The sequence below is a fragment of the Rattus norvegicus genome, chromosome 6, assembly GCF_036323735.1.
Source record: "Rattus norvegicus strain BN/NHsdMcwi chromosome 6, GRCr8, whole genome shotgun sequence".
NCBI classification, from domain to species: Eukaryota; Metazoa; Chordata; class Mammalia; order Rodentia; family Muridae; genus Rattus; species Rattus norvegicus.
The window spans coordinates 129,596,486-129,884,099 of NC_086024.1; the positions used below are offsets into that span (position 1 = coordinate 129,596,486).

A 287,614-nucleotide genomic window follows, 5' to 3' on the forward strand; every position below is an offset into this window, starting at 1 on the left:
TGTAATTTTGGTATGCCGTACTAATATCCAATCTAAGGTGCTTCCTAATTCCTTTTGCAGTTTCTTCTTTGACTCTGAATTACTAAACAAGCAGCGAAATTTTAAAGAAGAGACTGTAAGTCTGTAATGAGGTTGCGTTGACCGATGCTGTTGTGAAGAGTTGATGCCGGGCCAGGAGTACTGATCTTGGCTTTTTTTTTTAGTTTGCTGTTGTTTTTATGCATTAAGTTTTATTGTATGTGTATGGATATTTTGCCTGGGTGTTTATCTGTGCCGCATGTGTGTCCCTGGTGCCTGTGGAAGGCAGAAGAGGACATCAGATCCTCTGGGACTGGAGTTATAGACTGGTTGTGAGTCACTATCTGGGTGCTGGGAACTGAACTCAATCCTCTGGAAGAGCAATCAATGTTCTAACCACTGGGCCATCTCTTTTGGTTTTTTGCTTTTTTTTTTTTTTTTTAATAATAGTGCTTGTCTTGGGCTGAGGTGAAAACTCCATCAATAAAGTGCTTGCCTTGCACAAGCGTGAGGACCCAAGTTCATCTCCAGAACATGCATAGAGAAGCCAAGCAATCGCATATGCTTGTAATTTCAGTGCAAGGGCTCGCTGGCCAGGCCAGCTGTTTCCAGTTCAAACATTTCCTGTTCAGTGAGAGGTCTTGTCTCAAAAAGTAAGTTGGAAAACCTCTGTGTAAGCACGCTTGCACAGACGTGTGCACGAATTCCTGTGTCACACACGCACGCACGCACGCACGCACGCACGCACGCACGCACGCACGCACCTCTCCAGTCAGGCAGCATGAGGTAATGTTTTGGTCAGTGACAGACCTAAGATGCGGTTGCCTAGTGGCACAGTGTGTATCTGAGTTTATACGGCTCAGTGTTCAAATGACAAACCCTGCAACAGCATGCACCTCAGAGAATATCTGTTAGTAAGCAGCACGGGACTGGATTCCATTGTCTAATCTTCTGTTTCTATTGAAGAGGCTGCTGCCACCCTCATCATGGGTCTCTCTTCTTTTTTAAAATTCTGGATACTTAAAAAAAAGTGGGTTTTCTTCCTCCCTTCACCCCTCCCTTTCTTTCCTCCCTCCCTCCTTCTTCCCTCTCTCCCTCCCTCCTTCTCTCCCTCCTCCTTTCCTCTCTGCCTCCCTCCTTCCCTTCCTCCCTCCTTCCCTCTCTCCTTCCCTCTCTTTTCTTCCTTTCCTCTCTGCCTCCCTCCTTCCCTTCCTCCCTCCTTTGTTCTTTCCCTCCTTTCTCCTTCCCTCTCTCCCTCCCTCTTTCCCTCTCTCTTTCCTTCCTTTCCTCCCTCCCTTTTTCTCTTACTCTTTCTTCCTCCTATTTTTCTTTATTCTCTCTGTCTTTTCTTTGCCCTTCTCCTCCTGTTTCTTCTTTCTCCCTTCTTTTCTGCTACCTGAGGACCTAACTGCTGACCTCCACCCTCACACCACCCCCCCCTCTGGATTGTTGGCTAATTCTAATGACCCTCTATAGTTTTGCTTTTTGAGAATTTGATCCTGTGTCAACTCCTTTATATTTTAATCCCTGGGGTTGAGCTTTTGCTAAAGCTTTGGGAAAACTGTGCCCATTATCTCTCTGTACGTGATTTCTGTCCCCTTGTCTCTTCTTAGGAATTCCTTGGTGTGCTTGTGCTATCTTGCTAGATGTTCCACAGCAGGCTTATATTTTCTCTCCTGTTTTCCCAATATTATTTTCTCAGTTTGGATCATGTTGTTTGGATCCGGTTATCCAGTTCACTGACCACTAGGCCACTCACAATCTGCTTTAAGCAGATAAATGTTTATGGTTTTATTGCTGTCTGATTGACCCGCAATAAATCACACATATTTAAAATGCAAGCTTTGAGTTTGGGGCTCAGGCATTGCCATAGGAACGCCGCTATAGTGAGACACTGGATTTACCCACAACCCACGACGTGGCCTGTGCTGCTTTGCGATTCCTTCTCCCGCTCTCCATCCTGAAACAGGGCTGGCCGGTTGCTGAGTTTGCATTTTCCTGGGACACCAGGGGATTGACAGTGCGCAGTAGCACGTATCTGCCCTCTGGCTCCCTCCAGCAGTATGATAATTACATCCTGCGCAGGCGTCAAATTGTGCTCCCTGTCTTACAGTGTTCTGTTAAATGGATGTGCCAGTCCCCGAGGCCATTAACCTGTGTGGAATGATGGGATGGTAGGCAGGGCTTCAGAAACTGCCCAGTCATCTTCCAAAATGGTTGCCCCTTTTTACATTCCCATCGGCTTGCTCCTATAGCAGACCAAAGAGGCACTGTACGGGCTGGTTTTGTGTGTCAACTTGACACAAGCTGGAGCTATCACAGAAAGAAGCCTCCGTTGAGGAAATGCCTCCATGAGATCCAGCTGTAAGGCATTTTCTCAATTAGTGATCAAGGTGGGGAGGGCCCAGTGTGGGTGGTGCCATCAAGCAGCATCCCTCCACGGCCTCTGCATTGGCTCCTGACTCCAGATTCTTGTCCTATGTGAGTTCCTGTCCTGACTTCCTTTGGTGATGAACAGCAATGTGGATATGAGTTGAATAAACCCTTTCCTCCCCAGTTTGCTTCTTGGTCATGATGTGCAAGAATAGAAACCCTGACTAAGACAGTTACTGACTGAGATGCTTAAAGAAAAGTGCTGGCGATATACTGTGACACGTGTAACTTGTCTGTTAGGATGTATACTAAACCAGTGCAAAGGCCAGAGAAGAGGACAGCGGAAGGTCATCGCTCTAAAGCTCCAGTAACAATAAGAGCGACACATCACCGTACGAAGTGTGCGCCATGATACAACTGCTGCCAACAGATAGAAAGAGGCCTGGCGCTTTTTCTCTCTTCTCTCTTTCCCCTCTTGTCTCCGTCATCCTCAGTAAACCTCTTCCACGTGGGAAAAAAAGAGGCCTGGCTAAAAGGACAAGGTGAAATCCTAAAATATTCTTCATCTTTAAAAAAAAAAAAAAAAAAAAAGAGGAAAGGGGAGAACCAAGGAGAGAGAGGGCACAGCTCCTCAACCAGTTCGTGTGAACAGAACTGTTTCCAAAACACAAGAACCACGCAGCAAGGCAAGCATCTACTGTGCAGGAGAACAAACCTTGGTGAGAGAAAGAAAAAAAATTACAACTGTGTAGAGAATTCAGTTACAAACTAGCATCATGCTAAAGGTGTTCAGAAAAAGCCATCTTGGGTGGAGTGCAAGTGCTCACAGAGGCCAGTAGGGGGCGTCGGAGCCCCGATGTGGTGCTGGGAACCAAACTCAGGTTCTCTGCAAGAGCCATTGTGCTGTTAACCAATGAACCATCTCTCTCCAACCCTTTTTTATTTAGTTGTGTCCCCACCAGACTGCAGTTGATTTTTAGTGCGCGCACACACACACACACACACACACACACACACACACACACGCACACACGATTGTGACTCTACTTGGAGCCATAACCGGAGCCCTGTCCTCCACGGCTGCTGCCCTCCCCCACACCTCTCTCCTGCCTCTTTGTCTACTGTTCTCTGACCATCCAAGAATGAGATAATCCTGGGTTTACTTTCCTCCGGAACTCCTAGAACTGGTTCTAGTGGACTCATGGACAAAGTTGCTGAGTTTCTCTTCAAAGGCTTCCTTTGTTTATGGCCAGCAGTGGGATGCAATGATGGCCCTCACCCCATGCCCCTCCCGCCCTCTCCCCCATTCTCGGTCTAACTGGACTGTCCTACAGACCCTGCCTCAGTCACTCAGGGTCACAACCTTGGAAATGTAAAACAGCCAGCACTGGTTGTAGCTGGTGCTTAGCAAAATGGCCTTCCCCCTCCCTCTCTCCTTCCCCCCCCCCCCCCCCCGGTTCTGAAAGCTGCCCTCAATTTACTCCAGATAAACTAAGACCGGTTCAAGACACAAATACACAGATGAGCCCAGGGTATCCTTGAACTTCCTGCTTTGGTCTCCTAAATGCTGAAATCACAAGCACGGGCTACTACATTCCGCTTGAATTTTTCTTCAGCTGTGTGCATGTGTGCATTCTAACAAATAGGGAAGCATCAAAGATCCCGCTCAGCACAGCAAGCCCCCTGCCGGCGCTTGTGTTGCCTTGGTTGCACTCCCGAGAGTACAGAGAAAGCAGAAGGGTGTGTTCTGTGCAGGGAGCATTGACAGCCTGACTCCGACGCTCTCAGTGAATCAGGTCATGGCTAAGAAGTATGGCGTCCATGCTTGGGAGTTTGGGGGCAGCATGGATGACTTACCTGCCCTGGGTGCACTTTACTCTGCCACTGACTCAACCCTGCCTGAAGGATGCCTTCTGCTGAACAGCTAGTGATGAAGCAAAGAGACACCAGATTCACGGCACTCTCACCAGTGGCCCCTGCTCACACTGTCAGTCTCTGGAACACTTCAGTGACAACCAGGCTTCGCAAGGGGCAGAGGATCCTTCTCCGAGCTGTTTGCAGGAAAACTGCAGACTCTGTTTCCTCACTGACAAGCATAGGGAGTCACCATCCTAGACAGCCTAGAACTCAGGTTGGAAACCTCTCCACGCGTTTCCTGCTGTTTGCGGTTAGAATTTAGACATGAGTGTTACTTGAAGGCCTGACCATACGTAGTGTCCAGGATAGCTCATTCAGTTGTGAGACATGCTAGTTATTATAACTGGGAGCTTGGTCAGACATTGTGGAAACAGTCATGACTTCCCACAGCACAGTGGCCGACACCTGAGGGATATCCCAATATTCGCATGAGACTGACCCAAGGTTCCTACTGCGTACTTCTGCGCCTCTTAAATCTTTGCCCATGTCACCGCTGTGACAAAACATCCAAGAAAAATAATTTCAGAAAAGAAGTGTTCATTTGCCTCTCATGTGGAGAGATGCAGTCTGTTCCCGGGGAGGCGGGCATGGCAGCAGGAGGTCGAGGCGGCTGGCCCAGGGCTTGCACCATCAGGAAGCAGAGAGACATGAGTGCCAATTCTCTGCTTGCTTTCCTCTTTATATGCAACCCAGGATCCGGGCCCTGGAATGGTGCTTTTCACATTCAGTGTGCATCTTCCCTCCAGTTAAACCTTCCCGGAAGCACACAGATGTGCCCTGAGGTGTGTTTCCATGGTGACTCTAATCCAGCCAAGTTGACAATGAAGGTGAACCATCACACCTTAGAAGGCTTGAAACATCGCTAACATCACTTTGATTGGTGGAGTGAGTCACTAAAGCCAGTCCAGATTTGGAGTGTGTGTGTGGGGGTGGGGAAGGGAGTGCTGATATCAAAGTCTACATACATGGAAAATCACACAGGACAGGTTGTCCAAGCTATCTTTGTAAAACACAATTGGTCTCACCAAACATTCACCATAGAACGTTCTTGGACTAGCATGTTCCTCACAAGAGACACATGCTTGGTGTTTGTCCCCGGGATTCTCAGGATGGTGCACGTGACTAACTAGAGATATCCACCCCACAGTCCCTCAGCATCAGTTCACTGCATCTGGCCAGAGCTTTAGAGTATACTCTGGGTTCATGCCTTGCTTCTAAATCAGAGGTGGGCACACTTGGTGTATTGACTTCACCCCTACCCCCAGCTCACTTTCTCCTCCTATTCCCTTAATTTTACCTTATTGCAACCCCAGAAGTTGTTATGGAGGTCTAAAGGCATTCTGGAAGTGAAGACTTTGTAAATTGTATACAGGCCAAGGATATTGTTGATGGAGCAGTCACCCCATGCTTGGAAGTCCTCCTCTGAACCTCAAAATCCCAGTCTTGCTAAAGCAGGAGGGATCAGTTCAAGCTAGACATCCTCAAGCCTCTTGCTGGGGCTCAATGCAATTAAACATTCTCCTTATAAGAGTTGCCTTGGTCACCGTGTCTGTTCACAGCAGTAAAACCCTAACTGAGACAGTGCCTAAGAGCACGTCCCTGGGGATGCTTTTCTGTTGCTATGGAAGCTGAAAGTTCAAAGGGAATGGTTGAGACTCCCAGGATTCTGGCTTAGGCAGGGGTTCCATAAAGGCTGGTCCATGGATGATGTAATGATGAATGATGTAATGATGAATGATGTAATGATGAATGGATGGTTGGATGCTTAACCAGGCATTTTGCTCAGAACACCTTACAGACCTTTGAAAGCACAACTGCATCTCTAAATACTCTTGACTTACTTAATTCCCTTTAGTTAAAATCAGACAGCGAGGCGGGGAAAATATAGGTTTATCTCTTCCTCAGACTTCTGAGACCATAAGCAGGCCCTACCTGGTTTCTGGGGTACCTACTGACACTTCTGTTAGGACCCCTTCCTGTCTCCAAGCTGCCTGCCCCTCCCTACTCTTTCTTCAGTCTTGAGCACATTACTGTGACCACTCGTGTAGCAGAAACTGGTGAGCACTGAGGACACAGGCTGGCCATTTCTTCCTTGTGGCACCTTCTCAGTGGCTGCCCTCCCTTCTTCCTTCCCAGCATCCACCGGCCTTGAACTGCTCCAACCCAGAGGACGCCAGTCGGCCGGTGAGGAAAGATTACATGAATAAACAATGCACCAATGTTCCGAGTGAATGACTTTGGAAAGCACTCCGGCTTGTTCCGGTTCAATGAAAAATGAGCGTTTGGCCTCAGCCAGGGATGCATTCCACTCTGGGTTCGAGGGTTGTCTCTGTCCAAGACTCTGCAGAAAAATCTGGGACTCCCCACGAGTCAGGGCTACTCAGAAGTTCTGAGAGCTGTTATGGGACCCTTCACCCAGACTAGAGAGGCACCTGAACCATTTACCTTGTCAAAGTCCTCCGGGACCCTGAGACAAAAGCCCTGAGGCTACAGTGGGGGCAGTAGGCACAGCCTGACATTCTCTCCTTCTCTAAATCTGGCCTTGAGCTGTGCCCCTTGACTGAAAGGGTGAGCCTCGGACAAAGCATAGTGTGTAGGACCCAGGCAACACGGGCTGGTCTCAAGTACAGCATTCAGCTGCAGTGCAGTCCGGGGAGGGGCTCTGAGGTCTCTTTGTCTTAGGGGTCACATGGTGCGGTTGCTTGGCTGTCCAAACAAGCATGCAAAGACTCTGTGACCCTGGAGGTGGAAAATACCTGCTCGGGCCAATCAGCGCAAGGATTAAGTGTAAGGCCAAAGAGGTGAGCGCAGGAACAGAGCTGAGCCTGTCCTTTGGTGTGCACCTGCAGGCAGGCACAGCCTGTCATTCCTAACCTGCAGCCCCGCCACAGCACAGACCTTGAGATTGCTATTATTAGGTGGGGGAATGGGGAGAAGTGAGGCTTAGGCTCAAGTGGGGTTGGTGAACCGAGAACCGGAAAACGCTGGTCTCACAGGAGCACAGAGGACATACTCGTGAAAGAATGGAGTCTACAGAATGCTCCTGTTTGTTTTGGAAAGTGAGGGGCCTGTGTGTTATGTGGGAACTCTGCAGGGGGTGGCCAAGTATGGAAAGAATGTAGGCTTCGGATCCTATCGCTTCTAGGTTTAAACCTGGGCTCTGCCTGCTAGGGCTGTGTGATCTTGGACAGGCTGTCCGGCTGTTCTGTGCCTCTACTGAACACATTACACTTATTAGAGGTTTGTAAGAGAGTCCGCCAGCCACCCCTCCCGTGTGCAGAGTCAGGCCCGTGAGATGTCTCAACTGGTGTTGTCATTACTGTTTCGCGACCTTCAAACAGGGTCCCTCTGAGCTGTGATATGTAACCTTCCAAACCAGATCAGGCAGGTCCCAGTCTGAGCTCCAAGGTGCCTCAGTGAATGATCCAGGCAAAAATGACAGGACTAAGTCAGGGGTCTTCAACGCTTACCCTGTGTTTGTGGGAGTCACCGGTCTTGTCTCCTAGGACAGTCCTGGACATCACAGGAGGTGTGGCAGCCTCCCTGACCGATACCCACCAGATCACAGACGTTCTACCCTTCCTACACGTGACCATCAAAACGGTGTGCAGACACTGTCACCTGTCCCCTGGTGCAGGTAAAAAGAAAACAGGACCTGCTCTCTGTCTTCTGCTTTCTGGGCTCTTTAGATCGCAAGCAACCCAGCTCACTGGGCCTTCCATTTCAGATACGAAGCGTCCTGTTCGGAAATGCTCATCTAACCCCGCCTCCAGGCCAGACCCTTGCCCATCTGAAGTTGGAGTGGTACCCCGTCCCGGAAGCTGATAGATTTCCCTCAGGCGAGGAAAGGGATTGGATTCTACTTGGTCCCGCAATACTCCGTCCTGATTTGGGGCTCAGTAAGAGAAGGTGAGGCTATTTCAAGTGCTCTGGATGACACATTGAAGAATAGCTAGCCAAGGGTATCCTTGAGGCCAGGGGTGGTCATCTCCATGCAAGGATAGCAGCTGAGGCAGGAGCATGGACTGGAAGGACACGACAACAGAGAGAAGCCCTATGGGCAGCTGCTTACTGCCTAAGTGGCCTGAGACTTGTTGCCCTTCACACCTGTAAAACGGGAATAATCACTCCCCCACCCCACCCAGAGGACTCCGGTGGGTTTGTGTAAAGTCCGAAGTACCTGACACATTCAGTAAATGGTCTCTGTGACAGTGATGGCTAGACTCAGCCCTAAGGAGGCAAGAGGTCACTGGGCTGTGCCAGGGAGGCTGATGTGAGCAGCCTGCAAGCCGCTGGGAATTCTGGGACTGTGCTACTGCAGCGCCCCAGCAGCCTTCACTAAAACAACAGCCCGCACGGAGTAGGTCTTGAGCTAGCCCATGTGGGGTTAACAGTGCCTCCTCCTGGAGAGTCTATGGAGTGTGGGTTGCAGAGGCTGGGCTTTATGGGATTGCCACGAGGCACCTCCATCAGCGGGTTTGACAGAACCTTCCAGGCGAAAAACACGTTGTGAAGATGAACTGCGGGTTCTCTCTTGGCCAGAAAAGCCGCTTTCCCGCACCTTGCCATCGCCTGCCTTTCTTGGTCCAGCCAGGTTCATCCTTCTGTCTCTCTGACTTAAATCTAGTATCTTCCTCTGGGGAAACAAAAGCGGCTGAGCTAGTGGTGACTGGACACCCACCCACCTTTCAGGTTTTGAGGAGGCGGGCCCTGTGCCTGTGAACATGCTCAGTCAGCCCTCTTCTTCTTCTCCAAGGAGCCAGCACTTTCTCTCAGAAAGGATTTACTGAGCTTGCCATGGGCAGAGGTAGGCAAGCACACCGGGTACACAGAGAAGCCCGGAGCCAGCTGACTCTCCCTGGGTGGCTCTACTGTGGTTCACTAGGACAGAATGACCATTGACTTCCTTGTCCCTTTTCTTGTCCCTAGCATTTCTGCAGAGGGCAGGGGTTATCTATCAACCTGTGTGTGTGAGAGATGCCCAGATAGAAAGTCACCCTGAATCATCCTCTTGAAAGACAGGAAACTATCCTGGCACTGGGAACTAAACATTATCACGAAGGCAGGCCCAAAAGTGATTAAATGGATTTTCCTGGTGCCAGGATGACCTGTGTGTCTTTATCTAGGGGTTGGAAGCTGACCTCCAACACTAGCCCCTGCCTGTCATGAAGCACAGGTTTGCCACACTGAAGGAAAGAGCTGCAGATCATGGGTGCTCCAGTGACCCCGCCCATCCCCTACTAGGTCTGTAGCATCTCCCACTGGGGCCCTAGGGTGTATCCCTGGAGGCCTCACTCATCCTCTGGGTGCCTTGTCTGTGCATGAATGAAAGGCTAGTCAGGAAGCTGCGGGCAAGCCACAGGCACCGTCGAGGGCCAGGGCACAGACTGTCCAGATGGCCAATGGCTTGGCCGCTACACTAACATCCATCAAGAGAGTCTCATGGCTCTCTTCCAGGTGACAGACTGGATTCTATCCCAGCCTGCCGATGGCCTCAAGGAATTTATGTCACAGTTAGCTGGGAGCTTCACTCACACCTCTGTAAGGACAACTTTGTGTTCCGGAGTGTGTGTAGGGGGAGTGTGTGTCACTCTTTTTTTCAGACTAAATATAATAAACAAAACTGATTTGAATTCATTTCTGCCCGTAAACTAACAGAGATACATTCTAGTATATTATTATGAAATGTTGGGGGATATTTCTGTTTAAAACCTATTTGTGTGTGTGTGTGTGTGTGTGTGTGTGTGTGTGTGTGTGTGTGTGTGTGTATGCCTAAACCCAAATTTAGTTATGCATCTCTTGTTTGACTTATTAAGCTTGGGAACTCTACAGACACATAAACATACATACGCATGTGTGCATGTGCCCTCTCCATAGCCACGCCTATCGCACAGTTCCCCTTGGTACCCAAGGAGCATTGGGGGTAAAATCCACTCAGATATGCAAACCCACAGATATGAATGTCCTGTATGTAAATGACCTGGCCTTTGTATTTCACCTGTACACACCCTCCCATGCACCAAACGCTATATAAATATGCTGTCTTTCTCAGGAAACCATGAGAGTGTGCAGATGCAAATATTAAAGGCCTAACTACATTGTTTTCCAAATGGCTGTGACAGCAGGTGGCCGACTCTACAGCCAGTTCCACGATCCCACAAATAAAGAGGCCCAGCTGTACACACGAAGAGAGTAATGCACACGTGACTCGTATGTATGTCCAGTGACCGTGGATTCTTAGTCACATATATGCAAGCGTGCGCCCGCACACGCGCACGCGCGCGCACGCACACACACACACACACACACACACACACACACATACACACACACACACTTCTCCCTCTCTGCGGACTACACACTGTGTCTCAAGACTGAGTCCCTCAAAGTTCAGCTTACAGCCCCCTAGTCTGCAGTTGTTTCCTGAGGCCGCTTCCACCTAGACTCCTCTAGGAGACTGTTTGCTGGCGGCCATTGCTCCTTCCTGAAGCTCCTATGGAATTAACAGCTTGGGCTTGGTATTGGAGCAGAGGCTTGGAGAGGTGACAGACTCCTCCCAACCCCATCTAGCTACCTTCACCTTCTTCTTCTCCCTAATGGCTTCTCCATTACTTTCTGGCCTGTGGGCTGCTGGCTGGTGGGTCTTGTAAGGAGCAGGCCTCTTCCTGCCCACTCCCCAGCTGCTCATAGCTGGTTTACGTCTGTCCGGGCAGTGCCTACGGGGCCTGTGGCCTGCGGCCTGGATGTTCTGAGAATTTTATTGGCACCTCCATCAAGATGAGAGCCAAGGGGGTCCTTTGGGCCTTTCAGAGCTGCTTTATTGGAGCAGGCCTTTCAGACACAGCAGGGAGCCGCCATTTCAGGGGAATCTGGTTTCTCCGCAGGATTGGGCTTGTTTCCTCTCTGTTTGATTTGGCAGAGGCACGGCCTGGCCTGTTTTGATCCGCACCTCATGTTTGGGCTTTTTGTGGCCTGTTGGTGGATGAGGTGGCGCAGAGGGTTAGCCATTTCTCCACAGCCACAGGGACACAAACAGAGAGCTTTGTGTTAGACTGCAGCAGGTGGAAAGGAAAGAGTTCAGGCCCCTCCAGGGCTGGGGGTGGGGGGACGCTCTGGAGTTCGAAGCCCTTAAAAAGCAAATAAAAGCCCTCCGCAGCACCTACACCTCGGGAACCCAAGCTGGCCTGTGTGAAGACTGTTTGGCTGGGTCTCCATTACCATCAACTCCTTTGGGATCTGGGATAGGAAAGAGGCGGGCAGAATTAATACTCTGCGAGGTGATTTAAATTCTAAAACTACTCTGGGGGTTGAGTTCTCAGCCAGGCCTGAGCAACAGATGGCCAGCACCTTCCTGGCATTCGAAAACAGGGAAGGGCTTAGGGAGAAAGTGTCTGGCTAAGAGAGCCCTGTCCCATCCACAGGACGGCTAAGGCAAGCCATTCTGCGTTTGATCAGTCCCCAGACCAAACGAATAGCCACCCTATTTGAAATAAAAGCTCTATGGGGAACACGGCTGGTGTGTCTGCCATTCATACCTCAGAATCTGACCATCAGATTGTGACTATTCCGAGATGGGGCCTTCAGTGAGGTACCTGGCTAACTGAGGGTATTAGGGGACATCTAATTCACTACAATTCTGTCTTCCTTTTTTCTGGTGTGGATGTGGACGTGTGTGTGCACGTGCTCGAAGATGTCTGTGGAAGCCAGAGGTTGGCATCAGGACGTCTTTCTCAATCACATCTCCACCTGAGTTTTTTGAGACAGGGTCTCTCACTAAGTCTTTGAGCTACATTGGCTGTCCAGTGAGCCCCACCCCCACCCCACCCTGTGCACTTGTCTCTGCCCTGGAGTTAGAAGTGCGTACCTCCACCCCTGGTTTGGTATATGGGTACTGGAGATTCAAACTCAGTTCTTTATGTCTACTTACTTAGCAGTGCTGTTCTGTAAGGGGGTTCCATTTAGAAACAGCCCAGCAAGGACTCTATTGACTGAGCATCTCCTCAGCCCATGACTGTGTATAGGAAGACATTCGAATATAGCCACACACACACACACAGAGGACCACATGAGGGACAGGGAGAAACATGTAGAAGCCAGAAGAGAAGCCTCATCAGAAACGAGCTCCATTGGTCCTTGGTTCCCAGAACTGTGAAAAAAAAAAAAAAGTTCTCATCGTTGACCCTCCCAACCTTCGGTACTTTACCAGCCATTGCTAGGGAGCTCAGAGAGTCAGCAGCAGGAAGGGAAGAGGCCTAGCCTGCGTCTCTGCTGTTGTGATAAACACTGACTGAATGCACAGGGTGTATTAGATCTCATACTTCCCAGGCCACAGTCTGAGGGACTTGGGCACAGGAACTAAATAAAGCAGAAACTGGGGGAGTCCTGCCTACTGTCTCCTCACCCACTCCTGGTTCCTGCTCAAACAGCTTCCTTATATAACCCTGGAACCCTGCCCGGGAACTGCACTAGCAGAGTGAGCTGGGCTCTCCCACATCAATCAATAATCAATTCCCCACAGACACAGAGAGCTACCGGCCGATCTGACCTGGGCAATCCCTTAAATGAAACAGACTCCTTCCCTCTAAATGGCTCCTCTATTTTTAAAACCCATTGTTGTTATTTCTGTCGTCGTTGTTATAAACATGGGTGTTTTGGCTCCACATCTGTCTGGGCACCACGTGTGTGCAGTGCCCACAGAAGTCAGAAGAGGACATTGAGTTCCCTGGAACTGGAGCTACACGTGTTTGTGAAGCACCAAGTTGGTGCTGGCAATCAAACCCGGGTCCCCTGAAAGAGCAGCCAGCGCTTTAACCTGCTGAGCCCTCTCTCCGTCTCTGTCTAAATGATTCTCTGTGTCAAGTTAACATAAAAAGAAACTAAGGATGATAAAAGTTTTCAAGCAGAACTGTAACTTTGTTTCTTGCTCTGTAGATTTGGGGGTGTGAGCTCACGCAGTAAGACTGGTGAGTAGAGCTGAGGATGCTCGGCCCACCCTGAGCAAGCCAGTACAGCCTTTCAGTCACCCTAGCTGTCCTTGGATCTCATGAACCATCTGCTGGCAACTCATCCTTCCTAAGGCTGCAACCCTTTAATACAGTTGTTCCTCATGCTGTGGTGACTCCCAACCATAAAATTATTTTGTTGCTACTTCATAAATTGTAATTTTGTTACTGTTATAAACTGTAATGTAAGGATCTGACATGCAGGACTTTTGACACACAACCCCCTAAAGGGATGGGGACCCACGGGTTGAGAACTGCTTCTATTCCGGATTCTTTGGGGTCCCCTTCATAGTTGTCCTACAATAAGACAGGAAGCTGGAGTACTCTCTTAGCCACCCTACCCCTCTCTCATGAAGCGTTTTGGCCAACCATAGGGACATAGTAGATGACAGAAAGGAGCAGGGGTGTCCTGAGGAGGGAGCAGGGGTCACATGCCTGCCTCTCCATTGCCTCAATGGGTCTCCCAGGATCTGACTAAGCACAGGGCTGGACAGCAGTGATGATCCCGGCTCCGGGGTCCCTGTGTCCCTTTAGTCACTTCAGACACTTCTCTTTTCTTGCAAAAATCTTTGCTCTGAACTCGCCTGCCCTGTCAGGGGCGAGTCCATTTTCTGTCATCGCACAGCTTCTCACAGGATCTTTGGCATTAGACATGTGTTTGTGTGTGTGGTTTCCCACACACGGGCCTTGAGCAGACACCAGCTGGGCACTTCAGAAACCCAACTCTTTACACAGCTACTCGGGGAGTGTCGCATTACCACAGGGGGAGTGTTTAGTCCCCAGAGACCGCCCCTTTTTCTGAGGACTGCCAGGAGCCTGGGTTGTTTTACCTGTGGCTCCCGACTGACTGAATGGCTGTAAGGAGATTTGATTTGATCTGAGCTGATTACTTCTCTGAAGGAGCCACAGAGCTCAGGAAAAACCATTTAGCCATGGGTCATAAAGGAAGTAACACCAGACACAAGTGGTTGGGTGGGTGGAAGAGACACACAGGGCCAGGCACAGGGAAGGGACCAAGTTCCCTGCCTTCTTTAGATGGGCTACTCTCCAGGAACCTCCGAGTATCTAACTAAACAAAGCTCTTGAGAACCTGAACACCATCCTGTTTGGGGTCTCCTATCCCCAGTCATCTTGCTAATGTGCAGGCTCTCCTCACTCCAGAGTCTCGGGGGCTCGTGGAGCCGTGTGTAAACATCAGATATACCTCTGATTATCTCACAGCACCACACACACTTAACCCCAGATCTGTGCATACATTCTCAACACCCTACCTGTGCTCTCATGCTGGAATTTTCCAAGTGTGAACCACCCTCACCCCATTCCCTCCTGGGACACTGGTATCTCTCTTCAGGATGCAGAATGGTCCCTAGCCCTGCCCTGTCATCAAAGTAAAGCTTTTGCTTGCCTTAGTTTCCCCCTTCCTTCCTTGCCTTCTGTGGGACACTATAGGGAGTTGGGGAGTTTAAGAGATGGACACAGTCGGAGGTTCTGGTCTTTGGAGACATGTCCATGAAGAGAATTGTGGGACTCTGCTTCCCTCTCCCTCTTCTTCCCCTCCCTCCCTCTCTCCCTCCCTCCTTCACCCACCTCTCTCTCCCCTTCCTGGCCTCCACAATGAGCAGTTTCATGCCATCACAAGGTCCCCACCATGATGGGCTGCTTGCCATAGGCTCCAGAGCAATCCGTTCACCAACAAGGAGCTGGATCCTCTGCTACTGAGCCCTTTTCCTTGCTAGTTGATTTATCCCAGGCATTTGTTACAGTAACAACAGACAGACAGACAGACACATTCCTGTCCCACGGAGTGTCTCCATAAGGTTTTGCATTCCCATTTCTCTTTGGGAAGAGCCTGAGAGTGGAATTGTAGGGAGCTACCTCAGCTATAAGTTTCTAAGAACTTTCCAAGGTGTCTGTTGCTTTCCACCCGACACCACCAGCGCCCGAGTGAGCCAGCCAGCCCTACCATATGCTGTCTGCTCTCGGTGTCCAGCATAGCAGCTGTTTCTACTGGGTTTGCAGAAGTGTCTGCTCTAGTCGCACGCCTTCCTTTGGTCAAGTCTTCTGCTCGTTCTTTCAAAACCTTTTCTTTATTACTGGATGGTGGACGCCGGGTTTTAGAGCATCTTCTTCACGCTGTGCTTGGAGTTCACAAGTCTTTTTATATTTTTCAGTTTCCTAATTTATTTAAACAGTAAGGAAGCTACTTTTCAGTAATATCACTTTATCATGTTTTTAAATTTATAGCACCGTTATTGAGGCATAATTCAAATTCCATAAAAATCCACTTATTTTAAGTGAACATTAGTGGTAACTTTAATTTTTTTTTAAGTATGAATTTTTTTTTACATTTTATTTTTTTTATTAACTTGAGTATTTCTTATATACATTTCGAGTGTTATTCCCTTTCCCGGTATCCGGGCAAACATCCCCCTCCCCCCTCCCCTTCCTTATGGGTGTTCCCCTCCCAACCCTCCCCCCATTGCCGCCCTCCCCCCACCAGTCTGGTTCACTGGGGGTTCAGTCTTAGCAGGACCCAGGGCTTCCCCTTCCACTGGTGCTCTTACTAGGATATTCATTGCTACCTATGAGGTCAGAGTCCAGGGTCAGTCCATGTATAGACTTTAGGTAGTGGCTTAGTCCCTGGAAGCTCTGGTTGCTTGGCATTGTTGTACATATGGTGTCTCGAGCCCCTTCAAGCTCTTCCAGTTCTTTCTCTGATTCCTTCAACGGGGGTCCTATTCTCAGTTCAGTGGTTTGCTGCTGGCATTCGCCTCTGTATTTGCTGTATTCTGGCTGTGTCTCTCAGGAGCGATCTGCATCTGGCTCCTGTCGGTCTGCACTTCTTTGCTTCATCCATCTTGTCTAATTGGGTGGCTGTATATGTATGGGCCACATGTGGGGCAGGCTCTGAATGGGTGTTCCTTCAGTCTCTGTTTTAATCTTTGCCTCTCTCTTCCCTGCCAAGGGTATTCTTGTTCCCCTTTTAAAGAAGGAGTGAAGCATTCACATTTTGATCATCCATCTTGAGTTTCATGTGTTCTAGGCATCTAGGGTAATTCAAGCATTTGGGCTAATAGCCACTTATCAATGAGTGCATACCATGTATGTCTTTCTGTGATTGGGTTAGCTCACTCAGGATGATATTTTGCAGTTCCAACCATTTGCCTACGAATTTCATAAAGTCGTTGTTTTTGATAGCTGAGTAATATTTCATTGTGTAGATGTACCACATTTTCTGTATCCATTCCTCTGTTGAAGGGCATCTGGGTTCTTTCCAGCTTCTGGCTATTATAAATAAGGCTGTGATGAACATAGTGGAGCATGTGTCTTTTTTATATGTTGGGGCATCTTTTGGGCATATGCCCAAGAGAGGTATAGCTGGATCCTCAGGCAGTTCAATGTCCAATTTTCTGAGGATCCTCCAGGCTGATTTCCAGAATGGTTGTACCAGTCTGCAATCCCACCAACAATGGAGGAGTGTTCCTCTTTCTCCACATCCTTGCCAGCATCTGCTGTCACCTGAGTTTTTGATCTTAGCCATTCTCACTGGTGTGAGGTGAAATCTCAGGGTTGTTTTGATTTGCATTTCCCTTATGACTAAAGATGTTGAACATTTCTTTAGGTGTTTCTCAGCCATTCGGCATTCCTCAGCTGTGAATTCTTTGTTTAGCTCTGAACCCCATTTTTAATAGGGTTATTTGTTTCCCTGCGGTCTAACTTCTTGAGTTCTTTGTATATTTTGGATATAAGGCCTCTATCTGTTGTAGGATTGGTAAAGATCTTTTCCCAATCTGTTGGTTGCCGTTTTGTCCTAACCACAGTGTCCTTTGCCTTACAGAAGCTTTGCAGTTTTATGAGACCCCATTTGTCGATTCTTGATCTTAGAGCGTAAGCCATTGGTGTTTTGTTTAGGAAATTTTTTCCAGTGCCCATGTGTTCCAGATGCTTCCCTAGTTTTTCTTCTATTAGTTTGAGTGTGTCTGGTTTGGTGTGGAGGTCCTTGATCCACTTGGACTTAAGCTTTGTACAGGGTGATAAGCATGGATCGATCTGCATTCTTCTACATGCTGACCTCCAGTTGAACCAGCACCATTTGCTGAAAATGCTATCTTTTTCCCATTGGATGGTTTTGGCTCCTTTGTCAAAAATCAAGTGACCATAGGTGTGTGGGTTCATTTCTGGGTCTTCAATTCTATTCCATTGGTCTATCTGTCTGTCTCTGTACCAATACCATGCAGTTTTTATCACTATTGCTCTGTAATACTGCTTGAGTTCAGGGATAGTGATTCCCCCTGAAGTCCTTTTATTGTTGAGGATAGCTTTAGCTATCCTGGGTTTTTTGTTATTCCAGATGAATTTGCAAATTGTTCTGTCTAACTCTTTGAAGAATTGGATTGGTATTTTGATGGGGATTGCATTGAATCTGTAGATTGCTTTTGGTAAAATGGCCATTTTTACTATATTAATCCTGCCAATCCATGAGCATGGGAGATCTTTCCATCTTCTGAGGTCTTCTTCAATTTCCTTCTTCAGTGTCTTGAAGTTCTTATTGTACAGATCTTTTACTTGCTTTGTTAAAGTCACACCGAGGTACTTTATATTATTTGGGTCTATTATGAAGGGTGTCGTTTCCCTAATTTCTTTCTCGGCTTGTTTCTCTTTTGTATAGAGGAAGGCAACTGATTTATTTGAGATAATTTTGTACCCAGCCACTTTTCTGAAGTTGTTTATCAGCTTTAGTAGTTCTCTGGTGGAACTTTTGGGATCACTTAAATATACTATCATATCATCTGCAAATAGTGATATTTTGACTTCTTCTTTTCCGATCTGTATCTCCTTGACCTCCTTTTGTTGTCTGATTGCTCTGGCTAGAACTTCAAGAACTATATTGAATAAGTAGGGAGAGAGTGGGCAGCCTTGTCTAGTCCCTGATTTTAGTGGGATTGCTTCAAGTTTCTCTCCATTTAGTTTAATGCTAGCTACTGGTTTGCTGTATATGGCTTTTACTATGTTCAGGTATGGGCCTTGAATTCCTATTCTTTCCAGGACTTTTATCATGAAGGGGTGTTGAATTTTGTCAAATGCTTTCTCAGCGTCTAATGAAATGATCATGTGGTTTTGTTCTTTCAGTTTGTTTATATAATGGATCACGTTGACGGTTTTCCGTATATTAAACCATCCCTGCATGCCTGGGATGAAGCCTACTTGGTCATGGTGGATGATTGTTCTGATGTGCTCTTGGATTCGGTTTGCCAGAATTTTGTTGAGTATTTTTGCGTCGATATTCATAAGGGGAATTGGTCTGAAGTTCTCTTTCTTTGTTGTGTCTTTGTGTGGTTTAGGTAAAAGAGTAATTGTGGCTTCGTAGAAGGTATTCGGTAGTGATCCATCTGTTTCAATTTTGTGGAATAGTTTGGATAATATTGGTATGAGGTCTTCTATGAAGGTTTGATAGAATTCTGCACTAAACCCGTCTGGACCTGGGCTCTTTTTGGTTGGGAGACCTTTAATGACTGCTTCTATTTCCTTAGGAGTTATGGGGTTGTTTAACTGGTTTATCTGTTCCTGATTTAACTTCGGTACCTGTTATCTGTCTAGGAAATTGTCCATTTCCTGAAGATTTTCAAGTTTTGTTGAATAAAGGTTTTTATAGTAAGATCTGATGATTTTTTGAATTTCCTCTGAATCTGTTGTTATGTCTCCCTTTTCATTTCTGATTTTGTTAATTTGGACGCACTCTCTGTGTCCTCTCGTTAGTCTGGCTAAGGGTTTATCTATCTTGTTGATTTTCTCAAAGAACCAACTTTTGGTTCTGTTGATTCTTTCTATGGTCCTTTTTGTTTCTACTTGGTTGATTTCAGCTCTGAGTTTGATTATTTCCTGCCTTCTACTCCTCCTGGGTGTATTTGCTTCTTTTTGTTCTAGAGCTTTTAGGTGTGCTGTCAAGCTGCTGACATATGCTCTTTCCTGTTTCTTTCTGCAGGCACTCAGCGCTATGAGTTTTCCTCTTAGCACAGCTTTCATTGTGTCCCATAAGTTTGGGTATGTTGTACCTTCATTTTCATTAAATTCTAAAAAGTTTTTAATTTCTTTCTTTATTTCTTCCTTGACCAGGTTATCATTGAGTAGAGCATTGTTCAATTTCCAAGTATATGTGGGCATTCTTCCTTGATTGTTATTGAAGACCAGTTTTAGGCCGTGGTGGTCCGATAGCACGCATGGGATTATTTCTATCTTTCTGTACCTGTTGAGGCCCGTTTTTTGACCAATTATATGGTCGATTTTGGAGAAAGTACCATGAGGAGCTGAGAAGAAGGTATATCCTTTTGCTTTAGGATAGAATGTTCTATAAATATCCGTTAAGTCCATTTGGCTCATGACTTCTCTTAGTCTGTCTACATCTCTGTTTAATTTCTGTTTCCATGATCTGTCCATTGATGAGAGTGGGGTGTTGAAATCTCACACTATTATTGTGTGAGGTGCAATGTATGTTTTGAGCTTTAGTAAGGTTTCTTTTACATATGTAGGTGCCCTTGTATTTGGGGCATAGATATTTAGGATTGAAAGTTCATCTTGGTGGATTTTTCCTTTGATGAATATGAAGTGTCCTTCCTTATCTTTTTTGATGACTTTTAGTTGAAAATTGATTTTATTTGATATTAGAATGGCTACTCCAGCTTGCTTCTTCTGACCATTTGCTTGGAAAATTGTTTTCCAGCCTTTCACTCTGAGGTAATGTCTGTCTTTGTCTCTGAGGTGTGTTTCCTGTAGGCAGCAGAATGCAGGGTCCTCGTTGCGTATCCAGTTTGTTAATCTATGTCTTTTTATTGGGGAGTTGAGGCCATTGATGTTGAGAGATATTAAGGAATAGTGGTTATTGCTTCCCGTTATATTCATATTTGGATGTGAGGTTATGTTTGTGTGCTTTCATTCTCTTTGTTTTGTTGCCAAGACGATTAGTTTCTTGCTTCTTCTAGGGTATAGCTTGCCTCCTTATGTTGGGCTTTACCATTTATTATCCTTTGTAGTGCTGGATTTGTAGAAAGATATTGTGTAAATTTGGTTTTGTCATGGAATATCTTGGTTTCTCCATCTATGTTAATTGAGAGTTTTGCAGGATACAGTTACCTGGGCTGGCATTTGTGTTCTCTTAGGGTCTGTATGACATCAGTCCCAGGATCTTCTGGCCTTCATAGTTTCTGGCGAGAAGTCTGGTGTGATTCTGATAGGTCTGCCTTTATATGTTACTTGACCTTTTTCCCTTACTGCTTTTAATATTCTTTCTTTATTTTGTGCGTTTGGTGTTTTGACTGTTATGTGATGGGAGGTGTTTCTTTTCTGGTCCAATCTATTTGGAGTTCTGTAGGCTTCTTGTATGCCTATGGGTATCTCTTTTTTTTAGGTTAGGGAAGTTTTCTTCTATGATTTTGTTGAAGATATTTACTGGTCCTTTGAGCTGGGAGTCTTCACTCTCTTCTATACCTATTATCCTTAGGTTTGATCTTCTCATTGAGTCCTGGATTTCCTGTATGTTTTGGACCAGTAGCTTTTTCTGCTTTACATTATCTTTGACAGTTGAGTCAATGATTTCTATGGAATCTTCTGCTCCTGAGATTCTCTCTTCCATCTCTTGTATTCTGTTGGTGAAGCTTGTATCTACAGCTCCTTGTCTCTTCTTTTGGTTTTCTATATCCAGGGTTGTTTCCATGTGTTCTTTCTTGATTGCTTCTATTTCCATTTTTAATTCCTTCAACTGTTTGATTGTGTTTTCCTGGAATTCTTTCAGGGATTTTTGTGACTCCTCTCTATGGGCTTCTACTTGTTTATTTATGATTTCCTGATATTCTTTCAGGGATTTTTGTGTCTCCTCTCTATGGGCTTCTACTTGTTTATTTATGTTTTCCTGGAATTCTTTCAGGCATTTTTGCGATTCCTCTCTGTAGGCTTCTACTTGTTTATTAATGTTTTCCTGTGTTTCTCTAAGGGAGTTCTTCACGTCTTTCTTGAAGTCCTCCAGCATCACGATCAAATATGATTTTGAAACTAGATCTTGCTTTTCTGGTGTGTTTGGACATTCCATGTTTGTTTTGGTGGGAGAATTGGGCTCCGATGATGCCATGTAGTCTTGGTTTCTGTTGCTTGGGTTCCTGCGCTTGCCTCTCGCCATCAGATTATCTCTAGTGTTACTTTGTTCTGCTATTTCTGACAGTGGCTAGACTGTCCTATAAGCCTGTGTGTCAGGAGTGCTGTAGACCTGTTTTACTGTTTTCTTTCAGCCAGTTATGGGGACAGAGTGTTCTGCTTTCGTGCGTGTAGTTTTTCCTCTGTACAGGTCTTCAGCTGTTCCTGTGGGCCTGTGTCTTGAGTTCACCAGGCAGGTCACTTGCAGCATACAAGTTGGTCTTACCTGTGGTCCCGAGGCTCAAGTTCGCTCGCGGGGTGCTGCCCACGGGCTCTTTGCGGCGGCAGCAACCAGGAAGACCTGTGCCGCCCCTTCTGGGAGCTTCAGTGCACCAGGGTTCCAGATGGCCTTTGGTGTTTTCCTCTGGCGTCCGAGATGTGTGTGCAGGGAGCAGTCTCTTCTGGTTTCCCAGGCTTGTCCGCCTCTCTGAAGGTTTAGCTCTCCCTCCCACGGGATTTGGGTGCAGAGAACTGTTTATCCGGTCTGTTTCCTTCAGGTTCCGGCGGCGTCTCAGGCAGGGGTCCTGCCGCTCCTGGCGTAACTTTAATTTTTAATGCAGGAAGTGGTTAGCTTAATGAAGTCCAATTGATCTCTTTTTTTTTTTTCTTTGCTGGTTGATAGTCTCTTCATCCTAAGCCTTTTCTTTTTCTATCTCAAGCTCATGAAGATTTTTGCATTCTTCGTTCTCTCCTGCGGGTTTTCCGGTGTGAGCCCTTCCTTTCAAGCCTCTGAGTTAACCTCTGTTGGCCTCTCGGCAGGCCTGTCAGTGTGCGGAGTTAGAGCATCTGTAGTATGCAAAAGCAAACGGCTCCAACAATTCAAACTGAACTCGTTAGTTTAGATTTTTTTGCTACAGCCATTTTTACTTCTGTTACCTTTTATCTATTTTCCTCATGTCAGTCATCCTCATGGTCAGGGGCTTAAGGAGGTTACAGTTGCAACCCTCCACTGTTACCCAATCCTGTGACATCCATAAAACCATCACCACTGAGTCCGTGGCCCAGTTGTCAGTGTACCTTCGACTCAATGGTTGCGGGGAATTTTTTTTTTTTTGATACTTGAGATTAAATCCAGGACCTCATAATGCTGCCTGAAGACTGTACCACTGAGCTGCATCCCCCAGTTGTAGCTCAATCCTTAGAGAGTACTTGTCTAGTATGTGTGAATCCCTCTGTTTGGCCCCAAGCAACCACATATGACTGAGTGTGGTGGCTCACACCCATAATGTCAGCACTTGGGATCGAAAGGTCAAAGGGTCAGAAGTTCCAGGTCATCCTCGGGTGCATACTGGTATCAGGATTATCGTGGGGTACATCAGACCCCATTTCTCAAAAAGTGACGGTGATGGTGATGTTGGTAGTGGTGATACCGATTTCAGTCTGTGATTTTTTTTTCTTGAGACAAGGTATTGCTATGTAACCCAACCTGGGGTTGAACTCACCATCCCCCTGCCTTAGCCTCCTGAGTGCTGGAATTGCAGACACTTATCAATGCTTTTCCTTTCTATCTCTCTCTTCAGCTTTCTCTGTCTTCACTGTTGCCACGCCTTGCTGGTGCATATGGTCAGCAATCCTCTCCTTGTGTGCTCTGTTGTGTGACCACATGGCCCTGTGTTGGGTCACTGGTCACCTTCCCTCTGCACCCTCCTGTCTGTCAGATTCCCCAGGAGGACTCTGTGGCAATGGCTTCTGGAAACTACAGGTTGGTGACTTTGTTTAATCTTTACACGCTTCCCCTTCTGGAAACCCATTTTCTCAGACACAACTTCCTCTGCTTGCCTTGTGCATGTCGACTAAGGCATTACATTTCTGCCATAAATTGTTCTACTGAAAAAAGAAATCTGGCAGCAACACCATTCTCTTTATGTGATCTGTGGTGCTAAGTACTCAAAGGAACTCCTTCCTTCCTTCCTTCCTTCCTTCCTTCCTTCCTTCCTCCCTCCCTCCCTCCCTCCCTCCCATCCTTGTCCTTCCTTCCTTCCTTCTCTTCTTTTCTTTCTTTGATTGGTTTTAGTTTTCCAGAACAAGGTCTTTCAATGTATCTCTGGTTGTCCTGGAACTTTGTAGACCAGGCTGGTCTTGAACCCACACAGAGATCCTCCTGCCTCTGACTCCCGAGTGCTGGGATTAAACTGCTACATCCAGCTAGTACATTTTCTCTTGAAGGTGATGTTTTAGAAAGATCGTGTTTAGTTGCTGGTTCTGTTTGGTCAGTAACCTTTGGTATACAGGGCACTGTTTCACCAAAGAGTTTGTTCTCTTCTTTTAAAAAGTGTCTTTGGACGCTGGAGAGCAGTGGAGAGCTCTGACTGCTCTTCCTGAGAACCTGGATTGGGTTCCCAGCACCCACGGAGCAGCTCACGACCATCTGTAGCTCCCTCACACAGCCATGCAGGTGGGCAAAACGTCATTGCACATAAAATGAAAATAAATGATTTTAACAAGTGTTCTTGTGTGGTGGTCTTTCCACTTCCTTGCTGTGGCATTTTTTGCACAGTCCTCTCCACGCACGGTCAACTTGAGCAAGGGCTCTCATTACTCATGGATCTTCACCTCTCTCCTTCTAACCTTACAAGTCTCAGCAGGCAGGCACTCGCCACTGAGCTCATGACCTCAGTTCCTTCCTGGGACCACACGAACACATACAATGTACACACACACACACACACACACACAAATAAATATCATTTTAAAAATTCTAAAAAACAAAGTCTACCTGCTATTCACCCATCCTCTTTCCAGATATTTTCTGCTGGCTCTGTGGAGCATCTCTTGTGGTCTGGTCTGGTTTATGAGCATGTGCAGGTCTGCTTTCATTGACAGTTGGGGTCACCACCGTCCTCCTTACTCTCTTTCCCCTGGTTTATTTATTTACTTATTTGAGACAAAATTTTTCATAGCCTGGGCTACAACCTCAGTCTGGTCATGTAGCTGAGGATAACGTTGAGCATCTCACCTTCCTGCCTCTACCTCCCTAGCGTTGGGACGGCAGGCATGCGTCCCAACCGCACTGGTTTATCCTTTGCTGGGAGTTGAACACAAGGCTCAACCAAGCCACATCCTGGCCTTCCCTGATGACTTCCCATGTATTTTAGTGCTAATTTAGTCTACCCGAGTGTTTCCAGAAAGACCCGGTTTCAGACGGTCCCTCCATTTTTCACAGCCCCTTTCTTCTGTTATTTTCTTGGAATGTTAAAAAGCTGTTTGGTCATCAGCTTCCCACCCCCACTAGCTCCCCTATGACCTTCATGGACCCATTGGTGCCCCGTTTGAACCGCCTTCGAGCAGCATCTGTGGTGAAGAGCTGGTGCCTGTGTGTGTTGGGAATGAACGGAAGGACACCCCACCCCCATGTGACACATTCTTCAGTCAGAAGAGAGCAGATGGCCAACCCATGAGAGGAGACAGATTCCTCAGGGATGCAAGGCTGGGCCCGGTTTGACCAGGGAACTTTGGATGAAGGTCTGTTCTGAAGTTTGGAAATAACAGCAGTTCGGGACTTCCCATTGGAAAGAGAGAAGATTTGGGTTGGCTCCCAGTTTTGAAGGACTCGGTCCACGATTGATTGGTGCCATTGCTCTGAGCCTGTGGTGGAGGAAGTCTGGCCACTCCAAGGCTGGGTGCGAAAAAGAGGAAAAGGAAAGGCCAGTGTCTCATGGCATGCTCACAATGTGCACAAGACCTCCCACTGGGCCCTACTTCTAAAAATTCCCTCAGTCTTTCTAAAATCACCAAGCTGTGGACTAAGCTTATAAATGTGGCCTCTGGGACACTCTGGGTACAAACTGTCACAGAGGTGGATGGGATTACGTCATGGGGTAGTGCCTCAAAGAGTTGTCAAGAGCAGACTCTTAACTCCTTCCATGTGAGCTCAGAGTAAGGAAACAGGTTCTCCCCAGAAATCAATCTGTTAGGGACCTTGGAGTTCCAGGCTCCATAACTATGAAAAAGAAACTTCTGTTGTTTATAAACCACTCCGTCTATGGTGTTTTGCTATAGTAACTTACTGTAACTCTAAAATGTTTGTCCTACGGATAATAATCTTACAGGTACTGTCTTAGTGTTCTATTGCTGTGAAGAGACACCATGACCATAGCAATTCTTGTACAAGAAACCATTTAATTGGGACTGGCTTACAGTTTCATAGGTTTAGTCCATTATCATCATGGCGGGGAGTATGGTGGCCTGCAGGCAGACATGGTGCTGGAGATATTGAGAGTTCTACATATAAATCCACAGGCAGCAGGAAGAGAGACACTGAGACTGGCTTGGGCTTCTGAAACCCCAAAGCCCACTTCCAGTGACGCACTTCCTCCAGCAAGGCCACACCCACCCCAGCTAGGCCACACCTCCTATTGGCCACACCCCCTAATCCTCCTAAGCAGTGCCATTCCTTGATGACTAAACATTCAAATACATGAGACAATGGGGGCCCATTCTTATTCAACCCACCACAGAAATGTTTGAACTGAATATGAGTTAATTCATTTATTAGACAGATGTTGGGTGGACATCTGCCCGCTAGGTGTTATATTGGTGCTGATGACCAGGGAGGGGATGGTGAACAAGATTGTCCTTGTTCATAGAATCTGGGGCCTCGGGGCTGGAGATGTAGGTCTGCGGTTGATAACAGTGCTTCCTGGCATGCCGAGTTCCATCTCCATCACAGCATAAACTGGTGTTGGCATACACTTGTAATCCCAGCACTGGGAAGGTTGAAACAGGCTGATCAGAAGTTCAAAGTCATCCTTGGCTAAGTAGGGAGATGGAAGATATGTGAAGACCAAGAAAAGGAGGGAAGGAAGAACCAAAGGAAGACGGGAAGAGGGGGGAGGGGAAGGAGGGGAGGGGGAAGAAGGGGGAGGGAAGGAGGGAGGAGAGGGAGGGGGAGGGAAGACGAAGGAGGGGGAGGTGCGAGGTGGGATGGGGAGGAAGGGAAGGAGGTAGGAAGAGAGGGAAGGAGGGAAGGAACAAGGGAGGGAGGGAAGGAGAAAGAGAATGGGGAGAGAAGGTAGGAGGGAGGTAGAGAGGGGGAGGGGAGGGAGGGCAGGTGATGATGAAAGAATCCATCCCAGGCCTCTTCTGCTTACAGAATGGAAACTTTGTGCCCCTCAGCAAAATATTCCCGCCAAATGACTGTACGCGCTGCTGGGAGCCACGGCTCCCTGAAGCTTCACCTTGTTGAAAGCAGAATCCTCTCAGGAACACATTCTTATTTCTTGTTGTGAAAAGGCTCACACACGAACACACACACACACACACACACACACACACACACACCCAACGGAACACAGCCTTTCATGTCGGTGTCTGGTTTTAATTTTCCCCTTTGGTGCCCAAATCAGATTTGTGTTGCTAAGGAAGTTAATCTGGGGCTGTGACGGAGCTGGGATCCTACATGGAGTCCAGGTCGTTTGAAGCTCTCCTCTCCAGTGCCCGTTATCTTCTGCCTTCCAGCAGCTGTTCCTATGATCTGCCCTGCACTGAGGCCTGGCTTTATCAGGAGATGAGGTGAGGGGGCCAACGGGTTGCCTTTATTGTCTAAGAGGACGTTAAAACTTCACAAGAAAACGTTTTTTATCTGATCACCAGTTGGCAGGATTTACAGCCTCCTGGGAGGAGAAAGGTCAGGAGAGTTCAGCATCCTACTTTGCCTGTAATCAGGGAAGCAGAAGGCTTCAAAATAGGATTAGTTATCCACCAGGTCCTTTGGGTGGTTGGCCTCCCAGGGGTCGGATCAGCCCTCAGGGCATCTTTTGAGCTCCATCTGGTCTCCAGGTACCATGCTGTGTTCTTCAGAGTCAAGTCAGACCAGCTTTGAACGCAGGCCAGGGGAAGAGGGAACCCGAGGTTATCGCTCGCCCTCTATAGGGCTCCCACAGGGTTTCAGGGTGTCCTTTTAGCAACTCCAGAATCAGAGGCCAGTGGTGAGACCAACCTACTGAGGCCAAATGTGGTAAAACAGGTTCAAACACAGAGCCTGCTGAGCCTATGTCTCCTACCTAGGAAAGACCTTGTGTGTTGTGGTGGTGGTAAGGGGGGGAGTGGAGTGGGGGAGGGGACAGAAGCTTCAACTCCAGCCCCAGGTCCATGACAACGTGGAGATAAGATAGCAGAACACTGTCCATGCTCAGAAGATGCTAAGCAGTCCAGTAGTTTCCGGATGATAAAATACACTGTGGGTGGGGCTGCAGAGAGAATTCAGTGGGTCAAGAACTTACCTGGCTGGTGTGAGCACCGGGGCTCAATCCCGGGAACCTGCATTGGGGGAAAAGGCAATGGTGACTGCCTGTGCTTGTAATCCCAGCAAGTGGGAGGGAAGCATGAAGATCCCTGGGGTTTGGTGGTCAGCCAGGCTACCCTAGTCAGTGAGCTCCAGGCCCAGTGAGAGACTCTGTCTCAGAAAACAAGCTCCTGAGGAATGACAGCTGAGATTGTCCTCTGGCCTGTACACATGCGTGCGTGCATGTGCACGCTCTCGCGAGTGCGCGCGCGCGCGCACACACACACACACACGAGACTCACACATTCACACATGCACTCATATGCACTCACACACACATATGTGTGCACACACATATGCACACTCACACAAACACACACATGAACACACACTCACACGCATGCACATACACATACACACAGGCATACACACTCACACTCACACCCACACCCACACAGTCACACACGCGCTCATACGCACTCACATGCACACGCACATATTCGTGCACATACACATAAGTGCACTCACACGAACACATATGTGCACAAACACTCACACACATGCACATGAACACACACTCACATGCATGCATACTCACACACACATGCACATACACACACGAACATGTATATGTATGTACCGATTATTTATCAGTGTGTATATCTATCAATGTTTGTATCTATATCTATCTATATATTATTTATCTACCCTCATATAATTCTTGTCTATCATATATGATAGATATATATGGCATAATCATATATGTATGATGTAAATATATGAATGTATAAATGCATATTTATATATTATATACTATATAATATGTATTTTATACATACATATTTTATATAATATGTATAATATATATTATGTATATACATAAAACTCTTGATGCCTCTCTAATTCTAATACCTTCCTGAAGTCTAACAGCCTCTGGGACTCAGTTTGGTCTGGAGCAATGATGACTTCTTCCAATCTTCTATCCTGTCTATAACAGCAGCTGTGGCAGAGTGTCACTCAAGTCTAAGTTATTGTCTGGTCAACATGCCACTCGTCCCATGGGTTCATTAAGTGCTACCTCCTTTGGGAAGCCTGGCTGATCTCCCATGCCCCGCACCGATGGCCAGCCTGGGGCTTGCAGGGCTCGGGCATTTGTATTTGCTAGTTCAGCACTTATCGAAATAGAGGTGAAAGGTCATCGATGCCCTGATCTAAGAGAGCTTGGGAAAGAGGCAATGTCACAGTCAGTTGTCATAGAAGTGAAAGGGTTGAGGGCCACAGGGGGCCAGATACAGGCATGATCTGTGGAGGGAAGACCCCGAGAGCTCTTAGGAGATGCTGGTCTGGAGACCTTCCAGGCTCAGAGCCTGGGGGACGGTGACAGTGTGAACCCATCCACGGTTAGGATGCTTAACTGGTCTCCAGGGCTAGCATCTATTTTCCTGTAAGTGTAACTGCCCAAACAAATGTGGCCTCCGGAAGGTCACGGGTGGGCGAGGTGTGAGCCGGTATACTGTGAGCTTGGTGGATTCTGTTTCCACCATGAAGCTGAATGTCCCAGGGATCCAAGGACAGAAGAATTAGTAACAAATCCTGGGTCTGACACTGGCTGAGCGTGGGCTGCCATCTGATTCCGGCAGCCTGGCTCCCCAGCTTGCACTGGGTGGAGGTAGGGACACAGCGAGAAGTGTTGCTTGGTGCTCAGCATGGCCTACCCAATAGCAAAAGGCTGAAGGTAACTTACTATTTTCAAAGTGATCTCCGACTCTCTTTCCCTCTCCCAGAAAACCTGCATCTCCCTCCACTTGCCCCACCCCCAGCGAGGCCTTCCATGGAGGGGGCTCCTTACCCCCACCCTGCACCTCTCGTAGCTTCTTTGGGTTTACCTCAGTTGGCCCACCTCTCACACTGGAGCTCAGGGCGACCGTCCCAGGAGAGAGTGCTTGCTGGGAGCTGCAAGCCCTTCAGCTGGTCTGAAAGAAGTCCATTTTGGTCTTTTTGGCTGCCTTCAGGACCGGCTTCCCTAGAGTCCTTCCTGCTTTTGCCAACACAACTACAGTCCTCATGGTATCTGGCTGAAGTACAAAAGCTCATACTGTATGTACCCTGCTCAGTTCCTCCAGAGGCCCAGGCCTCCTACAACCAAAAGGCCTACCTTTCTCCCTCTATCCCTACCATGGCAAATTCCAGAGACATCTATGTGCTAGCTGCTGCTGGAAACTCTGTTATTATGTGTTAAGTTCAACACGCTATCTAGAAACAAAAATTCCTCACTTGGGATCTACGGTGGGTCCCTTTAGCTGGTGTTGTGTATTTCCCAACTCTGTGATCCTTTCTCTGAAGATTCCTTGAATTTCAGGCTTCAGTGAAGTTAGACGCCCACTGCTCTATCTGCACCGTCCCTCGGTCCCTGGACACACTGAAGGATCCCACAGTTGGGACACGTGTGCTTCCTTTACTAAGACTGGCATTAACCAATGGAATTGGCCAGTTTCCAGCAATGAGGGTTAATTCTTGTGTAGGTTGAGGGGTGAGAGTCCAAACCAAGGCATCGATGGACCTCGATTCTCCCGAGGGCCTCTAAAGAATCCATTCCACAACTCTCACCAAACCTTGGCAAGTAGCTCACAGTCCCTGGTCGTACACAGGATTCTAACATGTGCCTCCATTGAAACGTGGCCATCTCCTTGTAGATATCAGGAATAATAGATTCAGGGACCAGCCTACTCTCCAAATATTGTCACCTTCTGAAGAACTGGGTTAGGATGTCAGTGCTTTGGGATTTTGGGGGTGGGGCGGGCAGGGGACGCAGAGCAGCCTCTAAGCCCTGCTAGCAATGGAGTCGGACCTCAGACTCAGGTCTGATGGCATAGCCTCACTTTTTGGGTCTGAAGCTTATGACAGCAGCACCCAGCATTACAGGTGGCTGCAGTAGTGTTGTTCTTGGCATTTACCAATCACGTGAGCCCCATAAGCCAGGTGTCGAGATGCCCCCACTTTAGGGTCTCTCTGTGTAGCCCAGGCTGTCCCCAAATTCAAAATCCCGAGTGCTGGGATTGCAGGTCTGTGCCATCATGTCAGGATCAAGTTCTTTTTAAAGGTGAGGAATTGGGCTTTGGGGGGATTCAGACTCAAGGCCACAGGACCTCATAGGAGCAGAGCTGGGACTTGAGCTGCTGTCTTTGATACCCCACTGGATTTCCCCAAGACCTGCCTGGCTAAGGACACTGTACAATGGGCATAAATGTTGCTGAAGGACCCCTAGGAGCCGCTTAGACAGGCCACTGGGCCAGTGGTGGTTATTGCAAGCCCCAGCAGAAAGGGAAAACTTGGGAAAATCCTTTGTGGAAGAAAGAACTTCTCAAGGCCTAGAGCAGGGCTCTGTTTAGCAGGGCAGAGACAGGGCTGGGGTGGTAGGGTTCTGTCTGATTCAGAGCCCTCTTCTCGAATAGATGAGATAGGGAGAGGCTGTTTTTTACTGAGAACCCAAGCTGGGGTGAGTCTGTGTGGACTTAACCTTCTGGCCCCTGCTCCAGCAGAAATGTACTTTGAAAGCTTCACTCCACTCACAGGAGGAGGGACATCTCCCTAGGGGGTGGAAGCCTGAAGAAAGGGGACCAGCTCAGCAGGCCCAGTGCCTTTCATTCTCCTTCCCACGGGTCCGGAGCCAGCTTGTGCCCCAGCTCAGAGCCTAGAACACTGAGTGGGGAAGCAGGCCGGCCTAGATCCATCCTAATATCCAGAGTGAAAGACACCCAGGGAGCCAGTCCCGTTGCCAGGGGCCTGTTGTCTGCGTCAGGCAGTCAGCTGTCACTGCTGAATGATAGTTGACAATTGGATAATACTTGTATTTTTAGGCATGGGTCACAGAATCCTTTTCTCTATTGCCAGATCTGCCCCCACACTGGGACTCTAAGGAACAGAACCTCTGGGTGCCCGAAACTAATGCCTTGGTAAAAGTGGACGGGTGGTGTCTGACAGGTTAGACATTGTGTCCTAGGGTGAGGAGACCTCTACCTAGTAGATGGGGGTCTCTTTGGTGTCTTGGCAGAGCATGGACACTTTGGCTGGTGCTAGCCCACAAACTAAGTCCATGCCCTTGTGCAGGAAGGAGGGCATACAGGTTGGTTCCTCTGCCCAGAGTGAGAGGTGGGCTGTGTGGCATGGTGACAGGAAACAGGTGTCCATCCAGCCAAGCTAACAGGATCAGCAAGAACCGCGAATGCCACAGGTGGGCGGCTGGCATGAGGTGGGGAGAGAAATGAGCTCTGGGTGTTCTAGTCAAGGAGGCGTTCAGAAATAGAAGATACATATTAGAGACAAAGCTGGGCCCCAGGCCTCAAGCAGGGCAACTCAACTCTGGCCCTGGACCTACAGAGCTGGCTACTTCTTTGTTCTGTGTCGTAGAATGTCTTCTCCATTGTTGGGCATTTAATAGCATCCCCAGCCTCTGCCCAGCAGATGCCAGCAACAGCCCTTCCCGGCTGTGACAATAAATAATGTCCCCAGACATTTCAAAGTGTTTCTAGGACCGTGGCATAACACTGTCCCCTGTAGAGTCTTAGAAGAATTTGGGGAGAGAAGGGCAGACTACAAACAATGGCCTAAGCTGTGAGACCAGGGACCCACTCTCTGCTCACCCTTTGTGCTTTAGTTAGGGCCCCAGGGGAAGGGTAGGGCATCTCAGGCCCCTGTTCCCACAGAGAACACACGGAAAGGTGTCACAGGTAAAGGGGAAGGCTGGAGGATCTGGCTTAGAAATAGCAAGAGTAAAGGCATCCTTGGTTTCCCCTTCTGTATAATGGGTATAAGAACAGCTGCTTTCTCATAGAGACCCCGCAGGGCTTAGCAGCACTTCTGTGCCCGGTGTAGAGGGAGTCAGCCACACCAAGGCTGCTACTGCCATAGTTGGTCCTCATGTCTTCCACTGAGATCTGGACACGGTGCCTCCCACCCCTAAGTGTAGACACCTTCCCTTGTTCCCCTAAACTCTAACTACCATGGGCAACTGCAGTGTGTCTCCTACACTAAACCAGTATGCATTTCTGTTCTGTTCAAGAGACTTTCTCAGAGTTTGTCTCAAAGCTCTGGTGAGAGAATGAGCCTGACTTTGAAGTAGCAGGTCCCAGAGGTACTTCTCGTGGGATGCTGTGAAGTGCTTCTACCATAGGCCTTTCCCAAGAAGCGGTCTGCTGTCTCTGCTTATTTGATGAGCAAGACATGGGCTGCAGGGAAGGGGTCTGGGTTGGACCAGAACAGGAGTCAGGCAGCATCCAGGAGGGCAAGGTGTAGACATGACTGCACATGACCTGTTTTGAGCTCCAAAGAGGGAAACAAAATCTCAGCAAAAGCCCACCATGGGGACCTCCATGGTTAATAGACTGTCAGCTTGACAAGATCTAGACTATGGAGGAGACAAGGCTCTGAGCACACCTATGAAGAAATCTCTAGATTGGGTTAGCCTCTGGGGACACATGTGAGGAACTTTCTAGAATAGGTTGAGGAGAGAGATCTGCGCTGAATGCAGGCGGCACCGATTCGAGGGCTGAGGTCCTGAGCTGCACAGAAATGAGATGGTGAGCTGAGCACAGCATCCGTTGTTCTCTGCTTCCTGACTGTGGATGAGATGTGACCAGCTGCCTCACATTTCTACTGACTGCCTTCCCGCCATGACGGACTGCGCCCTCCGACTATGAGTCAAGACAGACCCTCCTCCCTCACATTGCTTCTCAGGTGTTTGTCACAGAAACATAGGAGAAATCAACACCATGAAAAAGTAGTAGCCATCAGTGTCTCAAAGAAAGTCCGAGGTGAGGTATTCCATGGGAGCCACCAGTGCGAGAGGGCCACAAACAAACAGGCACTCTGTCTCCTACTTTCATGCTCTGAAAACACTGCCAAGGTAGAAGATTATGTAAATGTAACTCCTCTGAGGCACGGGGTGGGATCTAGTCTTGAAGGGGGTGCAGGACCAGGCTGGCTCCAGAAAGAAGGCATGAGGCCTGGGCCCGGTGGTTATGTTTATTTTGCATATGCTGGACTTGAAATTGTTATTCAGAGAGTGGTCACTGCAGGCCATTAAATATTTATGCTCTCATTTAACAATTTCCATTCTAACAGAGAAAGCACAGTTGATCGGTCCCTCTTCCTGGTTCACCTAAGGCTACCTCTTCTCACCTCTGTCTGGAGCAGCCTCAGGCAAGCCTGGGACAAACCATGGACACTGGGAGTGGGGGGAGGGAGCTGTCTCTAGAATGCAAAGCAGAGAGGAGACTTGTGGAGCCCAACCTCACTCACGTTAGGCCCCAAAATGGCCACTGACAGAGGCAGGGGAATTGCAGCCCTTGGCTTCCTCTTTAAGTTAGCAAGCTTTGTTTTCTGAGCCTCATTGTCTTGTATGTAAATGGGCAGGGACTGGCTGCTCATTCCCGGTGAGTCCTAGAAGAAGTGCCAGAAATGTGAAATACAATGGCTGAGGGAGGGGTTTAAACTACAAGGGTTCAAGTCCCTTCCCAGGCTGGGTGCTAGCAGGGGACTCTGAGACATTCCTACAAGCTTCCAAAGGTTCTCACCCACGCACTTTGGGAGGAGAGCATGCACAGATGCCTGAGAAAGCTGGGCTCCCTTCTCTCAGTTTCTGTTGTGAACAGACCAGCAGTGAACATGGGGTGCAAGCATCTATATAATGAGTGTCAGAGTTCTGGGGTTCCCAGGAATGTATGTGATATGTATGTATGATATGCATGTGTGTGTATATGTGTGTGTGTGTGTGTGCTTGTGTGTATGCATGTACATGAAGAGAGAGAGAGAAGAGACAGAGACACAGAGACAGAGAGACTCACCATATCACCATGTACCTTCAACTAGCCTGGAACTCACTCTGTAGACCAGGCTGACCTCGAACTCACAGAGCTGTGCCTGCCTCTGCTTCCTAAGTGCTGGGATTAAAGAGGTGCACTGGGCGGTAGTTCTATTTAACCAATCATTAGTAATGAATGGGTGATGTATAAAAATCATGGAATTAAAGTGGGGATATTTTTTTTTAAATTTCTGAGACAATCTCGACACTTAGTCCTGGCCAACCTAGAACAGGAAATCTAATTAGATGTGGAAATCTAATACTGTGCTGATAATTTTGAAAAAGGAAATAAAAGAATGAAAGTAGAAGGAACACATTTGTAAAGAGAGAGCAGAAGTGGGAGTGGCAAGAGAGATAAAGAGATGTGACAATTATATACGTAAAAGGGTCATGATGAGAGCCGGAACTTTTATAACTTTTATAACTAATATACACTAGTAAAAAGTTAGTCAAAACCATAAATTTGTCAATAAAGGATTTTATACCAAGCCCACCACATGGTAAGTGTGGCCTATGTCATTGTAATTTTAACTGCTATAAGAACAACATGGGCTTCAGATGAGATTCCTTTTACCCTAGAATGGTGTGAGTCAGGGATCCAGGCTGAACTGAGCTGGATGGCTCTTGAGTCTTGGCTGAGTTCACACAAGGGTGCAGTGTCAACTGGTGTAGTTTGCTAGCACACACCATGTGTTAGCCATGCACTGGGCTAACCCGTGAGGCGGTGGGTTGGTTTCTGATTGTGGCCACTTACCTGGAGGCTTAACAATCACATGAAATTCTTGTCTCACAATCCTAGAAATGAGCGTCCAAACGAGGAGCTAAAGTCACCATACCAGAAGAGCATATTCCTTCTGGAGGATCAGGAGGCCACCAACTCCTTGATATTTTTTAGAATTGTTTTTCTATGCGTGGATGCTTTGCCTACATGTGTGTGCACCATGTGTGTGCCTAGTGCCTGTGGAGGTCAGGAGAGGCTAATAGATCTACTGAAACTAGAATCATGGATGGTTGCTAGGAACAGATCCCAGGTCCTCTGCAAGAAGACCTTCAGCAAGTCCCTGAACCACCACCATCTCTCCAGCTCCATTTCCTTGACATTTTAAGCTTCTGGAGTCCATGCACATCCTATGGCTTGTGGGTCCTTGCAGCAATGAGGCTAAGTGATAAGACTGGACACATGCATGCATGCATGCATGAATGGGTGGGTTGGTAGACTGATGGGTAGACAGCCAATGATTGGGTGATGGAACAAATGGGTAGGTTGGTCCATTTATGGGTGAATGAATGGGCTGATGGGTGAATGAATAAATGGATGGATGTATGGGTGAGTGGATGAGTTGGTGAGTAGACAGATAGATGAATATATGAATGGATGAGATGGTGGGTAGATGAATAAGTGTGTGGATAGGTAGGTGGATAAATGGATAGACTGACAGCTAGATGAATGCGTTGGTGGATAGATGAGTGGATGGGTAGATAAATGGGTTGGCTGGTACGTGCGTGCATGTGTGTGTATGTGTGTGTATGTGTGTGTGTATGAGTTGGCTGGTGTTTGTGTATTATGTATGTATGTATATATGTATGTGTGTGTTTATGTATGTATGTATAGATGGTTGGATGGATGAATAGATGGTTGGCTGGCACTTGTATAGTGTGTGTGTGTGTGTATGTATGTATGTATGGGTTGGCTTGTATTTGTGTATTATGTATGTATGTATGTGTGTGTATTTATATATGTATGGATGGATGGTTGGATAGATGGGTTGACTGTGTGTGTATGTGTGTTTAATGAGTTGGGTAGTATGTATGTTATTTGTGTATATATGTTGTATTATGAATGGATGGATGGGTTAGTTTGTATGTATGTTTTTTGTATATATGTGTGTATATATGTATGTGTGTGTGTATATATATATATATATATATATATATATATATATATGGGTGGGTGGGTTCGCTGTTGGATTTGTGTATGAATGGATTAATAGATAGGCTATTGAGTAGATGACAAATGTATATATGTATATAATGTATGGATACTCAGAAAGCTTTCTGCCATCTCCAGAGCTGAGACCATTGAGGAATATCTTCTTCCAACCCCAACCCTTAGAACTACAATTCTCACCCCCACCCCCTCCTCCATCAATCTCAGAATGCTTCCAACCCGGCTTCATGGTGGGAACCTGTTCTCTTTCCAAACCTCCCACAGAACTGGTTGGCTCTGGTTATGAGAAAATAAGTCTGCCACTTAATCACCAGTGATGTCAGTCGGGGACCCTTCAACAAAGAGATTCGTTCTGCTTTTATTTGTTGCTACAATGAAAAGCATGAAAAATTTAACAGCACCCTAATGAGGACCAGATGGGAGAGACACCGGCTCTCGAGCCTCCTGTCTCTCCCGCCTTCCAATGGCCCTTAGGACACTTGATGGGGTGGCCAGAGGACTGCTCTTACAGGGCTGCAGGTTCAGGTCCAGCTCAAGAATGCCTGCTTGTTGGGGTTGGGGATTAGGCTCAGGGTAGAGCGCTTGCCTAGCAAGCACAAGGCCCTGGGTTCGGTCCCCAGCTCTGAAAAAAAGAAAAGGGGGAAAAAAAAAAGAAAAAAAAAAAGAATGCCTGCTTGGTTACTTGTCACAGTGGATCAAATAGCACTGTTCTGGAACCCTGGTAACGTCACACTGGAGCTAGATAGGAACCTGGGCTTCCCCCTTACTGTTTTTTTCTACCCATAAAACCCCAAAGCTTTGAAAATCACAAAGGATGATGCTTGATTTGGGTATGTGCTGTGCAACCTTGAACAAGTCAGCTGTGTCTCTGAGCCTACATTCTCAGCTCAGCAAAGGAGAGCCAAGGGAAGACTTGTAAGGCTTGAACAACATCATGCCTATCAGATTCTAATAGACTCATACTTGTGACCCTCTGGCTACATGGGGGAAGGGGCTGAAAGTTGACTGAGAGACAGACTAACCAGGTGCGTGGCCTGTAGGTCTTGCATGGAATCTTACACCTGAGAGGAATCTTTTGGATTATAGGAAACAAAGCTTGGATGAGCCTTGAAGATAATGCTGTATGGGCCACAGCCTAGAGACACACACGCATAGAGTAGACAATTTAAGTATTTGAATTTGTCACCACTGGGCTGGGGAGACGCCCAGCATGTAAAACTGCTTGTTGCACAAGTCTCATGAGCTGAATTCCACCCACGAATAACCGATGTGATTGTGGGCATCTGTAATTCCTGTGGGGAGAGGTGGGGCAGAGACGTGGAGAGCAGAGACACGTGAAGAGCTAGCCTGGAGAACTCAGATGTAGAAACGACAAGGGAACCCTGCCTCAGAAATAAGACAGAAGGAAAGAGCCCAGCCCTCGAAGCTGACCTCCGAGTTCCACGTGCCTATTGTGACACACACGCACCCAGAGTCACCCAGTAAACAAAATAAGTCACCACAAGAAATGGTTCTTACATTGAGCCCTGCAGCCTTGAAGGACTGGGAAACCATCAATCTCACACCCCAAAACTCCACACACCCTCATGGGAGCAACTGGAAGGCCCCAACTCCCTGTGATGGCTTCTCCCACCGAATCTAGCCTGCTCTCTGGTGTTTTCTGTTTAGAGTCTATAAGCGCGTGAACTTACAGATCCAGACTTAGAGCAAAGCTCATCAGAAAGAAATTAGGGACCAGACAAAGAGCAGACAACTCCTCCTCCATGTTCAAAACAGCTCCCAGCTCCTTCCTCTAGCACAACGCCAGAGTCTTTAGCCCTGTGCGCTGGACCACCAGGTGATCTTAGTCCCTGAGGGGTCAGAAACCTTGCCCAAGATCCCCCGGCTCTGATCCCCACCCTTAAGGTCTTGCTGTTCCACGGGTAGCTGTGGTCTGGGGGTTAAGATGGACGAGACATGAACAGTGGGTTTGCTTCACTTCTTCTTGCAAACTGTTGGTCTCACAAGAGGTCACTAGAAGGCAGAGTTGGAGGGCTGCTAAGCCATCTTCAGATCATGACCTTGAGGTAGCCTTTCTGTAGCCCAGGCTAGCCTAACACTCCTAGCAAGACGTGGGATTCTGAGAATGAGCCTTCGTGCCTAGTTCTTAGCTATTTCTCTCTTTAGTGGCCTAGACAATAAAACTCTTGACAGCCGTGGCAAGAATCGGGCACAGTACCACACCAGCGTGGGTGGAAGTGCCCCGCAGCTGTGGATCCTGCCTTGTCATCTAATTAAGGCTGATATGCGTCACCACGGAGAACAGAGCTCCATCCTTCCTGTCCCCATTTCCAGGACACATTCAGATCTTAATACATGTCAAAACGCTTTCGGTTCGGCCTCTGGGGTTTCACTGGGGTGGAACAGGCCTTTCAGCAAAATTGTGATGGCCAGGAGCTGGCTGATCTGTGGATGCTTTCTCTTCGTTTATAGTCCACAGATCGCTGTACCCCCAAACACTGCCTTTGGCTGTTCAGAGGCTTGTTCTGTTTGCACGGAGCCCCTGCTGAGGGCCTCCTAACTCCTCTCCCAGGGTTCAGAGCGATCATTAAATTATAACAATGTCTGGAACAGAGCAATGACTCCAACTTCAGTTTGTGGCTTCTGAAGGACTGACTGACCCAGCACTAAAGCAGGGTCTCCGGGGGATGTGGGACCAGAGCCCTGTGAGGCTCCCAGGCAGAGTGGGTAAGGTATGTGCACACATCTGTGCATGCCTCTGTGGGTATATACATGATGGTTGCGTGTGGTGTGTTCTACTCTATAACCATCTGTAGTTCTGTATACAGTGTGAGATGTGGTATGGACATGTTGCATGTATTGCACACGTGGTTTGTGTGGTGAAAGGATGCTCAGACCTTCAGGTATGTATGTAATCACGTGTGTATGTCTGTGGCTATGCTTGTGTGTTGTATATGCAGGTTTGCCTTTGTGAAGAGCGTGTGTTTGCACGATGCAGGTTATGACATCTGTGTGCACATGTCTATGGGGTTTGGTGTGTGTGTGTGTCTATCTGTGACTCTGTGAGGTATGTACATATGTGTGTAGTTCGTATGCGTGCAGGTGAGTGTGTGACTGCCTACAGTGCATATGTGCATATCTGCCAATGTGCATGTGTGCCTGCTGGGATTCCGTTTTCCCACCCTTATGTAAAGCTTAGTCATGAGTTTAGTTGCAGGGCTCCCTGATACACCTGACCTTGATCTCTCCATGTGACCCACAATGATACAGAAAAGCGTTGAGGCAGACTGATGCTGCCGTGTGTCTTGTCTACCTTCATCATCATCATCATCATCATCATCATCGTTGTCATCATCATCATCATCATCGTCACCACCACTCACCTCATCTTCACTCCTGACGTACAATAGAAGCTCATTAATCTCTTATTATTATTACTTTCTGCAGTGCTAGAGACTGAATTTAGGATCCTGCCCATAATTAGGCAAGCACTCTGCCAGAGCTGCCCCTCCCACTCCCAGCCCTCCAAGCCTGTGAACCCTCTAGAAATGTTCTCAGCAGTCACCCAAGGTGGAGGGCCCATGACAGCTGAACAAAAGAGTTCACCCTGTGCACACCAGTCTGCCTCTACCTCCAGCCTCCCCCATACTAGCTCAAGAACAAAGAGGCATGGTGGCGAGGCTGGTGGCAATCTCACTGACTTAGTACATAGGCTTCTGGACATCGAGATCAGATGAAAATTAGCCAGGCACAGAGATGCATAGGTTGCCAAGGAGACGGTCCAGTGAGCAGCCATTTGTGTAGGAAGAGGGTACACTGGAGAGGATTGTCCTGCTGGTGGTTTTATTTGGAAGAGGCCATGGGGAAATAGGGGGTGCATGGATATTGGGCACCCAGAGGCGTGGCCCGGCCAGGTACTGTGGACTCCTTGCCGAGTGCTCTTCCGTGGTGCAGAAAGGGTCGATTGAGGCTGCCCTTTGCCCTTTGTCTGAATATGATGAGGCTTTTTCAGATCAGATTCTCCGTAAGGAAGAGACAACAAGGTCAAGAGCCATCAAATGCTGCTGTGAGTGACCATGGAAACCAGGAGACCCTGCCATTGGCTACCACCAAGGTTCAGCAACATGCCCCTGATGGCAACAACAGGCTCTCGGTCAGGAGGGGCCAGCGTGGGGCCGGTGTAGGGCCAGCGTGGACCCGGCGTGGACCCGGGGGAGGGTCTGGGGTAGGAGGGCTGTTCCTGGAACCTTGGCATCCACTCTACTCCTGAGATAGTTCTGGGAGCCGTTTACCCACCCGTGACAAACCCACTTCTCCCTAAACCAGTCAGACTGGACTCTGTTGTCTGAAACAATCTGACTGATTCTAGAATCTCCCCTCAGCTAGTTCCCCAGCACACGTGGGAGACCTAGCGTAGTTGCGGGCTTCGGTGTCAGTCCTAAGCGATGGGGAATGCCAAAGCAGATGGCAGACAGGATACCCTGCATCAAGCCCACAGGAGCACAGTCAGGGAGACTGAGAAGACGCCTTGCAGTTGGGGTTCATCAAGCCCCACGCTCACCCAACTGATCCAAACCTTCTCAGGTTCACCAGTTCTGAAGAAAGCAAGTTAAGAGCCAAAGGGAGCCCATAAAGACCACGTTTAAAAAAATAAAGTTTTAATTTCGGAGTGATTTGAGAAAGACTGCAATAACAGCACAGAGTTCCCGCGAGCTTCACCCAGCCTCTGCTGGCTCCGCGGGCATCCATCAAAACCGAGAGGACATTAACACAGCACCTTGGAGTTAAGGGAACTGAACTCCAAGCCACATTTCCCTGGCTTCCTCTAATGGCCTCTTGCTGTTCCGGGATGCAATCCAGAACACACACTGCACTTTGGCGTCTCTAAAAAAAAAGTCTTCTTTTTGTTACCTTATTGCCACCTTCCAAAGGAAATGGGGCTTCAATGACTTGCACATGCTCAAGGCCGAGAAGCACACACATGCACAGGCAGCGTGAGCCAGGCTGTGGCTCAGAACAATTTTAAGCAATTTCCCTTTACACTCTTCAGTGGATGAACCCTCTGGTAGTGGTAGAAGAGAAACTGGATGAGAATCTGGTAGTGGAGGCTACAGGCAGACCAGGGCAGAGAGCCAAGCCAGCCAATCACAAGGCCTTCCAGCCAGCTATGGGCGTTCCCAGCAAGTTGTTGATCTCTGCTCAGGGTGCCCAATCTAGGGCAGCAGTGTACAGAAGGTCCCAGAGGCAGCCAGAGCTGGCAGGGACCCACGACAGGAGAGGCCAAGGAGCTGCGTAACGTTCTTGTCAGGGGTCCACAAGAAGAGGATGAGCCTTCCCCGTGAAAACTCGTCACTGCTGGGATTTGGGAGCCATGGATAAAAGCAGAAAGAACTGTTTCACACCTGACTTAGGAGGAAAAAACCACAATACACAGTCATAAACCCGCGTGAATCACCCAGCCAGGCACGCGAGCATTCCTGGTAGAATTAGAAAGCGCGCGCTCGCGCATGCGTGCGGATGTGATGTGTACTTTTACAGCAAATGGAATGTCCAAAAGGTGTGAAATGGAAAGAGGGTCTGGTCCAGCTTTCTTACCAAAACCGTTTTCACACCAAGGTTAGTGACTCATAGAAGGATCCTCTGCAGTGAAAACCTTCCTAACAGAGCCCCAGAACCAATTCCACACAGAAGCCCAGGGTGGAGAACCCCATGAGGCGAAGTTCTTGCAACATACTTAATCATCGTCGTCGTTCTTGACTAGTTAGAGGTGAGGGGCCGCCTGATTCCTGCTGTAAGACCCACGAGAATCCTTCTGAGAATATCTGTGGGACTTAGACCAGACTGCATGGGCAGGGGGTGGGGAGTCGCTCTCCTCAGGAATGGATTCCTTGTCAGAAGTGTGGTCTTCCAGTCTGACTAGCAACAGGGAGTCCTCAGGTGTACCTGTTGACCTGTGCTGAGCCCTGTGCCACTGGCTGGCTTCTCGGATCTTGCTATGAACAGGGTGGCATCTTTTATCTAGAAAAAATAGGCCATGTGAGCCAGGCTACACCTCAGAACAATTTAGAGCATTTCTGGCACTGGATCCCACAAACGCACATACACCCATACAGGCACACACATACACATGTATAGGCACACACATACGCACATACACACGTATAGGCACGCACAAGTGGTTCACACTGCGAGAGCCAATCCCTTTCATGCTTCCCATTTCCAGCTTGCAGCTTACAAAGGACTGTGGCTGGGGAAGACTGATCTTCAAATCCAAGAACAGAGAGAGGTACAGGGTCCTGATCCATAAAGGCTAGTAGGAATTGGTCTCAAGGCAAGTTCTCTTTGCTGGTGTCCAGACACAGAACAGCTTGTGTGTGTGTGTGTGTGTGTGTGTGTGTGTGTGTGTGTGTGTGTGTGTGTATGCACGTGTGCATGTGTGTTTGTGTGTTTGTGTGTGTCTGTGTGTGTGTGGTTAGTCTAGAGGATGCTGAGGACATTCAGGATACACCCAGGGCTGATGTTTGTTCTGGTTCCTGTGTTGCACTGGCCTTGGGTTCTACCTCAGCATGCACAAGGAATAATCCTGAGGCAGGCAAGTGTTGAACAGCTTGGTACTCTGGAATCACATTTGCTTTTGTTTTTTTTTTCCACCTGTCTTGTAATGACACACTTGGCAGCCTCCCTCCATCACCTGTATGTACCAGGAGCACATGCCCTTCTCCAAACACCACACAAGAAACCTCAGACCCTCTTCAGTCCAGTCTGCACCAGGCTACAAGCATCCTTGAACAATAGCATAGGTTCCTTAACTCCTAGTAACAGTCAAGTTTAGATAATTCTCTTCCAGTGTATTCCTAGGGTATCTGAGGATAAAGAAAAGAAGGACAACCAGCCTGAACTAGTTTTGGGGGCCTGTGTACCTTCTTGGCCACTGTTCTATTGCTATAAAGAGATACAATGACCAGGGCAACTTTTTATAAAAGAATTAGTTTTAAGATTTATTTATATTTACACACACTGGTGTTCTGCCTGTATGTATGTCTGTGCAAGGGTGTCAGATCCTCTGGAACTGGAGTTACAGACACTTGTGAGCTGCCATGTGGATGCTGGGAATTGAACTCAGGTCCTCTGGAAGAACAGCCAGTGCTCTTAACCTCTGAGCCATCTTCAAGCCCCCCAAAGAAAGAATTTAAATGGGGGCTTGCTTACAGTTTCAGAGGGTAAGTTCGTGGCCATCCTGACGGGAAGCAGACAGGCACGGCGCTGTAGCGGTAATTGAGAGCATTGCATTCTGATCTGCAGGCAACAGTCAGAGAGGAACTTGAATGACATGGGTTTTTGAAACTTCAAAGCCCATCCCCAGTGACACACTTTCCCCCAATAGGGTTGCACCTGCTCAACAAGACCACACCTCCTAATCCTTCCCAAACAGTTGTAGTAACTGGGGACCAAGCTTTTCAATGAGCCCATGAGGAGCAATCTCATTCAAACCATTACATGCAGTAAGGGGAAAGTGTATCTTCTACTAACCTTTTAGGGAGAGTCCCCATTGATCACCATATGCACAATTGTGATTAGAATCCGATGCATCATAGGAAGGGATAATAGGCTATTACAGGAATATCATAGGAAGATACCTCACAGGGACGTCATAGGAAGATAAAATAGGAAAGATGGATATATGACCTCATACGTCAATCAAAAAAGAGAGCCATCCAAGTCACGTCCCCTAGGAACTAGCCCTTCCTTCCCTTAGGCCCCAGAAAGGAGATTGCAAACAGTAACCAACCCCCTGTCAACTTGAACAGGTCTCTCTCTCTCTCTCTCTCTCTCTCTCTCTCTCTCTCTCTCTCTCCCCCTCCCTCCCACCCTCCCTCCTGCACAACCCGCTTTGCTTTGAATAATGGGATCTTGCTACTTCTGCAGATCTGCATGAGCCCAATTTCCAGTTCTTTGATTAGGAGGCCAAGAGCCTTGAAACACACAGCCCAAAGCCCAAACACCAGTCATAAGCCTGTCTAAAAACAACATCAAAATAAGCCAGCCATAACCCTGCTGTCTCTTCCCCTCGTGCCCTCCCTAGGTAACTCCTCACTTCAGAAAACCACACAATAGCTCATAGACCAAAATAGGGCTTTTTTTTATTTCCAAACACATAGCAGATACATTAAAAAAAAAAACTAAACTAAACATGAAGCAATGATCAGAACACAAAACCATCTCTCAGAATGCTTCTTCCACCAAAGTGAACGAGAGGCAGGGACCGCCATGCAGCTTCACAACAGCACTGAGCGAGGACTGGAGGACTCCCGTGGCCGTTCCCACAGAGCTGGGAGACGTGGAGGCCTTTAGTCGGCTCTGGACTTGATATGAACCAAGATAACGCACATATGTTCCAAGACAGGCATTTGGTTCCAAATCTGCCTGCCTTCCCAGAAAGCTGAACTTACCAAAAATTCATGTTTTATAATCACAGAGACTGTGACAAGAGGAGGTGGCCCCTCTGTACTGTTTATACCAGGAAAGATTTAAAACAATGAATTCGATTGTTCTAGACACCTAAACACACTTATGCAACACACAGGCACACACAGGCACACACACACACACACACACACACACACACACACACACACACACATGCCTTCCTTGTCCCCCTCTTCATCCCAGGAGCCCCTGAATCTTTGCTCTCCTGGAAGAATGTGGCCCACAAGCAACTTCTCTCCTGCATCTGCCCCTGACACTCCTGGCCTGTGTGTTTCCAGCCCCTGCCCCTGGCACTCTATCCTGGTGCTCCCGTTGGCAATGGAAGTCAAAGAGCTTGCTGGCAGAGGAGACACAGGGGAGAAAGCTTGCAGCCCTGCACGGAAATGGCACCTTCTAACAGGCTGGAGTAACATCTGACCAGATGCTGGAGTAACAGTGGCCTGTGGCCTCTAAGGCAAAGAAAAAAAGCCACCAAAAATGAAAGCAAATTCTACACAGTGGCAGGAAAGCACCTGAAAACCTTCTCACCTCTGGGCTCAAATTCCAAACGTCTCACTTACCCCACTGCCTGGCTGGTTTTAGTCAGGTTTCAAGGCCTTTTGTGTGCTCTGGGTTCAGCACCTAAACTTCGCTCTTGGCTCCACAACCCAGCATCTCTGGAGTTGGGCTGTATTTCAGGCCCTTCCTTACGGGCCTCTTTTGCTCTCCTCCCTCAGAACTAGATGAGAGTCTGCAGGCTCTGTCCCACAGCCACATAATGTCACCAGGACTCCAGGTGGCCTGGCTGTTAACAATGACCATTCCAGAAAGGATGCCTGGGATCTCTTAGGAAGCCGACTCCCTCTGCCATTGCTGTCTCCTGTGTTCAGGGATGCCCCAGTACCATCCTCTGAGCACCTATGATGTTACCACAGGAACCAAAAGGCAGGAAGGTACCTGGGGAACACTAAACCTGTGGGCTGTCCTATAAGACTTGTGCTAGGAGATTCCAGGCTTGGTTCTTCTGTTTTGTTTTTGAAAACAACTCTCCCTTGTTCTTCTTTGGTAAATGGAAGGTCCTCTTTTCATGCCTCGGGGCTGAGGGGGAAATGTCGGCTGATCGGAAGTCCTTTGGTTGCAGCCCTGTACTAGAGAGGCTCCAGTGCTGTCTATAGGGCGATGATGGGTCTCAGTGACCTGCTAGAAGGTCAGAGGGCTGGTCTGGAAAAGCTGTGACTCCCTTTCTCTTTCCAGGATTTGCTCCCAGGAGCTCCTCATGGCTAAGAGTGACTGAGTTACTGTGAGCTTCCCAGAAGACTTAGCTCGGCCCAAGCTCTGCAGGACAGGGGAATGCTGCCTCTGCACTCCCGGGATGGGTGTTCCAGGAGCACATGAAGGGCTCAGGGACTCCCGCCAGCTAGCAGGGGCTGCCTGTGCAGGCAGCACAGGGACGTCAAAGGGCCCCTAAATTCTAACAGAGATGTGGGGCTCTGGGTGAACCTGGGGTTCTTGTCCCAATAGTGGCTGATAACCTGGGTACCATCCTGATCTATTCCACCTTTTCTCCCTCCTAAGAAAAGGTGGATTTTACTGGAATGTTCTAATGTGTGGGGTTGGCGGAAGAGGTAGACAAGAATTTTGCCTTTTGTGGGGACTAGGATTCAGTATTAGAATGACAAGCAGGTACTTTCTCCACAGGACAAACTAGGAGTAAACACTGGAAGTATTTTGACGACCAGGAAGTCTCTTCAGGCTAGAGAGAGGGTGGCTCAGTGATCTGCCAAGGACACAGTAAAGGAGGGAACGGCCCACATCTCTCCTCCATACGGTCTCCTGGCCCTGACATTCTCCCGGTCCTCCTCTGGCCTTCCCAGTAGATCTCCATGGCCCTCACAGTCACAACCATATTTAATTAACAGAGGCTGTGAGGCTCCTTCCCACATATCCCTCCCCAGATCCCCGCATCTCCACCATGGCCTTTGAGCTCCTGGTAGGTTGAGCAGCACCTTTGGGAGTGCATTTGAGCTAAGTCAAGGGCCAAGGTCCTGGTCTGGGCTCAGCTCCTTATACAGAACAGACACCTTCTCGTCTAGGAGATCTGAGGGGCAGGGCCTACACTTTGTTTACCCTAATGTTCCAACATGTATGACCACAAGAAAGAACTTTAAGGGTTTGTTATGTGAGTTAGAATGAAGAGGGGATAGTGACACTTCCTCTGTCTGTCCATCCATCCATCTGTCCGTCTGTCCATCCATCCATCCATCAATCTACCACCTATCTATCTATCCATTCATCCATCCACCCACTAACCCATCCACCCACCCACCCACCTATCCACCCATCCATCTATTGTCTATCTTCTCTCTCTCTCCCCTCCCTCCCTCCCTCCCTCCCTTCCTCTTTCCTTCTCTCTTGTCTACCCGCCTCTTCCTGTCTCCTTTCTTAAACAGTGGTATAAACATAAGCAACATAAAGTCTGGCCCCTTAACACTGAGTGTGCATTGGTGGCCCTCAGCCTCTGTGGTCTCTGGCTCTGCTCTCCTCTGCCTGTTTCCCACCTGGCTACCCAAACCTGACCAGCTCAAGCACAGATTCTCAAGCCTTCTGCCGAGTCTGTTGATCTGGTCGGTCCTGGCTCCACTCTGTATAAAGGAAAAAAGGTCCCCTCAGCCCCTCTTGCTGTCAGGCGACCTGAGAGCCACCCCATTGGCACTTGGTCTTCCAGCAGTAGCTCACTAAGGGCCTGTCAATCTCCTTGTCCAGGCTGCAGAACGACCCAAGTTTCCTTCCTTTAAAGCATCTTGGGACACTGGTCCCACAGGGACAATGATGGAAGACTTCATGGTGGGGCAGAGCTCCAGGGTGAGTGGCAAGTCCTGCCTCTGGGAGCAGTGTGAGGATGATGATGAGGACTACTGAGGTGAATCCTCAAAGAGCCCCAGGCTGGCTCACCGGAAGCTAACCCCACCCCAGCAGAGCTGAAGGCAGGGCTGCCACTCAGTGAAACTACTCCCAGAAGCCATGAACACTGCAGTTGGTAGCACTGACCCAAAGCCCTCTCCTCCTGGTATGAGCTTCAGGGTTCAATAACCCTGGATTCAATTCTCACCAGAATGTGGGCAAGCGGCTTCATAGCTTCAAATGCCTTGGTTTCTCAGCTCACCTTTAGGGGTGAAGAACTCTCAGGCTTGAATCGGGGTGGGCAGCATGGGAATCAATTAAATGCCAGCCCTTTGGTGCCAGCTCCCCCAGATGTCATCTCCCATGTCTAGGCGCAGCCCCTTTGCCCTTTCTGCCAGAACCTCCGGGGCTTTATAGCTCCCCTGCAGTCATGACCACTAAGTCCACTTACTCCATCGTGTTATAGACATACTCTGCCCCTAAATGCACCATTGCTCTCAGAGAAAGGATGGGGCAGAGAAGGGCAGGAGGGGACACACGGGTGAGGGGACCAATGGCATTGATATTGGCAATGGATCCTCACACATATGCTTTCATGGGCCAGCCTTTGAGGATTATACGTGAGCAGTCTGCAGGACAAAGGAACAGGAACACACACACACACACGCACACACACATGCACACACACATGCACTCACACATGAGTGTACACACATACAGGTGCATACATACACATGCACATACGAACACTCACATGCACATAGACATACACTCACACACGAATGTACATACATGCGGGTGCATACATATACACGCACATACAAATACACACATACATTCACACATGCACATACACATCACGCATGTATACACACATATGCACTCAAACATGCACTTACATACATATGTACATATCCATGTGCATACACACATGCATAAACACAATCACTCATGCATGTACATACACACACATGTACACTCACATACATGCATGCACATGCACTGACACATATGCATACACACACACACACACACACACACACACACACCCCAGAGACCTGATACGTCTCTCCAGGGACTCCTTCCAGCTCTCTTTGATAACTGGCTAGGACACAACATCATAGTAGCAGGTGTCTGTCCCCATTTTAAGCAAAAGAAACTACATCTGAAAAGCGCCCAGAAATGGCTAGCATGTTCCAGCTATACTCATATGAAAGTAATAAAAATATCAGTCCCCTCTGTTAAAAAAAAGTTACACAACAAGCAAGCAATCCACAGTGTCATTGTCAATAGTTAAAAACACAGGCACCTTCCCACCTGCCCCACCCCCACCCATGTATGCAGTTTGACCCTCCCCAGCATTTACCAGGAGACACGCCCACATTCATAGCAAACAGCTCCTCTCTCTCTCTCTGTCTTTCTCTCTGTCTCTCTGTCTGTCTCTCTGTCTCTCTCTCTCTCCAAGATACATGTGGAGCTCAGGACTCACCTTCTAGGCAAGTGCTCCATCACTGAGCAGTTGAGCAGTGTGGGGAGGTTTGCTGTAACGAACCCAGTATCACCTCCAGACTGGGAACCAGTCCATTTCCGGCTTTATAGGTTCTTGCTGTGGAACTATGGGTGAGTAGCTTCCCCTCTCTGGGCCTCAGGTTTCTTACTTTTGGAATAGGAAAGTGAATATGGAAGTATCGATGGCCCTTGCCACAGTTCTGACCAAGTGGTGGACCAATGAACATCTTGGTGAACATCGGGACTCAGCTACCTGGGTCTGAGGTCAGGGCTCGGCTATCTGGGTCTGACTGAGGTCACCAGCCTCTGATCTCCCAGCAAACTGGCCAAGTGCAGGGAGGGCCTTGTGACTGGGGTTACAGACCAAGTCAGGGTCACCCAAGATGCTGCTTTCCTGTTGGCTGATATCCAGCCTTTACTGGGCACCATGCTAAGACGAAAGCTGCACATGGTAGGGCCTGATGCCAGTATAAGTGTGGTGACCTGAGAGTTCAGTCCCTCTTAGGGCCTCAGTATTTGCTGTGTTTAAAGTGCTACTCTGTAACACTGATAGTGATGATGATGATGATGATGATGATGATGATGATGATAATGAGGCTTGAGAATACACACATACACACACACACACCCCCACACACATATACATACATACATACACACCCCAAGACCCAATATATTCTGTCTGTAAAAAGGGAGTGTTAAGTATTTTTCTAGAGGTTTAAAAAAAAAGTGTCAGTTCAGGGTGAACCTGATCCAGTTTTAAAGCACTTAGGAATCATCCCAGAATTCCCTAGTTATGTTTCCAGCCTTGGGCATAACTGGAAATCTTCCACCCGTGCCTGGGGCTCCCCATGCCCGTTCCTGCCTGGAGTCAGACTGTGAGTCCTGGGCCCATCGAGGAAGGTGGGACCTGCCCAGCCTTGTAGATCCACCAGCCTGCGAGGTTCCTTCTTGGAAGGGAAGAGAGTCCCCTTCGGTGGCCTGAGTCTCTCCTCTCTGCTTTGGGTGGATGATGCCTGGCTTGGTGGGGAACTATTTCTACTCTGCTCTGGGCTCGTGCCCTAGGCTGTAGACAGCTCACAGCTACGATGTCACAGGCCACTGCAAAGTGCTTCACCCTTGTGCATCAGAATAAAAAATCAAGTTCATCTTTTTCTTTCTCCTGGAGAAAACACACAAATCGAACCCGCTGCTTCCTGAAGACATGGGGTCCTGGTCATGGTCACAGGCATTCCTCGATGGTCTGTGTTGTCAGTGGCTGCTGTGCCGGGGTTGGGCACTAGGCACCATCATTTTGTGGAGCTCAGTTGGGTCCCATCTTTACAGTTCTTCTGTTGCTCTCTCAGTATCCCTCTGACACGTGTCACTGCTCTGGCTGAGCCAGAGTACGGCCATCATGGCTTCTCTATTTAGCAGTATGTCTTTAAAAACAGCCACATACATACGTCCCAGGACTCTAATTCCGTTCAGCTATGGCAAGCAGTCAGAGGCTCTTCAGCAACATCTGGATTTCTGGGGGTCAGATGTCATCGATGTAACCTGTGATTTTTCCTGTCCCCCAGGGATGACAGGACGCTATGGCACAAGTGCCACAAATCCTACTAGAGAAACACACTGCCAGGGGCTTCCCTAGGCACAAAGAGACATTGCAGCTGAAGTTACATGGCATATAAAAATTCTGTACATATTCCCTAACCACACACAGTGCACATTTAGTATAAATAGACAGAAGCAGCATCGTAGAAAAGGCAAGTTTGTTCTGGGAACAGATACAACATTTGGTCTAAGGCTGCTCTGGGTGTCTGAATGGCTATCGTGCCCCCAGCAGCCAGGTTCAGAGGGACTGCAGAAGGTCACCTGTGCGCCCGCCGGTGGGCTAGGTGGGCGGAGGGCCGTTGTACCGCAGCATGAGCGCAAAAGAGCGAGCGAAGTTGTTGGCCAGGGCGCAGCTGCGCTCCTCCTCGCCCGCTGGCAACAGGAACAGCAGCAGCAGAAAGAGCAGGAGCAGAAGCTGCAACGGCAGTGCCACGCGGCATGCTTTCTGTAGGAGAGAGCAGGGACTCCGCCACCGCTTCTGCTGCCGACTCTGTGAACCAACAGGAGATACACCGTGAGTGACTAGAGGGCTCAGCGGGATGTGGGACGGGAGGAAATGCTGGATCAACCACGTGACTGTGGAGAGGGGTATGATGGGTAATCTTGGGTGTCGCTCTAGAATCACAAACCTCTGAACATGCCTATGAGGATGAGGGAGTTCTAGACTGGGCTGAGGTGGCCAGACCCAGCCTAACAGTGGGTGGCGCCATCTCACGGGGCTTCGAGCTGAATAAAAGTGAGAACATGATTAACATCCATCCCTCTCTGCTTCCGGATTGTGGGCATAGTGTGACCAGCCACATCCTTCGAGCCTGTCCTTGGGTTGCTTTTCTCAGGCATTTGTCACAACAGTGAGACAACTAGGATGTGTAGCTGAGCCTTGCCAGCTACAAAGATCTCCGCAGTTTTCCTGAGACTGGTCATTCGAGGATTAGGAAGAAGTGTAACAATTAACAGAACAACGGATTTGGCCAGGGATGACAGAAATCCTTGCCTGGTGGACCCACGGGCTGCTTCTCAGCTACCCAATCACAAAGGTTGGTGATCGGTCATGTACTGACTACGTGCTGATCCATGTTGGACTGCTGAGGCCGAGAGGCCCTTGGGGATATCTTTAGCCATGGTTTCTTATGAGATGCAGCATGTAGGCTGGTGGAGAAGCCTGGGTTAGTGTTGATGGAAGTTGAGCCTGTGTGTGACCTCAGGCTGCTGACTCTCCCATGGCCTTAATTTCCTCCTCTATAAAATAGGCAGAGGACAACAGCCTTCCAGGGTAGTTGAAAGCATTCAGGAAGCCCATGAGGAGTTGAGCACGAGGCCTTGGGTGGAGTGTGTGCACTCATGCTCTGGGTGGACTACTGGGATAGTGAACATGTTCACAGACAGGGGGCAGTGTCTCTGTGGTCGCCTCCTGGGTACTGAGGGATAGGCAGATGCCAGAGCAGAGAACAACATTCTGTTATTCAGCAAATAAAGGATGGGAACCACTGGTGGAGCCCCTTCCCTCTTGAACAAATTTGAGTAGGGCATAGGTAATACTCCGCAGAGAAACAGAGGCTAGGATCGCCAATTTCCTTGTTGGTCCCTAAAGAGTAATTGTTAGAAGTATGTGTGTGTGTGTGTGTGTGTGTGTGTGTGTGTGTGTGTGTGTGTGTCTGAGCTTTTGAAACTCTCATTAAATATCCCCTTTATTTCAGATATTTCTTATTGCAAACATCTTAGAATTTAGAGCCCTCAAGAAGAATGCAGACTCTCCAGAATTGATTGGAGACATCCAGCAGGGCCCACATGTAAATGCAAACACAGCTGGACCTTCACTCGCTAGTTTGGAAGAAATGAGGGGACAGGATGCGTGGACACGAGAGAATATTGCTGCATGTTCTGCTCGGTTTTCCTTTCCAAAATTCTGTTATTTGTAGTGTGTGTGCAAGTGCATGCATGTGTGTGTGAGTGTCTGTGCACATGTGGCATGTGTCTGTGCACATGTGGCATGTGTATATGCATGTGTGTGGTATATGTGTGTGCACATATGTGCATGTTTTATATGCATGCTCATGTATGTGTTTGGTGTGTGTCCTGATGTGTGATGTGCATGTGCACACATGTATTTGGTATGCATATATGTGTGTACCTGTGCACATGTGTGTGCACACATGTCCATGTGTGTGCATGTGTGCATGTCTGTGAGTGTGTGTGCCCATGCATGTGTGTGGCATGTGCATGTACATGTATGTATAACATAGGGGGTACCTGCTGGCTCATGTGGATATATGCACAACCTTTGGAGAAGCCAAAGATTGATATCAGGATGTCTTTCTCAGTATTGTTTCCATCTTTTGTTGTTGTTGTTGTTGTTGATTCTTCCTGAATCTTTGTGTTCACAGCCTAGTCTGATCATCAGACCTCAGGACCTGCTTGTCCCTGCCCCTCACCCTGGGTGTCGGGATCTGAACTTGGGTCCGGAGATCCTACGCAGCACTCCCTGTAAGCACTAACCATCTCCTCAGCCTCTTCCATTTCCAACCAGAAACTGCTCAAAAGGTAGTCCGTTAAGTTTAAAAAGGCTACTGACAAGGAGGGTTGATGGGAGGAGAAGGGAGGCAGACATGCTGAAGTCATAATGTCAGACGCTAAAGTGCTATGAAACATGACTTGCTCTTTACAGACGCTGAGTACACGCTGTGGGTTAAAGCGCTGCTTTTTGCCAACACTGAGGGTCATCGTTCCATTAGGGTAAATGGGGAAATGGAGGAAACGGCATAGCTGAAGTCAGGACAACCTCTGGAGGAGGGGAGCCGGCCAGCAGTTACAGGCTCCCTGGCTGACGTGAGGTCCTGAGAAGTTGGGTGGAGTGGGGGAGAGGAAGCCTTAGAGATGGGAGGGCTGGGATCAAAAGGAAGCAGCCCATCTGATTGACAAGTTCAAAGCAGCCTTTAGGGTTCTGTGGGTAGAAGGAAGATGGCATCAAGTGGGGTTGGAGGTCAGTCGGGGTCAGAGACAGCATGGCTGAGCAAAGCCCAGCTAGGTATTTAGCTGGGACAGGGAAGGGACAGCTGACTGCGGAGCTGTGTGTAGGTGACACCCAGGGAGGTCAGTGATATCGCCTGCCCCAGCTCCAAATGGCCTTACTGCCCATGGGACACAGGAGGAGAGGCTGTCCAGAGCGCCCACCACCAGGCATGTGAGTGTCCACTGCACCTGCTAATTGTTTGTTTTTAAACCTCAGCTGCGGGATCCATCCTCTACCACGAGAAGCCAACCAATGCCTCCTGAGGTTTGGTATCGCAATATCCCACCCAACCAGGGTACCTGTCCAAAGGCAATCATTCTCTTACTACCAAAAAGAAAGCAGTCACCACCAAAGCCAGAGTAAAGTCGATTGGAAAAGCTTCCACAGACAATATACCTACTTGTGTATGTATCTGTGTGTGCGTGTGTAAGTATATATCTGTGGGTCTGTATGTCCCTATATGTATGTATACGTGTGTGCATATGTGTATATGTGTATGCGTGCGCTCATGTGTGTGAATGTATGTGTATGTGTGTGTCTGCATGTATATGTGTGTATGTGTATGCATGTGTGTGTATATACCTACTTGATCAATATACCTACTTGGCTGGCATGCCTGAAGCTCTAGGTTTGATTGCCCGCACTGGGTAAACTGGGTGTGGTCGTGTCCACCTGTCACACAGGCAGTGGCAGATTTAGAATCCTGGTTCATCCTTACAAATGAATCTGAGGCTTAACCTGGGCTGTGGGAGACTCAGGGGAGGGAGGGGAGGATGGACCGAGGTAGAGGAAGTGAAGGAGAAAGAAGCTGCATGAGGAGAGGCTGTGCCTTCAGTGGGGAAGAGGGACAAGGACAGGGACCTCACAGGAAGAGGAGCAGAACACTCCACATCTGGTTGAAGGGAGGGGGGAGCTATTTCTTGAGAATTTGAACCAAAGGCAGGGACTCCCCCAACTAGATGGGCTGTATTCCCCATAGTGTAGCCCAAAGGAAGCCAGAATGAAATGCAACCAGCAGTAGAGGTTTTGACTTTCAAGATTCCCAGGCAAAGATGCCCTGAGTGAGCGGGAGGAAGCCATCGTGAGTACTCCCTGGGGGAGCTAGATTGGGACAAAACTCTAAACTTCAGCAAGGTGAAAATGGGGGCTGGGGGTGAATCTTGGAACCTTGGAAATACAATCAGGTAAACCCAGTGCCACTCCTAGGTGGGTCTGTATACCACAGCCCTACGGTGCGGTGCCCAGCATACCAAGAGCCCTATTGTGTGGTATGCACCTGCTCCTGGCCCCTGCTAACTGCCCTGGCTTGCCCTGGAAAACAGCAGCACCAGTCAGACCAGACAGAAAAGGCTGTTTTCAGGGAGGGTGGCACCACATTCCAGGCCACAGAAAGGCTTGAGATGAGTCGCAGCCCAAGTCCAGCTGCCATCCGAAAAGTTAACTACAATTTATGTGTCTGAGGGCTGCAGGCAAGCATCTGCTGGCACCGAGCTGGCTAACACGTTGGCAGTACAAATTTAATAAATCTTAATTACTCTGTTTATGCAAACAAACAGGCTGGAGCTGCTGACGCAGCTGGAGCTTTAGATGACTGGAGGCCTGAAAAGAGTAAGGAAGTGTGGAGAACCAACAGCACGTAAATTGTCAGCCTAACAGTGGGCGTCTTTCTTCCCCGTGGACTGAAAATAATGCATAGAATGCTTTAAAGTTGGTGAGATTACAGCCTCTGCAGAAGCCGCTTCTGTTCTACTCAGATGGCCTCTGTGTGTGCATGTGTACTGTGCATGCACGTGTGTATGTGTGTGTGCATGTGTGTGCAAGTATGCATGTGCATAAGTGTGTGCATGTGTGTGCAAGTATGCATGTGCATAAGTGTGTGCATGCATGTGCATGTCTGTGCAAGTATGCATGAGCATAGTGTGTATACATGTGTGAATATACGTGTATGGAGTTCTGTCACACTTGCATGTACCTAATCAGGTAAATAACAACAGGCAGACTATGAATTTGAGCCTTGAATGCCCCACAGAGACTTGTGCGCTAAAAAAAACTGATCTCCTAGGGGTTGGGGATTTAGCTCAGCGGTAGAGTGCTTGCCTAGCAAGCGCAAGGTCCTGGGTTCGGTCCCCAGCTCCGAAAAAAAGAAAAGAAAAAAAAAACTGATCTCCTCACTAGCTACTTGGAGGAGAGGAATCTTTAAGAAGCAGGGCTGCACATGGCTCAGCTGTAAAGAACACTGTCTGCTCTGGCAGAGAACCTAGGTTCGATTCCCAGGTCCCACCCAGCAGCTTACAACTGTAACTCCAGTTCCAGGGGATCGGGTGCCCTCTTGTGGCCTATGTAGGCACTGCATGCATGTGGTGCACAGACTTGGGGGGGTGGGCATGCAAACACCATAAGGATAAAGGAGGAGGGGGCTAGAGGAAGGTCTTTAGGCCACTGGGGGAATGCTCTTGAAATAGTCTGTGGGACAGACCCTGGCCTTCTCTTCTTCCTCTTCTTTTGCTCCCTGGCCACGAGGTGAGTGGTTTTGTTCTACCTCCTGTTCCCACCATCATGTGCTACTTACTCAGGCCCAAACCGACAGGGACAAGTGACCCCAATGGGAAACTCTATGGAAGCCATGAGCCAAATAATCCTTCCCTCTTGATAAGCTGATTTCCTCAAGCCTTCTGTAACAGTAACTGAAAGCTGACTAACACGAGACGGCTGTCACTGCTCTTTCTGCTATTGGAAGAAGTAGGAAGCCTATCTACAGGCATCCGAGTCCCTCATATACACAACAGTTGAGAGCCTACTAAGTGCCAGTTGGCAGGAAGGAAACTTAGGAAGAGCACGGTTGAGTTCTTTGCCAAATCACACACACACACACACACACACACACACACACACACACACACACACACACACACCAGTGCCTGAGCCTGGTCTTAAACCCTGAGCATAAAACACCAGTTCTCAAAGTGTGGTCCCTGAACTGGAAGTGGACGTGTGAGCAACACGTGGGAATGTCGGAAACACAGATTCACGAACTATCCAGCCCGATGGATCAGAACCGCAGCAGGGTTGAGCGCAGCCGTGTGGGCTCACAAGCCACCCTGTAGGTCGTCTCTGGTACCAAGCAGCTGTGAACGGCCTCATACTTTGCAGGAGGCTGTGGCTATTGGCTTAGAAGGAAGTCATAGCAGAAGCCAGCCTTTTACATGCCTGTGTGTTTGAATCAGGGTGGATATGCACAAAGAACCTTCTGGTTTGTACACTCGATGACAGAACAATGGCCATCCTCTCCTGGTTGTAGCTCCACAGGGCTATTTGTTGAGCCTTGGGGCTAGGAACCCTCGTGGCTGCTGCTCTTCAGAGCCTCCTGACCCAGACAGAGATGTCCAAGCCCCAGCTCCACATAAATGTCCTTGCCACTGCAGACCCAGCCAAGTGCTCACACTCTAGTATGGCATACATCGCTGTCTTGTTGGTTGATGGTATTTGAGCACCTTAAACATCATTCTGCACAGAATCAGCAGTGACTCCATAAGGACAAAATAAATGAATGGCTGAAAACACAGGCAGTTAGTGGGCACCATGACTGGACCAGGGATCCAGATGTAGCTAATGCTTAGAATCTTTCTGACAGGTACAATCCATGGCCCATGTGTCACGTCACAGCTAGGATGTGGTCCAAAACAAAACTATAAACATATTTAAAATATTGTGAGTTGTGTTTAAAAGGAGGAGGAGGAAGACAAAGCAGAGGTGGAAGAGGAAGAGGAGCAGAAAAGGAAAAGGAAAAGGAGAAGAAGAGGAGGAGGAGAAGAGGAGGAGGAGAAGAAGGAGAAGGAGGAGGAGAAGAAGAAGAAGAAGAAGAAGAAGAAGAAGAAGAAGAAGAAGAAGAAGAAGAAGAAGAAGAAGAAGAGAGGAGGAGGAGAAGAGGAGAAGAAGGAGGAGGAGGAGGAGGAGGAGGAGGAGGAGGAGGAGAAGAAGAAGAAGAAGAAGAAGAAGAAGAAGAAGAAGAAGAAGAAGAAGAAGAAGAAGAAGAAGAAGAAGAAGAAGAGAGGAGGAGGAGGAGAAGGAGGAGGAGGAGAAGGAGGAGGAGGAGGAGGAGGAGGAGGAGAAGAAGAAGAAGAAGAAGAAGAAGAAGAAGAAGAAGAAGAAGAAGAAGAAGAAGAAGAAGAAGAAGAAGAAGAAGAAGAAACAACTCTTTGTGACTTGTTGTGTCTCAGTGTCAAAAGGTTGGATGCCCCTTGATCAGCTCTGGCCTAGGATGCATGGATGTGGACTCCCAACCATGAAGGGCCTTAAAGTGCAGCAACCACTGGCAGATACCCTTGGTACCTTCCATCTTCCGCCAGGGGCCACCAGGCCAGGCAGTAGTGGTCACATGACCTTTCCTGACACCTCTGCACTCCACAAAGTTCATGTCATTCTGAACTGGGGGGGTTGGGGGGGAATCCTGGGCGACACACCTGCCCCAGTATGTTCTGGATCACACAAGCCTTCAAAATTAATTCATGGAGTAAATTAAGTCAATATCGGTATTTCCATTTCACACACTGAGAAGGGAGACCTAAGGCAAGGTGATTTGTCCAAGGCCACAGAGCTAGCTGAAGGGCCCAGGGCTCAGCCTTGGTCCCCTCAAGATGCCAGAGGCCAGGAATGAACCCAGGGTGTCCATACCAGAGATGCTGACTCTGGGGCATGAGGGATCTGAAGTGACTCCAGGTCCTTTGAACCAGAATGTGCTGGGGGCTCATGTTAATGATAGTAACACCGGGGACAGCAAGGGACAGGATCAGGGAGACCCTCCAAGCCCCAGGCACACTGTGAGACAGTGAAACATTAGGTGCTGAGGCCTGAGGGCTGATGCTAGTCAGCCGCCACATGCCTGGTGGACACAGCCAGCCTTCACAACGCTTTTTTCCTCGCGCTTAGAGTGGAGTTAAGAAAACTATTTTGTCAATGGTAGGGTGCATGGAGATGCCCAGCCACAAGTGTCCTGTCTTGAATTGCAAATGTCCCCACAGGCTTCTGGTTTGGACAGCTGGGTTCCTAGCTGACTGTCCCTATTAGGGGAGGTTGCAGAGACCTTGGGAGTTGGGGCCAGCTGGCTGAAACATATGCCTGGTCTCACTGTTCAATTTCCTCCTTCTCCCTCTTCCACCCCTCCCCCTTCACCTCCCCATTCCCCAGCCTTTCCCTCTCCCTTCATAGTTGGTCAGGAAGTGAGTGGGCAGCCCTTCTCTGCCACAGGCTCCCAAAGTTCTGACATACTGCCCAAGCACATGAGTCCGTAAGACCATGGCTGCATTCTCTGAAACATGAGCCCAAGCAAACCCTTTCTCACGTCTTTTTTTCCTGTTGGATTTGGTCACAGCACCGGAAAGGGAACTGAGACCACTAAGCCCTAGTCCTGGCACACAGAGCCTAGACTGTGTCATCTTGTATAACACCCAGTATCGCTCTAGTGCTGCCACCTAGAGGGCAGGAACTGGTACTGCTCCCATTTTTGCTGTGACCAGCGTGGGAAGAGCCTGCCTGGCAGAGAAAAGGACTCCACCACCCTTTTGAATGTGTCCCCTGGGACCAAAGAGGCCACACGATCTATTTGCCCAGGATAGTCCAGGCTCCTGGGTCAGTCCTGGTTTACACCAGCTGTCGCAGGTGTAATCAGAGCAGCATCCAGTCCTTTTCCTGAGTGTCCCCAGGGTCTGGATGACAAATCCAGGGTCCCTCCTCAATCTCATGTCAAGGTTAAGTCATCTACACACACTTCAATCCCTCCCTGAGCCTGGGGCTTCCTGAGAACACACTCCTCGGGGCCCAACCCATTACAGCCCAAAGCTGGTTCTCCATCCATGCTCTCCCGCTCTCGCGGAATGTTCTAGAAAACCCAGACACCCTGCGCAAGAGTCACGGGCCTCCAGCCTTGCACATTCTCTGCCCTCTAGCTGTGTGGAACAGATGGCAGACACATACCTTCTGGAATGCAGTCAGCTCCCCTGGAGAACTCTCCGTCTGTTATTTTAGGGAAGGGGGAAGAAACGGGGTAAAAAAAATCAGCTAGGCGCGTAAAACTTAAAGCCCAGCAGAACCCGTAACAGAATATTCATTTTGTCAGGGGAGTATTTCGCTCAAATCGCCGGTCATCTGGACAGCCTGCACCAGCAGGGGATCCCATTTAATGAGCTTTTTAACACACTTCAGGGCCAGGTGGCACTGTCTGGATGGCCTTGGCCCGAGCTGGGGATGTGGTCTATATGGCCTGGGCTGAGCTGACACCTAGTGGCCAACCTGGCAGTTGCGGAATTAAAAAACTGCCTGGCTTGCAGAAAGCTATGGCTTCTGGGTTCTGAGACCTGGAAGTTGGGGTCTGGAGGCCATCCTACCTACTCCTTCCTGGGCCTAGGACACTTAACTTCTTTGTCACGCTTTTGTCACCAGTTTGGAGGGAAGGATGCCCCTTTGTGTAGGCGAGTTAAGTGGCCGTATTGTTTAACCAAGGGCTATCATTACCATAAGTAATGGTTTGCCTAAGAGACAGGAAGTCCAGGAGACAAAAGGGTCAAAGGTCAAGGCTAGGGGAAGAGAGGAGCCGAGTCTCAGGACTCATCCCTATGGCAACATCAGACCCCAGTGAAGGGCTCTGTGGCCCTTCTAGCATTGGCATTGGGGTTGGGGCTCAGCTATTCCCGCCGGAGTCAGCTCTACAACCAAATGCGGAAATGACCTAAAACTAACATGGTGAGAGGGAGACATCTTTATGTACTGAGGAGGAGTCACTGCCCTTAGTCCCAGGACTCCAGCTTCTCCGGGAGGTCAGATGGACATATAATATTACACGCTAAGAGCCTGAGACCCAAGAGTGTCCCCTCTCTTCCTTTAAGCAGCCACATTGGCCTGACATATGGATACACAGGAACAAACATGGGTAGATGGACTCTGTCTCCCCAAGACATGGGTGCCCCCTGGGACCCCAGCCTCTCCCCTACCCCCGACCAACACCCACCAGCAGGTCGCCGGAGCCCTTGAGCTTGGACTTGTAGAGCATCCACCGGTATCGCAGATCTTCCAGCTCATTGGAGGGGTCCCTTGCTGGTCTGTGACGAAGCAGGTTCTCAAAGAGGATCTGTCCTTCTGGGATCCGAGCCTCCAGCTCCTGAGAGAGAAGACGGCAGCATCATGCCACAGCTGCCCAGTGACTCACGAACCCCACCCGGCTGGGAAGAATGAGCCAATCAAGTGCCATCCGAGGCATGCTGGGAAAAGTAGACTGGACCAGTAACATGAGACGCTCATCCATGCAAGTTTTTTTAAAAAGGGTTTTTTAGGGATGGAAAGACAGCTCAATGCTTACAAGTTACGGCTGCTCTTGCAGAGAACCTGAGTTCAATTCTCAGTACCCAAATGTTGGCTTGTAACTATCTCTAACTTTAGTCCCAAGGAATCTGATGCCCTCCTTCTGGTCTCCAAGGGCACCAGGCACACATGTGGCACACAAGGGCACAGACATACAAGCAGATAAAAATGTTCTTGTTAAAAATTGGTCCTATGGGGGCTGGGGATTTAGCTCAGTGGTAGAGCGCTTACCTAGGAAGCGCAAGGCCCTGGGTTCGGTCCCCAGCTCCGAAAAAAAGAACCAAAAAAAAAAATTGGTCCTATGTATATTTATTTTATCTGCATGGGCATTTGCCTGCCTGGATCCATGTGCATCCTGAGTGTGCCTGGTGTCTACAGAGATCAGGAGAGAGAATCAGATCCCTCGGAGCTGGAGTTATGCTTTTTCTGAGCCACCACATGGATGCCAGGAAGTAAACCCAGGTCCTCTCCAAGAGCAGCAACTGTTCTCGACTACAGAGCCTTGCATCCAGAATGTCAGAGAACGCCCAGCATACGGAATAGCAATGAGGTCCATTGACCACAGTTGTTACTCTCAACACTGACAAGCTGGGACCACGAGAAGTTGGTCACGGCGATCATCACGATGAAATGATCACCGAGAGGTGACACTGCTGGCATTTGAGACTGCCAGAGTTGATGCTCAGTCGGGTAAGCCTTTTCTAAGTAGACCATAGGGCGGCACTTCCTCTTCCGGGAGTTCTGAGAGATGCTGTGGTATGGGTGGATGAGGGGTCTACAGGCTGGAGCCTGGGCTTCAATCCCAGCTTTGGGCTCTAGCTAAGCTACTCAGCACCCACCACAGTGTGGGATGGGACCAGAAGTCATTGTTGATGTGACTGGAGTAGTGGGTGGGGAGGAGGGTGGAGAGACACTCATGCAGCTCCCTCTGTGGGCTAAGCCTTGCACTGAGAACACAGGGCAACATTTAAAGCCAGCAATGGATTCACAAAAACAGGGACAGCTAGTAAGGACAAGACCGAGGAAGGCGGTGGGAACAGCTCCATGGCAGAGCACTTGCCTAGCACGTTGGATGGAGGCCCTGGGTTCAATCCCAAGCCAAGTCAAAGCACCACAGAAGCCCTGGACATGGACGAGGCCTGAGAAGGGAGGCCTCTGTCCAGACCTCCTGTTGCTTAGGACTTTTGCCAACCTAGGGGGAAATTACATCAGCTCTGAAGCTTCCGAAGCCTCCCAAAGATAAGGCGAAGAAAGACGAAACCTGGGCCTGGTAGAGGCAGGGGCCTATTCTCTTTGTAATGAGATGCCCACAGAATTGTTCTCGGAGTAAGTGAATCCAGGCCTTGAGTGTACTCATAGCTTAGTTGGAGTTTGTGGCCCTTGAACGTGGACTCAGCGGTCCCAGAATCATAAAGCCCCCATTTTTTTTGACAATAGCAAACAAAATCATCTCTGTTGGAAGAGATTATCCTAAGTCCCAAATTAGTCTTAATATATATTTTGTTCAGGACAAAAAGCAGCCACATGACAATATGCGACCCCAAGAATGAAAAGCAAAAATATATAACAGAAATACCCGGGCTGGAGAGATGGCTCAGTGGTTAAGAGCACTGATTGCTCTTCCAGAGGTCCTGAGTTCAATTCCCAGCACCCACATGGTGGCTCACAACCATCTGTAATGAGATCTGATGCCCTCTCCTGGTGTGTCTGAAGACAGCTACAGTGTACTTATATGTAATAAATAAATAAATCTTAAAAAAAAAGAAATACCCCTAGAAACCTGGAGATAGCATAATTATTTGTCAATGCAATTACGGTAGATTACAGTCCAAAGAATTAAAAAACAAGCTTAAACATTTCATCAAGGATGTGACTAAAGCCAAAAATGTCACCAACCAGACCAACTGGAACCGAGTAGAACTTTTAAAACTGGTCGTTACAACAACCAGCGTTAAGACCTTAACAGACACACATAACCTCGAATAAGACGCAGCTAGTAAGAGAACTAGCAAATGGAAATGAGTCAGAAAAAAATATTCAGAATTCAACATTCCGAGTCAAAGGTGAAAGATACACAAACAAAGTAAAAGAAACACAGTGTGTGGGGGATGTAGATTTCAATGACAGTTGAGAAAGGGAGGAAAAGGTATCAAGGCAAAGTTAATATTTTAAGAGAGACTGTCGGGTACTTTTTCCATAAAGACCTACACTGCAAGTGCAGCTCAAATGATTGCTGAGCAGGGTAAGTAAGAAGAAATGTGGACTCTAACATCTGACTGAGATTTCCCACAAATAAAGGAGAGAAGAGGCAGAGTGGGCTTGATGAGGGAGGTCTGTCCTGTGTAATGACGTAGGTTTGAATGTCATACTAAGGGCGTCAAGGTCACATTAGTGATTCTGTTGGGTCATGGCTAGCTGCAGACGGAGTCTTGACCTGGGAGAAGGCCCACCAGAAAGGAGGCTGCTGTCATGGTCAGGTGAACAGCGACGGAAGCATCCAAGAAATGGACTTGAGAAGGGTTTGGTGACTTCTATGGGTTGAATGATTGCCCCATTCCAAACTCAGGTGGACAGTATTGGGGGATGGGACCTTTGAGAGATGACCTGATCTGAGGGTGGGATTAACATCCTCAGGGATGGGTGGGACTAATACTGTCACAAGAAGGCCTTTTTAAGACCCCTCCCCCTTTGACTCTTTAGACCTCCTGATCTTTGGGTCATATTGTGATACAACAAGGAAGCCTTGCAAAGTTCTAGGACTTGGAATTTCTGGCCTTTGGAAGGTAAAATTCTTGCTTATAAATCGCTCTGTCTGGAGTATTTTGTTATAGGATTATAGTATAGCGTTATAGCAGAAACAGACCAAGACAGTGACTAGCCAGACGGCACAGAGGAGAGAGTGGTGGTGGACTGAACACAACAGATGTCCGATTCCCCACTCCCCACCCCACAATACCTTACATCATGCAGTGGAGTCTGTTTTCCCTTCCCTTGAACCCCAGATGGCCTGCTGACTTTCTTTGTATAACACGGGAGAATCTGTGTGAACTAGCATGTGACATTAGCACACTGGTCCCAAATGGAGACACCCAAGGGCCTTGCCTCTTCCCGTGGGCTTCCTGACAGTCTGCAGCCACCTGAAGCAGTCTGGGCTGTCCCACCCAAGAATGAGACAGTCATGGCCCATGTCAAGTTCCTCTCCACCAACTCTCAACCCTCCTCCAGTTAGAGCCACCTAGCTGCCTCACATCTGATAAAAGATCGGGTAGCCCGGCAGATGTGTCTTGACCCCACAACTGTCAGAAACAAGGCTGAGCTCAAATCACCTAGTATCAAAATCATGAGTTAATTATGCTCTTGTTTTAAGCAACCCAACTGTCATGGTGGTTTATGACACAGTGGCAGCTGACCAGAGCAAAGTAGTCAGTGGTGATAGTTTTGAAATAGAGAGATATAAAGTAGGATGGATGGATTCATGTATGGATGTGTGAATGCATGAATGGGTAGGTGCAAGGAGAAGTTAAATATCTGAACAAAAAAATTTAAAACATTACTTAGACTCAGGATGGCCCACAAACTACTATTAAATCAGGACGTCCTTCATCTGAGGACATCCTGATAGCATGGACACCATTCAGGGTTATTCCTTGAGACAGACCTGCAGCTTAAGCTCTCTGGTCCTCAAGTCCTTGGCTGTGGCTGTTCTCATTGTGGTGATTCTAAGTAGCTTGGAGTTTTCTGCCTGTAGCCACTGTTCAAATTCCCTCAGGAGCTGGGGATGATCTTCATGGAGGTCGTGTTCTTCTGGTGGGTTCACCTGCAGGAAAGCATGTGACCAGAGGTGAGGACAGGAGACTCAGGGGGCATGGGAGAAGCTCAGAGGGATGAGAAACAGTCTCTAGTCATCCACATTTAGGGGCCAAGAGCATCCCTCACCATCACCTCTGGGGATCCCTCTCCGTCACCCTTCTGAAGTTCTAGAAGTCATCACCCTTCTTTACCAAGATGCCTACCCAGTGGCCACCTTCCCTCCATGTTTGTAGAGTTGTGGACTGAGTGAAATGAAAGCCAGTCCAGCTAATTCCTTCCCTGTCCCTTGGTGGGTCCTCCCTCTTCCCCAATATGGCTGGAGAGCCCCAGGTTCCAGTTTACAGGCTCCTGAAGGTTGAACTGCCTCCCCTCTACTTCCCCTTTCTCTCCCCCTCCTCCCCCTTTCTCTCCCCCTCCTCCCCCTTCTCTCCCCCTCCTCCCCCTTTCCCTCCCCATCTTCTTCCTCCTCCTCCCCCTCCTCCTCCCTGCTGCAGCCTGCAGCTGCACCTCAGCCCCTTGAACTTAAGCTCCCTCTCAGTCTCCGTAAGCGCTGTCCCCTCTACTGAGAACATGCCTGTGGTGGATTGAAGGATAGCTGTCCCTATAAACTCATATATTTGGATGCTCGGTTCCCAGGTAGTATAAATATTTAGGAAGAATTCAGAGTGTAGCCTTATTAGAGAAACTGTATCAATGCGGATGGACTTTGAGGCTTTAAAAACCTATGCCAGTCCCTGTTAGCTCTCTGACTCATGCTTGTGGATCAAGATGTAAGCTCTTAGCTACTGCTCTGGCACCAGGCCTGCCTGCTGCCGCCATGCCCCCTGCCATGACGGTCACGGACTCTAAGGCTCTGGAACTGTGAGCCCTCAATAAACCTTTTGTTTTTATAAGTTACCTTGGTTGTGGTGTTTTGTCATGGCAACAGGAAAGTAACTAAGACAATGCCTCCCCTTCCCTCCCTCTCCTGTTCATATTTCATCAACACTAGATGGACTTCCTCACCCCAGATTTGCATATAACATCCAGCCCAGCACCAGCAAAGGCTGCACCTTTTAAAAGCCTGCTTAACTTCCGGACTCCACTCCCGTGTCTCTCATATTGTGTTCCAGAGCCCTGTGCACAGACCACTTGCTGGGGCTTGTCAGCAAACAGAATCAGGCTACTGGGTCAGGACCTGTATCGCTGATATGTTTGTTATCTGGGGTCAGCAGTAATTCCTTTAACCTCTCCCAATATGAGCTTCTGCAGGGGTTCAGAGAAATGAGGGCCAGTCTTGTCCAGGGATATTCATGACCTTCTGGTGTGATCTGAGACCTCTAGATCTCAGACCCTCAAGACCCTTAGTCCTCCAGAAATTGGCTTCTGAGGTCGCATCGGGGGAACGTAACAAGAAAGCAGATACATCCCATGAGCTAAGCATGCAGGGCAGGAAGGAAGCTGTGCTGGAGACCCCCACTTCCTTGGTTGACATTGGATCTGACCTTCCTCCTGAAGCCTGGGAGACAGACTCACCCCATGCCGTCTCCTGGGAATGGGATCCTGAGGGTTGATGAGAAAGCCAGCCTTTGGGATGTTGTTGGTGAAAACCTGCTTCTTCCCCGTGTCCACCTCCGTCCTCTGCAGCTGCTCGTTCCTCATGAGACTGGGAAGACAGATACTTACTCAGGATAGCCATGTGATGAGTATCCATCGGTCCCAGGAAAAGCGACAGGACAGGGGTATCAAGAAGGACAGGAGGGGTTGGGGATTTAGCTCAGTGGTAGAGCGCTTGCCTAGGAAGCGCAAGGCCCTGGGTTCGGTCCCCAGCTCCGAAAAAAAGAACCAAAAAAAAAAAAAAAAAAAAAAAAAAGGACAGGAAACTGCTGGGATTCACTAAAGCAGCCCCCTTTGGAGACCATCAGAAGGCTTCATTGGCCTGTTCATGCCGCCATCTCTTATTTTAAACCCACCCACCTCATCATACCCGGAAGGTACTTACAGGTTCCGGGTTCCATGCCTGACACACACACCCTAGCTACAGCCATCTGCTCTAGGGACCCCAGGAGGTAAGAAGGTATTGTCTGGGACATAGTGGGGAGCAAAGAAGGCTCTCACCTCAGCATGCTCTCCTCTAGCAGTCGCAAGGCCTGCCAAGACTCCATCAGCTTCCTCAGCTCCTCCTGGACCACGGCTGCCCCTTCTGGAGAAGACTTCTTCATCACAAGCTGGCCCAGTGCTTGGAGCAGGGAGAGCTGGACCTCTTTCTCTGGGATTTCAGACAGCAGCCTCTATGGGAAACATGAGTGAGTGTATACACACACACACACACACACACACACGTGCGCACACACACACACACACACACACACACACGCACACACACACATACAGATGTGAGGCACTGACTTGGGGGAGTCTCTGTGCCCCTATATGAGGTCATCCTGAATGCTTTCCGGGCACATGGCTGAGAGAATGAATCAGCACCTTACCTCGAGTCCAGCCTCTTGGGACTCTGCATCCCACAGACGCATATCCCCTTGGTGTGACTCCAACGTCTGTGTGGCCATGGTGATCCACAGCTGGAGCTCCAACAGCCTGTGACTGAAGGTACAGTGTTCCCGTACATTCTGCTGGCACCTGTCCACAAGGTCCTGGGGTATAGGGAGAGGGACCGGGAGATCTGAATGCTGCTGCTTCTTCTTTTTAATTTAATTTCTTTAACTTATTCACTTTACATCCCACTCACTGCCCCCTCTCCTGGTCACTCCCTCCCACAATCCTTCCCCTGAATGCTCCTTGAGGTAGACTCTGGGTGCCACCCCAATTCTGCAAGGTGCCTAGACTGGCTTTACCTTCTATTTACCCCATCAGAAACCTTACAGGCCAGTCTTCCCCTCTACATGGTACAGACCAATTCTGCCCTAAACAGCTCTGAGCCTGTCTTGTTTCCACAGAGACTCCCAAGTATAGGTGAGAGTGGGGCTCCCACTTACTGGGGTGCTCTGTGAACCTGGGAAAACCAGAGGTAGGAATTTGGTAGGGCTGGGCACAGATGTAGCATCTGATCCAGCTGTGGCCTCCTGCCTCCCAGAAGACCGAAATGTTGTCTCTAAAAGGCACATGCACACTATCACCTGTCATTGCCCCAAATCAGAAGCCATCCACAAAAGTAAAATGGGCAACATGGGACATAGCTCGGTGGTAGAGCCCTGGCCTGGTGTATGTAAAGTCCTAATTCGATCAGCATGGGGGTTAGGGTGGAAAAGTTTATGGTAGACATCGGCTCCACAGAATGTTCTACAGCAGCGGGAACAGCTCCAGAAGTTACTGAAGAGTAAAACTGATCAAAGTACGGAGCTTAAGTTAGGGTTGAGTGCTCAGTCCTGAATGGAATATTGATATCAAACCCCTGTGGTGGTTTGAATGAAAGTGGCTACTACAGGTTCATGTATTGTTCCCCAGTTTGAAGTGATTTGAAAGATTAAGAGGTGTGCATTTGTTGGAGAAGGTGTGTCCTTGTTAGAGTGGGCGTGTCCTTGTTGGAGGAGGCGTGTCCTTGTTGGAGTGGGCATGTCCTTGTTGGAGAAGGTGTGTCCTTGTTGGAGGAGGTGTGACTTGGGATGGGTTATGACATTTCAAAAGCTCAGCCCCCCCCTCTCTGTCTCTCTCTCTCTCCCACGCTCCCTCCCTCCCTCCCTCCCCACCTCTCTCTGCCTGCTGTATATAGATCAGAAGGTAGCTCCCAGCTACTGCTCCGGCACCACGCCTGCCTATGTGTCGCCATGCTCCCTACCATGATGATTTTGGACTAGTCTCTGGAACTGTAAGCCAGACCCCAATAAAATGCTTTCTTTTATAAGAGTTGCCTTGGCCATGATGTCTCTTCATAGCTATAGGACAGTGACTAAGTTACCCTCCCCCTCAAGGATTAGGGATGATCAGGGAAGATGGGTGAAAGAATGATGCGACAGGACACAGCTGGTATACTCAACTGCAATTATCTGTGCAAAGCCAAGCCAGTTTATACTACAGTGGGACAAGGGAGGGGCTCAGGAGACCCCGCCCCTAACAACGGGCTGTTGCCAGTTTGAAGGGTGCTGGGGGAGGAGGAGTCATTTTTTCTTTGGAGATATGGCCTCTCGTAGGCTGCCCATGTTCTACTGGATGAACCACGGCCTTCCCATATGGGCAGCACTAACTACTCAGTGGATAGTGACAAAGTAAGAGGTCATGAAGGCAGGGACATGTTGGGGAGGGTTCAGGAGGAGGAGGGGAACGGGGCAGATATGATAAGATACATTGTATACATGTATGAAATTGTCAAAGAATAAATAAAACTAGCCTTTAAAACAGTGAACAGCCCGTGACCCTCTGCAGCGCTGTGGGAAAATCTGCTTGTGTGAAGGTGGGGCTCTGAAGTTCAGCTCTCTTCCAGGGCAAGTGAGGGACAGTTTCTGGGGGACACTGGTAGGTTTATGGGGGACACTGGTATCACCCTAGGTTTGGTCTGGAGGTGCTCACATGGGATCTGTTTGTTCTTTAAGATTAGTGTAGCTAAGGCAACATGATTTCTTTTCTATATCTAATTACAACTCTACATAAAGGTTTGCAAAGTTACCTCTCCCCACCCCTTCTCTTTTCCTGGGCCTATCAGTTTCTCAGAAGTCTGAATGACCAGCCTTTCTCTCCTCTGTCTTCAAGAAGGCTGGTCACTGTCCTCAGAAGGACAGCCACTCTCCGTGCTTCTGGCCTCTTGCCTGGGACTCTGAGCCCCCTTTTCAACCCACCAGGGCCATTTATACTCTAGCCTGTGGCCACTATTCTCACAGCATTACTCTGAAGGCCTCATGCTTCTGTGCTGGGCTCCCAAAGACCTATCTCCATATATATATATATATATATATATATATATATATATATATATATATATATCTCAAAACAAAACAACAAAACAAAACCACTGGTAGAGATACAGATGCCAGGCCCCTGCCAAGGGACTTGAAAAGTCCATAAAGTCACAGAGTTGTAATCAGATACAGTCCAAAGAAGGGTTCAACACCCCACGTTCTGCATCTGCCTTCAACAACCCCGTCAAATATAACCTCAGACATTTTCCAAACCCCACTTCTCTGAGTCCGTAGTACCAGGGTCAGGGTACCAACAGTGACTAACTGACCACAACAGCTTCCTATCCAAGGGCCTGTGGCCTCTGGCACAGGAGCTCTCTCCCTGTGGATATGTGACAGTTAATCTTGTTTGTCAACTTGACGAGATCTAGAATCGCCACAGGAACAAACCTCTGGCCGTGTCTCTGAAGGGTTGCCTAGGTTTGTTAGTTGAGGTGAGAAACTCCACCGCAATGTGAGCTGCACCACTCTGTGGGCCTGGCTCCAAAACTGCAGGAAAAAGGAGAAAACTGGAAGCAGTTTTAGGCCAGCCTGGGCTGCCTAGGACTCCAGAGTTCCTTGTTCAATACTTTCTGACAAAAGCCAGGTGAGACTGGCTGCTTCAAGGTCTGGCCACCGAGGTTCCCCGAAACATGCTGGACCTGTGGACCAAAGCAACCCTCTCTTTCCTCATGCTGCCTTTATCAGATACTTGGTCATGGTGATGACAGGACATGAAGGTGACCCGGCTGCGGCTGTCACCAGATTTAACAAGCCCTGAATGTCTGAATGAAGAAGGACAGTTTCCCTCTCCAGAAGCATGCTGGGAGGTCACCATCTTGCGACCTCTGATGACACTTGGTAAACGTGTCCTCTAATGAATCTCCTAGCTCATCATTTGGATATATTTTTCGGAACTAACATTTGTGGGCTCTGTTGCCTTCTAGAAGGTGGGGACAGTGTCCTATCTCTCCATTCCCCTCCTTTACCCCTGAGACCACAGATGCTGCGTACTGAATGGAATTGGTGATTTCAACCAGACAGAAGGTGCTACTTGGGGGATGAGCTGTGGATGCCACAGGCCCTGCGTATGGCATCATGTTTCCTGCAGACTCCTGGAGAAGTGTTTGGGGCCGAGCCTGGTGCCAAAACTAACAGACAATGTGTCATGGCTTGTTTGTGCTTGGCCCAGGGAGTTGCTATTGGGAGGTGTGGCTTGTTGGAGTAAGTGTGTCACTGTGTGTGTGGGCCTCGTCCTAACTGCCTGGAAGCCAGTGTTCTGCTAGCAGCCTTCAGAAGAAGATGTAGAACTCTCAGCTCCTCCCACACCATGCCTGCCTGGATTCTGCCTTGTTTCCACCTTGGATGATAATGGACTGAACCTCTGAACCTGTAAGCCAGCCCCAATTAAATGTTGTCCTTATGAGAGTTGCCTTGGTCATGGTGTCTGTTCACAGCAGCAAAGCCCTAACTAAGACACAATGTAAGTGTGATAGATGCTCCCACATGGAAGGAGGAGACAGAATTGTCTCCTTCCCTTCCTTTCTCAATGCCCTGGGATTGGGGGTCTAACACTATACACAGTGCAAAGAGGTCTTTGAAGTTCCAACAAGGGTACTGGCTTCACTGTGAACCAAGGACTTTGCTTTGGTTCAATGAAGTTTTTATCTATCTATTTTATCTAGAATTTCTTTCTATTCTAGACATTTCTAAACTGCCCAAGAGAGTGATGTGTCCACCTATTAGCTCCAGGGTGGTAACGAGGATGTTTCCGATGGAAACAGGGTGTCCAGGGCTAGAAGTTAGCCTAGTGTTGATTTTTTTTCTTCAGCTGCACTTTCAGGGATCAACTTGAACTCCATGAGGCTTGAAACAAGAGGAAGACCCAGGCCTGTGTAGATCCGGATGTGTAGGGAACCTGGACCCTCTATTACTATTTGTCTCAGTCGACTGTGAAAAATGACTGGGGTTCTGAACAAGCGTCTGCAGGGAGTAGGATCAAGCCTGTGCACCAGAAAGTGCTCATGGCGCCACTAGAGGGCGCTGCAGACAAGGCTCTGAAGTCACCAGGGCTGGGGGGACACATATGAGAACTGTGTACCCACCAAGGTGTTGGGACAAGGCTATCATTTCTGTTCTCCATCCGTGGCCTTCATCACAATGTGGAACCCTGGCTTCACTCGCCCACTTGCTGATTCACCCACCCAATCCCCGGAAGGCAGGGAGAGCCCTTGTCTGTCGGCACACGCGTCCACCATGAGAACCAGAACAGCAGCCAGCACACAGGAACTGCTCGACTGTCAGAGGCCACAGAAATGAGGATGAGAAGAAAGGAAGGTTGGATAAGGAGAAAGGACCAGGATTGTAGGAGTCTAGGAGCTGGGCCTCACTGCTCAGGCCCATCACTGGCCCCTTACCTCCAGGGACCTCTGCAGGGCTTGCTGGTCAGAGGAGATCTGGTCTACCTTGTGCTGGTACTTAGAGTTCCCCTGGGCAAGAGATCTCACAGCCTCGATCTGTGTCCCCAGATCCAGCCCCTCCTCCTGCAGCCCCTGTGATAGAAAAACAAGTGAGCTAGGAAACCTTCCCTCCATCCCAGAGGCCCCTCCATCCCAAAGACCCTCCATCCCGGAGGCCCAGTAGGGTAGGGGCTGAGTTGGGTTCCCAGGATAGCAAGTTCCCTCTATCAGTGGCTGATCGCTTGGGTGGTCCAATAGATTTCTTTTCAGGGCAAATGAAACTTTAAAATTCAGACACAAATATCCTGGGGCACTATAAAAATAAACTATAGGAAAGATACCAGACAGCATCTTGGGAAGGAAACTTGCGTCTGGACCCTCGCTTGGTGACCATTGGTTGTTATGAGGAATTATACCTACTTTGGTATTAAAGACTCAATTGTATACCACAGTTAATGTTTTCCAGAGAATGCTGTCAGCTCATGCAGGAACCGTACTTGGGTTTAAAACAATAAACATGGTGTCATGTGCATGATAAAAACCAGTTAAGCTCCTCAGTCAACCAGTGATTGCTAGTGACCAGCCTGCATGCAGTCTGCCCGTGATATAAAACATATCTTCCTAATCTCAAAATTGGTTTATTCAACCAAAAGTCTCCAGACTCAACCAAGAATAGTTCCTACGACAGTTAATCTTTATCACCTATCTGACTAGAACTTTATCATCTACGAGAAACCTCTGATGGGTCTATCTATGAGAGAGCTTCCAAACACGATTAGCTACATCCACTGTGGATGGCACCACCCCAGGAGCTGGAGTCCCAAAAGGAGAAACAAACTGAGAGCCAACATTTACTGCTCTCTGCTTCCTGACCGCTCCTCAGGCTTCAGAGCCCAAAAGAACTGCTTGTCGCTGTGTTAGACTCAAGACTCAGCAGCTTCGTGTGCGTGTTAGCGCACGCACTAACAGTCCAGCCAGAACTGCCGACCAAATGAACAGATTCCACTGAGACCCGTCATCCCTGCAGTAATGGACCCAAACCACCAGCAGGGGGAGCTTTCAAGCAGACACCAGGTGACAACCACTCCTCACCTGCAACCTTAGGAGCTGGACCTGCTTTCCAGGAAGGTCCCGCTGAAGCCCTTTCTCTGCTTGGATCCTGGCTTGGAGGTCTAGGAGCTTCCTGTGCAGAGGATCAAAAGCTACCCCAAAGTCCTTGTGCTGAACAAGCAGGCTCTGCAAATAGAACCACAAATAAAGAGCTTTTCTCCTAGTGCCTTGTAAGACCTAACAGCAGGCTGGGCTGCTCTCCGGAACCATCTCCTCCAGGAAGCCCTCCCTGGTGGGCCAAGCCCCTAACAAGCAGCCCCTCCCCTATACACCAAATCTCACCAGAACCTTATTTATAAATATGATTTTATTAGGATATGGCCAGCGTAGTCATTTCCTTTCAATTCTCTGCTATAGAGACAGAATTGAGCCAGTTGTCCTACAGACACTGGCCTCTTCACTGCCTGAACCCTATATAGAACCCTATAGGCTGCAGCAGCCTATATAGGTCAGAGATTCTCAACCTGTGTTGCAACTCCTGTGGGGGTTGGGGTTGAATGATCCTTTCACAGGGGTCACCTAAGACCGTCCAAAAAACACGGATACTAACATTATAATTCACGACAGTAGCAAAATTAGTTATTCAGTTTGGGACTCCAGCTCACGGGGTGGGGACATCCACATTCAAGGTGGGTCTTCTCTCTTCAACAAAAATAATTTTATGGTTGGAGAGCGGGTCACCACAACATGAGGGACTGTATCAAAGGATCGCAGCATCAGGAAGGTCAGGGCCTCTGTGGACACCTCCTGTGGGTGCTTGTCTCCAGCAGCTGCCTCGGTGGTTTGAAAGGGAAGACTTGGGCTGGAGAGATGGCTCAGCGGTTAAGAGCACCCGACTGCTCTTCCAGAGGTCATGAGTTCAATTCCCAGCAACCACATGGTGGCTCACAACCATCTGTAAAGAGATTCAATTCCCTCTTCTGGTGTATCTGAAGACAGCTACAGTGTACTTATATATAATAAATAAACAAATCTTTAAAAAAAAAAAAAAAAAAAAAAAAAGAAAGGGAAGACTTCTCTTTCTGTCTGGCTCCCCCAGCTCCTGCCACCCTGCCTCAGCCGGCTGATGAAGTGAGGTTGCTGGATGGGTGTCAGGTGATGTAGTGTGAGCCCTGACCCTGTGCCAGGAGATCCTGACTGACTCTCCTCACCTGTAAAACCGGGCAAATGGCAGCACCTCCCCCAGAGTGTCAGCTGGACAAAGATTAGCAGGTGGCTGGCCCAGAGCCAACACCAGTAGCCCATAGCCTTTATCATCATCATTAGCGGCCACTCAGCAAACATTTGGCAGCTAGAACAGGCTGCCCGCAGAGTGCCGGGCTGTTGCTTTGATTGAGTGTAGCCAGAAGGGTGCTGTTAATAACACTTACTCCTAGGATTGTAGTGGATTAAAGTTAGCAAATGCTTGTATCTGCATCTTCTATTGCATTTAATTTCTTTGTGTGTGTGTGTGTGTGTGTGTGCATGCGTGTGTGTGTGTGCATGCGTGTGTGTGTGTGCATGCGTGCGTGTGTGTATGCACGTGCAACACCCACACACATGCATGTGGAGGTCACAGGACAACTTATAGGAGTTGGCTTTCTCCTCCATGCTGGAGTGAGCAGCAGCAGACAGGTACCTAGGAAGCCAGTTAGAGGGGTCATATGAGAGTCATGTCCTGTCTATAGTACCTGAGATTGTAGGAAGCATAGGCACACATCCAGAGCCACAGGGGCAGAGGGTGGGGCTACCCCCTCCCCCCCTCCCCCATGGCTAGGCTCCAGGGACAAAGCTGCTGATGCTCACCTGAAGTTTGCTCTTCCGCTGAAGAAGGCTGTTATGCAGTAGGTCTCTGTCCCTCACAGAGCCTGTCACCTGCTCCAGGAGGGTGGCTGCTCTCTCCTGGCCAAAGATGCTGCCCAGCAGGTCTGTCTTCAGCTGCAGCATTGACAGCTGCTCTTTCAGGCGGGAGCTTTCTGTTAGGGCTGCCTAGGGGAGACAAAGTATCCATGCACCTCGTACAGCCAGGGGCCGACTTTTTCCTACAGTTGCTGTGCTGGAGCTGTGACTTTGCAGGCATCTGATGACTCCCACAGTGGAAACAGACTTGCAGCAGTGAATTGGGGGGCCCTGAGTTTTACCATCCCTGGGGGTTTTGTTTTGTGTCCTTTTGTTAACCGCCCATCCCCCATGCGCCTCATTACCAAAAGCCAAGTGAATAATCCATCATCCTCTTTCCTGTCTCGGAAACCCATGTTCGCCCATCATCACCACCAGAAGCTGCAGCATTTGCTCAGCCTCTCACCTGGACCACAGCTCCTGCCTGCCTATTGCTTCCAAGCCGGCATCCCTGAGGTGACTCTCCACACCTCATCAGCTTGATCCTCTATGCCTGTATACAGTGACCCTCCATCACTGACAGGCCTTCTGACATCCTGAAAACACAGCTCTTGGGCTGCTGGGCAGTTCCCACCAATAACAAGAGGCAAGTGGATCTCAGTGATTTCACGGCCAGCCAGATCAACATTGCGAGTTCTAGACTAGCAAGGCCTACAATGGGAGACCCTGTCTCCAAAAACTAACTAAAACAGGCAATTAGGGAGAGATTAAAGTTGGGGAGATGGCTCAACAATTGAGGTGCTTGCCGAACAAGCCTGAGGGACCCGAGTTCAAATCCCAAGAAAAACAAATGAGTGCTGGGTGGGCGTAATGAGCCAACTGTAATTTCAGTTTATGAAGGCAGAGGTGCCAGGGGCTGCCTAAAGCAAGATGGCTGACAAGACTAGCCACAACCAGTGAGCTCCGTGTCCAGTGATTAATGTGGAAGGGCAACCAAGGATGATCCCCAGCACCAACCTTGGGCTCACACATGCGTGAGCTCCATTCTTCAGGCAGACCAGCATGCTCCAGGGGACAGGGCCAAAGCTGGTTAAAGATTCTCCCAGCAGCACCCAGTAGACCAGCAAGGGTGAGGGGGAAACTGATCTGATGTGTTGATAGAGGCTCTGTGACTTGTGGGATAGTGGGTAGTTTTTGTTTAATTCTCCTGGAATCCTTACCATCTCTGGGTAATATAGGTATATTTTTATAATCGGAACAAAAACTATGAAGTGAGGTTGACACCCTGCACAGTTCATGCCTCCCTCTCTGCTCTGTGTATCTGAGCATCCCTGGATGCAATTGCATCTCATGGACTGAGAGCTCAGTGGTGACATTGCAGGGTTTATGAGCCGATGGAAACCCCAGTGTTGAGGGACTTTGTGACAGATGCTGACAAATGCTCTTCCTAATATTCCCGTTTCCCCAAACAGCCAACATTTGTTTTGGAAACAAAGTGCCCAAAGGAAGGTTTAGAATTACTGGCTACAGAAATCATGACGATTTCCCAGTCTTCAGCCACTGCTGGTTAAAGGATGGTCACATGACCTGCCTGACCAATGAGATAAAAGGTTTCCAGAAAGGGTTTAACCTCCTAATAGGCAGTAAAGAGGTGATGGAGGAAGCCCTAGGCAATTCCCACGAACAACAAGTATGGCTTGCTACAAAGTATTGTAACAAATACTTTGTCAGCTAAGTTGGCGGCCAGAAAGAGATGAAGCTTGGATCAAGGAGAGCCTGGGCTCGGATGGCAATGTTCAGTCCTAACACTGGCCTGATCAATTCTGTATTTAAAGGTCCCACTGGCCAGGCTGTCAATGGCAGACGCAATGAAGACCATGGCTTGCTAAACTGTTCTCTCAAAGAACCATTATTACTCTACCTGTAGCGGGGACTCCAAGGGAGACAAAGTTCCAAGTAGGAGATCCATGAAAGTCACACCCAGCTTTGCCTCTACCTGAGGACTAAGGATGACTTTTGTCCCTGAGAGCAAGTGGTAATCCTTCCTGTGCACTTGGTACTTGGCTGACCCAGGTATCTTGAGGACCCAGGAATGTGTTTGTCCCTGGGAGGGGAGCTGAGATTCCACACACTGGACCAGTGGCCTGCCCATCCCCACGAAGCCTGGTTACCTCAATCTGGGGTAGAAAAGTGTGAATGGAGGCCAGGTCCGGCAGGCTGGTGGTGATGTCCAGGAGCCTCTGGGCCAGCGCCTTCCATAGCTGCAGGTCATTGAGGGACCGCTGGGAACGCTGCCATAGCTCCGTCCTGGTCGCATTGTGGAGCCTGGCATTCTTACCCTTCATACTGACAGGGCAGCACAGGGCACACATCCAGAGAGGAGAGAACGAGGTTAGTCCAGGGCTAAGGCCTGCCTCTGCCCAGGCTGCCAGGGAAGGGGATGGCCTCTTAATGCATGGGATACCATGAGTGTGTATGGACTCCTGCTCAGGAATTAGGTGGGAATTTGTAAGCACTGAGACAGAACGGAATGCGAAGCCCACAGACCCTTGGCTTCCTCAGTCACATGGGCCCTCAAGGAAACCAGACTGCAGTGTCTGAAAGGGTGGGAGTCTAGAGGCGGGAGGAGCAACTGTGCCTTGCATGGCTTGGTACTGTCTGACCCCCTTTTTCCTACTCTGGAGAATGAGTAACAGAACGTCCCCAGAAACATTCCTAATCCAGGACGCCCTTCACACTGCTCCCAGAAATATTCATACCCTCGAGGGCTTCTTCTGGTTAACAGAAAGCTGGAAGACTGCCCTTCCCACTTAAGACTTAAACGAGCTTAATCCGCATTTTAAAAGATCATTTAAAATAACGAGAGTTAATGTGGGACCCAGAGCTACACTGAGTCTGAGGGTACCCTGGAAGAAAGTGCTGAAGATTGATCTAGCCTGTGATGGAGTGCCTATGCCCCTTCGGAAGAAATCCCCCAGAATCAGGCAGGGGTATAAAACATACTAAAGAGATGCTATTGGGACAGATGGGCTGGTTTTCGGATGCCTCCTCAGCAAAACTAGGTGAGCACCCCAAATATGCAGTGCTCACTTCTGCAGAGGGGGCGCCATTCCTCTATGTGTCGCTAAGCCCCACTGTGCCCATGGGCAGAGATAAGGAGAGGCTGTGCGGAAGATACACTCTGATCAGTCTCAGCATGGCCGGAGGCAGAGGAGTGGTGCTCACCTACAGGCAGCCCTCCCTAAGGACACTGCGTGAGGAAGCTCTCTCTCCCAGTGCTCAGCCACGCAAAGGCGGAGCAGAGCCTCCAAGCAAAGCGAGTTCAGACCTCTTTCTGGGAGCCGAATGCAACAATGTAGACACTAGGGTCTACATTGAGTAGATACTCGCCATCCCCAGACAGCAAGCCCACCGTCCACACACAGGGTGCCAAGTATCCCGCACCTGAGTCCCGCCCACCCTCCACACCGTAGACCTGCCTGGCTTCAGTCTCCCTGGGTACCTTTGGTATTCCTGAATGGCAGCCACCACGCTATCAGAGAGTGACTGCAGGTCCGGGAAGATGACAAGTTCCTTTAGTTGAGTTTGTAACCGGTCTACACGGGGTTCCTCTGAAGCCAGTGCAGCCCGAGTCCCCTGCAAGATGACATCCAATTGCTTGTGAGGCTCCTTCCTCAGGGGGATTACAATGTGTGTGCAGGAGCTGAATAGAGGCCAGTGACTGGCTAAGCTGGAGGACCTTGTCACCAAAGGCATGGGCTGGGAGGTCTTACCTGTCACCAAAGGCATGGACTGGGGCTGGGGGGGGGGGGTCTTATCCTTAGGCTCAGCCTGTCCTCCCCAACCTGGAACTTAACCTTCCCTGTAGCTGCCTGTATGAACTCTGTGTCATCTTCCTCATAGTGACACTGTGACAAATGTTAGCTTCATTGTCCTGTAGCTACTCCCATTGACTACAGCCTTTGCCTCTGGCTCTGAGAGATCGGAACCTGCAGGTCTCCACCTGGATTCAATCCCCAGCACCAACGTAAAAGCTGGCTAAGAAGAACAAAGCTCCAACGGAAGGAACTTAGGAGTGTGGTTCGTTGGTTAGCAACCTGGACTCAGAAAGCAAGCCTACATTCCTAGGCGGTAAGCACTGTCTCTAGGCTTCCTGTTAATATTCCCAACTCACATACTCCCGAAGTGAAACCATTCCTCCAGTCTGTCCAGAGTGAAGGACAGGGACCTGTGTGAAACCGTACAGTCTGGTCCTACGATCTCCACTGCCAACCACCACCCATGCTGCAACTCAGACTAAAGCAGGTGGCCCTTGAGGATGCATGGTCCATTCTGCAGAAAAATGATGATGCTGGGAGGCTGCATGAAAAGCTCTCAAATTCATAAAGCATGGACAAGAGAACCTTAGCACCATAGTGGGACAGAATGGAGGTTGGGGGAGATGCTTTTTACTTTTTGATTTTTTAGGTATTTCCTTTCATGGCTCCCCCACCGTTTGAGGTGCAAAGGAAGGAAACTGGAACATCATGTGAGCTAGACAATTCTACCACTGACAGAATCCTGATGTTAACACAAAGGAAGGGGTTGAGGGGGGTTGGGAATCTTTATCTAAAAACTGCCTGCAAGTCAGGCCTCCTGCTGTGGTTTGGGTGGTGGAGAAAACAGGACTGTGAGCTTTTGAGGAGGACCAGGAGAAGGAGCCCAGGGGGAGAAGCTCAGGGGGAGGAGGCCAGAGAGAGAAGCCCAGGGGGAGGAGCCCAGGGGGAGGAGCCTAGGGGGAGGAGCCTAGGGGGAAGAGCCCAGGGGGAGGAGCCTAGGGGGAGAAGCCCAGGGGGAGGAGCCCAGGGGAGGAGCCCAGGGGGAAGTCCTTAGGTTTTTGAAGTGTGCCACTGAAGGAGTTCATAGGGCCTGCTTGTCTTGTCTTCGTGACTGGCCCTGCTTTCTGGCTTATGAGGCGAATATATGTATGATGTGCCATAGACTGTCACCATGACACGTCGTCCCTGCCTGAGGCCCAAAGAAACACAGCCACTGGATCTCAAATGGCACCTCCAGAACATGTGCTACACAAACCTTTCCTCTTCATAAGTTGGTTGCCATGGCTATTTTGTTACAGTAACACGGAGGTGACTAAGACTTCCTGGGTGGGTAGGAACCTACACTGCTTTCCTTGCTCCAACTCCCCAGATCCTGCCCCATGTTTTCTTCTTACTATCTCTCCACAACCTCTAACCTCACTTCTCCCTGGGCAGAACATCCATCTTCACCCCCACTGCTAAGGAAGGAAAGGGTTTTAGTCCATGACTGGATATCCTATGTTCCTTGGGTCTTAATTAACCACCAACTTACTATGTGGCTTTAGGGATTGCAAGAGGGTAAAAAATATTTCAGGCCTCTTCTCCTGGAAAATGGGAAGAAATGCCTGGTTTCTCTATGACCCTTTCAGAGAACTCAGGTACCAAAGAGTCAAGCATACCAGAGAAGTGTAAGGCCTTTCTGTGATTAATTCTATGCCTCAGAGTAACTCCAGCCACCCGAGGTCCAACACACCCCTGAACTTACCGAGAACAGCCTCCAGTGGGCCACTAGCTCATCCTCTGTGGCCGTCTTCACTGTGGGCTCCAAGCCTTGCTGGGCCAGCCTCTGAAGAACTTTCTTGAGCTCTCCCAGTTCCACCTCCAGCTGCTGGATCTGCTGCTCACAGGCCCCCTTGGACTGGAGCAGGCCCTGCAGCCTTCCTTCCTCCTCTTTCCAGAGGACTCTCAGCTTCTCCAGGACCATCCGCATCTCCTCCAGCTCCCCTGAGATCCTCTCTGCACCCAAAGGAGAGGTGTTCCGAATGACACCCACAGCCTGCTCCTCCAATCTGTTCAAAGACTCCTCACCCCTAGGGAAATCCTTGGCGATGTCCTGGGTAATGGGGAGATAGCAGAAGAGCAAAGGTTAGCTGTGCTCCCAGAGCAGACCTAGGGGCCATCCCAAGGGACCTGGGACCATCCCAAGGGTGACTGTCTGCCCAAGGTAACATGGACTTGAGAGATAAGAATGTCCCCTCCTGTCTCTTCCAAGCCATTGAGTGCTTGCAGAAGAGCATCTCTGTTATGTGTGTCCCTGTCATCAGCGCTGTCTGGCATCTGTTTCTTTAAGACAAATCAGCTTGAAGCCATCAGCAAGCTACGCCATGGATCCACAAAGAGTCAAGGGGTGCCAAGCCTCACTCTGCGTGCAGATATCTATTTCGATTTTAGATGCACATCTGTCTTTTTTTTTTTTTTTTTTTTTTTTGCATTTGGATAGGTCTGTGAAGAATGCTGTGTGTGGCTTATGTAGCTCAGGTTGGCCACAATTTACTGCCAAGAATGGCCTTAAAGTTCAGATCCTCAGAGTTCCCAGATGCTGGGATTACAGGCATATAGAACCATGCCTGATTTTTACGTCTTTATATTATAGTGCTGGCTTCCCCCTTTCCAACAGTGATTCAAGTCTTCACTTCTTTCCTTTCTGTGACAGGATACGATTATAGGCAAACACAAATATTTATACTTATCTTTCCAAATCTGGCCCCAAAGTTTCAACCATTCCAACACCTTAAACCCAATACTCAAGCTTTGGGCTGGACACTTCCACCTGACTCTAAGCTTTCTTTCTAAATAATGGTCAGCACCTTCTTCAAAGGCAAATTGATTTAAACATAAATGTACAGACACCACACAGGGAGAGCTGAGAAGCGGCTCATGAATTGCTGGTGATAACTTGCTGTCTGGTCCAAAGGAGACTCCAATTCCCCGGACTCCAACAGGATGTCCAAATAGCCCAAAACAAGCTCAACCTGGACCCTGTCCTCCTGACAGCCATGCTAACCTCACTGTTCTCTACTTCCGCTCTCCTGTATAGACAGCCCCAGCCATGTCCAGTCTGCTGCCCATGTTCAGTCTGCTTCTTTCTCTCTCTTCTGGACTCTTCCAGATGCCTCTACCTGACTTCTCTCTCTCAATAAAAACGATCCCTTTCACCATACCACAGAGCAGTCATGTCTGAAGCGTCTTTACCGGGGACCTTGCATACATCTGGTGTCAAAACCCTTGCATCCACTCGCAAGGTGCAGGATCTAGATGCTCCCCCAAGACCATGCGGTATGAGAGGTGGCATGGACCCATTTCTCCTGCCCACCTTGACCTTTGAATGGGATGACCGTCCACTGTAGCACTGCCCTGGCCACTGTAGCGTCTATCACCACACCCCCTAGATGCACCCCATCATCTGGGAGGCAGGAGAAGCTCCCACTTGTAACAAATAAAAACCCTTCCTGACATTCCATGCACCCCACATCTGAGACCAGGTGACTGGGATCCTGCATGTCCAATTTGTCCCCTCTGTCAGCTGTCATCCCTGATTCTCTTTCCAGGAGTCTGTGCTTCAGGTGCCTGTGTCTGGTGTGACAACCCACATTATTCCCACTTGGGACAACATGAAGGTTCCCCTTCAGCAGGGCAACCTAACTGGGACACAGTGTCCCGTCTGGGTCCCGGTGGTGTACCTGCAGCACAGAGAGGCGAGGCTCGGTGGCCAGTTTGCAGTTCCGCCCCAGGCAGCCGTGCACCTTCTCCACCAACGCCTTCAGCCACAGCTGGAACTCGCTCACGTCCTCCCGGTACTGCTCATGGTCCTGGGCCACCTGGGCCAGGAGCTCCACCCTGTGCTGTAGAGGGAATTGCCTGCCATGAGGGTCCCAGTCTGGTTAGGAGCCCAATGCCTGAGACTGGGAATAGTAGGGGCTTGGCAGGGAGGGTGAGGGATCTGTATGGATACTGGAGTCAGAACCGGATGCTGAAGTCCCACACATGCCAGCACCTGGCCTGGTCGACTGTCCAGCTGGCATTCTTTCCTGCTATGTCTGAGGAATGCCACTGGATAGGACATGGGAACAGCATGAACAAGGATAAGGAGCAAAGACCACTGTCCCTCTGAGCTTTCGCCCTCGCCCTCGCCCTCGCCCTCGCCCCCGCCCCGCCCCCGCCCCCTCGCCCCCGCCCCGCCCCCTCGCCCCGCCCCGCCCCCGCGCCCACGCCCTCACCCTTGCCCTCGCCCTCGCTCTGCTGGGTCACTGCTAAGAAAGTTACATTCACACTCTGTAAACCCACCCACGGGGGCCTCTCAGTTTTAGCCCAACTTGACAGACAAGGCCTCTGAGACTCGAGCAGTGAAGTGACATGCCCAGAGTCACCCACCTAGGACAGCCAGAGTTAGGGGGATTCCGGGCTGCATAAGAAAGGTATCTGAGCATGACCTAGAGGGGAAGCCATAAATCAAAACGGTAGCAGCATCTGTCTGCAGTCTCTGCTTCACTTCCTGTCCTGATTTCCCTCAGACACTGATGTGGAAGAGAAAGCCAAAGAAACGCTTTCTTCCCAGAAGAGGAAACACTTTCGGTCAGAGCTTGCATCACAGTGATACAGGAGCAAAGCAGGACAGAGGGAGTTTGACAGAAAGTCAAGGGAAAGGACCCGGGGACTCTTCCAGTGCACATCTTGCATCTTGTGTGGCTTACGGCATCCATAAGCCATAATCAATTTATCAGCCATTGCAGTGCGTACAGGACTCTCACGGGGCCCAAGATGAGATCAGACAGCAAGCATGAGACTACACTCTCCATCCCTTTTTTTTTTTTTTTTTTTTTTTTTTTGGTCTTTTTTTCGGAGCTGGGGACCGAACCCAGGGCCTTGTGCTTCCTAGGCAAGCACTCTACCACTGAGCTAAATCCCCAGCCCCTACACTCTCCATCCCTACATAGGGATGGGGGTTGGGGGATCTGTAAGCTGGGCACCCCAAACTGTTTCTATCAAGCCAAATGCTTTTGGCTTTGCCTGTCGCGTTGTGGCTTCTATTGCCATCACTCGACCCATTTGGAAGCTACTTGCATTGTGTCACATAAGCAGCGAGACTGTGCGGAGGGAACGGCCCTGTTCCCATCAAACCTTTCATTATGGATCCTAAAGCCTGAACTTCGTGTCACTTTTGTATGTAATAAAATAGTTCGCTTTGAAATTTTCCTTGCTCATTTAAACATCTAAAACCTGTTCTTAGCCCAACGCCGGGCAGCCACAGGAGAGGCCAGTCAGTGCAGCAGCTGAAGCTCGGTGACCTCAGCTCCTCCCTGTGGAACAGGCCATGTCTAGGAAGGTCCTGACCCTGTGGGAAGCTGAGTCACAAGCTCTCCATTGAGGAGGGCAGGCAGGTGGATGGGAAGCCTTCCCCCATCGGTCTGTGCACGGTTCCCCTCCTATGAGACACTGTTCACCCAAACTACACAATACCAGCTCATTAAACCTCTGTAATAACAGCAAGCACAAGAAAATCTCCCCATTTTAGAGATGGGATAGCCAAGGCTTAGGACCAGGTCACTTAGGAAAGATAGGAGAATCTCAAGATAAGAACTGCCTACATCCCAAGGTTGAGGCTTGGCAAGGACCACCCCCTTCACAGATCAGTCCTCAGCCTTCAGAAAGTTGTTGGGGCCTTTTCCACCCCCTCAGTGGTTCCAACTTCCTGTGCTATGGTTTGCATACACAGTGCCCTCCAATCCCAGGAAAGGCTCATGGTTGAGACTCAGTGGGTTTGCCAGGAACCCCAGAGGCTGAGCCTGATGTTGAAGGTGGAAGAAGGGGGCTCCCCGCCAGGAATGAATGACAGGCAGCTCTGTCTGTGTGAAGGATGAGGTGCTGGCACCCAGAGAAGTCCAGAGTCAATAAAAATCCCCATGATGGGGAGCAGGCCCTAGCAAAGCGGCAGGCAGGAATCCAGATTAGCTGCGTGCCAGGCACCACAGCCATTTCAAAGCCGAGCTCAGCCACCGCTGAGTGACAGGGGCCGGAGCGGATGAGGGCTCCGCCTCCTCATTAAACCAAACAATTAAACCATCTGCAGCAGGCAGAGTTGTCAGCAATGTCAAAACCCAAGCAATTAACGGGGTGGCTTGGATTTATGTCCCTAACAAAGGGCTGCAGAAAGTCTAGGACCCATGGCCTGATGCCAGGCAGCCCTTTTCTGTGGAAGAGGGCGGATGTTGCTGCTTGCTGCTCGCTCTGAAGCAATGGTTTCAAATCAAACAAGGAAGACATTCCTGGCATCAGCTGGCCTGCCTGCGCTTTCCTTTGGATGCTTTGGGAAGACTGAAGCTCCTCTACGGGTGCTTCTTGCGGGGGAGGGGGTGGTCCAGAGGCCAAAGGGGGTGCACCTGTCCCCACCTGTTTCAGAGGTGTTCACTGCTCCACACACCTGACATCTATGGAAACAGATGTGGAGAGGTGGCTAAGCTGATAACTGTCCCCAGCTGCCAAACCTGACAATTGAGCTGCACAGGGTAGAAGGAGAGAGGGCTTGGAGAGGCAGCTCAGTAGTTCGAAGTGTGTGCTACTCTTACGAAGGATCCAAATTTGGTTCCCACCACCCATGTTAGGCAGCTCACAACTGCCTATAATTCCAGCTGCGTGAGATCCAATATCCTTTCCAGCGTGTGCATGCACACACACACACACACACACACACACACCACATACACACACACACGCAAACACACACACCACATAATACACACCACACACACACCACATAACACACACCACACACGCCACACACACACACATGCAAACACACACAACACATAACACACCACACACACACATGCGCATGTGCGCACACACACTTGCTTGTGCGTGATGTCCCATGGGCCAAGCCACTTCTGGTTTTTCCAAGCCAGCTGACCAGTCCCCCTTAAACAGTCTCTCTAAGTCCTCTGGGTTCTCAGACACCCAGAGAAAAATCAAGGGTTCCCAGGCTTCAGCAAGCAGCTGGAAGGTGAAAACATCCCACTTCTACAGGATTCAATTCCCTCGTGCCTCAACACCTTATTTCCACGTTGGGATTGAGCTAATAGCTATACCAGAAAGGCTAGGTCCTCTGCACCATACCTGCTGGTCCTATCATGGAGGCCTAGTGACCATATACCCGGCTAAAGGAAAACCCTCCCTCCTCCAGGAGCTCCAAATCCCCTCTCTCTGTGCTGATGTGTAGTGAGAATTTTGGTTTATTTAAAATAATACGGAAATCAATAGAAATGTGCATCTGTTTTAATCCCAGGTGTGGGATACGGGGCTGCTTCAGATTACCCAGGGCAGCTGACTGTGATTTGCCTCGTGCTGTAGCTGGGGTGTGATTTTTGCCAGGGGAAGCTGGGTGAACATCGCTTCCAGCACAATACAGAAGCAACCACGACTCATCGCCTCTGGGAGTCTCCGTCCCCTGTTTGATAGCCCAACAGAAACCCTAGCTCTAGGAAGCAAGCATTGTTTTTCCAAAGCCCTTTCTTCACCCCTTCCGCCCTCCAGCCTTCTTACAGGGTAGACAAAGATGTAACCAGGTGTATTTATATAAGCTGAAAACAAAAAACAATTTAAAAAAATTTCAAAGGCCAGGCCCCACTAGCTTCCACTCACACATGCACACATGAACACACAAAACTCACATTTCAGCTCCTCTGCTCCCTGTACTCAGGGTTCTGCTGACGGACAGAGTACCTGTTTTGGTAAATCACAGGGAAGGGCCCAGCACCTTTCCTAGACAGACCTGGAGAGGCAGATCCAGAGAGAGGTTTCCTCTTATGCCTTCCCCAGCAATGTAGTACTGGGTTGTCAAGGAGAAAACAACTTGCTACAAGAGCCAAGTCAACCGAATACTATCTTGTCCATCTATCCTGACCCAGGCCTAGAAGCCTGGGGAGCCAAATGTGTGTGTGTGTGTGTGTGTGTGTGTATGTGTGTGTATGTGTGTGAGTGTGTATGTGTGTATGTGAGTGTGTGTATGTGTGTGTGAGTGTGTATGTGTGTATGTGAGTGTGTATGTGTGTATGTGAGTGTGTGTGTATGTGTGTGTGAGTGTGTGTGTGAGTGTGTATGTGTGTATGTGTGTGAGTGTGTATGTGTGTGAGTGTGTATGTGTGTATGTGAGTGTGTATGTGTGTATGTGAGTGTGTGTGTGTGTGTGTGTGAGTGTGTATGTGTGTATGTGTGTGAGTGTGTATGTGTGTGAGTGTGTATGTGTGTATGTGAGTGTGTGTGTATGTGTGTGTGTGTGTGTGTGTGTGTGTGTGTGTGTGTGTATGTATAGGGGGATCTCATAAACAGTTCCAAACATCATGTACTGCGTGTCAAACAAGGATGCTGTTTCTGACTGTCCTTCACATGCTGAGAATATAGGCACCCTTTATGATGGCCAAACACTAGCTGGTTCTCAGAGTTCAGAGCCTAGTGATAGTTAAGTGGTCCACATCGCTAGGCAGCAGCAGAGCCAGGCCCGGAATCCAGTCCCTCCTCAGAGTCTCTAACGGATTTCCACTCTCTGACATTATTCTTTGGATCTGAAAGTCACCTCATGGCTCACATGTGGGAGGAGGTTCAGCTGGAAGTGCTGTTGGGAAACGATTGGCTCCCTAGGGCACTAACCTCATCAATGAGCCAATCCATTGATGAGCTTGAGCCAAACGAGCTGTCGGGAGCGGAGACTACTGAGTCTTTCTCTGCTTCCTGGACCACACCCGCCATGATGCTCACCTCACGGCAGGCTCAGAGCAGCAGAGTCAGAGAGAGCCAAATCAAAAACCTCTCATTCAGATTGTTTTCTCCTGGTACTTTCTTCCAGGGGTGGAAATCAGCATACTGGATCATTATGGAAATTCTTTCTCTCCCATCAGGTGGCAGTGGCACACGCCTTTAATCGCAGCACTTGGGAGGCAGAGGCAGGTAGATCTCTGAGTTTGAGGCCAGCCTGGTCTATAGAGTGAGTTCCAGGACAGCCAGGGCTCCACAGAGAAACCCATCTCAAAAAAACAAAAACAAACCAAACAAACAAAAACAAAATTCTCTTCCATAAACTGTGGGCTTGAGGACCCCAGCACTGAGGATAATTTTAAAAAGTGAATTCCCTCCATAACACCAGTAGGAATATAGGAAAGAGAGACAACCCTTTGGGACTCAGACTACAGCACACCACAGAAAGGGACACTGTGCTGCAGAAGTAGGACACTGTGACCACCAGCCTAAAGCAGACAGAGCATCTGGGTCTTGGGTGCTGGGTCTGGGTCTGTTCCTTCAGATTGTAAGAGGGACGAGGGCTTTCATGTCCAGAAGGAGCAGAGACACTGCAGAGAGACAGAGCCCCAGAGAGGTACCTCTAGTCCTCATCACAGTGGGACCACGAACACTCTATCACAAACACGTGTATGGGAAGGAGTATTTACCTAAGATAGGTACATACATACATACATACATATATACATACATACATAAATATATTCATAGAAACATAGATACATATATAAATGATAGAAGATAGATGGATGGATAGATAGATAGATAGATAGATAGATAGATAGATAGATAGATAGACAGACCAGCAACAAACAAAACCAGCCATCTTGCAGAACACAGAACCAAGAGTTTATGGTATCAGTTTGGGTCAGGGTTCAGGTTTTGAAAGCACTCACATCTGGGTGTGGTAATGCACACCTTGAATCCCAACACTCAGGAGGCAGAGGCAGGCGGATCTCTGTGTGTGGGAAGCCAGTGTGATGGACATAGCGAATTTCAGGCGGGTCACTACACAGAGAAACCCTGTCTCAGCACAAATGAGCGCACTCACTTCAGGAATCCCCAAGCCAGCCTAGTGACAGGGAAACAGGGACCATGAAGGTCCACTCCCAGGATGCCTGGCTGAAGCGAACTCGTGTGTGCTAAGGGCAGGTTCAGCCATGGGGATGCACACCGTGCCCTGAGGAGATGAGCTCAGCGTCCACCCATGCAGGAGACACAGTGACACTGAGTGACCACCCCTGATGCTTCCACTTTTAGGCACACATGCTTAATGACAAGGAAGAACCTAACCCTGCTGCAGGCCAAGGGACATTTGTTAAAAGGAAGGAAAGGGTTGGACATACTAAAGACCTGTGAAGAAAATCAGAATTTCCAAAAAGCAATCATTTAACACAGCAATCGAATGAACTGTGGCAAAAGCACATCCAGGCTGAGGTGGGGGGAGGGTGGGGGGATGGGCAGAAGGACTGGGGTAAGAAGGAAAGAACGGCAGTAGAGATGAAGGAGAGAAACCAAGAGGGAAGAAAAACATGGAGTGGGAAGGAGACGGATAGAGGCTGAAGGAAAACCGCCGGGGGCAGGAACAGCACAACCCGTCAGTTTGTGCACATGTGTTAAGCATACACGTGTGTGTGTGAAGCTCTAAGCCACTCCAGCTTATGTAAGGGACGGGAGGCTGCTGGATGGGTAACCAGATGCTGGATGGATGAGGGTGAAGATGGGCATTAGACGGTGGCGGGTGAGAAAGCAAATGGACATGGTTAGCGCTCGAGAGGATGGCTGGATGGGCGAGTGGATGGGCAGGTGGGCGGCTAAGAGGTAAATCGTTGGGGAATGCTAGGCTGATGAACGAATGAGCGGGTGGGTTGGAGAGGTGGAGTGTGTAGACTGAGGAGGTTTGCTTATGCCTCAGAGAGGGGAGCAGACAGGCCAGGAGATTGAGGGGAAAGTGGTTTCGGATGGACTGACCCTCCATGAGTGAGCAGCAGAGGCTGAAGGGGCGGACGGGGTGGGTAGGTGTTTGGATGATGGAGCCATTGCCACTGACCTGAGCTCTGGCCTTCACGGCATCGTACTCTGCCTTCATCCTCTTCTGGGCCTCTTCATCCACGCTGGGGTCCCCGATCCTGCTGAACAGGGAGCCCGCCTCCTCCAGCAGCCTGTCCAGGAGCACAGCCTGATTGTCCACATTGTGCAGCAGCACCTGGGCGTGGCTCAGCTGCCACTGCTTCTCCTTCAGGCCCAGCTGCAGCTCCACGGGGGGCTCCAGCGTGACCACCATCTTCTGGAACCATCGGTAAAACTCGTCCTGGGCCAGCAGGTACTCGCTCCAGTGCAGCCACACCCACTCGATGCGACTGTGGGACAGAGGTGGTGGGACTGAGAGGCCGGCCTGCTGGCTCCTGTCACTGACCCCTCCCAGATTCTAGGAACTTTGTTCTGGGGACAGGATGTGCTCGGTGACACTCCAGACTTTCCTTCTTTCCGGTGAGACCTCCTGTCCTGTGAGTAATCTCCCAAATGAGGTCACGCCCAGATCCCACGTGGACCCTCAGCCTCCTGCTAGGGAGATGAAGTCCCGGTGGCTCTGAGCCACCAGGACCTTAGATTCCCATTCTGAACTTCCACTGCTACCAGTATACAAATCCTTCACTCCACCCACAGTGGCCCCAGGCCCTTAGAATATGCTGCCCGAAGGCAATTAGGGGAAGATTGGGACTTTGCCTAATATTAGGCAGAAAAGAAATATCTATTGGGAGCGGGGTTGGGGATTTGACTCAGTGGTAGAGCAAGCGCAAGGCCCTGGGTTCGGTCCTCAGCTCCAAAAAAAAAAAAAAAGAAAGAAAGAAAGAAATACCTATGGGTCAATTAGTGGCCACCACGTAGGAATGGGGGATGAAGGACCTGGGTGAATTCTCAGGGTAGGGCAGCCCTGCCCCTTCATCTGCCTTAGTTTCCACCTCTCTAGTGTGGAAATGGCTCTATCCTGGCAGCTGGCATTGAGACATTTGTCTGCAATGTTGGATGGCAGGGTTTGGAAGGCAGAAAGCTCTGATCTCTCATGCACTACCATGCTTAGATTTACAAGAGCTCTGGGGATCCGAACTCAGGACCTCATACTTGCGCGGCAAGCACTTTACCCACTGAGCCATCTTCTTAGTCAGGGCCAGGCCTTCTTATGTCTGCCTTTACAAAGAGGACACATCCAGGAGCCTATTAGGACTGCGGGTGCAACAAACTGAGTTTGCAGCAGCCACCCTCTGTCACCATTATGCTTGTCTCTTATGAGAAAGAGGCGCTGGCCCAAATCCAAAGAGGACATGTTGTTCCCAGGATCCCTGAGTCTGAAGAACAGTCACTCAGCCAGGGGTCCCAAGGTGATGTGGCGGTGAGGTCCCCTGACTGTCCCTACCTGTGGCAGTGAGTCATGTAGGTGACCGTCTCCTCCCACTGAGACTTGATATCCCTCAGCCGGGCCAGGATCTCAGGTTTCTGGCCCTCCTGGCAAGTTGCCAAGAGGGCCTCAGCTGCCCGCAGGACCAGTTCCACCTTTATGCATCCCTCAGGCTCCAGCTGACAGATTTTCTGTGGGTACAACAGCGCAGTTTCCCGGGGTTAGACGCGGCACCACCGGGCACAGACAGTGGACCGGCACCAAGAGCTGGATTTCGAGGCCAGAGTTGCTATAGCTCAGCCTAAGGCCTTACACCCCTCTGATGTGCCCCTGAGGAAGCCGCTGAGGGCTTTGGGGAAAGAGAGAGGGCTCTGGATATTATTCTTGTTCTTGACCACTGAGCTGAGCCCAGCTTCTAACTCAGACAAAGCTTGCCCTCTCCTGGGGTGAGCCTTTCTCAGCCTGTATGATGGTACGAGCAGGCCAACCTCACAGATTTTACTCAGAAGAAAACACATGCAGGCAGTGTACATCACCGTGCATGCGATGTCAACGTGTAGGTGGCCATGAAGTGACACCCTCATGTCTGATGTCAGAGGCCATTTCAGTCCCTACCCAGTCAAGGCTCAAAAGTGGTCACACTGTTTTGCCCTTGCTCCAAGGTCCTGCTCCCTTGGGTACAGTCCATTCTTTAGGGATGACTCACTCAAGGACACCCCAGAGCCTTGCCTACATCCATCCTATATCTGTCCCTCGCCTGTCTCTCCCAGCCTCTTCCCTCCTTATCTCTCTCTTTTAATGTATTATTTGTGTGCATGTGCATGTGTGTGTTAGTATGGAGGCATGTGTATCCCAGTACACATGTAAGGTCAGACAACAACTTTTGGGAATCTGTTCTCTCCTACTGTGGGTCCCTGGAATTAAATTCACGTCATTGGGTTTATGACAGCTTCAGCTCTCAACTTGACATAATGACTAGACTCATCCAAGGAATCTCAGCTGAGACATCTCCCAGAGCAGATTGGCCTGCAGCCATGCCTACGAAGGAACTGTCCTGAGTTTCCATTGATGGGGGAGGACGCAGCCCACTATGGGCGGCACCAATCCCTAAACAGTGGGCCTGAGCTTTAAGAGAGACAGAGAAAGAGAAACGGAGAGCAAAACCGTTCTTCCATGATTGTCCTTCAAGCTCCTGCTGTGGGATCCTGCCTCAACTTCCTTCAGTGGTAGACTGTGACCTGGAAGTCATAAGCCAATCATCCCTTTCCACTCTGAGTAGCTTTTGGTTATGGTGTGTGTTATCACAGTCATGGAAGGAAACTGGGACACACAGTAAGCCCTTTTACCCTCCTGATCCACCTCATCAGCCCTGCACCCCATCACCTCTCAGGGCTGCACCCTCTCACAGAGGCTCTGTATCCTCTATCTTCTCTGGCCTTCAGCTTCTCCCGAGATGAGAGAGAAGCACGGCAGGCAGTTAACCTCGGCTACTGTCACCACAATTGGTTGTTAGTCACAGACATAAGCTTAGCATACTGTCAGGTGACTGGACATATTCCAGGGCCATTCATGGACTAAAAAGATCACTCTAGGGTGGCCTTCACCACATGACTCTGTACACCCGAGGGTGTGACAGGAAGGGAGGTAATAATTACAGGCAACACCAGGGCTGCAGTAAGCCCCATGTTAGCCTGTAGCCTGGCCCGATTACACTGGCCATCAGTAACTGTCCACCATTATTACATTGTTTTTTATAGACAATAAGATCTATTTTATTATCTTTTATTATTGCCTTACTTAGTTTGTTGGCAGCTTCCCCTGGTCTAACCTCAAGATTAGTTGTCAGTTTTCACAATCCCGGGCAGCCTGGTTATCTCTGCTCCTTCTCAGTGGACAGAGAAGGAAGGGCTCCTGACATTCAAGTGTGGCCTTCTGGGAAGGTGTGTGTGACCTCAGGCAGACCACAGGGCTACTCTATGCAGTCCTTTCTCTCCAGGGGCAACAACAATTCCTGCCGTGTCCAACTTACATCCTGTTTTTAACCGTATCGACAGCGCACGCAAGTAAACACTTTGTCAACTGTCGCATAGTCAGACCCCAATGCACGTAAGTAGTCCCCACCCCTTCTTCTTGGCTCCACAGGATAAAAGATAGCCAGGTCGGCAAGAGTCATGATGACAATATGGAGACTTCCCCTCATACATTGCTATAAAGAGTGAAACTTAAAAGAGTCCCCATGTCACCCATGTCTGTATGGGACAAAGTCGAGCAGAGAGCGGGGAGCATCCTTACAAGAGAGAAGAGGTTCTGTTCATTCTGTGAGGTGGCAGGATGTGGCAAGTCACCCTCTCTGGGCAGTTGTTGTGTCAGCCTCAGATGAGAACCTTTGTGTCCCATTCAGTAATAATCAGCAACAAGGAAGACAGCGATACCTCCCAAGATAGGACAAAGATGTGAGGGCCATTTGCAGAATGATCTAGAACAGGGGTTCTCAGCCTGCCTAATGCTGTGACCCTTTAAGGTAGCTCATCAAGTGACCCCCAGCCATAAAATTATTTTTGTTGTTACTTCATAACTCCAATTTGCTACTGCGGTGAAGGTAATGTAAAAATCAGTGGTTTCCGATGGTCTTAGGCGGCCCCTGTGAGAGGGTCATTTCACCCCCAATGGGTTCACAAACCACAGGTTGAGAACCACTGTTCTAGACTGAACATCCAGCAAGCAGGTTGCTGCCCATCTCCAGGGACAGGGTCTTGCAGCATGGCTGGGTATGAATGTTTTGCCAAGCAGAGATTTGATCTGATTAGTAACAAAATCAGGAGACAGCATCTCTCATGGCCAGATGTATGAAGGAGAGTCCACAGTCCTCACACCTGCAAGGTGGATGTATCGCTCACTCGTACAGCTAAGGGTGCTGAGGACCTACAGAAGCCAGAGACAAGAGCAAGCGGGAAGGTCCTAGGTTCCTGAATCCCCATGGACTCCACTAGCCTTTGCAAACCAAGAGACCCTTTAACTTGGGGAAGAAGTAAGATTCAACCTCCCAGATCACAGTGGTAAGGTCAAAGTTCTCTTCCCCAAAGTCAACCTCCCTACCGGTGATCTTGCCTTTGCCCATCTCTCACGGGAGAGTTATAGGCTGGATTTGGGGGATTATGAAAGCACCTGAGACCCTCTGCTCTTCCCAAACATCTAATCTTGATGCTTCTTTGAAAGGTCCCAGAAGAGAGAACACCTAACAACCTCCCTTCCCCAAACTTGCAGGCTTGCCCCTGCCCCTCACCAAGTAGGAAGAGCCGTTTGCTGTGACCTGAGGGGAGGAGAGGCTGAGGCCACAGCAGAGAAAGCGGGGCCAGGGAGGAAGAGTTGGTCCCTCTTTCTGCCACACCCACCCTGCTGAGGCCTGAGGGCTCCATTCTGTCCACTCAGCATAGGTCCCTCGCCAGCAAGCAGGGATCCCGGGAAAGTCCGACAAGGGGCAGGGCAGGAGTGACAGCCTCAGTCTGCTGGTTTCAAGCAGCTGGTGACAAGAATGGGTGCCAGTTAGATGGCAAGACTTAGTCAAGGGCTTCCCCTCAACCCAGCCAACTCTAGCTGACCACCAGCTGGGCATGGCGCCAGACAGTGTGGCCTGCTCTGGGAATCACAGGCAGGACAGAGGGAGAGCTATAGAGAGAGAATCACAGACCTTGTTACAATAGAACCACCTACAAAAGAAGGACTGGGGAAAATGCGAGAGGGCTTCTTGAAGGAGGCAGCATTGATGCCCACAGGAATGGTGCCCAGAACTGGAGAAGGGGAGGAGTGAAGGTGGAGAAACAAGACATAGCTAGGAATGCTCACACATGGCCTCTGGAAGCCAGACCCCAGCAGTGCCAAGGTGACCTGATCAGGAAGGGGCCTAGAAGGAATCTGAGGATGGGGCTCAAGCTCAGGACCAAGAAGGCTGGGACTGGAGAGTGAACAGAGTGAGCTGGGATCTGGGAGTCAGTGACCACAGTATGGCCACATCCCAGTGTCCGAGCTACAGGGCAGGTGGTCCTCTTCCTACTTCCGGGGCTGAGTGCATACCCACACAGAAAGATACACATGAACATGCACATTCATACACATGTATTATATACACACACATGTATACACATACATATACACATATACATGCAGACACACACATACACATACATTCACACACATGAGAGCACAATACTCATATACACATATGCACACATGTATACATACATACAGGGACATACAGACCCACAGGTATATATATACACACACACACACAGATACATACATACACAAACATACAGACAAACATATACACATGCACATATACACACATAGAGAGACATACATACATACATACAGACAGATAGATCCTTACATACACATATACACACATGTCACACACAGACACATACATACATACATACACACAGGGACATACACATACAAACATAGACTGACAGATATACACATGCACATATACACATGCACACGGACCCCTACATACACACATATACATACATACAGAGACATACACACAGACACAGACATACACACATATATACATATACATGCGTGTACAGACACACATAGACACATACATATACACAGAGACATACACAAATATACAGACAGACAGATATACATACTCACATATACACAAATATAAGACACACACATGCACACACAGAGACATACACTCAGAGACACACACAGACAGACATACACATGCTCACATAAACACACACATACATATATACACAGATACATACACACACATACATACATACACCCAGACACACACACAGACATATATATGTACTCAGACACATACACACACAGTCATACACACACAAACACTCAAAGCACAGACAACAGACAAACATATATTCACATACATTCACACACACTCATAGACACACATGTGCACACAGACATAGACACCTATACACAGTAATACACACAAATACACAGATCCACACATGCACATACAGACATACACACCAGCCTGGCCAACAGCTCCTCCTATGTTCCTCTCAGCCCTCGCTCACAACTCTGACAGGTGCAAGGTCTCAGGTGACAGCTGAGGGAGAGCACTGGGGGACAGTGATGCTGAGGAATGGAAGAATTGTTGGCGGCAATACAGCAATGGTCAGGGGGGCGCCCGGAAGCTAGTAGGGTCAGAAAGGAATGGCTACTTCTCATTTCACATGCTCACTCACAGCAAGCTGATGGGTATTCTGAGGAGATGCAGTCTGTGGGCTAAGGCTTAGAGACAGGAAATGGAGGAGGAGTATGGAGCTAGTGAGGGGTGACAATGGGGGAGGGAGGTCATAGATATGAAGGACTTCTAACACAGACGAAGCTTAGTTCTGTAGACCGGAAACCATGGCGAGTTTTAGAGGAAAACAACAAAGACTCTTTGGATGGTCAATCTCCTCTGTCAACTTGACTGGATTGAAGCCACCTGGGAGACTGGCACAGCACACCTCTGGATGTGTCTGTCACTAAACCAACATGTGTGTGCCTGTATGTGTATGCTCCATGTGTGTCCTGGGAAGCCAGAAGGTCAGATCTCCTGGAGCTTCCCAACTTGGGTTCTGGGAACTGAACTTGGGTCTGAAAGAACAGCAAGTACCCGTAACTGCTGAGCCATCTCTCCAAAGTCCTCTCACCTCTTAAAATAATTTTTTGTTTGTTTGTTTGTCTGTCTGTCTGTCAGTTTTTTCAAGACAAAGTTTCTCTGTCTGTGTAGCCCTGGCTGTCCTGGAACTCACTATGTAGACCAGGCTGACCTCGAACTCACAGATTATCTGCCTGCCTCTGCCTCCTGAGAGCTGGGATTAAAGGCTGTGCTACTTATCTTACTTATGTATCTATCTCTCTCTCTCTCTCTCTCTCTCTCTCTCTCTCTCTCTCTCTCTGTGTGTGTGTGTGTGTGTGTGTGTGTGCGTGCGTGCGTGTGAGCACAAGTGCCTGCAGAGACCGAAATACATACAAGAGAACCCTTACAGCTAGAGTTTCAGGCGGTTGTGAGCTAGCAGACCTGACTGCTGGGAACTTAATTCTAACCCTCTGCAAGGGTCAGACACATCTCTCCCACCTTGAACCAGAGGGTTTTAACCCTCCCCACTGGAGGAAGTAGCAGCAGAAGCCTTAGATTCAAGGAGCACAGATGCCCACCCTGGGACGAAAGGGACAGAACGCAGTCTCTGTCCCTTGTGACCAAAGTATAAATGAGTAGCAGGGTCATCTTGTGGAACTTTCTGGAAAATCAGAACTTCAGCCTTAGCCCCAGACCACCTGATTAAATACACATTTAAACAAAATGACCAGGACATCTGAACACAGGTCAGAGTGTGAATAACTCATTGGTCCCTCAGATTAGGGAGGGGTGCGGACGCCTCAGTGCCAACAAAGCCAGACAACTACCTACCTCTGTCTCTCGCAGCCTCGCCTCCAGGGCTGCTCGGGGCCCCTTCGTGTTGTCATTGACCTGAAGCTGCTCCTGTACTGCCTTCATCCATGCCTGGGCATCCTCCACACTCCTGTCGAAGTCCTCCTGGGGCTGCTGCGTCATGGCGCCTGTATAGCCTGGAAAGAGGCACACGAGGTCAGAGGTTACAGAGAGAGGCCAGGCAGCAGGCACAGCACAACCCCCCCTCCCCCGAGACGCTTCCCAGCATACCAGTGCTCCACTTGGCACAACTGTCAATCCTAAGTTCCCAGAGGCTCTGCTATGGGAACAGTAGGCTGGTAGAGACATCCCCTTGGCGTGTAACCTCTCTGTCCCTTTCCTTACTTTGGGAGCAGGCTGGCTTCCTAGCTGTATTTTCAGGCCCCCTACAGGAGACTTTCAAAGCTCACAAACAGAGCCTGTGGGAGAAAGTGAGCTTGATTTGAATGAGTCCACGCCCTCGATTGAAGAAGCATTGCCTCTGGCATCAGCCGAACCCACAGAAACCCAGAACACTCCTGAGATTAACCTGGCAAGGAGAGGGCCTTGGGAGCTTGTGGTGGGTGTCCCCATTTCACACCAGCTTGGGCCTCCAGCAGTCCTCATATGTGTCCCTTCATGCTGGGGAGGCGGGGGCTCCCCACAGACACAGGCAATCAGCTGACACAGCCCCTCTGATAAAGCCCACCTGCTCCCCAGTGACACCTGCCATCTGGGCAAGCCACCCACCCACCCACCCACTGCAGTCCCCTTGGCTGGGCTGCCGCTCCTAAGCTCACCCTGTACAGTGAACCTGTTCACTGTTCTTAAAAGCCCACTAAGCTGGGACAAAACTTCTCTGTATTCCGGTGCTACATGTCAGTTGACGGCGACTAGAGCCTGCTTTGGATTAAGGTTATTTACATCCACATTCCATGTAGAGTAATGAGATTGGGTCTGACTTATCTGCCAGCCTCCCATGATGCCTTGCACAAGAAGCCCGAGGGCACTGGCAGGAGCAGCCCAGAATGGGTACACTCACTCCATCCAACACCACCCCCATGCTATTTTCCCATTGTTTTGTTTTATCGAAGTGCTGGGGATAGAACACGAGGTTGTGCGTCTGCGAAGGAAACTCAACCACTGAGTTTCGTCCCGCCTGTGCTATTTAAAATGGCAAAATACTTAGGACATGAGAGTGCAAGATAAAACATCTAAAATATCACATGCTTTCTCGAGTCTGTAAAAATGCATTTAATTGTATCACACACACACTACACACACACACACCACATACCACATACCACACACACACACCACACACCACACACTACACACATAGACACACACACACCACACACACACCACACAGCACACAGCAAACAGCACACAGCACACACACACACATGCACACCACACATCACATATATACCACACACATGTAATGAAAACAGAGGGGAGACTCTTGGGATGAGGAGAGAAAGCACTGAGGGGTGGAGGGGGTAGGGGAGGTTGGAAGTTGGGGAGGTGAGCATGAGAAGGTACAGTGACGTAGGATTCCATATATACCATGGATCGTGAAATCTATCATTCTGTTTGCTAAGTAAAAAAATTAATCAAGTGAAGTTGCTAACTGATAGGAAACTGGGAGCAACCGCCATGCCCGACCCCAGGGACTTGGTCGCATGTACTGTGTGGTAGGTAGCCTGCTTGTGCACGAGGAGACGCCACAGCTGCCGGCAGAATGCAAACTTGCAGGAGCCTGGGAGTGTGAAGGCCGAGGACATAATACCAAGAACTGAAGCAAGATCACGTATTTAGCAGCTACGATCCTACACCTAATCCCAGCAGCACTCAGGAGGCAGAGGCAGGTGGATAGCTGAGTTCAAGGCTAGCCAGGTCTACAAAGTCAGTTCTATGTCCAGGACAGGCAGGACAACACAGAGAAACCCTGTCTCCAAAAAAAGAAAAGAAAAGAAAAAGAAAAGAAAAGAAAGAAAGAAAATAAAATAAAAAAAGGACTGGGGGGAGGGAAGGAAAGACCAGACCAGACAAGACCAACAGAGGGCTGGAGGGATAGCTCAGCCATTAAGAGCGCTGGCTACTCTTGCAGAGGACCTGGTTTCAGTTCCCAGAGCCCACATGGTGGCTCACAGCCACCTGTGACTCTAGTTCCAGGGGTGTCTGAAGCCCTCTTCTGGCCTCCACAGGCACTGTATGACTACACATGGTAAACAGACGTACATAAAGCAGAAATAAATAAACCTTTAAAAAAAATCAGCTCTAAAAATAAAAAAATAAAAAAAAAAACAAAAAACAAAAGCAAAAACAAAATCCTCTCCACTCAGGTAAAAAGGTTGGAGACTTCCGTTACTGGGCCCACATGACTAAGGGTGTATAGAAGTGACCCAGCCCCTCCAAGGCCTCATTGTCCACACATGTGGCCTGAGGCTTCTCCCATGGGAAGAGCCACTGTGGCCTCAGAAGCCACTTGGCTAAGAGCATCCATCCACAGGGGGTTAAGATCACCACTGAGGGTCTTTTTCTTCTCTTACTTTTATTTACTTTTTAAACTAGTTACTTATTTTTAATTATGAGTGTGGTGTGTGTGTGTGTGTGTGTGTGTGTGTGTGTACATGTGAATGTGGGTGCCCATGGAGGGCAGAGGGGTCAGATCCTATGGAGCTGTAGTTACAGGGGTGCTGGGACTCAAACTCAGGTCCTTTGGAAGAGCGGTGCTCAGCGGTTAGCTGAGCCGTCGTCTCCCTAGCACTGTCTTCCTCATAATTTCACACTCTGTGAAATATTTCAGGAAAGACCAACCATCGTTGTTTTACAACTTAAAAAAATAACCAAAACCCTTTCCTAGCATGACTAAGTCGCTCCAAAAGCCTTGGCCAGGAATCTGGCTGGCCCCCAATCCCCATGGCACTGGGCGGAGGAATCTGTGGCAGACAAAGAGACGGAGACAAAGGCTATGCCAGCAGTGCAGGCCAATGGGCATGGGCGGGTGGTGGAGGGTGGTGGAGGGCGGTGGAGGGCGGTGGAGGGCTGTGGATGGTGGAGGGCAGGCTGCGCACTAGGATTGGCTGCTGCTAATCCAGAGCTCATCCCCAGAGAGCTGTTTTCCTTTTAGAACTGTTCTGACATTTTTCTAGAAACTTAATACACACCCGCAGCCACTCCCTCAATGCTTCTTTTGAAATGTGCCTTCACGTGTGCTAGCCTCCGCTCTGGTTCTTTGTGGCTCCAAACTGCTGGGCCTTGTTTAGCTTCCGAGAAGCCTGCTTTTCTTTTTTGCAAAGCCGGGAATGCGGGGACAAGAAAAATCATCCCCATGGCCTCAGAAGACAGGAATGACCCCTGGGTCTTGAAGAACCCTTTCAAAGGCAGTGCTCTCAGGCAGAAGTGTGATGGTTTAGTGACCTGGTAGTGTGCCTCACAGCAGGCAGGGCTTAGCCCAGCATCAGCTGGCACTCACACAGACTGGTGTAGCTGCAGGCAGACAGAGTTCAGGGGATCTGAACCTCTTGGGCAAAACCGCCACACCAAGGAATTTCATTAATGCGGCGCCCAGCCCACCTGACGCTGCAGCCCCAGCAGTAAACAAACAGACACAGCCTTGGCCAGCGTTCAGGATGGACAGCTGCCCATAAGGACAGCATGTGTGGCTGGGGGAGGGTAAGGTCCTTCTCAAGTGCAAAGAAGTTAAGAAAACCAGCCATAATATGGCCCAGTTACCAAATACTGAAAACCAAATTTGGTACACACACACACACACACACACACACATACCTTTATTAACGCAGTAAATCACACGATCTGAACAACCATGGATCTTATAACTCCCGTAAGTCTGAAAGAATATTGAATATAACCGACACTCGGAGACATGTGTGACAGCTGCACCATAAACTAAAAATACACATGACAGAATGCCAGGCCTTGCTAATAGCAGAGGGGCTTTGCTGCTGCCTGTGTAAGTACCAGAAAACCATCAGCTCCGGGTCAAGTAGAGGGGAGCGTGGAGTCAGTTTCCCATCCAAGCTTGTGGGCCCATGAGTTCTATCCAGAGATCCCCAATACTACACAGACCCCATGTGACAGTCTGAAGTCTAGCCGATGGAGAGAGGCAAGAGAGTGTAAAAAGCTGACAGCTGGAAAGTCAAACATAAGACTGGAGAGATTGGCTGAGGGGTTAAGAGCACTTACTGCTCTTAAAGAGGACCCAGGTTTGGTTCCCGGCACCAACTGGCAGTTAGAGACTTGGCGGTTCACAACCATCTGAAACTAGTTCCACCAGATCCAATGTCTTCTAGTCTCTGTGGGCACCAGACATGAACACAGTGTACACACATACATGCAGGCAACCACTTATACATGACCCTTGCTTGTCAATTTGATACATTTGGAAATAACTAAAACCCAAATGGCTGGACACACCCATGAAAGAGCTTTTCTTAATTAAGTTTTTTGAAGTTGGGATGACCCACTTTTAAGATCCATGTTCAATCTGGGCCATACCTTCTGCTGGTCACCTACACAAAGGACATGGAAGGAGGAATCTCTCTCTCTCTTTCTCTCTCTCTCTCTCTCTCTTTCTCTCTCTCTCTCTCTCTCTCTCTCTCTCTCTCTCTCTCCTCCCCCAACCCCCCTTGCTTGCCTTCACTCTGACTGGTAAGTCCACTCCTTCTTCTATTTATTTATTTATTTATTTATTTATTTATTTATTTATTTATTTATTTATTATAAGTACACTGCAACTGTCTTCACACACACCAGAATAGGGCATCGGATCCCATTATAGATGGTTGTGAACCACCATGTGGTTGCTGGGATTTGAACTCAGGACCTCTGGAAGGGCAGACAGTGCTCTTAACCACTGAGCCAGCTCTCCAGCCCCCGGCAAGTCCATTCCTTAACTAGCATTGCAGTCTTTGGGATTCTAGAATATACTGAGGACCAGCTGAGACATGCAGCCTTATGGACAGAACAACTACTGGATTTTGGACTTTCTGTGGGTAAACAGCAATTGTTGGACTAGTTGGACCATAGCCTGTAAGCCACACTAATAAATCATATATAGATATATATGTATTCATTATATATTACATAATATATGCATATATACATACACACATATACATACACACATATTGCACATACATGTACACACGTATGTGTATATTCAATTCCCAAGTAGAAATAGTATTTTAAAAAGAAACTATGCTCACTATAACCTTTTGCACATTTTATGAAGAACTAGACTAGAGGGAGCTTGAAATTTCCTTACATGAAGACAGCAAGCAGAGGGCCACTGAGCACAGGAGAGGGAAGCTATGCTGAGCACAGGAGAGAGATACGGAACACAGTACACCCTACACACCTGCACTGACTTTGCACACTGTGCCCATAAATGTGGGTATTACTCAGTGTCAATTTAAAAAACATGAAGTTAAATAAAGTTTTAAAAGAATGCTTTCCAGGTTGGGAGAGATGGCTCAGAGGTTAGAGGCACATACTACTTTTGCAGAGGACCTGAATTCAGTTCTCAGCACCCGCGTTGAGTGGTTTACAAGCACTGTAACTCCAGTTCCAGGAATCCTACCCTGTCAGCCTCCATGTACACTGTACTCATGTGCACATACCCACAAACACACATAATAAAAACAAAATCGTTTTTTTAAAATGCTGTGGAAGATTCTAGTAGATTCCAAAAACATCTTTTTTTTTAAAAAAGATTAATTAATTTATTATATAAGTACGCTGTAGCTCTCTTCAGACACACCAGAAGAGGGCATCAGATCCCATTACAGATGGTTGTGAGCTACTGTGTGGTTGCTGGGATTTGAACTCAGGACCTCTGGGAGAGCAGTCAGTGCTTCTTAACCCCTGAGCCATCTCTCCAGCCCCAAAAATATCTTAAGTAAATCTATTACATGCGCTCTTGCTCTCAAAATTAATAAACATCCTTTTCTTCTATTTTCTTTTTACTGCTTTTCCTGATCTATACTTGTGACTTAGGTGTCCTTTGAACAGTTTACTGAGAGGTAATTAAAAATTTCCTTATGGGGCTAGAGAGATGGTTCAGTGGTTAAGAGCATTGTCTACTCTTCCAGAGTCCCAAGTTCAATTCCTAGCAACCACATGGTGACTCATAGCCATCTGTGATGGGATCTGATGCCCTCTTCTGGTGTGTCTGAAGACAGGGACAGTGTACTCACATACATACATACATACATACATACATACATACATACATACATACATAAACAAATAAATTGAAAAAAATTCCTTATGGATGGAATGGAGCAAAGGAACCAATGAGTCACCACAGGAAAAAAGGGACCCAGAGAGAAGGAGATGGTGACACCATCAGACCTGGCATGGAGGTGACAGGCCCTGCAACCCAAAGGAGACACTGTAACTACAGGAGGCCTCACCCAGCAGAACAGGCTACTGGGGCAAACTCCAGCCTTCTCTTGGCTTAGCCCAGGCAGAAGCTAACACATGGGAGCCTGGGCAGTGCATCTCTCAGGGGTGGCTCCCCCATTACTGTGCTGGGTACTTTTATGTCAACTTGACACAGCTAGAGTTTTCTGAAAGGAGGGAAACTCAATTGAAAACAAGAACAACCCTCTCTAAGATCCAGGTATAGGGCATTTTCTTAATTAGTGCTTGATGGGGGAGGGCCCAAACCCATTGTGGGTGGTGTCATCCTTAAACTGGTGGTTCTGGGTTCTATAAGAAAGCAGGCTGAGCAAGCCATGGAAAGCAAGTCAGCACCCCTCCATGGCCTCTGGATCGGCTCCTGTCTTCAGGACACTGCCCTATTTGAGTTTCTGTCCTGGCTTCCTTTAATGATGGAGCACAGTAAACCAAAAACTAAGCCCTTTCCTCCCCACTTGCCTTGGTCATGGCGTCTCAACACAGAAACAGAAACCCTAAGACAGTGGCGTAGGCACAGATGGGGTGGGGAGAGGCAGATGGGAGGGGATTGGGCTAGAGCAAAGCACAGTGTCCATTGGAAGGCTCCCTGTACCCTTGATTCTATCTCCGAGAGCAAAAGGCTGAGCTAGTCTTGCAGGAAGGGCAGGCTTGGCTCCAAGTCCTCTGTCCCGGGGTCAGTTAGACCTCCCTCCCCTCCCTTCCTTCTTGCAAGCTGATGTGACAGGTGAGAGTCCCTATTGGCTCTGTAGCACCATTGCTAAAGCACCGTGCCCCTAGCCTCAGTCCCTCTGTGCTGGTTAGTTATTTTTTTATTTGTTTGGTTGGTTTGGGATTTCTGTCTTGTTTTGTTTTGACAACTGGGAAGAGGGAGCCTCATGTGAGAAAAATGACTCCATCCGATTGACTGGTAGACAAGTCTGTAAGACACTTTCTTGATTAATAATTGATATAGGAGAGTCCACCCTGGTCAGGTGGTCTTGCATGGTATAAGAAAGCAGGCTGAGCAAGCCAGGAGGAGCAAGCCACTGAGCAGTACTCCTCCATGGCCTCTGCTTCAGTTCCTGCCTCTAGTTCCTGTCCTGACTTCTTTCCTTCATGATGGATTATAACCTGTGAGTGAAATAAACCCTTTTCTCCCCAAATTGCCTTTGGTCATGGTGTTTATCACAGCAATCAAAAGCAAACTAAGACAGTCACACATGCACACACACACACACACACACACACACACACACACACATGTATACACATACCTACCTAATGTCCCTTTCTAAAGTTCACTGGCATGGCCTACAGCACTGCTTGTCCTCCAGAGATGCAGGGTTCATGGAAACCTGCTCAGAATTGAACCATATTGTGTTGAGGATATGCCTAACCCATGACCACACCCCCTCAAATAAAGCAAGGGGCAAAGTCAGGCTCTCAAAGTAAAGCACGGTCCGGCATTATCGGGCTTATTCTGCAGTGAGGGAAGCATAGTCGGAGAGGCATAGACCCAGCCCGGAAGTGGTGATTCCAGCTTCATGGTGGTTACAGCTGCAGCCAGCACTTCCGGGACATCCTTCAGGTGCCTGGCTACATAGCTGCAGTTCCCAGCCTGAGGGTCATGACCCCTCAGGAACCACTGGAAAGCATAGATAGTTACAATTCGCAACAGTAGCAAAATTGCAGTTACAAAGTAGCCATGAAAATAATTTCATGGTGGAGGTGGGGGGTGGGGGGTGGAGGGGTGGGGGTGGGGGGACGATGACGATAGCATGAGACTGTATTAAAGGGTCGCAGCCTCAGGAAGATTGAGAAATACTGCTCTAAAAGAAGGGTTTGTAGTTATTCAATTATTACAGACTATTACACAGATTTCCCACAGGCACGGACTATTCTCCTTAAGGAAACTGGGGTTCATGAGTACTAAGAACTGTGCAAGTAACACAGACAGGACTTGAACCCAGGACAGCACGGATCTAAGCCCTTTGTTTTTAGCCCTGAGTGCTACACAACTTGCCTGCCTCTGCCTGTGCTGGGGCCCCGTCGAGAGCAGCCAAGTGATGTGGGGAGCTGGGGCAGCCAGCCCTCTGTGATCTATCTTCAGAGACCTGGGTCTCAGCTCAAAAACCTAGAGTTTGGGACTCGCTCCATGAGGACAGCCAGGCCCCCTCAGACTTGCTCCACTGGATGTGTTCACTCTTGTGCCCTCCCATCTGGCCTACGGGCACTTCGTTCAGGCACCCAGAAGGTGTGGAGAGATCATGACCAAGGAGAGCTAAGGTCCTGCTGTGGCTTTCTGAGCGGTTACTTTCTAGTGTCCCTGCCCAGTCATCCTAGCTGGCCCACCACAAACTGATCCTGAGTCCTAGGGGGCATGTTCCCTGGGCTGTGACTCATCAGCCCCGGCAGTGACTCAGTCCTTCCTGCCACACATGGTTCCCCACCCTTCGATTCTCCTTCCCTCTGGCCTCGAATACACAGATAGAATTTAATTATCTGAACCGCAGCTGGTTTTAATCCCAAAGCTTCTCCAAGCATGCTGTGGGAGGGTTCCGAGCTAAGGGGGATGGCGGAGGATGAGGCGGAGAGATCACTGCCCTGAGTGCCCTGGGCCTCTCTCCCATTGTGTTTACAGAAGGTGATTCTAGGAGTGGAGCAGAAAAAAGGAGGGAGAGCATGAACCGGCTGTTGAACCAGGCACCTGCATGCTGCCCCGTTAACCTTACATCCCTCCAGGGCAGCAGAATCTAAAGTATGGAATGTTTTATCATACTTTGAAGGTAACAAAACAGTAGCAAACAGGCTCAGGGACGGAGCAAAACGCACACAAGCTTTGGGCAGGTCAGGCTCCACTGGCGCTTTGTTGGGAGGTCGGCCCTGTGTGACCATGGCTTCCAGATCCATTGATGCAGCCATCAAAGAAAAGGTCTCACTACAAGGGAGTACCCTTGGTTGGCCTAGAACTCACTACGTAGACTAGACTGGCCTTGAACACATAGATATCCTCCTGCTTCTGCCTTGTGCCAGCTGGAATGAAACGTGTGTGCCACCATCCCTGGTCACGGTTTTCTGCTGTTGCTGTGGTTTGAAGCTTCAGTTGAGCTGGGCACAGCAGTATATACCTGTAATCCCAACTCTTCGGAGATGCTGGAAGGAGGCTCAGGGGTTCAATGTCATCCTTAGCTACAAAGCAAGTTTGAGGCCAGCCTGGGCTACACGAAGCCCTCTGCCAGCACCTCTCCATCACCACCACTGCCAGTGATAGAACTCTTGCATTTCTCAGCTAGCACACTCCTGCAATCCCAGCACACAGGCGGTTAAGGCAGGAGGATTGCTACGAGTTTCAGGCTATCCTGGGCTACAGAGTATATTTCAGGTCAGCCTGAGCTGCATAACAAGACCCTGTCTTGGTGTGTGTGTGTGTGTGTGTGTGTGTGTGTGTGTGTGTGTGTGTGTGCCCTTAACATTACAGGCATTTTCTAGTCATTTCCTGAGAAATAAAATATATCAACTACAGAGAGCACATTGGTTGATTTTGTGGCGGGTGTACACAGGAGCACACGCACACAGGTTCTGTGGAAATGCTATGCCAATAGTGGGGTCCAACACATTTTATATAAGAAACTTGAGCATGGATGAATTCTGGATCCACTGGTTGGGAGGCAGGGTCCTAGAACCACCGGGATGCTGAGATGTGACTGTCAATGGTTATAGGAGAAGCCCTGCTCCAGAAGAGAGCTATAAGGCTCACTTCAGGTAAAGCCACTGAGAATACAGGCCAGCAATTGCTTTCAATAAAGCACTCTGGGTGTCTTGAGCTCAGCCTTCCATCACAAACAGACAGTCCTTAGCCATGAAAACTGACTACTGCTGGGTTCACAATAGCATCTCCAAGGAGCTGTCCCAAGCTCTCTCTCCTTAGGCCTAGGCTGGAGGACACCAAGATCCCTCTTGGGAAACTCTGCATTGGCAACTCAAAAGCATGGGCTGCTTTGGGCAGCCGGATGGTGCCAGATGGGGCTCCAAGGCTTTACTAGAGCTCTGTGAATTTGTGCGATTAGCACAGGAGGACTGCCAATCACAGGGGTCCCTAGGGGTTTCCTGCACACAGGGCCAGTTGCCGACAGAGAGTGGGCAGAGGTGGTCTGCAGACATGGGACTGGCTGTCTGCTGTAGGCAGATCAAGCTGAGGTGGGTGTTGGGACCATTGGGACCTGGCTGAGATGCGCAATACCCCATCCGAGGCTGATGCCAGCCACTCAACACAGCTGGGCTTTTTAGAGGATGTGTTAAGTATTTCACAATGAAAGTAGTAATACACACGCACGTGCGCACACACACACGCGCGCGCGCGCACACACACACACACACACACACACACACACACACCACTCTAAAGACCAACTAGACTAGTGCCCCTACCCTCTAGAAGCCTCTGGAAGTCCTTCTGAACCAAATGGCCAGGACTTATCCATCAGTTTCTAAAACAGTGAGACAGGAGCTAGAACAATGACTCAGCAGTTAGCACGGCCAGCTCTTGCAGACTGACTTGAGTTAGATTCCCAGCACCCACATGGACTCACAAGCTTCTGTAAGCCTAGTTCTGGGGAACCAGATGCCCTCTTCTGGCCTCTGAAGGCACTGCATGCACAGACATAATATACCCATGCAGGCAAAATATACCCATATGGTGGCCATATATGCACATAAACGAATCCAGAGGTCAAAGGTCAGGCTTAGTGTTCTTCAAGAGCCATCTCTTTACTTGGTTTTGGAGAATAGAATCTTTCACTGGCCTGGAACTTGGTGGAATGTTTTGCTTTGTCTGTGGAGAGTACTACGGGGGGGGGGGGGTGACAAGAGAGAGTGTGTGTACATATGTCGATGTTTCTGATGTGCATGGAGGCCAGGAGACAACCTTGGTACTGACCCTCTGAGGTCATGTTTGCAGGCATTGGCCTGGACTTCTCCAAGGACGTCAGACTGTGTGGCCAGCGAGACCTGGAATCTGCCTGTCTCTACCTCCCCTCTGCTGGGTTTACAAGCCTTTGCCAGGCTCTGTCAGTCATAGATGTTCATATCTAACTACTAATGAGCATTTCAGGGTGGTCAGGCTCCAGGAGGGCAGGGCTCATTCCAGCTGTGTGCACATATGTGGGGTAAGGGACTAAGAACAGAAAGAGAACTCAATCACAGTCCACTGTGGCTCCCTGCACTCTGTCTTCCATCTCCCCAGAGGCACCCGAGGAGCTGGCTGCTCTCCCAGATGGCAGGGCTCCCTGATGTCACCTCCCTGTGGCAAACAGGTCTCCCACACCTAGACCTCCAGAACTCTTAAACTCCAGGTCCTATGGAGCCTCTGCCCGCAGCAAGCTGTCTTTCCCATCCCTGTGGAGCTCAGTAATTATTCTGAGGAGAGTGTACCAACAGAGTCCCATGTGGGAAGTTTGGTCAGGGGCGCAGACAAGGCCAGAAACCTTTACTTAGGGTACCACCCAGAGCCATTCTCACAGTATGGGAAGAAGAGAATTCTGGGAAGGCAGATCTGCCCTGCCTACACCTCAGTGGGGAGTATAACCCGCACATGTCCAAGCACTTGCAGAATGACTATTCAAGGGCTTGCCTGGCTTGGAGGATGGTTCTCCAGCCCCCACCCCACCTCTTCCCCACAGCCGGAAACCTTCCCTATGAAGACCTGATTCAACAAGGAGGAGTCATTCAGGAAGTCACATCCTGTCCCCCAACAGGCACCTGTCAACCCCAGCATCCCTGTGTTCAGCACTCACTGGTATGATTTGGTCCTGGAAAATGAAGTGCATGCCAAGCAAGCGTTGGCCCAACCCCCAGTTGTTCTGTCTCCTCAGGCAGGATTTTTGCCCACATAATGAAAGTCCCAGAACCCACTAGACCTGCCTGGCCAGCTAGCTACTTCCTGGGCCTCTCCCTTGAAACCTGTGCCTCCTCAAAGGGCTGTCAGCCACAGTGACCATCGAGACTCTTCAGACATAACAGCTCACTCACTCGCTCTCACCTGCATGGTGCCTTCTTATTTCACAAGGCAGGATCTTGCTCTGTAGCCCAGGTTTCAAACTCCTGGACCTAACTGGATCTGACTCAGCCTCGTGAGTAGTTGGCACTGTAGGCATGTGTCACTATGCCAGCCTCGTCTTACTGATTGGTATACTTTTGTTCCGGTATTCCCTTCCTGGGCTTCTGAGCACATAGACTCTGAGACTCTCCACCCTCCACACTCCTAGTGCTACACACTGGCTGAAGGCCATAGGGTTGAAAAGCTGGGTGATGGAGAGACTTGGAGCCAACAAGAACCTGATGCAGATCCAGGAGGCTGTTCTTCAATTCCTTGAATAAGTGGTTCTCTGAGCACAAAACCAGGCATGCTGAATCAACAGGCAAGAGGGTGTAAAGCCAGAAAGATGAATAGATTCAGCCAATGTGCATGAGGCAAACTGAGCTCCAAAAGGCATTTCTACAATCCCTGTCTCCCCCCCCTGAAGGCCCCCAGCAATCCTCTCCATAGGACCTGGACTGCCACATAGTTTTCAAGGCTGCCACAAACAGCATCAACATTGAAGATCAAAAAACTGCTACCCAGGCCTCTGGGCTCTGAGCCCATGCACCCCTATGCCTGTGAGAATCTAAGTACACACAAGGCCTTGCCTGGACTGCTGATTCCAACACTTGGAAGGCAAGAACTCCTAAATGGGTATTAATGGAGAGATGATGAACCTAGCCATGTACAAAGAAATCTTTCCCCTACTGGCACTAAGTAGGTCCTCAAAATGTGCTCTCTCCTTATTTCATTCAGTGCTATACACTTTCAACCAGGTCAAACAACCTGAGAAAGGCTAGAACCAGAGGTCTTCAGACCATGCTCTGTTCATCCCCAAATAAGAGCTTTCTGTTGGCCACAGGTGAGGGACATGGGTCCCAGTGCAGGTTCCTCCCCTATTGAGCTCTTTACAGCTAAACCAGGACCAGTGGTTCCCAGCTGGCTTCCAGGCCCTTCCAGACCCATGAGCTTTTTAAGTGGGAAGGTTGCTGCTAGGAGAAGGAGCACTTTGTTTCCTTCAGGACTGATCTCTAACAGACTGGGGGGAAATAAGGCAAATGCTTGCAGCCCCAAGGATAAAGCACTATCATTAACATCTTCTGTCTGACCCTCTAAAGGCTAATTGTGCCCCATTACCATGTTACAACTATGTTACAAAGTGTCTTAGCCCTGGGCTGGAAAACCAGCTGCAGAGTGGCCTTAAAATTCTGTGTTAAATGCTACATTGTTCCACACTACAACTCCAGCCATTGTCTACAGCACCCACACTGCTCTAGGGGGTGAATCTTCAAGAGGAGGATACTATAATTAGTTCTCTGTTATAAATAAGGAAATGAGACACAGATATTAAATAATCTGCTCACGCGCCTGAAGAGCCAGAAAGGAGGCTAGAGCAGTTTGGCTCTAGAAGTTTCTGACAGCTGCTTGTCCAGCATCCAGTTGGTCAGTAGGTTGTCAAGCTGACCAACTGATGGGCAAGTAACATACCTGCTTCTTTGAAGTGAGAGAACTATATCCCAGAGGTCTACTTCAAAGAGGTCTGACTTGCTCCCTTGTGAAATCCGCCCACCCTCTAGCTTTGGTTCAAGGTTTATCGAATGCCCTGGTTAATAGAACCTCATGTTGCCATTTTCTCTCTGAACCTGCAGCCTTTGGTGCACAGTGCTAGCCAGAATGACCCACAGCTATTCCCTAGATCACTTCTTAATTCATATGTCTCCTGCTCAATGCACAAAGCCCCCATACAGTAGCACAGAGCCCGCTGCTCTTTCCACAAAAAAGAAACACTCATGGACATTATCAGACAAGCAAGCCTGGATCTCACAGGGCCAGTCTGGGACCACCCCAGATCTAACTGTGCTTCTAGGTCTCTGCCTGCAAGGTAGGTCTTCATGGCACAATAGGGCCCTCTAAAGACGCAAGGAGAGGAAGGTTCTGGGCAAATTCCTCAGTCTCTACATGTTACATGGATCCCATTCTTAGAAGTCCTCTCTAGCTAAGCTGTTTTTCAGATAGTTTAGCCAAGAGTTACCTGGGATCTTTGAAAAGACATGTACGTAGCCAAGGCTGGGTTCAGACTGGAGACGGCCCTGCTTAGTCTCCCAGAGGGCTGGAAGTACAGGTGTGATACAGACATCTAGCTTGTCAGGACCAGAATGCACAGGTAAAGAGATGGCCAGGATTCAACTTGGCATAAGAGAAGCCTGAGCCTCTCTGGGGGATGGGTGTGTGTGTGTGTGTGTGTGTGTGTGTGTGTGTGTGTGTGTGTCTGCCTGTCTGCCTGCCTCCTTCTTCACAAGGATCTGAAGATAAAGGAACAATTACCCTCATATAGACACAGTCTTACTTTCCACCAAGGGCGCCAAGAACACTCATTGGAAAAGGGGTGGATGTTTTCAACAAAACATGTTAGACACTACAGACAATGGCATGACACTGGCGCCCTCCCTCACACCATATACAAATCCTAACTCAAAGCAAACAAAGGCTTCAATGTAAGAGCTAAAAACAAAATGTAGTGAAGAAAATGCAGTCAGAGCGCTTGAGTGGTTTGAGCTGTATGAATCGGGCATTCAGGGCCATCCTCTGCTATGATCAAACCAGCCTAGACTACATGAGACTTTACCTCAAAGGATATTAAAAGCTGTGGGCCCTCAAGATGGCTTAATATGGCCTACGCCTTTAATTCCGGGAGGCAGAGGCAGGTGGGTCTCCGTGAGTTTGAGGCCAGCTTGGTCTACACAGCAAGTTTCAGGACAGCCAGGTCTACACAGAGAGACCCTGTCTCAAAACAAACAAACAAACAAACAAACAAACAAAAAACCCAAATACAAACAGAAAGATGGCTTAGCAGGTAAAGGCACTTGCCACCAAAACTAACCCCTTGAGTATGATCCTCAGAACTCACATACTGAAAAGAGACCCAATTGTCACAGTTGTCTTCTGATCTCTACATGCACGCTGTGGCATGCATATGTACAAGCATACACACACACTGCATAGATAGATATTTTGTTTTGTCAACTTGATACAAGCTAGATTTATCACAGAGAAAGGAGCCTCAGTTAAGGAAGCCTCCATGAGACCCAGCTGTAAAGCATTTTCTCAATTAGTGATCAGTTGGGGAGGACCCAGCCCAGGGTAGGTGGGGCCATCCCTGGGCTGGTAGTCCTGGGTTCTATAAGAAGGCATGCTGAAAAAGAAAAAGAGGCATGCTGAGCCAGCCAGGGGAGCGAGCCAGTAAGCAGCCCTCCTCCATGGCCTCTCCATCAGCTCCTGCTTCCAGGTCCCTGTCTTGCTTGAGTTGCTCCTCTGATGTTTTTCAATAATGAACAGCCATGTGGAAGTATAAGCTGGATAAACCCTTTCCTCCCCACTTGCTTTGTAGTCATAGTGTTTGCTCACAGCAATAGAAACCCTAAGATAGACAGACAGACAGACGGACATACAAAAGAAAAATGCCCAGTTATTCTTCACAGCCAGTGCCACTGAAACCTAACTCATCTATTCCCCCAACTTTATGATCATCAGCGACCTACAGACCCGCTGTCAAGGTCACCTACGGACGTCAGAGGATGCTGCTATAGTTTGGATAAAATGTTACCAAGTTCCAGTTACAATAACAAGATCTCCCCTGTGGGGCCAGCTTAGCAGTAGCCATGTGTAACTGGGATGACAGGCTGGCTGCCAGGGCTGAAAAACTCTCCACCCTCCAGAAGGAGAAAGTGGGGCTCAGAGAGGCCAGCTCTCCTCCACAGATCACTGAGATTCTGACTCAGAAACCAGCCCCGTGTGTCTGTTGTCAGCAACGGTGCCAAGCAGCGAACCGGTAACCCAACATGAGGAAGTGAGTCACAGGTGACAGAGTGGGGCTTCCTCTTGGTGTCAGGACAGGACTTCCCCCGCACCCAGAAAGATGCAGAGATGGACAAGGTGGATCTTAGCCCCATCGTCCATACGATGTAGGGATAAGCATGACAGCATGCATGGCTGGACTTAGGTCTGGTGAGCCTTCCTTGTGTACATGGCTACAGGGCCACTGGCCTGGCCTAGGATGGGCAGCTAAGTAGAACACTCAGCTGGTCCCTCCTCACCCCACGGTATCCCATCATCTGGGTGTGGTGCCTTTCATCTTCCCACGGATGCCATGGTCAGCATCCTGAGCTTGGGAGACGCCAAGTTGATCTGATGACAGATCACATTTCAACGCCCACTCAAGACTGGTGGGTAAGAGATCACAGAGGTGAGTGAGTAGGATCCTGACACCCCTAACAGCAGAGCCCTGCTCTCAGCTCACCCTGACCCGACCAGTGAGCCTCATCTCTCTACCATACTGGTATTCGTACTGCATACTCCCAGTAGCTGCCCCACTTCCGCAGTCTGAGACACAACCTTCGGGGACCTACCACCAGAGTATACCTGTCCTTTAGAAGTGCTCACTAGGGCTGGAGAGATGGCTCAGTGATTAAAAACACTGCCTACTCTTCAGAGATCCTGAGTTTGATTCCCAGCAACCACATGGTGGTTCATAACCATCTATAAAGAGACCTGGTGCCCTTTTTTGCCCTACATGCAGGCAGAACACTGTATACATAATAAATAAATAGTGTTCACTAATGTCCCTTTCAAAAATGTTGGGCACCTGGAAGAGCCGCCAGGTGAATGTACACATACACAGTGTACAGTTATCTCTATACATAAAGACATTTGACATGTCCTCATCTCCCAGGAAGAATGTCTGAAATTCTCATGAACCTCACTAAGGCTTTTGACCCAGGGAGAACTAACAAGCCTGCCACAGGAATCCTCACTTTTAGCTATTTCTGTAAATGGCCCAGAATGTTCTGTAAAGGAGATGCCTTGAGCTCTCCTAGGCTTTCCCGATTCCTGGAAGGTCATGCTCACTGCATTCTGACTTCTTAGTCTAACTGGATCATGTGGATTTATTTTTAACTCCTGGTGAGCTCCAGGCTCCTCAGGTTGGGAAGCAGAGCTCTTTGGTGCTAAGCTACTGTAGACCCCCTAGGCACGGCTGGGTTTGGCCTTCTGTATAGCAAGGGGGCCATTTTTAGTGCCGTTTTAATCAACAAAACACCATTTGTGGTCACTTGAGCCAAACAGCCTGGCTATCAAAGATTAGACCTAAAGATTACAGCGGAGTTAAATCTGGGTGATGTGGGCTGCTGGGTGGAGTAGGACCAGTGCCTGTGAGTCATGGGCTGAACAACTGTACACAGGGTTTGCCTTGCACATAGGGTTCCCCCAGGAAACCTCCACACCGCTAGCTGACCAGAGCTGGAGAGCTCAGCCAGCCTGCCTGGATTCAAGCTGACCTTAACACAGCATCAGCCAATGGAAGTCACGCCTCCAACTACGACGTATCATGACTTGTCAGCTGCTGACCTGAGGATTGATTTTGGTAACGTGCTTAACCCCATTCCCTGAGGGCTTCCTATGGGTTTGTTATATAATACACTCGCCAAATGACTGTCCGGCTGAGAGGGAATAGCCAAGGAGAAATAGAGCACTCCAGCGAAAAGAGAACCCCAAAGGAAAATAATGGCATCTGTCCCGTGGAATATTCTGGGCCATTTGTCGTGAGAAGTGTGATGATTAATACTGGGGCCGGGGCCGAAGAGAAGGCGCAGGCTGCCGAACGTTGAGCTCCTGCACGGGGAGCCAGCCAGCAAGCTTTCCTGGAAAGGGTCACACAGGGAACACACTCTGTGGCCACACGGCCTCCGTCACTGCTTCTCAAACCTGCTGTGGAAGTGTGAGAGCGTCTGCAGATGACCGGGAGGAGCTGTCTCTGTTCCATGAACATCTGATTGACAAGAGCGGGTGGCATCTGGCCGGTGGGCACTGTTTGCCAGTCCTACTGTGCACATCCTAACTGCATCAGAAAAAGATGGAGCTAGAAACAAGCATGGGAAACAGGGCAAAGGGATCCTCAGCGCACAGTCAGGATGTAATCTAGCTCCTGGTGGTACAAGCCTGAATGCCCAGCACTGGGTCATCCACGGCCACAAAAGGATACCAAGGCCAGCCTGGGCTATATGACACCTCTTCTCAAATAAGAATAACGGTAAAAACAACCTCCTTAAAGTGATAGGAGCAGGGTGCACTTTGATAAGTTTTCGGTTATGTGCAGATCTGGACGTGTCTGTATCTGGCTCTGTGTATGTGAGCACGAGTACCTGGAGGGAACAGAAAGAGGCCTGGAGACGGCGATGAGCATCAGACATGGGTGCTGGGAGTGGGAACTCAGTACTCACTAAGTAGTGGGCTAAACCACCTCCTCAGCCCCTGTTTGTTATTTGAAAGAATGGCGGCAGCGGTGCCTGCCTTTAATCCCAGCTCTGGGGAGACAGAGGCAGGAGGGTTAGCCTGGTCCACAGAGGACAGCTAGGCCACACAGAGAAACCATGTCTTGAAAAACAAAACAAACAAAAGAAAAAGAGGAGAGAGAGGGAGGAAGAGAGAGAGAGAGGGAGGGAGGGAGGCAGGGAAGGAAGGGAAGGAGGGAGGGAGGGAGGGAGGGAGGGAGGGAGGGAGGGAGGGAGGGAGGGAGGGAAAGAAAGCAAGCCTTTAAGGTACTAAAGCAGCTCAGAGCTCCCTAGAACTCTGCGTGGGTTATAACAAGAGTCAAGTATAACACTCACCATCAGCTTCCTAGAAACCAGATTGGCTTCCAAGTCCTCAGAGTGACAACTAAATCTGGCTTCCTCATCTACTGGCTGCACAGCCTCAGGGTATTGACCTCTCTGCTCCCAAGTTTCCTCAGGAGTAAGGTGGGTGGCTTCCCATTCAATGTGAGGAAAACATCTTTACCTGTTCTCAGGTCCTCTAAAACAGTCCCCAAAGCACTTGGGTTTAACTGATTTAACAAGGGGTCAGGCTGTGGAAGGATAAGGGAAAGACCAGAGAGGCCCATGACAGGGGGGGAGGGGCACACCAGGGCAAGTCCACCGGCTTCTCAGAGAACCTTCCAGGGTGTGTGAGCCAGGGGGATGAGCGTCTTTTAGCATGGAGTCTTCCAACAGCCGCACTGAAGGAAGCCCAGGCTGCTCAAAGCCTCTCTGCTCTGCCCTTCTCACCCGCTTCCCACTGCCTGCCTTCCAACAATGGCTGCTTGTAGCAGGACCCCCATGCAGCCCCCAGGTTCAGCCTAGCTGGCCTCTGTTCCCATGGATCCCTTCTTTTTCCCTGCCTCCCTAGCCCCCCTAACCTGACATCACTGCCTCCAGGAAGTCTACCCAGTGCCCAGCAGAGTTCACAAAAGCTCCCTGGAATCCTCCAGGTACAGAGTGGTTAAGTAACTTGAGCAAGGTCACACAGCAAGTCATTCTGCAGACTTGTCCTTCCTGCAGTCCCTTGGGAGAAGCAGGTCTTACACCCCACAAACGAGACAGCCCCTTCATGTTGGGCCACAAAAGAAGAGAGAAGAGAAAGGGGTTGGGGATTTGGCTCAGTGGTAGAGTGCTTGACTAGCAACCGCAAGGCCCTGGGTTCGGTCCCCAGCTCTGAAAAAAAAAAAAAAAAGGAAAAAAAAAGAAGTGAGAAGAGAGAGTTCAGCCCTGGGCATGCGCCCTTGACTTTGCCCAGATAGGTGGTTAGTCTGACATTCCAAGCCTCGGCAAGAGCAGGCCTATTCGAAGTGTAATCCCCACAGCCTACCAGCCAGGACTCTTGGTCCCGGGGGAAATGAGGGCTCCCAGGAGGTGGTCTCTCGTGCTCTGTGGGTCTTACTACAAGTTGGACTGTGACAGAAAGTCCCATAGACTTCTCACATGACCCTATGGGTGTCACCTTGTACCCTCAGCAGAATGGGACTATTTTAAAGCCCTAGGCAGTAGAAGTGTGACCTTCCCCCAGATCTTAGGGAGAAGTTTGTTTCCCAAGCCCTAACTACACTGGCTTCAGCCTCAGTGGGGACAGACTGTGTCCCTCCTTTCTCCCCTCCCCTCTGCCCTCCCTCCATGGGGGCTTGGGTTGGGAGAACTTCCAGTCAGACCCAAGGGAGAGAACAGTGCTGGCTGTTGTGTGCAGAGCTGAGAGCTGACCTAGCACCCGCTCTCTTTTCAGCTAGAGGGAGCTGGGAGGCTGAGACTCTCTGGAGCAGCTGAGGGTACCCACCTAGCTGGTGGGAAAGAATGGGCAGCCTGTAAGCCCTGATCTGTATCCCATCTTGGGGTGGAGCATTAACACACTCGTGCTCGCGCGCGCGCGTGCGCACATACACACACACACACACACATACACACACACACACACACACACACACACACACAGCGTGCACACAAACCCACCTACTTCTCTAAACTGTCTTCTCCCTCCTTTCAGACAATGCCAGCTTTAACCGAGTTCCTGGAAGAAACTGTTGGCCACGGGCTTTGCATAAAAGGCAAATGTCCTAGTCCCCAAGTTGACCCACAAAGAGTAAAACTGCCACCACCTTGTGGGAGGATTCATTCTTTTGTTCACAAAGAGGAACACCTTATATCTGGGCCTAGGCTGCTTGTGCTTCCCCTGTATCTGTTAAGCAGCTGTCGGGGTTCTAAGTCTGACCACTTGTATCTATGTATGATGTGTGTACACTTGTGTACGTGCCACCAAGCATGTGTGGTGGTCAGAGGACAACTTTGTAACATCAGCTCTCTCTTTCCAGCTTTACCTGGGTTCCTGAGAACGCAAGTGTAGTCAGGCGTTTGAAGTAAACACCTCTACCGGCTGAGCCTTCTTACTATCAGGGCGGCAGCACTGTTGTCCCGCTGTCACCTTCCTGTGTATCTGCTTACCTGCTGAGCTGCCAGGCCACACCCATCCCAGGAGCTGTGACTGGTCTAAAACATTTGTAGATGACATTATGATGATAGGGTAGTGTCAAAAGGTTGGGACACTCACTTAGGGCTGGGGAGATGGCCAAGTCATTAAGGTACTTGCCACACAGGTGTGAGGAATTAGGTTCTGTAGTGGTTTAAAGGAGAATGGCCCCCAGAGGCTCATAGGGAGTGACATTATTTGAAAGGATTAGAACGAATGGCCTTGTTGGAGTAGGTGGGGCCTTGTTGGAGGAAGTGTGTTACTGGAAATGGGCTTTAGAGTTTTTAAAACTCTAAAGTCAGGCCCAGTGTCTCTCTTCCTGCTGCCTCCTGATCCAGATGTGGAACTCTTGGCTCCTCCCTCAGCAACATGTCTGCCTGTGTGCTGCCCACCATACTTCCCGCCAAGACGAAAATGGACTAAACCTCTGAATCTGTAAACCAGCCCCAATTGCCCCCAGTGAAATGTTTTCCTTTATAAGAGTTGCCATGGTCATAGTGTCTCTTTTCAACAATAGAAACCCTAATTGAAATAAGTACCATTTCCAAGTCCCATGTAAAAAGCTGGGTGTGGTCACAACGTGACAACAATGGGGAGGCAGAGACAGGACGGTCCCTGGGCCAAGTAGAAAGTAGACAGGCAGCCCACCAGGCAAGCTCAGAACAGTTAAAGACCCTATCTCAACCCAGGATTGAGTGACATCAACCTACCTACCTACCTACACACACACACACACACACACACACACACACACACACAGAGAGAGAGAGAGAGAGAGAGAGAGAGAGAGAGAGAGAGAGAGAGAGCTCTAAACTGTAGTTCTTTCTAGACTGCCAATTCCAAAGCAACCACAACTTTCCCAGTCCTGCCCATCCCAGTTCCCCTACCCAGGGCAGTGCCTGGCACAGAGGACACCTTCAGAGAGAATGAAAGACCCAGCCTCCCTTGTGAAGTGAGCTTCAGTCACTGTGTGGACACAGACTGCCAGGGTTTCCCTACTGCGCAGCTCACTCACTGAGGCACCACAAGCAAAGTGGCCCCAGAGAGAGGCTGAGCCAGTGCAGAGGGGACTCTGTGGGGAGAGGACTTTGCTCAGGGGAAGACAAGGGAGGAGGTGACTCCCTGGAAAAACAGTGGAGGTGGCTGGAAAAGGCTCACACAGAGAGGGGGATAGCACAGGTAAAGCAGGAATTACCTTCAGTCACTTGTCCCCAGCAAGGAGGAAACAAGGAAGACCCTCTATCCCACACATTCACTGGGACAGGAATTATTTGGCTCCAGGACAATAAAGCTTCCACCTGCCCTGCAGAGAGAGGAACAGGGCCTTGGAGACTTCTAGAACATAATTGAAGTAATACCTCCTCACATCCATCTCGAGTCAGAACAGCAGGGCTAGCCTGGGGTGATGTCCACCATCTAGGTGGCAGAGATGACCTGGAATGATCACTGGTCCTGGTTTGGTGGGCACTTTTTCAGTACTGGACTTAGATGGATATTCTGTGTGAGGCGATTGAGGACAGCTGACCAACTACCTCCACTTTCATGTTCCTTCCCAAGGTCTGCCCTCTCAGCCACTCACAGTGTCCTGCAGTCTACACATATGCTCTCCCAGGCAGCCAGAAACCAAGCAGCATCTCCTGGGGACCATGAGGGATGCCTTCACCAGGGACCGATGTCTGGGTGTCTACAAAGATCTCTACAGCAGATGCTGAAGACCCTGGCTCCATTCTTCCTGCTTCTGATCAGGTATTACCTCCTATGCCTGAGTCTCATCTCCTGAGGCCTTTTCCCAAGCTGCATTTGACATTTATCTGGCGCTGCTCAGCAAACACACACCCAGTGAACTGAGGCAGCAGCAGCCGTGAGGACACACCCACCTCCACAGAACAGAGCAAGCAGAGCATCCCCACACGCCTGAACTCCCAGCACTTGGGAGGCCGAGGCAGGAGAATTGCCACAAGTTCAAGACCACTCTGGGTTATAAAGCAATGATCAGGTCAGGGCTACTTAAAAACAAATAAAACTTGAAATGTAAATAAAGAAATATAGCTAATAAAAAATTAAAAAGAAGAAAAAGAAAAAAAACAAATAAAGCAACATGTAGAAATTAATAATTATCATAATACTATAAAGTGAAATCTGGTGCTTTTAACAAGCAAAACGCCAAGGTTAGACCTTGCCAGAGATTTATCTCTGGCGTTTGCTTCACAGCACCTGGAGGACAGCACTGTTACAAATGGACATTCCAGAATCCTGTTTTTAGAACCTTCTGGAACCTTCCTCACCTGCCCAGAAGAAACTCAGAAACACATGATCCTTCCCCAGTGTTTGTCTGTAGGATGGAGCCTCTAACTTGGAACCCTATGTGACGATGCGCCCTCAGACTGGAGCCAACCTAGCTGTGGGGCCCCTCAACAATGCTGGTTCTTCAAGACCGCCAGGCACAGCAGGAAGTAGTTATGAGAGCCCTCCTCCCAGGGCAAAGACTCTGATTAAATTAATCCTGTCAGTGAAAGAATAAAGATTTTAAACTATCCCCCACTGACCCTGCTGTGAGGACAACAGCAAGCTCCCACTTCAATTGGCTGTAATCTCCAGCAGGGCCCTGCAAGGGCACTGTTCGGAAAGAGCTGAGTATTGGCTAAGTAAATGAGAGGATGGGTTATCTAACTTTAGGTTCCCAGTCAGTCAGCAGTCGCAGCACTGAGAACTGCTTCGGATGACTGTGGCTGGACTCAAATTCATGGCAATGCTCCTGTCTCAGCCTTTGTACACACAGAGACTCCATATAAGTGTGAACCACGTCCAGTCCTGGGAACCCGCAGGGCTACTTCCTGCCCTGAGGCTCGAGGCTCCTGAATGACCAGTGTGCCCATGTTTCAGTGAGGGACTAGGCCTCTGTGAGCACCAAAGTCTTAATATAGTCACCAAGTTTACAGGACAATGGCAGCTCCAGGAAAAGATCTTGGGGTCATGATCGAGCATCTCAGAATGCAATCTCAGAGGCAAACACATCGTTCTCCACACCAATCCCAAGAGCTGATTTAAAGCCTCCTGGGAAACAACTTTATTAACCCTCAGCCACTCCAGTGTAGCCTACCTCCCTGGAGAATCCTGGGTCATCAGCACCTGAGGTGAGGTTTCCTACAGGGTGTTGGCCCCACCCTTAAGCCACTTGTACACAGGATGGGCCTGGACCTGCACACGCTCAGCCCTTCAGCAGGGTGCAGAGTTGCCAGAGGCCCTGCAATGAACGGAGCCAACCTCAAAAAGGGCAGATGTTCCTTCATTCACTCCTGACAAGTTTATTTTAAAAGGAAACTTTTTATCTTTGCCTCAAACAGGGAAGCAGGATCAACGGTGTGTCTACTACACATCCCAAGAAATAAGCAGACTGGATAGACACACACCCAAGAACCTCTTGTGTTTGCACAGAAGCCTGCACCTTGACAGAGAGTGAAGGGGGTAACGGAAAAAGGACACATTAGTGCCACCCTGAAGTGTCCCCAACTGCCCCTGGCCAACCTAGGGCTCTCAACTATTCCTCCCATCAGAACTGCCCGAGAGTTTCCGGAAGAAACAATCTCATGTCCAGAGATTTCTAATTCTACCGGCACACTTTCAGCTAGGATGAAAACATCATATGAACAGAATTGTTCAAAGAACCAGAAAGGGCCAGGGATGTAGCTCAGGGAGCAGAGAGGGTGCTTGGGTAGCACACATACACACAGCCCTCAGCTCAATCGCCAGCACCGACTGCCTATACCAAGTGTGGTGCTGGCACACGCCTGTAATCCCAGCACTTTGGAGGTGGAGGCAGGAGGAGCACAAGTTCAAGGTTGTCCCTGTCTATGTTCTGGTGCCCTGAGCGTTTGATACTCCTGTTCTGAGTTCTACATCCAGAACCAGGAAGACAAAGGGTGGAAACCAGACAACGGGTCCCAACGTGCTGAGTCCCACTGTAGAGACCTTGACACTCCCCACACCTGGATTTATTCTATAAGAGAAAAAGGCAGTTGTGATTAAGGAATGCAGCCTGCATTCTGTCACCTGAGCTGAGAGCAGAGTCACCTGCAGCTGGGCCAGCTCAACTCCCTGCAGGTGCAGTGGGTGGAGGAGGCAAAAATACTCAGCATCCTGCAGCTTTTCCTCCTGGCTTGGGAGCACCCTCCTTCTGGCTTGGGAGCACCCTCCTCCTGGCTTGGGAGCAGCCTCCTCCAGGCTTGGGAGTACCCTCCTCCAGGCTTGGGAGCACCTTCCTCCTGGCTTGGGAGCACCCTCCTCCTGGCTTGGGAGCATTCAGGAAAAGAGGGAAGGGTACCCTGACAGGATGGATATTTGGGGTCAGGGAAGGTGTGGACTGCCCCCAGGACAGGTGAGTTAGCCCTATACAAGAAGGGTAGGAGACAGTCAAGTCATACTGTAGGCAAGAGAACCAGGGTTCCCACCAGGTCTGTCAGATTGTACCTCAGGCGTAGGAGGAGAAAGAAACTGATTAAATAGAGCGGAGCTGACCTTTGTATTGGAAGACAGATGATGTAAGAAATACTTTGCTCTGTAGGGCGACCAAACAACCTGATGACTCCTAATTTCTTGGGGTGGGGGTGGGGGTTTCATGACACAGAGCCAGCAAGATGACAAAAGGAGTTCCTCCCTCCCCACTCTTCCCAGAAGAGGGAGCTGAGGCCCAGCAAGATTGCTCTTTGGAGAAATAAAAGGCCCTCTGCCCCTCAGCCAGATGACTCTGTAGGTGAGGGGGACTACTACCAAGCCTGACAAACCTGGGTTCTGTTCTCTAAGACCCACACAGCAGAGGAGAGCAGGTTTTCCAAGCCATGCACAAAGTCTTCCTGTTGCCCCCACCCCCACCCTCACCACTGAGCTTCCCTGCTTCTAGGCTATCACCAGCTGGGGTGGCCATTATTTATGGCACCTTCTCACCCACCAAACTGTTTCCACAGAGCACAGATGTGTGCCTTGGCATTTTGCTACCCATTCCGTCTCAGTCAAGGTCGTTGAAGGAATGCAGTAGCCCTGGGTATGTGGGTTACAGGGCGGAAGAGCCCAGATCCCAGCCACAGACACGTGTCTCTCTGGCTTCCAGACCTCAGCCAGCTCCTGCTAGGAGCTTCGTGACTAACCTTGCCACTTCCTGTGGGTGACAAATACAGGAACTGAGGGCCATCCTCAGTCCTCCTCACTGAAGGCAAGACCTCACCCAGGAGTAGCCAGCCTGGGCACGTGGGTGGTTTTACCCAAAGAAGCAGAAATAAGGGAGGCCTCCAGAAAGAACCTTTAAAAAAAAAAAATCCATTCCTTAAAATCATCTCCAAGCAAAGTCGAATTTGAAGTCCATGAATAGACAGGCAAATTACACAATCAGGCTGGCTGCCCAGTGCTGGGGTGAGCGACCAACTGTTTAACCTGGCAACCCCGACTGGCTCACATGCTACCTACAAATGCCCAGCCTGTGGTCAGCAAGTCTCAATAGCTGAGGGACAAGTTGCAAATGGAGTTCTCGGGAGAAAGGGGCAGGGAACAGGCAGGGTGCTCCAGAGTCGGGCCCTAGCTCTGAGGGACCTGTGGCACCATGGTCTTAAGGAAAAGATTTCCTCTGAGGAATGGCTTGGCGCAGAGAAAGCCTGGAGCTACACAGGATCTGCAGCTACCCATACACAGGATCTGCCTGACTGGAAGGCTGGGTTTGCTTTCAGTTTTCATAATCAGGTTGCGGAGTCCGGATCCAAGCACCTGCATTCAACTCCTAACTGCATTGGCACCCCAAGATGGTGAGGGTAGGTTAATTCACACCCTTCCAAGCAGGGTGATGCCAGCACGCCTCTCTGAATAGCTGTGGGACTAACAGGAGAGGTAAGAAACACTGTACACAATCAATGCTGGCCCCCAGCAAGTGCCCGCTAGAGGCCGGTTGTCATGGCAGACTGGGCAGAGAATCTATATTCCTCTCTTCCAGCCATCACTGTCCTCACAAATCGTTCATTCCATAGGCACATTCAGCCCTCCCCATCCACGGTGCCTTCAGCCAAGCATGCAACCAGACAGACAGAAAATACCGGCAGAACAAAAGTTGCATCTGTCCTGAACGGACTTGGCTTTTATTCTTTCTAAATAACACATTCTAGCAACTATTCACACGGCATCTACCTTGGGCTGGGATTATAAGTGATCCAGAGAAGATTTCAAGTGCATGAGAGCTGGTGTGATGGCTCATGCTATAATTCCAGCCCTTGGGAGGCTGAGACAGGAGGATCATAGTGAGTTCCGGGTCAGCCCGAGCTACCCAGTAAGAGCTGGAGGTGGTGGTGATTGTAATTCTAAGCATGTGAAGGTTGAGGTAGGAGAATTTCAAGTTCCAAGCAGGCTAGGATTATACGGAGAGACCTTGTCTAGGAATAAACAGAAGCACACTATAAAGAAAGGTGTGGATGTGTGTGTGTGGAATGTGTGTAGCACGTATAAGTTACAAAAAGACCTGTTTTATATAAGGGTCTGCTGGGTGTCACTGATTTGGTGTCTGTGATAGCTAATCTTCATTACCCACACCGGTTATAGTCACCATGGAAACAAACCTCTGGGTGTGGCTAGGAAGGTGTTTCCAGAAAGGTTTACCTGAAGAGGGAGGACCCACCTTGAAGATGGGCAGCAACACTCATGGGCTGGGGTCCTGGGCTGAATTAAAAGGAGAAAGAAAGGAAGCCAAGCACGCCACACCGTCCCTGCCAGTCACAGACTGAACCTCCAAACCCAAGCCAGGATGAGCCCTCCCTTCCTGAAATTACTTAGGCTCCCTCCCTTTCCCACAGGTGTTCTGTCACAACTCATCCAATATCCTCAGGGTTCCAGGAACCAGCCCTCTAGGAGACGCCAGAGGGAAACTAGAAGAAGAAGCAAAACTGGTCGGTGTCTGTCCTGCCCTGGATCACTCAAGTCCTTGTAGAGGAGACAGGCAGCAGGCACAGCTGCAGACCAGACCCAGGGCTCACATTTCCATGCAGGGTTGACAGTGGCCCAGAGATAAGAACATCCCCTGCTGACAAAGCCAGGAGGTGCTCCTGTGTGGGCAAAAAATTCTCTTGGGGGTGGGGGGCCAGGAGCTGAGATACAAAAGGATAGGCTGGGGTGGAGGGGTGGGGTCCCAGCAAAGAGGAGAGGAGTTAGATATGCTCTACCAGTGAGGCCAATGTGTCATCAAGATTCCATTGCTGGCCCTCAAGTGCTCCTGGAACAAACAGAGCTCTGATTGACAAAGGTCCTGAGAGATAAGGACAGATGTCACACTAGTCTTGGCTCTTCCCTCCAGAGCTCACCGAGGTCCTGCGTATCCTGGAAACACTAGGGTCCGCCCCTCCCACTTCATTCCACAGCCCGGAACATCTGTTCCCCTAGCATTTGTCAGGTCCTATCTAGCCTGGTAAGCCTTTTGTCTAAGTCATAATTATAACCACCTCTCTGTGGACTGCCAGTGAGCTATGAAGAGGAATGGGCAACAGGCGGGTGTGGGGTGGGGAGAGGGGGGCGATGACCGGAATCGAGTTCTGGAAACCATTGATCAAGTATCAATAGCAAAGCACAGGAGAACAGGAAACGGAAATTGGAATCCCATGGGGGAGTCTTCTAGGAGGCGCTCTCTACCAGATGTGGGAGGAAGAGCAGCTGGCAGAAGTAACTGCTTGCCACAGGTAGAGGGGGAGGAAAGTCAGAATGAATTTGGGGTTTTGTGGAAACCAAATGCAGCCCGGGGTGGGGGGCAAGGGGGTAGGAGGGCAGACCCAACACTTAGGGAAAGGGAGTGGAGCCTAAGAAATCGCTCCTTTCTGTTTGGGTGGGCGGTCTGCAGCGGCTGATCTTAGGTCCTCACATATCCACTGCTAGGCTTCCAAGTGAGCAAACTTCACAGAGACCCAAGTAGAGCCTCCCATCTTAAAGAGCTGGCAATTACGACTGGAGAAGTTCAGATGCCAGCTCCTCCCATCAGGGAAGAAAGAGGCTTGCTTCCTCAGTGAGTCAGCTATAGTATTATTCTAGTAAATGTTTCTTGGGAGGGGCTCGGCCATTTCAGATCTCACATAAAACTTGTGGCTTAATTGGAGTCCCACCACTCCCAGCTCAGCGATGATGGCTAGGGCCTAACCAAACTTCCCATCTTCGTGCAGCCATGACATCGCAACTGTCAGCAATGGCATGGGGCGCTCGGGAAGGTAACTGTGTGACAGAGAGCTTTGGGTGGGAGTCAGGAGGTCCACTCGTGACCCTGAGGTACCTACCAGTCAGGTACCAGTCAGGCTAAGGAGATGGCTCATTTGGTAAATTGCTTGACTTATAAGCATGAGGACCTGAATTTCATCTCTGGAACCTACATTTTCAAAAAGGTGTGTGTGTTGGGGTTGGGGGTGTTTCACACTTGTTATCCTGGTATTAGGTAGACAGCAGACAGGAAGATCCCTCAGGTAGAGACATAGGAACACTCGGGCTCCTTAGCCAGTCAGTCTATCCGTATCAGGCAAGTCTCAAGTCAGTGTCTGTCTCAAAAATCAAGACAGACAGCTTCTAAGGAACAAACTCCCTAGGTTGTTCCCTGGTCGCTACACACACACACACACACTCGCACATACCCCAAAAAACTCAGTGTCCCCGTATGTAAAATTATAGGCTCAGACAAGGTTATCTAGAGTATCCAGAGTAAAAACTTCTGGAATTCTCACACTCTCCACTGCAGCTGTCACCTCTAAGCACAAATTAAACATCCCTAATCTGAAGATAGGAAATACTCCAAAATCTGGAACTTTATAAGCATCACCATGACCTCAAGACCCCACAAAGGCACTAAAGAATATCTTATGCACAAGGTACCTAGGACACACACACAGGCACCTCTCCAGAGGGCAGGCAAAAGAATAGCCTCGGATGGGAACAGAGGAGTTAGTAGGACTTTGAGGGTGTGCCAGATACACCTAGACAAAACCAAGCAGGCCTTGGGTGCACCCCACCTCTATCCTGTAGACAACATGTTCTGTGCATGGGATGGTGTGGCCAAGCTGGGCTGTCAGCTCAGAGATGCCTGCAACCTGACAGCTGCATGGACACCGCCCATCTGTTTTCTACAAGGCCATTTCCCTATGGCCTGCCAGGCTGGGCTGGCCAGACTTTCTGCTTCTCCAGAGTAAAAAAACAAAGTGTTCCCAGTCCAGCACGTGAAAAATGGAAGAACAGTCTTTTCCGTTCCCGCCGAAGGTTCTCTGGCCCTACCATCACCTTCAGGGAAATCTGGAGCAGAGCAGCCCTCCTCTGTGAACCTGTTTCCCCAACAACAGCAAACCAAGACTGACCATACCCAGGTCACTGTGCAGTCTGGGGATGAATTATCATGCAGGATGAGAAAGAGCAGCTGCCTTAGACGACTTGGAAACAAGACTTCAAGCCAAGCTCGCGAACCGCCTTTGGTGATGTTTCTGTTCATGAGTCACCTTGCACACTGTGACTTCTTAAAAATGAAAACCATAAAATCAGAAAGAGTCGTCTCAGGCATGACACCTGTGCCTCCTTCACCTGTCCTCAGGAGCAGGCTGAGATCCAAGGGCGTCAGGCTAGTGTGACAGGTGGTGTCCTTATGAGAGTCATGCACAGGTGTGGCTAGCCATTGTGGACCGTGTCCTCCTTGTGGACATGCGTCCTATGTTGACCTTGGCCGGGGCATTTCTCTGGGTTGTCAAACCAGCCAGCTGGACCAGGTGACCTGAGGTTCCCTCCCAGCTCAAAAATGTCAGCATTTTATGACTTGGAAGTGTAAATCATTAGGTCAGAACTTTAAGACATTCTGTTTTTAACTTGAGATTCCCAGCTTTGCCATTGTCAGGTCGCGTAGGACAAATGAAGGAAGAGGTTGTGCCTCTGTGATAAAAGGAACTAGTGTGTCACACAGCAGGCTTTTATAAGCCCAGCCAGACGACCATTCAAGTCCGGTGAATAATTCTCTAAAAGATTCTGAGCATGCTCACTACTATCTTTCTACTTATTTATTCTATGCAGGACATGACATTAAGGCAAATGTATCTCCTATTTACAATGATAGAATATAAACATATTTAAAAATACGTGGATCAAAGCATTTGCAGGCAAGTTGGATAATGTGAGTTCCAACCCCCAACCCCATGGTGGAAGGAAAAACCAGAGTCCTGAAAGCTGTCCTCTGGCCTCCACACGCATGTTATGGCAAGCATAGGCATTTACATACAATAAGTAAATGTGACAAACATTTTATATACTTTTGAATCTCTCACACCACACACACACACACACACACACACACACACACACACACACACACACACACAAGCCTTGTACTAAGCTGAGGAACAGAACAGAATGGGCCCTCCTGAGAAGGGAACAGGCTCACCCCTCAACAGTTATCCCCCCAACAGCCACACTGGCTCCTTAGCATCCCCTTGCTACCCACTTAAACCCAACATGGCAGCGAGGCACGTCTACAACCCCAGTAGTCTTGAGCTGAAGCAGGAGATCGTGAGTTCAAGGCCTGCTTGGTTCACCTGTGGAGACCCTGTCTCAAAAGAACAAACTCGGCCTAAGACTGTAGCTGAATTGGTGGAGTGCTTGCATGGCATGGCCCGCTCTTTGGTTCCCCAGCACCACATAAACCAGGCGTGGTAACACATGCCTCTACCTACCGCAGGGGAGGTAGAGACAGGAGGATTAGGAGTTCAAGGTCATCTTCAGCTACCTATTTATTCAAGGGCACCCTCATCTGCAAGAAACTCTCCTCACCTTTCTCTTAAAAAGAGCAAAACAATGTGTGGGTTAGAAGCTCTGCAAATGCTCTACAAGTTAGAATACAGACAAATGCTTAGCAAATCTGAGGTCTCTACCCTCACTGCCAATATGCTGCTAGTCCTGCCCCTTGCCACGGTGGCATGCAATTTCCAGTTAAGGTAGTCTATCCCCACACCTCTTTTGTGCATGGCTTCTATTCAGATCACCATCAGCCTAGTGTTTGATCTTTGGACTCTCCTCTGCTGCTCCCCGATGGACTTAGGAGATACTAGGCTTCCGAAGTTCTGGTGCCACGCAGAGTGGGCTCCAGGAGACTCGATGTTGGAAAGGCAGTAAAAAACAAAAACCAAGAACAAGACAGCAAGTGCTGCCTTTGGTCTGCCCTGCCCCTCTAGGCTCTGGGGAACCCTGATGTATTTCCTCAGACAATCTGGAAGGGAGTGGCATCACATCAGAGAAGAGCAACCAGGGCTCCAGGTTTGGAGGCCTGTCCCCATCTGCTTCCTAGCCACACAGTCTCAGGCATGGTCACTAAGTCCAAAGCTAAGAATCCTGAGGTTGAGAGGTACCATGTCCCTTACTTCTGTCTGCGCCTCCTGGGTCTTGGCTTGGTGCCCAAAATGTATGGATGTTATACGTGGGGTGGGAAAGGGTCACAGTCCATGTTTCCGTTTCTGTTCATCGGTGATTTGATGATGACTGGGACCTGCCTGATCTGCAGTTTTCCCAGTGACTAACACACAATATTGTCCTCGGATTGTCCAGGACAGGGTGTGTGGGGTAATGAACAGCACTGAGTCAAAGGTATGAAGTTCAAATCCTGAACCAGCCACCCAGCCAGTGGACAGTAATATAAGTCTCCTCCTGTAGGATGTTAGTGCCGGCATCCTTACATCCTGCCAGGGGACACAGGAAGTGTGCAAGAGGACACACTAATTCTGAGACTCCAGAGTCATACCTGAATGCCTCTACAGGCTTTTTGTGATCTCCCTTCTTCCCAGAGTCAAGGACAAGCTTTCAATATTGAGAGGACCTCAGGGAAGTAACCCAGAGCGTTCACTGTTTAGCAGATTTGAGGAAATCAAGGCAGAGAGGAAAAAGGGCAGAACAGAGAAGATCCCAGGTCTCCTGATCAAGCACACACCCCCATTCACACCCCAAAACACAAAATCACGCGTCTCTGCTAGATCTACGCCACACAAAACACTGTCTGTGAATCTCTCTCATCTACTGCTCATCTACTGTCTCATGACACAGGGGTGTAGGGAGCTGGGTTGCCCCTTTTCTGAAGCCACATACTCAGGTGAGGACAAAGTGGCCACCTGATTTGGCCACCCTATTCTTACAGCAAGATAGCAGAGGGGGCCAGAGGCTTCTGGGCTTATAGACTCCACAGTCCTTTGGAGACAGTGTTTCCCTGCCCAGTCACGCCTTCCAGTGTGGTGACACGAGGAGTCCAGAGCAACCACAGGTCTCTGTATCACTGGGCAGAGGGGGCTACCCAGGCAGGGCTGAGTCCATAGTCACTCCAAATCATGCGAAGTTCCCCTGGAGACAGAACAGCTCTGCCACACCCTGAGGTCCTTTTGCAGGACTGAGGGGACAAATGATCCTGGGTTCTCATCCCTCCCTCAGTGACTCCAGAAATAAGGCCTCCTGGTACATTCCTACACAGCCACCCCCAGAGCGGCCTCTCTGGCTCCCGGGGAGCAGCTTGGCTCAGTCGTAACTGTCAGCAGGCCTGGGGAATGTGCGAGCCCACGTGTGCTCCACTGCCCCTCTGGGGCACAGTTCACAGGAAACCCAGCAAAACAGCCCGGCTGGCACAGATCACCTTCCTACTTCCCAGCTCCTGCCCGCTATGAGCTGTTAGCTCCTCCCCACTCCCCCATCAAGAGGCAAGGCTAAGAAGCCCTTCAAGAGAGCCAAGTTCCTGCGCAACAAGGATCTTGACTGCGCCGCCTTGAGCAAGTCACGCCCCCTTTCTTTGCTTGTATCTTCTCTGGGTAGATGAAAGGGGGCTGTCCAGTGGGGCTTCAGGACCAGTGAGACACACTGGTCTCGAAGATGAGTCGCTTTTTCCCACCCATGAAGGATGGGGTGTGGCACTCCTCTTTGGTACTAAAGTCACTCCCACAAGCATAGCCTGGCTATCCATTATAGAAAGTAGCCATCCCTACAGAGATGAAGCAGGGCTCCAAGACACAGGGAAAACGTCCCAGAGCCAAAGAGATTAAATGTTACCAACCCTGGGCTGAATTCACCACTTCTCAGTTTTGAAGCCAGGCTGGGTGGGTGAGACACCCACCCAGGGAGTGGACTCTAGATCTGATTTCAGGTGAAACCAACATCTGAATTCCCCTTTTAGAGTGGTTACATGGGGATCAGCGAGGATCTGCCGCTAGCTAGCCCAAGACTACACAGCGAGGTAGGTGACTGAAGGAAACGGAGCGCACCGGGTAAGGCTTTCCTTCCTCACTGCGCGCTCTCAGGCTCTCCCTGGCGAGCTCGTAATCCCCAGAATGGGACATTCCGGGCCCTGGGGACCTGTGAGTTGGCAAGTCTGCCAGCCTCTAGAGGTGAAGAGGGGAAACCGAAGAAGCCACCTGGTCCCAGGGATGTGCAGCCCTAGGCACTGCGGCGTCCTGGGGCCGAGACTCTAGGGTGCCCAGGATTTCGCAGCGGGAGGAGCGGTTGCTTTTGAAACGAAGCTCCGCCCGCCGGCAGCTGTCACGCTGGCCGCCGCCCCCGCGCGCCTCCTCTGGTCCCCCAGACTTCCCGCGGCGCCGATCCTCGGGGACGCGTCAAGACAGGGGTACGCTAGGGATCCGGGCGCGACCCCCTCCGTCCCCGCGCTGCCTCCCACAGCCCTGACCTTACTCACCCTGCCCGGAGCAGACGGAGCGCGGCGCCTCGGGCGGCTGGGCCGAGTCCCTTCTGCACCCAGCGTCCCGGGCGGCTCCGGGGCGGGGCGGGGCCGGGTCAGGGCGGGGCGGGGGACACCACGACTGTCCCGCCCCTTTAGGGACCCGCCCGGAGCCCCGCCACACTGCAGATGAGGAACCAGGGCGGAGGACGAACCGCGTAGCTACAATTCTCAAACCCAAAGTTCAGGAGGGCGGGAATACTGTGTTCATGCCAATCTAGACAGTCTCTGGATCCGATCCGAGGTCTTCACCTGCCTCCCCAGTCATTCAGGAGTGTCGTGGGGACCACCCAGAAGAAGGAGGCCCTGGGGAGGATATTATTCCACCTGTCCAGATTTGAGGAGAGGGTCAGAGGATAACAGGTGTTGCCCTCACAGAGATACCGAGGGACACAGGCAACAGTACCAAAAACAAGAATGAAATGACACCCATCAGTCAACCTGACAGAGGCATTCTACCCATCCCTGCCCACTCTCCAGTCCACTAGCCACCCATACCGGGTGGGAACTTCCCAATAAGCCCAAGACCAAGAATGCCCATCTCCTCTCTGCTGTCCTAGCCTCGCTCACCCACCTGCCTCAGCACCCTCCCATACCATTGGCCAGTCCCTGCTTCAGGCTCCACCCACTTAACCTTGCTTTGGAACAGAATGTGTAAGTCTTCTCTGCCTCTGGGCCTTTGCACTTGTAACTGCCTAGGGCTAACCTAACTCCACCTGCCAGGTCCGGAGGACTTTCACGTAGCCTCCCCGCATCTACCTTCCTCTCAGACCTTGTTCAACCTCACTAAAACAAAACGGAACAAAACACCCTAGGGCTCCAGAGTTATCTCTTCCAGGCGGTAACAGATCCTCGTGATTGAGTCTCCGTCTTCTGAATGAAGAGCCTGCTTCTAAAGAGAACACGACTTGGAAAACCTAGTACCATGTGAGAGTCTGTCTTCGTGACCCAGGCGTGGCCGGTCCACTTAACAGATAATAACAGTCTTCGACACAGGCCCAAGGTCAGTCAGAATGTCCCCCTCCGTGGTTTCTTAGCAGAGCTGGCAGAATAAATAAGCCACTGTCCAAAGGAGATTAAATTGTCAAACAGAACCAGAGAGAAATAGTTCTGGAGTGTGTGTGTGTGTGTGTGTGTGTGTGTGTGTCTGTATGTGTGTGTCTGTATGTGTGTGTGTGTCTGTATGTGTGTCTATGTGTCTGTATGTGTGTCTGTGTGTCTGTGTGTCTGTGTGTATATGTGTTTGTGTGTGAGTGTGTGTATCTGTGTGTCTGTGTACATGTGTATGTGTGTGTGTGTGTGTGTGTGCGCGCGCGCGCGCGCGCGTGTGTTTTCTGGGTTGAGGAAGAAGCAGAGTTAGGTAAAGCTCAAGCTTAATACTGGAGGCAGACAGAGCCAGTTTGAAGCAGAAAGCCAGAGGTTCAACCACGCCTTAGTTGGAGCCCATTCATTAAGTCATAATTACTCTGAGAAGATCCACACAAAGGGCCTCCCCTGGTCTAGCACCTCTGGTCCAGAGTCTGTCAAGGAGCTGCTGCATTCCCCAGGGGGTTACAGCAGCCAAGCAAGCAGTGACTAACAGTCACCATAATTCTCACCTTTGGAGAAGGCTTTTGCTTTCAACCTGCATCCCTTTGTTCGATCCTTACTACCACCCTCCAAGCAGTTACGAGAGTGTAATTAGCTTCGTCTTAAAGGGAAAGCCAGGCACTGAGGGCCCAGGCACTTTGTTCTGGGCCATCCTCGTGAATGCTAGAGCAAGCAACTGGCCCTCTGAAGTCCCATACCTGCAGTGAACGCTGCCCTGGTGTGGCTAGAAGTTAAGAGCTGCAAGCATTTTAATCCCAGCACTCAGGAGGCAGAGGCTGGCAGATCTCTGAGTTCAAGGCCAGTCTGGTTTACAGAGGGATTTCCAGGACAGCCAAGGCTACACAGAGAACCTCACCTTGAAAAACCAAAACCAAACCAATCCACAAGCAGCAGACAGCAGTTGGTTACTCAACCCTGGTTCCCTCTTCTGTTAAAAGGGTCTAATCTAATAACAGACACTTGTAAGGTTATATGCCTGGTGCCCTGAGGACTGCTTGGCATTACGGTTCTGAGTCTGATATGATGGCTAGGGTTTCTGGCATACGGCTGTGCGAGTCTTTCATCAAGCATTTCCAGAGCTAGCCATATGCTAGTCTCTGGGAATGTGGGGAGGGATTTACAGAGATAAGCTGTCCTTTCCATGGCTAAGCCTTTCAGAGCACTAGGAACCCAAACTCCAAGCCTTGCCTTTCTATTGTGAAGTAACTGTGTGAGGCAGGTAACCTCTTAGAATAGTAGAGGGGGACAGCAATGGTGTTGCACAGGTAGAAGCATATAAAATGGTAAACTATGAACCACAGGATATCATTAGGTATTAAAGTGCTGGGGAGACTTCTCAGTGGGTGACTACTAGCTGGGCAAGCATGAAGACCTGAGTACGTATCACCAATGGTGCCATAAAAGCCCAACACCTCCGCACATACATCTGTAAGGCAGTGGAGGCAGGGGATTGGACTGCAGGGTCTCTCCATCCAGCCAGACCAGCTGAAACAAGCTCCAAGTTTCAGTGAGAGATCTTGCCTCAAACAAACAAGGTGGGATAGAGTGGTGAACTTAAAAGATGGTGACCTCTCACCTCTACATGGAAACATGCATGGACACACCACCAACACACACCTGCGCACACACACACACACATACACAATGTTGATAGATTGACTGTTATTATCTTTGACTTGATGCCTTTTTTTTTTCTTTTTTCAGAGCTGGGGACCGAACCCAGGGCCTTGCGCTTGCTAGGCAAGCGCTCTACCACTGAGCTAAATCCCCAACCCCGACTTGATGCTTTTTTAAAAAAATTATTTATTTGCTATTTATATGAGTACACTGTCACTGTCTTCAGACACACCAGAAGAGAGCATCAAATCCCATTACAGATGGTTGTGAGCCACCATGTAATTGCTGGGAATTGAACTCAGGACCTCTAGGAAGAGCAGTCAGTGCTCTTAACTGCTGAGCGGTCTCTGCAGCCCGACTTGATGCTTGTCACAACACTGTCTTTGCTTTTTCTAAGGCTGATAGGTACATCCATCAAAACCAGGACTTAACTATGTCTAAGTACGCATTGGTATCACGGTTCTGGGTGGAACACACTGGGCTGGCCACTCCCACACCACAGCTTGCTTATTTATTTACTTTTTAAAAATAGTTTCAGTCTTGGGACCTCAGCTCAGTGGTAGAGCATTGCCAAGCATGCACAAGGTCCTGGTTTCTAGCCTCAGCTCCAGTAAAAGTAAAATAAAATAAAATAAATATTTTTTTAAATTACATTTTTTTATTTAACCGAAGGAGTTGTCCAGTGCCGCAGTGATCAGAGGACAACTTAGAGAAGTCGGTATGTTTCTTTTGCCATGTGGATCCTGGGGAATCGAACTCCGGTCATAAGGCTTGGCGGCAAACGCCATTAACACTTAGCCAGTCTAGAGCCTTGATTTTCTTCAATGATCCTTTTTTAATTGGAAGCAGCCCACGTATTTGGAAGAAGCCCTGAGGAAGCCCTGCAAGCGTGTGGGGGTAGGGGAGGGGGGATTTGCAGCTTGGAGGGCATTAACTGCTGCTACAAAGTTAAAAACGTATCTGGAAAGAAAGTTCTGGCAAAAGGTTTGGGGAGAGCCCCGTTGTCATCTCTGGAATTGAGCACAGGAAACCCCGCCCGAGGAGGCCTCCGTTTCAGAGGCAGCCTGGAGAGGCAACCGCAAGAAGGGGCACTAAAATTATGCCTTTCGGAAATTCTGACTCACTCACTGTGGGGCTGTTTGTGCAAGGCAAAAAATGTCTCCGAAAAAGTGAAGTTCCCACTGCTCCCACCCCTTCCTCTGGGCGTGCATGTGTCTCTACCAGCACTCACAGGGAAGCGGGATCCCGCTCATTGAGCACTGGGAGTTCTTGGTCTACTACACACTGGCAGCTGCTTAGCCAGCCTCCGGGGCAGCTCCTAGGTTCTGTAGGTGTGTGATTTCCTGTTTGTTTATGTGTTCGGCCTCCACGGGAGATTAAGGGGGAAAGTAGGGAGGGCCTGGCGTTGCTCGCTTATACTGCCTTTTGTATGAATGGGTAAACCGAGGTAAGAGGGGAGGAAAGAAATCCAGAAATCCCAGGAGTGTCGGTGCTCTCCTGCAAACGCAGAGTCCCATCTCCTGTCTCTTGTCTGGCTTCTCTTTCAATGATGGGTTATACAATAGCTGTTGGCTGCAACACTTACATAAAGATCTCACTGGGGCATCTGTCCAGTTCTGGGGTATCCATTTCTGGGGTGCCCCGGAGAGCTGGTTCTCCATCCCTATTCTGCTTTCCGCGGGTTTTAAAAAATAGTTTTGTTTCTGTCTTTAGAGTTTTCCAACCGTTACTTTATAGATCCCCATTGGGATCCTGCGGGAACCCCACTGCCCTGGCAGGTTCAATTCTTTGGGTAAATCGCCTTCCCTGAGAGAAGCAGGCTCTCACAGCTACCTTTCCGTTCAGCATTCCATGGGATTAGAGTAACATTGATTTACCCTGCTTTCATTGTTCTCTCCCTCTCCCTCTCCCTCTCCCTCTCCCTCTCCCTCTCCCTCTCCCTCTCCCCCTCCCCTTCCCCCTCCCTCTCCCCCTCCCCCTCTCCCTCTGTCCCTCTTCCTCTCCCTCTCCCTCTCCCTCTCTCTCTCTGTGTGTTTGGTTTTGGTTTTGGTTTTGGTTTTGGTTGTTCTTTGTTTTTTACTTTATAGTCTTGTATTTATTCCGCATTGGTGGGGACCAAGCCTAGAACCTCCTGAATGCTAGGCGACCACTCCACCAACTGAACCATGTCCCTCCCCTTCACCTTGATTTTAGAACGTGAGAATACAGTATGAGGTTACACAGGGCTGGATTCTGGAGGGTCTGACTGGGTTCTAGGCTTGTTTCTGCCATGTTACTTCTGGATTTGGGCTTTTAAAAATGTTCATAGGTTTGCTTGCCTGGTTGGTCAGTTACATGGGTGGTTTTTCTGACAGAATCTTGCTACTCTGTTGCCTTAGCTATCCTTGTGCAACCCAACCTTGTTGGGAGTTTGTGGCGACCCATGTGTCTCAGTCTCCCAAGTGGTGGGGTCATCGCTTAAAAAAAATAGACTTTTCTTTTAGCATCAGCCATCACCTTGACACAATCCAGAAGAATGTAAGGGAATTTCGAAGGAGAGTCCCTCCATCGGATTGGTCTGGAGCATCTTCTTGATGACGGCACTTTGGGAGGTAACACTCTTGGGCAGGTGGTCCTCGGCCGTATTATGAAAGCTGGCTGAGCAGGAACCAGGGAACAGCATTCCTCAGAGGTTCCTGCCTCTGCTCCTCCTCGAGTTCCTGCCCCAACTTTTCTCAGTGATGGACCCTGACCTGGAAATACTAGCCAAGTAAACCCTTTCCTGTCCTAGGTGTTCTTGGTCCTAGTGTTTATCACAGTGTCTTAGTCCTGCACAAACATCATGACCACAAGGCAAGTTGGGGAGGAAAGGGTTTATTCAGCTCACACTTCCACATGGCTGTTCATCACCAAAGGGAGTCAGGACTGGAACTCAAGCAGGGCAGGAAGCAGGAGCTGATGCAGAGGCCATGGAGGGATGTTACTTACTGGCTTCCCCTGGCTTGCTCAGCCTGCTCTCTTATAGAACCCAAGACCACCAGCCCAGGGATGGCACCACCCACAGTGGGCTGGGTCCTCCCCCCTTGATACTAGTTGAGAAAATGCCTTACAGCTGGGTCTCATGGAGGAATTTCCTCAACTGAGGCTCCCTTCTCTGTGATAACTCCAGCTAGTGTCAAGTTGACACTCAAAACCAGCCAGTACGGGGTTGGGGATTTAGCTCAGTGGTAGAGCGCTTGCCTAGCAAGTGCAAGACCCTGGGTTCGGTCCCCAGCTCCAAAAAAAAGAAAAGAAAAGAAAAAAAAAAAAACAGCCAGTACACACAGCAACAGAAGCAAACTAGAACTTTTTAACATTAACGGTATAATATGCAGTTCAGTTAGCACATCTGCCAAGCATCCGTGATGCCCTGACTAGTGCCTAGTACTGCATAAAACAGGTACAGTGACACATGCCCGTGTCCTAGCATGTGGAAGTTGGGAGCTGGAGAATGAGAAGTTCAAGGTCATCCTTGGCTACACAGTGAGGTCTATCTGTATCAAAATAAAATAAAATAAGATGTTTCATTAGTATACAAAGAATGGGTCTCATTGTAACACTCCTTGCTCACTCTATTTATATATTATATAATTACATTCTATTATATATGTTTACACTTTGTTCTGCTCCACACACACACTCACCCCTACTCCAACTCCTGGCTCCACCCTCTTGTTGGTCCCTTGTGAGTTTTCCATTCTGTGACAAGAGGCAAGTGGAAAAGACCATCCCTTGCTTACCTCTCCAACTTAAGGAATTGTGGGAAATCTCAGGACTGGAGAGGTGGCAAAACACTGACTCTTTTTCCAAAGGGCCTGGGTCCTATTCCTAGCACCCACATGGTGGCTCATAACCACCTCTAACTCCAATTCCAGGGGCTCAGATGCTCTCTTTTGCCTTCCCTGGGCACCAAGAATACATATGGTGCACAGACACACATATGTGGGAACTCCTTTACACTTAAAATTAAAAAATTAAAAGTGAGTATCTTGATCTTGTTACACACACACACACACACACACACACACACACACACCACCATTCACTAGACATTGTTCCTGCTAAGTTCTGAGGAAATAAAACATGCTAATATATGGTTGATAAACTTTAATTCTGAACACTGAAAGCCTTCTGGAAGGAGCTTCCCGTGCATCTCCTAGTGAGCATCCGGTGGTACGCTCTCTGCTCCCACTGGCTTACTTCAAATGTGTTTAACCACGTGTTTTACTTTAAGATAATTGTAAACTTACGTGTAGCTACAAGACCTTGCACAGTATCTCTCCCTGCCCAGTTCCCTTGCTGCCAGCATCTTGCAGAACAAAATGATAGGGTATCACAGGGAGGACACTAACACAGCAACCATTAAGAAAAAACATTCTGTCACGGCAAGCTGCCAGCCTGTCCCATCTGCTCCTTTTAAAAAGCTGGAACCGTCAACCAAACCATTCTCTTTTCTCTACCTCAGATCTTTGGGTACAGAGGCTCAAGTCTGCAACTCTTGCACTCCAGAGGATGGGGTGGGAGGGTTTGGAGCTCAAGGCCAGCCTGGGCTACAAAATGAAACCATGTCTCAGACTCATACAGAATGGAACCTTTTAGGATTGGCTCTTCCCACTCTTTGGTGTGAGCAGGTAGTTAACATATCCTTCCTGTCGAGTCCAGGCCCAAGCTATGGATGAATGCTGGTTTAATCACCGTACGGAGGGACATTGGTTGCTTCGGGCTCAGTTCTTTCTTTCGAAGCTGTCCTAAGCACTCTGCGCATGCGCCTTCCCATCTTCGGTTGTTTGGTATAGTCCCCATAGGCAGCCCCACCCAACTCTGTTCTTCCTAATTGTTTATCCCTCCAGTGCACTAACTAGGGGATGTTTGCGTGCCAGTAACTGCTCTGGGCTGAGCTCTGAGTTGTGGAAATCCAATAAAAATAAATGACATGTTCCTGCAGAGCGTGTGGGGGTAGCAACACAGGGGCACGTGGGATACTGAATTAACAACAAATGCCAGGCTGGGCTGCGGCATGGACTTCCTGGAGGAACCTAGAGACAGAAGAAGCAGAAGGCCTGGGTGTGTGAGGGAAGGCCCTCTGGAGATTGTGGGTTGTGGATTCATCCTGGATGATGGAGAATGCTAAAGATACCTTGCATTTCCTAAGGGCTTACCACGAGGCAAGCAGTACTCTGATCCTTTGCCTGTACCACCGCTCTTCTGGAAGCCTTGACTGTCATCTCAATTTTCAAATAAGGGAAAAGAGAATGTAACCCCTTGTCCACTGTCCCCCAGCTATCACGTGCCCGACCAGACAGACAATGGCAATTCTACCCTGGGGCCCTTCCCCTCATTCTCTCACCTTACTGTGTGTGTGTGTGTGTGTGTGTGTATGTGTGTGTGTGTGTGTATGTATGCATGTGTATATGTATGTATATGTATGTGTGTATATGTGTGTATGTGTGTGTATGTATGCATGTGTATATGTATGTATATGTATGTGTGTATATGTGTGTGCATGTGTGTGTATATGTGTGTATATATATGTGTGTAGTGTGTCTGTATGTACACATGTGTACATGTATGTGTGTATGTATGTGTGCATGTATGTGTGCATGTGTGTATGTGTGTATGTGTATATGTGTGTATGTGTGTATATGTGTGTGTCTCTGTGTATATGTGTGTGTATATGTGTCTATGTATGTATGTATGTATGTATGTGTGTATGTGTGTGTGTATGTGCATGTGTGAGCCAAAGGTCAATGTAAGGATGCCTTCCTCAATCTTTTCTTCACCTTATTTTATTTACTGCAACAGGGAAGGAAGATTTCTCTACCCTAAATCTCTTTCTGCGGGAATAACTGGCTAGCCAGCCCTGAGATCTGGCTTCCTGGCATTGGGTTTTAAGTGCACAGGGTGACTGGCATTTTTTACACAGTTGCTGAGGGTCTGAATTCACATTCTCACACCTGTGCAGCAAGCACTTTGCCTACTGAGCTGTCTCCTCAGTCCATACTCTTGTTTGCTTGCTGTTCTGTCAGGTTTTGTTTTTCCAGACAGGGTTTCTCTGTGTAGTCCTGGAACTCAATCTCTGGACCAGGCAGGCCTCGAACTCAGAGATCTGCCTGCCTCTGCCTCCCACGTGATTAAGCACTCTAACTTTTTAAAGAAAAATAATTTCTTTTATGTGTATTGGTGTTTCGTTTGCATTTATGTCTGGACCACTTGTGAGCCTGGTACCCACAGAGGTCGGAAGAGGGTGTTGGATCCTTTGAAACTGTAACAGGGAGTTATAGGAGGCTATGTGGATATTAGGGTCCAAACCTGGGTCTTCTGCAAGAGCAACAAGTGTTTTTAAGTGCTGAGGCATCTCTCCAGCTCTAATTTTTTTTTTCTTTTTTCTTTTTTTTCGGAGCTGGGGACCGAACCCAGGGCCTTGCGCTTCCTAGGCAAGCGCTCTACCACTGAGCTAAATCCCCAACCCCGCTAATTTTTTTTTTTTTTTTTTTTATTGTCTTCACGGTGTGTGTATAGGGTAGGAGTTGAGCAAGAGTGATCAGAGGAACTTTTTGGAGTCAGCTCAGCTGGAACCCCCTTCCACTTTTATGTGGGTTTTGAACTCCGGTCACTAGGCTTTGTGTAGCAGGCGTCTTTACCAACCTTAGTCACTCTAATTCTGTGTGGTTGCCATAGCAAAGGACCATTTTCTGGGTCCTGAGTAAATTCCAATCTGTTTCTTAGGAGGTATTTCCACACGGTGCTCTTTTTTGCCCAAAATGTTAAAGTTTGTTCTGGGTCACGCTTATTGATAAGATAGAATAAGCTGCGGAGAAACAGGACTCTCTTTCTGGTTACACAGAGAAATTGCTTGACCGCTCTGGGGCGGAGAGCTCGCGCTAGGCTTGCTACCTCAACTGCGCATGCGCACACCGAAGTCCTCTGGTCCTGTTTTATTATCTGCCTGTGCAACAAGAAAACAGAGCTTCGGGCTGATAGCACGGAGCATGCAGGGCCTCTGAGCCCGCTGCGCATAATGAATGTGGTTTTGTTTTCTCGGAACTGCTACGTACCAGGAAAGTCTCGTCCCTGATCAGCTTTGTCCTTGGTGACTAAACATGAAATGTGTGTTCACCGCGCTGAAGGTCGCCCACCCGCCCTGTCTCATCATTCATATTTAAACAGCCGCATATTGCAGACCTGACCTGTCTGCTTGTTTCTTTTTCTTTTGAAATCAACATGCAGACTTCATAATATCAATGTTTCCAGCCCTGGGGTGATTGGCAGAGCAAAAAAGCTTCCAGGATCAAAGCCTCCTGACTGGGATCTCCTCTGGGCCTCACACACCTCTAGTGGGCTGGGCAGGGCCAGATATCTTATCTCCCAAGGCTCCCACACCCAGGAAAGGGACCACCAGCTCTTTGTGTCTTCCGAGCGACAGCTCTCTGGAGGATCTTGCAGACCGTGTACCATGAATTTGAAGTTCTGCCCAAATGTTCCTTCCTGCTATAAGCTGAATCCTGACTCAGAACCTTGAAACAGAAACCAATCCGGGAAGGATGCCAGCGAGGAAGGGTCTCTACTAGGTGGGGAAAACAGAGTTTTGGTATTTGCTCCCTGGAGACAACTATTTTCAAAGTCACTAGAGTGTTTCTCTTTGTTTTCTGAACCTGTGATAATATTAGAAGCTGTGTGATAGGCAGGGTGCCCAGGACGCTGAGGGAGACCCTGGAGCCCAGCCCCTGCTCCCGGAGGCGTGGCCTTGGCATCCTAGTCAGACCAAAAGAGCCCAGGCAGGCTTTGTGGTACCCCGTGCATCCATGGACAAACAGGCAGGCGCTCTGGTGGCAGGGGTTACAAATGTAAGATAGATTCACGAGAGGTCTGAGAGTGACTTGTAGGGTGCTGTCCTCACAGCACAACAGCCTTTACTGCCTTCATTAAAGCAGCTGTGACCTGGGCTGGGGATTTAGCTCAGTGGTAGAGCGCTTACCTAGGAAGCCCAAGGCCCTGGGTTCGGTCCCCAGCTCCGAAAAAAAGAACCCAAAAAAAAAAAAAAAAAAAAAAAAAAAAAGCAGCTGTGACCGCCTGCAGCAGTCTTCAGGCAGGGAGGGTGATGTTTCCTTGTGGAAGGAGAGGGGCCGGGAAGAGTAATCAAAAAGACCCTCGCGTGCGATTCCAGCTGCTCCTTATTTTTTGTTTTGTTTTGTTTTGTTCTTTTTTTGGAGCTGGGGACCGAACCCAGGGCCTTGCGCTTGCTAGGCAAGCGCTCTTCCACTGAGCTAAATCCCCAACCCCCCCAGCTGCTCCTTCTTATACTTCCCTGCCAGGCACGTGTAACTCTTGGGAGACCAGAGTATATATACAGTGTGGGAGGGTAATTGAAGGGGGCGTGGCGTGGGGTGGGCATGACTCTACGTATTCAGAAATTGTCATCCGTGCTTGGGTGAGACTTTCCAGTTTGGGGTCGCTCACAGTCCTATAAATAACCCTTCATCCATGCTTGTTAGTGAAACCCCAAAAAAGTCATCAGTTCCCTACAGTATTCCTAAGTGGAATCGTGCTATGGCCCATCACTGGTGCCCTATGGGGTTCTCATCTCCTCAAGAAGTGTTCACTCCTCTTTCCCGTCTTGCAAGATGGCGGGTGAAAAGGCGGAGAAGCCTGATAAAAAGGAGCAGAAACCTGCAGCCAAGAAGGCTGGCGGTGATGCTACTGCCCCCCGGGCCCCGCCCGCTGGTGCGGTCAAAAAGAGTAGTTCTAAGGCTAAAAAGCTGAGGAAGAGTAAGCCCCATTGCAGCCGGAACCCTGTCCTGGTGAGAGGAATCGGCAGGTATTCCCGATCTGCTATGTATTCCAGAAAGGCCTTGTACAAAAGGAAATACTCTGCTGCCAAGACAAAGGTTGAGAAGAAGAAGAAGAAAGAAAAGGTCCTTGCTACCGTCACAAAAACAGTTGGTGGGGACAAGAACGGTGGCACCCGGGTGGTGAAGCTTCGAAAAATGCCTAGGTATTACCCTACTGAAGACGTACCTCGGAAGCTGCTGAGCCATGGCAAGAAGCCCTTCAGCCAGCACGTGAGGAGGCTGCGCTCCAGCATCACTCCCGGGACTGTCCTGATCATCCTCACTGGGCGCCACAGGGGCAAGAGAGTGGTTTTCCTCAAGCAGCTGGGCAGTGGCTTGCTACTTGTGACTGGACCTCTTGCCCTCAACAGAGTTCCTCTGCGTAGGACACACCAGAAGTTTGTCATCGCCACCTCTACAAAAGTTGATATCAGCAAGGTTAAAATTCCCAAACACCTGACTGATGCTTACTTCAAGAAGAAGCCACTTCGCAAGCCCAGGCATCAGGAGGGTGAGATCTTTGACACAGAGAAGGAGAAATACGAAATTACAGAGCAGCGAAAGGCTGATCAGAAAGCTGTGGACTCGCAGATTTTGCCAAAGATCAAAGCTGTCCCCCAGCTCCAGGGCTACCTGCGGTCTCAGTTCTCCCTGACGAACGGCATGTACCCTCACAAACTGGTGTTCTAATTGTTAACAACCTAATTAAACTGCTTCATAAGGTTAAAAAAAAAAAAAAGAAGTGTTCACTCAACATTGACCAAAGTGCATTATGTGTATAAACTTGTCGAAGAACTAAAACAGTTTAAAAAGGGAAACCTATTTTTATGACAGATTATCTCTGTGTGCACATGTAGTATATTCACATGTGTGCACCTGCACATGCGCGTGGAGGCCAAAGGTCAACATTTGAGTGTCTGCCTCAACCACCCTCCATTTTTTTTTTTTTTTTGGTTCTTTTTTTTTTCGGAGCTGGGGACCAAACCCAGGGCCTTGTGCTTCCTTGGTAAACGCTCTACCACTGAGCTAAATCCCCAGCCCCCTTATTTTTTTTTTTTTTGAGGCAGGGTCTCTCATTGAATGTGGAGCGCACTGATTGGCTAGTCTGCTGGCCAGCAAGCTCTGGTGAGCCTCTGTCCCTGACTCCCTGGCACACACGCTACTGTGCCAAATATTTATGTGCACGCTGAGGTGAGCTCAGGTCCTCATGTCTGTGTGGCTAGCAATTTATCCACTGAGCCCCCTCTCCAGCCTCCAGTTCTTGATTGGATGGGAGCCTTCCTGAATAGTGAAGCCCAAGTTCCACTGGAATAGCCTAGCTTCAGGAAACCTTAGAGTCTTGTTGCTGCTGACTGACACCTGTCCCAGACAGAAAGCTTCCCAAGTGGTTGCTCTAAGCAAAACTGTAACTGCCCAAGACATAAGTGCCACTCAGTATACACTTCCTGGTGAACAGTCATGGTCAGCAGGCAGAAAGCAAGTCAATGGAGAGGCGAACAGAAGGTATGCCCATCCCAGTGGCCTTTGGCACTGAAGGTCTTGCAAACACAGGGCAAAGGGGGCAGCTACCAGCCTCTGCAGGTAAGGCAGCTTCTTCAGTCCTGCAAACTCTTGCTTGCCATTGACACACGTGGGGAAAATGGCTGGGCCCTCTGCTTATTTTGCAGGCTCTTTAGATGCTCTAAAACACAGGCTCACACACAGGGGCCACTCACAAGCAGCAAATTCTCTCCAATTCTTTCCCGAGCTAAAAGGGCATGTGGTCACCTGTGGTCAGGAATCAGTTTCCAGCCACACTTCCCTCACAGCCCAAAGCAGGAAGCCCGGGCCCTCACCTGGCCTTGCAGTGGCTTGGACATTTTCCATCTCAGTCTTTCTCTCCTTCCCCCTTCCCAATCTTCATGGGTGTCCTTCCACAAGTACATAGACCCAGGGTCTTACTCTCATCTGGCTTTTCTCTGGAGGCCCGCGCCTACCTCTGTTATTGGTGAAAGTAATTTTACTGTAGAGGCGACCGTGGAAACACTCTCCTCTTTCAGATGTAGCCTGATGATTCAGATGTCCCTCAGGTAGCTTGAGAATCACAATGTCCAAAAGTAATCCAGGCTCTGTCTGTGACAGTCCATCCTCCTCCCATTTTCCCCAAGTTAGCAAGGAGCCAGCAGGGCTGACCAGAATCTCCAACCAATCACAAACGGTGCCCTTTCTTTCTTCAGGGCAGCTGCCCTCCTCCCAAGGCTCCACCCCCTACCCTCCCACCGCAGAATAGAATGGTTCTACCTCACTTACAGTCGCCTAGATGGCTGCTGTGGGCTCAGCTGCCTCCAGTCGGCGCTCAGAGTCCCAAACAAGGACTCTCCTGACTGAGCTGGAGGTTTTCTAGGATCTTCTCTCCCAAGGACTGCCTCCCTATCAGACTCTGGGCCCGTCCACGTGTTTGGCATCTCACAAAAAGTATCTGCTTTCCCCAGAGTATTCCAAGGCCTGTGTCCCTCCCCTGGTTGTTTCCTCTTTCTGGGATTTTCCTTCCCCTCCCTTTGATATTTTGAAAAAGTTTCTCTGTGTAGCCTTGGCTGTCCTGGAATTCACCCTGTAGACCAGTCTAGACTGGAACTCAAGGATCTGCCTGCCTCTGCCTCTCAAGTGCTGGGATTAAAGGTGTGTGTCACCATCTTGTGGCAGAATATTCCTCCCTGTTACCTGGAGACTCGCTGGAGTGGTAGCCTCAGTGCCACCCCTGAGCTTTCTCTGGCTCTGAAGTGCTTCTGTCAGGTGCCCCCAACCCAGCTCCTGCCAGTTCTTAGTGACATCCTCATATGTGTCATTGTACAACTGTGAGGTGTTCAGGACCATCTGGCATGGCAGCAGGAGCTGTAGATCTAGAAATTGAACTCAGGGCCTTGTGCATGCAAAGCAAGCGTCTCACCCCAGAGCCACAAGCACACGGGTGTTTTGTCTCTTTTTATGGCATCTGTGATCGATCAGCACCGGAACCTTTGCCGAGGAGTTTTGTTTGCCGCAGTTTCAGTTACCCATGAGCAACCAAGAGTTCAAGTTGAACTCCTCGGCAGCTTGCTGATGCTCGCCATCCCACCCTGTCGTGCTGGAAAAGTGAACCATGCTCTGCTCAGCGTGTCCATGCGGTATGCACTACCTGCCTGTGAGCCCTTTAGAGGCTGTGCTGGTCTTCAGGTCTCCCCCTGTGTATGGCAACCCTTGTGTTCATGACACCCTATTTTACTTGTGTCCATGGAGTAACACAAGGGGATGCTGGTAACTTGGATATGCCAAAGAGAAGCCGTAGAGTTCTTCCTTTGTGGGAGAAGGCAGAAGTGCATCCCAGGGACCACAGGTATAGAACTATTGCTACAGTGTTGCTATCAGAGTCCCGTTACTATTGTTTGATATTGTTCTTCCTTCAATTCTTTTATAAGTTGACTTTATCACAGGTAGCCCTTGGATGTAAAAATAAGAGTATATGCAGGATTCAAAGTTACTTGTGGTCTTAGACATCCTCTCCAGTCTTTTGAGCTTCTTATTTCAGGACGTGAAGAGGTACTATCCTGAATCGTTGGCTGTTTTTTGTGTCCTTTATTTTAGAATTATGTACTGAGCAGACCCTACAGGCCAGGGACAGTGTGAAGGCACCAGGTTACACAGTGAATCCTGCCTGGGAACCCACAGGGGAATGGGTGAGGCGTAGGAAATACATAGGAGTAGAAGCCACATTTCTGAGAAGTGGGGCCAAGCAACCATCAAGGGCTCTTCGGTGCCTGCCGCTGTGCGGGACTAGCATCGGACTGCACAGGCTGACAGAGCTCCTACCCCTCTTAGGGGGCAGGGTCTCCATCCAGCTTACTGTTGTCTCAAACCTGCTGTGGTTAGGAAAAGGACTCCATGTGGGTAGCACCCAGTCCCTCACACCTGACGACCAGTATCCCAAGGTTCTGACCGTAGACTGACAGGAGGGCCATCCACAAAACTGTTCCTCCAGCGTCGTGAGGGAAGACAGCATCCATCCCCTTGAAATTTGTTTGCTCATTCGTAATTTCTTTTCGAAACAGGATCTCCAGTCAGCTCAGGCAGAGCAGTACCCCAAGATCCTCCTCGTTTCACACCTAAGGCTTTGTTTTGGTTGAGGGGACTGAGGGTGAGGACGGTGGGGTCTCACCTACTTCAGACCGGCTGGAACTCTGTATATAATCAATAATGACCTTGCATTCTGATCTTTCGGCCTGCACCTCTTGAGTGCTGGAATTTCAAGCATTTGCCATCACACCATACTTCCTCCAGTGTTGGGAACTCAGAAATTCTTGCCGCTAAGCAAACATTCTACCGTCTGTAGCTGGGATCCTCTTAAAATCTCAGATTATCCGCCAACATTTAAATCTCCCAACGACCACGTTATATATGCCACTTTGTGACTCGAAAGCATGTGAGTTAACCACTCCATAGGATAGGCTCTGGCACTGGGGGACAGCACAAATTTGGGCCATTTTCCGATCCCCAGACTACATTATAAGCGCTGCTCCAGCTTCTGTAAGGGTGGCAGGCTAGCGCCCCCTGCTGGCCTTACGGCATAAGACAGGAGACTCACTAAAATGCTCCGCCCCCCCCCCCCCCCCCCGCTCCCCCAAAAGAAGACTCTTAATTTTCTCCCCACAACCAACAATTTCCTCAGGAGAATTTTTATTAAAGCTGGGAGTAGTACTGTACACCTTTAATGGTAGTACTCAGGAGGCTGAGGCAGGAGGATCACTATGAGTTAAGGGCCAGTTCCAAGGCTAGGGTGTGTTTGTGTGTATGGGGGTGGGGTCAGGGGATGCTGACAGGATCTTACCCGCTTCCCTAGGTGGTCTAGCACGTGTGTGAATTATCTCAGGGCTGCAGCTGTGGAATGGGAAGGCAGATGTGCGGATGGATGGGGGGCCAGGGGGAACTAACTCATACAACCAGGGCTTCACAAAAAAAGTCACAGGAAGGCTGGGCTCAGTCCACCTCGGGAAGAAGGCTCCCACAAATGCTAACTTGGCCCTAAGACAATAAAAGTGCCCAACTTGCCAGTGAGTCCTTAGCCAAAGGCCCTCTCTGCATTTTTGTTCTTTTTTTTTTTTTTTTTTGTTCTTTTTTTTTTTCAGAGCTGGGGACCGAACCCAGGGCCTTGCGCTTCCTAGGCAAGCGCTCTACCACTGAGCTAAATCTCCAACCCCCCTCTCTGCATTTTTGAAAAGCAGAATACTTCTTTCTTGTTGAGGGGAGTCCTGTGTGCAGCGGCCTCTCAGGATAGTGGCGTTGTTTTGCAAGTATGGAATCATCCGGCCTCAAAGGTTTGGGAAGTGCTCAGCAAACTTCTGACTCAGCAGGAGTAGGAGGCTGTCACTCTGCAGGAGTGTCCCTGTGGCTGACTATCTGAGGGACCTTTGGCCTCGTGACACTGACTGGCTCCTTGCTTTCTATGTTGGTCTAGACACCTCCTCACAAGTCTTTGGGAGGTAGTGAGTGGCAGAAACTCTCCGCTGTTACAAACCAAGCCCAACCCTGAACAGCAAATCAGCACTGCATACTAAACGGGTGGCAGGGGAGAAGAATTTGGGGGCTTTGGCTTACTCCCTTCCCCCCCTCCCCCCGTGTGGGACCTGGTGATGAACTCAAGTCACCACTCATGGTAGCAGGCCTTTTACCCACTGAGCCATCCTGCTCATAGAGTTCATGTGCCATTTAATTCTTTTTAAAATACAGTTTAATCCATTTTAGTAGCAAACTCACAGGAACAGCACGGAGGACAGACGACATTAAAATCATGTACCTGCACGCAGGACAACTCCGAAGGTACAGTGAGTGGATGGAATCTACTGGATGGTAAAATCTAACAGGTTTATTTCCAACTGTTATAAAGTTGGACTGTTGAAATGTGTTCACTGAAACATTTTGTTTGCATTAATGCTTTATTTTACATCTTGCATTTATATTAAAGGTCACACAAAGGAGCGTGGAGAAACTGCCAATACCTAATTCTGTCCCCCATGTTTACACTCGAAATCATAAACTTAGGTACCTTTGACCCCATGGGGGGGAAAATACGTAACATTCAGACCGACTGAGAACAGGAAGACGAAGAGAACATGTTTTTATTTTGAGAATGAAATGGTTCCTCTCACAGTGGGCTCTTAAGCACGTTCTCCGTTCTCCACGTATGCAGCGTACTAGCTGGGTATCTTTTGTTGTGATTGTTACACGTTTGGCATGGATAGCACACAGGTTGGTATCTTCCCAAAGGCCAACCAGACAGGCCTCACTTGCCTCCTGCAAAGCACCAATAGCTGCTCTCTGGAAGCGCAGGTCTGTTTTGAGGTCCTGAGCAATTTCTCTCACCAGATGTTGAAAGGGGAGCTTGGGAATCAGAAGTTCAGCGGACTTCTGATAGCGTCTGATTTCAGAGTGCCATAGTACCAGGCCGGTAACGATGAGGTTTCTTCACCCTCCAGTAGAGGGCGCACCCTTGCGAGCGGCTTTTGTACACAGTTGTTTCCTGGATGCGTTACCACGATGGATTAGCCTGCCCGAGCTATGGTATGGGCACCTCCTTCCTTTTTTTTTTTTTCCATCTTTATTAACTTGGGTATTTCTTATTTACATTTCAATTGTTATTCCCTTTCCCGGTTTCCGGGCCAACATCCCCCTAACCTCTTCCTTTTTTTTTTTTTTTTTTTTTTGGTTCTCTTTTTCGGAGCTGGGGACCGAACCCAGGGCCTTGCGCTTCCTAGGCAAGCGCTCTACCACTGAGCTAAATCCCCAAGCCCCCCTCTTCCTTAACCACTTCTCCTTCAGCTGGAGCTCTGAAAGCGCTGGTGTCAGAGAGCAGCAGTGGCTCAGCGACAGCTACAAACGCCCCATTTAGTTCTTCATTCGACTTTACAGGAGTCCTCTCTGTTTACACTCCGTGTACGGTAAGTGTCTCAATAAAACAAAGCCCGACAGTTGTCCAACTTTAAGACATATATAGGCTGGGTGTGATGCTTCACGCCTGTAACTCCAGCATTTTGGACGCTTGAACAGGAAGACAGTTAAGAGCTCAAGGTCAGCATGAAACCCAGTCTGGAAAAATAAATACATAAAATAGAGGCATCTGGTCAAAGGGCTCCATCTTTGGTATGAAAAAAAAAGGCACGAGGATGGAGGGAGCAGGCGCTGCTTCTAGAGGTGGGAAAGTCATGGTTTGGATTGTTTTGGATTAGAGGTAAGACGGTACACATCCTGGCACTTGGAGGCAGAAACAGCAAGGTCGCTGCAAATTCAAGGGGAGCCTGGCTGGGCTACAGATCCCTCTAAGAAACTAAAACCGAAGATTTCATCATATTAGCTCTGTTATAAATCAAATATCACTATCCTATGTAGATATGCACATGTCTATACTATACGATATGTGTACATAAATACAGTATGCATGTGTTTGCAAGCAGAGATCCCTGAGATGCTCTGGTATTGCTATGATTCAGCAGAAATATAAAAATGGAACGTGAAGAAACAAAGTCTGACTGTCTGCAGTTTCAACTTGAGATCCTCTGGCTGCGCTCCCTCCGGTGCTGCTGAGAGAACAGGTACACACTGCCACCTTGCACCCTGGTTTCCTGTAAGGTTCAGACCGATCTGTGTACACAAAGGCTGTTTGGAGAACAAAATTCACAATACGTACACGGGACAAAAAAAAAAAAAAAACACACTGGGGCTCAGGAGGGAAACACAGCAGAGCGATTTACCGCACCACTCGAACAAAGCTTGAAATACACACAGCCTACAGTAGCCATTCTCAAAAACACAAGGAGAGAAAATAGATGCGTGGGAAAACTCAAGGATGAAAACTCAATGCTCGGTATGCTTAGGACTAGAACCCAGGACCACACCCTCCCACTCCAGATCCCAGGATGACCCTCCAGCTCTTCACAATGTATATCTTCTCCATGGTCTAGCCTATGTATACCTTCTTCGTGGTCTATCCTCAGCTGACCTAATCCAGTTGTAGCATGCCATCTTTCTCCACATACACAGTCACTCCTGGTTCAGGCAAAGCAAGAACCTGTGCCAGCCAGAATCCTCTATGTAGGGAATAGGTTATCTAAGATCAGTTAGGTACTGACAGAAGCTCTGGGCACGGCAGTACATACCTGTAATTCCAGGGAAGCTGAGGCAGGAGGATCCAATTCTAGAGCCTGACTAGGCTCTAATGGCAAGGCTATCTCAAGAAACAAAAATTAAACCATAGCCAAGCTAAAAATAAAATATAAACTAGCTGTGTTGGAGGTAAAGGGAGTCAACACTCAAAAGGCATTGCTACCTCTTGGGAAGGCTGGCTCTGCCTGGGTTTCCACATTCCATTTAGCTGTTGTCTGGGCATCAGATTAATGTGTGGCTGAGTCGATGCTCTGTTAAGTGTCTCACAGGGGTGGGTCAGGTTTCAGCTCGGTTTGTAGGTTTCTGGGTCCCAAGAGCCATCTTCACTGTAGGAATGTTTGGTGGCTCCATCACTGTAACCCAGAGAGCCACTTTTCTCTTAGGGCAGCACCTTCAAAGCTCTGGACAGTAGGGCCAGACACACTCATGTCACCTGGTGTATAAGCACACCCGACCCCCTTTTGCTTATTGTGTACCAGTGTTTTGCCTGCATGCATGTCTGTGCACCAGAGGCTAGAAGAGGGTGTTGGATTCCCCGGAACCAGAGTTACAGAAAGTTGTGAGATACAAGGTGGGTACAAGGATTGGATCCAGGACCTCTACAAGAGCAGCCAGTGCTCTTAACCAATGAGCCTTCCCTCTAGCCCTGCCTCCCCTCTTCTTAAAGCTGGTTACTGTAAAGGACATATGGTGGTGGCACTGGGTGTCAGAGAAAGAAAGGGGGCAGGGGCTGGAGCCCACTCAGCTCCACAGTCCCCACTCTGGTAGGTCTGGGGCTGAGAAACAGAAGACGAAGATTCCATCGCCATTCTCACTGGCTTCATGGTGCTTTGGGAGGTGAACAGAAAAGAACACTTTTTACTAGATATAGAAAAGCCTCGTCTGAACGCAAGGGAAGGAGAGACACTGTGAGATGCCTGAGTCACATATTCCCAAGGTGAATTTTGGGGTCCAACTACGTTGTTTTGCCCAAATCCTAGGATCCTTGAAAGCAAACTCCCATCCCGCTTCCCCGCTGAGGATACACGTCACGGCGATACACAAGTTGTTCAGAGCACAGTTCTGACGACCGCTTTAGAAGTGTACTTTTTTCACATTCGTTTTAAGATTTCTAAAGCTTTCCAAAGCAGTGTTATACACCACACACATACTTTAAGATAGCTTTATTAAAATTGTGTATCCTTGGTTGGATTGGGACTCACTCTGTAGACTGAGCTGGCCTTGAACTCAGATCCACGTGCTTATACCTCCCAAGTATTGGGATCAAAGGCGTGTGTCACTATGCCCAGCAGTGCCAGAGCTGCATTTCTGAAACATGGGGCTCAGCGATCTTCCCACCTGCTCACTTTAATGTCACACGACAGCTGTATTAGATATCTGATGACTTAAAGAGAAAAATCTTTCCTAGGCCAACTAACTGTACATAAAGTCAGCTATTGACACCTCCACAGGATTTACAATCATGAGAACTCTTCAGGATGTGTCTATGAGGATGTTTCCAGAAGGGTTTAAGTAGGGAGAGGACCCGCTGACCTGTAGGGTGGGGACTTGGAATCAGCTGGACAGCAGCTTTCCTCTTCTGCATCAACTGTGGATGCTGTGGGACCAGCAGCAACAGGCACCAGCCGGCTTGTCTGTCCTGCCATGAAGTCTATACCCTCAAGCTGTGAGACAAAGTCTATATCCTCAAGCCGTGAGATTCTTACTCCCTTAAGCTGGTTTTTGTTTTTTTTTTTTTTTTGGCCAGGAATATTGTTACTACTAATAGTTAGCAGCATGCTGTTTATCACCACTGCTCTGCGTCCAGGTCACCAGAACAGTCTGCAAATTCTTCCCCTTCACCCAGGGAGCACCAAAGCCAACCAGACACACGGCTTCCCTTATTTATTTATTTATTTATTTATTTATTTATTTATTTATTTAAAACTACTTACAGCGATGTAAGAATGAAAACCAGACACACGGCTTCCTTTATTTATTTATTTATTTATTTATTTATTTATTTATTTAAAACTACTTACAGCAATGTAAGAATGAATAAAAGCTCCCGGATGCTGGGGTGACTTAACCCACACAGGTGTCTGACTTTTGGAGCAGCTATTTTTACCTCTGCTTTTCTTGCAAACATCTTTGTACGGTGTCTGGAATCTGTGAAAGAACAAGGTTTTAGTTTGGGGCTTGCCATCAGAAAAGGAACAGGACTCAACACAACGACAAGGAATCCGCTAGGCGGTTCCCATCTGTCTTCAGTTTCCCCGTGGCTCGGGTTTCCAGCGGAGCCTCGACCTAGCGGGCTCCACGGGTCATGTGTGTACACTCTCTGATTTTTACATTCACTCCCCAGGTGCAAACGGGCCACTTCCAGCAACACCGTTAGTAACTCGAGGTCTTGTAGCAGCACTTAGTGTCCAACAGAAACCGCTCCGTCTGCTAAACAATATCTTGACTGCAAAGCTTCTCTGACTGTTGGTGGATCGACAATGACACGGCACAGTCATTATCACCGTGGCAACAGTACCCAGGATTTATCAGAGGAAAATTGCACATGGAACCGCTGGCTCTCGAGCAGGCATGCCTCAGCTTCCTCTGGAGTATGCTTTTTCTGCAAGTCTGGTGTGCTCGAGGGTACCACCAACCCAGCGCAGGTCCAAGACTACAGATTAGATAGAGGGCCACTGAGTCCTGCTGGCCAGGATCTGGATCCCCGTGCTACCAGTGTGAGCACCGACCATGTCTGGGGCTCTGTTCTAAGGGGAAGTACATGCCAAGCAATATATAAAATGGAGAGGGCAAAGCAAACAACTAGCCTGCTTATTCTTCTGCACCGTCCCCAGATGTGCAAGCGCTCTACCCATGGGCGATCATCACTGACAGAACACTCTCTTTTATTACTGTCTGTATGCATGGGGGTGGAACTCAGACGTCGCTTACACTCGGAAAGCGACCTACTACTGACCTATATCCTCATACTTTCTGTTTCTCCTCTTTAAAAGATCTTGCTGTATGGCCCAGGTTTATTTAGAAATCTTGAGTTCAACAGATCCTCTTATCTCAGCCTCTTAGTAGGCAAGGAACTTTGCAGACAACGGTCACAGGGTTCAGCAACCTCCAATTTCTTAGTTCTTTCAATAAACGGTCCTGACCCCAGCAACAGGGGGTTATGTGGGCAGAAGGGTCACCGAGACCCCAAAGACAGCCGTCCCACAGCTAGAGTACTTTACACGTTTGTAGGATAAGAACATCATTCTAGAGGCCAGGGAGATGGCTCAGAGTGTCAAGGGACTTACCCTGCACCCCAGAGTTCCATCACTGGATCCTTTATAATAGGCGGAAGTAGGGATCTGACCACACAAAGTTGTCTTCTGACTTCTATTCACACGCTGTGGCAGGTGTATGCACATAGATCATACATACACAATAATGATATTTTTATGCTAAAAGATCATTCTAGAGGAAGACTCCACGTGAGGCAGCAGCACACGGCTTGGCTGTCCACGTGCATGGCGGGTTCGAGGCTGGTCAGTATACGCCAAGTTGGCGGCTCACCTCAGCTAGTGATGCGTGAAGGCCCACCACCTCTCTGGCGCACGCCTTCGCAGGACTATCGGACCGCATTACCTTAAAAATCAGTCGCCGCAAACGGAACCGGAAACTGCGTCTGACGTGATTCCTTCCCGGCGTGCCGCGGGCGGCAGAAGCCCCGCCTTGCGCCTGCCCTGTCATCCTGGCTTTTCCCTGCAGGCCTCGAACGCACGCTGGAGGAAAGCCGTCTTCCTGTAGTCACACCTCTTGCTGTCCTTTACTGACGGACGTCCAGTTTGTCCAATCAACACGCAAAGTGGTCGTCCAGGCTCACTAGCAAGCCTGTAGGATGCGGCTCCCAGGGAAGGCCCACCGTTACGGTGTAAGCGATATGATTGGTGGAATTGAGCCAGTATTGTCCAATCACGAGACTCATCCCAGAGCCTATCCAATGAGAACTTCCAGTGGGCCGGCCGGACACCAAGGGCTCTGTAAGCCCTCGGGTGGCCGCAGAAGCGGTGATCAGCGAGCGGGCATGAGCGCGTCCCTGAGCCGGGCGGCCGCGGCTCTGCTCCGCTGGGGGCGCGGCGCGGGTGGCGGAGTCCTGCCCCGAGCCGGCGTGCGGGCAGCAAGCTCGGGCGGCCAGGCGGAGCAGCTGGACGCGCTGGTGAAGAAGGACAAGGTGGTGGTGTTCCTCAAGGGGACGCCCGAGCAGCCCCAGTGCGGCTTCAGCAACGCCGTGGTACAGATCCTGCGGCTGCACGGAGTCCGCGACTATGCGGCCTACAACGTGCTGGAGGACCCGGAGCTGAGGCAAGGTCAGGCCCGTGGGACCTGGCGACGAGGGCGCGGTGAACTTGAGCAGATCTCGAGGAGTAAGGGCCCTCCCTAGTTGCGAAGCCACCTGGGCGGAGGGAGGGTTCGCCTCGGCCCCTCTCGGGGAGAGATGTTCCTGGCTGCATAGGTGTGGGGTAGTCCGAAGCGTGATCCGTCAGAACAGGTAGATTGGGGACTGGCTGTCTGAGAGGGGGACTCACAGCGAGTACCTTGGGGACACTTGGAGGGCTTGGAAGCCAGCAGCCTACTTGCTAGGTGAGGGACTGATGCCGCCTATGTAGGGAGGAGGTCTCAGGCTTGCCTGTGTGTGCCTAACGAGGTCAGAGGCTGACCTCTAATGTTTAAGGCACCGAGGGTCAGGGACTGTCTTCTTGCCGCAGAGGTTTCACCATAGTCTAGCTGGACTCAACGTTGGGAAAGACACGGACTTTGGTTTTTAGGGACTGTAGCACCAAAGAACCCTGTGTGAACATGGTAGAGACACAGCGGGAAGAGAAAGCCACTAAGACTTCTGACCCCCGAACTGCAGCAAGGTTGGGGGCCAAAGGGCAGAGAGCAGAACAGCCAAACCTGTTGCTTTTCACTAACCCCAAGGCAAAGAGACTGAGTCCTGAAGTCTAGTTGAAATCCTTTCTCTCAGTCTTTTGCTTACTCTGAGCAGGGGAAGAGAAAGGCCAGGGATTTGGTCCTGATCCTTGGCAAGAATTGGTCAGGGTGGGCCGAGTAATGAAAAAGCTGCCCTCTCCCCTCTCCCTGCTCCTCCTTCAGTGGTATCTGGGGAACCCCGCATTCTAGAAATCCCCCCAGTCTTCTTACTGACCTGGTGCTCTGGTTTGGTCACTGCTGAAAGGAGCCTTTTCTATGAGAATGGAGTATGCAGCGTTTGAAATTACTAATTATAGCTATTCATCGTGGTATGGTCATTCTTCTTGAGGCTGGGGCTGTGGAGATCAGGTTTGCTTTGGAATGGTCTGTGATTGGTCTGCAGCACAGCCATAAGTAAAATGAAGAATTATGACCCTGAACCTGGCAGAGTCCGTGAGGAAACGAGAGACGATAAAAACTATAGCTGGGCATAGAAACTCACTTCTGTAGCCCCAGTTCTCTGCAGGCAGAGGCAGGGGGATCACCAGTTCAAAGCCAGACTGCACTGCATTGTGGGAATTCCTCCTTTCCCTTCCATACTGTATATAATGCCATCCTCTCTGGCCCGAGAGGCACCCACTAAGTGGCAGCAACTTTATTATTAAACCTGACGGCTTTCCATGGTGTTTCGTGGCTGACCCCACATTAGTTCCCTGGGATGGTTTTGATGGGCGTGGCTCTGGGGTGAAGCAGAGAAAGAGCAACTGAACGAGTGCTACCAGGGATGATGGCCAGACGTGCCTTGTGCTCTGAACCCCGTGTTTTCCTCCTCAGCTAACATTTGGCTGCTTGTGAGGCTCTGGGGTTATCTGGCCCAGGGCACGTTGTGGCTTTGGGTCAGAGGTGGCTCCTTGCAGGGGGGAGATAAGCAGCTACTCTGCAGCCTCGGAGCTAGGACCTACCTACCTGCGGTCACCCCGCCAGTGTGGCTCTTAGCAGACGCTACACTGTGGATATCTTGCTTAATATGAGGTCTGAGGAGCTTTGGCTTAGGATTTATGTTCCCCTGTTTAGTGTAACTGGAGGGAAGATACACCGGGGACAACCAATCTGAGAACGAGTATCAGGACCTGCTCTGTCGTCCACCTCACGTGCCTGGTCTCTCACCATTAGGTGCTCAGATGACACAAGAATTTAGCTCTTTTTTGTTGTTGTTGTTGATATTTGTTGTTGTTGTTGTTACTCAATTTTATTTATTATTTTTCTTCTTTTTTAGACAGGCTAGCCAAGCTCGCCTAGAACTCACTGTGAAGATTAGGCTGGCCCAGAACTTGCATTGTTCCTCCTATTGCTCAAGTGCTGGTGCCGGAGAGCCATTGTGCCCAGCTTCAAGCCTTCATTTCACTGGCTTGTTAGTTTTGTTAGTGTGTTCTCCAAATAATTAAACATGAGCCTCCTGTAGCTTAGAAAAATGAAGGTTAGTGGAAGGGCTGACATTCAGACTGATGAGAGTGTGCCCCCCCATCATCGCCCGCTCCGGGGGGGCCTAGCCAGGTTGAGCCTTTCAAGAGGTTTTTGTCTATAGTCAAGTATGCCAGAGGGCAAGGGGGTAGCTCGTGCTCGCTTTGGCAGACAAGGAGAGGCCACTCACCTGTCCCGCTGTGGCAATGGTCCTTCCTTCTCCCTTCTGACAGTTTTCAGAGGGCCCTGCTTCTCACCCAGGATCCAGGACGGGTGGTGTAAAGAAGGCTTCTGGTCCTCACTTTTATCACCTCGGGTACACACAGGACACAGTGCTGCCTTGTGGTTCCTTGGGCAATCTTGCGGCTGCTGGCATTGTGAAGTCCTGCCTGCCTGCACAGAGCATTTCACCTTTGGAGGGCAGGGGCCCGGCTTGCACAGAGGCCTGTGCTGCAGGGAGTGCCACTTGAGCAGGGCAGGCTTTCTGTGACTGTTACCTTGCTAAGGCCAGGCTGGTGTCGCTCACAGTCACAGCATAGACTTCTCTGTGACAGCTCTGATAGTCCCGTGCCCATCTTTCTCTATGCGTTCATTACAACAAGAGCAGGGTAGGGGGTGGAGTGTTTTTGAGTGCATAACCAGTACCCCATGTTTTCTTGTCCTTATAACTTGTAAAGTTTCTGAGGCATAAGCCTATGTGACATTGCCACATGTGTGTACCTTATGTAACATGGTCAGGTTAGCTGGCCTAGCTGTCACTTTGGACATGTTGATGAGTCTGGAGCACTTGGAGCCCTCCCTGCTGGCTGTTGACTTCTGTCTCCCAGAGTTTTCTCAGTGGCTCTCCTGTGTATTTAAGCCCTTCTTTCAATCCTGCTGTGCCCCACCTGTGAACTCTGTTTTCTTTAGCCTCCTTCTCCCAGCCCTTTTCCTCCGCACAGCCTGTAATTGTTTATGAAGCAGCGTCTGAACATTCAAGGAAAGAGGTACTCCCTACTCTGGCGAATGTTGGAAGTTGGATTCCCAGTTGTGTGTGTGCACCCTTTGGGTCCAGCCATGTGCTGTGGGCGTCTGGCACGAGCACTCTGGAATTGTAACAGTCAGTGTTGAAGATGAACAGAGCTGTTTCCCTTCTCCCAGGAAGATAGTCTGAGGTGGAGACAGCTTCCTTGGTGAAGGGCCAGGTGGGCTGTGGACTCTTGGGTCACCATTGCTTCTGCTGCTCTGTTGTTGGAGACTGGAAGTAGACTTGGATGCTGTATATTCAGTCAGCAAGCTGAATTCAATAAAACCTTATTCACAAAGGCAGGAGGAGGTTTAGCCCAAAGCCAGCTTGTCCTCCCCACCAGGCTAGAGGGTCAAGATACAGGTTTAAGGTGTCTGTGACAACATGGCTTGTGGGGGGCAAATGGACAAGGTGAGGTCCTGGTGGGTTAGGAGGAGACTGGATTGGTAAATGGCTCAGTGATCCTGGGGTAGTGGATGTGGCTAAATACAGAGACCCATTTGGTCAAAAGTAAGTGGCCAGGGGTACAACTGTAATACTGCCTGTGTATGACGTCAGAGATATGAGTCAGTACTCTGTGCTGTACAGTGTGCAGTGAGCAGGTAGCTGTCGGTGGGACAGGCTGTGCTGAGAGTCATGGGCTCGGAGGCTGGCTTTAGACTTTATAAACCTAGATGCTGACCTAGACCCACCACATGCCGACTCTGTGACTTTGGGTGACTTATTTGCCCTCTCTGAACCCTAACTTGATCTGTGAAATAGATAATTATATCACACGTCTGTATTGGTTAAATAGGATTATATATGGAAAGCACTTAAGGGGTATGAAGTGCTGTAGCCCAGAGCCCTGCAAATGCTACTTTCTCCTTTCCTCATGGAATACCCTGCTTCTACCATCCCTGTGTTGTTTCCCACACTCACTGTTTCCTGTGTTGCTCAGAACAAACAGGGCAGAAGGCCCTTGACGTGGTGGGTGCACATCCATCTATAATCCATACTCAGTTGAGCCTGGCACTTCGATGGGAAGTCAGTCATTTCAGCAGTTGCATACCATTTGATCTCAGTAAAGCCATGAGGCAGTATGAACTTTGGAGCCAAGGAAACTGAGACTGGGGGATTTTGTCACCTCTCTGAGGCTGCATCTAGATGCCAGCGTGCCCACTCTGCTTCTCTGTGTGCCCAAGCCTTGTCTGCTCTGTTCCCACCTTCACCGTCCTCTCTGAGGCTCTGTGGACTTTCATGCTAAGATTCTCCCCTCCCTCCAAGGTGGAGAAATAAAGGAAATGTAACCCTAGGATGTGACACACCTAGGCCAGGATCACAGAGCCTGGCATGTGGCTCTGGGAATTAGTCCACACCTGAAGTTCTACTGCAGACTTCATCCGGGACCAGGAGAACCAGGGCAGTGTGGTGTGCTTAAGTGTTTCACTGTAGAACACACCTTTCGGAAGTGGACAGGCAGGGCAATTTTAATACATGTTTTCTTTCATCTTTTTTTTTTTTCTGGCTTAATAAACTAATGTTTGGGAGGGGCACAGACATGGGCACACGTGCAGTGAGTGTGAACCCCAGAGGTCTATGCCAAGTGTCTTCCTCAGTCACTCTACCCAGTTTTCTGAGTCAGGGTCTCTAATGGAACCCAGACTGGCTGGCCAGCAAACCCCAGCGACTCTCCTAGCTCTGCCTCCAGAGCTGGGCGGTTACAGGCGCTCCCTGCTGTGCTCAGCTCTTTTTCATGGGTTCTGGGGGCTCAAACGCAGTCTTCGTGCTTGCTGGGCACCCACTTTGGGAGCACAGCCACCTCCCCGGACTGGAAGTATTGTTCGCTTGTTTCATTTTGTTTTGTTGTTTGCTTTTGTTTTGCTGCAGCAGTGATGTGTGAGCCGAGTCCCCCCAGCTCTCTAGCTCTAGTTAGGGTGACTTCCGTTCAACACTTGGTCTTGAATTTGATTATTGTCAAGACTGGTTCTCTAATTTTCGAGAGTTCCTACCTACTGTCACCAAGTAGTGCAGTTTTGCACACTAAGTGGGACGTGCATAGGCCATATTTAAATAATCGCCATGGTTCATTTTAGTGTGTAAGGTATAGAGTTCTAGCAATAGAGGACTGTGCTCCCTGGGAAGAGTCAGCATGACCTAAACTATTGACCTCTTCAGTCAGGGCTGCGGCTCACTCCTGCAGGGCCAACACTGGAGTAACCGCACGTTTGAGACTAGCTTGCACTGCAGATGGAGTCCAGACCAACCAGCTCCCAGCAAGGAACAGAAACAAAAGTGATCCCAGGTCACTGTGGACCGGGTACTGCCAGGAGGCTGCCGTGTGTCCTTGAGACAGAGTTCTTGAAATGTCAGCCATGAGGCAGGACAGTGGAACTGTGACAGTGTCTGTTCTGAGAGCCGCTCGTTCGCAGCTGGGTGATGGGCATTCCGGTGCGGGACCCAGTCACTGTCTTAGGAAGCAGAGCCTCACACTGGGACCAGCCCAGGGCTTGGATGAAGTAGGTGCTACCCTGTGTCCAGCCTTAACTGCTTCGTCCACCATGACTTCCTGCCTTGATGGACTGTGTCTGAGGGCACCTAAGCCTAAGCAAGCCCTGCCTCCCTTGGATGGAAAATACTTGCAGAGGTTTAACTAAAACAATGGCACTGTTCAGAGCTCAGAGTGGTTTGGGCAGGCCTCAGGCAGCAAGTGTATTTTCATTTTGATATGTTTCCAGGCAGTGGGCCCTCACTAGGTAATCAGTGAGCTTCCTGTGCAGCAAAGCAGGGTTGGGAAACAGAGGCCAGTGCACAGCTGCAGCTCACGAGACTCAGGGAGCCTGTGCTTACATGGCCTCCACCGTAAATGTACAAGGTTTCCGGCTGACCCACAGGCTGCTTATATTTGAGGTGCAAACAAGTAATGCTGCATTGCCTGCCTACCGAGTGGTTGCTCTCAGTTCTGTACACCCACCTCAGTGTGGTGTAGCCTTGGGTTCCAGGTAGTACAGAGTGCCAGGTACTGGGTGTTGAAAAGACCTGTAGGGTTTGCCCTCTACCGTAGCCTCTCCCCTTCTTGAGAGGGCCTCTCTGTGAGGTGCAGGCCTGCCTTAGCTGGGTGATGGCTTTACAAGTGTGGGCCACCACGCCCAGCCTGTGACACTGTCTGGAGAAGCAAGATAAAAGCTGTGACCCGGTCTCCTTTCAGCCCTGTCATTTACAGCAACTCGGTGCTTCATAGAGAAAGACAGTAAGGTTTAAAAGAAAGTGTTTTGTCTCTTGTGACCATTGTGATGTAACTCAGATTTGTAAATTATATTTGGAAAACAAATATGGAATGGTGGGGCTGGGGATTTAGCTCAGCGGTAGAGCGCTTACCTAGGAAGCGCAAGGCCCTGGGTTCGGTCCCCAGCTCCGAAAAAAAGAACCAAAAAAAAAAAAAAAAAAAAAAAAACAAATATGGAATGGTACAGTAGTAAGGGCAAGTCTTGTGCTTTAGATTGTCTAGGTAAAAAGCTCACCTTGTGGCTGGGTTTTGATTTGAGTACTGTTGTGGTTTTGGAAGCACCTACTCACTTGGGGTACTTAATTGTATGTTCAATTTTGCATTTATAAACACCTGTCTGGGGGCTGGAGAGATGGCTCAGTGGTTAAGAGCTCTGACTGCTCTTCCAGAGGTCCTGAGTTCAAATCCCAGCAACCACATGGTGGCTCACAACCATCTGTCATGAGATCCGATGTCCTCTTCTGGTGCGTCTGAAGACAGCTATAGTATACTCATCTAAATAAAAATTAATTTAAAAAATTAATAAAAAATTATCTTCAACCATTGACCAAAGAATGAGGTCCCCAGTGAAGGAGTTAGAGAAAGGATTGAAGGAGCTGAAGGGACTTGCAACCCCATAGAACAACAATACCAAACAACCAGAACTCACAGAGGCTAAACGATCATCCATAGAGTACACATGGACAGACCCGTGGCTCCAGCTGCATGTGTAGAGGATGGCTTTGTTGGGCACCAATGGGAGGAGAAGGGGTGGGTGGGTAAGGGCATACCCTCATAGAAGCAGGGGGAGGGTGGATGGGGTAGGACAGGAAACCAGGAAAGGGGATAAATACCTGTCTATAGTACTTATGCCTTTTTAATTTGTTTGTTGCTAAACTGAACTTAATTATACTCACACTGGCCAAATGTTTTTTACTGCTGGGCTGTATTCCCAGCTCCTCACACAGATACACATGCATGCACTCACACGCACACATATATAGGCATCCAATACTAATCACCAGGCTACATGTTATGTCCTTTAGTAGGTTCTGTAGAGCCCATCTGGGGAGCTGAGACCTGGGCTTAGGAGTCTTGTGCCATAGGCTGTAGTCCTTTGTGTCTCTCCTCAGTAACGCTCAAAGGCAGAATGCATTCCGCGTCTTGAGTGCCAGTCAGTGATGGCCCTCAGTACTCAGAGCTGCAGGAAGAAGGCAGAGGGGGTCACCCGGGCAGCCAGTGAGTCCAGGGTGGATTTCATAGCACATTTAGAGGTCAAGCGTGACCTTCCCTGAAAACATGGCCCGTGTGGATAATTATAGCTTTGCCTGTCTCGCGTGCCTTGGTTAGACAGTCCCATTTCCTGGTGTTAGTCCCCTGGCTGCCATCTCTTTTACCAAGAGCCTTACTGGAGTCTCAAAAATCCTTGGGGGCTAAAGACCGAAGGAGAAGCTGAGGGGCCGGCTAAGGAACCGCTGTCCATTTGCCTCTGAAATGCATCACTGTCCAGGAGTGGGGGGAGGCACCTGGACTTCTTCCAGGAGTGCTGGGTGTGGCGTTTGTGGTGGAAGGCTCCCTTGCTTCTGATCATGTCAGTGACACACCTTCCATCTCTCCACAGGTATTAAAGACTATTCCAACTGGCCAACCATCCCGCAAGTGTACCTCAATGGCGAGTTTGTGGGGGGCTGTGACATCCTTCTGCAGATGCACCAGAATGGGGACCTAGTGGAAGAACTGAAAAAGCTGGGAATCCGCTCTGCCCTGATAGATGAGAAGGACCAAGACTCCAAGTGAGGGCCCCGGGTCCTCGCCGGGCGGGCAGAGCGCCCTCCCCGTCGTCAGGGCCAGAAAAGCCTCACTGCGTGGTGGTGTCCTGTTGCTGTGGCGCTTGCACTGGGTCTCCTGGCCTGCAAGCGGGCAGGGTGCTTTTACTTTAGTCTTTGGCTCAGAATCCCCTCTGGTGAACTCACCACCACTGCACTGTAAATCAACGTCGTGATCCTGTATTGCTGTAACCCAATCGTTCTTACGTTGACTTTACTCTGCCAGCTTCGGGAGTCAGTCCTGATCTTGTACGTGGTTTGGGTTATAACAATGGCAAAGCCCCCTGATGCTTTTGTAACTTCCTCTAAAAGGGAAATGATAGACAGAGAAGAAAATGTGGTGGCTGGAGTGTTGTTTTTTTTTAAAATAAATTGCCAATACAGACGTGTGTGTGAGTAATTAAACCCAGCAAGTACACATCTGTGGGATGTCGAGAACTAGCCTCCTTTGTATTTTCTTTCATCCTTCCCCCTTTCTGCTACCCTCTGCTTCTCACGCCTCCCTCTCTCCTCTCTGCCCCTCTTTCTTCCCTCTTTCTTTCTGTGCAGCCCAGGCCGGCCTCGGCTCATCGGGTACCCAAAGGTGAACTTGACCTTCAGATCTTCTGCCTTCACCCTCCAGGTGCTGAGGTGTCAGCCACCATAGCACTGAGAACAGGATCCAGGGCAATGTACACGCTAGGCAGACACCGTCCACTGAGGTATAGCCCCTGGCCTTCCTCCCTCCTCTTCTTTTGAGTAACTAATTAACAGTAACTCTCATTCACCGCTAGGTTGCTCTGAAGTTCCTTTAGGCTACTAGGGAGTCCCTGTACCGTGTGTGTCCTTGAGCCAGATGGTAATGGTGGCTCCCCCAACCTCTCTAGACGGGAGAACGGGAGAACGCAAGAACGCACCTGCTGGCCTCTGACGCATTTTCTTTCTCATGAACTGGGGTCTCAGAGGAAATAAGTGGAACTGTGCTGCCTCCCAGTCCAGTGTCTTGGTGGGACATCTCTAGGGCTGATTGATCCAATTCGCCACCCTCACCTGTGGGACCCTTCCCTTCCAGACACGGGACAGAATTGCCTAGACGTCCCAGAGGCTGCCTAGACATCACAGGCAGGAGAAAGGCTGCCTTCTCCATGAGTAGTGGCCTCTCAGAAGCTGGTCCAGGGAAGCGTTCTGTGTTCAGACATCCTCAGCTCCACTCCCTTCCTGAGGTTGGATGGGCCTCCCTGCCCACAGGGTATGCTGGGCTCCCAGAGTCTGGGGTTCCCCAAGAAGGGAAGGAGAGCTGCAGCCTAAGGCTGCCCCTTCCCCCATTTCACTAGGGACCCAGTCAGAGGATGACAGCCCTCACCAGTGACCTACCTCAAGGCTGTAGGAAGGAGAAAAGGCAGATGAGTCTGAAGGTTTTTGATACATTAATCGCCCACTCACTTCTTTTGAGCAGGCAGCTGGGTCTGCACAGATTCCTCGTAGACCTTGGAAGCCACTAAAAACCTTGTGTTCAGGTGAGGAAGAAAGCCCAGAAGGAAGACTGTGTAGCGTCCTGCCTGGGATAGCAGCTTTCTCTGTCTCTGGGAATAACACTATTAGCAAATGACTTCTCCGCCTGAGCATGAGTACCAGGCTGTGGGCCAGACATACTTGTCAGGATATTTTTACCACAGTATCAGGAAAATAAGTCCAGCCAGGTCCCTTGTCTGGGGAGATCGGTGATAAGGGAGGAATGGGTCTTTTGGAAAGGCTTTGCTGACGCCCCAGGTAAGAAAGCTTTGGTCTTTGCTCCTGAGCCACAGATAGGAAAATGCAGTCACATGAAGGACTTACTTGTTTTTAATAAAAGTTAAAAAGGATAGATTCAACATTCAACTTGAGAATTGTCTAGAATGTGAAAGAGAGCACCTGAGGTGTACAGCAGCTGATCTGATAGCAGTAAGAGGAGTTGGGGGTGGGGGGAGATCCAAATCTCTGCAGAGTTACACAGACATGTGGAGACATGTCCATGTGTATACAGAGCCCTGGATGTCCTGAAACTCACTCTGTAGACCAGGCTGGCCTTGAAATCACAGAGACCTGCTTGCCTCGGCCTTCTTTGTTGCTGGGATTAAAGCTGTGTACCACCACGCCCAGCTGAGCGTGGTATTCTTAGTGTGCTAAGAGCAGCATCACTGATTCCTGAGGCTTCCGGGCACTTCCTGGTTTGTGAGGCAAAGTAGACACTTTTTCTTCTTCAGTGTGTTAGGGTTTAAATCTCAGCCGGTGCCTGGACAGAAAACACTCAAACGCCATGGTTCCACGTGGAGAGGTTTAATGAGAGAAGAGTAGAAGAGAAGAAAGGCGGCCGGCCATGGGCACGTGGAGCGTGGGAGGGGGCCAAAAACAGAGAAGAGCAAAGAGCAAGAAGGAAATGGAGGGTAAGAGAGAGTAAGAGGAGGAGGAGGAGGGGGCAAGCAGCCCCTTTTATAGTCAGGCACAGCTGGCTGTTGCCAGGCAACTGTGGGGCGGAGCATACCTGGCTGGTGCCAGGTAGCTGTAGGGGTGGAGCTTAAACAGAATACCCACAGTGCCTGCCCTGAGAGTCAAAGGTAGCTGAGGAAAGATCAGCTTCTGCTGGAGCTTAAGCCTGCAGATAGGTCTGTGTGGGGTTGGAGCCTTTTCAGCCAGAGGGACCTCTCCTGACATTGTTGGTATCTTCATGCCACAGTGAGGAACTCCTTGGGACTTCCGGGCGGTGGTGGGTGAGGCGACTGCACACCCAGGTTTGCTCCTTGGTCTACTCTCTCTGCTTATCACATGGGGACACGCCTTATGGGTGTCACTTGAGAGAGAGAGAGAGAGAGAGAGAGAGAGAGAGAGAGAGAGAGAGAGAGAGAGTGTGTGTGTGTGTTTTCTCACGTGTGTGCCCGTGCATAACTGGTCAGCAGCTCACACCATCCTAAACGTGTGCTTCTCTTTCCCAGCTGTGCAGCCTACCTCAGGTGAATGCAGTCCTTTCCCCGTTGGGTTGAAAAGCGCAAATGCTGTATCTACTTCAGACCCCAAACATGGTCATTAATGACTCGGTGTGTGGTTCCGTCAGGACTCTGTATGGCCTTGTCTGATTTGCCACCACTTGAAGGCTTAAAGGGAATAAGCCTTGTAGCTGAACGTGGTTGGTTCATCAGGACTGGGGATGTAGCTCCATTAGTAGATTCGCCAGTACACAGGAAGCTCAGGGTTTAGCCCCCCTGTACAACATCAGTGCTTGTAATCACAGCACTTGAGAAGAGGAAGTGGGGGGGACAGACATTTAAGGATACCCTCAGCTACAGAGTGGGTTTGGAGCCAGCCTGGGATACAGGGATGAACATTGTTAATGCCTGCTTGCTTGCCTCTAGTTCATCTTGGAAGGTAAATGACACCATTGAAAACTTGTGACCAGTGTCGCACTGGGACAGCGTAGATGGGAAGGTGTGCTTGTTACAGTATTTATTTATTTTGTCAACTTAATACAGTGTCAACTGAGAAAACACCTCCATTGGATTGGCCCAGTGGGATACTTTCTTGATTAATGACTGATGTTCTAGGGCCCAGCCCATTGTGGGTGGGGCTACCCCAGCAGGCCGTCCTGGGTGCTATAAAAAAGCAGGCTGAGAGAGTCTTGAGTCTCCTTAGCAGTGTTCCTTCACCCTCTTGCCTCCAGTTCCTGCTCTGATGTCCCTCAGTGATGGAGGGACACCTGCGAGTTGTGAGGTGACATTATCCCTTTCCTCCCCAGCTTGCTTTTGGCCATGGTGTTCGTCACAGTAAACTGAGGCAGAAGGCACTCCACAGGTAGATTCTGTGAGGTTGGTTAGGTTTGATGTGTGGCCAAAGAGTTATTTAAAAAAGTCCATATTACAGAAGAAAATCTCTAATGAGCTGAAACGTTGGGCTTTTGTTGTATGGACTTACACTCGGAAGAGCAGTTCAACCAGAGGCTATCCCATTTTTATCAGTAGCAAGGACTGTGGTACAGTGGTCCACAGCACCTAACACTTCCCCTATGGCTACGTTTGCCAGGGAAAGGTGGTGGAAATGCCCGGCACTGTCATGATGCACCATGGGAAATATTCGTAGACACTGATATGCTCATCACTGGTGCTCAGGGATAGGCTCGGCAGCCAAAGATGAGCAACCCTCATGGGAAGTCACCAGAGCCATCCGTGGTGGGTTCCCCTTCCTGCTCTGCTCTGCGGCTGGCTGGGGCTCAGCCTTCAACCATTCAGGGACACATACTGTGAACCTGGGAGAGTCACTGCTCAGAATCTTCAAGGGTGAGCTGGGAAGGCGTCCATTTCTCACCACCTTGGTTTTAAAGTTGCAGATATGCCTCGTGCACCGTTCTAAGTCAGAGCTCCTGCTAGCTTTCTCCGACTAACGGACACCCGACTAGAGAAGGAGGGTCTATTTTTGCTCAATTTCGGAGGTTCCAGACCATGACGAGGTGGCCCTGTGGCCCTGGCCCTATGTCAAGGAAGTAAATACATCTTCTAGCAATGTGTGTGGTGGGGCAATGCCTCTCTTAGCACAGGCAGAAAAAGACTGCAGGAGATGGTTTTTCAAGGGCCTGCTTCAGTGATTTGGAGTTCCCACTAGACCTGCCCCTTTTAATGTCCCCTCTATCTCTCTAAGGTGCAACTCTGGGGAGCGAGTCTTACCACAGAGACCTCAGAGTTATTGTAAGGCCCAAGCTATAGCCTCTAGAGCAAAGCTCTGGGTATAAGGTGAGGGGAGGGATGCTGTTCAGCTCACTGCTTCCAAAATATTGTGTGTGGGATGCTCTACCCTCATCCCCAGAGCCTGTGAATGTGTTACCTGGGACCTGGAAGATGTGCTTTGACTTTGAGATAACAGATGCCCCTGGGTCCTCTGGGTAGGTTCTGGTCGGGTGTCATAGCAGGGGGAGCAGGGAGGTCAGAGAGCAGAGATGTAACCAGGAGTATCCTTGATGGTGACGGGGTTAAATGCTGTGAACTGTGGACTGCAGTCAGCCTACAGAGGCAAGAAGCAAGGCTGGGTGTCCACTCTGGAGCCCATGTAAAGAGCACAAACCTTGATTTTAGTCTACTGAAGTGGATTCTGGACTTTAGACCCCTAACTGCAGGATATTAAATCTGTTGGGGCAGTCGTCAAAAGGTAGCATGTTTGGCTGCCTGATTTCCCTTTTTGTTTTATGGGGGACACCATGTGGTACAGCAGCTGGATAAGAGGACAGACATGTTATTGAGATTAAATATTTCCTTGACCCCCTCAGGAAAGAGTAGCGAATATGAGGTAGCATCTCCTTTTGAGCAGACGACCTCACAGAGGTCCGTGAAACCAGACTACACGTCTGAGGTCATGGCCCAGTGATCTCACGGCTGGAATGTGAACCTTGATCTTTGCCCTAGCTGCCCGGCTACCTGAGTGCACCCAGGCCTGCCTGGGTGTGGCACAGCTCTGCTGAGGGGGTCTCCTGTGACATTCCTGGAAAGGGTTGTCTAAGACCTGCCCCCTGCAAGGTTTCCCTGCACCTCCTCTCCATGGTAACCAGCCTCCCTGTGTCCCTATTTCTGCCTCACTTAGAGCCACCTGTTGTCTTGGGTGCTAAGCTCTCACATCCGCTCTCTATTCCTCCCTAGCCCTCACCTCTATCCTCCCTCCTCTGTCCACCCCCTCAGCCTGTTACAGCCCCCCTCCTCCACTCCTGGCAACACGGCCAAATAAGTCATGTGCTTTCATAGTCCCGCTGCTTTGAAGTTCACACCCGCTAATTTTTATTTCGCCAAGCCAAGGCAAGCATATAATTAATGAGATGACTGAAGTCCTCAGTCTCCTTCCTGCCCCTGACCTTCCCGCCCAGAGGCTGTCAGTTTCTGTTGCTGGAGTTGTTTCTTCTGCCTCTGTAGCTCTCAGCATTCCTGGTACTATTTCTTTAGTAAGAGTTTTCAGGTCCTACCTGAATTAATTAATTAATTAGTTAATTAGTTAATTAATTCAGCTTAGTGAAAACGTAGTGTTTTTATTTCATTGCTGGTCTATCCAGCTTCTAATTCTCCCTCGGTTATAACAATGATGTTTGATTAGTATGGCTTTTGAAAAAGTCTATTAATTAACTTATAAATTCTCTTCTACCATGTAAGTTCCAGGGATTGAACTCAGGTCTTCAGACTTGGCAGCAGGTGCCGGAATGGCCAACGTTAACCCGTAAGGCTCACCTGGCCCCCAGACAGAGAACTTTCTGGACCGTTGGAGGTTGTTGTTTACGGGAGATAGCAAACCACAGGTTTTTGCTCCCTAAAGAAATGTGTTTGACCCAGCTATACTGACGTGCCTGATCTCGAGTGTGCAGGGAGTACATCAGGATGCACACTTGCCCCTGATCGGTTGTGGGCGGGAGGTCTTTGAGCAAGAAGCACACATCGGGGTATACGCTTGTCCCTGATTGGACCTGATGGGAAATACGGTGGCCTTGTGGTGTTGCCTTTTAAGCCTCTGCAAAATGTGACTCATCTCTGGGAATCCAGGAACGGGTCTGGCCAGAGTCCATCACCGTGACCAGTATTCAGTTAAAGCTCGCTTCAAATGTGGCTCAGGAATTGCGGAACTGGTCTTTCTCTCACGAGTCTCAGGTTTAACACTGCCTTTATCCATGAAACCATCTCCGTCACTACTGTGATAAGTTTATACCCATTGCCTCACATGCTACATGGCTACACAGTCCCCCTTCCCGTCCTTAATTACCTTTGTCAATCGGTTCCTTTCTATTTGTCATTGTCTTCTTACTGGGTTTTCGTATGATGCATAAAATCCATTGATAACATTCCCAAACAAAAACATCCAGTAATTAATAGCCCCCTTTCCTCCTCTCAGCCTGTCTTGGATCCTTCACCTCATGGTTGCCTCCTAGTACTGCATGTTTGTTCCGGTCCTCCCGGGGTTGGAGTGTGGAGTGTCCCTACTCCCCAGTTCCCTGTGTTCCTTGGCTTAGTCTTTAGTCCTCCCTTAAAAAAGGACTTTTTAAATTTTATTCCTTTATTCCTTTCTTTGCTAGAACACAGCCTTGAGAGCTTCATGAGGAAGGGGCATGGGAGGTTTACTCTTGAGACCAGCTCTTCTGAAAAGGTTTTGTCAGATCTCTGTGTTATTGAAAAGCATGGCTGAGCCCAGAGACGTTGACCCTCCAAGTCTGGTAGCAAGGCCTCACTATCCTGAGTTCTACAGCTCTGTTGGGAGTACAGTGAAGGATATTTATGACTTTCCCCCTCTTTTATGAAGAAATTACTTCAAGACCATTTTAGAAAAATCTCTGGCCTCTGTGCTTTCTTAGAAGGCATTTTCCCTCCCTCCCTTTCTTCTTTTATCTTCCAGTGGCTTTCTGTTTGTACAACCAGGCCTACACATTCCATTTGTAGCTTCTTGGGAAATCCCTCACCTTTGACCCCCATTAGTCAGAGGCTGGATCTCAAACCAATCCTAATTTTATCTTTTATCTCATTTTTTTTTTCAGTCTTTGGATGTTGTTCTCTTTAGAAAGCCCCTCCTGTTTCCTTCTTTCTGTCCCTCAAATGTTTGCTATGTGTCTCTTGGTTCATGGTCTTGCAGCCTCAGAGGAAACTGTAAAAGTAACTTTTATTCACCAGATGTAATTGTCCTCTGGGAGGCTTACTGCTAAATAAGACCACCCTTTCTAGCTTTTTCTAAATTATGGCTGGCTGGTTCAACTCAGCTATTCTGGCCCCAACTCCTCTCCAAGCCAACTGATTCAAACTGGCTTCTCTCAGCTTCTGACTGAATTGTCTCTGCTTAGCCTTAAAGCATCCTTGGCAATATGTTCTAATGTTCTGGCTCCTTCTGTCATCACCTGCCACCGCTCTATGTAAAACTGTCCTAGTAAAACTGCCTCCTCTCTCTGTGTGTCTCTCTTTGGAGTTTTCTTAAGTTGCCCTTCTTTTCTGTCTACTCTCTTAAGTAGCCTCTCTTTCCTGTCCTGAGACATATCTCTGACACATTCTGTCAAATCTTTCTCTGATTCATCACTTTGTCTACCCCTCAATTAGATTCCACTTTCAAACATGGCTCCTTCTTTCTATAAACTTTTATTGTTTGGGATTAAAGGTATGTACTAAGAGAGTGTGTGTATTCCAGCCAGATCATATTGTAACCTAGAGTATGTCTGTATTCCAGCTGGATCATATAGACCTGAAAGTTCTTTGAATGTGATCCCTTGCCAGAGCAGCCATGTTGCTGGATTAAAATTCCTCTACAGGAAACACCATAATCACTTGTCCTGGGCTTTTGAGCACATGACCAGGGTGTCCCATACTCTTTAGGTACTTTGTTTCTGCTTCAGGCCTAGTGGTGCTTCTGAGAGCTAGGAAGGATATTTGGAGGTGTGTTCAGTTATGTTTAAGGATGGACGAACCACGGAAAGCTAGTGATTCTTGGCTGGATGCACATGGCTGGAGCTGTGAGCCTCCTCGAGTGCTTTTAATGGGCGTGTGTTCTTTTGGGGAATCCTGTGCTGAGAAAGTTTCCACAGTAAGGGCTGCTGGGGCTCTAGAGAGGAAGGGATGGCTATAGGGCTAACACTTATACCTTCCCATAGGAGCAGCTCAAGTGTATGCATCTTTAGGGCTTACAGGGAGGAGATATTGGGGCTGGGGTACCTGATTTGGTGTCTGCACAAGCTGAGGGCATGGCTGCTTCAAGGTATTGTTAATCAGAAGGTTTTTATTATAGGTATTAGAGAGTACAGCCAGAGGCATCTGGAAGAGTCCAGAGCAGAGAAATAAAGTGAACTGAACTTGGCCATGAGAGGAGAGAGAGAGAGGTAAGGGAGAAAGAGAGGAGGAGAAAGAGATCACCAAGAGAGAGGATCCCAAAATAGGGTTATAAGGAGAAATGGGGGTGAGGGGCATGGAGCCAGGGGCATGGGGTCCTGAACTTGAGGAGTTGAGCTCAAATGGGGGAGGAGGTGAGACAAGCTAGGTACCTGTGACTCTGAAGGAGCCGGTGGCCAGCATGCACTTTGCTGTTCTAATGGGCAGCACAGATCCACTTGTCCCCTCTGCCACTGATAAAGGAATGGACACCTTTGTTAGAAGGGTTTCATCAACTCCCGAGGAATGCTGGTTTTGTCCAACTGCCAGTGTTTGGGGAGTGGAGTTTCCTCTGGACCTGACAGGATATGATCCCTCTGATCTGGATGTCTTTCTGCCCACTTTGAGTTAGTAACAGATGTCTGTGAAGCCGTCTCCCACTGTCCTCAGGAAGTGATAGTCAGACCCATGAGCCTGGCACTGGGAGTGGACAGTCAGGGTCCAACTGGGCTCGAAGCACCTCTAGCCCTGTATGCATCAGTGAAAGAGACGGTCATTGTTTCCTCCCAGAGATGATCTCATGACAGAGGACCTGATAAGAGGGCACTTATATCTGAAGGCCCGAACCTGGTCTATTAGTGCGGTCTCAGGGCAGCAGCAACCAGCAGCTGAGCTTAGAGACCAGATTCTACTGGAGCCTTGGGTGTGCTCCAGTGTTTGGATACACATCCTTCGCAGGAACTTGTGCATGCTCAGACGTGAGTTCTGCTCTTAGCTCTCCTTCACTGCATCGTGACGTTCATTTGGTTCTCTCTACTCTGAGAAGTCTTACCACCCCGGCTGGAGAGTGAGCTCTACCACTCTTGCAGAACTTCAGTCAGTGTTAACTTGTGCCTTGACTCAGTTCATCCATACCTAAGCCAAGCTCGCCCGTGCGAACCCTGGTGCATGTATTTGGACACAGGCATGCACGGTCTATGGGCGTGCAATGCATTTGAGTATCATCTAAAACAGCTACAATGATGTGGGTTTTACTCAACTTTCTGAGCAGGCTTTATGGGTCACGTGGCATCTTATTAAGTGTTTTTCTGAGCCCAGTGGAGACAAAGCCAGGGAAAAGAGGTCTTGGACCAAGAACAAAAGCCAGTTCAAGGTACTTCCTTTGTAAGGCAGAGATGGGGTGACAGAACTGAGAAGCCAAGGGTTGATCAATATCGGATTACATCTTAGGGAAAGGCAGAGAACTTCAGTATTGCACCAACTGCTTGGGAACTTAACTACTGTCTTACATAATTCCTGGGTTCCTCAGGTCAGGTAACTGAGCTTTGCTTTGGTGACAGAAAACATGTGGCTTTTCCATGGTTTGGAGGTCCAGGGAGGGAGCCCAGGCCAGACCTGCAGCCTTCTGCTGTAGTTCTTTAACAAAATAACTGTGTGCACGTGAGTCTGTGTAACAGCACAGCGCTAAGCCCTCACTGCACAGAACTTACAGAAAAGTGGGAAACACATCTGTCTCGTCTCATTAGGGATCGATATACGTGTTTTTAAGTAATTAAAAGAATGTTGCCAGGCAGTGGTGGGTGCACACCTCTAATCCTGGCAGTTGGAGGCACAGGCAGGCAGATCTCTGAGTTGGAGGCCAGCCTGGTCTACAGAGGGAGTTGCAGGACAGAGAAACCCTGTCTTGGAGAAAAAAAGAAAAGAAAAAGAAAAAAGAAAATCCTTCTAAAAAGAAAATAAAAATGATTTTTTTAAAAAAAATTCTAAGTGGTTGCAACACTTACAAAGTTTTAAATTTGACCTCCCCCAAATAGAAGATCAATGAAATGTTTCAAGGATGCCTGAGAGGCTCTGGGTCTGGTGTCATGGGGTGTTATACCACAATATACCAGAAGATGGCGCCATTGCCTCCAAAATGAGCCCCTGTCTGCTTAAGTGGCTTCCGTCTGGCTCTCTCCTGAAGCTGGTATACTAAGATACATCCCCCTTTCTAGAACTCTTCAAGGGAAAAACAAATAAGGCTGCCCTTCGCTGTCCCCTGTAGCACATGCGTGTTTCCTCTCAGGGAAGCAGATCTTGCTCTCAGACACTTGGGGTACAGGGAGTGGGTTTTGATATCAGTTTCATCAGACATGCGAAGTGTGTCTCACGTCTGCAGGCAACATGGTGGTCTCCCCAGACTGAGAGTTGTTCTGGAGACAGGGGAGGAAGGTTGTGGATGGAAAACCCGCTGCCACGTAATGTGGACAAGCCACTCAAGTTCTCTGGGTCTCGGTTTTCTCACCTGTACAATGGAAGACGGTTGGTAGTTCCTGCTAAAGAATGCTCCAGAGACAAGGGCCGTAAGGAACACTGCTTTTCTTACGGCAACAACAAGCAGCAAGGTTTATAGAGAAGAGTAGAGCATGGAGAGAGTAGCCTGGGTACTGGACAGAACCAGCTTCTCTTAGGTAAGACAGTGTGGCTGGAGTTCAGTGTTCTTCCCCAGGGGCTACAACACATGTAACCACAGAGGTTAGGTATGGAGGAAGAGGAAGGGGCTCCCTAAAAAGGGAAGTAGAATAGGTAGTTATGGATGGACAGGGGGACACACACACACGCACACACAGACATACACATAGACACAGACACACACATAGACACACACAGACACACACATAGACACACACAGACATACACATGGACACACACAGATACACGCATGGACACCTATGTGAACACACACACAGACACACACATGGACACATAGACACAGACACACAGACACACATGAACACACACGGGCACACACACGGACACACAGATACAAATGCACACACAGGGACACACACAGAGACACACGAACATACATGGACACACACATATGGAACACATGGATACACACACATGGACACACAGACACACGGACACACATGGACACATACACATGGGCACACACAGGGACACAGACTCAGCAGGAATGGAAGGGTCAGCAGAGCAGGGAGGGAGAGGGAAGAGGGGAGTAAGGGAGAGAGAGGAAAGACAGCTAATATTTGAAGAGTTGTGTGAAAACCTAGTATAGTAGAAGTTTCTTAAATATACATACATATATGGAAGAAATCTAAATTGGAGTCATCACATAGTGGGGGAGGGGACAGCCCCAACTCGACACCTCTCACCACCTAATGAATCTTCCCATGCCAGTAAAGGGTCGTTGGCCAAAGGAGCCACATGGAACCCCCAAACCACCGAAGCTATCGCCAAGACTTTCTCTCCACGCACTGACGGTGAGGCCAAGAGGACGCCCACATAAGCCTTTCACCCCTACTGACTAGTGTTCATGGTGCCAGGAAGTGCTCTGCACACACCCGAGAAAGGTAAACACCAGCCCAGCTTACAAACCCTGCAACCCACCATGGTGACCGGCCTGCAAGACACGCGGTGCAGTTAGTGTCACGAACCAACACCTGATTGGCATCATGGCTCAGTCCCCGAGACGACGGAACCCATGCTCAACATTGTCCTGGTGGCCAAGAGCCTGAGACTACATAAACCACAGACCTAGGAGAAAACCACTCTTCCGCTAAAGGAACGTAGCAATAAAATGACTTCTAATAACATCCCATGGTACTCATAGATGGGAGTCTAGCTCAGCCATCGTCAGAAAAGCTTTCTCCTGCAGTGCAGAGACCCACAACTGCACAATGCGCAGGGAAGTCCTAAATGTGGTGTTTCTATCAAATCTCTCCCTTCAGGGTTCAGGGAACCCCATGGAAGAGGAGGCAAAGTGTCAGGGCCAGCGGGGATAGAGGACACCAGGAAACAGTGTCTTGCAGATACGACAGGACAGACATATAGGAACTCACAGACTGAGGCAGGATGTGCAGATGGTGTCCCAGTGCTGAGGGGAAGTAGACACAAGCCCCCAACCCTAACCCAGAAGCTGTCTCCAATTGATAACTTCTCTCAAAGGGAGTTTCTCCGGGGAAACAAAGCACTCTTTAGGGCTGTCCCACGCTCAGCAGTGGATGGGCAACAGAAAACTAACTGGGTGGTATTTTGGGAGGGTTTTCTTTGCCTCACAATGCTTTCTTCGGCCTGTTTGTTTGTATGTTTTTTACCTTACAGATCTTTTATTGATATATTATGGTTTCTGACTTTTGTTCATGCAGGGTTTCTGTGTGCGTCTCAGTGTCTGTATGTGTTCCTTGGGCTTTTTCTTTGGTTCTTTTTCCTCTGCCCCTCCTCCCCCCTCTCTCTGGCTCGTTTCCCCATTTGTTTGTTTTTTTATCTTAGTTATTATTACTTATTATTATTTTGGATGTCTGTTGGTACTCCAATGAAAGAGAGTGTGTGGATTTGGGTGGGTGAGTGCAGATGTAGGGGGATCTGGGAGGAGTTGGGGAAGGAGAAACTCTAATTAGAATATATTATAGATAAAATATAAAAAATTAAATTAAATTTAGTTAATTAAATTAAATTTTAATTAATTAAAAAATCAATTAAAAAAAGGTATTTTGCCCAAGGGCTGCAAGCAAGAGATCCAAGACTCTGACCCCAGGTGTTTAGAAATATCCTAATGATTTGGTAGTCCACCTGTGTCACACCCAGAACAGTCTGTCCCCTCATAGTCACAGTCTTCGCGTAGCCCCCTGGGGAGGGCTTTCCAGGTTGCCATCGGTTCTGCCGTGCTGCTGACCTTCCTTTCAAGGGTCTTTCCTTCCAAGACTCATCTTGAAGAATGGGCGTGAAGGAGATTTGAAAAATGTGGTGGTCTCAATGAAAATGGCCCCCTGGGTTCAGAGGGAGTGGCACTATTAGGAGGTGTGGCCTTCTCGGAGGAAGTGTGTCACCGGGGGTGGGCGTCGGGGTTTCAGAGTGCTCACTCCAGGCCCGGTGACTCTTTCTGCCTCCTGCTGATTGGGATGTAGAACTCTTAGCCACCTCTCCAGTGCCATATCTACCTGAGCACCTCCATTGCTTCCCACCACGGTGCTGATGGACTGACCCTCTCAGACTGGAAGCCAGGCCCACTGAAATGTCTTCCTTTATAAGAGTTGCTGTGGCCGTGCTGTGTCTTCCCAGCGACAGGGCGTCAGCTAAGCAAGAAGTGGGATGTTTGTACGTGTTGAACATCTCCTGTGGGCTTACTGTCCAAAGACGCTGCTGAACCTGGGAGCTAGTTGAAACCGTTCCTGTGGTTTCAGGTTTAGGCACAGAGCTGAACGGGGAGGGAGGGGTGGGGGGGGAAACCACTGGGGATGTAGTAGAGCTGAATAGACAGTTTGCATGTATAGAAGTGAGGTTAGCACCCGTCCACTGCCGGGCTACTATGAACATTAAATGAGATAGTACAGTTTAAAAATCCCTAAACCATATCTCTTCATCTCTCTCTTATTCCCTCCAGCCCCCTCTCCCCCCTTTTCTCTCCCATCTCTCCACTGGAGGTAGAACCAAGGTCCTGCATATAAACAAGAACCCTACCACCACAGAGTTATAAATACAGCTGGGCCATTCATTCATTCATTCATTCATTCATTCATTCATTCATTCATTGAGACAGGGTCTCGTTAAATTGTTCAGGCTGACCTTGAACTCACTCTAGAGTCCAACCAGACCTTGAACTTGTGACCCTTGCTTCTGTACCACCAGGCACAGCCCCGTTGCTTTTTTCCCCCCCAGTCTCCTCTTGTGCTATTTTTCCAGCTTCCTCTCGGAGTTTAGAAACATTTTGTCAACAGATTCTCTTTTTAACTTTTGCTAGCCTACACACATTCGAGGCATTGAAAAATAGCTGCAATTTCAGCCTGTCCCCAGCCCTGCGAAACACCAGCTCCATTTGGCAGGAGACACTTCCCTTCGCACACACTGACATCCCAGGGATGAGACCTCTCTTCTCTGCCGGCCTAGGCCCAGTGGGAGGCCTCCACCACGAGCATTTCACCCCCTCACCCTGGTGGCTGGGGTTTCTGTGTCCCCTGTGGAAGACAGCCTAGGAGATGCCGGCAGTCAGATGTGATGCCTTTACTGACCTCATGACATGTCAGTCAGGACAGTAGCGGCCTCACTTGTGACAGTGCTGGTGTTTGGTTCAGAGCAGGCCAGCCATTGTCTCTACTTTCACCGAAAGGATCAGTACAGGGCAATGTTGAAATGTTGGGAAAGGGGAAGTTTATCCTTCCAAGGAACTGCCTGGCTCCGTACAGGGAAAAGCAGTGGGAGAGAGTTGGTGGGCTGAGTGGTATACTGATCAGAGTGTTCACAAAGCACTCTGTGAGGGGGCATGGCCAGGAGGCAGTGGTACTCATGCGTACCTGTTAGACTTTTCAAAGTCCCCTAGCGTTCTGTTCCTTCACACCTCAGCATCTGGCTTTCTTTATGCCCTTGCCTGCTCCCCTGACCACACGCTGGCCTCATGGGTCTATCTCTTGCTCTTCTCCCCATTCTGACAGACAGCCCCAGCCACCTCCAGTTGCCTTTCTTTTCTCTCTGCTCTGGACTCTTCCAGATGCCGGTGGATATTTTCTCTTTCCTGCAAAACCTTTCTTTCCCTCAACCATGCTCTGGAGCAGTCTCGTTGGCACTTTTTTTTACTGCGCCCCCTAGTGTACACAAGTAAAACATGGTTCTCTGGCGAAATGAAGTTCCCAGAGGTCTAAGACCCTTTTGGAACTCTGAGGGTTTTCTTTGTAGACCCGGGCAGACAAGACAATCTCTCTCATCTTTCCTCTCATCCTCTTCCTCAGCCTTCCCCACATCCTCTCTTCTTTTCTCTTCTTGACTGTGTTTTGTGTAGCCCAGGCTAGCCGAAAATATTCTGCACAGCCAAAGTTGACCTTAAACTTCGGATCTTCCTACCTCCCAAGTTCTGGGATGGCAGGCATAATCCACTATGCCTGCTCTGTTCGATGCCAGGGATTTAACACAGGGCTTTGTGAGTTCTAGGCAAGTTCTCCACCAACAGAACTACCTCCTGGCCCCGCCTTGGGATAAGAGGGTGTTTTTGTTTATTTTTGGTTTTTCAAGACAGGGTTTCTCTGTGTAGCCAACTGGCTGGCCTCAAACTCAGAGGCCCACCTGCCTCTGCCTCCCCAGTGCTGGGACTTAAGGAGTGTGCCACCACTGCCCTGCAGGCGAGAGGCTTTTTAAGGATATTAGAGACCATTTTTTGTGCCACTTTTGATGGCCAATAGGGTCTTTAAGAATAAGAAATGCCGGCATAATTGATGACTAGAAACCTATAGAAATTATAAACGGAATGAACCCGTTTAGAATGAAATGGCAGAAATATTTCAAATGCCGGGCAGCCTTCGGACCCGAATGTAGTATAGACAGAATGAGGTATAGAGAGACTGTCAAGCCTCCTTAACTGTAAACATGGGCCATTGCTTATGGCTGCTACTTTCCCTTGGAAGATGTAAAGAAATGTTTTTTTCACCCTGCACAGGGTTGTGAGAAACCAAGACTTGATTCCACCCCAGTCCAGCTCAGTGAACCAAAGAGTTTACTGAGGTTATCAATATGAGTGTGGATAGGCCCAGAACCCATGGGAAAGGTCTCACCCCGGCTGCACCACCAGAGCTCTAATCATTGATTTCTACTTCTTATATATTCTAACACACATACATGCACACAAACCCACATACATACACTCACATACGCACTCATACACACACACACAACATGCACTCACATGCACGCACATGTGTACACATACTCATACACATTTACACATGCACACGCATACATGCACACACATACACACACATGCACACACATACACACATGTACACACATGCACACACATACATACATGTACACACGAACACTCATACACACATACATGCACACACATGCATACACACACATATATGCACACAGGCACACACAGTCACATGCACGTACACACATGCACGCATTTACACACACACACACACACACACACACACACACACACACATACCTCGACCCAGGCCATATAAAGCTGGAAGGTGATAGTGGGTAGGTTGTCAGAAAATGGTTCCCTCATTCTAAGAGAGAGTGTTAACAGACAGTTACTACAACCATCGATCTAGCTAGCATTGAAATGTCTCATTGCCAAGGCATTCTGTAGGTCCAGCACAGGAATCTTTGCGGGCCTGGCTTTAATTTTGTCTCTCATTACTGTGACCAGATATTCGACAAAAGCAACTCAAGGGAGGGAGGGTTTGTTTTGGCTCCCAGTTTCAGGGTGTGCCATCCATCAATGTAGGGACGGCATGGTGACTAGAGCCACAGGTGACTGGTCAGGTTGCACCCCCAGTCAGGAAGCCAAGGGAGAGGAATGCTGTGCTTAAGCTGTCCTCTTCAGTTCATCCTCCAGACCCCAGCCCAAGAGATGGTGCCACCTGCATGTCTTATTCTCAGTTAAACCTTTCTTGGAACACCCTCAGACACACCCAAGTGTGTGTCCCCCGGATGACTGCAAGTTCAGTGAGGCTGACAAGAAGACACGGAGCCCACACCCTTCTGTCTCAGCTCCCTCACTGCTTAACTGGAGGGTGTCTTTGTCATCTGTATCATCTGTGTGCCATCGTGTGCTTGAAGTGGGGAAAAAAATAAGGAGCGGTGTCAGAGTAAGAGACACTGTAGCTGAGGAACTGTGTCCGGGAGCCCTCACCCACAATGCGGTCCCGATTTATGTGACGAGATCCTGGGCCTCATCCCTAAACCTGAGGTCGTAGTAGCTTTACATCTGGATATTTTAGGAGGGGGCCAGGTAGATCGCACACACGAACGGAATATAAATTGCTGCAGCTGGAGGATGGCTGTGTTGGTCTCCAGGGGCAGTTGCTAGGCCGGGCTGGGAGACGGCTCACTTGGTTTAGTGCAAGCGTGGGGACCTGAGTTCAATCCCCAACACCCACGTTTAAAAAGCCAGATGTGGTGGCATGTTCTTGTAATTCCATTTCTGGGGAGTCAGAGGTACACGGATTCCTAGGGCTCACTGGCTAGTCAGCCTGGTGTACATGGCAAACTCCAAGTTACTTACAGACCATGTCTCAATGAACAAGATATGGTATGAGGAATAACATCCGCGGTTGCCCTTTGGCCTGTATATATCTATATCTATAACTAAACCTATATCTATATTACATCTATATCTATATACACATATATTATATGCATATATACACACATATATCATATGCACATATACACATATATTATATGCATATATACACGCATGTATTATATGCACATATATGCACATATATTATATGCATATATACACATATGTTATATGCATATACACACTCATGTATTATATGCACATATATGATATGCATATATACATGCATATGTTATATGCATATATACACATGTATTATATGCATATATACACACATATATCATATGCACATATACACACATATTATATGCACATATACACAATATATTATATGCATATATACACGTGTGTATTATATGCACATATATGATATGCATATATACACATGTGTTATATGAATATATACACATGTATTATATGCATGTATACACACATGTATTATATGCATATATACACATGTATTATATGCATATATACACATGTATTATATGCATATATACACACATATATTATATGCATATATACACACATGTATTATATGCATATATACACACATATATTATATGCATATATATGTATATGCATACACAAACACACATGCCGCTGACCCGGACGGCCCTCATTCATTGCATATTTACACATACTACTTTCCCTCTCAGAAACGGCATCCACTTTTCTAACTCCTGGATGCCAGCTGGTTCCTCGAGCAACAGAAAGCAGAGAAGTTGGTTAAGACTAGATTGTAGGAGGCCTTCCAGCGACTGCTTGGGTCTCCTGGAAAGATTCATGCTACAATCCTTTCAGGAACCCAGCTGCTGTGGCTGAGACAGCCTGGCACCATAGAAAAGGCTGCCAACTCCAGCTGAGCTCCCAGCTGACAACCACTTGCTGCTCAGAGCGCGCCCGCCCGTCTTCGACTCCGAGCCTTGTTGAGTCTTTGGTGGCCTGGATCCTAGCTACCATATGTCTGAGGGCACACAAGAGAGTCTGAGCAAGAGCTCCTCCTGGCTGTGGCCAGTCAACCCCTGAGTGATCTACTTCTCTGAGCACTGGGACATTGTACTTACAGACGCATGTCTAGGGGGAGAGGGTTTACTTTGGCTCACAGTTTGCAGTGCACAGTCTCTGTGTGGTGGGGGGTGGGGAGGCGTGTGGATGGCAACAGGAACGTGTGGTGTGACTATTTCACATGGTGGGAGACCAGGCTGCAGAGGGCTTAGGGTCAAGGCAAAGCCAGGCTCTAAGATTCGAGGTGCATGATGGGTAAGGTTGTCTGGAATGGTCTCGGTTCTTCTCATAAGACCATCTTTCTTTGCCTGGGGTTGCTCCCCTGTCCCCTGGGAAGACTCCCTTCAGCTTGGTGCTGTTCTTCTGTCCATCTGCCCTATGCTTTCTGCCCCTGATGCTTGCCTGGTGTCCCTCTCTTTTCTTAAGTCAGTGGAAGTAGCCATGTCCGGTCCCCACAGGGAACCAGCTTTTACAGGATTCAGAACCCTGAACTCCTTGTCCTTAAATTGAAGGTTTTGGAATGTTTTTGTGTTCTGGGCATTTCCCTAGACATGTGAAGGGCAGGGAACTGGAACCTTCAGCCAGAGAAACTCTGAGCTTCAAGGCCTTGGAAATGGCCTTTCAAACCCTGACCTTCATAATCAGGGCAGTGATGCGAGCTCGGTAGAGCTGAGGACCCAGCTTCAGCCAGGACTTGTGCTTTTCTGAGCTTGCCTTCACAGGCTGCTGTCCCTGGGGCTGAAGATCACTGATGCTCAAACACTGTTTGAAGCTTATTTGCAGGCTCTAGGGAGTTCACCCTTACTCCCAGGGCCATGATTATCACAACCGTGTCCCAAGGATAATCTTTTGTAAACTTTAGCCCAAGCACTTCCATTTTCCCTCTGCATATTTATCTCCTTCTAGCCTTTTGCTCCAGGGAAGCCGGAAGGCTTAGTGCCCAAGGCGTGAGAGTCAGAGGAAGTCTGAAAGCTTAGAGGAGTTTGTGGGGATTGAGATCCCTTTGTCTATCTCCTTAACATATCATGGCTAAAAGCCAGGAGCCTCCAAGGCATCCCAGTGGACAGTGCGCACAAGCAAGAGAGGGCAGGCCACCAGGGAGAATGGGCCAGGGAGCCGGGGCCATATGTGAAGGAAAAGAGAAAGCGGCAGAACTGGAGAACTGGAGAGAGAAGGGAAGTCTGGGGAGGGAGGCCCAGAGGTCCATCAGGAATCCGTTCCTACAGTCTGAACTTTCTTCCTCCACTATGGTTGGCAGAGTGCAGTAGGGGTTCAAGGTTATTAAGAAGACACACATCAAACATGACTGTTGGCTCTTCCCTTGGAGCCTCTGGAAGGTCCAGCCAAGGGGACCTTGGGTGTTCGCTTTCTCTGGAGTAGAGATGGAATGACATCTTAAGGTGTCCTGTTGGCAGGGAAGTGGCAGCCAGGGGCAGGCCGAAACAAGGGCTGCGGATGAACCTTCTGATGTGAGTTAGAGCCGCTCCTCCCTTGTCTACCAGACATTTGGTCACAGCAGCACACAGAGCAGCATTTTCCCAAGGTGTCGCCGCCTCAGAAACCAGAGAAGATCCCTCCATCTCCTCTGTTCTTGTCACTCGCCAGTCAGAAGAGTCCCCAGTGGTCCTGGCCGATAACCTCCCCGTCACTCCACGTGACCTGGACAACGTGAACATGGTCCTTCCAGGTTGGAGGCTAGACAGGAATTCCCCAGAGCTTAACTAACTCCTACCTGTGGTCCTGAATAGAACTTTAAAAGGCCACTTTTATCTGGTCATGGTAGTATACTACCCCTGTAATCTCAACACCCAGGGAGTGGAGGCAGGAGAATCATAAGTTACTAAAATTACTTGAATGTGTAGACTTACTGGAGATTAAAGAACAGAAAATTGGAATTTCCAGAAAGCCTGTTCCTCAGGTTGGGTTCAGGCCTAGACATTTCCAAGTGTGAGGGCCTAAGTTTGAATCCTCCAAACCCATGTGAAAACTGGACACAGCCTCATGTCTGTAGATCCATTTCCTCCTGCCAGGCTCTTGACAGCTTCCTCAGAGCCCAGAGCTGTTTCTTCCTGCACAGAGCCCCTCATAAGCTCCTGGAAACTGACCTCAGGCAGGTGCTCTGACCTCAGGCAGGTGCTCCGGCCCCACCCACAGGATGGAGTTTGTTTCCCTGGCCCAAGGAACCCGCTTATATTTCCCAAGTCTAGTAATTTGATCAGCCACAATTTTATATACTGGGTAATTTAAAGACAGATTGAACGAGAAGTTGCTTTTCTGCCATTACAGAGGTGACTACACTCAGAGCCTGGGTTAGGCTGCCAGCGCCACCAGAGCTATGAACTGGATCTGAAGCATCTGTACCTGGTTTTGACTCTCTTTGGTACCCTGGGACAGGGGGACAGTTCATGTTCGATTCCAGCCAGGTGGAACAAGGACAGTGTCCCAAGCATAAGGCCTGCCTGACTCCAGAATGCAAACCCCACTTTAGAATTTTAAAGCTCCCGCCCACGGTTTCATGAACTCCAAGCTGGTGGCAAATTTCCTACACAGCTGGGGGCGACCTTGAACTCTGACCCTCTTGCTTCAACCTGCAAGGGCTGGGATTCCAGGGTGTGCTGTCACAGCCAGCCACGGGAATAGAACAGGCTAGCCAGGCACTACCTACAGTACTGTATCTCCAATCCCACTTTCAAATTTTTCAAATAGGAATTCCCTTAGAAGAAACTCTTCAGAACCAGTTGCCCCAGCACCGCTTTGCATTTGTAGGCTACCGGGCATGTCAGGCCCTTGCAGGGGCTGTTGGCGACCCCAGTGGATCTGGTTTTGTTCTGGAATGGTCTGCCGCGTGACAGTTTCTGACCTTTCTCATCGATGCTCCCAGCACATCTCCTCCGGTCTCGACAGCGCCATTTTACAGATCACACATTCTCCTTGAGTCATCGTCACAGATAGTATCTTTTGTCTTCCCTCCCTCCGCCACCTCTCATTTCACATCTACCTCAAAGGGTTTTACAATCCCAGTGTGGCAAGGGGTGAGGAAGTGAAGGTGTGAGTGCGCATGCGCACATGCACCTGCTACCCTACCCTCAAATCTCAAGGGTCACGTGTGTGCCGGGCTGCAAGCAATGCTTCTAGGGTACATGAGTAAACAGGACGTGCTCACCCTGCTGAGGGCTACACCCCCATTTTCTCTGAGGTGGAGGACAAGGTTTAACTTCTGCTACCCCAGCTAAGGTCATTGGGACCGGAGTCGGGACCCATTAGCATTCCACCCGGAATCTGCAGTGGGAAGCTTGCTGCAGGGTATTTCAAATGTATTGCAGGCAGCACTCGCTGGCCTCCCTCCTGAGGCAATCTAAATGTTAGTAGATTGAAATCCTCAACCACTCCAGTCTGCTAACAAGAGGAGTAAATCACCTTTGAGAAACCAATTATACCGCTGTAATAGCATCCTGCTCACACGGCCATATGCCAAATAAACCCCAATACAGCCCCACAGGGCTCACACCATCCATTTTAATGTCAATCACATAAGCCACAGCGCCCCCAACAGGCAGAGCCGGGTAAGGCTCCAGACCGGCAGTTGAGGAAGAAGCAGGTCAGAATTGTATAATCCTTTAATGACTCCGTTCTTTTTCACACATTGTCTTCATCGATCCAGATTCCTTTTCCAGACTGTGCGTGCGCGCGTGCGCGCGAGCGAGCAAACACTTTCGTCTTCCGGATTGGTCGATTGGGGCAGTCCTGGTCACATTTCCTCTCTCATGTGGTCTGGACACACGGCCTTTTTAGAAACAATAATTGTTATTTCATTTACAGAAGCATGGGTGCTGTTGCCTGCGTGTATGCCTGTGTACTGCATGTGTGTCTGGTGCCTGGAGACGGTGTGGTATCCCCTGGAACTGGGGTTACAAACCGTTATATATAAAATGCTATGTAGGTGCTGGGAGTTGATCTTGGGTCTCTTAAATGCAGAGGCAGACATCTTTCTGTCTCATCTCCACCTCTGCCTCATATGATTTGAACGCTGGGTGTAGATAGCCTTCTTTCTACACATATCATGCTTTCCCCCACGGGGAGCAAAGCTCTACGCAGCCTCCCTGGTTGCTTATTCACTCCTGAGGGAAGAGAGAAAGTGGCTTCGGAGACTGGTTAGTTGGGGCCCGTGGCTGTGCGGTCAACAATCTCCTGCCTGTCTGGAGCCACAGGGTCCTGTACTCTGTCTTCCGCCATGCATGTGCCAAGCCCTGGATGGCACTGTGATCTCTAAGGGAAGTTCGTATCCCACAGCGGCTGTACTTTTCAGACTTGTCCATTGTTACATTGCCTACCCTCCTTAGCTCCTTCCTTAATAGCATTTAGATCTACAACCCTGGCACATCCTGTGACCCTCACAACGGCGCCAGAACGTATAGTGACCGCCCTTAGTCCTCAGCCTGTGAAACCGCTAACACAAATGCTGTTAACTTCCGTGAAGTTTAACTAGCAGAAGACTGACACCTTTCTCCTCCACTTGCTTGCCTTCTAGTGGCAGAGTTGTCGCTAGTACCCAGAGCTCAGGCCTGTGTCCTTTTTCGCCCCAGGACTCTCCTGGGGAGCCCAGACTCGGAGCTGGAAGCAAGTCACAGGAGCTGAAGGTCAGCTGTGCTGGTTAGGCCAGAGGGAGAGAGGGAGGGAAGAGAGGACTCCACCCAGCATGCAACTTTCTGCTCCTTGTGTTTCGCACCTTTCTTCCCTTTTTATAAACCTGAGTTTCCTAAGATAGTGTTTTTGGGGGTAGTGGTACTCGTTGCTCTGCTGTTGCTGTGATAAAATATCGTGGCCAAGGCAGCTTACAGATGGCTAATGGCTTATTTGAGCTAATGGCTCCAGAGTGGATGACGGTCCATCCTGGAGGGGGACACGGCAGTAAGTGGCAGGCACGGCAGCAGGACCAAAATCTGAGAGCTCAGCCACTTCACACGTAAGCGTGGGACAGAGAGAACAAACTGGAAGTAGACAAGGCTTTTCCCTCTCAAAGCCCATCTCCTAGTGGAACGTTTCCTACAGCAAGGCCACCCCTTCTAAACCTCTCCAAGCTGTGCCACCAACTGGGGACTACGCGCTCAAGTACCGTGAGGGGACAGTTAATTTAAAGGCCCCCTTGTTTGAGAACCAGGAATTGGATAGGCCTCCCACCTTCTCAGGGGTCTGGCTTTGAGGAAGCCTGGTTCTTCCTTCCAGTGCCCATCTCCTGAGTCCTGGCTATCGGATGATGAGGGAAGAGGACAAACAGGAGCTCCATACCTGTGACAAACTCACCACTCACCCACATTCTGCTTGCCAACATACTGCGGCGTCTGAAGCCTCGGGGATTTCTGTTTGCCTTAGCCGACCTACCGAATGTTTTCATCCCTTTATTTTAAAGGCACCGTAATTTATGAGTTTCCTTGCTTGGCTTCTATAAAAACATCGAGCTGTTACTGCATTGGAACATAAGATTTGGAGTCGCCTAATTCTGGGTCCTCAGGCCATGGTCCCTCATATTTAGCTTCAGAATAAGTCATCACATCTCCCCTTTGAGAGAAAAGATGTTTTTCTGTCCGTAGTAGGGAATCTGCCTTTCTCTCCAAGGACTCACGAGGTCACTTTGGCCTCTCTGCTTGGAAGGCCTTAATGTCACCCTCTGAGGCAGCCTGCTGCTCTGTGACAAGCCTTGACTGTGAGCCCTAGCCCAGCTCCTTCGTGCCTTTTTCAGGTCCTGATAAATCTGAGCGCACACCAGGCCTTTAAAATGGCCTTTTTCAATGTAACCTTTAGCAAACATTTATTGATCACCTACAGCTCGAGGACTGTGGTGGCATAAATGCCACATTCGGGTTCCAGCATCTGACCTTTCTACACATTCTCTTTGTACCAATCTGGGGCCTCAGTCGGTGCCAGGCACTGCCATCACAAGAAGCACCAGGCTGGGGGTTCCCCCTGACAGGGTGTTTGTTTCCTGAAGGCCAGGATGGTGTGATTTCTGTTGCTGTGATAAAGACACCATGACTGAAAGCAACACAGGGAGGACAGGTTTTATTTGGCCCATGTGTTCTGACCATAGTCCATGACTGAGGGAAGTCAGGCCAGAGCAGAAGCAGAGGACATGGAGAGGTACAGTCTGCTGGTTTGCTTTTCGTGGCATCCTCAGTTTGCTTTCTTGTATCACCTAGCACTCCCTATCCATGCATGGCACCCCTCGAAGTCAGATGGGCCCTCTGACATCCATCACCAGTCAAGAAAGTGCCCCCATGACCTTGCGTACAAACCGTTTACCCAAGCAAGCTTCTGCTTTCCTGGATGCCCCTGGTTTGTGTCAAGCCAGCAGAAAACTAACCAGCGCAGAAGGTAACATCTGCCGCCACTGGCTGACTTCACAGCAGGGCCCAGATCAACTCGGCTCTCCTTGCTGTTGGCACACAGCTGACGGCTGAGCCACCTTCCGCCTTCACAGCCAAGGATGTAATTTTCAACAGTCTGGAGGACGGAAGGAGGAAGATTCTGGTTCTGGGTACAAGAAACCCAACTCACTTTGTTGAATATGAAGCTCTATTCCCAGGGACACCATTTTATTCTTCTGCAAATGGCAGCTTAGGAAGAAGCATGAAGAACACAGGATGTCCAGTTCCAGGTCAGATGGATGAGTTACCAAAAAGACTTATGAACACTGTGGTGCAGGGTGGAGAGAGAGTGGGGAGGGGAGGGAGAGGGAGAGAGAGAGGGAGAGAGGGAAAGGGGGAGGGAAGGGGGGAGGGGGAGAGAGAGAGAGGGAGAGAGGAAGGGAGGGAGGGAGGGGAAGAGAGAGGAAGAGAAGGAGTGAGAGAGAGAGGGAGCAAGAGAGAGAGAGAGTGAGAGAGAGAGGGAGCAAGAAAGAGAGCAAGAGAGAGCGGAAGAGTGAGAGAGCGAGAGAGTAAGAGAGAGACAGAGACTGAGAGAGAGAGACAGAGAGAGAGACTGAGAGAGAGATAGAGAGAGACAGAGAGAGACTGAGAGAGAGACAGAGAGACAGAGACAGAGAGAGACTGAGAGAGAGACAGAGAGAGACAGAGAGAGACAGAGAGAGACAGAGAGACAGAGAGAGACTGAGAGAGAGAGACAGAGAGAGAGACAGAGAGAGAGACAGAGAGAGAACCACATTGTTGACATGTCTTTCTTTGGCTTCCCACTTTCCTGGTCTCTCCTCTTCACACCTTTTCTCCCTCTGTGGATGTGCCTCTTCTGCCTGACTTTCATTGCCAAAGACTGCATTTTCTCCACAGAGTCTATCTTGTCCCACCATCTGTCCATCTGTGATTCCATATGAGCTTTAGTCATGGATGCCCAGTGGCACCAACAGCAGCTGTTCATCGAACATGATACCGCCACCTTACAAGTTCCACAGAACTTTCTGCCCCCAATGCTACCTCATGGCATGATTTTGTCAGGTTCTGAAGCAGAGACTTCTGTTCTGTGGCGATTGTCAGCTGATTATCTCCCTAACCTGCTGTTCAATACTTCCTTGGCTAGTGCATGGCTGGAAGGCTGCCTAATGGTACTTTTATAGCCCAGTGGTGTGCTGCTTCATTAAACCCCAGTGAGGTCACATGCATTGTTCTATCTACTCATGGTGGGGACACACCGCTGATCAATGGCGGCTGGGGTGGGGTGGGGTGGGGGTGATGGCAACATTGCCAAGTCAACAGAGAGATCTTTGGAGCCTGAAGGAGACATCATGCCTCCCTGCCACTGCGCTGTCCACAGAAATAAACTCAAATGGGGAAGGTTGCCATCTGAGGTTGGGCCTCTGAACGTCGCAGCCAGGGTTACAGGAGGATGTGCTTCGTCTGTGAAATGCATAGGGAAGCTTAAAGATCTTAGTAAGAAAAAACACAGGGAACATGTGATGCCTTATCAGTGTTCTTAAAAGAGGGATGACATGGGAAATGGTACTTTGGACGTGTTAATTTAAACAAATAGTATTTGCGTATACTTCCTTGTTTCTCCTTTTTTGGGGGGTAGGGGTTGAGATATGGGTTCTAGAAAACTCACAAGACATGTGGGTTGTTTTTTTTTTTTTTATATCTGCCACACAATGCTGCTTTAAGATCTTCCAGAGAGGGCTGGAGAGATGGCTGAGCCGTTAAAGGCTAGGCTCACAACCAAAAATATAAGATCTTCCAGAGAGTTGGTAGCAGCGGAATGAATGCATGTGGTTACATGTGTGAGTGCATGTGTGTGTCCGGTTAGTGTGCATGTCAGTCTATGTGGAAAGAGGGATAAATGTGTGAATGTGTGTAGATGAGTGTGTGTGTGTGTGTGTGTGTGTGTGTGTGTATGGACCCATGTGTAAGGATGTGTGTGTGTGTGCATATATGGTGATGTGTGTGCTCATGTGTGCATATATATATATATCAGTATGCATATTCATATGTGTATATAAGCATTTATATAAATGGATGATGTGTGTATGTATATAAGTATTTTATATTTATGGTGCATGTGCATGCATGTGTATATGTAGGAACGTGCATATGTATGTATTACATGGGAATTAGCATACACACATATATATGTAAATAGTTAGCTTCAGCTATAAACTTGACAGAGCCCGGAGCTATGGGAGAGAGTCTAACCTGAGGGATGTCCATATTGGTCTATCTACGACATTTTCTTAATTGCTCACTGATACAGGAAGGGCCAGTCCACTGTGGGTGGTGTGTCCCTAGGACAGCAGGCCTGGGTTATCTTAGAAAGGCAGCTGAGCAAGCCAGGAAGCAGCCTTCCTCTATGATTTCTGCTTCAGTTTCTGTGTGAGCTCCTGGACTGACTTCCCTCAGTGATGGTTTGTGACCCGGAAGCCCAACCAACCCCTTCCCTCCCTAAGTTGCTTCTGACCAGAATGCTTCATCGCACCAACAGAAAGCAAACTGGAGTGGAGGGGGGCGTTGGGGGGATGACAAAGTCAATCTTCAGAAAGCCACAGTCAGCAATTCTGATCAAGGCCCAAGATGTCTTTACATCACTGCTCTGTGCTACACACCGCTGTATGTCGTGCACAGGAAAGCTACCATGTCAGAGCCATTCCAGCTCACAGGTGCAGAATAGATTGCACACGAAGATCCCACACAGAAAGTACAGGGACCAGGAAGATGCCTCAAAGGCTGTCTAGGGAATCCTTTCTCCACAGTCCTCATGCAGGGCCTGGGAGGGAGCGGAGGTTGCAAGAGACTGTTGCCAAATGACTCCCACTGTTGCTTTGCCCTTGACACCAGATCAAAGGCCATCCTTTATTCCAGCCCTGTGCCTGTCTGAATCCTATTACTGCAGGGCCAGAGCCCATGCATGGTCTCTGAACATGAGGACTAAGGGAAACCACTGCTACTACTGGATTTTCTTTCCCTATATGTGAAATACTCATGTTTTCTCAGAGCTGGGGATAATACCAGGCAAGGGCTCCACTGCCAATTACAATAGATGAAACACTTGCATGTTGAGTAAATCTCTGGTAATATATGACCTAGATGCTGGTTCTGCCTCAGCAGCCATGTGCCTCATGGCTGGGTGTGCCACAAATGTAGCAAGGCCGTGGCCTGGCTGTGCCGTGAGGAGCAGGTGAAGTAGAACTTGTACAAAGCTGACCACAGAGTGGATGATCAATATGGGCCACTTCTTCTTATTGTTCTTCCTGTCCTCTGGGGTTGGCCTCTGTTCAAAGCTTTCTAACTACTCATAATGCCATAACGCTTGCCCAGGTGATTTCCTAGACAACCCTATGTATGTGACAAGCAAGTCACAATGACTTTATCATGCCTGCTGTCCGTTAGTCTGCACAGAGATCTTCACGTCTGCCATCCCGCTTGGCCTTGACAACTGGAAGATGTGTCTGTCCAGGGATCATGCTTTGATTGCATTGTTTATTTACTGTATTGGCTAGCTGCCGCTGTGTAACAAATTATCCACCAAATATAGTGGCTTTAAACGGCAACAAACACTTAACTACCACTCACAGTTGTTGGGAGCGATGCCCTTGAAACCCTCTATTATTAATGTTATTATTATGGTTAGTTAAGTATGACTGAGTTCATGGAAAATCCCCAGCCAGCTGCAGAAAACTAATACAAATCTGGTGGTCAAAATGAATAATAATATGATACGTCAAGATACCCAATGTGATGACCTATAACCTTTCTGAAAAACCAACATCCTGCTGACTAGTAGATATGACAAACCTGTGACCTTTCTGACATCCTGTCAACATCAGTCGATTCCCTGACCACACGAATATTGTGTCGTTGGCCTGCATTAATGTTTCACACTTCCCCCCTCCCTCTGTTACCCCTGTTATGGTATAAATTCAGCCTTGGGAAAAAATAAAATTGTCGCCTTGATCAGACTCTTGTCTTGGCGTACTTCTTCGTGTCTCTTGTCCCCCATTCTCTTCCAGGTACCCTCTGCACCCTCGCTGACTGTCCTGCAGGATGTGACACACAGTTTTGGGGGTCAGAAATTTGGAAGTGCTTGGCAATTTCTTAGGAGGTTGCTCACTTAGTGATGAGCGTGTATACTTGAGAAATCGTGTCTGCATATTAGTGCAAATGTTGGTTTCTCTTTACACAAGTGTATCAGTCATTTCTCACTGTCCAAGGGCCAGTGTGGCACATCCGGGAGAGGAAGAAAGGACAGCTCTGAGATGTTCAACTTAGAGGCAGAGGATGGAGCCCACTTAAGAATAGAGGGAAGAAACCGTCTTGGTTTCCCCTCGATGATGGAACAGGACTGGGAAGTGTAAGCTGACTAAGCGCTTCCCCCCTCTAAGCTGACTTTGGTTGTATCACAGCAATAGGAAGGAATTTAACTGCACAAATCCACTCTACAGCCATGGCGCTGCTGCTCAGCCCCACAGTTCATGAGATTCCTGTCTTCACATCCTGGTCAACACGTGGTTTTTTTTTTTTTTTTTTTTGGTTCTTTTTTTCGGAGCTGGGGACCGAACCCAGGGCCTTGCGCTTCCTAGGTAAGCGCTCTACCACTGAGCTAAATCCCCAGCCCCAACACGTGGTTTTTGCTTTTCTTTGCAGTAGCCATCCAGACCTGCCCACAATTTGCCTGAAAGCACCCCCAACAATGCTAAACTTTATTCCAGCTGAGCTGCTGAGAGCAGAGTCCCAGCCACCCTGCCCTCTGTCTCTTTTCTACACAGGCATACATTGCCTTTTCTAAGGTGCAACTTAGGAGGGTCAGGAGGTCAAGGCCATCTTCAAGTCTATTAGTTTCAGGCTAGCCTTGTATACCGGAGACCCTATCTAAAATAAACAGTGAAGCCACTTAAAAACCTCCCTTGAAGCTCTCTGCTGCCTTCACAGGTTAGAATCACAGCCCAGCCAGTCCCAAGGGCTGGGTTCTACTCTTTTCTGCCCCTCATTTCTTGGTCCCCTTGGAGCCCCAGGCCTCAGCAACACATATACCGGTCCCCTTCCCCAGTGGCTTTTTTTGGCCCACTTGGCCTTTCCTCTGCTATCCCAGGTGTGTTCCCACTTTCCTCCATCTCTCTCCCTCCTTTTTACGCAGATAATCGCCCATCCTTCAAGGCTCGGCTTGGGTCCCACTTCCTGCAGGAAGCTTCTCTTGTTCTCTTCCCCCTCCTCTCACAGATACACACCCCTCTCTGGGCTCCTTTGTTCTCAGTATTTACCTTTCTCCAAGTTCCTCAACTGTGCGGTGGACCAGATTCCCACTAACTCGAGGTTCCCAACTCCTTCGGATGTCCCAGCACAAACCAGGCACATAGCAAATGTAGGTCTGAGTGAAGAAATAGACTTAAAGTCTCGCCCAAGGAGTGTGGCCCTTTAAGGTTCAAAATTGCTTAGAAATGCCGTCATAGACATGTCCAGGTGTAGCTGCAGCCCTGGGAGAAGAGAAGATTCCAGACAAGTTCACGTGCACTGGTGTCACTCTCACAGGTTTGCAGAGCAGAACTGGTTCCCAGAGACACCCGAGTGACCTCACATAGTAAGGTCAGCATCTGAAACCCTCCTTCTTTCTGCACACATGTGGCTCCCTGCACTGCTCCCACAGGGACCCAGTAGCTGCTCTCCATGGTGCCCTCTGTTGTGAACAAGGCAGTATTAATGGCCTGTGCACGAGGGCAGGTCTCCTGCTTAGGATGACACTGAACTTGACACTTCTCCACCGTGTCTCCTCTCGGGCTAGAGTCCACCAACCTGGGCTGGATCAACACTGGCCAGGGCATCTAGTGAAGTGAGTCTGAGACTGAGCCTGCTGTAGTAGCCGAGTGGGGACATCTCTAAGCAGCTCTTGAACTGGAGGGACCGTGATCATGGGGTGAGACTTTTTGTTCATGTGTTCATGTATTAACATTCGCCATGAGCCTGGTTAGTGTCCAGTAATTGTCAAAGGAAGACCCCAGACTCAAATCATATGTGAAGGCAAAGAGTGTTTATTCTGTAAAAATTACTAGCACACGGGGGTCAAACATTCATCAGAATGGCAGCCCTAGACAAATGTTTTTATAGAGAACTTGGGGGATTTTAGCTAGGGTTAGGTAATCTAAAACTTTATTGGTGGGTGCCAGGGATGCTACCCGGGTTGGTTTCTGATCGACACGTGTCTAGGTGGTCAGTAGACTGCATTTCTGTGTCATGCACATTTAACCACAGGATGAGATACCCAAACCATCTAAGACTGCCCGGCACCGACAGCCCACCTGAGAGAAGATATTTCCCCATCCTGTAGTTAACTCCAGGCTGTTCTTTGGACGGGGGATTTTATGAACTTGTTATATATTCCCAAGGTCTTGGGACCCCTCACTAGGACATCCCTCAGGTCTGATGGGGACCCTGAATGAAGGAGACCCTTAGCTTGTGTCGATATTTGGGGGATCACTTGCTTTCTCTGAGCCTCAGCTGCCTCATCTAGGAAATGAGGTTGAGACTGGACCTCTGTGACCTCCTGGGGATGCTGGACTTGATGGCTATAGGAAAAGCTACCTTCAGGGTCTCTCTACAGCGTTCGTGTCCTCCGTGTGAGGGAGCACCTGGGGGCACAGACACCAGATGGCTAAAATTCAGACCATCTTCCAGAGCCTTGTAGATAAGAGCCTTCCCCTCAGCCGACCCCTCCTCTACCCACCCTCTCTGTCTTGCCTCCAGCTCTTTGTCTGCCTGAGGTCTAAACACCAGCCACACAGCCTGTGCTGGAAGTCTTGCAAACTCATGGCCGAATTAGCTGGAGGAATTAATGGCTAAGCAAACAGATTTCTCTTGTCAGATGTAATTTATAAATATCAGTCACACAGGAAGTCAATTAAAACTTCCCCTGCAGACTCAAGTCTCCCGCGCCCCCACCGCTGTCCTTCCCACATGCCGAATGTCATTCTTCATAAGACGCCATAGGCTTCCAGGACCAAAACTGTGCGAATTCCCCTCTCTCCCATTAATTAGATATCATCTGGGTTTGGTAGAAATCTCATTAAGTGTCAGGCTCTTGCTGTCGAGACATTTTCCCTAAGAAATAAATAAGACCTGGTTCTTCCTTCCTTTCTTCATTTATTCAGTCAACAAAGAGATACAATCGGCTCTTTCTTTGGTTGCTCTTGAAGCTTCTCCACTGAGCCTGCCGCGGCTGCAAGCTGTCTCCTCTAGTTTTTTATCCCTATTTTCTTCTCTTTTTTCACCATAGCATTTTTCTTCATCCTAGCATATAAAACAATGGCTGTTTATATTTTTTGTGTATGTTTTATTTTCCAGGCTAGAAGCTTGCACCCCCGCATGTGTGCTCATGCTCTCTCTCTCTCTCTCTCTCTCTCTCTCTCTCTCTCTCTCTCACACACACACACACACACACACACACACACACACACACACACACACACACACACGCCAGCATAGGAATCTGTAGCTGCTTTAGTCCCAGCCTGTCACTCCTGTTCCCGAAGGCCCTTGGAAAGTCCCCAGCAAATAGCTGACACATAATGGTTTTCAGTGTGAAGGACAAGCTTGTCAAAAAAGACCCGAGGATTTAATGTAAGAAGGAGATGTCTACCCAGTGGGAGGAAAAAGCAGAGAGCCCTGCTTGAGGTCACTGAATAATCTACAAATTAAAGCTGTTCATCTGTGTGAGACTCAGGCCGAGAGTGAAGACTTCCTTTCAGTGACACGCCATGCTCCAGGAAGGCCTTTAAAATAGGCAGAAACGGGCACTTCTGTTTTGTCTCCCCTCAAATAAAGCTCATCTAAGACGTTTTGGAAGGAAGCTGACCTGCCTTAGAGTTCTATGGTCCAAAGAAGATACAAAAGCTGATACAACAGAAGACCCAGCCTCTGCCAACGAAACAAAAGAAAAGAACAAACCAAGACCCAGGAGTCTAATGAGGATCCGCGGGAGCCAGGCATTTCCTGTCTTTTGTGTAGTTAAGTATTTCCAAGGTGGAAGATTGGTTCGGTTTGTTTGTTTTGTTTTGTTGATACAAAGTCTCACTGTGTTGCCCTGGCTGGAACTCAGGCTGGCCTGGAACTCACAGAGATCCCCTAGCCTCCACTCCCTGAATGCTGGGATTAAGGTGTGAGCTACCGTACCTGGTTCAGATCAGCAGCTTTTATCGGAGACCTCAAGAGCTTAAGAGTCTATTCCACAAACTAACAGGGAAGATTCCCAAGTCCCCGCTACCTACCTTGTTGCCTTTTTGTCTTTGAAAAGGCGCAGGTCACAGGTTTGAGGATAACCTCTGCGGAGTTGCCAGTGAAGAGTCTGCTGGGAAGACCATTCAGCTTAGAATTTAGTGCCTTATTCTGCGAGGAAAGGTGGAGTCCATTTCCTGGAGTCCCTGATCTGGTTAGCTAGAGCCCTCCTGTGAAGCTGAGCAGTTGGTGTTGGCAGCCTCTGCCTTGGATGGAACAGTTTTTCCAGTCTGGAAAAACTGAGGCAGAAGTGCCCGGTATGGGGCCAGACACGTGCTCACTAACCTGCCCTGACCAGTCACATGACCTCTGGCTCCAGTCACTCTACTCAAAGCAAGGGCACAGAGTTCAACCCTATTTCCTGCGCTACTTGGTGGAAACGTGTACCTCCTGATCTGGGTACCCACTCTTCCAGCTCACTGATGTGGGTATACACTTTGGTTGAAAGGATGGACACTGAACTCCTTCCTTTTCTAAGGGTGGTACTTATCTTTCCACTTAATGCCCATCCAGGATATTTCACCAGATTAAGTTGGGATGGGCATGTTGAGGAGCTCCACCTTACCTTTACCTTTGGATGTCCCTCCTTCTAGGCATCCTGTTAGCACACTGAAAAATTTATCACCAACCCATGCTAGGACTTCCTTTTGTATTAGGCAATTTGACAACGTTTAAGATAATTTAGTTTTATTTATACTTTTTCAACCTACATAGATTATATACATATATTTATGGCATATCAAACAATATTTTGAAATAGTTCTTAGGTTTTTTTAAACAGCTGGGTCCAACTCATGGACATTCCTTTTAACATATTTTTGTATATCTGCGTGTGTGAGTATGTAAGGCCCGAAATGAGTCTTAACTACCAGGAGACCCCCAAGTGAGACAGGAGAACAGAGTTCGTTGCAAATGCAAGAGGTTTATTTTCCAGCACGTCGGGGTCAACCTTCAGTCAGCCCCTTGTGGCTAGTCACTAGAAGGTGACCCCAAATAACTAGAACAAGCAGTTTTTATACTTTTTAGGGGTACAGGTTACATCAGCAGGGTTACAGTTTAGACTTATTGGCTAAGCATATTGACCTTTGGACCTATTGGCTAGCAAGCATATGACATGCATTCGAACTCTATCTGCGACTGGAGGGTCAGGTGACTATCAGTACATTCTGCGGTTTTTCAAGAATGTCCCTGCTCCTCCCGAGAACTGTGGGTGGAGAATGGAACTTGGCCTAATCTTGACCTGAGGTGGTGGGCGTAAGGCTGGCAAAAGCCCCTAGGGTCCTTTGCAAGAACCCCATAACCTACCTACTTTCTACCAGACCAAGCTTTGTAATAGCTCTTACATTTCAGTAAGAACTAGGGTCCTTCAAGTACAAGTAGTGTTTATGGATGTGTGTTTGAGTATGGTATGTGTGCACATGGCTGTGAGGTCAGAGGATGTATAGTTATCTTATACATCACTGTCCGCCTTAGTCAAGCCTTAGAAATCCTTCTGCCTCTGTGGGTGCTAGGGATTTGAACTCAGGCCTTCATGCTTGCACACAAGTGCTCTTATCCAATGAGTCATCTCTCTACTCCCCCATTTTTCCTACTTAAAATACTTAGAATCTCTCAATCTTCAAGTACAAAATACATTAGTTTCAATCCTCTGTGTGAGTGTGTGTGTGTGTGTGTGTGTGTGTGTGTATACTGGTTCATGTGCATATATATGCTCATGGGTGTGGATACCAGAGGACAATCTTGGTTAGTGATCCTGAGAGCCTTTTTTTCTGTTATTTTGTCTTTTTTTTTTTTCCCGGAGCTGAGGACCGAACCCAGGGACTTGCACTTGCTAGGTAAGCGCTCTACCACTGAGCTAAATTCCCAACCCCCTGAGAGCCTTTTTTTAAACATTTGTTTTGTTTTGTTTGAGACTGGGTTTCTGGGACCCACGCTATAAACTAGGCTGGTCTTGAACTCACAGAGACTTACCTGCCTCTGCCTCTTAAGTGCTGGGATTAAAGGTGTGTGCCACGTGCCATGCCTGCCTTGCTTGTGCATTTTAGAGACTGGCTCAGAACTTGCCAAGTAGTTTATGCTATCTAGCCATTGAGCTCAGAAATCCTCCTGTCTCTGCTTTTACTTCTGGATTACAGACAGGCCAAACCACGCCCAGCTGCTTACATGAGTTTGGGGCCTCAGTCGGGATAACTGTACTTTAATAACTGAGATGCTCCCAGGCCTCAAACCACCATTTTGACACTTGCATAGAAACCCTGGACTCACCCTCCCCATAATGCTGAAATTTCTGGCCTCTGTTTTTGCTTTAAAAGGTATTTGTGGGGCTGGGGATTTAGCTCAGTGGTAGAGCGCTTACCTAGGAAGCGCAAAGCCCTGGGTTCGGCCCCCAGCTCCGAAAAAAAGAACAAAAAAAAAAAAAAAGGTATTTGTGGGGTTGGGGATTTGGCTCAGAGGTAGAGCGCTTGCCTAGCAACCGCAAGGCCCTGGGTTCGGTCCCCAGCTCCGGAAAAAAAAAAAAAAGAAAAAGAAAAGGTATTTGTATATAAGTAACTAGTTATTACCTGTCACTTCTTATCAATCACTGTGCATGTGAGAGGTTCCTGCAAAGAGAGAGAACTTAACCTGCATCCAGCTGTGATGGCATATGTTTATGAACACTAAATTGAAAGATTAATGAAATTGATTTCAGGTTATAGTTAATAGAGAAACATTAATTTTGTATTTTCCCCTAAATGTAGAGCTCTTTTTTTTTCAAGTCTCAAACATTTGCTTTTTGGCGCATGAGAACTCTCTAGCTTAGCTGTTCCTAATTGGGGAGAGAGCTGAGAAGGTACTCAGTAAAGATTTGTACACGTGGGGACCTGGATATGTTTGGGATTGGTTCCAATGCTTTGAATCAATCTGGCCCCCTAAATTGCAAATCCACAGTCCAAATGCTGAAGGTCCTTGTCCCCAATTTGGTTTTGATCACTCAATAAAGAGCCAATGGCCAATGGCCGGGCAGGTAGAACCTTTAGATTTGAGCGGGGTAGGAACTGGGAGAAAGGAAGAGTGAGAGTCACCATGACTGGGAGTATGGGGTGGGGTGGGGAATGGGTAAGGACGTAAGAGCTGCAGGAGAGAAAGCCGACCAGCCATGCAAGAAGTCAGGTAAGAGGCTACTTCCCCTAGTGGGGCTGGGGTAGCAGAGGAAGCTTTAGGAGTGCTCAGCCTTTGAGCTAGTCACAGCATGTCAAAAATTAACTGACGTGTGTGTGTGTGTGTGTGTGTGTGTGTGTGTTTCATACATGATTCCAAAGAGCTCTTGGGCAGGTGTGTGCATACAACCTGCTGGGAGCCAGAACAGTTAGGCAACCACTGCTATAGGGATACAATCCCCAGAGCCTGTGTGACAAACCCAACTGCAGGGAGGCAGAAACAATAGGAGCCGGCTCACAGCCAGCAACCTGGCCTACCTGGTGAGTTTTAAGCTTTAGAAAGAAAAAGTGGACAGTACTGAGGAGTGACACCCAAAGTTGTTCTCTGGCCTCCACACACACGTATACTAGAATACTTCACTCTCAACACAGTACACATGTGCACAGAGTACTCCACTCTCAACATGCACACAGAGTACTCCACTCTTAACATGCATACATACACACATATGCACAGAATACTCCACTCTCAACACCCACACATGTACACAGAATACTCCACTCTCAACATGCACACATCTACACAGAGTACTCCACTCTCAACACACATATACACACATGTACACAGAATACTCCACTCTCAACACACACACACATGCACACATGCACATAGTCTCCACTCTTAACATGCACACATGGATACCTGAGTACTCCACTCTCAACACACACACATGCACACATGCACAGTCTCCACTGTCAACATGCACACATGTACACAGAGAACTCCACTCTTAACACACACACAAGCACACATGAACACACATACATATTCACACATATAAACAAACTGCAAAAAAAGAGAAAGGAAGCAAGGAAGTAAAAGACCAAAATCAAAGCTTTTGAATACTTAGTGCAGTGTGTGACTCAGAGATGGAAAAGTAGAAATCACCATGCCTTGTAAGAGACAGGTCCCAGGGGGTTGGGGATTTAGCTCAGTGGTAGAGCGTTTGCCTAGGAAGCGCAAGGCCCTGGGTTCGGTCCCCAGCTCTGAAAAAAAGAACCAAAAAAAAAAAAAAGAAGAATCCATTTAAGAGACAGGTCCCAGGAAGAGTGTCTTGAGTTTTGTGGGTACAGTCAAAGGAATGGGGCAACCGTGGTGGAGGCTTCATGGAGACCAACGTACTTACTCAGATCTGCAGCCCAGTGAGGTGGTGAAGATGGTGAGAGATGAGCAGGACCTGAGGTAGATCAGAAGCAAGTCTGGGAAGGGAGGTCCAGGATTGGGAAAGAATCTAAGGATAGATGAAAAGCTTATGGGATGTGCCTGGGGATCTCAAGGTCATCCATTGTGGCAGAGCTCACACAAGGCACAGGTAGGTTGCATGTGGCAGAGCGGCCGTCTTTATCATTGGATATTGGTCTAGTGGTGTACACACACACACACACACACACACACACAGAGGGCGGGGGGGGGTGTCCTGGTAAACCTGCCATGAGATTCTTTTCTTTCCTTTATTGCTAGGGCTAGAATCTTCACACCACAAGTCTTCTCATGGTTGCAGAAGGGACAAGTGAACTGGGCCTCTAGGGTGCCTACCATCTTCTTCTTGGGGAGGGGCTTCTGTTTGGACTTCCTTTGTCCAGTGACTGCAGGGGGATGGAATTTGTACTGTGAGGTCCAAATTGAACCTCTTCTGAGACCTCTTGAATGAGACTCACAGAGGCGGTGATCAATGCAAAAGCAAGAGGGGTTTAATCATGCCAACATGTTGGGGCCATCTTACTTCGACGGGGAGATGACCTTGAGCAAACTCTAACAAGGAGTTATATACCTTTGATAAGGGCAGAATTCAAACAATTGGGGCAGAATTTGCACAGTGGTAACTAGGCAGGGTACTATGCACATTTGGTGAAGCAAAACAACATTCAGATCGGACTCAGGACTTTCCAAGGGGAGTTGGTTGAGAGTCACAGGTAGTTTTGTGTGACAGTTTGGCTTGCAGCTGTTCCGGGAACTAAACCAGCTTTTTTTCTTCCTGGAAGGGAGGTGTCCTTATGCTCAGAGGTTTGTGGTGGAATTTTCCTACTGGCCTTAGATTGACCCCAACTCTGGCTCTTTCAGTACCAGCCCTGACTCTCAGACAAGGCCCCTTCCCCCGGGAGATGCTAACTTTCTGTCAATAGGAATTTCTTAACACCACCATTCCATTCTCTCTCTCCTTCCTTGATCTCATTTATCCCCTCCCACAATTCTTCCCCACCCAACACCCCTCCCATTCTGCCCAACTTTGGGACATTTAAAAATGGATCCAGAAAGTCTCATTTGTAGTGTCCATATAATCTTCAGTGCGTGGCCTCCCATGGAGCCTGGTCAGTATACCGGGGCTAGACCCTTAAAGGAAACAGACTTTCCTTCTCCCAGCAGCTATCAACAGTCATTTTCTAGAGAGAACCTACATTCGCCCAGAGTACACTGTGCAGCTCACCCTTGGTTGAATACTAGGACAGCCAAAATGCAAGGAAGGTAACTATACTGAGCCCTGACCTATTCCCAGTGCCCAGCCAGGATCTCCCCATTCCCTTCCTCTGGGCTGAGTGAGATCCTCTCCTGCCAGATGTATCCTCCAGGGAGATACTCTGCATTTAGAGTAGTGGGGCCCCATTCAGATCGTAACAGAGCTAACCCCTTGACACTTTATAAACACAGACCCGTATATCAGAGTAAGTCTGGGAAGGGGCTTATGATCAGTAACAGCTGCACAGGGGATTTGAATGCACAGCCAGGCATTTGCTCAATGCTTGCTCAAGCTTGCTTTTCCATATGGCTACATAGAAGGGTAGCAAGTCTGTACACAGCATGTTCTTGTACATGCCTCATGCATGTGCATTTATTGTTCGCACAGACCCTGGGAGTGCACAATAGATGATATCATTTTCTGTGTTTTACAGTCATGGAAATTGAGGCACAGAGGAGCCACATAGCTGGTGAAAACTGGGGTGCATGTGTGTGTATGTGTGCACTTATGTGTTTGTATGTGTATGTATGTATGTTTGTGTGTGTTTAAATAACACATGGTCCATTTTTCTCCAAGAGCAGAGACTTGTTTTTTTAAACCGTCTTCCTGTATAAACCGTGACAGGATTTTAAATATAAACTTGCTGCCTCTTCTCCCCACCCGCAGGGATTGCGGGAGTAAACAAGCACTGAATCATTCGCCATGGGAGTTTCTGTCCCTAACTGCACACTGCAGGTACTCACTAAAGAGTTGGTATGTTTGCTGAGGTCTGCCCTGCCCCCACCTCAAGAGGCTGATTGGCTCCTGTCGTCCTGGGAAGCTAAGGCTGATCGATGGTCAGAGGATCAGAGTGTCACTGACTGGAGCTGAGGGACACCAGGGCTGGTGAGGGAAGGTTTGCCTGCCAGCAAGTAGAAGGTAAGCCACTGGCACATCCTACAGCTACCAAAACCATGTGTGTGGATTCAGGAACAGTGGGTTGACAGGGACAGTATAGAAACCAGTTGGCCAGTCTAGAGACCAGAACGGCCTGTGATGGAGTCTGGGGCAGCCTGTGTGGTCATTTGCTTAACCTTGGTGTTGAGAGCTAAACAGGATGGGACTCATGACCTGGCAAGAGTCTTAAAGTTCCAAATTGTAGTTTTTTCACTTGAAAGTTTGGCTAAATCCCCTCTTCTTGTTCTAATCTTACTCACTATCAAGCCTGTGGATTGATTTTTTTTTTTAGGGGTTTCGACAGTGAGAAGCAATTCTAACTTTCATAGAAGTCAGCTTCTGGATTCCTGGACACGCATCAGCCACAGGTCCTGCCTGGCTCCTCATGGTGACTCAGGGACCTCAGGCGTGGCTGGGCTCTGTAAGCCGGTAAAGTACCTAAGTATTTCTCTAAATGAAGCACAGGTTTGTTCCCTTGTCCGTGTCTAGGTGTAGGTTTCAGGTGTCCCCTGCCTCAAGCCTCACGCATTAAAGACTCGGTGACACTATTGGAAGTGCCAACTTCATGATTATTATTTTCCTTTTCCTTTATGGCCAGGACCTGCTCACTGCTGCCAGTCTTGCCAGTGACCCCTTGACTAGTGGCTCATTGGTGTCAAGTGCCAGTGGTGACAAGGACAATGACTGAGGGGGGCTCATTTTACTTTTTGACAATGACATTTAATTACTGAGGCACAATTAGCATGGCAATTCAGGCCTGGCTCTCTCTTGTTTTGAACATCTTCACAAAGAGTGAACCTCGGAGAGAGAAAAACCCAGAAACAAAACCAAATCTCCAACAAGACTGGCAACTGCGAAGGGCCATGCAGGAGGAACAAACTGCTTCAGAACTCAAAGAATGCAGCCCAAGGGTTAGCACAGTCACTGCGGCGTGCCCGAGGAGGACTCCATGTCCTGAGGACTTCATATTGTGGAGTTTTGCTTTGCTCGTTGCCTCCACGTCCCTCGTAATCTAAGAATTGTCTAGAAACTGGAAGGGGGCGTCCAGCCCCTCACTGGGCAGTATCTCTGGCGCTCACAATAACAGTGCTTGCTCTCTTTCAGGCATTGCTGCTGGAGCAGACGAATGATTCGATCACCACCCCAGGAAAGGACTTAGAGATGTAGATTGTCAGCAGTGACCGCCACCTGTAGAACGCATTTGGAAAGCTAAGTCACTAGTTGAAGCTAGGTTAAGCTGGTTTTGTTAGTGGCTTTGATGCAGAAATTCTTAGAGAACAATTTGAAGTTTAGGAAAACACACTTATTATTTGACCTAGGGACTTTGGAGGTTCTGGTAAGCCAACTAGCACCGGCTAATTTGACTCTTCCTGAGGCCAGACTGGCGACTTAAGAGATAATTAATTTCTTGTACCTACTCTTGCCCCGAGCTTCCTGATAGGATTTAATCAGAATTGCTGGTGAGTGGATTTAGAGTAGAGATAACTGATTTTTTTTTTGTTTTTTGTTTTTTTTTGTTTTTGTTTTTTTGGTTCTTTTTTTCAGAGCTGGGGACCGAACCCAGAGCCTTGAGCTTCCTAGGCAAGCGCTCTATCACTGAGCTAAATCCCCAACCCCAACTGATTGTTTTTAATAAAAGTTTAGACTTGTGATTCTTTTATGATTTTTATAAGAATGCTTTTTTTATAAAAAGATAAATAATTGATCCATTCTCTGCAAATTGCAGCCTGCCAGTAAGAGAAACTGGCTGAGGACCCTACTTTGCTCTTGTTAATCTATAACAAGTTGGTTGGTTATGAGTGTATGTGGGTTCTTGGGAATAATTTGGTATTTTTACCTGTACTAGTGGGGTTTTTTTTATATAGAGGTATTGGGAAACATACTGTTGTTTTTCATAATCATTCACTAAAAGAAAATACTGTAATCATTGTAATTTTATACTGCTTGAAAGATTTTTTTCTGGGATATATAAACTGTGGGAGAAAAAAAATACAGTTGTTGGCGCCTACTCGAAGAGTTTGCTCCATCCACCCAGTGCGTGTGTGTGTGTGTGTGTGTGTGTGTGTGTGTGTGTGTGTCTATGTGTGTATTTTATATATATGTAAAATGGTTGGAGACTGCTCACTCCACCAAGAATGTGTGCATGCATATATGTGTAAAGTAATTGGAGCTTTGCTTCATACACTCAATGTGTGAATGTCAATGTCTGTCTGCCTGTCTGTCTGTCTATGCATATACATGCGCACGTGTGAAGTTGATGGAGCTTGTTGAAGTTCGCCTTATCCGTCAAGTGTGCACGAGTGTGTGCCTGCTTTACGTTGGTGCCCACCCCACCTCCCCTCCTTGGATCACTGAGCGTATTGTCATAGCTGCTCTTCCACAGGAAACAGCCATGTCCCATTCCCAGGGTTCTCAGGGGGGTGGCCCCAGGACTGGGTAGGTGTTCCAGGCTGTGTACCTTGTACTCAACTGTCAGAGCCACTCCGGGCTTCCCCATTGGCTTTCATCACTACAATGTGTTCTATAAAAAGATAAGGAAGACGGGGTATGTTTGAGGGAACCTAGGTAAGATGTGGGGGAAGGAGGTGCCTCTGCAGGAAGAGAGATGTGGAGAGGGTAAGGGAGCAAAGGCAAAAGAGAGAGGAGGGGGCGAGCAGCCCCTTTTATAGTGAGTCAGGCACACCTGGCTGTTGCCAGGTAACTGTGGGGCGGAGCCTAGACGAAATGCCCACAAGACGCATCCCATTGCCTGCTGTGATGTTGGCCATCCTGACGTAAGTGACAGCCATTTTTACTTCCTTGGTGGCCCTCTTAGGATGAAAGGATGAGCCTTAGATAAGTTGAGTTTTGGTAACTCGGGGGAAATACTCTTTTACTTCTTTCTCTGAAGCAATGGATCTCTTCTCTTGCCCTTGTTTATGGTACGGATAGAGAGTATAGCCTTGGAACTTCATATATGGAAGGCTTGAACTCCAGCTGGTGATGTTAGTGCAAGGAGTAGGGATCATAGGGTTTTGACCTAATCTACTGATGGACTAATAATTTGATCACGGGGATGGAGAGATAGCTCTGTGCTTAAGAGCACTTGCTATGGGTTTGATTCCTGGCACCCATGCTCACAACCACAAGTAATTCTACCCTCAGGGGGCCCGAAACCCTCTTCTGGCCTTTGTGGACACTGATCTCACATGCAGATACCCACATATAGACACACATGTACACATAAATGAAAATAAAATAAATTTTAAAATAATTTAATTGGAAGTTGTAGAAACTCATGAGTGGGGCCTATTCGGAAGAAGTGAGTCACTGGGTTGTGCCCTTGGTGGGTAAGATATTCCTTGTTTTTTCTGCTCACCACTTGGCTGCCACAAAGCGAACAGCTCTGCTCAACTAAGCATTCTTTGACTTGTTCTGTCTTACTTCAGCTGGGAAGCGATGTCGCCAGATGTTCTCACAAATCAAAACCTGAAGCTGAGAGCCAAACAAGCCCTCCTCCTTCAGGATGCTTTTCTGAAATATTTTTCACAGCGTGAAGCTTGACCCCCACCAGGCCCACATCTAAAAGGTTGGGCCAGTCTGGCCAACCTCTGCAGTAGACTATCAGAAGTCTCCGACCACCTGCCAGTTCCAGGGACATCAGCGTTGTCACTGACCATAGTTGCTCCATATCTCTCTTTCCTCTTTGGTGTTGTGGGATGGACATTTCTACCCTAGGGTACATCAGCTCACGGTGTTCTAGGGAAGGTACCCTGTTCCTATGGCTCACGATTGCCTTCCTGTCTGTCCTGCCTTTGAAATGATGTCTCTGAAGCCAAGAAACGATATATTTACCTTTTGTTTTATTGTGCTAAGGATGGAACCCAAGGCTTCGTGGATGCCAGCCAGGAGACCTGCCCACAACTATCTGTTGTTAAAGACAGAAGTCACCTGTCCAACAGGAAATAGGCATCTCTGGACTTTGTTTAGCGTTTTGACAGGGAGGCTCACTCTCCTGAATGAGGTGCTGACATTTCTTCAAAAGCAAGAGAACCAGGCTGTCTCCTTCTTGCAGAAGCTCTCAGAGCAGGGGAGAGTACAGAGAGAGGATGTGCCCTCAGGAGTCAGGCGTACATTCTGGCTAGGTATTTCCATGAGGGAGGTTGAACTGAGGCTTGGGCTTGTCTGAGCAGTTTCTCATTTCACAAACTGAGTGTCACACTTCTAGTGTCAGACACTGGAGGCAGAGAGATCCCTCGGATTAGGTGCCCGCTACAGTGGCAGAGAGACTGGCCTATCCGTCCATTTTGTATTGTTGAAAGATGTAGGCTAAATTCCTAAAGGAAATAAGTCTAGAGGCTGGGAATCAAGACCAATTGTTGAAGTGCTTGTGAAGCATACACAAAACCCTGAGTTCTATCCCCACAAAGCGAGCATAATGTTGAACATCGTCCCAGAACTTGGAAGGTGGAGGCAAGGAGGACCAGAAGTTTCATATCGGGGCTGGAGCGATGGCTCAACCCTTAAGATCACATACTGATTTCAGTTCCCAGCACTACATCGGGCAGTTGACAACCACCTATGACTCCAGCTCCCGGGAATCCAACATCGTCTTCTGTACTCGTGTGCACACCTTCACACCCACTCACCTACGCACCTAATTAAAAAAACACAAGGACAAGGAGAAAATAAGTAGCCCTCTCCTTTTTGAATTCCAAGTCATCCCTGCCTCATCCTTGCCTCGGGGCCAGGCTGCGATACAGAAGATCTTGCCTCAAAACAGAAACTGCTTATTTAGCTAAGGGCTTTGGTAGTTAAAGGAAGATAATGTGTGGTCTGAGCTCTGGTAAGGGGTCTCCTGTGGCAGTGCGATGTCATAGCAGATGACAAACCTTGAAATGCATGTGAAACAAGTTCCTAAGCAGGAGCCAAGAGCCAGGTGGGGGTCAGGTTCAGGTTCCTATAGCAACCATCTCTTCAGAACTACGAATAGTCCTATGAAATCCTTCTTAATCTCTTGTCCGGGCAGTACCCCAGTTGACCTCATGACAGTTAGAATCTGCCTCTCAGTGGTTCCTACTAATCCCTGAAACTCCACCCTGGAGACAGTGCCTCTAGCACATGAAGCCTTGAAGGAAAACCCATATCCGAACCCCAAACACATTTCGTTATTTTGTCCATTTTCCCTAATCGGCAGGTTGATAACATTTATAGGAATGTTCAGGGATGGAAGCGAGGAAGTGTCTTAGTCCCTTCTGGCTGCTATAACGACAAAGCGTATGGGGCTAGAACTCAGGGTCTGGTGTATGCTTCACAAGCACTTCAAGTGGCCTCGATTCCCAGTCTCCAGACTTTAGGAATTTAACCTACATCTTTAAACAATGCAAAATGGACGGATAGGCCAGTCTCTGCCACTGTAGCGGGCACCTAATCTGAGGGTTCTCTCTGTGTCCTTCCACAGTGTCTGCCACTAGAAGTGTGACATTCTGTAGAATCAGAAACTGCTCAGACAAGCCCACGTGGCTTAGAAGCAGCAGAATTAATTTATTGTTCATGGTCCTGGAGAAGTTCAAAATCAAGGTCATGTCAGATACAAGTGCCGAGTGAGGTATGCTTTTTGTTTTCTGGATGGCTGTTTTTTTGCTATTTCACCACATGGCAGAAAGCAGACAGAAACACAAACACAAACACACACACACACACACACACACACACACACACACACACACACACGGGGTGGTGGTGTCATGAGCCTCTTTCATGAGGGCATGGTATTAGGGTTTTTATGGAGACAGCACTAACAGGGCATACTTAGTTCCAGTCAACATCTGTAGGTTTTACAGCCTTGGTGTAATGACCAACCTCGTTAATCTCTATTGTCCCTTTGACAGAATCTAGCATCATCTGGGAGATGGGCCTCTGGCATGACTGTCAGAGATTATGATTAGACTAATTTTAAAAAGTCCTGCCCACTGTGGGTGGCACTATTTCCTGGGCTAGTATCCTGACCTATAGGGAAAGGTCTCAGTTGCTTGAACAAAAGCATTCATCTGTTTCTGCCTCTTGACTTTGGATACAATGTGACTAGCTGCTTTAAGCTCCTACCTCTGTGACTTGCCCACTAGAATGAACTACATCCCAGAACTGGGAGCCAAGGTAAACCTGTTCTCCCTTATGTTACTTTAATCAGAAAACTCTATCACAGCAACAGAAAAAGTAACTAAGATACATAGACTCAACAAACTACAGCCTGAAAGTATTTAAAAACAATTACATTCCTATATATTTCTCCTTGTTATTATCAACTAGATAACACTGTAACAACCATCTACATAGCATTTGCATTGTATTAGGGATTATAAATATTATTATGGAGATGATTAAACCATGCAGGAGAGTATACATAGATTATAACAAATGCCATTTTATATGGTCCTTGAATATTCATGGGTTTTGGAGCCTGTGGGAATCCTGGAACAAATTTCAGTGTCCAGAGAGAGAGAGAGAGAGAGAGAGAGAGAGAGAGAGAGAGAGAGAGAGAGAGAGAGACCAAAGCATGCCTGCCCAACATCACTGCACAAATATGAAGGGACTTAGCTAGAGAAATTGGTTCATATGAGTACGGAGGCTAATAAGTCCCAAACAGTCTGTCTGAAAGCTTGAGAACCAAAAGCCATTGGTGAATTTCTCACCCGCGGGTGACTTGCCAGAAAGCTCCAGGAAACTGCTTCACAGGCTGAGGAATCCAGATCTGACTTCCAAGGGCCATAGGATAGGGACAGAGAAGGCTATTACAGTTTTCTTTCTGTGGCTGTGATGCAACACTCTGAACTAAAGCAACTTGGGAAGGAAAGAGCAAGTGTCAGTTTGTACTTCCAGGGGACAGGCTGTCATTGAGAGGAGTCAAGACAGGAAGTTGAGGCAGAACAGTGCTTGATGCCCCTCTCTCTGGTTCACTCTCATGCTCAGCTAGCTTTGTTATGTAGCCCAGACTCACCTGCTGCCTAGGGATGGTGCTGCCCACAGTGGGCTCAGTTTTCCCCTGTCAATCATCAATCGGGCAATCCCTCACAGACAGTCTGATCAGAGCAATCCTTTAATAGACTCTAGAGACCCTCAGGGGACTCTAGAGACCCTCAGGAGACTCTAGGCCAGTGGTTCTCAACCTTTCTAATGCCTTTGATGTACAGCTCCTCATCTTGTGATGACTACCCCCAGCCATAAAATTATTTCGCTGCTACTTCATAATGATAATTTTGCTACTGCTATGAATTGTAATGTAAATATCTGATTGTAGGATATCTGGTATGTGACCCCTGTGGGGGTCATGGCCCACAGGTTGAGAACTACTGCTCTATGCTGTGTGAAGTTGGCAGCCGAAAATAACTAGGACCAAGTTGAATGAATTTCTATCCTATGTAAACAGCACAACTTGTTTATCCATCTGTCTGTCCACAGGCACATTGTTTGCTTCACATTTTACCTGTTGTGAGTTTTGCTGGGAATGTGGGTGTGGAAGTTACTGATCTAGCTCCCACTTTCAATATTTGAAGCACATAGCTAAAAGCCAGATTGCTGGATTACATTGCAACTCTACATATTACTTTTTTAAAAAGATATATAAATATATATATATATATATATATATATATATATACTGTAGTTGTCTTCAGACACCAGAAGAGGGCATCAGATCCCATTACAGATGGTTGTGAGCCACCATGTGGTTGCTGGGATTTGAACTCAGGACCTCTGGAAGAGCAGTCAGTGCTCTTAACCACTGAGCCATCTCTCCAGCCTACCCTATAGATTTCTAAGGAACTGCTGTGGTGTTTTCCATAACAGCTGCACCATTTTTCAGAGATATGATTCTTTCTTGACCTCCAATGAGTTCTGAATGCGACTTGGCAGGTGCACAAGAGGGTCCTGGGAACTGTCAAAGAATTCAGAAGCATCTTGTCACCTGAGTGCATCTCTTCTTGGGACTGCTTTCTGGGGTAGACAAGAAACTCAAAGTCCAGCGCTCTGTCTTACCTGCTAACAAAAAAACAAACAAACAAACAAAAAAACCAAACCAAACCAAACCAAAACAAAACAAAACAACAACAAAAAAACCTCTTGGTATCCAGGCAGTGATTTAGACCGGGTCTCCTCCTCCTCTCCTTCCCCAAACTTCTCTCTTCCAGGATGTGGCAACTCACTGTCCTATTACCCCATTAGTTCCCATGGAAACAGCCTCTTCAGTGTGGTTCCTTGGAAATGGCCAAAGCCTTTGAGAGGCACGCTTAATAAACTCTCTGACTTCTTCACTAAAACTCAGGAACAGACCTGTGTGTGAGGATGTTTTGGTTCACCCCTGGCTTTGGTTAGTGCCCAGATGGTCGGGTGAGGTCCTGCTTGTCTGATACTCAGTTTCCCTAGTCACAAAGTAGCAGGGCTGTGGGGTCCACCTCATTTCTTCTGCACCAATATGCTCTCCCTTTTCAGCCCTGAGAGTCCACATTTCTAAAGATGCTGTCCATCAGATGGGACTTATTTAATAACATTAGCCATCCCATGTTTTATTAAAGACATCAATAACTTCCATCCAGAGCTTCTACACGCACAGTATAAGCAATTCAGTGGATGTCATTTCATGCAAGAGCTGTCGCGGCCTCATTTCAGTTGGCAATGTTCCCTTTACAATTTAAAAAAAAACCCCACAGAACGTAGTTCTCAGATCTCCATGACTGCTCCTGGGGAACCAGGTTCAGCACTGATGTGCAGCTAGACATTAGACCCAGTTCTGTAATTCTTCTAGATGGAAAGACTCTGGGATCAGTGTCCTGGTTTCGTTTCTGTTGCTGTAATGCAATATCCTGGAAAAATTTAAAGGGAGAAAGGGCTTATCCCACTGGCTGTTTCAGGTGTCAGTTCATCATGGTGGGAAAATCAAGGTAGGAATTTTAAACACCTAGTCACATCACGTCCCAAGTAAGAGCACAGAACAATGGCTGTGTGCATGCTGTCAGCACAGCCTCTCTTCTCTGATACAGTCCAGGACCAACCCCAGGAAATGGTTCCAGTCACAATGAACAAGTCTTCCCACCCTAGTTAATGTAACAAATACCGTTCCCTATGGACAAGTGCACGGGCAGCCTGATGTAGACAATGCCCTCACCGAGAGTCTCCTTCAGGTAAGTCTACATTGTATCAGGTTGACAATTGAACCAACAATCACAGTTAGAAACTTGAGCTTTTCCTTTTATTTCAAGTCCTCTTAGTTCATCTGGTGGGGACCTTGGAAGTGAAAAAAAAAAGCCTCATGAATCCTTTGAAACTTCTCCCTTCCAGGCACTTTTAATCCCAGTACTTGGGAGACAGAGGCAGGTGGACCTGTGAGTTCGTGGCCAGCCTGGTCTACAGAGTGAGTTCCAGGACAGCCAGGGCTACTCAGGGAAACCCTGTCTCAAAAAAAGCACAAGAGGGAGAGGGAGAATGGCATTCATGACATTCGAGGCACTCACTTCCTGTCTTCTTAGTAGGATGTGACGGAGAGGCCGATGGTTTCCCATGCATACTGAATAGCAGGTTCCTTATGTTCTATGTTGAACCCGGAGGAGGAGGAAGACAGCTGGTACGGATAAGGATACTCAAACAGAGCTATGGCCCCCACAGAGGAGGCCCCATGGGAAGGAGCCAAGAGCTGACTCCTGCGGTCAGGCGCCTTGTCACTGAAGCACGTGAGAGACTGTGCTTGTTTTCTGGTATGGCTGCAGCAGAGTGTAAGAAGCCTAGATGTCTCCAGCATCGTACATTCATCTCACGGTTCTGTAGTTGGGGAATCAGCATGGTGTGGACAGAGCCAGAACCTAAGTGTCACCCAGATCTTCATTTCAGGAGTCTCCAGTGGGGGACTGTTTCCTTACCCTTTCTGGCTTCTAGAAATCTCTCGTGTTCCTTGGATTGTGTTTTGAATCTAAAAATGTCCCTGGTGCTGGTAGGATGGCTCAGTGGGTAGGAGGTCCTGCCACCAAGCCTGATGACCTGAATTCAATCTGTGGAACCCTCATGGTGGTAGGTCAGATGGTCCTCCGACCTCAGTAGATATACCATGGTGTTCTCCCCGACACACCAAATAAACACATATTTTTTAAAAAGGTTAAAGAATCTTGTTTAGCAATGATCATTTTTTTAAATGTCCCCAAAGGTCCTAGCTAATGGCTCTGCTCTTGAGAGTCCGTGGAACCTTTAGGAAATGAACCACTGGCTGGTAGAACAGGCCACTAAGGGAGGGCCTTGGAAGGTTGAAGCTCCGCCCCTACTTCCGGTCTTATTTGCTCTGCTTCCTGGTCAGCCAAGGTGAGAGGGGTCTACAGGAGGGACCTCTATGAGGTTCTCCGAGTGCTAGGACTGAGCTGCACACCTCCGACTCTTCTCTCTGCACCCTGCAGCCAAGGATTGATGTCTCCTTAAAACCATGAGCCCAAATACATCTTTCCTTTTTCAGGTTGAACTGGGGGTGGAGGGGTGTTGTTAAACTCATGGAGATTCCTAAAGGCTGACGTGTGCCCCTCCTCCATCTTCAGCATACCTCTTTCTCCCAGCCACTTTTCTCTTGTCAACCATTCCTTTTTTTAAATTGGAATTTTTAAATTTACATTTCAAATGTTATCCCCTTTCCTAGTTTCCCCTCCATATCCTATCCCATCCTCCCTCCCCCTGCTTCTATGAGGGTGTTCACGTACCCACCCCTTCCTGCCTCCTGGCCTTGACATCGAGCCTTGGAAGGACCAAGGGCTTTTCTTCCCATTGGTGTCCAACAAGGCCATCCTCTGCTACATATGCAGCTGGAGCCATGGGTCTGTCCATGTATAGTCTTTGGATGGTGGTCTAGTCCCTGGGAGTTCTGGATGGTTGGTATTGTTGTTCTTATGGGGTTGCAAGCCCCTTCAGCTCCTTCAATCCTTTCTCTAACTCCTTCATTGGAGACCCCATTCTCAGTTCAATGGTTGGTTGTCAACCATTCCAATCTCTGTCTTTCCTCTTCTGTAACTAGGAACCCCTATGGTCCCACCACATTCACCAGGAGAATGTCTCTACATGCAAGTTCTCAATTTAATTCAACCTGCAACACTAATTCTAGGTATGGATGCTGTCAAAAGACCTCTCTTTGGCCAACCACAGAAGTAAGTCTGCTCGCCCTGGCTAAACCTTCAAGGACCACAACTCCTGTCAACGAGCTGACTGAAAGCCTCTGGAGAAACTGTTCCAGACTCCCCAAGCTGAGCTGTTCCCTCACATTTGACTGAGCGAACACAGACAGGCCTGTTAGAGGCTAATTTGTTTTGTAACAACAGATACAGACTACAGGCAGGTTGATTAACTTTCCCAGCTTTTCTTACTTGTAAGACGGAGACAGTGCGTAATGACCTTTCGAGAGACTGGTATGAGTAAACGAATGCTTGGAAATACCTCTTCACCATCGAGTCCTTAAACAGATGCTATTTGTGGGGTGATGTTGGGTGGGGTTGAGACAGGGCTCACATAGCTCAGGCTGGCCTACCACCCGCTACGTAGCCAAGGATGACCTTAAGTTCCTGCTTCTCTTGCCTCCGTCTCCCAAGTGTTAGGACTACAGGAGTGGGGCCGCCATGTCTGGCATTTGATAAAATTAACCCCTCGGACCCTCTCCTTTTTCCTAAGACAGCCTCCAGCAGTAGCAGAAGAGGATCAAACCCACCTACCTGTCTCTACGTCTTAGTTTCTTTGTCTGTTGCAATGAAAAAATACTTTGACCAAAGAAACGTAGGGGAGAAAAGATCTATTTCAGCTCACATCGCAAAGCACGGTCCGTCCTGGTGGGGAGTCATGTGGGAGCTTGAGACCCTCAGTCGAATTCTGCTCACAGGTAGAGAGCAACGAACGAATGCGTATTGGTTCTCGGCTCACTTTCTCCCCTGTGATACAGTCCAGGATCCCATGCATACGGAATGTGGGAATGAACATGGAGCCTTTTGATAAGGACATAAGAAGGAAAAATCACACAGTCTCAGAGGCCTGTGGCCAGGCAACTATAGAGTCTGTCCATTGACATTGGACACTACCCCACCACACTCTGGTAGCATGTTGGTTGTACACTGTAGGTTTATGGTGGGGGTCCCGCGTCTGCTCCGTCACTCCAGGAGGCAGGATGCAGGAAGTTGACCATGCTTACCCTATGCCATTTCCGGTGTGGGTGTCGTGCAGGACACTGCTCCAAGGGTGGGGAAGCACAGTCTGAGGCATGGGACTCAGCTGGAGCTGGCTCAGGGGTCCCTGGGCCTGCAAAGAGGCCGGGGACATCAGGTTCTCAGGCTCTTGGGCATCCAGGCACCATTGGGATGTTGTAGAAGAGCAGAGAATGGAGTGGAGGCCCTCGAGTTGGAGCTAGCCCGGGGCCAAGGGGAAAGAGGGGGAGCTCTGGCTGGTCCCATAGGGTTACTCCTTGGCTTGATGGTGATGGCTTGGTTTGTCTTGGTGGTGGACCGTAGAGAGGCCTTCTATAGGTGATTAGACAGAGGCTCTATAAGTGAAGGGCTTCTCCATGCTCCCCATGGCGGATGCCAATGAATAGAGGCAGTCCATGGTTTTAAGACATTTATTGTCATGACAGGAAGTAGATGAGTAAAACCGCACCCCATTTCTCAGGATGGGCTTGAGATTAAATACCTTTTTGCAAGGAGGAGTGTCTGGGAAGGAAGGTTCATTGGCTAAGCCTCCAGGCCTTTAGGTACCTCATTATAATGGAGATCTGTCTTGAGCCTACATGACCTGTGGTTACATGATGGGCTTGGGGGGCGGGGAACGTTGTCCTTATGTGGCCAATGGCCACAAGTCTATGGAGGGCTGCGGCTAGTAACAGGGGCCTGGTTTCCTGAGAGTCAGGTGAAACGCCTACTGTCCCTTCAGCTCAACCAAGAACCAGGCTGCCTTTCATGGTCCTACAGTATACATCTAGTGTCTAGACTCAGTGTGATCATGAATCTTGGCTGTTGACTCATTTGGAATGGGAGTCCACTAAATAGCATGGCTCTGGTCATTCTAGATTTCCCTATTTCAGTTAGCTGAAGTGAGACGACTTACCTAAATGTAGGCTGGCACCTGCTGGTCGCAGCCCAGCCATAAGGAGGTCTAAGGAAAGAGCTTTCACCTTTTTGCCTTTGTGTCTTGCTGGTGGATTCATCTACCCTGTTTCTGCTACTGCCCTTGCTGCTATCATCCATTGCCATAACAGCCCAGCTTCTTCCCATGTGGACTGAAGACCAGGTAGCTCTTGCTTCCAGTGCCCTCCTCTAGGCTTCTAGTGCCAGACTGGGACTGCCGACACATTCAACCTCACAGACCGAGCAGCTATCAGTTCCCCAGCCTCTCCAGAGTGAAGACCGCCATTAGTGGACTACCATGTAGTGTAAGCTAATCCAATAACCCGGACTAATACACCCAGTGTTTGTCGGTATCATCTCTCCTAAGCCTCTTCTGCATGGCCAGTCTGGTCAGTGCTCCCCTAAAGCATTTCTGGGACGCTTTAAAGTTCCAGGACACTGTGACTGCAAACCTCCAGTGTGTCTCAGAGTGGCCTAGAACGTTCACCTCTTAAACAACAGGGTCGTGTCACCTTGTCATGTCACCACTCTCAGAGGTGGGGAGGGGCTTGCAACAGGCAGGGGAGGGATGGGCTAAAAGCATCTGCTTTGGAGCTTTGTTAGTGGGAGGCCTGACCAATAACTCACGAGACACAGCCTGTGGAGCGGATGAAGACGGTTCTTTGGTCCCCTCTGGACTTGACAACTTAAAGTATGAACACATTACTGGGAAGGCAAGTGTTCAGAACATCGAATGTCGTTATGAAAAAAGGATTCCTCTGCCCCCCAAAAGCGGCTGTAAATTTAGAAAATATCTTCCCGAAGAGGCGCAAGGGCGTGGGCATGGATTTATCTGTGTGGAGAAAATGATCGTGTGCTCTCAGGTATCTTTTAAAGATGCAGTGTTTCTAAGGGGGAGTGACCCGGTTACTGAAAAGGCCGTGCACAGCTCAGGAGGAGACAGGCAGAACCCTGGAATGCTGGGATTGAAGGGTGACCTGAGGACTGGGGCAGAGGGAGGTGCCAGAATGACCCAAGAGGCACATGAGGGGCAGGGGACAGGCTGCTCAGAGATCAGCCCAGGGATGGAAAGGGCAGAGAACAGCACAGCAGTTTGGAATGTTCAGCCTGCAAAGAGGAGAACTGTTTGCTAGGGTGCAGGCTGGATGGGGGTTCAGATGCTGCTGTAGCTCGAATGCTTGCCCCATGGAAGGCGTGTGTTGCAAGCCTAATTCTCAGAGTCAGATGCCCATGCTGTTTAGAGATGGGACCTCTGGGAGGTGACTGGGTGGTGGTCGTCAAGAGAATGTCAGAAGTTTCGTCATCAAAGCAAGCTCACACTAACGGAGTTGCTCCTATAGCAGTGTGTGTGGCCATCCATCAGGGACCTTTGACAGCAGCAGAGGACATGCTGGAGACCTCCGAGGCTCCAGAACCTCATGCTAACCTGTGCCTGTGTTTGTTTTTCTGCTTGCCTTTTTCCAGTGCTGGAATTGCAAGCCAGGGCCTCACACATGCTCAATGAGTGTCCACCACTTAGGGACATGCCCAGCCTTTGGCTTTTTTGAGATAGTCTCTGGTTATATAGCCAGGCTGGCTTCAAATGCACAGCCTTCCTGCTTCAGCTTCCTCAGAGCCGGAATTACAATTGAGTACCACTACACCTAGCTAACCGTGTGTTCTTTACAAGTTACCCAGGCTGTGGTACTCAGTGAGGCCGGAGAAAATGGATTAAAACATCATGAGCAAGGCCTCCCCACAAGGCTGAGTCAGGAGAGGCTTTAGGCGAGGGTAGAGGATAAGGAGAGAGTGGGCAGCCTGGTCAGACTCACTGATTTGCGTTTTGCATGCACCTGCCTGTTAACTTCAACTACTGAGCATTACCATGTGTCCCAGGACTAGGGAAGGCATAGGGAGTGTGGTTAGCAGGATAATGCAGCTAGATCCAGAGACTTCCATGTCATCACTGTGGGGTTGGTGGGCACGTTAGACCACTTAGAATTGTCGTTGGTGGGGTTAAGAGGGACTTTCGGAGACTCAACGTTGTGCATATTGGCTCTGGAATGTTCACTGACCACCCAGCAGATGGGAGTAGGCATCTGAGTTAGGAGGGGATCTCCTTGTCATTGGAGTCTGGTCCAGTGACAGCATTTGAGCCTGGACCCTGATGAGTTTGTCACTAAGCCAGGCAACAAGGAAAAGACTGGCCAGACCCTTTGACATGCTGGGCCAGCAGGCAGGGATTGGGAAGAAACTTCTACTGTCTAGCTGAGTGTTGGGAAGAACCCAGTGATGGAAAGTAGTGAGGCAGGGGGACAACCAGGTGGACTCTCTGTGTGTCCCTGAGCCTGTTTCCTAGACAGTACACCAGTCAGCACGATGCCAACAAAGGTCAAGTAGGGCCTGTCACCCTACTCTGTGTATCAACATGAGACATGGATTTCCTACCCAGCCGACCCCCTCCCCCCCTCCCCCGGGCAGGAAAAGTGTCTGAGTCAGCAGGCCACTAAAAACTCTGCAGAATGTTATAATGAAAAGGAATGAAGGAGTAAGGCCACGACTGGGGACCCATGTGGAGCTGGGAGTGGGACAGACACTCCCTGTTTGTCACAACTGTATATAATGCACACTATCATAGAGCACACACGGCAGAGGCACTGCATATTAAGGTGTGCACATGACCCCTGTGTTTACCATGAGAGGGAAGAATCCTGTGCTGTGGTCAGGATCCTGACTCTTTTAACTTATAAACTAGGGGTCATAGAAAATATGGGGAACCTGAAGTTAGGATGCACTCAGGATCACGGTGGGAGAGAGGGGAACACTTCAGACAGATCTGGCCCAGAACTGCTGGGCCAGAGATGTGCAAAGCCCCCACATCTCTCTCTCTGGCTGTCTGTGAGGTCCCTGAAGAACCTAGGAAATGAACCAGGCACTTGGCAAATCTCAGGCCTCATTAACAGACAGCCTGTCCCTGTGGGCGTCCCTCTCTGGTTCTTTGTGCGGGTGGCATGGTTTGTAGCCTGCTCTGTTGAGAGCTCGGCCCTGGGAGTGAGTGGCTGCTGCTGTCACATTCTCCTAATGGCACCAGGAGGGTGGGTGCTCCTCGCTGCTCCTCCAGTGGTATGGGGTTTGAATTTAAATAGAAAAGAGACAGAGGAGCCAAAGATCCTAGGACATTTGAAAGGCAGCACAGCCCTGCAAGTGAACCTCCAGAATGTGCCAGTTCGGAAGGAGGGAGGGAGAGGAGGGGAAATGAGAGAGTCGGTGAAGAGCAGGGATGGATAGAGGCTTAGGGATAGAGGCTTCCCATCGGCCCTGGGGAAAGGCCTGGGGTTGTCATGTTTCACATTGGAGCATGTGGGAAACAGGCACTCCCACCCTGCTGAGTCTGGGCCCCCGCTTCACAGGACACCGAGGTGATTCCTGCACAGCAGAGTTGAGAGAAACTACTTTGCAGACTCCCCAATGCCAAGTTCACCCAGCTGGGAAGGGCAGCGTAAAGGACCCAGATCAGCGTGACTGCAAAGCTAGGGTTTGTGCTGACTATGGGGTTCGTGCCTCACGAATCAGCATTGGCAGCTTTAAAAAAAAATACACGTGGTTCATCACCCAGGATCCCCCAAATGCACATGCATGTGACTGTGCACTCATGCACGTGTGCACGTGCGCGTACACACACAGTCAGGATGAAGCAGTGTGTAGAACTAGAACCTAACATGGCATTCAAGTCCCAGAAACGAGATAGTGTGCCTAGGGTCAACGTGGCTGCACTGTCCCTTCCACAAGCGAGGGGTTCATGAAAGAACTGGAACCTCAGACTCACTGGCCTGAAATCAGGCGGGGACAGGAGAAAACACACTTTACTCCAGCTCCCCCTGAGTAGCAGGAGTCTACTAACCACAGAGAAGAGCTGGCTGGAGGGTCTGAAAGGGTTAATACGGGAAGCTGGGAATAGGGAGCAGGAAGAAGTTTGAAGACCTTTAAGCCTATAATCTACTCAGCACGGGCCAGCCTCTTGAAAGCACCCTGGAAACCTTTTGAAAGCCCTCCATTGAGTCAATGAGATGTCCCAGCAGGTAAAGACACTTGACACCAACCAAGCCTGATGACCTCAGTTTGATTATGGGGAATCACATGGTGGAAGGAGAGATCTGACTCCCCACATGCATGTTGCATCATGTGCACACCCATGCATGCACTCGAACATGCACATGCACATATACATACATGCATGTATACACACAGCCATGCACATACATGCGGACACACAAATGGAAAGGAATAAAGCAAGCCTACACCTCGGGTCGCCCCAGGCTGCTGTATGACCGTGGGAGACACAGAAGTGAGACCCCGGTTGACAGCTGCTGGTCACTGCACATGTCATCTCCGAGTCCATAATGGCAGCCTTACCAGGCGGGCCTCTTTCTCCAGCTGACAGAAAGCCAGAGACCACACCTGCCCAGATCCCCTCGGCGTGCGCAATGCGGGGAGAGCAGGTTCTGAGGTCTTTTTCTGTAGTTTCACTCACCTCTGAGACCTTTGAGGTATTCTCCAGTCATATTCTCTGGAAAAATCTCTACTTTCTTCTGTACAGCCGGGAGCCTTCCTAGAGGAAGAAAAATGCTGATTTAAACAATACTAGATCATTGTGAAATATGAAATTCATCTTGTGGGGGTCAGGCGTGTTCTGTGTGCGGATGAGACTGCTGGAAACAATGAAGGAAGCCCACAGCTCACAGAACAAGGAGCCTTAGCCATCACAGGACGAGCTGTGGTTCCCCAAGCTTAGGGTCCTGAACCCAAAGACAACCCCACCCCATGCCCAGCTCGAAGGCTTTCAGATTTAACTTTTATCTTTATCCTCGGGGGAACAATGAAGCCATTGCACCCCCTAACTGAAGGTCCGCTCAAGTTCACACATTTGTGTCTGGAGCTGGTGGCCCCTGAGTAAGTCCTTTGGGGTCTGAGACCCTTCTCTCTTTATGAGACTTTTCCTAAGTGATGGAGGGCTGTTTCAGAAACAGAACTGGCTGGCAGGATAGCAGGATAAAGCAGTGTGTAGAGTTTTGTAGGGAGCCATATTGGATTTGGGCCTGGCCATTTTGTGACTGTATAGCTCAAAGTGGCTAGGTGACTCTGGGCTGTTTTGGCCACAGATATTCACCCCTAAGATGACTGCCATAAGTCTTAAGATGGTTGGACAGAGGCCTCTCCCATGAATTTACGGCACAGGAAGATAACATTCAAGGGATGCCTCAGCTCGAGCAAATACCAGTTATCTCCTGAGTCAACACCCGGTGTCTACCGCCTGACCTCATCGTCTACCTCCTGACCTCTTTGCCTCCAGCTATCACTGCCTATACCCTCATCTCCCCTCCTCTGTGTTTCACAAAGGTCACTCCCCCTACCTGAAAGTCTTAAAAGCTGTAACGTTCACCCCAATAAATGAGACCTTGACAACAGAACTTTTACTTGGTCTCCTTCTTCTCTTCACCCCCATTTTGGCCCACAGGTAGAAAGCCTCTTCGGGACCCTCAATAACTGGGTCCCCACTGGCGGGGACAGAGTTTGAATCTGGATGGCATATGGCGTTGGGAGCTACGTTGAGAGAGGAGAATGAAGGTCCTTCCTCAGCTCTTAGGAAGCATCGTCCTGTGTGGGGGTGCCCCACCCTCAGCCCCTCATGGGAGGAGCCCAGACCACAGGAGTGAAGGCAAGGGCTGTCTCTCTTTCGGGGTTTGGAGGAACCTGGAGCACATGCAGTGTTCGGTGCTGACTTGTGTTGCCCCAGGACTTCACTGTAGCCACAGGACAGACTTTGGGTGTGTCCCACATATCAGGTCTGACCACGCAGTCCAAAGAAACCAAGAAGCCAAGAAGAGACTTTAAAGGTGAGATGGAGCCCCTCAGCCCACCGTCGGGACCCTGACGGACATGAGTTAAATAGAGGATGAGTCAGGGCAGGTGAGAGGGATGCAGACGTAGGTGCCTGAGCATCCTCAGTCACACAGTGGTCCTGTTGATCACGGAGTTCCCAAGCTGCACAGTGTAAAAGGAAGTCCTCGATGCCTGTGGGGACAATCCATCTTCCATGCCACTGCTTGCAGGGTTATCTGTCAATGAGGCCCTGAAGTTGATGAATCTAAGGCAGCTGCGGGCTCATGACAAGACCTGGAGATTCCCCGGGCAGCTTTACTGGGGTCGGGAACAGGACAAAACCTGACACAGAACACCGTTTCCCTGATTGCTTCCCGGTCAGTCTTGAAGAGGCTGAAGTGGGTGAGGAGGCTGCCTCTTTAGACGGACACTCCTTATGAGATCAATGGGCCCATCTGAAGAGATCAGAGGGAGCACTGTCTAAAGTTGAGAGACAAAAATGGATGCACAATGTGGGCAGAGAGGTCAGGCCTCGGCCTGCTTCAGTTGCCTTCTGGGATGGATGACAAGTCCTTTCTCAGAGAAGCGGCTTCCAAGGGTTCTATATCGCCAGCAAGTAGGATGGAGCTTTACACACAGAAGGGACCAAGCAAATCTAAGCACCACTGAGTGCAGCGCTCAGTGGACTGACCTCCGTTCAGACTCTAACCAGGCAGGGCTCGCCTCCCTGAGCATCCAAGAGGCACCGTGATGCCCACCCTCCTCAGAAGGCCCTGCTTAGGAGAAGCCATTGATGAGTTTCTATCTCTTGAGTTCAGGGAGTGTGAGGGCTCCTGGGTCTGTTTTAATTTATTTTGGTGCTGAGGATTGAACCTGGGGTTTCACCTCTGCTAAAATAGAGGAAAGGACGCTCAAACTCATCAGGGGGAAAAAAAAAAACCCATACAATCCAACAGTCGTACTCGTGAGCAGACAGGAGCTGTCACCTCGTACAGATGATATACGGGTGGCACCGGTAAGCATGTGCAGCTGCGGCAGCCATGAGGAGATGCAAATTAAAGCTAGGAGACACCTGTCAGAGTGCAGGAAGCCACCAAGCTGCCTGCCGCCAGATGCTGGCAAGAGCGCAAAGGGAGCCGTCACACCGGCACCAGCACCACTGTCGGGAAGAGAGGGAGAGCGCCTTGGAAACCAGCTAGACAGTTTTCATGAATAAAACATCCCTTCATTATTCTCAAACAAGTTCTCCTGGCGCAGTGGCTTCTCAACCTTCCCAGTGCTGGGACCCTTTAATACAGTCCTTCCTGTTGGGCGACCCCCAACCGTAAAGTTATTTTTATTGCTACTCCATAACTGTAATTTTGCAACTGTTATGAACTGTAATGTAAATATCTGTGTTTTCTGATGGTCTTAGGCGAACCGCCCCCCCCCCCCCATCGAAAGGGTCATTTGACCCCCAAAGGGGTCGCCACCTACAGGTTGAGGACTCACTGTTCTAGTAGCTTTATTCAGAGTCAGAAATTGGAAAGTGCTCAAGTTTCTTCAGCAGAGGAAGGGTTAAATGGTGGTGGTGGTTTGGGGGTCGGCAATCGAGTCACAGGATGCTGTTTATGGCAGAAAGGACCGAACTATTAATAGTTACAACTTGGATAAATCTCTAGAAAGTTGTGCTGCATGGAATCTGTCCCCAAAGATGACCAACTTTACAGCTCCATTTCATGGCAATTTTGAAACAGTGACATTTTAGAAATGCCAATTAGATTAGCGCCTCTCAGGGGCTAGAGAGTGGGACGGAGGTGGCTCTGGAGGTCACAGCAACACTTAAAGAGTCCCTCAGATGGAGTAATTCCAGGAGAGGGTACTGCATCCCCTGGAGCTGGAGTTACAGGTGGTGTGCTGTAAGTCCTCCAGAGGACCACTGTGAGCGTCTAACTGCTGGGCCATCTCTCCAGCCCCACTAAAATCTAAGGGGTACATAATACATGATATTCGTGTTTTTATCAGGGATCACCTCGTGATTTTCTTAACTATTCTGTAGCCTTTTCCATGTGACCTTTCCCCAATCTCTCTCTCTCTCTCTCTCTCTCTCTCTCTCTCTCTCTCTCCCTCTCCCTCTCCCTCTCCCTCTCCCTCTCCCTCTCCTCTCCCTCTCCCTCTCCCTCTCCCTCTCTCTCTCTCTGTTCTAAATCATGCCGCTGCTATGTCTTTTCACATAAACATTTGCACTTAGGTCATGTCATGGGATGCTCTCCCAGAAGTGAGGTTAGAGGGTTGAAAACATGTACACGGAGGCTCGTAATATATGGTTTCCAAGTGGCTTTCCAAAGAGTTCTGGGGGAATCTGAGTTCACAGCAGAAGTGTCAGCGCCCCCTGGTGTTTCTTAGGTTTGTGCTGCCTGGAGAATATCTTGGAAAATAAGACACCAAAGTCATAACAGACCCATTGAACAGAACTCTGGAGAGTCCTAATGTCTACCAAAGTCTAGAAACAATCCAGATGAAGAGAAGGGAGTTGAGTTGATCTTTTACGTTTTTTAAGTGGCCTTTTCATCCTCAGGTTCCTAACTCCAAGGTCCTGGACCCCCAGGAGGTCCTGGATCTTGACAAGACTGAGGGGCTTTCAGAACTGCATCCGCTTTGTATGAGCCTACTTGGCTTACCGAAACAAAAATGCCAAATTTATTTCCTTATAGTTTTGGAAGTTAAGGAGTCCAAAACCAATGTCCAGGAGGGTTCTGGACCGTTCTTGTAGACATTTGTCCTCTCACAATCTTTACCTGGCCTTTCCTCTGTGAATGTGTATGGTCACGCATGGTCACGCACACGCACGCACACACACACAGTCCTCTCTTTATGTAAGGACTCTAATCCTATTGGTTCAGACCCCTATCCTTAGGCCTTTATTTAACTTTAATTATTCCATAAAAGTGCTATCTCCACAAGCAGTCACATTTCAGGGTAGAGTTTTAACATGACTTCTGGGGCTCGCAAATATTCGGACCTAAGCAGGTATCCTGGTCTCGGGGAGGCAATTCGAGTATAGAAGAGAAGAGCTAAGCAGCTGCCTACACAGGAAGACCAAGGATGAAGAAAGTCAGGCGTCACCCTTCAATCATTTGGGAAACTATTCCACAGGTCCATGTGTTGAACTCCAGGCCAGCCTCTGATGATACACTTTCACTCAGTCTCCCCTCCCCTCCCTTGTTGGATAGATGTGTTTCCACGATCACTTGGTGCTTCTTGAGAGGGGAGGGAATAGGGGTGTGCTTTACTTGGATAGGTAGGGGAAGGTACCTAGGTTTCTAACTGGTGGCTTTTTGCTAAGCCTTCAGTACAAGGTCTTCTCAGTGCCGGATGTTCCCAGACTGGGATCTCCTGAGGGATTGTGCTCATTTGTTCTCCCAGTGGAAAAAGACACTGTCTTAGTCAGCGTTTCTATTCTTGTACAAAACATCATGACCAAGAAGCAAACTGGGGAGGAAAGGGTTTATTCAGCTCACACTTCCACACTGCTGTTCATCACCCAAGGAAGTCAGGACTGGAACTCAAGCAGGGCAGGAAGCAGGAGCTGATGCAGAGGCCATGGAGGGTGTTACTTACTGGCTTGCTTCCCCTGGCTTGCTCAGCTTGCTCTCTTATAGAACCCAGGACCACCAGCCCAGGGATGGCACCAACCGAAAGAGCCTTCCCACACTTGATCACTAATTGAGAAAATGCCTTACAGCTGGTCCTCATGGAGGCGTCTCCTCAAGGGAGGCTCCTTTCTCTGTGAGAACTCCAGCTTGTGTCAAGTTGACGCACAGAACCAGCCAGTACAGAAGCACGGAGGACATTTTCCAGTCTCGTATAGCCGTCCGTACTGAGGTGAAGCACAGGCTTGGTGCTCTGGGAAACCAGAGGATTGCAGGGATAGAGGGCTGAGGGGAGAACTTCCGGGATACAGAAACAGGTTGGAGGCCATCTGAGGGAGGCATGAAAGAGGAGACAAGATAGTCAAGACACAAGGATGCATTCATAGAGGTGTGAGGTGAAGGCCACAGCACATTACAGAAACTTCCAGATACTGGGTCAGGACCGACATGTCTGAGCTGGGCCCTGAGTGTGGGGGTCATACAATCCCTTGGACATCCCCCCCAAAAAAAGGTTTTCCTGTATTCTAAAAATAATGGGTGCCCATTGGGGTTTGTTTTTGTTTTTGTTTTTTGTTGTTTTTGGCAAAATGTCAGATGATATTAGACTTGGTATATTAGTCAGGGTTCTCTAGAGTCACAGAACTTATGGGTAGTCTCTATGTAGTAAGGGAATTTGCTGCTGACTTACAGTCTGTAGTCCAGCTCCCCAATGGACAATGGTCAGCAGCAGCTGTGAATGGACGTCCAAGGATCTAGCAGTGGCTCAGTTCCACAAGGCAGGCAGGCAAGGAAGAGAGATTGGAAAATAGCAAAAAGTAGTCACATTTCCCCCTAAAATGCCCCCCAAAAGGCAGTCTCTAGGCCACATACTGTAATTCTTCTCCACTGAAACCTCTTGGGCCGGGTCTGTACAGTTCAAAGCATATTCAGCAACAAAGTCTTCGATATTCCTACTAGGATAGGCCATTAAGCCCCATTTAAAGCATTCCACTGCTGTTCAAATCCAAAGTCCCCAAATCCACATTCTTCCAAATAAAAGCATGGCCAGGCCTATCACAGCAAAACCCCACTCCCAGTACCAACTTCTGTTTTAGTTAGGGTTTTACTGCTGTGAACAGACATCACAAAAGAACAGCATATATTTGGGGCTGGCTTACAGGTTCAGAGGTTCAGCCCATTATCATCAAGGCAGGAGCATGGCAGCATCCAGGCAGGCATGGTGCAGGAGGAGCTGGGAGTTCTACATCTTCATCTGAAGGCTGCCACCACACCTCTCTCTCTCTCTTTCTCTTTCTCTCTCTCTCTCTCTCTCTCTCTCTCTCTGTTTCTCTCTCTCTCTCATTTTTTTGAATGAAATTTTTATTTTAATGCATGCTTTTCTCTTCTTTTCCTGAAGCAAATTTTCCTTTTTAAGAGAGACAAAGAGTCCTCTTTGAGTCCTTGTTTCCACTTTACCCTGTCCGCATTATGTAACTGGATTTTGGGGTCCAGGATAGAAACTACTCTCCCCCAAATCTCAAGGGCATTGTTGTCCATCTTGTAGCACACAGTGTTGCTTTTAAATGTCTTTATTCATTTTTATTTAATCTGTATAGGTCTTTTGTCTGTGTACTGATGTATAATGTGTCCTCAGAGACCAGAAGGCACCAGATCCCCTGCAACTGGAGTTTCAGACAGCGGTGAGCTGCCACATGGGTTCTGGGAATCAAACCTTGATCCTCTGGAAGAGCAGCCAGCTCTTAACCACTGAGCCGTCTCTCCGGCCCCTATACCTGAGAGTTTTGATCTCCTCCTCTTCCTCTTCTTCTTCCTCCTCTCCCCACTTTCTCTTCCCCTCATTCCCATCTCCTCCTCCTTCCTGAATTCTTCTTACTTAAGGGTGTCCTAGGATTTAACCCAGGGCTTCCAACCATACAGACCAAGTGCAGTAAGCCATAGCCGCAGCCTTCTACATTCTATCCTACCTACTTATTTCTTGAGACAAGTTGGCCTTGGACTCTATGGCCAGACAGGTCTTGAACTTGTGACCCTCCTGCTTCAGTCACCGGAGTAGCTAGATTACAAATCTATATACCAAACCCAGTCAAATTGTTGTTTTGTATTTTTTCCCCTTAATGTGACTAATTTATTTTTCTTCATGGAAAGTTATACGCAAGCCTCTTAGGACAGTGCTTGGAATTTAGTAAGATATGATTAACTCTTAGCCATTGTGATTAAGTTTTTAAATTTTGCACTGTTCTACTCATATGTGTCTAGCCACTGTGCTACTTAAGACAGTGGATCCTCAGTTTCCTGAAGCAATTTTTTGTAATATATCTGTCTGCTTGTTTCTCTATCCATCTATCCAGCCACCCACCCACTTATCTATTCAATCCTTCTTATTGGTCTCCAGACACCCCTAAAACAGGTAGCAAACTGAATTTCTCACCGGGAATCCCTGCTGTCAGTGAGCAGATGATGTGCCTGGTTGTTGTTTGTTTATATTTTGAGACAGAGTCTCTTGCCATCCATCCTGGCCTTGAACTCACTATGTAGGCAAGGATGACCTTTGAGCTTCCAGTCCTCTTGCCTCCTCCTCCAGAGCATGGGGGTTATAGACATTTTCTACCATGCCTGGTTTATGTGGTGCTTAGAGTTGAACCAGGGTTTGGTGCATGTTAGGCAAGCACTCTGACAACTGAGCCCCACCCCCAGCCTCAAGGACGCATCTTCTCATGTCTACCCCAGGTAGAGGTAGGGGCAGGGGGTTCCATCATGTAGGATGTAGAGCGGTCTCCAGGTACACACTTTCACTCAGTCTCCCCGCCCCTCCCTTGTTGGACAGATGCGTTTCCACGATCACTTGGTGCTTCTTGAGAGGGGAGGGAATAGGGGTGTGCTTTACTTGGATAGGTAGGGGAAGGTACCTAGGTTTCTAACTGGTGGCTTTTTGCTAAGCCTTCAGTACAAGGTCTTCTCAGTGCCGGATGTTCCCAGACTGGGATCTCCTGAGGGATTATGCTCTCCCTGCCCACTCTAGTTGTCTCTACCCCCAGACACCTGTCACCATGCCCTGTGAGGACACCTTCCTTCCTTCCTTAAACTGTTCTAAGACAGCCACAAATGTTCTGGGTCCTTTGACTCAGTGACTACCAGTGTATGAGCTCATCCTCTCCTGTCCCTGAGTGCCCACAGCCTTTGGTTCTAGCTTTTCTGTGAGACTGTGGAAGCCAAGAAGAGACAGGTCTGGGTAGTCTCCCTGCCACATTTTCCCAGACTCTAGCTCATTCGTGGGGTATTGGGGAGCAAAGCTGAGTGGGGAGGATGTTGACGCGTGGGGTAGGAGACAGGAGCAAGGAGGGGGTACTTGACATCCCTAGGAAGGTGCTAAGGTGGGGGTCTGGGAGGGGAAGCAAACGAGGAGAGGGCTGTGGGTTCTATAAAGTTTAATGCTGGATGAACACAGAGAGTCCAGAAGTGGACTGAAAGGGTTTTGACCTCAGTTTGGATGCAGAGTGAAGGAAGACTGGAATCATGGATGAGCCTCAGTGTGGTGGTGGTAGGTGGGCGCCATGCAGCCTACATTTTGAGTGAGTCTGGGGTCTGAGAGGGATGCTCAGACTCTATTCAGCCTGGAAGCACCAGCAAGCTGGCACATGCATGTGGTCTACCCAGACTGCAGGCAACAGAACTTCTCAGTAATAGCGTTTGATACTTATCTGGATGGCCCCAAAGGTGCTCACACATGCCCACCTGTGTGCACAAGGCATTCACACATGCACACCTCTGTGCACAAGGTGTTCATACATGTACAAGGTGCTCACACATGCCCACCTGTATGCACAAGGCACTCACACATGCACAAGGTGCTCACACTTGCACAGTATGCAATGCATAAGGTGCTCACACATGCCCACCTGTATGCACAAGGCATTCACACATACACACCTGTGTGCACAAGGTGCTCACACATGCACACCTGTATGTGCATACACACCACGAGACCCTGACCTTATCTTTCAGAGCCACTCCATGACCAAGAGTTCCTCCCTGTGTGAAAACAATCCTCTCCCTTACAGCCCTGCAGAACACAGCACTCCCGGATAAAAATAGAACACATTCAACTCTTCCCCGGGCTGCCCAGGAGGAACGTTCCTAGCCTTGTTCTTCCTCTGCTTTCAGTGTTATTGGTGTTTAGTGCCGAAAGACAGTTCTGCTGTGGGGGGGGGGGGTACGGGGCGGGGGAGGGAGTGAGGGAGGAGCAGCCTCAGCTCTGATTGCCAGGAAGGCCCATCTCTGTCCCAGGAAGGCCCATCTCTGTCCCCAGCACCATTGAGCCTGAAGCAGGCCCTTGCCTTGTGTTGGCCCCTGGGCTCTTCCTTATATCGATGTTGCTTCCAGCTGGCAAATCGGCTTCTCACCATCAGACCAGGCCTGGGACCTTAGTCTAGGGAAGCACAGCTGGTTGACCTGGGGTTCCTTTGGTCACCAGTATGTGCCTGCTATGCACAGTGACCTTGGGTGGCCACTGCAGTCAATATCCCGTGTCCTGTCCACGCAGCTCTATGTCCATACGCTTCTTGAGTTCTTTCTGGTTGAGCCATGGGGAAGAAGAAGATTGGCTTTTCTGAGGCAAGAGTCATCTTCCAGCCTCGGGCAGTGATATTAAGAATCTCAGTAGGCCTGGGGACCTTGAGAAGCCCCAGCAGTCCTAGGAGCGTGACAAAGAGCAATGGGTAAAAGATTCGGGATGATACAAGTCAGTTGCCTGTCTAGACACAGGTCAGAAAACAATTCAGAGATTCCAGGCAAGGGGGCAGAAGCTCCATGTTCCCTCCTTCAGCTAATGGAGAGCACAGAGACAGATGCCAGCATGATGGGTTGAGTGGATTTGGCTCCAGTTCGGATGTAGTGTGAAAGACGACTGAACCTGTGGTGTGCCTCAGTGTGTAGGGTCAGTACACAGCCTAGAGAAGGAGCTGGGTCAGAACAGCAGACAAAGGAACACTACTGGGTCCCCTCCCTGACGTTTGAGCAAATATGTAGGGGTCAAATAAGGAGGCTTAGACTGTTTACCCAGCCTGGAAGCAACGGTGAGAGGTGCATGGTGCTTGTGGTCCAGCCCGGCTGCAGGCAACAGAACATCTCAGCAGTAGCCGTCTCCAGAAGACATCGCCACGGGGATGTAGCTCAGTGGGAGAGCACCTGCTTAGCGTGTAGGAGGTCAGGAGCTCCATCCTCAGCGCCACACAAGCGAGGTGAAAGATTGTGTCTGCAACTAGCGTTCTTCCATCTTCCAACATTTCGTTAGCTCCCTCTCCCACATCTGCCCCCTCCCCGCCCATGAGCCTCTGGAAGGCCCTTCATCTGCTGACATTTTTGAACTCTGTGGCCGTCCCATGTTTGCAAATCCCCCTTAAACTCTCGGAGACACACAGAGGAAACAGCAGAGATTGGACTGTCTCCTCACCATAGGGCAAATCATTTGCATTTGAGACGCTTGTGACCCTGAAGGGTCCCTGTTCTCTTATTACCACACACTATGCTTCTCACCATCCTTTGGGTCACTTTGACACCTGTACGTGAGGGGACGGAGAAACCACCGAATGGGGCCACCCTGCGTGTGGAAAGAACTGCTGTTGGGAACCAAGGCTCTTTGGCTGGCAGAGAACAGCAACATGGTGGGAAAGTGAGCTGATGGATTGTATCTGAGAGTGGACGGGCAGCGCGGGGTCTCTGTGCTCATGTAGGCTGTTTGGTGAATCAGAACTAGGTGCCCTGTTGGCAGGGGGTGGGGGGAGGGATAAGGGAATAGTGCTTTTCTTGGTATGTGGTAACCGTGGTAACTCACTTTGCAATATTTCTGAGGAATGGTGAGTTTAGGTTTTGTTTACCCTTCTGTTTAGGACATGTCACCAGCCCTGCCTCTGGGGACCTGCTTTGGACCCAACGGCCTCCTATCAGACTGCTCTCTTATGGAAGCTTGGGCCAGCACCTCCTGTTTGTTTCCTTTAAACCTGAAGCCACATCGCACTTGGTGACGCCTTGGTGAGCCCAGGGTGTTCTGGAAAGACCTTGGACTTGAACGGGAGATCTGTTTCCTGAGGCTGCTGGGACCTGGGGTCCTTCAAATGATATACTTTTATTTTCTACAGTTTTTGAGGTCAGGTGTGTGGAGTGAGTTTGTCTGGGATGAAGTTGTACTCCCCCCAGAGGCTTTATGGGAGAATCCATTTCAGGGCATGACCAGCTCCCACAGCTCCTGGAGTTTCTGACCCCTTCCTCCCTACTACCATCTCCCATAATGCAACATCCTTATATCTCTGCTCCCATCTTCAGGTCCTCTCCTCTTCTGAAGCCCCCCTGCCCTCCTCTACAGACACAAGGGATGATAATCCGGGACCATCTCTGTGTGTCAGCCCACAGCTTAACTTTATCTGCAAAGGACATCTTGTCACATAGGTACCACATACAAACTCAGAGATTCTAGCACAGACAGGTTGTGTGTGTGTGCATGTGTGCAGATACATGTGAAGAGGAAGCACATAGATACACATACGTGTTTACATACGTGGAGGCCAAAAGACAATCTGAAGTCTCATTCCTTAGGCACCTACCACCTATTTTGGGTGGCGGGGAGGATCTCTTCCTAGCTTGGAACTTACAGCTGGTTAGTGAGCCTACGGGAATCTCTCTATCTACTCTCCCTATCATCAGGATTAAAAATCTGGCTTTTTAAAACCTGGCTTGTTTTTGGTGATTAATGCAGACTCTCATGCTTGCAAGGTGAGCACTGTGCCCATGGCGTCGTTTCTCCAGTCTCCTAGACATTTGAGTGTGCTGTATATAGGGTCTCAGTCCTGGGTGGGTGTGATGGGTGTGACTTCAGTCCTTCATCTTGTGTCTTGTTCTCCTGTTTGCTTGTTGGTGTGGCTGTAGTTACCCTGAATGCTTCCCTCAGACCCTAGACTGTAGCTGCCTGAGGGAAGGAAGGGCTTCTGACCTCACCGGGCTTTTTCCTGCTGGACCTCCAGGCCCTGCTGTTTGTGACTGATCCCCACAGTAGCTATTGAACCAGTAAGCGAACAGATGATGGGTGAGAGGTACCAGTGCAGAGGGCGCTACAGAAGACAGAATTTTTAGTCTAAAAGCCAGCTGGACACAAGCCAGTAGCTGAAGGATTTGTGCAGAAGCCTTCTGCGACACTGTGATGTGGCCCTGGTGCTCAGACTGCAGGGACCTGCTACCCACACCCAGGCAGGGAGCTAGCTGGCCCGCAATGGCTGTGGGGGCTGCAAGAGGCCACCTGTCCCCACACTGTTCACAGGAAGAGGACCTGGCTGTTTCAACACAAATGCTTTGCAAGGAGTCTCCCGGGTCTGCGCTAACCCAGAACTACTCAGGGAAAGGAAATCCCAGACAGGGCATTTCCAGCTTTGCTTAGCCAACATAGCACAAATCCTGGAGTGGCTTGTGGGTTGGAGAATCCCTCCTCCATTTCCCCAGGAATCCTTCCTTGTTGAATAATGCAGAGACCTGCTTCTAGGCTCCAGGCTACAGCAATGGATGGATCTTTTTCTGTCTTGGGCAGTTTCCAGTGGAACAAAGGATTAATTAATTATTATTCCACACCCGTCAAAAGTCCTTTCTTATTTGCAGAACAATTACTGATCTGGAAAAAAAAACATGTTTAGCTATGTTCCTAGTTTTACTAGTATCTAGAAGTTTCTTTTCAGCAGGTTGGGCTGATGGAAACCGCATGTAGAAGTCAGGGTATGATAATTACCACCAAGAATGGCGGGAGGAACCTACTGCCTATGAAAAGCATGAGTTAGACCCAGAACAAGTTCTCTGTGACAGATTTGTGACAAGTGTATTTTCTGAATCAAATGCAACCTAGGTTCAGGGTCTAAGGATTATGACAACCAACTCTTTAATATTTGTGGAAAGTTCTTTATCCTTCTTCCCAAATAAAGTGAAAAAAAATCAACTTAATAATGACACATTGTAGAGTTGGGGATTTAGCTCAGCAGTAGAGCGCTTGCCTAGCGAGCGCAAGGCCCTGGGTTCGGTCCCCAGCTCCGAAAAAAAGAAAAAAAATAATGACGCATTGTAGAGCCAGTGTAGGTAAGCTTGGATTCTAAGCTTATGGGGACACCAACTTTTCTGCCTATCAGCACAAGGTGCCCTTTTCCAGCCACCTTTGCTCTCTGTCTCCCATTCTTCCTGTGACCATTAATGTTCATTGTCAACTTGACACAATCTAGAGCCATTAGGGAGAAGCTGCCTCTGAGGCATTGTCTTGATTAAGTTAACTGAGATGGGAAAGACTTGCCCACTGTGGGCGACACTGCTCCCTAGTCAGGGGACCCTGAACTGTGTAAAAGTAGAGAGAAAGGGAGCTGAGTACTAGCATGCACATCGATTTATTACTCTCTTCTTTAACTGTGCATACAATGTGACCAGCTATCTAAAGCTCCCACTGCTGTGAGCCAAAACAAAAACAAAACAAAGCAAACAAACAAACAAAAAGCCCTTTCTCCCTTAAGTTGGTTTTGCCTGGATTTACCAAAGCAACAGAAACAGAACTAAAACCCTGGGGTGGTTTAAACAGGAATGACTCTTGTAGGCTCAGTTTTTTTTTTTTTTTTTGAATGCTTAGTCATAGGGAGTGGCATTATAGGAGAAGGATTAGGAGGTGTGACCTTGTTGGAAGAAGTGTGTCACTGTAAGGTGGGCTTTGAATTTTCAGATCCCCAAGCTCTGCATTGCTCTCTCTTCCTGCTGAGCACCCGAGTATTACTCAAGTACCATGTCTGCTTGTGTGCCTGCCGCCATGCGTCCCACCATGACAATGATAGTGGACTAAACCTCTGAATGTATACAAGCCCCAATTAAATGATTTAGGTGAGTCGCTGTGGTCTTGGAATCTCTTCAGAGCAATAGAATATTGATGGAGACAGACACTTTCCAAGCCCCTAATCACACCCTGACCAGCAATCTGCATCTTTTACAGACAGGAACAGCTTCCTAAACATGGAGCATATAATTGGGTACCATAATAGCTATATCATACCATGTGCTGGTGAGTCCTGTCCACCCAACTTCTGGGCAAGCGCCCATCTGACTGCCCTTTAGCCAGACAAGAAGAGCAGTAAGCACCCAGTCATGGGGCAGCTGCTGAGTGCTTTCCCTTCTACAGATGGCCTGCTGAAGATTAGCTTGGCTAAGAGTGTACCCTACACTAACTCAGCCTCCCTCCTCCCAGCCGGGACTGAAGCTCAGGTCTGCTCTGCTCACCTCACAGCGCAGCAGGGGCTGCACAGGAAGGGGAAGAATGACCCTCACTGGTTTCTCAGAAGAGCACAGTGAGAAGAGGATTCGTGAGAAAAGCAGAGTCCAGAGAGGGGAAAAGCAAAGCACATGTGGAACAGCCAGGCTTCTCAGCAGCAGACAGACTGAGTTTTCAACTACCCCCGAAGCAGGCTCTGAGTCCATCTACTTTATTAAAATGTGTGTGTGTGTGTGTGTGTGTGTGTGTGTGTGTGTTTGTGTGTGTGTTTGTACATTTGTGTGCATGTGTTTGTGTGTGTGTTTGTGTGTGTGTTTATATGTTTGTGTGCGTGTGTTTGTATGCTTGTGCGTGTGCGTGTGTGTGTGTGTGTGTGTGTGTGTGTGTGTGGTATGTGTGTGTGAATTGTGTACACCATGGCAAGTGTGTGGATGTCATAGGATCATTCTGTGGAGCCAGTTCTCTCCTTCCACTTTTATGTAGGTTCCAGGAATCAAACTCAGGCTGCTAGACTTACACAGCAAGGGCCTTCGCCCACAGAGCCAGCCCGCTGGACACAAGAGTCCACTCACTTTGGAGAGAGAGGCCTATGTGCAGATGTGCAGCCTTGCAATTCATGCTGCGGGAGGCAGGCTTTGTGCTTTGTGTTTGTTCTCTTTCACCCAGGACTTCGCACTGATCTTAAGTGGAAGGTACCCCAGAGCCGCACCAGCCCCTGAACAGCACACACCGTTTGGGGAGGTGACAATAGGCATACAAAAAGGCACAGCACACCAAGGATTTTTGATATAGAAGACATTTGAAAAATAGAGTCGAATCGGAACATCTGCCCCACATTTAAGTTTGCACCAGGTCTTTACCCACATTAGAACACGGCTAACAGGGCAGCGCTCTGGCAGGAGGCTGAGTGGAAGCTAGCCGGCACCTGCTCTGGTCTGGAAGAAACCATGGAATAGCAGGGACCATGGCTGCTGTGCATCAGACAGGAGAGGCTGAAGAGCGGAGAGCAGACACCTGGCCAATGTACGTGCAATAAGAAGGGCTTATTTTTAGCCCCAAGCAGAAGCTTCCAGCACGGGTCCATTGGGTCTGTGCACTGAGCCGGCAGCTCTGAAACACCATTCATTGTCTTTGACTCCTTTTTGAGGATGGCTTTCCTGGCTCTGAGCATCTGTGCTGTGTGCAGCTGCAGAAGGGGACAATGGGGACAGAAATAGGGCCCCCACTATTTTTAGTTCTTCCTCCAGAGTGTCAGCTCTATCCCGAGGCTGGCTTCTCGTGGTAGCAAAATGACCCCACAGTGCCACACCTACTCTGGCAAAATGTTGGCTCTGGTGATGTTCCCTGCCTATATATGAGTAAGAGCTCCTCCCGGGCTGGACTCTGCTTTCCACACACTCCTATGTCCCTTCGTGGTTGGGACAGTAAGTTATTACTGCATAACAAACCTCCCTGAGGTGGTTTGAATGTGCTTGGCCCGGGGAGTAGCACTAATAGGAGGTGTGTTTTTATTGGAGAAAGTGTGTCACTATTCGGGGTGGAGGGGTGGGAGGGTTAGTTTTAGCCAGTCTTCTCCTGTTTGCCGTTGGAACAAGATGTAGACCTCTCAGCTCCTCCAATGCCATGCCTGCCTGACTGCTGCCATGCTTTCTGCTATGATGATAATGGACTGAACCTCTGAATCTGTAAGCCAGCCCCAATTAAATGCTGTCCTAATGAGAGTTGCCTTGGTCATGGTGTCTCTTTACAGCCATGGTACCAGGGACTGGGGTATCACTGTGATACAGATGACCATGTTTTTGTTTGGAAGAATGTGGATTTGGGGACTTTGGATATAGAAAGCAGTAGAATGCTTTAAGTGGAGCTTAATGGGCCATCCTAGTAGAATAGGGCTTTGTTGCTGAGGGTGATTTGAACCATAGAAGCCTGGGTCTAGAGGTTTCAGAGGAGAAGAATTTCAGAACGTGGCTGAGAGAGTGTTCTTGTGGTATTTTGGTGAAGACTGTGGCTGCTTTTTGTCCTTGTCGGAAGAGTCGGCCTGAGGCTAAGGTGAAGAGAGTCAAATTAATTGCATTGACAAAGGAGGTCTCAAAACAATCCAGTTTAGACTCTGCTGCAGTTTAGTCTCATGAAGAGCGCTTTGATGAAGCCCAGCAAGCTTAGATAGAAAAAATATGAAATGTGTGGTTCAAGTAATAAAGGGCACCAGGAAGTGTAACGGAGCTGAATCCTGTGTTCAAGGAGACAACAGAACAGAAGTGTGGTGACCTCGGGGCAGGATCCCACCCAGCTCGGCTTATTGTTTATGTTTGCATTTGAACAAGGGATGGTTATATCATGTTAAGCATTGTTACCTCGTTATTGCTTTCATTTGGACTTTTAATCTGGAATGAGCTATAATCCAGAACTGGAAGGCACACTTGTGATCCAGATCTTGAGGCTGGGAGACACAGGTTTTTGATCCAGCTCTTGAGGAACAGTGGCCTTGAAAAGCTTTGTCCCAGGCACGGTGATACACACCTTTGATTCCACCATTCGGGAGACAGAACCATGCAGATCTCTAGTCCCAGGTAAATCTAAGAGCAAGTTCCAGGACAGCCAAGCTTAGACAGTGAAGGAGTTGGAAAACAGAAAGCTGGTGATAATGTAATAGAACAAGGGGGCCATGTTCCAGCTCCTGCAAGCAGCAGAACTTGGTAGCTTTGGCCATGTGGCTCTGGCTTTAGAGTCAAGAATAGAGAGGTTACTGGGACAATTGATGCTGGTTAACTGGAGCTAAGAAATTAGCAGTGATTAAGAAGAGACCAGCATCACTGAGGTGAAATCTTCTGGGAAGTGTTTTCTGAGAACACAAAGAAGCTGTACCCCAGAGATAGCCAAGGTTGTACCTCGTGCTGCAGCTGTACTTGGTTATGTGTAAGACTCACTCAGGTGGTACTGGTTTTGAAGGCATGAAGGGGTTGAAAAGAAAATTATACGAATTCTAGGTTTAGAGATATAAAAATTAAAAGAATAAACCCCAAAAGGCCACAGACCCAGGGCTAAGCCCTGCAGCCAGGACTAGCAGGCCATAAAGATAAAGGAGCACAGGAAACACTGTCCAGGCAGGACTGACAAGCCATAAAGAAAAGGAATGCAGGAACCAGCCTGAGTTAATGGGACTGATTCATGGGACGTCTGGCAGGAAGACATCTCCCCCCAGCTCACTCAGGGCCATCCTCCAGACCCTGATAAGCCCCTGACTTCTAACACATACTCTTTCTGCTTTGTTCTCACTGCTATGTTTGAATGAGCCAATTGTATGTAACCACGCCAACCCCCCCTAGCCTTCTTTCTCTATATAACCCTCTGACTTTTGAGTTTCGGGGCCGACACCTCTGTCTCCTGCGCGGGATACGTGTCGGCCCGGAGATCTCTGTAATAGGTCTCCGTAATAAACCTCGCCTTTGCTTATTACATCCAAAATGGTCTCTCTGTGTCTGGGGTCCGCGATTTCCTAAAACTTGAGTAAGGGTCTCTCTGCGTGGGATCGTTCATAATGGGGGCTCGTCCGGGATCTTCGCGACCGCCCCAGACTCCGAAGACCCCTTGGAGGTGAGTTGGATGTTTGTCTGAGTGTTTCTGTGTGAGCGGCGCCGCATTTGTCAGTCTGTGTCTGTCTCTGTTTTGGTTCCGCCTTGTGTGTATATATGTGTGTCTTAGTACTGGTCAGTGTTAAGAGGGCAGATGGGTATTCCTGCCCTGTGGTAAGAGGGCAGATGTGTGTTCCTGCCTTGTGCTGAGAGGGTGGATGTGTATTCCTGCCCTGTGCTAGGAGGGTGGATGTGTGTTCTTGCCCTGTTCTAGGAGAGTGGATGTGTATCCCCACTCGGTGCAGCTGCCTTCGTGGTCCGTGAGGACCCCCTGGCTGCGGAAGGGGGGACGCCCCGGGCCCGCAAGGCTGCAGCCCCTGGAAGACGTTCCACGGGCGGAGAACAGTCGGGAGAGCCCAGCTGTGGACAGTCAGGAGGACCTGACTCTGGTTTTCTAGAACAAAGGAGATGGAATGCTCCTTTTACCTAGGCGGGAGTGGACGAGGAATCCCACTCCGTCAGAGGTCGAGTTCGGCTGCCTATTTAAGTATAGGCGCGGACAAGTGTGCTTGGTCGTTAGGACAAGAGGACACTCTGGAATCCTGTTGGGAGGTGGAATCAGATGGTCCATCTCATCCCAAAAGCAGCTAAGGGTAAGCTGCAGTTTGGGCCAGGTACTGAAGGTAACAGGCATCTGTAAAAATTGGTTATAAGATGCTTTGTCTTGGTCTCGTTTGTCTGGCTTGTTTTCTGTGGTATTGTCGAGTGTCTTTTTGGCTTTTGTTTCGTTTTTGAATTTTGGACTGACGACTGTGTTTGAATTTGGACTGACGACTGTGTTTAAAATCTTGGACTGACGACTGTGTTTGAAATCATGAAACTGTTTGCTTTGTTCGTCAAAGAGTTTTACTTGGTCCTCTTGGTGCTTAAGTTAAAAGTTAAAAATAATTTGCTTGAGAGAAATTGTTTTCTGCCAGGGAGTTTTGTCTTTCTCTCTTGAGCCTCCTCCCCAAAGAGAGAGGCCCCTCCCTTTACTCCCCTTGATCAGCCTAGCTGCTGTTAACAGTTGTGTAAACAGACATTAACAAAAACCTTGAGGAAGAAACCTCTCGTAAATAAAATTTCCCCAGATTAGGCCTCCAGTATAAAACAAGTATAGTGAGTAAGAAACTTAATTTTATGGACCCTGCTCTAGTGGCGGTGTGTTGGTTGATAGCCAACGTTAATTTTTTAAAACATAGTGTTTTATCTGTGCTTGTGCTCGCAACACACAGTAGGGGGGAGCGAAATTAGCTGCGGAGCTGCTACAGCGAGCATGGGGACTTCTCTAGTCTCACCCAATTTTTCTGGCTCTTCAGGAGCTGTTTAAAAGGAAAAGGCTTAAGGTAAAAAGAAACACTATAGAGAGATTTCTTAGTGAATTACTACACCTTGGTTCGCCATCTCTGGGAATCTCACGGTGGACAGCTGAGATAAGCTAGAAAAGGATTTAAATTTTGCTTGAGAGCAAGGAATCTTAAAGGCGGAGTTTCAGCCGGTATGGCACTTAGTGCGTAGCTGCCTAAAAGATCAGAAATGCTGTCAACAGGCTATAAAAAAGGGACAGGCTGTGTTAGAAATGCTACAGGAAGAATGATCTAAAAAGGCTGAGAGTGAGGTGGGGGAGGACTCTAAGAAAACAAGAACAAGAAAGGAATTTCTGCTTTTAGTGGCCAGACCTTCAACTCTTGCTCACAGAAAGAGAGTGCTCATTAGAAGTTCTTTAGGGAGCCTGCCTTATCTGCTGGCCCTATTCCAAGAGAGGAGTCAGTCTCCAGCATTAAATTACTTTTCTCACTGGTCATCATTAGCATGGAGAATGCCTTTGATCCTATCCCCACAGCAGCCAGTTCCTGCCCCAGTGGTCGAAATGTCCCAGGTTGGGGGACAGAGAAGCCCCTAAAATAGTTTCAAAACATCTACAACAAACTGTAAAGAACTTTGTTTTGTTTTGCCAGTCAAAATTTAGAATTCAGGCTTTGGCTGTGGCCAAGGTCAGGATTAATGTTTTCTTTTCCATGGGCCTTTAGCCCACTGAGAAAGTTTGGTAAAGGGCTGCTACTGAGGTCCTGAAAGCCCCAGGTGAACTGGTTACAATTCTTTTGTCAGCTGCTTAGTATCTAACACCCAGGTTCTAACATCTCTCCATCCTTTTGTTATTAGTTCTTACTGGAAGCCTAGTGCCATTTAGAGGATGGGTCTCTTGAGCGATAAAGCCACTGAGCTGGCACTAAAGGAAGGTACTCCTTAAGGGAAAATCTAAGTCCAGAGAGACAGCCGGTAGCAGATAGGCTGCCCCTCTGCTCACTTTTCTGTTTCACAGACACAAGGCCTTTTTGTCCCAAGAAAGCCTCCTGGCTTAGCTGTGTGACTAAATGCTATTTGCCCTCTTCAGTGGACCTCTATTCTCAAGATTCCCTTGTTTTCTCACCATCCCATTTGAGATGTTTGTTAGTAACTGTTACAGGTCTTCTTTACCACCGAGGAAAGACAGAATCCTACTAGAGGCCAAAAAAAGTGTTCCAGAGATGGATGAAAGGCCCTCACTTCTGCCTGCTCTCTTCAAACGCCTAAAGGTAGGGAGTGCCAGGTCTGCCACCAGGCTCCAAGGGTGGGTCTCTGAGGGGCTAGAAAATGCCCCACCAATCTGGCTAAGATAAGGAAAGGATATAAAGAGAATGTTACAGAAATTTAAAGGGTTAAGTTAAGTTGCTGAGAGTTAGTATAAGTTACAGAGAAAGTAAGGTTAAAAAAAAGAGATAAAAAGAACAAAAAATTAGAGAAGAAAAGAGACAAAAAGAAGAGGAAGTTAGAGAGCTAAAGAGAGATAAAAGATGAGAGAAGAACATATACTGGCCACAGTAGTTAGGGAACCTAGGAAGATAGTACCTGGCAACAGAAGAGAATTCCTGGCTAAAGATCAGTGTGCCTAATACAAAGAAAAAGGACACTGGGTCAGGGACTGCCCAAGAAAGAACAAGAGGGGCCACTGGAGAGCTTCTTGGTCCTAGAGTGCTGGACAGGGACGCAATGCTCTGTGCTCCTATGCCCCCCAGTGGGCCAATATCCAAAGACCTTGAGTGCAAGGAGCTACTGACAATGAACAATACTTATGGACTGCCCGAAGAACAGTGGACCTTGGCGTGGGCCGGGTAACCCACCCACTAATTCATGGTCATCCCTGACTGCCCCTATCCCTTGCTCATGAGAAAATTGCTCTCCAAATTGGCTTGCGAGGGCTAAAATGGCTAGATGAGGCCATGTATATACATATCTATAGACTGTGTATGTGGAGCTTAAGACCTGTCTCAGTACACCAGTAACTGATGCTGGGAGATGAATGGCTTAGTGCTTTTCTGCCTGGAACACACCGTTCCTGCCAGCCGGACACTAACAATTATCACCCAATCCAGGACTTAAACTGTGATAGAGTGGCTGATAGAGTGTCCCAAAAGATGGGACCACTGGTCAGCTGCCATGGACTAGATTCTCCACCGGTTGGGGACAATCTGGTCACCTTGCTGCCCAATCCGGACCTGGAGCCACCACAGCACGAGTGTCAAACACTGACAGAAGCCCATGGGTGGAGGAAAGACCTCTGCGACTGGCTGATTGACCCCTGCTGAAAGCCGAGGACCTTGTCCACAGACGGGAACAGTTCTCTTCATAAATAAAGGTCAGAGATAAGTGGGTGCTGCCATGGTGGACAACACAATGTCACCTGGGATGGCTGAACCTCTACCCCCCCAGCACATCAGTGCCACAGATGTCTTTGCCATCTCTTAGATGCCCTGATGAAGCCAACAACTGTGAGTACTATTCATTGCTCAGGATATCAGGAGGGAAGTGATTCAGTGACATGGGGCAATAACAAAACAGATAAAGTGGCTCGGGAAATGGCTATACAGAAGCCTATCCTGGTTACAGGCCTACAAGAAACAGCCACTGGGAACTGAGATTGGACTAAGGGATGGCCTCACTTAGAATATACAACAGAAAAAAAGGCCCAAATTGCTTAAAAGATAAAGGACAATGGCACACTTGAGGGGAAAGCTATACTCCCCAGAAAACAAAGAAAAGACTCACTTTGCCAAATACAGAAATGGACTCATTTAGGAGATAAGAAGTTTGTCCAAGTAGTTAAGGTATATATAATAGACTTTAAGATTTTAGCCAAGAGAGACAGTAAAAAATATAAGATATGTCAATAAGTAAATGCTTAACAAACAAACAGGACAAAGAGACCTAGAGAGTTTAATAAAAAGTCAAAGTGAACTTCACTGAGATAAAACCAGAAAAATATAATCACAAGTATCTCCTAGTGCTTATAGATACTTTTTCAGAAATAGATAGAAGCTTTCCTCACCAAACGAGAGACGGCCTCTACAATCATCAAGAAGATACTGAAAGAAATCTTCCCCAGGTCTGGAATGCCCAAGGTAATCTGGTCAGACAATGGCCTTACTTTCGTTGCCAAGGTAAGCCAGGGTGTGGCAAAATATTTAGAGGTCGATTAGAAATTACAGACCTCAAAGTTCAAGACAGGTAGAGTAAATAAATAGAACTCTAAAAGAGACCCTAAACAAATTGACCATGGAGACTGGCACAGACTGGGTGACACTCCTTCCCTCTTGCTCTCTTCAGAATTCAGCCTTACCCCCTTTGAGATCTTATATGGGGCCTCAGCTCCCCTGACTGTATTAGATGATGTTACTAAACCAACTGAAAAGCTCTCAGGGAGAACTTTCCCTCGGGATGGAGACCCTCCAACTTCAATGACCAGGCCGAGACACCACAGGATGCAATCAGCAAGAGGATTTGATTTATTGTCGGGATACACAGGTACCTGTGGGCGCTTCAGTCGCTCGGGGGACTGGCGCGCCCACGGAACCAAGGATGGGCTTTTTTATAGGATTTTGGGGAGCAGAAGCAAGCATACAGAAGCAGATGCATGGTTACAGGGATATCATTGGTGGATTCTAATGTTTCCTAGCTACCTTCCTGAAACATAACGGCTGACTCGGCCCCCAAAGGGTTCAGCCCGGGGGCAAGTTTCCTAGCTACCTTCCTGAAACATAACGGCTGACTCGGCCCCCCAAGAGTTTAGCCCGGGGGCAAGTTTCCTAGCTACCTTCTTGAAACATAACAACTGACTCAGCCCCCCAAGAGTTTAGCCTGGGGGCAAGTTTCCTAGCTACCTTCTTGAAACATAACAACTGACTCGGCCCCCCACCAGGGTGTGGGACCTCTCCCGGGGCTTTTTCTTATTGTCAGGTGCTCAACCGCAGTCATCCTGTTGCCAGGCCTTCAACCAAACATCTCCTGCTTGGCAGCCGCTGTATACTCAGTGTTCTAACCTTTCCCTGAACCAGTCATCTTAAGTACAGCCTTGCAAAATGGCGTTACTGCTGCTAAGCTGGGGTCTTTCATTCCCCCATTTTTTGCTAACTTTGAGTGAAACCTTTCACTCAACTTGGTCAAGAAATTTCTGTCTCTTGTTGTCTCAGCCTATGGTACTGCTGCGTCAGTACGAGGGTCTGAATGACTGAAAGTCTATCCCTCATGAACTGTACCAGCCTATTAAGGATGCAGGGTCCAAAAAGAAGAATTAGGAGAAGAATAAGTAGGGGTCCCATCAGGGTAGACAGGAGGGTAGCAAACCAAGGGGATCGGTTAAACCACCCCTCGAACCATCCCTGTTGGGAATCAAACAGTTTTTGTCTTTGGGCCAGGCGTTCTCGAAGCTTAGCCATATTATCTCTTACTATTCCAGTATGGTCTGCATAGAAACAGCACTCTTCTTTTAGAGCAGCACATAATCCACCCTCGCGGAGGAACAACATATCTAGCCCTCGTCTATTTTGGAGGACCACTTCAGACAACGATGTTAAGGACTTTTCTAATGCACTCACAGACTCTTCTATAGCTTTAAGATCTGCATTCATGGCTGCTTGTAACTGACGGAAATGGCCAGTTTCAATGAGTGCAGTGGTCCCGGTCCCTATACCCGCGGCCACTCCCCCCAAGGTGATTCCTCCTAGGAGTAAAGCTAAAGTCAGGGTGGCAGGCTCTCGTCGAAAACGAGTCTGTTTCTCAAAAAAACGAGTATATATACTCGGATTCATGGTAGGTGACTTTGGGCCAAATTTCTACTAATACACAATAGTCAGAGGATTGGTTGAGGACTGTGGCTGAGATACAGGGTGTTAGTCCGGTATTGCAGGCCCAGTATGTGCCTTTTGGGGCTGCCAGGAAGTAGTTCCCGATGGGAATCTTCTGAGTGGTGTTGCAGAGGGTCTGGTGTGTGGGGGGTACATTCCCCAAGCAGAGCCCTCGTCCCGAGACCTCGGGCAGAGTTAGTCTGTGGCTGGGGGTATTGGCACAACTGTCTGGGGCAGCAGTCAGGTTGGTGTAATTTCCAATGACTGCTACCCCTTCATAATAGGGCGGACCAGAAACGAGACACAACCAGCACTCCTGAGTCCTAAAAGGGTCTGAATAGTTGAGAGCCAGATATGCACCAGCCACCAAATTGAATAATCGATCCCCGGTGCCTGGCGATGGGGAGATCAAAATGGTGGAGCCCCCCGTTGTGGAGAAGGGGCTTGTGGGAGTACTACCAGGGGCCTGGGTGACCTTAGGCAATGACGGGGGTTGGGCTTGTGCCGGGAGCGAGGGAGGCTTCTGATCTGGTAGAACTAGGTTGGGTCCAATGGGTCGAGTGGCCAGGGGAGAGACTTGTCTATTTAGAGAGAACAGACCCACCGGATCGGTCCCTGTGACGTATAAGCGCAGGCCCCAAGATTTGGGCCCGTCCCAGGTCGCTCTTCTACCTGAGTCGGTGAAGTGGAGGACGAGGGGATTGCATTTCGCGTCCCGTTTACACAAGGTGTAAGGAGGCCGACCGTCTCGTTTCAGAGTTATCAGGTCCCAAGATGAGGATGGCTTCCAATACGCATCCCCAGTAGTCTCACATCCCCACTGGGCACAGTACCCACTCCCCGGCCCTCCGAACTGCCGGCTCACTCTGTGTCCAGGGCAAACGTAGATCTCTTTGCTGTGGGAAGCCGGACTGCAACCATAGTAGGTGGTTGAGGGATGCCAATTATGGGTAGTGCCAGGCTCCCACTTGTAGTCTATCACATCACAAAGGTCAAAGTATAAGGGAGGGAAGGCATCGGCCAGTGTCCCCCTTACGGAGGTAGCATTAGCCAGCCTTCCTGTCATGAGATTAGTGACTATCCAGGTAATGTTATAAATGTGGTGGGGGCTTATTCCCCCACTGACTCTAGGCCACAAAAGGACTAGGAGGAGCCACGTAGGAGTTTTAACTTTAAGGGGTTTGGAGTGCGCTGAACTCTCCATGTCTGGGGTGTAGTGTTGTGATTAGTCAATTCCTCAGACCGGACTGCCTTGACGTGTGATGCGTGGATCCAAGCTGCGACTCCGTCTACCTTTAGGGCGGTCGGGGTAGTCAGGAGGACGGTGTAGGGTCCTTTCCACCGTGGCTCGAGATTCTTGGTCTGGTGTCTGCGCACCCACACGGTGTCTCCAATCTGGAACGGGTGTGGCACCACCGGATGCTCAAGCTCGTCCTGGTAAGCAGCGGCCAAAGGTCTCCAGACGTCTTTCTGCACAATCTGTAGGGCCTGTAAATGGGCCCTCAGAGAAGGGCTGTCAGTGAAATCAGCAATGTTTGAATCAAAGAAATGGACAAATGGGGGTGGTGCTCCATACATTATTTCAAAAGGAGTTAGACCATGGGGGCCCAGGGTATTCCGGGCCCGATAGAGAACTAGGGGAAGGAGGGCCACCCAATCCTTTGAGCCAGTTGCAAGCGTAAGTTTGGATAAAGTCTCCTTAATTGTTCTATTCATGCGTTCTACCTGACCTGAACTCTGGGGTCTATAGGCACAATGTAATTTCCAATCAATCCCCAGCAATTTGGCCACCAACTGACTTACGTGGGAGACGAAAGCGGGCCCGTTGTCCAACCCCAACGCTTGAGGCATACCATACCTGGGAAAGATTTCCTCGAGGAGCTTCTTGGTGACCATTTTTGCAGTCTCGTGCTTTGTGGGGAAGGCTTCGACCCATCCTGAGAAGGTGTCTACAAACACTAGGAGATACTTGTATCCATACATACCTGGTTTAATTTCAGTAAAATCAATTTCCCAATGGATGCCGGGACGGTGTCCCCTAGGACGAACTCCTTGTCCAATCATGGTCCTTCCCGGGTTAACCTGAGCGCACGCTTTGCAACTCTCAGTCACCTTTTGTATCGCTTTGTCCCGATTCAAAAACCACAGATTTATCTCTTCCCGATCTAGTAAGGTTTTCATCTTCTTAAACCCCAAATGGGTTAATTTGTGTAAAAAAGAGATCAATTCAAAAGTCATTTTTATTGGCATAACTGTCTTTCCTTTGTAGACCCACTGTTTTAGTTGAGGGTGGTAGATGGCCCCCATTTTTTCTAGGAGCTCTATGTCCTCATGGGCATAAACCCAACTGGTTTGTCCCACTGGTGGGGGCGTGGGTTGGTCTGGGCTATTTAAGGGTAAGATTTGTTTGCTCATGGCCACTTCTCGCGCCGTGGCATCGGCCAGCCGGTTTCCTCGTGCCTCTGGGTTGTGCCCCTTCTGGTGTCCTGGACAATACATAATACTCAGTCTTTTGGGCAAGAATAGGGCTTCTAAGAGGGCCAGAATTTCAGCCTTATTTTTAATATCTTTACCCTCAGATGTGAGCAGCCCCCGCCTCCGGTAGATCTCCCCGTGGATGTGTGCCGTGGCAAAGGCATAGCGGCTGTCTGTATGTATACATTTAGCCTCTTACCTTTTGCCATCTTGAGCGCCTGAGTCAAGGCGATGAGTTCAGCCCGTTGTGCGGAGGTACCAGCAGGCAGGGCTTTTGCCCAAATTACTTTGTCCTCCGTAGTGACCGCAGCTCCAGCCTTTCGCTCTCCCTCTGCCAAGAAGCTGCTGCCATCCGTGTACCATGTGTGGTCAGCATTCTGAAGAGGCTGGTCCGATAGGTCCGGCCTGGTTCCATGTACTTCTGCGAGGATTTGTAGGCGGTCATGTTGTTCTGCCTCCTCTGGTAGAGGAAGCAAGGTGGCAGGATTGAGGGCGACTACGGGCCCAAACTGAACCCGTTCTGCATCCAGTAACAAGGCTTGGTAGTGGGTCATGCGGGAATTAGAGAGCCAGCGGTCTGGGGGCTGCTTTACCAAGGCCTCCACTGCGTGGGGTGCTAGGATGGTGAGTGGCTGTCCCAAAGTCAATTTTCCAGCATCCTTGATCAGGACAGCAATAGCAGCCACCATCCTTAGGCACGGTGGCCAGCCGGAGGCCACAGGGTCCAATTTCTTAGACAGGTAGGCTACAGGGCGTTTCCAGGGTCCCAACCTTTGTGTTAGGACCCCTTTAGCATACCCCTGTTTCTCATCGATGAACAGTTCAAAAGGTTTGGTAATATCAGGGAGACCCAAGGCAGGGGAGGACAATAAGGCCTGTTTGATGTTTTCAAATGCTTTTTGCTGCTCTGGTCCCCACTGGAAGAGCACCCCCGGTTTAGTGAGGGGGTACAAAGGGGCTGCCATTTCAGCAAACCCAGGAATCCAGAGGCGGCAGAATCCCGCTGTCCCCAAGAACTCTCGTAGCTGTCGGCCATTCTTGGGGGCAGGGATGCCGGCCACAGTCTGTCTCCTGGCCGGGGTCAGCCATCGCTGTCCATTAGCTGGTAGCCTAAATAAGTAACCTGGGTCTGGCAAATTTGAGCCTTTTTGGCAGAGGCTCGGTAGCCCAATTGTCCCAAAGTCTGTAAGAGGGATTCAGTTCCCCGTTGGCATGCAGTTTCAGAAGTGGCCGCTAGGAGGAGGTCATCTACATATTGCAGGAGTATGAGGGTGGGATGCTGAACCCTAAAGTCAGCTAAGTCCCGATGTAAGGCCTCATCAAAGAGCGTTGGGCTGTTTTTAAACCCTTGAGGCAGTCTTGTCCAAGTTAATTGTCCTGAAAGCCCTACTTCAGGGTCTTTCCACTCAAAGGCAAATAAGGGTTGGCTTTTCGGGCTCAGCCGGAGGCAAAAGAAGGCATCTTTCAGGTCCAAAACCGTATACCAAGTATGTGTAGGGGGCAGTGTACTGAGCAAATTGTAAGGGTTTGGAACAGTCGGATGAATATCTTCTACCCTCTTGTTGACCTCTCTCAAGTCTTGTACTGGCCTATAATCTCCAGTGCCGGGTTTCTTTACAGGCAGAAGAGGCGTATTCCAAGGCGACCGGCAGGGAACTAGGATGCCTTGATCCAGAAGCCTTGTAATGTGAGGCCTTATGCCTTGATAAGCTTCATGTGACAGAGGGTATTGTTTTATGGAGACTGGAGTTGCAGTGGCCTTTAACTGTATAATTAAGGGGGGCTGTTGGAGCGCCAACCCCATCCCACCAGTCTCTGCCCAAGCCAGTGGAAAATTCGTGACCCAAGTGCCTATTTCTAGGGATTGTGGCTTGTCCTGTCCCGGTTCATATAGTCTATATTCATCCTCTAATTGTAGGGTTAGAACTTGAAGGGGAGTTCCGTGGGGGCCAGTTATTTGGGCCCCTCCTTCCTCAAAATGAATTTGTGCTTTTAGTTTGGTGAGCAGGTCACGGCCCAGCAGAGGGTACGGGCAGTCCGGAACATGTAAGAAGGAATGGGTCACCTTACCGGTAGCCAGCTGAACCCGGCGGTCTGTAGTCCATCGGTATTGTTTCTCACCAGTAGCTCCTTGTACCCAGGCCGTCCGGTCGCTGAGTTGTCCTGAAGCTTGAGTGAGGACTGAATGCTGGGCTCCTGTGTCTACCAGGAAAGTAACCGGCTGCCCCCCAACTTTAAGCGTTACCCTGGGCTCAGGGGGGGACTCCTGGCCCTGACCTCCCTAATCTTTATCTAGAGCCAAGAGGGAGGTTCGTGGTCGAGGCTTTCGGGGTCCGCCAGGCTTCTTGGGGCACTCTCTGGCCCAGTGCCCTTTCTCTTTGCAATAGCCACATTGATCTTTATCCAGCTTCAGCCCCTTTCGAGCTCCCCCCCTATCTCCCTTCCTTTCTTGGCCCTGAACTATGGCGGCCAAGATTCGATTTAGTTCTTTGTTTCTTTTTTTTAATCTCTCTCTTCCCTCTCTCTGCGAACTCTATCTTCTTTTTCTTCTTGTGTCTCTCTCTTATTAAAAATCCTTTCAGCTTCTTTAAGTAAATCCTGTAATGTATAGCCCTGCAAATTTTCTAACCTCTGTAACTTAGTCCTGATATCTGGAGCAGCCTGCCAGATGAAGGACATAGAGACACTCGTCATTTGTCCTGGGTCATCTGGGTCATAGGGAGTGTACATACGGTAGGCCTCCTTAAGTCTCTCTAGAAAGGCGGAGGGAGTTTCCCCTGCTTCCTGTAATACCTGTTTTACCTGAGCCAAATTAGTAGGGCGTCGTGTAGCCCCTTGGAGACCCGCTAGAAGCAACTGGCGATAAAGGCGTAGGTGTCCCTTACCTTCGGCTGTATTAAAATCCCAGTTTGGTCTCTTAAGTGGGAATGCAGCATCAATTTCCTCAGGCAGCTGGGTGGGACGCCCATCATCTCCCAGAACATGCTTTCTGGCCTCTAGGAACACTCTTTGTTTTTCTTCTGAGGTTAAGAGAGCCTGTAAGAGCTGTTGGCAGTCATCCCAAGTAGGCTGGTGGGTAAGTAAAACAGATTCTATTAGGTCGGTGAGTGCCACCGGATCTTTGGAGAAAGAAGGGTTGTGTTGTTTCCAATTGTAAATGTCAGCTGCTGAAAACGGCCAGTATTGGGTCTGGCCACCGGTTCCCTGTCTAAGTGGAAAAGCCTGGGAGGTTGTATCTGGCATCACCTCGCGCTTATTGCGCAATCTCCCTGCGACAGGGGAGAAACCCTTATCAGACTGTGGCCCGGCAACTGATCTGGCCGGCAGCTCTGCCTCCTCCATTTCAGCCGGGCCTGTAGGTAAACGATATGGGGGAGGAGGATCTTCAGAGAGAAGATCTATGAGAGGGGAGTTTGAGTCTGCCGGGAGGACAGGTTTCTTAGAAGGCTCTGATTTAATTAGAGTGGGGTAGAGAGAGGAAGACGGGGCCAGCAAACCGGGCGGGGCTGAGGGGACAAGCTGGGGGTTGAGGGGAGGCCAATTCGGGTCCACGAACGGTTCCGCCCAGGGTGGGGGGTATAAGGCGAGACTCTCCCAAGTGATAATATAAGGAACCTGGTCAGGATGTCCGTGGACGACCCGATCTTTAACCTGTAAAATAATGATCTTATTAAATGTGCCATTCACTGGCCATCCGGCTCCGAAGGTGGGCCACTCGGATGTGCAGAGAGTCTGCCATTTTCCTTTTTTAACCTCGACGGACTGGTTGTGTGCCCGGTCGTGGACGTCTTTCCAATGATCAAGAGTGAGACTTAGGGGCGTTGTTAGGGACTGTCCCATGTTAGTTCTAAGGAAGATTAGAACACAGAGAAAACAAACAACACCAACAGTCAAACAAACAACAGACAGGCGTGCTGCACGGCTTTGGTACCAAACTGAAAGCAAAAAGTCAGATAGAGGTGGCAAAAGTCTGGGGCCCTCTGAAAGCCAAAAATACAGACAGAGGTGCCGTTAGTCCGGATCTTTCTCAGATGGAGGTGGCAAAGGTCCGGGGCCCTCTGAAAGCCAAAAATACAGACAGAGGTGCCGTTAGTCCGGATCTTTCTCCTCTAACCAGAGTCCCAGATTGGGGCCCGAAAAGTCGGGCCCCTAGCACCCTTGGAACGTCTTCCAGGGCTGCGGGGCGAGAAGTCCGAGCTCGTCAGCTCCTTCTTCGTCCCGCCCAAATTCCAAACAACCTGGCTGAGCGCTCACAGAACAGACCTGGCTGAGCGCTCACAGAACCTGGCTGAGCGCTCACAGAACAGACTTGGCTGAGCGCCCACAGAACAGACCTGGCTGAGCGCTCACAGAACAGACAGAATAAGGTAGAACGAGACAAAATTAGACAGACAGACAGACGTCGGCCGGCTTACCTCCCAGTGGGTGGTCAGTGGTCCCTGGGTGGAGGATCTCCTTTCCCGGCCAACGCACCAAATGAAAAGCTCTCAGGGAGAACTTTCCCTCGGGATGGAGACCCTCCAACTTCAATGACCAGGCCGAGACACCACAGGATGCAATCAGCAAGAGGATTTGATTTATTGTCGGGATACACAGGTACCTGTGGGCGCTTCAGTCGCTCGGGGGACTGGCGCGCCCACGGAACCAAGGATGGGCTTTTTTATAGGATTTTGGGGAGCAGAAGCAAGCATACAGAAGCAGATGCATGGTTACAGGGATATCATTGGTGGATTCTAATGTTTCCTAGCTACCTTCCTGAAACATAACGGCTGACTCGGCCCCCAAAGGGTTCAGCCCGGGGGCAAGTTTCCTAGCTACCTTCCTGAAACATAACGGCTGACTCGGCCCCCCAAGAGTTTAGCCCGGGGGCAAGTTTCCTAGCTACCTTCTTGAAACATAACAACTGACTCGGCCCCCCAAGAGTTTAGCCTGGGGGCAAGTTTCCTAGCTACCTTCTTGAAACATAACAACTGACTCGGCCCCCCACCAGGGTGTGGGACCTCTCCCGGGGCTTTTTCTTATTGTCAGGTGCTCAACCGCAGTCATCCTGTTGCCAGGCCTTCAACCAAACATCTCCTGCTTGGCAGCCGCTGTATACTCAGTGTTCTAACCTTTCCCTGAACCAGTCATCTTAAGTACAGCCTTGCAAAATGGCGTTACTGCTGCTAAGCTGGGGTCTTTCACAACATATCATAGTGCCATAGTAATAATGATTTGTGTGCCAGGCTAAAAGACCTACAGGTGATACAGAAAGAAATCTGCTCACAGCTGACAGCAGCCTATGCCCTGGAGACCCCTGAGACATCCCATCAGTTCCAGGTCGGAAGCAGCTACACTGAGCCCAGACACTCGAGCCTCGCTGGAAAGGACCATACCTGGTGCTGCTGACCACCCTGACAGCTGTCAATTCTCAGCCCTCACCAGCCATGTACTAGCTGTTGGGGCTGAGAGCTGGGACCTAGAGGGAAATTCAGTCATGTTTGTCCTGGGTTCCATCAAGATAGGTGTGGGGATAGGCTTGATTTCTATTACAAATGATGTAACATTACATATGTTAATACTCCTAACACTTCTTGGGACTGTGCCTCAGGGATCACTACCTGTATAAGTTTAGAAGTTCTGAAAGACAGTCATGACCTTGGTGTATAGGTTCAGATAGTGTCCAGATTGGAATCCTGATGCTAAAGACTTAGTAAGAGACAAAAAAAAGGAGTTGAGAATTACTTAGGGCTAGGGCTATCTAGGTGCTACAAGGACAGCACAAGGACATCTGCTGTTGCCCTACAATACAAGGCTTATAGAGAATTCAGAACTGCCATTGACTCAGATATAAAAAGAGTAAAAGACTTTTTAGCTGACCTCCAAGAATACCTAACCTCCCTCTCAGAGGTAGTCCTTCAAAATAAGAAAAGATCAGACCTGATATTCCTTAAAGAAGGAATCTGTGTGCTACACTGAAAGAAAAATGTTGCTTCTATACAGACCATTCAGGAGTAATTAAAGACTCCATAAATAAACTTAAAAAAAGGTTAGACAAAGACAGAAAAAAAAAACACATAAGAGATGGTTCAAGAGCTAGTTTAGTAGATCTCCCTAGATGACTACCCTACTCTCTGCTACAGCTGGACCATTATTAATAATTTTCTTGGTTTTAGTTTTTGGCTCCTGCGTGACAAACAGGTTAATTGCTTTTGTTAAAAATCGAGTGGGTGCTGTGCGGTTGATGGTTGTGAGACAACAGTACCAGTCAGTTAAGACAACTGGTGAGACCAAATAAGACTTGATATCAAAATTCTAAGATTAGAATTATTTAATAGGAGAAGACGGGAATGAAAAGAAAATTATACGAATTCTAGGTTTATAAATATAAAAATTAAAAGAATAAACCCCAAAAGGCCACAGACCCAGGGCTAAGCCCTGCAGCCAGGACTAACAGGCCATAAAGATAAAGGAGCACAGAAAACACTGTCCAGGCAGGACTGGCAAGCCATAAAGAAAAGGAATGCAGGAACCAGCCTGAGTTAATGGGACTGATTCATGGGACATCTGGCAGGAAGACATCTCCCCCCAGCTCACTCAGGGCCATCCTCCAGACCCTGATAAGCCCCTGACTTCTAACACGTACTCTTTCTGCTTTGTTCTCACTGCTATGTTTGAATGAGCCAATTGTATGTAACCACGCCAAAACCCCCTAGCCTTCTCTATATAACCCTCTGACTTTTGAGTTTCGGGGCCGACACCTCTGTCTCCTGCGTGGGATACGTGTCGGCCCGGAGATCTCTGTAATAGGTCTCCGTAATAAACCTCGCCTTTGCTTATTACATCCAAAATGGTCTCTCTGTGTCTGGGGTCCGCGATTTCCCAAGACTTGAGTAAGGGTCTCTCTGCGTGGGATCTTTCACTCTCAGCTCCTCCAATGCCATGCCTGCCTGACTGCTGCCATGCTTTCTGCTATGATGATAATGGACTGAACCTCTGAACCTGTAAGCCAGCCCCAACTAAATGCTGTCCTAATGAGAGTTGCCTTGGTCATGGTGTCTCTTTACAGCCATGGTACCAGGGACTGGGGTATCACTGTGATACAGATGACCATGTTTTTGTTTGGAAGAATGTGGATTTGGGGACTTTGGATATAGAAAGCAGTAGAATGCTTTAAGTGGAGCTTAATGGGCCATCCTAGTAGAATAGGGCTTTGTTGCTGAGGGTGATTTGAACCATAGAAGCCTGGGTCTAGAGGTTTCAGAGGAGAAGAATTTCAGAACGTGGCTGAGAGAGTGTTCTTGTGGTATTTTGGTGAAGACTGTGGCTGCTTTTTGTCCTTGTCGGAAGAGTCGGCCTGAGGCTAAGGTGAAGAGAGTCAAATTAATTGCATTGACAAAGGAGGTCTCAAAACAATCCAGTTTAGACTCTGCTGCAGTTTAGTCTCATGAAGAGCGCTTTGATGAAGCCCAGCAAGCTTAGATAGAAAAAATATGAAATGTGTGGTTCAAGTAATAAAGGGCACCAGGAAGTGTAACGGAGCTGAATCCTGTGTTCAAGGAGACAACAGAACAGAAGTGTGGTGACCTCGGGGCAGGATCCCACCCAGCTCGGCTTATTGTTTATGTTTGCATTTGAACAAGGGATGGTTATATCATGTTAAGCATTGTTACCTCGTTATTGCTTTCATTTGGACTTTTAATCTGGAATGAGCTATAATCCAGAACTGGAAGGCACACTTGTGATCCAGATCTTGAGGCTGGGAGACACAGGTTTTTGATCCAGCTCTTGAGGAACAGTGGCCTTGAAAAGCTTTGTCCCAGGCACGGTGATACACACCTTTGATTCCACCATTCGGGAGACAGAACCATGCAGATCTCTAGTCCCAGGTAAATCTAAGAGCAAGTTCCAGGACAGCCAAGCTTAGACAGTGAAGGAGTTGGAAAACAGAAAGCTGGTGATAATGTAATAGAACAAGGGGGCCATGTTCCAGCTCCTGCAAGCAGCAGAACTTGGTAGCTTTGGCCATGTGGCTCTGGCTTTAGAGTCAAGAATAGAGAGGTTACTGGGACAATTGATGCTGGTTAACTGGAGCTAAGAAATTAGCAGTGATTAAGAAGAGACCAGCATCACTAAGGTGAAATCTTCTGGGAAGTGTTTTCTGAGAACACAAAGAAGCTGTACCCCAGAGATAGCCAAGGTTGTACCTCGTGCTGCAGCTGTACTTGGTTATGTGTAAGACTCACCCAGGTGGTACTGGTTTTGAAGGCATGAAGGGGTCATGTAGAGCAGTTGAGGCTTGGCACGGTAAGAGGTCAGGGAAAGCCATTGGTGAGGTGGAGCCTCAGTTTTAGTTGATGGCTCAGGAATGTAAGGATCATGCAAAGAAGTTGAGGCTTGGCACCATAAAGAGAGCCTATTAGAGGCTTTTGGAGAAGCCTAGTTGCAGGAGAAGACCCCACATATTGGAGATGCCAGTAGCATTGGGATGATCCCCAAGAATAGCAACAGCAGTGGAGTGGATCCAATCAGAGTGCTACAGAGGGCAGAGCTGGAAATGTGACCCAGGCCCTTTGGAGGAATCTAGAAGATCATGTGTGGATCTCAGACACTGGAACAGGAATTTGTAAAGTTGAAGTTGCCTTGGATACCCAAAGATGCCAGAGCCATGGGATACCTGCCTGGGAAAGCTGCTAACAGGGAGTGGAACCAACCAAAGAGAAAGAATAGTGTTGTCGTCAACAAAGCGGAAAGGCTTTGGAGATCTGAAGAGCGCTTCGACCTCAGATGTGAAGATGCAGTTTGGAGTTTGCCCAGCAGTTTTTCTGTCTTGCTTTGGTTCAATATTTCCTCACCGTGACATTTTGGAATGCTAAAATGTATGTCCTTCATGATGTTGGAAATATGTGATCTGATTTTTGATTTTGATTTCATAGGGGATTGTAGGTAAGAGACTGCATGAAACTCAGAAGAGACTTTGAACTTTGGACTTTTAACACTGTTGAGATTATTATAGACTATGGGACTTTTGAAGTTGGACTAACTGTATTTTGCATTATGCTACGGTTAGATGTGGCCCCTGTAGACTGTTTTGTGTTTGGGCAAGCCTATGGGGGCCAGGAAGTGGAACGTGATGGTTTGAATATGCTTGGCCGAGGGAGTGGCACCCTTAGGAAATATGGCCTTGTTGGGGTAGATGTGGCCCTGTTGGAGCAAGTGTGTCACTCTGGGGGTGGTCTTTAGCCAGTCTCCTGTTTGCCTTTGGAATAAGAAGTAGAACTCTCAGCTATTCCAGCATCTTGACTATCTAGATGCTGTCATGCTTCCTGCCAGGATGATGTAAGGAAAATGTAAGCCTGCCCCAATTAAATGCTGTCCTCAGAGTTGGCTTGGTCATGGTGTCTCCTTACAGCAATGGAAACCCTGATTAGGGCAATCCCCCAGTGCAGTAGCCTGAAAACACAACCATGGGCTGTTGCTCCTTCCCTCGTGCCTGCATTTTTTTTTGTAGAGAGGATAAATTTGGGGTTGAAAGTTTTGTGGGTGGATTGGTGTCCCTACTGCTCCACTGGGTTCCTGCCTGGCTACAGGAGGTGGCCTCTTCAGATCCCATATCCCCAGTGTAGTGAGTCACAGTTAAGGTCACCCCATTGATTCTTGGGTGCCTCCCTTACCCCAGATCTCTGTCTTGTCCTAGAGATGCCCCCCACCTCCTCAACAGTGTCAGTTGTAGATTTCCATTCATTTTCATGGTCACTTGGCCATCTCTCCTGTCCTTCCCCACACCCAATCCTGAAACCCCCATTCCCTTCTCTATCCCACCTCCTGCCCAGTTCCCTCCCTGCCTCTTATGAGTATTTTATTCCCCCTTCTAAGTGAGATTCATGTTTCCTCACCTGGTCCTTCCTTCTTGTTTAGCTTCTTTGGGTCTATGGAGTGTAGTGTGGGTATCCTGTATTTTTTATGGCTAATCTCTACTTATAAGTGAGTACATACCAAGCATGTCCTTTTGGGACTGGGTTACCTCATTCAGGATGATATTCTCAAGTTCCATCCATTTGCCTGCAAAATTCATGATGTCTTTGTTTTTAATAGCCGAAGAGTATTCCATTATATAGATATATCATGTTTTCTTTATCCATTCTCCAGTTGATGGACATCTAGGTTGTTTCCAGTTTCTGGCTATTATAAAATAAGGCTGCTATGAACATAGTGGAGCAAGTGTCTTTGTGAAATGTTGGAACATCTTTTGGGTATATGCCCAGGAATAGTATATCTGGGTCTTGAGGTAGAAATATTCCCAGTTTTCTGAGAAACCTCCAAGTTGATTCCCAAAGTGGTTGTACAAGTTTCCACCCCCACCAGCAGTGGAGCAGTGTTCCCCTGGCTACACATCCCCACCAGCATATGCTGTCTCTTGAGTTTTTGATCTTAGCCATTCTGGTGGGTATCAGATGGAATCTCAGTGTTGTTTTGATTTCCATTTCCCTGATGAGTAAGGACTTTGAACATTTCTTTAAGTGCTTCTTGGACTTTTGAGATTCCTCTGTTGAGAATTCTCTGTTTAGTTCTGTACCCCATTTTTTAATTGGGCTACTTGGGTTGTTCATGGTTAACTTCTTGAGTTCTTTGTAAATTTTGGATATTAGCCCTCTGTCAGATGTAGGGTTAGTGGAGGTCTTTTCCCAATCTGTGGGCTGCGGATTTGTCCTATTGACAGTGTCCTTTGCCTTACAGAAGCTTTTTGGTTTCATGAGGTCCCATTTTTGATCTTAGAGCCTGAGCCATTGGTGTTCCATTTAGAAAACTGTCTCCTGTACCAATATGTTCAAGGGTATTTCCCTCTTTCTCTTCTATGAGGTTTAATGTATCCAGTTTTATGTTGAGGCCCTTGACCCACTTGAGTTTTGTGCAAGGTCATAAATATAGATCTATTTTCATTCCTCTACATGTAGACATCCAGTTAGACCAACACCATTTGTTGAAGATGCTTTCATTTTTTTTCTATTGTATGCTTTTGGCTTCTTTATCAAAAATCAGGTGTCCATAGGTGTGTGGGTTTGTTTCCGGGTCTTAATTTCGACTCCATCGAGTAATGTGGCTCTGACCCTTCTTTTAACTTCAGAGAGATCACGAGGATGTCCAACCTTTTGACATGGTGCTATATCACATTGTCATTTACAAATATGTTGGACCACATTCTTACCTACCTTCAAGTCAAAGGTTTGACACGCCTGGGTGACTCCCCCATTGTCACAATGCTAGAGAGTGGTTGGTGCCCCAGCACCTCCCTGCTATCGAGCCAAGGGCTGGCCTCATGGTTTTATTTCAAGCTTTTCTACCCACAGAACTCCCCTGGGAGCTAGAGTTTGTCCTAAGTGATTCTAGTTTGCTTGGCCTGGAGTGTAGCTTGGGCCTTGGGATGATACACAGAACTCCCTGAAGTTTCAGGCAACATGTGGCCAAATGAGACCTTCACCCTGTTTCTCACCTGGGCACTGTGCAATGGTCTCAGGGAGTCACTGGAAATGTAGTCTCAAGCCCTGGCCCAGATAACTGAACCTAACCCTGCGTTTTCACAAGATCCTGAAGGAAGTCCGATAGACATCCTTACCTGGAAGACACTTTCCCGAGGAAGGTCCAATAGAACAATGTCACGATGGAGAGACAATGGTGGGAAGGACACTTCCGGGAGAGGATTCTTTCCCCGGGGGCTTCTCCAATCACAATTACAGAGACAGCAAACATAAGCTGGCTTTGCTAGCCAGAAACAAACTGTAGAGAGCCACAGAATAGCAGGTGTGTGCCGGCTGTTGAGCCAGGGAAACGAGTCTGTAACCAATGCTCTTTGTTCCTTTGCTTTGGTTCTGAAAACCTCTCAAGCTGCAGGCATCATATGCTGTAGCTTCAAGCAGGGTTCTCTCTCCACTGACAAGGCCATGTCCAGCCTTTAACCCTGAAAAGGACCTGAGGTCAGGCTAGGTGGCTCCTGGGGACATAACTTTTCTTTTACTAGAGTGAGCAGAGTGTAATTCTCTCCTCTCTGCCCTGGAATCGCTGAGCTGGAGAGGACAGATTCTATACTTCACCTCTGAGATCATCTTGTCCAATTTACAGAGGTCCCCTGTGGGTAACCCGCATGCCCAAGGCCGTGAGTTCGGGAGTCCACACCTCCTTCTGTGGCCTCTAAGTTCTGTTCCCCATTGGCTCTCTTCTCTCACCCTGCCCCTCACCTCTCTGTAACTGTGTTTGAGGAACAATGGATAATGGGGCCGTAGGGGCTTAAGAGGATGCACATCTCTTGACTCATGGTTCAGTTGCTGAGGAGCGTGTGTGTGCCTCTTTTTTTTTTTTTTTTTTTTGGTTCTTTTTTTCCGGAGCTGGGGACCGAACCCAGGGCCTTGTGCTTCCTAGGTAAGCGCTCTACCACTGAGCTAAATCCCCAGCCCCGTGTGTGCCTCTTATAGATCAAACTTGTGGTCATCCCTACAGCCCCAGTTGGAGGAGGAATTGATTTCAAGCTTCTTTTGCTGTCGGAAGCACTTGGTTCTTGATGCATGTAGGGCAGTGTTCTGCACCCCCACATCTGCTGGGCAGAGGCTATTCTAAGCTCCTAGAGGCTGTCCGCAGTTCTTGCTATATGAAGTTTCTCTCTAGGCCCCTGGATTCTTCAAGATTTACACAGGAGTGAGATGGTTCAGCCAGATGGTCACCATGATCTTCTGCGACACAGTTATGTGACAGGAGCATGAGCACTGTGTCATTTGTCTCATGGTTTCTCTGAAGCAGGAATCCTGTATTTGGTGGGTTACAGGCAAGCCATTTCTACACCCGTATTCAACTAAGGGAAGTATATGAAAGTACAAACTCAAGGAGGCACAGGGAGCCACGTTAGAGGCAGCCTACCAGACTCTGTGTGTATTTCAACTCCACAGACCACCAACCACTCCCTGAGCTTGTCCAGTGATTTTTTTTTCTTTTCTTTTTTTAGGAGCTGAGGACCGAACCCAGGGCCTTGCGCTTGCTAGGCAAGCACTCTACCACTGAGCTTGTCCAGTGATTTTTTAAACTGCTATCTTTGCAAATGCTGTTCCCTAAGCCTAGAATTCCCTTCCAGCCACACACACCTCTTCCTATATTCGTGCTTTCCCATACAGGGCGTGGCCTATTCATACGCACAACACCTGTGTGTTTGCGTAATGAAACATTGAATGGACTCTCTGGAAAGCCAGATACCGAGTCTCCATTGTAGGCCTGGTCCCCTGTCCAGGGTTGTGTGACACTTCACTTTCCCTAGGGAGCCCTGTATCCTGGGTTAGCTCCAGGTCTTACTTGCTCTGGCTCTGAAATGACTTTAGCCTGCAAATCTGAGATGTGCTTTCCTGAACCGACTTGTGATATTCTCTGCCTCCGTCCTCCCCGAGCCTTGTAACTGGGTACCCCTGCCAAACCTGGAAGCTCATTATCATACCGAGAGCTGCCTTGCTTTATCTCTGAGTCTGTGGATGCAAACAGGAGTGTGTCTCCGTGGAAGTCTCACGCTGTAAAGGTGCCTTGGGCTGCTGTCTGTCAAGGAGAGGAATAAACACGTTTCATCTGCAAGAATAATTGTTTCCCATTATTCGGGGGAGCTTCTTGTTTACATTAGGGACAGAGAAAGCAGCTGCCATTACAGAATCTAGGTTTTTTTTTTTACCCTCTTCTCAGAGTTGAGCAGAAGAAGTTGAGAGGTGGGAATCAAGGCTCTGGGAGATCCTCCCAGGGAGCGGCAGACCTTGGAAGGTGTCTAGCCGGGGGTGAGCCTCTCCCCTTCTCTTGTAAGATCGATCTTCTTACTGCACATCAGCCATACTGTCCAGGATCTTCTCACAATCTTCTTGTCAGCTGAGAACTGTATCCGTGGTCATGAAACAGAAGGCTTCCCAACAGAGAGGTCTCTCTGCCCGAACACTCCACTTCCAAAGCTCTTTCTTGAGCAGGTGGACTGATGTGAGACATTTCTTCCCCGATCTCCCCTCAGCTGATGACACTTCTTACCGCTAGACTCATGACAGTGGCTTGCATTCCCTCTGCTCTCCCTTTGGAGTGGACTGAGGGAAGGAGGGAGAGACAGGTCTGGCTATTTCCTGTGGCTCTGCAGCGCAGGGTCAGGCCTACATCCAACACAGGGAAGGATTGATGGTAACCTGAAGTCAACAGGAACCACAAGAACCCCAGTACTACTATGTCTGGGACTAGATTTGAGTTTCTGGAATCTTCTGGAAAGCTTTTATCCACTGAGTCTGGCTCACTTTATCAGGGGAGTTAGTAGAAGAAATATCTACACGCTGAGGAGCACCCTTAGATGGAAGTGATTTGACAAAAACAGGAGAAATGAGGCAGTCACGAGTGGGCCTGACCCATGGCACAGGATCCACTGCCGTGCAGTGTGACTCTATGCCTCTCTGAAATGCTTTGAAAGCGTGAGCCATTTAACATCGTGACACAATTGTGTCTTCTTCAGAGTCCGTGCTCGCAAACCGCATAGTCAGGTTATAGTTTTAAAATTCACCAAAAAAAAAAAAAAATCTTACAGCGTTTTAAGTAAATTGATGATATTTGTGATGGGGCTGCATCCAGAGCTATCCTGGGTGGGGCAGGTGGCCCTAAGGGTCCACGGGCACTCCTACAAGTTTACGTGGAACACGGGCGTCAGCCGCATGCTTTGAGAGGAGACAGGGCTCTGGTGGACACCACTAGGCTTCCTCTTGCATTGCTGGATCTAGAAAGTCAGGAAGCTGTGGGAGGGTGAAGCCCGGAAGAAAGGTCTGAGTTCATCCAAAGGTGATTTCTATGGAGAGTTTTCATTCTGGCCCAAATAGTCCAGGCTCCAAAGGTCCTAGAAGCATTCCGGCCTACAGACTGTGGTTTGATTCTGCATCAACAAATGATCAACTGGGATTGTCTTGTACTGATGATTTACTCATAAATATCAGGTGTATTCAATCTCTCTCTCTCTCTCTCTCTCTCTCTCTCTCTCTCTCTGTGTGTGTGTGTGTGTGTCTGTCTGTCTGTCTCTCTCTCTCTCTCATATCTGTATGCACATGTTTACGTGTGTGTGTGTGTGTGTGTGTGTGTGAATGTATGCATTTTTGTAGGGTACTGGGCTCATGTAGGGAGGTGTCTCCTGCATTGGTAGCGTTAGGTTGGATCATCTGTCATGGGGACATGTTGGTGGGGTATAAGGCTTGAATTCCAGTATCTGAGGCTATTATAGTCATCAGGGCTGCTGGACTGACCCACTGAATTCTCAGAGCTACTGGCCTTAATTATCCCTGTGTCTTTGTCAGAATAGAGCAGGACTCAGAGTTGGATCGCAGCTGATCTTGCATGGAAGAATAATTCTGACTTCTGGGAAGAAGTCCAGATGATAGGGACAGCAGGTCACAGGAACCTGTGTGCCTTTGAAGGCTGGCAGTCATTTGTGTTTGTTTGGCCCCTGACCCTGCTCATCTCTTATGGTAGGTTCTTGTAGCATAAGAACGGGAACATTGCGAGAACCCCTACTGACCCTCCCCTCACACAACAGTGAGTTCAGCTTGGTGGCTAAAAGCAGACAGACTGACCACATCTGTGGCTCTGTCTCGAGTGAAGTTTGTATTTGGGGATTCCAAGATCCCCAGATCCAAGAATGAGTGCTCAGACCTCTGCAATAAGAGAGGCAAGTAAGAGGGAAGGAAAAACGCTGTCATAAGACGTTCACGGGGAAACCTCCGGGAGATGCATGATGGTTAATTTCATCATCGTCTGTGAAAAGGAAGGGTCACCACCATCCAAGACTGAGCCCAGTGTATTAGCTCACCAGTGCAGCCCCAGGACACAGGCAGCTGAGGCAGGAGGGTCTAGAGTTTAAGCCTGCCCGGGCTACCCAGTGAAAGTCTTATCACAAAACACCAAGAGTAACAAGAGAAGTGGAAACTAATGGGAAATAGAAGATGGCCAGAGGTTGGGGAGATGGTTCAGCTAATAAAGGGGACTGAGTTCCAGCCCAAGCACCCGCATAGACAGCACAGTGGGGAGCACATGTTTGTAATCCCTTGACATCCCTGAGAGCACCCAAACTGGCAACCGAAACCTTTTGTGGGAAACATTCTGTTTCCTTCACTTTGCAATAGCCTTGCCCCTAGTAGCTTCTGATATGAAGTGCAGTCCTATGGAGCTTGAGTTGAAGGAGGATGCCTGCCTTCATAGCGTTGGAGTGGTTGGACCACCAGTACTTGATGCCCTGCTTGGCTGTAGGGATGACGTTTCCTTGGCAGTGTAAAGGAAGTGCCTGCTTCCTACCTGGGCACACATGGCCATCATGAGCAGGCTGGCCTCTTCCTAACAGATTGTGGCTAGGGCTTCCAGCACATCCACTTGCAGTGGCAGAGATCTGGATCTTGGAGGCTGGTACCAGAGTTCAGATTCCATTCCCTCCACTAAGCGGCTTGTGATCTTTGTTAGGGGATAGCCACTGCCGGAACATTATTAGTTCATCTCAAAATGGTCAGAGCATAGAACCACCCCCATGGGCAGCCTTCGACCCCCATGGACCCCTCTGCTCTCATCCTGCCTTTGCCTATTGCCGAGAACCCATTTCTTCATCATGAGAAGGTGGCCACCGGGATCCAGCGAATGACCCACTTAAAGACAAATGGTTCCTTCTAGGTCATTCTGATGGATTAAACAAAGAACTATTCCAAACCACAGCCCGGGGAGTCAGAGGGAGATGTTGCAGATCAGAGCTGCTGAGGCCTGCATGTGGGCTGAAGAAACTGTGTATCCCCCCTCAAAAAAGCCTTCAACCATCATCAGGGTAGCATCCCAGCCAATCAGATCACACCTTTCATCTGGGCAACTTTGCTAACCTAAATAGCCCCATCACAAAGCAGTCATCTAAAAGAAGACAAGATAATTACAGAGACCTGGGAGGCATTTGCACTCTGTCTCTTCCAGCCCTCTGACCTCTCCTTCCACAGGGCTCTCTAATATCCAGGGTCGTCTTGGCATCAGCTGTGAGCACTTCTAATATCTGAGTGTTCTCTCTCTCTCTCTCTCTCTCTCTCTCTCTCTCTCTCTCTCTCTCTCTCTCTCTCTCAATGAGGTCTTGGCAAGAAGGGCGTCTCTGAATGAATTAAACAAAGAACTATTCCAAACCACAGCCCAGGGAGTCGGAGGGAGATGTTGCAGATCAGGGCTGCAACATCTTTGTTTCTTTCCAGTACAGCTCTGGGCTCATGGTGGACTTGGCTGGAATAAATCAGAACCAGGAAACATTTTGACTACAGGATATCTCCTTCCAACTAGTGTTTACTGGGTCCTTCCAGTGTTTCTGACCCTGGTTGGGGACACAGGAGGTTTTGTCCCCACTTAATAAATTGCCTCTGAGTGTAGTGTACTGGTGCACATCTTTAAATACCAGCAGTTGGGAGAAGGAGGAAGGCGGATCTCTGTGCATTCGAGGCCAGCCAGCATAGTGAGTTCTAGGACAGCCAGGGATCCATAGTGAGACTCTGTCTTGACCTCCCTCCCCCCAAATCAACATTCATGTGGGCAGATATCACTATTCCTGGGTGTGAGGGTCCTGTGACATATATCTCTCTATTGACAACCAGGGGTGGTTTGACTAATCTGACTGGCTAGCAGGGTGTCCCCCTCCCTCCTTTCTTAAGAGTCCATGTGAATCCTCCCAAAAGCTTCATTCTCAGTTAGTATAGAACAGCGGTTCTCTACCTGTGTGACACAACCATTTGAGGGATCGAATGACCATTTCAGAGGGGTCACATATCAGATATTTATATTATGATTCATAACAGTAGCAAAGTTACAGCTATGAAGTAGCAAGGTGTAAAGAGATTTTAATTCAGCAATAGGGCTGTTCTACCTGGGAGGCAGACATGCCCTTAGTACACAGCTTTAATTCAAAACAATGAAGGTAAAGTTAGTTTGTAGAAGGAAGCACCCATGTTTGAAGTGATGTGTAATTGAGTAGCAGACAAAGTGACGAATCAGAGAAAGAGTCGACAGAATAGGATCTGCCCTATTATCGTATTTGGCTTTGCTTGGTTGGTTGATAATTTGACTAATTAGTAGACTAAAGAAAAATTTTCCCTTTAAAATTTGCCTTTTTAAAAAAAAATTGTAAGGTAGGTGTTTGTTCCCAACTGGTAATTTACATTTCCTTTTTGGTCAGAAACATAGGCCCTTCCCTATGTTTCTACAGGTGTGTCTATTAGTTATTGATCAATGAGAGCTCTTTATATATGATGGAAATGAGTGCTAGGCTAATTATTATGAGAATGTTTCTCTCATTAAGTTCATTTCTAAACTTACCATACAAGTTATACTTCTGGGCTTTTCAAAATTAACCAGGCCTTTCTTTTGTGTGTTTTATCTATAAGAAAATTGCATTAGCCACGATCTCAGATATTTCCACATATTTACCCTTCAGGGTGTGTGCACATGGCAAGCAGCACAGTTCCATTTGGTCTTCTGGTGATTCTGGCCCCAGGATAGAGCCTGAGGTCTGGGTTGGGTCTGGAAGGCAGCCTCTGTAATGTGACAGAACCCCAGGTAGAGGGAAGCTGGGGGGTGGGGTGGGGGGAGACAGCTGCCTCGAAAGCAGAGTGGATTTCCTAAGCTCTCTGAAACAAAGACTTCTATGTGTGGCTGAGGACAATATCTGGGAGTCAGGTGGCATGAATACAAAGCTCTGACGGGTAGTGTGTCCTGACCCCACTAGTAGCTGGCTGCAGTGGCTGTCCCCTGAGACTTGCTGACTCGGAATGGAGGTGGAATAATAGAGAAACCTGAGTGGAGTTAAAAATGCCAAGGGAACTTTACAACTCCAAGTGCCACAGTACGGGAAGCTCATGAGCAAAGCTGTGACCACTGAGCCCAGGACCAGCCAGAGAGCTCACACGGACACATCAGCCGTTGCCTGACCTTGACATTGCTGTGTCCTTATCAGGGCTGCTCAGAGTGTCTTACCAGCAAAGGAAAGGGTTAATTCTAGCTGTGTGCCCATAGGGGCATGGTTTAGAATACCTTAACTGATATGTATACACAATATTGTAAAATTACAGCAGGAGACAATACCAGTGAACTGAGTCAAGAGGGAAAGCAGGTGCTAGAAGCAGGTCCACAGGTGAGCAGAGATCTCAGTGACCACAAGCATGACTAGTGTGTATAAAAGGAGAGAGAGAGAGAGAGAGAGAGAGAGAGAGAGAGAGAGAGAGAGAGAGAGAGATGTGGCGGGTATCTGAAACAGTTTGACTCTGTCAGAGTGCATCAAACAGGCTTAGAGAGGTAGCATATACCTGTAAATTCCAGCCAAAATGAGAAGCTGAGGCAGAAAGACAGAAGGGCTGGGAACAGTCTGGGTTTTACAGTGAGATTCTGTCTCAAAATCAAACTTGGGTGCTAGAGAGAAGACTCAGAAGTTGAGAGCACTGGCTGCTCTTACAGTGGACCAGGGTTCGATTCCCAGCACCCACAGCAGGTGACAGCTGTGTGTGATTCCAGTTTCAGGGGATTGGATGTCCTCTGATGGCCTCTGTGGACTCTTCCTTCATGTGGTGCACTTATAGTCAGGCAAAACACTCCTCTGTGTAAAGTAAAAACATTTTAAAAGGCACACCAAAGCTATTAAATATGATATTTACACTTAAGAAATCAACGGTCACGTTTAAGAGAAGATTGGACAAGATCGCCAGAGATGACAATCAGGAAGACAAACTAACAGAAATCATCGGAGTGAAAGCTTAAAGGGGATAAACATATCAAAAATCAAAAACCCAAAGGAAACATCGTATGATCTCAGTGCACAGGTTGAAGGGTTATCTAAAACCCATGTGACTGGATTTGTCAAAGGAGAGAGTGTGAGGTCAGGATCCCTGAGGATGCAAAGGCTGCCATGTTTCCAGGCAACAGAGCACAGTGGTTAAATGAGTCCACCTGGTTCTCTGGGAACAGGACAAGGGCACAACAAATATATCTGTCTTATCTGTTATCTAAGTAGCTTTCCGATCGTTGTGACAAAACACCATGACCAAGGCAGCTTATGAAAGAAAGCATTGAATTGGGGCTCGTGGTTCTTGAGGAATAGTCCATGGCTGTCATGGTGGGGAGCATGGCAGACCAGGCAGACAGAAAGCTGGAGTAATAGCTAAGAGCTTACGTCATGATCCATGGGCCAGAGACGGAGAGTGATGTAAGACTAAGAATGGTGTAGACTTCTCAATCCTCAAATTCTGCACAGTGACAGTTCCTCCAACAAGGCCACACCTCCTCATCCTTCCCAAACAGTTTCAGCAACCAAGGACCAAGCATTCAGATATGTAAACCTACAGGGGCCATTCTCATACAGACCTCATCTATCTTTTTAACAGGTGCATACAACACAGAATTTTAAGAAGCAACACTTAAAGCAGCGTGGCTCTAAAGACCTAAAAATAAACACCACAAATTGAAGACAGCTTAAAACACAGATGTGGATTGTCAGTTTCAACATGGCAGACTTCTTCTCCTCACACAGAGCCAGAGATTCTAGCAAAATGCTAATCGGAATCAGGACAGGCTTTGGGGCTGGAGCAAGGTGGTTAATGTGATAAATCTAACTTTCACTTGGAAATGGACGGGTTAGAGAAAATGTTAACCAGCACAGCTTAATCTATAGAATTTTAATTTTTTTTAAATTACAAAAATTATAATATGTGTGTGTGTGTGTGTGTGTGTGTGTGTGTGTGTGTGATGGTGTATATGTAGAGATAAGAGGACAATTTTGTGGGGGTTGGTGCTCTTTCTGCCACGTGGAGCTCAAGAGTCTTCATGATATACAGCAAATACTTTTACTGGCTGAGCCATTTCACAAGCTTGAAGACAGTCTTTTTATTTTATTTTATTTTATTTTTATTTATTTATTTATTTTTTTGTTCAGATCCCTCAACTCATGGGCTGAGGCTCACCCACATTATGGAAACCAATCTGTTTCATCCAAAGTTCACTGACTTAAATATGTGCTCAGCTGACAGGAAAATCTGACCACCACAACAGCCTAGACTATATAGAACGGCAAACTTTGGGGAGGGGCTAACACTGTAAGAGGACAAGAGCCATTTAAAGCTGTCATTGTTACGGAAATGGAGCCCACAGGTACACACTGGCAGGCACGCAGCGCGCTCCTAGATTTACCCCGGAAGTGAGAACACTGGGCACCGAGAAGACCCTGGATTTAATAGTAGCCTTAAACTAACTGAATATGTGCATGTGTTAGTTACTTTCCTGTTGCCATGATAAAACGCCATGACCTAGGCAACTTATAAAAAGGGCTACGGTTTCTGGGGGATGAGTCAGTCATGGTCTGTGTGACAAGTGTGGTGGGGGGAGGGGAGGCATGGCCCCAAACAGCAGGCATGCGGGCAGGAGCAAGAAGATTTGAACTCACATCTTCAACAGCAGTCACGAAGCAAAAAGAATGACCAGGAAGTGACATGGTGACGTTTTGCCTGTCAAGCCCTGTCCGGGTGTCAGCTTCCTCCAGCATGGCCACACCTCCCAAACCTCCCCAAAGAGAGCCACCTAGTTGGGATTGGGTGTTCAAATATTTGAGCCTATGGTGGGCACTATTACTCAAACCACCAAAACCTCAACGAGATACAATAAGCTGAGAACAAAACACAGCCTTTATGCCCGCCCCCAGAAAAGGCAAATCGTGCCGAATTCCTCTTCCAGGTCGTGGGGATTGGGCTGAATTTTCTTCCATCTTCCTGTTTGGGCGGATCCCTGAAATGAGCAGATAGGACGGGAGAATCTGGTCTGCAGTGTCCCCACCCTGCCTTCATCCAGTCCTTTCCAGGGCCGTATCACCTGGTTCCACAGCTAAGGGGCCCTTCTAAGTGTCCATTCCTCGGAGGCAGGCCACAGCTGACCTGACTCCTCCTCCTGCTTGAATTAGCATTTCCTTACCCCGAGCACAGGCACCGAGCTACTGTCTAAGCCTTTGTCACAGGAACCTGATGACACCTTAGTGGTCTCTGAGTCCCGTCTTCATGCACTCCCCGCATGTCCTTCTGTCCCAATTCCCTGGAGTGGCTGAGCAGGAGTGCTGACAGCGCAGGGCCCCTCCCAAGGCCAGCCCAGAGCTCCTTTACTGTGGTCTGGAATCACCCCCCTCCCCCCCTGCACTTAGTGCCTGGGACTTTGGAGAGCTCCCTCTGCTGGGGGAGGACAGCATTGCTGGGCAGAGCTCACCTCTGGGTAAGAGAAACACCCTGGAGAGAAGGCTCTGCACTTCTCAAGCTCTTCCCCACTCCAGGTAGCAGAGAGTGGCATGTTGGCCAGGAGACATAACCACCTGACAGCCATGATGCAGACAAAGACTGGCAGAGGACAAAGGGCCTGACCTCTGTGCACATCCCGGCCTCCCAGGGAAATATTCGGAACCTCCGCCTGGACTCCTAGCAGACTCTGGGGGACTCAGCTTAGGCTGGCAACAAAGTGTCAGAGCCAAGAATAAGTGAGTCATGGCTTCTCACTATGGCCCACCTCACTCAGGTCATGCCACTCGTGCCTCAGTTTTCCCATCTGGGAAATGGGGTCTGCAGGCTCCTGTCTACAGTTGCAGGAGGACGCAGATGTGGTGCCTCCTGTCCTAGTCGAGGTTACTGCTTCTGCAATGAAAACATCATGACCAAAAAGCAAGATGGAGAAGAAAGGGTTTATTTGGCTTACACTTCAACATTGTAGTCCATTGCTGAAGGACGGCAGGGTAGGAATAGGGACAGAACCCGGAGGCAGGACCTGCTTACTGGCTTGCTCTGCAGGGCTTGCTCAGCTTGCTTTCTTACAGAGCCCAGGACTCCAGCCCAGGGATGGCTCCACCCACAATGGTGGGGGCCCTCTCCCATCAATCATTAATTAAGAAAATGCCCTACAGGTTTGCCTGCAGCCAGATCTTGTGGAGGCACTTGCTCAATTGAGGTCCCCTTTTTCAGGTGACTTGAGCTTTTGTCAAGTTGACATAAAATTAGCCAAGACATCTAGGAAATGCTCGACATGAGGCTGGGAGGGGGGGTGGAGATCAGTTGATAGAATGGTGCTCTAGCATGCAGGAAGCCATAGGTCGGATCTCCAGCCCCACACAGAACTGGGCACGGTGATGCCCTGCACTAGAAAAGCTGAGGCAGGAGGATCAGGAATTCATGGTCACCCTTGGCTACAAAGTGGGTCTGAGGACAACTTGGGAGACACGAGACACTGCTGAGAGAAGAAGGAAGGAAGGAAGGAAGGAAGGAAGGAAGGAAGGAAGGAAGGAAGGAAGGAAGGAAGGAAGGCAGGCAGGCAGGCAGGCAGGCAGGCAGAGAGGCAGAGAGGCAAGAGGGAGGGAATAGGCTGACTCGGCGACACTGGTGTTCCACATATTTGGGTGCAGGATGAAAACAACCTGTCTTGTGGTTTTCTAAAGGAAAAGGGAGTATTAACCAGGTCTTCATTGTATAGGATGCTGCTGTCTCCGGGCTGCTTTATGAGAACCCTCCTGTGGCCTCAGCAAAGCAGAGTTCAGGAGATGCCCAGGACACGTGGGTACTCAGACTCAAGGGCAGAGAGCAAGGCTAGTCAGAAGCCCCTGTGTACCATGCGAGGGCCAATGATACTTCATATTATCTTGACCACAGACATCTGAGGATTGTGGGCTTTTTTTTTTCCCCAGGTGAAGACATTTAGCCCCAGTGTGCCTTACCCAGCTAGACCCCAGGGCTTCTATTCTCAACCTGTGAGTGAGCAACCCACTTTGTAGCCTCTATCCCCCCAAAATATTTACATCATGATTCATAACAATAGCAAAATCACAGTCATGAAATAGCATTGAGATAATTTTATGGCTGGGGGTCACCACAGCATGAGGAACTGTGTTAGAGTCACCATGTTAGGAAGGTTGAGAACCACTGAGCTATTATCCAGAGGGTCAGCGGACACGAGAGTTCCTGATAAAGACACGTTGGAGAGGTGGTGTCCAAAATAATTCCCAGCCGTCTGGGCAAAGCACAAAGAGAAGGCTCTGCAGTGGTGAGCCTGAGAGACCAGGGCACCTGGTGAATTGAGTTCCTGGCCCAGGTGTCAGAACTAAGTTTCTGTTTCTTCCCTAAGCCCTGCTCAACCTGTGGTGAGTTCTTTCTCGAGCCCCTCTCTGACTGCATTTAAGGAGGCAAGCAACTGGGTGGCCTCCTGGCGATGGCTCATGCACTTTCCTCACCCCAGGAGTCCCTCCCGCACATCCTGACCCTCAGAACACATGGCATCTATGAGGATGAACATCATAGACTGTGGGTGGTTTTAGACCTGCAGGCTTCTCATCTATCATTTTCCAACAGGGTGAGTTTCAGGGCTCCAGACAGGCTGTCCCCCAACACTTATCCTGGTGGGCTGGTGAGTGAGTGAGTGTGTGTGTGTGTGTGTGTGTGTGTGTGTGTGTGTGTGTGCGCGCGCGCACTCGTGTGTGCGCGCTGTTCTTATGTCAGAAAATAGCTGGTCTATACCTAGGCCCATACCGGGGAGCTCCTGCTTAGAGGCCTCACAGGCCCAGCTAATATACAGAGGAAGGGCCCTCATCATGAGGACTCAGTTACAGGTAGTCAGAGGAACGTGCTTTCTGTTTTTTTGTTTTTTTGTTTTTGTTTTTTTTTTTTTTTTTTTTTTGGAGCTGGGGACCGAACCCAGGGCCTTCCGCTTGCTAGGCAAGCGCTCTACCACTGAGCTAAATCCTCAACCCGGGAACGTGCTTTACAGACAGGATAGTTGTTAAGCTGGGCTTTTGTAGGATGAGCAGGTGTTCTAGAGATCAGGGAAAAAAGAAAGGCCAGTCCAGGGTAAGGCATAAGAAGGAGCAATGCAAACACTGGTTTCCAAATTTGCTGCAAATAATAATTTATCTGCTGCTATTGCTCCCAGACTTGAGTGGCCTGAAGAAGCGTTTGACAGATAAGGGATCCTTAACACTAGAAACTGATTACGGGACTTGGCGGAAGTCTTACATGGGTTATATGATCTGTTGGTGATGTAGATACCCATTCTGCTTGAAAACTGGACCACAATGGGACCTTGGAAGCCAAAATACTCTGTAATGAAAGCTCTGGGCATCACAACTGCTCCCTAAGGACCAGGGGTGTGGAAGAGACTATGAGCCCCCTTCCCTGTACTGGGGTAGGGTGGGAGTGGGGACATTAGGTCTCTTTGGCTGCCAGGTTTTTCCTGCACCTCCACCCCCTGTCCTAACCTTCTCCAGCCCAGAGCCTGGGCTACCCTTCCCTGCAGCTCCCTTGACTTCCCTGTATACCTCAGCCATTTTGCCAATGCCAGTCTCTGGGCCCCCTCTCCCCTCCCTCCTCTCCTTACATGGCCCAGCACAAGGTCATGTTCATTCTGGACTCTCCCAAACGTCTGTTTTTGCCTATGCTCTCCCTTTTATCTACAATAAACCTCTTCTTACTCTTCCTTCCCCCTCCCCCTCCTCTCCCTCCTTCTCCCCCTCCTCTCACTCCTCCTCCCTCTCTTCTCCTTCTCCTCTCTTTTTCCTTTTCTTCCTCCTCTCCCTCCTCCCCTCCTCCTCCCCTTCCCCTCTTCCTCCATATTTAGGAACAGTTATGTCGTCTTTTCATTCCTTATTTGACATTCATTTGGGGCTGACTTTGATATTTTAATGAACACCTCAGCTGTCTGTCTTGGGTTTGAGGCCTAACAAGGGGTAAATTCACCTGTCACACCATTTTAAAAAAAAAAAAACTTTCAAGTTGATAAGTGTTTTCTTTAAGCCTATTTATACCAAATAAAGTGTGGAATAGTTTTGGACCAAATATTTTCAGTTAAAAGAAAGAAAGAAAATCCAGAAAAGAATTCTGTTAGAGAGGCTGTGAAGCCTCAAAAGGAAATAGCATGTAGTCAATTAGATTCAAATAGAAGCACATGTCCCCCAACCGTGCTGCTTCTGGGGCCAGACTTGTGGTAAAGCAGCTATTGGTCCCATGTGTGCACAGAAGGGAGGTGCAGCAACCCCATGAGTTTCTTGTACAACTGAGTGTAAACTGTGTGTGTGTGTCTGTCTGTCTGTCTGTCTGATGGCACTTAAGGGATACATCCACCTGAGGTGGCCTGTGGTGTACTTTCACAGAGACAGAAAGTGAAGTGGTGGTAGGGAGGGGGAATCCCAATATCCTATGGTTGCCATAGGTTTGGGAGCAGGTGAGTGGATGGAAAGACTCTGGAGATGGGCTGGGGGGCCATCATGTGACTCTACTTACTGCCCCTGTACACCTGGAAATAACCACAGTGGCAAGGGAAAGGTGCCACAGGAATAGGAAGATTGAGAAATTTAGGCACAGGTGGCCCTTGAATCATTTCTCTAATTAAGACAATTCCCCTCTCTGTCTCTTTTTCTCTCTGCCTCTCTGTCTCTGTCTCTCTGCCTGTCTCTGTCTCTCTGTCTCTCTGTTCTCTGTCTCTGTCTGTCTCTGTCTCTCTCTGTCTCTGTGTCTCTGTCTCTCTGTATGTCTCTGTCTCTGTCTGTCTCTGTCTCTGTCTGTCTCTGTCTCTGTCTGTCTCTGTCTCTGTCTGTCTCTCTCTCTGTCTGTCTCTCTCTCTGTCTCTTTCTCTCTCCCTATAGACTGGGTATTGAACCGAGGACTTGGTAACACACTAGCAAAGTGTTCTCCAATTGAGGCATACTGCAGCTTTCCTTCTACTTTTTAGTGTGGCAACAGGGTCTCACTAAACTGCCCAGGTTGGTCTTGAATTCCCTTTGTAGTACAGGTGGGTCTGGAACTTGTGATCCTCCCACCTCACCTCCTAAGTAGTTTGGGATTCCAGATTGCAACACCAGACCCAGCATTGAGCATCTCTCTTTTTCTTTCTCCTGCTTTTCTTTCCTTCCCCACTCTCTTGGTTAATATACTAAGAAATAGACTGCACTGTTACATTTTCATACACACACACACACACATACACACACACACACACACACACACACACACACACACACACACACACACACAGAGCAAAAGCAGGGACACCTCCCTAAGTTCACGGCCAAATTGGCCTATCTATAAAGCCAGTTCAGGCCAACTAGGGCTACACAGAGAGATCCTGTCTTGAATAAGTAGATAGATAGATAGATAGATAGATAGATAGATGGATGGATGGATACATACATACACTCATACATAGATACTTAGAAACATAGATATGTACTTAGAAACGTAGGTACTTAGAAACGTAGGTACTTAGAAACGTAGGTACTTAGAAACATAGATCTTTAGATACTACATATATACATAGATACTTAGAAACATAGATACATAGATACATAGATAGGTAAGTAAATAAACCTTCAAAGCAGTCAGAACCCTGTGAGCCTGAGTTAGGATCCCAGAAGCCACATAAAAAGTCTGGTGTGACTTTGTTGCCTGAACTTCAGGGCTGTGGGGGCTTTAGTCAGAGACCCTACTTCAAAGACATAAAGGAGAAAGTGATGGGACAGACATCTGACACCTCCTGGTCTTTTCAGGCTGGTGTGTATACATATACTGCACACACACACACATACACTCTGTGTACGTAAGAGTTCACGCATACAATTGCTTGCCAGGTTGACAGCACCTTCTCGGTGTGCTTTTCCGTCACGGGACTCCAAGAGAAGCTTTTCTTTCATTCTGTGGGCACTGAGGACTTAGGAAGGTGCCCCGGTGTCACCTTAGTGCAAAAGCATCCAGAGACAAGAGCAGTTTTGACAAAAACTTTTTCGACAGAAGCAGGTGGCAAGCCTACTCAGGCCCTTGCCCCTTCTTTGCTGGTCCCCCCTTAAGTCCACCCTGAAGTCAGAAACACAAGCAGAAGGGACGGACTTTGCAGACCATAGGATGGCAACCAGGAAAATGTCTCACCATAGCGTGACCTTTCAAAGTGTGTGTCCTTAGCTCAACAAAACAAAGGCATGTACCAGGGAGACAAGAGGACACTGGTAGGAAGTTTGCGACACACTTTGTGTTTTGTGGTCATGCCTGGCACTTGGTTACGATTTTTAGGAACTCTTTTACCTTGGAGCTTTCTGTGTTGGCTCAAGTTTGTTTGTTTGCATCTATTAATGGTGCGTGAAGCTCGCCATCAACACTTCAGTGGATTTCTTTTGGTATAGCCATTGCCCCTGGTCTGTCTGTCTGTCTGTCTTTGTGTGTGTGTGTGTGTGTGTGTGTGTGTGTGTGTATTGTTTGTGTACATGCCTGCTCACGTGTGCATGTGTGTGTTCTGTGCATGTGTGTAGATACATGGGTGTGCATTTGCATATGTCCATGTCTGTGTAACGTTCAGGCAAGCTGCTCTGTGACTCTATCTGATAGAGTCTCCCGATAAAACATCCTTCCCTAAATCTGAAGTTAACGCCAGTGGCCAGCAAACCCCAGTGATCCTCCTGCCTCAGCTGCCCCAGGGGAGCCCTGGCACAAACATGACTGTGGCTTTTTACTTGGGTATTGGAGATTCGAACATAGGGCCTCAAGCCTGTGCAGCAGGTATCCTTATCTATTGAGCCATCTCCTCACTAGAAATGGCCAAGACAGAGCCCCAAGAGGCCATTTAGCTCCTGTGAAAGGTGCAGCCAGCTTGGAGACAGTGGATACATTGTGGGAGATATACTATGGTTGAACAGGGATGGTGGGAAGGGAATGCTGGGCCAGAGAGACAGGAGAGCGCCAGACATCCCAGGCCCTGAGCAACAACACCTAGGTGCTGGAGACAAGGCTACGGTTAGGGCTGTTGACCACTGCAGCAAACAAGGTAGTCCCCGGGCATGGCTGATAGAATCCTGTTCCTAATGTTCCCCTCTCTCTATTCCCTTTAGCTTTTAATCTATCTAACTGTCTACTTGCAACAGGGGGTCGCATTTCCCCTGGAATCTACTCCCCCCTCTCCCATGAATTTGAACGGTCTACCCAGGAGGTGGACATTAAGAACCATGGGAACATACGAGGGAACAGACAACACGTTTTGGAGACTACTGGGACATTCCCAGGCAAGTGTTTGGTACCTCAAGGTAAAAGCTGCTGTGGGTATCAAATGCTTTTCATTCTGTCCCACCCCAGGGAGGTTCTTATCTCCCCACGTCTAGTCCTTGGTCCATTTTTAGTAGAGGGTTGAGGTATGTGGTATGACAAAACTTTTCTTGGGGAGATGAGACAAACTCAAGTACCCAGCACAGATTGGGAACCTACAACAGACCAAAGTGTGCATATCCCCGAAGCCCAACTTGGTGAACCAATGAATCTTATTAAGGTTACATACAGGAATCTGAGGGGGTCACTCACAGGAGCAGAAATGACTCAGTCAGCTGCATCACTGAAGCCCACCATAGCACTGGTGACTGACAGCTCACAAAAGTTGGGACCTTGAAGCACTGTGCCCTGCCTACAGGCAGCTAACAGGTTGGAGAGTGCCCTTTCCAGGTGCCTCAGCTGGTCGAAAGTTCTTCCAGGCAGCTTGGCTGGTTTCTGCTTTTTCTGGGTTCTTTTGTCTGAGTCTTTGAGGCTTGAATGTGCTTCTGCTGACAGGGAGGGGTTGAGTGATTCTGGTCCGTTTCAGGGAGTTCCTGAAGCTACTTTTGTTATTTACCTGCTTTGGGAAGTGGCTATTACACAACAGAGGGAGAGAGGGAGGGAAGGGAGGAGAGGAGGGGAGAAGGAGAATGCACATAGGGGCACTTCTGCCTACTGGGGTAGGTGTGAAAGTAATGCTTCCCTCTGGCTACGGAATCCAGAGACCAGAGCCTTTTGCCCCCTGTCTGTCTGTGGTGCCTCAAGTTTGAATGGGTCACTGTCTTAAGTGCTCACAGGATTCTGATGGCTGTTCCCTCTCCTGCAGGTTGGTTTTGCCCAGCAACTTATCCTAATGCTGATATGAACGTGGCTAATGGAAGCTCAGGGACCATGCCCCTCACTGGTGAGGTCAGACAGGTAGCCTCTGACTTTCTCCCCTGATAGGAAGACAGTGTTGGCATCTCTCCCTGAGCTTTCCTTGTGTAACCCCCACAGGAATGACCTATAGTCACCACTCCTCTCCAGAAAAAAAAAAAATTCAGTGTTTCATATCATAACTAAGCCAACGGGCTCTGGGTGTTAGAATTGTGGGTCCCATGATCTTGGAGCCCTGTGATCAAACTAGAATCCAATGACTCTGGCTCTCAAGTTCAATCACACAGCCACAGTGCTGTGAGACAGTGGCACAAGAGGACATTCACTGTGCATCTCCCCGAGCTTGGTAGCAGCTCTCTCTGGCTGTTTAGAGCTTGGACCATGAGCAGGGCTGGCTAGAACCCAGGCCTTTTGATCTAGGACCCAGTTCTGCAGCAATGCACTAATCAATGTCTCTTTTGCCTTCTCTAGGTCTTGGTAGCCTGACTGGCATTTGCTTCTGTGCCCTTGGGGAAGACTTTGCACCTACCCCTCTACTTGTTCCTCAAGTTTCCAGTTCTTCAGTGCCTCCTACCCTAGTCAGACCTGCTCTTTAGATAGATGATCTGTTTTCTGTGAGCCTGGCCTGTCTGTATTCTGACCCTTCTCTCTAGCTGGGGACGAACTATCTTTTCTTGCCCACTTTGTGCCTCTAGTCTTGACCTTATAGATGGCCCTTCTTAAGACCCCTCCTCCCTTCAAACTCCTCCACCCTGGCTTCTAGTGCTGTGTGTGGCAGGAGGTTTGTGTCCGTTTACCTCAGGAGGTCTAGAGGTGCCTCTAAAGGAAGTATCGACAGGGACTCTCTATGCCCTGTGGGTCTCTGAGCTAACACTGTCAAGAAGTTTACCTGGTGCCAGATAGAGAACACTCTGTGCTGAGTAGCTTGGGGGCACAGTGGGACACGTACAGAGAGCATCTGGTATATTCCTCCCGAGTGATCAGTTTCTTGGCTCCTAGATGCTGACCCTAACCCCACCCCCAGCCCCCGACTTGTTTTTTTAACTAATTAAACTGTACTGTTTTTACTTAAGGTTCTGTGTGGATCTGGTCTGTGTTTATCCAGGCTCTAGTGCAGAAAGTAGAAGCTGGTCCCCAAACATTACAGGAACATTGGTGACCTCTTCAGGACATTTCCACAGTGGGAGGAGTGGCTACTGTTCCATTTCAGCAGCAGGGTACCCGGGGGAAGGTTTAGCAGTGAGGCTGTATGGGAACTGGGTAGCCCTGCGCTGAGAACAGGCTGAGAAGATGTGATGTCACATGGGAGAAGGGAGAAGGGAAAGTGACAGAGCTACAGTGTGTCACTGCAGGAGGCACAGAAATACACTACTGACGGGGGCAGAAAGTGTCCTTGCTCAGGAAGACACCAGGTGATGCAGGGAGCAGCAGGGAGGAGACCCAGGCCAGGTCCTGGGAGAATGTCCTTCAGCTGACCTACAGGAAAGAAAGGTCATTCCTCCCTCCTGTGCACCCTCCAGCAGATGGAAGTTACAACTTTGCGGAGTGAATCTGTATAGGCCCTTGTAGGGCTGGTGCTGTAGCCCAGCGGCTGGTGTGCCTGCTAAACACACACAGCGGCAAGTCTGATCCCTCAGTATTGCATAGACAGCGTGTCAAACTAGGCGTGGATTCCCAGCACTTTGAGGCCAGAGAATCAGAAGCTTGAGGTGATCTTTGTCTATGTGGTGAGTTCAAAGTCAGCTTGGGCTACATGAGACTTTGGTTTTGGTTATTTAAGATTCTGTCTGTCTCTCTCTGTCTCTCTGTCTCTCTGTCTCTCTGTCTCTCTGTGTGTGTGTGTGTGTGTGTGTGTGTGTGTGTGTGTGTGTGTGTGTGTGTGTGTGTGTAGCACCAGCTATCCTGAAACCAGCTCTGAAGCCCAGGCTGGCCTAGAAAATGTAGGGAGGGGGCTGGAGAGATGGCTCAACAGTTAAGAGCACTGACTGCTCTTCCAGAAGTTCTAAGTTCAAATCTCAGCAACCACATGGTGGCTCACAACCATCTGTAATAGGATCCCATGCCCTCTTCTGGTGTGTCTGAAGAGAGTGACAGTGTATTCACACACATAAATAAGTCTTAAAAATATTTTTTTTAAAAAATGTAGGGAAATATGTTCATGATCTCTGGGAAGTAAAAGTCCCAAACAAGGTAACAGCAGCAGTGGGCTGTGAGACCAGCACTGGGTACACAAGTAAATGGCTCTGGGGATTCTCTGAGGACAGAAAAATGAGCAGAGCAGTCAGCAGCTCACAAGAGGAGTCAGGAACACAGGAGGAAGGCAGGTTTCAAAACCCAGAGACACTTACCTTTGTTCTGGGCCTCAGAGACAATCACGGACCTAGGGAGATGTTTGGTGGCTTCTAGGGCAAGCCTAAGCCTTCTCTGGACCTCTACCTAGAGCAGGCTTTTTGGAATGGCACGGAGGGCATTTGGACCAGATCCTGCTTTGTCTTGGGCCCTTCTGAGCAAGCACACAGGGTGCATAGCAGCTCACTGCTGTCTACCCACTGGACTAAAGATGTCTCCAGACACTGCCACACATCTGGGAGTTGGGAGTAGAGACTGCTTCCAACTAAATACACTGCTCTTGGGATGTACTGGTATATGTGGGCGAGAGGTCAGTACACAGAGGATACTCAGAGCCTTAAAGGTACCCTGCAGAAGTGACCAAGCCCTGCAGCCTGATACTGCCTCTTCCTGTGAGCAGCGAGTTGATCTGGGGCAATGGTCCCTAGGAAGGTCTCCTCCCTGGTTAGCCTAGTTGGTAACTTGGCCAGGTTCATAATGACTTAGGTGGCTGTTGAGAGATGTCTCTTCATGTGTTAAGCGTGTTTCCAAAGAGAAATAACAGAAGAGACCACACTGTAGGTGGTACCCTCTCCACGGGCTGCAGGTCTGGATGGAATTTGGGGAACAGAAAAAGTCAGCTGCGATCCAGCATCCCCAGTTTTGCTTCCCACTCATCGCATGAAGCGAACAGCTTTCACTTGCTGTAGGCTCCCCCTCCCTGCATGTCCTGGCCAAGTGATGGTGTTACCCAGCCTTGGGGTTGTACTCCCAAACACCGCTTCAGAAACAAACTGTGTAGGGCACAGAGAATGGTGGAAGAGGTAGGTTCCCTTCAAACCAGGACTCGGGGTAAACAGGGTAGACATAGTTCATCTTAGAGGAACAAACCCTAAAGTATTTTACTTAAAGGAGAAAGGCATCAGCTAGAATTAAGATGTACCAAAGCGGGGCTGGAGAGATGGCTCAGTGGTTAAGAGCACTGACTGCTCTTCCAGAGGTCCTGAGTTCAATTCCCAGCAACCACACGGTGGCTCACAACCATCTGTAATGAGATCTGATGCCCTCTTCTGGTGTGTCTGAAGATAGCTACAGTGTACTTATATATAATAAATTAAAAAAAAAAATGTACCAAAGCCAGTGGTAGGGAGGAATTGGAAGTTTGTGTGAGTTCAGGGCTGTGACCAAAATCCCGGATGCAAATGACTTACAAAAGGAAAGTTTTGCTTTGTGAGGGGCATGAGTGAAATGCCTCAGTTCGTATCATGGTAGGGCAGCGAAGGAAGAAAGAACACCTATCTGTTTTCTCTTTTCCCCTCTTTTATTCAGACTGGATCTCACAGCTCATGGGATGGTGTGCCTACATTCATGATGCCCCACCCCCAATACCATCAGAACCTCTCCAGAGGTGTGCCTCAGTCTCCCAAATGTGGAGAGTCCAGTCAAAGAGGAAGCCATCACGGGATATGAGAGAGAAAAGTAACCCTGTTCCATTTCCTCTCTTATGGCAAGACTCAAGAGATGTTTTGAGCAAAAGGTACAATTTTCTAATTATACAAGAAGTTCTAATGTGGAGCGATGGCGGTGTGCTTTATTATGAGGGAAATAACCTTCTCGAATACCTTTGAGCCCAGAGGGGAACCCAGCAAGCTATATGTTTAGAAATTCAAGGTATAAGCACCCACGCTTTCCTTGCATACAAAGTCGGAATGAAAGCTGATGGAAAATCACTTCGAAGGCTCTGGGAAGCAGATTTTAAAACACAAGTCAGGGATCACACACAAAAAAAAAAAGGTTAAACTGGAAAGGTGGCCGAACTGAAGACTAGTCCTGTGACCTGGGCCTTCCAGCTCTAGACTGCAGTTTGTTACCTATAAAACTGGGTGCAATAAGAAAGCTGGTAGGCAGGAGGTATTAAAAGAGCTTGAGCTAATATTTCAAAAACTTTAGGTTAAATGCAATGAGGCATTTTCAAAACTAACTTATAAATCCAGTAAAACAAAACTTAAAAAAGTGTTTTGATGAGTCTGATCCTGCAAGTAATGTGGGAATTGTGCCTGTGAGAAAATCTTGGAGAATTGTGGGTGCGAAGAACAGGAAGAGCAGTGTTATCAGATGACATGACCCAGTGACTCACAGTAGATAGTGTCTCAGTCAGAGCCGGCTACAGGCCTGTGTGTCAAGGCACAGGAGAGGCTGAGAGAGAAGGCTGGTGCACACAGGAATGGCATCCACACATAAGCTCTGAGCGAACATGGAGTCCATCTTGTACCATGTTAGCATCAAGATTACTCTGTGCTAAAGCCTGTGACAGGCAATGAATACAAGAGTCCCTCACATCTTTGTTCTTGCTGAGCCCTATGTGGAAGATGCCAGCCCCATGGCAGAGTTAAAGTAACACTTATTAATGCCAGGGATTGGGGATCCAGACTCACTATTATTTCTTCTCATCACTGAACCAAAGGCTGGACAAGAAATTACTTAAAGACGAAGTTATTCTGGCTCATGGTTTGAGGGAATATAGTCTATCAAGGTGCAGAAGGCATGATGGTCCATGACTGTATGGTGGCCGAAATGTGACTCAGCCTGTACACAGCTTGGTGGGTCAGAAAGTGTGTGTGTGTGTGTGTGTGTGTGTGTGTGTGTGTGTGTGTGTGTGTGTGTGTGCAAGAGAGGGGGGTGCACAAACACGCACAGACTGGAAGCAGGCTGAGCTGTGACCCTAAAGGCATTTCTCTTTCTAGCAAACCCCTTGTGTAGCTAGACTTTATTTCCTAACGGTTGGCACAGCCTTGCAAAACTGCATTGCTGGCTGAGTGCTCAAACATAGGAGCCTGGGAAGGACATTCATCCTTAAGGCACACTCCAGGCTGAGAGAAATCTGTGTAAATACATCTCCATCTTCTCAGTGAGTTCCCTCTGTAATCACCTATTCTAGCCCAAGCCCTGGCCTGTTCTTTCCCACCATTTCCAACTCCCAGTCCACCTTTAAGTATTCCCTGGTTTCTTTGACTCTCCATTTCCTTGTCATGGTTCCTGCCTCACTGGAGAGAGACTTAAATACACGTATATCCTTTTCTTTTCTTAATGTATTTTGTGTCAACTGAACTCTCCTGCTCAGATCCTTGAAAAGGTAGAAGTGATATTTTGTTTCCCCAATACAACTGAGGCAGCGGTCAAGCTGCTGGTAGAGGATACATTAAGCACTGTACAATGTGTAACAACTGGCCGGCTTTTAAACCCAGCATTTCAGTCACAGAAGCAGGTGGCTCTCTGTGACAGCGTGAGGCCAGTGCTTGTTCTACACAGTGAGTTCAGGCCAGCCATATGTATTGAGTTCTTGCTTTTAAAAAAGAGAGAGAAAGAGAGAATGAGAGAAAGAGAGAAAGAAAAAAAAGACAAGTAACAATTGGCTAGCCAGAAATTTACAAAAACTTATATGGTTTTATTATGGCTTCACTTTTCAAATGAAAATGAATTCCAGATGGACTGATGATTTAAACAAAGGAAATTACAAAGCACTTGCGAAAACATAAACCCCAAATTACAGAGACCCCCTTACCAAGAACATTAAACATAGACCACACAAAGGAAGCATGTGGTACGCATGACTGAGTATATTAAAAAATGAAAATTTTCTGCGTAGCAGGAAGAAAAAACCCCAAAATTTGAAAAAGTCTCAGAAACAAGCTAGCCACAGTAAACGGGCAAAGAAGAATGGGCTTGACCTTAGCCACAGATTCCTTCCCTGACTACAGTAAGCAGGTCCCTTGCCAGGCTCCAAACACATCCATCCGTCCCAGCCCTGAGTTCCACAACACTCTTCAGTACCATCCAGACTTACTGCCCCTTCTCCTGATGTATCACCAGGTAACATGACAAATTAGCAGAACACACCAATTTGCCATTGTCTAATCTAGACAGAGGGAATAATAATCAGACCAAACAACAATCAAGAGGGGCTGGCAGTTTTCATTTTGACTTCTTGACTACAAACCCCAGAAGGTCAGAGGCCCTGCAGTTGTTATGTGGCTTTCCTAGTATGTTTCATTTTTAAGGTCTCAGAAAGCTCCTTGGTAGCTAAAACTATCCTCAACAATAAAAGGACTTCAGGGGGAATCACTATCCCTGAACTCAAGCAGTATTACAGAGCAATAGTGATAAAAACTGCATGGTATTGGTACAGAGACAGACATATAGACCAATGGAACAGAATTGAAGACTCAGAAATGAACCCACACACCTATGGGCACTTGATTTTTGACAAAGGAGCCAAAACCAGCATTTTCAGCAAATGGTGCTGGTTCAACTGGAGGTCAACATGTAGAAGAATGCAGATCGATCCATGCTTATCACCCTCTACAAAGCTTAAGTCCAAGAGGATCAAGAACCTCCACATCAAACCAGATACACGCAAACTAATAGAAGAAAAGCTAGGGAAGCATCTGGAACACATGGGCACTGGAAAAAATTTCCTGAACAAAACACCAATGGCTTATGTTCTAAGATCAAGAATCGACAAGTGGGATCTCATAAAACTGCAAAGCTTCTGTAAGGCAAAGGACACTGTGGTTAGGACAAAACGGCAACCAACAGATTGGGAAAAGATCTTTACCAATCCTACAACAGATAGAGGCCTTATATCCAAAATATAAGAACTCAAGAACTCCAAGAACTCAAGAAGTTAGACCGCAGGGAGACAAATAACCCTATTAAAAATGGGGTTCAGAGCTAAACAAAGAATTCACAGCTGAGGAATGCCGAATGGCTGAGAAACATCTAAAGAAATGTTCATCTTTAGTCATAAGGGAAATGCAAATCAAAACAACCCTGAGATTTCACCTCACACCAGTGAGAATGGCTAAGATCAAAAACTCAGGTGACAGCAGATGCTGGCAAGGATGTGGAGAAAGAGGAACACTCCTCCATTGTTGGTGGGATTGCAGACTGGTACAACCATTCTGGAAATCAGTCTGGAGGTTCCTCAGAAAACTGGACATTGAACTGCCTGAGGATCTAGCTATACCTCTCTTAGGCATATACCCAAAAGATGCCCCAACATATAAAAAAGACACGTGCTCCACTATGTTCATAGCAGCCTTATTTATAATAGCCAGAAGCTGGAAAGAACCCAGATGCCCTTCAACAGAGGAATGGATATAGAAAATGTGGTACATCTACACAATGGAATATTACTCAGCTATCAAAAACAATGCCTTTATGAAATTCATAGACAAATGGTTGGAACTGGAAAATATCATCCTGAGTGAGGTAACCCAATCACAGAAAGACACACTCATTGATAAGTGGCTATTAGCCCAAATGCTTGAATTACCCTAGATGCCTAGAACACATGAAACTCAAGACAGATGATCAAAATGTGAATGCTTCACTCCTTCTTTAAAAGGGGAACAAGAATACCCTTGGCAGGGAATAGAGAGGCAAAGATCCTGCTACTGTGACCATGAACTATGATTGGATATAAACCTTTTCTCCCTTTACATTGCATGTATCTGTTTGTAAGTAAGTTCCCTCCCCATTTGTAATAGACACACTGGAGACAAATAAATAAGGAAATAGAAAATGTGCCCAACTCATGTATGCGTCCCAGGATGGCTGTGAATGGGTCATTGTGTCAAATCACAGCATCAGAATGTTGGACCTTCCTCCCCACAAGGTGACTGTCACTGAGGAGGCCAAGCCCCTGAGGAACATCCATCCCATCAGCCCAATTCAATGTACATAGATAGTCTTCCAGAGCAGACCACTACATTAAGAAAGTGCCCCACGAACAAGAATACCCTTGGCAGAGAAGAGAGAGGCAAAGACTAAAACAGAGACTGAAGGAACACCCATTCAGAGCCTG

The 287,614-nt window shown here is 48.8% G+C and overlaps 2 protein-coding genes, 4 long non-coding RNA genes, 1 other non-coding gene and 1 pseudogene across 21 annotated transcripts; 3 read left to right on the plus strand and 5 right to left on the minus strand.

Moving 5' to 3' along the window:
* Window positions 1-41,158: 41,158 nt before the first annotated feature.
* Window positions 41,159-133,057, minus strand: Syne3 (spectrin repeat containing, nuclear envelope family member 3). Of its 7 annotated transcripts, none has more exons than XM_039112108.2 (20): window positions 132,920-133,056; window positions 97,902-98,059; window positions 91,475-91,647; window positions 90,110-90,419; window positions 82,956-83,117; window positions 80,981-81,328; window positions 78,921-79,054; window positions 77,590-77,764; window positions 75,386-75,568; window positions 73,583-73,726; window positions 72,449-72,583; window positions 70,443-70,541; window positions 67,635-67,796; window positions 67,261-67,433; window positions 66,679-66,808; window positions 65,012-65,170; window positions 61,004-61,153; window positions 59,974-60,012; window positions 51,255-51,483; window positions 41,159-42,539 (listed from the first exon to the last, which is right to left on the minus strand). In XM_039112108.2, exons 2-19 carry the CDS (start codon window positions 98,043-98,045, stop codon window positions 51,274-51,276), a joined length of 3,030 nt encoding a protein of 1,009 aa, XP_038968036.1. In that variant the 5' UTR covers window positions 98,046-98,059; window positions 132,920-133,056; the 3' UTR covers window positions 41,159-42,539; window positions 51,255-51,273. The 7 variants fall into 7 exon arrangements, with proteins under 7 accessions (XP_038968036.1, XP_063117863.1, XP_038968038.1 ...); XM_063261793.1 differs by having other exon boundaries at window positions 41,159-43,817; XM_039112110.2 differs by lacking the exon at window positions 51,255-51,483.
* On the plus strand, window positions 51,373-57,889 carry LOC120103609 (uncharacterized). Of its 8 annotated transcripts, none has more exons than XR_010052349.1 (5): window positions 51,373-51,507; window positions 51,830-52,030; window positions 52,691-52,783; window positions 53,378-53,824; window positions 54,220-57,889. It is a non-coding gene; the product is annotated as an uncharacterized LOC120103609 (long non-coding RNA). The 8 variants fall into 8 exon arrangements; XR_010052345.1 differs by having other exon boundaries at window positions 51,483-52,030; window positions 54,220-54,407; window positions 55,560-57,889; XR_010052346.1 differs by having other exon boundaries at window positions 51,483-52,030; window positions 53,378-53,534; window positions 53,659-53,824.
* Window positions 133,058-138,973: 5,916 nt separating the features above from the next.
* Window positions 138,974-147,194, minus strand: LOC120103610 (uncharacterized). The gene is made up of 2 exons (XR_005506233.2): window positions 146,490-147,194; window positions 138,974-139,179 (listed from the first exon to the last, which is right to left on the minus strand). It is a non-coding gene; the product is annotated as an uncharacterized LOC120103610 (long non-coding RNA).
* Rpl6-ps1 (ribosomal protein L6, pseudogene 1) lies at window positions 144,270-145,252 on the plus strand (annotated as a pseudogene).
* A 7,454-nt stretch (window positions 147,195-154,648) lies between the features above and the next one.
* On the minus strand, window positions 154,649-156,345 carry LOC134479255 (uncharacterized). The gene is made up of 2 exons (XR_010052351.1): window positions 155,970-156,345; window positions 154,649-154,830 (listed from the first exon to the last, which is right to left on the minus strand). It is a non-coding gene; the product is annotated as an uncharacterized LOC134479255 (long non-coding RNA).
* Window positions 155,070-155,344, minus strand: Scarna13 (small Cajal body-specific RNA 13). Its single transcript, XR_005486475.1, has one exon. It is a non-coding gene; the product is annotated as a small Cajal body-specific RNA 13 (non-coding RNA).
* Window positions 156,346-156,416: 71 nt separating the features above from the next.
* Glrx5 (glutaredoxin 5) lies at window positions 156,417-166,793 on the plus strand. 2 transcript variants are annotated; one of them, XM_063262127.1, is made up of 2 exons: window positions 156,417-157,079; window positions 164,959-165,548. In XM_063262127.1, the coding sequence occupies exons 1-2, from the start codon at window positions 156,554-156,556 to the stop codon at window positions 165,132-165,134; spliced, it is 702 nt and encodes a 233-aa protein (XP_063118197.1). In that variant the 5' UTR covers window positions 156,417-156,553; the 3' UTR covers window positions 165,135-165,548. The 2 variants fall into 2 exon arrangements, with proteins under 2 accessions (XP_063118197.1, NP_001102192.1); NM_001108722.1 differs by having other exon boundaries at window positions 156,709-157,022; window positions 164,959-166,793.
* LOC100912332 (uncharacterized) lies at window positions 164,339-166,721 on the minus strand. Its single transcript, XR_355091.5, has 2 exons — window positions 166,517-166,721; window positions 164,339-164,538 (listed from the first exon to the last, which is right to left on the minus strand). It is a non-coding gene; the product is annotated as an uncharacterized LOC100912332 (long non-coding RNA).
* Window positions 166,794-287,614: the final 120,821 nt, after the last annotated feature.

Excerpts from the sequence above, each read along its gene's own strand:
- Syne3 (XM_039112108.2), bottom strand. The coding sequence starts at position 98,045 with ATGACGCAGCAGCCCCAGGAGGACTTCGACAGGAGTGTGGAGGATGCC. Across the intron at positions 73,727-75,385 it reads AGCGGAAGAGCAAACTTCAG|AGCCTGCTTGTTCAGCACAA; the intron begins GTGAGCATCAGC and ends TTCTATTTGCAG. Across the intron at positions 51,484-59,973 it reads AGCTGACTGCATTCCAGAAG|AGTCGGCAGCAGAAGCGGTG; the intron begins GTATGTGTCTGC and ends GTTGGTTCACAG.
- Glrx5 (XM_063262127.1), top strand. The coding sequence starts at position 156,554 with ATGCGGCTCCCAGGGAAGGCCCACCGTTACGGTGTAAGCGATATGATT. Across the intron at positions 157,080-164,958 it reads ACTTGAGCAGATCTCGAGGA|GTATTAAAGACTATTCCAAC; the intron begins GTAAGGGCCCTC and ends ATCTCTCCACAG.